Genomic DNA, 288358 nt, shown 5'->3' with positions numbered 1-288358 from the left:
TTATTCACTCTAATTTAAGGTTTTGCGTGCCAGTAATACATTTTAACATTTTTAGAAGGTCTCTTTCTATAAGTCTATAATATATAACTAAACTATTGTTGTATTTAAAGTAAATAAAGTTTTTAAAATGTTTAAGAAGCTTCATTTAAAACTAAATTAAAATGCAGAGCCCCCCGGACCAGTGGCCAGGACCTGGACAGTGTGAGTGCCACTAAAAATCAGCTTGCGGGCTGCCTTCGGCACACGTGCTATAGGTTGCCTACCCCTGGACTAGATACTCCAAGTTGAAACTCAGTTTCCTTCTAATTCTTCTCTCAGGTAGGAGGAGATGGCGGGGGTGCTTCTTCCTGGAAGTTGCTTTGTGGAATGGTATTGAAAATGGTTTTGTCCTGTCTAAAGTATTTCTCAAATAGTTGCTTAAAACCATTGCCTGCAATGATTCTGTCCCTGCAGTAGACAGTGCTGTAATTTAGAGGGAACCTTAGAACTGTAGAAAATATATTTGTCATACTGCACAATTCAAAAACTTTGTACCAGAGATAAATTGCTTAATGATCTAAACATAGCTTTGCAGTACTTTGACTCTTTGAAACCGTAGGGTCAAATACTAGTAAGGATGATTCAGTCTTTTAGCCTTCCAAGGTAGTTAAAGGCTGAAGGGCTGAGTCAACCTGGATAAATAACCGAGTGCCATGAAGATAAGTGTGGGTGTGGGGACGGGTTTTCCAGATGAGACTCATAAACCTGAGTTTCTTGGTGAACATTAAAGATCGCTGAAGAACATAAGAACGGCCATACTGGATCTGACCAAAGGTCCATCTAGTCCAGTATCCTATCTTCTGACAGTGGCCAATGCCAGGTGCCCCAGAGGGAATGAACAGAACAGGTAATCATCAAGTGATGCATCCCCTGTCGCCCATTCCCAGCTTCTGGCAAACAGAGGCTAGGGACACCATCCCTGCCCATCTTGGCTAATAGTCATTGATGGACCTATCCTCCATGAACTTATCTAGTTCTTTTTTTGAATCCTGTTATAATCTTGGCCTTCACAACATCCTCTGGCAAGGAGTTCCACAGGTTGACTGTGCATTGTGGGAAAAATACTTCCTTTTGTTTGTTTTAAACCTGTTGCCTATTAATTTCATTTGCTGACCTCTAGTTCTTGTGTTATGAGAAGGTGTAAATAACACTTCTTTATTTACTTTCTCCATGGCAGTCATGATTTTATAGACCTCTATCATATCCTCCCTTTAGTCGTCTGTTTTCCAAGCTGAAGAGTCCCAGTCTTATTAATCTCTCCTAACTGGGGAAGCCATCCCATGCCCCAATCATTTTTGTTGCCCTTTTCTGAACCTTTTCCAATTCCAATATATCTTTTTTGAGATGGGGCGACCACATCTGCGCACAGTATTCAAGATGTGAGCATATCATGGAGTTATTGAGAGGCAATATGATATTTTCTGTCTTACTGTCTATCCTTTTCTTAATGATTCCCAACATTCTGTTTGCTCTTTTGACTCAATATTTTTCACAAGAGTAAAGATTTGCCCTGGTGTGTTGGACAAAACTTTCCCTCCTTTACCACTTCTATGCACCAGTTTGCTTGTTGCTCTCCACGCAGCAGATAGTTGCATTTCATTGATGTATGAATTATGGCTTCAGGCCATTTGGGTTAAAAGGTGAACATGTAAAATATATTTAGAAAGAACAAAAATAAATGCCATGTTGTACATATGAATCCATGATCTAGTTCCAGTATTCATTTATTTGAGGGATTTAGAATGTCAGTTGGTTTCTCTTCCATAGTTAGATTTTTCCAGTTGGTTTCTTGGGTTTTTTGTTTTTGTTTTTCTATTATAGTCTGAACTGCTTCCAGTGTGTCTAGCCTGTGACATTTCCCCACCAATAAAAATAGCAAAAGTATAAAGAAAATAATTTTGACGGCGAGATTGTCTAATGTATTGCATTGTCAATTGTAACCTTTTACAGAATGACCCCATTTTAACCCCCAGTTCTGTATCAAGAAAATGACAACGCTGAACTAAATATTTTGCTTGTTTATAAGTGTGAGTGATTTCTCTTCATTTTTGCTCTCTTTGCAAAATGGATTTGTTTAAAAATTTTTTTTGTCCATTTTCTGCCTTGAAAGACCACATGGCAGAATAATCCTAATTCTTTCTCGGTTAACCCCATAGGTTGTTGTTATTATTTATATGACAGTAGCACTTAGAGACTGTAATTTAGATCAGGGCCTCGTGGTGTTAGGTGCTATATAAGAGACAGTTCCTGCCCCCAAATTCTTTACTAACTAGACAAGGCAGAATTATTATCTACACACAGAGAGATTAAGTGACTTGCCCCAGATCATAAAGGAATCTGTGTCAGAATTGGGGTATAAATCCAGATCTCCTGAGTTCCTGTGCCTTAACTCTAAGGCCATTCTTCCACCTCCACCCCTTTTTCACTGCCCAGCTTGTAGGAGAAGGACTATGATTAACATGTTTTGGCTATGTGAGTGTGTGTATATGAGTTAAGCAATTACTGTGTTAATGCTAAATAGGAGAAATGAGTTGTTCATTTAGTTCTGAAAGTGGTTAGTCATGTTTCTCTCTCATCGAAGTAAGTTCCATAATCTAGGTCCAACACTTGTGAAAGTTCTGTCTCTTTTACTCATGAGCTTTCACATATTGGTCCACAATTTCATGGCTCCAGTAGTTGTTGCTGGAGGTACTGGTTAAATGGAGGTCTTGGCTGTGGATCTCTTAGGTAACCAACCCCAGTCCCATGAAAGGCTTTGAATATCAGGACAAAGACTATGAACTGGACTCTTTATTCAATGACATACAGATATTATTGTGATGGAGACCATATGAGCACCTTGCCAGATAAGGATCCAGGGCAAAGGACAGAGTCCCAAGATGATGTGTTCTTGTCAATCTGCACTGCTAAGCAAATGGGCCACTGTGTTTTGTAGTAGCTGAGACATTTTCAGGGCGTACTCTGTATTTTAATGCAATTCCCAGTCAGGTTAGGCAGGGGAGCCAGTTCCAGAGGTGATGTGAGTGACAGAGTGTCCTCTTCATCTCTCATGTGAGTAGCTGTCTTTTGAAGCAAAAGCCACTAGGAGAAGGAGATGCCCCCACGTGCAGATTCGTCTTAGGGGCTGTCGGATTCAAATGGGAGCTGATTCCCCTGAGCAGCTGTCACTGACATTCTGGCAAGTTCTAAGGCAGGTGCAGTAGAGTCCATGACACTAATGCTTATAAGAAATATCAGAATCCCTACGGAAATAATAACTACAGCCCTATGACTCACATAGACACTCAGGGGACTGTTTTTAAGTTACACAAAAATATAGTGATTAAGAGAAAAGTGCAAATACAGTTGTAAAATGCCACACCAGTACAGGCTTGATGCAGGTAATTCTTCCAGTTAAAAAACAAAAATGATCAGACCATTTTCCAGAACCAAAGAAAGAGAATTGTCAGCAAATTATTATTCCCTAAGAGCTGATGGGAATAGGGAGATTCATGTACAGATTCTTGTAGGGGGAAACAGTTTTTCAGGCACAGGTATCTGAAATATGTGTATCTCTTTTTACAACTTTTAAGCCAACATTATGGGAACAATTAACCATTAAATACAGGTTTTAAAAAATGATTTGAAATATATTTTAGTGCATATTTCACCCCCCACCCCCATCCCGCCATCCCACGAACAAGGAAACATGCACACACATACATCATGCCAGACTGAGGCATGAGTGGTAAACATCACTGTCATTTCACTCTATCCTTGGTGCACTAAGGATTTCATGCCCTGTCCTCCCCTCCCCTCCCCCCATCCCCCTCCATATCTGCATGTTTGGCATTTTCATCCCTGGTGACTATCCCCTCCTGATTTGATCCCTCCTGATGTAACCAGCAATGAAACTTGGACTGCTCCAAAAGCCACCGGGAACAGCTTTCACATTCCACAAGCAAGCTCCACTGCCGGTTAGAGGGCATGGAAATGAATTAGAAGCAGTGGGCATTAGTGAGACACTGTGACAAACAACAGAAGCTCATCATTAGGAAGAGAATGGGAGCCTGGTGCACCAGACACCAAAACGTGTACTGGGGCCATGTACCACTGGATTGGGGACGACTGAACTGACTACATCTGCCTTGAAGGATGCATTTGGCAGAGGCAGTGCATTCTTCTAGACAGACAGCACTAGCTTATTCCCCAGCACAGGGGCGGGGGGAGGAGGGGGCATCTTCTGCAGGGCTATTTAAGGAGTATATGCTGTGTGAGAAAGGACTTGCTGGAAGGGAATAGTATTAAAGTGTTAAGTGCTTAATGCTTCATGCAGCAGCAAATCCCAGCCAACTACAGCCTGCCAGGCCTGCCTCCACTCCCATCTCCCAGCCCCTCTGAAGGACCTGCCTTTCCTGTGCAGCTGGGAAGGGGGATTGGGTGACAGAGTAGGCAGCCTCCACCCATCCCAGCTTTTGCATTGGCTGGAAGCGTGTGATGGGCAGCTGTGATGCTCCTTGTCAGTCAGCGAGGAAGGGGAATGCATTCAGCAGAGGGTCCAGCTGAGCCGTGGCGTGGGGAAGGCAGGGTAGTGGCCAGCTGAACGCAGAGGGTGACCCAGGCAGCAGCAAGAATTGCTCTGTGTTGCCGCAGACCAGCAGTGCAATAATGGGAGTGGAAATTGAGACAATCTCCCCCGGAGACGGTAGGGTCTCTCGCTCTCCTGATTTGCTTTTAAGTGGTACTGGGGTGGCTGTGATCACAAGAGAGGGAGCCCCCAGCATCGGGCGTGGGGGCGGGATCCGGGATCAAGGGACAGTGCAGAGGAAGGGTTTCTGGAGGGGGAGTGGGAATCTCGGCTCAGAGGAAGAGGGAGCCCGGGGGTCTCTTGCATCAAGAGAGTGAGAGAAATCGGAGATCAGAGGCAGCTCCTTGCCGGGATACTCTGGAATCAGAAGAGGAAGGAGTCCAGGGGTCTCTGACTTCAGGAATGGGGGTGGGAGGTGGATAACAGGAAGGATGGATATGTGGTCAAAGGAGGCAGAAGTACAAGGGTGCCTTGCATTTGGGGGGGGGATATAGAATCAGAGGAAGCTCAGGAGTCTCTGGGATTAGGAGCAGGATCTAGCATTAGAGAAAACAGTGAGCCTAGGGTCTCCAGAATCAGGAAGGGTTATCTGGAATTACTGCAGCTTGAGGGGCTCTGGCATCAAAAGGTGACATGAGACCAGACCTAGGGGTGTCCAGCATCTGAAGAAGAAATAAAAGACTGCAGAGTAGAAAGGGGTGTGGGTGACATCCCTAGTATCAGGGAGGGTAAAAGCCTGAGGGTTCTGCCATCAGATGCTTGGGGTGAAGGTCCCTGGGATCAGAGGAACAGAAGGAGAGCCGACTAGGTACTCTGGGATGAGTAGGCTGCAGTGTCTGCTGCTTCTTTGGTGGCAACAGCAGAGGCAGTGAATGGTTTGGGATATTTAAATGGCATTTGCTGACAGCTGCATAAATCCAAGTGCAGTGAAGTAATTTAGTAACGAGAGCAAATTATAGTCCAGTGCACACCCATTTTAAAATGTGAGCCTTAGCTGTCAGCAGTGAAAGCGGGTTCACTTCCGAATCGCACCCTGGATCAGGCATTATTGGGGTAGCAGCAGCAAGACAGTTAATTTCTGTAGAGGATGGAAATCAGCAAAATAAATGATTACTGATTAGTGTGGGTGGCTGTGGTGAAAGTTGGCATTTAAGGTGCACAGTAACAAAGCTTCCCAAATTTATTTCCAAACCTTTTCATGAACCATAGGCCATTTATGTCAGAATCACTTCGGATGGCACCAGCATTTTGACTGGACTAGCTGTTTTCTCCGCTTTTAAAATACTATTATTGCACTATAACACTTTATAATGGCTCCAGATTAAAGAGTATATTAATCTTTGATTTTTATGGGATCATTTTTTCAGAGTGGCTGCTCCAGTCTGGTGTTAGAACATCATACCATAACTCCTGAAGACAAATGTCATTACCAGGAATTCTAGTTTTCTGTGATAATAACTCCAAAATTCTCTAATAAAAAGATAAAAATCCATGTTTTTCCATCATTAAAATGAAATGCTGAACTTTAGTTTCCCTAGCCACAATATATATAGGTATCAGTTGAACACAATGTTTTATAAATATATTTACAGTTTTTAAACTGTCAGACAGAGCCCTGCCACCCAGGGCAGAGAGCCGGAGCCGCGCCCACTCTCCTGATTATCTGATCTGACCCCAGTCTCAATTAGATTGGATAATCAGGGTTCTACTATACCTGTTTTTATCTTTCCACAAAATGTAAAAACTAATGATTATCTGTAAAAATGCAAATCTCTAATTTTTCCATGGCAAATGGATTTCTAGAATCTCTTGCCATTACTAATATAGAGCCATACGTATCTATATAATAGGTCAAATTCATCCTCAGCTTAACTCTGTTGGCCCAACATAATTTCCTCCCTTGCCTAGGCCTTTTAACTGTCTTCTCCATCTACCGTTGTTTACCTCTGTGGGCCAGATTCAGCTCCAATTTACAGTGCTGTAAATTCAGAGTAACTCCATTGATGTACGTATTGTTATTCTATTGTAAGTGTAAGTAAGGGCAGAATTTAGCCTTGTCATTTTATTATTCATCTCTAGAGTGTATTGGGATATGGTTTGTATGAAAGATGCTCTTCAAAATAAAGTTATAAATGTGATTTCTTCTGGTTGCAAATCTTAATCCAATCCAGTTGATTTAAACAGTGTCATTAAAACCAAAACCAGTAAGCACTGTTGCCTTCAGATCCACTCAGAAGTCAGTTTGCTGTAGTGACTCGTTGATGGTCTTAACATCTTTGGGCCTAATTCAGCCTTGGTATAAGATGATGCGTCTCCATTGGTACAGTATTACACCAATTTATGCCAAAGTGGAATATGGGCCACTGATCACTTGTATCACACTCTTTCTGATCTGCTTCCACATTGAATGGTGCATCGTACCTGGTGCTGTTATTAGTTGTGATTTTCCAGTAGTGCCTATTGTGATCGGGGCCGCATTGTGCTAGGCTTCGTACAGACAGGTAGAGTACGTTTACACTGTAATGTAAGCCCAGGGTTAGTGGGACTTGAATTCATGGACCCTGGCTTTAAAAGCTCAGGGTTTGAGCATCCACACTCATTGGTGACTTTAGGTTAAGAATTTTTGACCCTGGGTCCCATATCAGGGTTCCAATTATATCCCAGATTATCTAGATCCCCGAGTCCAACCAATCACATCCCAGATTACTTAGCACATTCCTGAAATGTGACCACTCTCTAGCCCTTGGTGCTGCAGCATGGGACAACTTGACTGTCCACCCTGCACATCACAGGAAGTTGTTGCAGCTCACCAACACATTCTGCTGAGCTGTCCTTTTGGTCTGCACACTCCCAGCAGTCAGAACAGGAACATGGAGTCATCATTTGAAGAACTTTTCTTGCTTGAGCTTTTGCTCCTGTTTCAGGAACTGGGCAGAGCTTTCATGAGATGCTGGTGGACATTTTGGTGGCATTTTCTGACCCACTGAAGGCACCTGCCAGAGCTAATGATGGAGGAGGAGGAGGAGAATACCGACATTGAAAACTCGAACTGGCTGATGCTCCTCATGACTTTTGGTATAGCTGCTGATGCCCTCTACGTACACCAGTACTTCTGGAGCTGGGCCACAAGCACAGATTGGTAGGATCACATCGTCATGCAGACCTGGAATGATCAGCAGTGGGTCCAGAACTTTTGCATGAAGAAAGCTACATTTCTGGTGCTTTGTGAGCAGTTTACCCTGACCCGCCAACATCTCAACGTACTCATGAGGGTGGCCATATTGGACCTGAAGCCGGTTGTTATAGCTATCTGGAAGCTGGCTACCCCAGATTGCTACAGGTCTGTTACGAACTGTTTGGTGTTGGAAAGTCAACTCTGGGTAAAGTGGAGTCAGAAGTTTTTGAGGCAATCAGGCATGTGATTTACCCAAAGGTGATGGGCATAAACAATTGGCAGCAGCTGTGGCGGTGATCCCTTGATTCGAGGATGATTCCTACCACGGATGTACATATGGGTTCTGAGATGACTCAAGATTCCGATCCTGGAACCACAGATCCGCCCACAGTAGGTGCAGACATTTCCTGTCAGGCCAGCTGCCTGCTGGGAGAAAGCTCTTTCTTTCTGCTTCCTTCTCTCCCTCTTTTCAGCTTTGAGGGCAAGGTGCTTCTTCTCTAAGTAGGCCGCTGCCTGACGGAGGATGTGGCACCATTGGGGTTGATTGGTGGCTTGCTCTTCCCAGCTTGTAATGTCCACATCAGTTTTCTTGAGATACGGTTTTAATGTGTCTTTGTAATGATTTCTGACTGTAGGTCAGCTGAGAGTAGAGGGCTTGTTTTGGCAGGTGAGAAACTGGCATCCACACACAATGTCCAACCCAGTGGAGTTGGTGCATAAGGCTCATTCCTTCAATGCTGGTGACACTGGCTTAGTGAGGATTCTGGCGTTAGTGCAGTGAGCTTCCCACTTGATGTGAAGAGTTTTCCACTGGTCGATAGTCTACCTTCATGGACAGACTGGGACACTATTCCCACTAAATGGCATTGTCATAAATGGAGTTACTGTCCCCCACTGCTATTCTAGGGAAATCTTGCATACCCTCTTTTTGCCCTGGCCTGTGAAACCATATACTGATTTCAGAGGGCCTTGCAAAAAGTTTAATTACACTCTCTGAAGGTGTAGAATGGTGGTTGAATGTGCGTTTGGCAGCTTGAAATCCTGCTGGCATAGTCTACAGACCCATTTGGATTCCAGTGTCATCAGTGATGTCTGATTTATTGTGCCTTGCTGGGCTCTTCACAGTCTTTGTGCGGTCAAATGAGCCATTTGCCCCTGAATGGACCTATGACGGTAATGGACTGCTGAACCAGTACACTCAACCAGAAAGTGCACTGGTCTCACAGCTGGAACAGGCAACGGAAATCAGGGATGCTCTGTGATCCCACATTATGGACTTGCATGGACCAGTGGAAGAAGGAGAATAGTACATTTATAAAAGCAGCAAAGAGTCCTGTGGCATCTTATAGACTAACAGACGTTTTGACATGACATGCATCCAACGAAGTGGGTACTCACCCACGAAAGCTCATGCTCCAAAACGTCTGTCAGTCTATAAGGCGCCACAGGACTCTTTGCTGCTTTTACAGATCCAGACTAACATGGCTACCCCTCTGATACTTAGTATATTTATGAATGTTTTTGAATGTTTACAGTAAATGAGGCACTATCACGCCATTCAATGAAAGGGAGTGCACTGTCACTGTACACAGTGAATGGGGGAGGTATTGATTGTCATCTGTGGTTATCTTTATGATTCAAAATACACATTATAAGATGTGATGTAGTGAGCGCAATAAACTTTCCTAATAAAATACAAACCTATAATTGTATTGTAAAAATAACAATATTAGAGCATTGCCAGGCAGGCCTGCATACTAAAACAACAGTAATAAACCAACACCACCCAGCCATAGAATTGTCCAAAGTGCTCCTGGTATGCAGCTCATGGTACTGTAGAGTGGACTCACACTATGGTGTGAGCGCAGTAGGAGCCTGCAGTCTTGTGGCCATTAGCGAAAGCAGCCACTCAAACAGGTTTTTCTGCTGTGCTCTCACATCCTCTTTCAGCCGATGTTCTTGTTCCTGGGACTGAAATGCAGGTGTCTGCTCCTGTGCTGCAATTCTGTTCTTGGCATGTATGCTGCTGAAGTATGCAAACTTATAGTAACTGAACAGCACATCTGTGAGGGGAGTGGCTGGTCAGCTGCTGAGCTGACCCTGGAAAATACATCCTTCCTCAGAATGTGACTACCTATCTGGAGTTCCTGTTATGGGAAAAGTTTGCAGCTGTCGGCATCCAGATTGCCCCACGCAGGACCCTTTCACCCCACACCTGGATCCCCCCACACTAAGCCCCTCCACGCTTTGATCCTGCCAGGCTGAGCCTGCTTGCCCCACACCTGGATCAGGAGAGAGGGCTGGGTGTGCGTGTGAGACTCTGTCCTTCTAGGTCACTGTGGAGCCGTATAGATGTGCTAATATGCCAGTAAGGAATCTATTTGTCAAAAAAACATTCCCTGAATCTTTTTTGTTGTCTGTATTGTTACAGACATACTTGCTGACAGGTATTTTGAAAGAAATTATCAAAATAATTGCAAATGGTGTGATTATACTGTGTTATTTTGACAAATAAAATATTCAGAATTTTGCAGAATTTTAAAATATTGTGCACATAGTTTTTTTTTTTTGGTGTAGAATTTTTAATTTTTTTGGTGTAGGATTCCCCCAGGAGTAATCTGCCAGACAATAGGTTGTAAGGATACCACTACTACCATTTTGTATTGTGATTCTCTGGTGAACCTACCTGACTCAATGCTTTGCCTATCATAGGCTTTGTCCTCCTGCCATTTGCTGTTCATGGTGTTTGGCCTTGGCGCACTACCTTGTTATGCATTATTGAGTATCTCAGCTCATAGCCTATATAATGTACAACACATTAGAACACTACATTCAGTCAGAAGAGGCAACAGAAGGCAGGCAGGATCAGCTCATGCTCCTACCTGAATCCCCAGTTTATGGTTTCCTGACCCTGCTGTTCTGTAGTGATGGGGCCATCTGATGGATTATGGATCAAAGTTCTGTTGAATCTGAGACCTCTGTCTGCCAGTTCAGATACACAAATCAATGGTGCCATTATTAGGAGGGTTTTGGGTGCATCCTGAAAAATTGCCCTGTAGCTGTATTTTAGCAATATATAGAGTGGGAGGATGGAGGGGGTGACTCTTATCGGTGGCAGGGAAATCATTCAGACCTCTTGCCCATGGTGTCAAAATATTAACAGGGTGCTACCAAGATCTCTCTTCACCCATCACTGCTTTACTGTCTCATGTGACTGCAGATCTGAAAATGTATTTGCAGTGTATGAGATAGGATTTTTTTTTAAATCACAGCCACTTGCTAATTATATGTGTTCTTATTAAAGTAGACTTAAGTAAAAGGTATTAGAATTATGAATACAAACACATTACTTTACCACATCTTCATAGTGTAATCTTATTCATTTGTGAACAATAGCAAAATATAAGTTCAGTGAAGTTAAAAATTATTAAAATTAAGGCTAAGATTTATTCACGGGTATTTTTGGTAAAAGTCATGGACAGGTCATGGGCAACAAATAAAAATTCACAGGCTGGCCTGTCCATGACTTTTACCAAAAATAACCCAGACTAAATCTCTACTTCTGGGGCCCCATTGCTATGGGGGGTCCCTGTTGGGGAAGGACCCTACTCCAGTGCTGGGTGTTGACTGCTCAGGCGGTCCGCGGGGCCAGCTGCAACGGCTGCTGCTTGGGTGGTTCCCAGAGCCAGACTCCCTGGGTTTCCTGAGCAGTGGCCAGTGTGACTGGCCCCAGGGACCACCAGAGCAGCTGGTCCTGGGGTGCTCCAGCAGCGGCTGGTGTGGCTGGCTGTGGGGCACCTGAGAAGCTGTCCCAGGAGCCAGCTGCTTGGGCAGCCCTGAAGTCAGCTGCACCAGCCACTGCAGAAGTCACAGAGGTCGTGGAAAGTCATGGAATCCGCGACTTCCCCAACCTCTGTGAAAGAATCGCAGCCTTAATTATGATTCATTATGTCTTTCCAAAGGCCATCCCCCTGCAGTTGTAGGATGTAATCTGCTGTCAGAGGACAAATCAGATGTTAAAGCTAATAAGAAAAGATATTAGACTTGACAGAAAGGAGAAACCACATTAATATAAGAAAACATGTCTTCCTAATCTAAATCGGGGACCTTTTATCCTAAACCATTTCACTCCCATCCTGAATATTGGTGACTAAGATTAAATGACATCCAGACTCAAAGCAGCCCTAGAGTCAAACCTCAGTCTAACCTCCTGAGCCCATCTCTCCTAAAAGCTAAACTTTCCCACACGGGATGGTTAATCAAAGACTTATTAAAAATATACTTTTCTATTTTTAACAGGACGGACATTTCCAAAGAAGGGTCAGACGTGTGTGGTACACTACACAGGTGAGGCATGTTCTGAATGTTCTGTCTAGATGGCTTTGCACTTCTGGAGCCGTTTGTCATTTCCGATTTCATGTTCATATTTTTCCCCTTCCTTTGCCCCTTCTTGGCCTTTTAATATTTTTCTGTTGAGTTTCCTGAAGGCATCACTCTTGACTGGGAAGCTCCAACTACAATACCTATGTGTGCAAGCTATTCTTTGCTAAGTGGAATGTTTAATAGCGTATGGTTAATAAATGACACCGTGGACCTGATTCTCTGCTCCATTACACTGGCCATTGAAGGCAAATGGAAAATACATGCTACACAGCGGAGGATCAGGCCCTCTATCTCCATCATCTTGGACTCTGAGGTCATTAATTGAGATGCAATGATATTCCTTCTTTTTTTTGGCTGTGTATAAGATAAAAGCATGTATCCCAGACATTAGGGTAAATTCACCCCTGTGCGGGAGAGTTGGAGGGGCAGTACAAAGTCCTACTTTGAGGACTTAAATGGGTCTTAATGTTGCCTGTTGATGCTCTTCCATTGTGCATAAATACTTAAAGAGTCATTGGGCTAAAGAGAGTGAGTATGATTCTGTAGCCTAGTGGTTAGAGCACCTACCTGTGAGATGGGAGACCTGGTGTTTAGTCCCCTACTCCAATGACTGTTGTGTCTTGTGTATTTAGAGTATATGCAGTCTGGGCCAGAGACTGTCTCTTACAATGTGTATGTGAGCACCTAGCACATGGCCCTTGTCACCGTTGAGTTTGCTAGGTCATACTGTAATATTGATAATAATAACAATAAGGGAATAACAATGGCCTTAGTACTGGTGTATCTCAACATTAGGGAGGTATTTTTCTACAGTTCAGGATAGTTTCTTAAGATTAAATTCAGTGAGTTCTCAGTGTGGGGAATCTGTAGTGTCTACTCTTCAAAGCAGGCTGGCTGGAGGTAGGGTTGCCAACCCTCCTGGATTGGCCGGGAGTCTCCTGGAATCAGAATCCATCTCCCAGTGGCTATTGAAACCAATCCAGGAGATTTTAATAGGCTGCAAAAAGTCCGGTCGGCAGCACAACGGGACAAAGGTAGGCTCCCTACCTGCCCTGGCTCCACGTGGCTCCCAGAAGTGACTGGCACATCCCTCTGGCTCTTAGGCACAGGGGTGGCCAGGGGGGGTCTCTGTGTGCTTCCCCTGCTGTGTGTGACGACTCTGCAGCTCCTATTGGCCAGGAACCATGGCCAATGGGAGCTGCGAGGACGGTGCCTGCAGGCAGGAGCAGCGCACAGAGCCGCCTGGCTGCCCCTGAGCCTAGGAGCCAGACATGCCAGTTCCTTCCAGGAGCCACCTTAAGTAAGCGCTGCCTGCCAGAGCCCGCATCCCTCACCCCCTCCCACACCTCAACCCCCTACCCCAGCCCTGGGCCCCTCCCACACCTAAACTCCCTCCCCTCCTGCACCCCACATCTCCTGTACCCCAACCCCCTGAGCCAGGCTCAGCCCAGAGTCCTTTCCCATGTTCTGAAACCCTCAGGCCCACCCTCCAGCCCAGAGCCCGCACCTCCCTCCCCTCACCCCAACCACCTGCCCCAGCCCGGTGAAAGTGAGTGAGGGTGGGGGAAAGCAAGCGAGAGAAGGGGGGATGGAGTGAGTGGTGGGTGGGACCTCAGAGATGGGGCAGGGCAGGGGCAGGGCCTCAGAGAAGGGGCGGGGCAGAGGACGAGACAAGGGTCTTTGGGTTTCTGTGATTAGACAGTTGGCAACCCTAGAGGTGATGGAAGATGTGGCTTTCCATTAAAAAAGATCTCTAGAAGTTCTAGTTTTTGTCACATTTGTTATGACTTTGAACACTTTGTCTAGTGACTAAAGCACAGGATTGGGAGTCAGGAATTCTGGATCCTGTTCCTGCCACTGCTGCTGAATTGCTGTGTGACTTCTTACAACCGTTGACTACATAGGCCCAAATTCAGCCTTTAATTATAGTGGGGCAGCTCCTAGTCACAATCACTGTAACTGAGGGTAGAACTGAGCCCTTAATCTCGCCGTACCGCTGTTTACCCATCTGTAAAATTGGGATAATGCTGCAATTACCCACTTTGGAGGAATATTACAAGCCTCAATTCATTAATGTTTGTGAAGTGCTGTGAGGTTTTTGTTTGAAAGGTGCTATAGCAGTGCACATTATATTATATTTATTTATTAAACAACTTTCAGAGCAGCATTTTGCTGATGGTCACAGACCTAATTAATGTCCAATGGGAAATCAATCTGTTTCTTTTTAAAACACTTAAGATCAGATAGATCTTCAGCTCGGGTAAATCAGTGTAGCTCCATTGACTATTGACTTCAATGGAGCTACCCAGATTGGCCCTCTATTTAAATCAGAATTCATAAATGATGCTCTTGTCTTTTTTGTTGTTGTTTGCACTAGTGATCTGGGGGCACATTGCTGTCATTGCCATATGTTACCAAACATTTTATATTTATGTATACATTACCAAACGCTTTGTAATTTTTGTTTCTGATGTTGGGAGAAAGCCATGGTTGCAATTGTGAAATTGCACAAGTCTACTGCATAATGTGCAGATTATTGGTAGTTTACGGAATGTACTTGATTTATCATAATGAAAAAAGAAAAGAAATCCATTTAACACCGCACAGATTTCTATGGAATTTGATTATATGGCTCTGCCAAAAAGAGAAGAATTTTCTATATATTTCACGGGCCAAAATCAATACAGCCTTAAAAAAAAAGTATTCTCATTATAATGGTTGGAAATCTGTGGGCCAAAGGCCAGATTCCCATCTCGGCAAGACTGATGTAAATCAAGAGTAATGCCACTGAATGGAATGGAGTTACACCAGTTTTTCTAGATGAGAATCTGGCCATTATAGCTTAATGTTTGCATGGTTCGATACACATTCATCCAATCTGGAAGTGCTCTGTGTCAGCATAAATGCAAAAAACTCATATTAGCCCAATCCTGCTCTCAAACAAACTCATCAACACCCATTGACTTTAGTGGGTGTTGTGCTTGTGTATCTGGGGAAAGAATTAGGCTCTAAGCAAGGAATTTAATCAAAGTTCTTTGTCTTTAATTAGCTGTCTGGGTGATTTGGAATAGATAGTGAAAACAGAAATTAGAGCTAGCATGAATAAAAACTGTGGTGTAGCAGACAATGTAACTGAGCCTTGAATTATAGGCAACCAAAACTTGCCTAGCTATAAGGAACTTAATTGATTATAAAGCCTTTCCAACTATAGGATATGATGTCTGTTCATATGATGTGATGCATGCCAATTCTTTGTATTTTCTAGTAAAAGTCATATGCGTCTTTAAATTGCCATGGCTTGAAAAGATGGCTGCTTTTTACATTGGTGAAGATCTTAGTGGCAGCTGAGACCCAATGAAAGTGTATCTCAAGTCGTCTCTGCTTTTTTTCTGTGAATCATAATTGCAAAAGGTAGTCTGGCTATTCAGTGTGAAACATGTTCCTCTGAGACCACATAGACACAGCTTGCAAATGTTAAGATTCTCTGATAAAGTCAGTCAAATTTTCACTTTTGCTCATTTACCATAGATCAGTTAAAATATGTGGGAATATTTTAATGGAGAGGTTGTTGTATAGTGACTGGAGCCTGGGACTAGGAATTAGTGGGGAAGAGGGTTTTGTTCCTTGCTATGCCATCTATTTACTGTCTGACCTACGTTAAGTGACTTGTTTCCTCTGTGCCTCAGTTTTGAAATGTGTAAGTAGTGGAGATAGTGCCTCACAGGATTGTCATGAAACCTAAATAATGTTCACAAAATGTTTTGAGATTATTGTGTTAAAAGAGACTATAGAAGTGAAAAAAGATTGAGCTGATAGAGAGCAAACATAGCTCTTGTAAGCAAAATATAGTAGCTTCAACAATTAAAGGCATGAGTTTGAGTTGAAAATCTCAGTTCATTTCCTTATGGAAAAGGGTCCACATCATAAAATTGACCCTCAGGTTGCCCAGTTCTTCCACCCTTACTGTGCAATACTTACTATGCAATAGTCCTATTGGTTGAAGTGAAATCACTTGCAGAGTTAGGTACTACAGGAACTCCTCACTTAAAGTTGTCTCGGTTAATGTTGTTTCATTGTTACGTTGCTGATCAATTAGGGAACATACTCATTTAAAGTTGTGCAATGCTCCCTTCTAATGTCGTTTGGCAGGCGCCTGCTTTGTCCACCTCTTGCAGGAAGAGCACCCCGGTGGAGCTAGCTGGTGGGGGCTTGGAACCAGGGTGGACCGACAGCCCTCCATCAGCTCTCCCTATCAGCTCCCCACTCCCCTAAGTTCCCTGTACAGCAGCTGCCCAGCAGGCTAGCAATTGCAGCTGTCCCTCCCCCCAGTGCCATGGACTGCTCCTGCCCTCTGCCTTGGAACTGCTCCCTGAGACTCCTGCTTGCCGTGGTGGGCGGGAGGAAGAAGGGGGGCTAATGTCAGGGTGTCCCCCTCCCCTCTGCTCCTGCACCCTGCTTACCCCATCTTCCGTAGAGCAGGGGGGACACACGACAGAGGGAGCTTCCGGGCAGCCACAACTGCAGCTGCGGTGGGTCTCAGCTTGCTGATCTAATTAACAAGGCAGTGTACTTCTGACCCCACTCTTTATACCTAAAGGGGAAACGCGCATCTCTCTCTCTCATACGCATACAAGGTGTATGTCTCTGTCTGCCCTCCCTCCTTTTCTGCTGCCTTGCACAGTAGAGTGTGAGAGTTAACCCTTGAGGGCTTAGCCAATTGCTAGTTCATCATTTAGCAGTGAGGCATTCCCTGGAAATATCCCACCCTCTGACTCCTCCACGTCATCCAAGCTTCACAATCATCATCACTGTGTACCAATATTTAATTGTTTGTTTAAAAAAAATTTCCCTGGAACCTAACCCCCTCATTTACATTAATTCTTATGGGGAAATTGGATTCATTTAACATCGTTTTTCTTAAAGTCACATTTTTCAGGAACATAACTACAATGTTAAGTGAGGAGTTACTGTACTTAACATGAATAGGGTAATAGAATTAGACTCAGAATTGGCACTGGACAGCAACCTTGTTGGCATCCCCTTAAAGATGATCTCTGCAGGTCAGAGTTTTGACACCTGGTCTGCATGGTGAGAAGAAGTTAGCACTGCTGGTAGAGCTGGTTGGGACTTTTTTGACAAAACAGTATTTTGTCAGAAAATGCCAATTTGTCAAAACCAGCATTTTTCACAGGAAAAGGTCGACTTCTACAATTTTTTTACAGGAAAGGTTTCTCAGGTCCACAGTGGAAGTTAGAGAGCAAGAAAGAATCTGAGTCAGGGCGAGCAGGGACTTGAATATAGGTCTCCCGCCTTCCTGATGAGTACCCTAACCACTGAGCTATTTGCTTTTTTGGGGGTGGGTTTCTTGGTTTTCTAGGAGAATTTTGAATGGTCTCAGTATCGTCCCAACATGGAACAGCAAAACTGGTGAAATCTCAAAAAAAAAAAAGAATTGCAGGATGGGAAGACTGTTTCTCATCCAGCTCTACTGCTGCGTGTTGTATGGATAAATAGAAGACTTCAGTCTCTACAACTGCTCTGTAAGCCCAACAACCTTAAAACTCATTTGAGAAAAACAAAGGACCTAGTTTCGTTTATGCAGATTTAAGAAGACAAAAGAGATATTTCTTCAAGACAACAAAAAATGGGTCTTTCTGCTCTGTGAGTGACTTTGCTGTCATTGGAAGACAGCTTCCACAGTTTGGAGACTACCAGTCTTCTGTGCTGATGGAGCACCCATTGAACTCAATAGGAGTTCCTTTCATGGAGGATTTGCTGCATCAAGCTGCCTCCCTGTGTGCATTGAAATTAAATTGCTAGAAAATAATTAAGCCCCCTGCCGTCTAGTCTGTGAAAAGCTATAATAAGTTGATATTAAGTCAAGAAAAGTTGCAAAGGAGCTTATGTAATGTAACAAAGAAGTAATGGTCTCTGTTCGTCAGGCTTTTTGAGCTCAGTACTAATCTGGGGCAACACACACTTGCAGAATAGTTGAGTGCTCTTTCAGACTGAGGGTTGCTGGCTCCCATTTGCACATGTTTACAGTGACCATAATTATGTTCACTCTGCACATTTCTAGCTCATGTAAATTTAATGGCCAGGATCTGAAAGCTTTGTAATAATTGATGCTGATTAGAATTCTAGATTCAGAGCTTCGCCAAAATAAAATAGATTTCTAATGGGTTTATATACAAAGAGTTCCACAGTTATTCATACTTCTGAGTCTGTACTGAACTAGTGCCAGCATGACATTAAGGGGCTTTATATTGAAAGTACTGTCTTGCAAAGAAAATTTAAAATGTAGTCCTAGCTAGCTGAGGGTATTATAAATCCTGCATTACTATTTCCTAAGAATGTTGGACTGAAAGTCCGTGTTCCCTGCACATCACATGGCACAGAGAATCCTTATGACACAACATGTATAGGATTGCTAGGCAGTGCCAGGGGACCAATATAATCAGAGGGCCAGTTGATCCACAACGCAGCCATCACCCAAGCAGGGATGCAGTAACTGTTGTGATTACAGAAGCCTGGAGACCACAGCAGCTGTGAACTATCTCTGATTCCACATTGTGATCTAGGTCGGAATATTCTGTCTCCCCTAATCTGTGCCTCGCTTTTTAGTCCAGCTCTTGCTCTCCCTTTCTGACTTGGCTCGTTAGCCCTATAATATATAGGTTCTTATACTGTCCTCATCACCATGGTATCTGAGCCCCTTCCAGAAGTGCATATAATGATCTGTCCCATGTAGGTTGTTCTTTCTCTCATCCTCTCTCCAAGGAGAGAGTTGTGTGTGCAGTGTAATGTATTAGTTTGGTAGGTTTGTTTTGTTTTATTTTTAATATACAATGGAGAATGCATGTTAGTTTATCTAGTCCATCTGCTAGTCCAGCATTGTTCTCTGCAGTACATTTGCTAGTGCTTTGTACAGTCCAGTTTTAAATCTCACAAGTGATAGCTACTTATGCTACTTCCAAACCTTTTAAAGTTGGTGTTGATGTAGCATTCTTTGGAAATGAGACAAGGGCACACTGGATTTTCTGATAAAATCATGGGGAAAATCAACTTGCACCCACAGGACTTGTGACTGAAAGCAGTGGACACTGACCATGGACTGGGAAAAATTCAGTCTGACTCCTCCACTGGCTAGAAAACTTGACAATGTATCTTTCAGTGAGGGGACAGCCAGACTCAAAGTCCTGGATATGAACTCCCCTGAACTTGAGGAAGAAGGGCTGGTTGAAAATTTTCTGTCAAAACTGTTTTTCAGTGGAACATTTGTTTTTTGACTAAACAAAACTTTTCATGAAAAATACCTGCTTTCTCTGGAAAACTTTTTCTTTTGGTTGAACAGCCGAAAATGTTTTAGTTTTTGGCAGGAGTTTTATGTTGAGTGCCTCATGCCTCCATTCTCAGGTTTGGGCTGGATTTCCTAGCCAGACTATATCTCCCATGATGCACCGTGGCCTAGGACTCACTTTAATATGCCACAGCAACTCAGGAAGATGAGAGATTGGAACATCATGGTAGATGTAGTCTGTCCAAGCAACTTGGGCCAATGAGGAGAATGGAGTGTGAGATACTCAAAAGTCAGTTCCCATGAGACACCACAGTAGCATTTTCAATTGAAATGTTAGGTTTTCAGATGAAAGTTTTTGACCACTTTTTTGTTTTGTTTGTTGGTTTTTTCATTGAAAATTCAACATTTTCTGCAGAAAAATTTCCACTTCCTGACAAACTCTAGGAGGAGGTCCAGTATCCAGGTCTAAAATTTATTAGTTGGTTGCTCTCTCTGTAATGGTCTGAGTTAAAACCCTGTATCTGAACCCCCCACTCGAACTATCAATTTTTATTTAGAGATTTGGATCTGCATTTTGCAATTTAGTGTCATCTCAAATTGCAACCCAGATTAATCTTGCATTTGTTCCTGCTCCAGTGTCCGTTCGTCATAGGAAGAAATGAATTTTTCTTGTTCAGTAATGATCCCATCTGTCCCACCGGTTTAATCCTTTCATGTTTGTTTTGTTAAAAGTTATATGAAATTGTGGCAGCACACTAGACATTCATTATTTTACCTCCCCATTCACTCTTCCTCTCTCTCATCCCCACAATCACTACATAAATGTATTTTATATATTATTCATTGTGTCCGTTTTATAGGTGAATATAGTCATATGTCCTCTTCAAATTCTAAAAGAAAGTGTATTCTTCAGTTTCCTGGTCTTGTAGCTGCAATAGGGAAATCAAGCTATAATGTGTGCAGTTCTTCAATACCCTGAGCATTAGTCACTCGTGTTATATATATAATTCTACTTTTATGCTCTGATTAATCTTTTCTCATTCTAAAAGTGTTCTCCTTTTTCTTTGGCAGGGATGTAGTGAGTAGCTGGCAACAGCTTTGGAAAGGCTACAGCTGCTTCCTCCCTTATTCTGCCAGGGGAATTTTTGGAGCGGGTAGACAGTGGCATTGATAGCTTGCACCTTCAGGTTTATGCCCTTCCCTGATTTTTCAGTGGTATCACTTGCACCTTGTCTCCAATCAAGTGAGCAGCGAGGCAGGTGCACAATTTCTGCCCTACTCCCTGAGCCAGTCAGCAATGCTTCTGCAACGCACAGCTGAGTGCTATCGTCTGCATTATCTAAGTGATTCCCTTTTTCAGAGTGTCCTATTCACTTCCTGGCCTGAACCCACAGACATGATCTTGTTTCTGAACCTTGATTTCCTGAGTCAGTGCTTCTAGTACCTAGCAGGAGAGGCGGTTAAAGGGCCACCATGTCAAATGAAGAGCACATGTTAAAAAAGATCCTTAGCTGGGTTACTAATAATACCTGAGATTGTTTGACGTGAAAGCCTTTAAATATCTAATTTCCTTTTCCACATTTGTGCTTATGATTCAAATTCCTGGATTCAAAAAGAAGTTTTAAACATCAGCAGGTCAAAGCCAAGCACTGGACCAAATTCTGCACTGATGTAAGTGGGCATATTTCCATCGTGGGCAATATAGTTGCGCTTTCTTATGCCAGCAGTGAATTTGACCATTGCAATAGTAACCTAAAATTTAGACTTGGATTTCAACCCTCCCAAATTCAAGCTTGTGCAGATCTGGCATTTTGGTTAGTCCCATTACAATACAGATACCATTTCACCTATGTAGCTAGGTTCCTTTACCATGCCCAGCACTGTAGTATCTGAGAACCTGAGGTACAAAGCTCTCATCCATATCTAGAGTCTGGGTCACTGATTATGTTTTTGTTTACATTTCACATTTCTTTCAGTTTAGACAGTGAAATTAAACTGTTCAGATTCATTTCCTGGGTCTTCTCTAATCATAATAACACTTAGCGCTTACACAGTGCTTTTTACTGGTAGATCTCAAAGCACTTTACAAAGGAGTTCAGTATTATGGCCCTCACTTTACAAATGGAGAAACTGAGGCACAGAGAGAGGTAAAGCAACTTCCCCAAGCTACCCTATAGATTAGTGTCAAAGCTAGGAATAGAACCCATGTGTCCCAATGCCATGTTCTACTCACTAGGCTACATTGCCTCTTTCAAGCAATTCCTTTTCAGTCCTGCAGTGAATATATAACATTTTGGAACAAATTATTTAAATTGAAATGGGTTAGCAGGAAAATTACATTATTAGATTTTGTGGGGTTTTTTAAGCCAAACCTAATTTTGGGGCCAAATTGAAATGGAAATTATTGTTTTTATGAATTGTAAACAGATGAAGGGCCTGATTCTTTCTTGTTAAAAAGAATAATGAGGTCTACAATAATGATTCAGAACACTACAAACCATAGCTAAAGCCATTATTTTACCTCACATTACATTACTGGGACATTACTGAAGAATACTGTACTGTTTTCAGTAAGGTCACCATCAATGCACACTCAAAGCTCCTGTTGATTTTGTGGAAGTTTAGAATGGGTAAAAATAAATAACAGAATTGGAACCTTAGTGAGCTAGAAAATATAAATGCAGAGCCAAGGATGATGGAGAGATGGAAAATAGTTGGAGACGTTGGCTCTTACAGAGAGCAGAGAAATTATAGTTTCTGAGGGACTTCAAACAATAAGGATGTGAGGAGAAATTTTAGATAACTGTAAAACTCCACAGTTCAGTGAGGGAGATCTTATTGGACTCCTCTTGACTGGGAAACCTCCCTCTGATTCATTCTGCCACTGTTGGGCCGGCCCATTTGTAGACTACAAAACATTTAAACGTTGCCTGTTGTGTTAGTGAGTAATGGACATTGCCAACCCATTTTGTTTACAGCGGACAGTCAGATAAGAATAGCAACAGCTCTTCAACACTTGCCAAATTTATTTTAAATTTCAGGCACCTCTGTACATTTTACGGACAAGTAGCTGTGTTGAAAGAACAAGGGTACTGGGGCAACAGCTATCTGAGCCTTTCCTTTTCCCCTGAGAAACCAGCGTACAATGCAACCTGCCAGGGTGTCAGCTGATAAAAGCCAAACAGATGTTTCTCGTGAAGTGATCTCTGAATTTGGTGTCTTGGAGCTCGCTGTGCAAGTGAAGCCAGACATTATCCTGAAGCACACTGAATGAATGAATAACTCTGACATGGATGCTTCCATTGCACCATGCAGTCTGTCTCTCTAGGTTCTCATACTGTGCCCAAGAGCACCCTCCCTTGTCCATCCCCATTCCAGGGCATTTAGGTTACTATAAGCTATTTTGGAGAAGTCAGTTGATTATTGAAGTAGATCTGAACACCTCCAAATTTTGAGGTAGTGTGGTTCTGAATTTGACCTCTGGGCATTATAGGCACCAATTCCTATAATGGACTGAAACTCACCCTCAAACCTGAACCCCTCCCCTACATTTTGAAAAAGTTCTCATCTAGTTATTAATTTTGTGGGTTGGGCCCATCTATATCTGACTAGAATAGAACAAACGGAGAGGAAAAATGGAGTGGAAAATGGGAGGCAACGTGGTCTAGTCAGGGTAGAGTAGTGTTCTGTGAATAAGGACATTTGAGTTCTGTACTGCTCTGCTACTGATTCAGCATGTGCCCCAACCCAGTCACTATCTATTTAAGTCTTCCCATTTGTAAAATGGGTATAATAATGTTCTGAAGCTTCACAGAAAGTGTTTGTAAAGCTTCATTAATATTTGTAATGCCTTTTGAGTGCCTCTGATGGAAGGCATTAAGTACAAAGAATTGCTAAATTGTGATATGGGAAAGTATGTGTACTCCTTTAGGATGGGGAAAGAAAAAGCAAAGAGAAATAACATTCTTTGTAAACTTATTTATTTCAGTGAAAAAACATGGGCATAAGAGATGTGACTGTAAATGCAAATATTTATAGACATTTTGAGGTGACTGGAATCACTCAAAATTTAGCTAAGCCAGAAAAGAATGACCTATTAAATTATCAGATTGTAAATTGTATAGAAAGGGTAGATTCAACCAGACAGGAGGGAACATTACATTAGAAACCAAAGAGAATATATTTATATCTGAAGAAAGAAATGATGTGCAGGCTGACAACTGTAGGAAGGTCTGAGATTTTCTTCTTTAAATTGAGTCTGAAGAAAAAATGACTTATAACCCTTCACTAATATCTTCCAGCAGACCGGGGAATTGCTGCTGGATGAGAATGCAGTTTGAGGAATGTTTATTAGAATTGTCCAAAACTCATCCATTTTAGTTCCCAGTTTGCCAGACTTTTGACTCATGCTTTGGTACGGAAAGAGAGTGAAGTTTCATCTGTCCTCCCCCTCTGAGTTTCATTTTGTTTGGATTCAAAACCTCTGTAAGCAACACGTGAGCAAAAATGATGTGATTTGCCTGGTTTCAAGTAGATTGATCACTAGCAACTGCATGGAAGGAGAGTGATGGCTTCAAACTTGCCACAGATTTGTTCTCAACGATGGGCAAACATTTTAACAAACAGGGGCTGAATTTTGGCTTCTTAACTCAGGGTTATAATCAGGGGCGGCTCTAGCTTTTTTGCCACCCCAAGCATGGCAGGCAGGCTGGCTGACTTCAGCGGTTTGCCCGCAGAAGGTAGGGTGACCAGATGTCCCGATTTTATAGGGACAGTCCTCTTTTTGGGTCTTTTTCTTATATGGGCTCCTATTACCCTGCACCCCCGTCCTGATTTTTCACACTTGCTGTCTGGTCACGCTAGCGGGAAGTCCATGGTCCCGCGGATTTGGCAGCATGCCTGCAGGAGGTCTGCTGGTCCTGTGGCTTTGGCGTACCCGCCGCCAAATTGCCGCCCGAATCCGCGAGACCGGCAGACCTCCCACAGGTGCGCCACCAAAGGCTGCCTGACTGCCGCCCTCGCAGGGACTGGCAGGGCGCCTCTCGCGGCTTGTCACCCCAGGCATGCACTTGGAGTGCTGGTTCCTGGAGCCGCCGCTGGTTATAATGAAGAACTTATATACAGGGCCCGCTCCAGGGGTTTTGCCACCCCAAGCAGACAAAAAAAAAAAAAAGAAGCCGCCATCTGCGGCAATTCAGCAGGAGGTCCTTCGCTCCAAGTGGGAGTGAGGGACCCTCCGCTGAATTGCCGCCGAATAGCTGAATGTGCCACCCCGCTCCGGAGTGACTGCCCCAAGCACCTGCTTGCTAAGCTCTAATGTTTATGTTAATGTTTTGGTAAGAGAAAGCCTCAAGGAAAAAGTACCAAGACACTAACTAGACCAGGACACAATCTGTGTAGCTCCTACTGCCATTAGTAGTTCTTGCAAGAGTTACATGCCTTGAGAATCTTTTGACTTCAGTGCCAATTGGCCTACTTGACTTCATAGAAACATAAAAGGAAGAGCAACTCTGTCTGCAGGTGGTATCATGGCTCTGGATTCTTATTTTACTCAGTGATGTTTAGTTAATCCAACAAGGTCCAAGTTCTATTTTAGACTTGCCGTATTCCTAGAAAATGTATTGGACATAGTACATAGGAGATAAGTTGTTGAGTAATTGGTCCTAATGTTGCCATCAGGTTTGGAATATTTGTGAGGGTGTTCTGTGAAGCTGATACATATTTCCACCAACTGCTCCCCCTCCCCATGCCGTTTCCACAGGGACAGCCCATACATGAAAATACTTCACAGTGTGAAATGTATCTGTGCCATGCTGAAATTAGGATCCAAAGGTGCTGACATGTAAATAATTACTCATGAGATTAAGTGCAGCAACTTGTCTTTTTCCCTGCATTATTAGAGTCATACAGTATTTAACAGGTGCAGCTGTCACATATGCAATCATTGGGGCAGTAGAACAATGGAAAGAGACAAACTTGCCAAGAGGAATGAGGTGGAATACTTCTGATTTTGAGATAAATCGCTCCTTCTCGCCTTCCTGGCCTCTGAAATCTCGTGGGAATGAGCCACCCTGGGGCTCCTGCCATTACAGGCTCTAATCCGTTTGTTGGGGTAAATACTGTGAGAAAAGTGTTTCCTTTGTTAGCTCCTTTTCAATATTTTACATTTCTGTGGCAGGTGTCACCAGCTGGCTCTATTACATATAGGCTCTCACAAGTTCTTTTTCTACGTGTTACTCCTGAGGGAATTCTGCAGCAAAAAAATAAAAATTCTGTGCACAATATTTTAAAATTCTGCAAATTTTAATTGTCAATAAATAAATGAGGAGGCTCTAGCATGGCAGTGGGTCCAGGCCACTGGCTGCACGGAGGTGGGAGATCATCCTGCAGCCCTGTGCTCCCCCAGACCCGGACAAGGACTTGGCAGTGAGACTGCACCTGCCCCAACACAAGGGCTGGGCCTGCCTCAGAAACACCCTGGAGCCATGTCCCTCCATGCCAGGCACATGAGGTGTGGGCAGGCAGGCTCAGCCCAGCAGGATCCAACTGTGGAGGGACTTAGTGTGGGGGAATCCTTGTGTGGGGTGAGAGGGTTCTCTGTGAGACAGTCTGGGTGCAGGTGGCTCAGTGGTGGATCTGGATGCATAGGAGCAATGGGACTCTGCAGGGGGGTCCAAGTGAAGGTAATTGGGGTTCAGCAAAGGTGGTCTGGGTGTGGGGTGATGTGGCTTGCTGGGGGAGACTGGGTGCTGGGGGAATGGGGTTTGGTGGGGGTCTGGGTGCAGCTATCTGGGGATCAGTGGGGTGGGGGTCCAAGTTGCTCGTTGGGGTGGTCCAGGTGCTGGGTGGTAGAGCTCGTTGGGTTGAGGGTTCAATGGGCCTACTTAAGGGGGGAGCCCCAGCTACTGCAGCTGCCACTGAGGGGACGCTGCGTACGAGGCTCTTGTTTCCTCCCAATTTCCCTATCCCCTTCTCTTCTGCATCCCTTCCCCAATGCCCTCTACCCAATCTCTTCCCCTCACTCCCACATCCCCCTGCCCTACCTGATGCCCCTTCCTTCTCCACTGCCTCTTCCCCGCTTCCACCCTTCCCCCACACACTTCTCTTGCCCCACTGCAGGCACTCACTGTTGTACAGAAAACCATACAGCACACATAGAAGGGGAAGTCAGCTAGCACTAGGTCCCAGGAGGCAGCATCCAGCTGCAGAGTCAGGAACCAGAACAGCCACCTTCCCTCACTTGCGCAGCTCAATGCCTGCAGAATTGGGGGTGGGAGGCAGTGGTGCATGCCCTCCCATGCCTCGCCTCTGTTTGGAGGGCCATTACCCCCCTGCAGTGCTCCAGGCACTGGAAAACAGGCACCCGAACTGCTGGGGAGGGGTGCCTGACTAGTTTTGCAGGTTCTCTTTGCTTTCCTGTCATTTTCTGCAGGGAAGGAAAAAATCCACGGAGTGAAATGATTTCTGCACCCGTGCAGTGGCGCATAATTCCCCCAAGAGTATCAGTGTGCAAGTAGCATTTGAAGAAATGCTGTGCAATTAGGCAACATCTTCACTATGAACTAGGGATGTGATTTCCAGCTTCTCTAGATGTGCTGGTGCTAGAGCTCATCTCACCTATCATGCTAATAGTAGTGTAGCCGTAGTAGCATAGGCAATGGTAGCACAGGCTAGCCACTCTGAGTACAAACCTGTCTGATCCCCGTGGGTACGAACTCAGGCCTGCTAGCATGTGCTGCTGTTTGTGCCTATTTTTAGCTTGCTAGCTCAGATGAGAGCTAGCACCAATACATCTACACAAGCTGGCAAGCTCACCCCTACTTCATAGTGTAGACATAGCCTTAGTTTTGTGATGCACTGTTCTTTTTGTGATGCAGTTTCTTTGGAAGGCAGTGTTGCAAACAGAAAGACAGTTTGCGCTTTTTCTCAATCTCTCCAACTAGAGTCAACTTTTAGTGCAGAGTTGTTTCCTGGGAACTGGGTATTGGTTCTTCGGCTGTGACTTCTGAAAAAAGGAAGTGCCCGCATGCCATTTGTGACCCTCTACGTTCAAGGATTGGCTTGTAAACAAACAAATTACACTGACAAAATACCTTGACTTTGTGCTACTGATTTCTTCTCCAGTAAGAAACTAAGCCCTGAAATCTGCTACCACTCAGCAGGATGGACACAATATTTTCCCAAAACAAAACTGTACATTTTCAGTCGTATTAAAGTAGCATATTAATATCTTTTGCAATCTATGAACAATTGCTATGACTATTCAAGATGTTTACAGGTAAGATTCTCTAATTATGAAGAATAAACTGTACATTAAAAATGGGCTTTAGTGAATGAGTTTACTAATTTCCCAACTTCTCATTTCACTTAACAGCTCTTTGACTGACCTTTGTCATAATAGAAAAGAGGAAGGATTTTTTCTTTTAATTTTTTTTTTGCAATTAACATACTGTACGCCTATGTATTATTGACTTTTAGTGAGATTTTCAAAAGCATGTACACCCAGATCTTCAGGTCTAAAATAGAACTTCAATGAATTAATTGCCAGTGAGTAAAATAAGTGTCTGAATACTGGTGTTTACTATTTTATCATAACTAGCTCGATTTATCTTAGTCTATGCCTCAGTCCACTATAAAAGTTTTGCCACTGTCTTCTGTGGAAGTAGGATTTGGATTTATGGAAAATAGGTCTTGTCAAATTCACTTGATATCACATCCTCTTTGAATGGCCTTTTCTTCAAGAAAAGCAATCCTAGGTTTTCCAGTTCTTTCATAGGGCTGGTCTACACTACGGGGGAAAAATCGATCTTAGATACGCAACTTCAGCTACATGAATAACGTAGCTGAAGTCGAAGTATCTAAGATCGAATTACTCACCGTCCTCACGGTGCGGGATCGATGTCCGCGGTGCCCCCGTCGATTCCGCAACTCCGTTTGGGTTGGTGGTGTTACAGAATCGATATAAGTGCGTTCCGGGATCGATATATCGCGTCTAGATGAGACGCGATATATTGATCCCCGAGCAATCGATTGCTACCTGCCGATACGGCGGATAGTGAAGACGTACCCATAGATTAAGAGATCTTAAAGCCAGAAGGACCATTAGGTCATCTAGTCTGACTTTCTATAAATCATAGGCCATAGAATGTGGCCCAGTTAACCCTGGTGCTTCCTTCATATAAATTCTTTCCTGTGGGTTACCTTTCCTGTTGTGTTTCTGTAGATCTTTTCTACGTCCTTCCTACATCAGGATGGATGAAAACCAAAAACTTAATTCCAAAACCCAGGAGAACTCTCTTCTCTTTAGAGCTACTTTCTGTCCCTATAATGGGTCAGATCAAAACTCTGGATCTGCACACCCATGCAAAGCTCTGGTGCAAATTTTGCAGGTTAGCTCCATCTCTGTACCTGCACTATGGTACCAGAAATTGGGAACAGAAACCTATATGGGGCCAGCAATCACCCAGTCCTGTGTTGTGCTAAGTGTCCTCGACCGCAGAGGGAGCTGACTTCAATGGAAACTAAGGGCCCTCAGCATTTTGCAGGAAGTGTGCCATACGAGGAAGGATCGGGCATACTGAGCACTAGACCCATTTATGTTCACTTGCAATCTGTTGCCCAGCTTGTATCTGAATTGGTAGCCTCTTCTGGTAAGAAGTAACTAGAGCATAATGCAACCAAAAAAGTACTTCTCAGAACTGCCAACTCCGCAAAGCAATATCACATTTTTCATTGAAGTCATTTTCCATGCTAAGCCAAGGGGTCATAAATGTGTTTCTTACATTGCTTTGGCTGATGTAATTTTAATGAATTATGCTTATTTTGCATTTTTAAATAAAAATAGTTGCTGTTTTTCTTATTACTTTTACATTTGCTTTGGTTTCCTGAGATTTTCTTCCCTTCTCCCCTGCCTCACCATTGCTTTAGAGATGTATATACAGGGGTGTTGGAATTATTATTATTTGTGCAGGGTATTACCACAATACTAATGTGACCATAAACTCCTTTATTAAATCCAAAGGCCAAATGGTATTTATGCAATTGATCTAAAGGTGCCTAAAACATCTAAATAATGAGCGATTTACTACATCCAAACAGTAACAAAACTTTGATAGGCATTTGATCAAGATATTTACAAATGTCCTAACCCTACAGGTGCTCAGCCCCATATTGGTTGGCTACAGTGTGGTCACTGGCAATGAATCCTTTAAGAGTTTACCTTTTAATATCCTTTAACAAACAAGCGATTTCATTGCCAATTATCAACTTCAGCTAAACACCAACTTGAAACAATTCACCCCTTTCTTCTAGTCTTAATCCAATTAAGATTTATAACCTCCTTTCCCCCCAAGGCCTTTCCTCCCTATCTCTTCCCCTCCTTTCTGACCATCAGTTTTTCTCTTGCACCTGCATTCACAAAGGCCCTGATTTTTGAGATAACACTGGTATAGGGGGTGGAAAGGTCCATGCTAGTTCCTTCTAAGACAAATTGTCTTTGTCTTATTTTAAACCATCTGCAGTCATCCCATCAGAGGCGTTCTTTTTAAAAAACTTCCCCTTATTTCGCAGAAGCCCCCCCAATGAGCCCCACTACCACTGCACCTGGACCATCCCAATGAGCCAACCCACACCCTGATCCCAACCCTACCGAGTCCCAACCCACTAAGCCCCACTCCCTCAGCATCTGGACACACCCCTTATGAGCTCCCGCACCCAGACCCACACCCAGACCCCCCTGCCAAGCTGTATCTCTTCCACACCCAGACCCCCTGCTGAGTCCCAAACACCTTCACCTGGGCTCTCCTGCAGAGTCCCATTACTGTTACACCCAGAACCCCCCAACAAGCCCCTGTGCATCAAGATTCCCCCTGCACCTGGATCCGATTGCCCCACACAGAATCCTCTCAGTCCACACCTGGATCCCCCCACACTAGACCCCTCCACACTTGGATCCTGCCTTGCTGAGCCTGCCTGTCCACACCTGGTGCACTTGGCATGGAGGGGAAGGGACCGGGGTGTTTCTGGGACAGGCCCGGTCCTTGCACTGTGTCAGGGTTGGGTGGAACCTCACCACTGAGTCTATGTCCCAGGGGTAGGGGGGTGGGAGAGCAGCACAGTGATCTCCCACCTCTGTGCAGCCAGTGGCCTGTGCTCCCCAGTGCCATGCTAGAGCCTCCACATTCATTTGACAAATAAAATTTGCAAAATTTTAAAATAGTCTGTGCAGAATTTTGAAACTTTTGGCTCAGAATTTTTAATTTTTTGGTGCAGAGTGCCCTCAGGAGTAAATCATTGTGGAACAGTCACTAAGGGCCTGATTCTGCCATCTTTACTCACATTCATGAATACTTTATTACCTGAGCAGTCGTGTTGGAATGAATGGGATTACTACTAGAATAGGGCACTACTAAACGTGAACCAGTGTGTTGGAACCAGGCCCTTAGACCCACTCAGTCTGTTTCCCTCTCTCTGTAATGGTATTATATTACTTCCTTGCTTCCCAGAAGTGTTGTGAAGATAAATCAATGGATGTTTGTCAAGTTCACTGAGAAGTGCAAATTATTGTAAGTATAATAACTAATAATAAAGTAAGTATAATAATAGTAAACAATATGCTCTAGTTCAACTACAAGATATAGACTTCATGCAGGAATTACTGGGTGCATTATTTGGCCTGTGCTATTCAAGAGGTCAGACTACATGGTTAAACTGAATATTTCTACCCTTAAAATCGATGAGTATATGAAACTATTAGAGATCCTGAGTATGAGATGGCAGTGCTGATTGGAGAGATTATCTCCAATCTTTAGTTTATAGCTAACAAAGAATGAGGGTTCAGATGCACTTGCCATTCACAGTGAGGAAAGCAATTTGTATAATCCCCCTCACAACCTGCTGGACAAAAGTCCCCTCTCACATGCATGATAGCTGACTTGACATTTCACTGGCCTGTTTTTCTGGAAGACTTTTAAAAAAGAAGTTTAAGGAATTTTCTGAACTGTTCTGCATCATCAGTTTAGTGCAGGCACAGTGAGTTCTAATGTTTGTGTAGCAGTTGCTATTTTCAGTAGCTAATTTTAGCCAATTGAAGCAGTGTTGTATCTTCAGCTCCGCTTTGCAGCAGTATTGGTTAACATGCAGTATGGCGGGGTGCTTCCAGACGGAGCGTGTTTAGATGGGTTGCATATTGCACCTTATGGGAAAAATCATTCATTGTATTAGTTTATTCTGGTTCAAGGATGGTTGTGTGCAATAAACATGCCCACTATGGATAGAACACTCAGAAATTCACCAGAGAGTTATGAAATTAAATGGTCACAATTGAAAAATGTTATAGCTGCTAAAATCGATGATCATTCAGGATTTAAATAACTGGTAATGTGGGAAACTAGTTGGGAACCAAATCCTCAGGGCAGCTGAGCAGCTATGTATTGACTTCAGTGGGAGATATAGGTACTGAACACCTTAGCATCTCTGTAGTTTTAATCCCATATATGTAAGAACATGTGGAGGTGCAGCCTTATAGCCAGCGTCTGGATATTTATGTCAGAAGTTTCCCACACTCTCATTAATATGTAAATTGTAAACCACAGCATTGAAGCTCATCTGATTTGTACAGTATAGGCTTATCAGCAGAACCTATGCATAAAAACACAGCTTTATTGTATTGAGTGTATAGAAGATTTTTGTTTTTGTTTTTTGTATGTTTTTATATGTGTATATATTATATAGTAGGAGCAGCCTCTGTGTAAGTCAAGTTGTATGTTACACATAGGCTATATGAGACACAGGCACATTCTAGTGCCTGGAGCAGCACTGTAGTTTCAAAAACAGAGTCAGCCATCTAAACTGTAAGATTAATTGTCAAGATACAGCCATGTCATGTGACCAGGGAGACAGAAGGGAAATTCAGTGAGTAAATAATGAACAAGTCAAGGGAGTGAGAAAAGCCCCATGACCTCTGCTTGCACCAGCTATAATTTTGAAGTTCTTTGTTGGTGATAATCCCCACTGGCTCATGTGCTGTCTGGGCTCAGGCTGGTCAACCAAAGACTGAAAATATTTCACTGGGGAACAAAAACATTGAATAGAATGAAAGGAATGAAACACTTACCTTAGAATTAAAATCTGAGAAGGATTCAGTTTGCTCATCGAATGAAATGCCCCACAGTTTGGAGTGCAGTTCACAGACTTATCATTTAATGGGAAACAGATCGACATATTAGAACATACATTAGACCAGTGAAAATCAACACACACATCTAGAGTCCACCACACAGCTTTCATGGAGTCCACTGGTCAGATCATAGTTTCTCATGTTTAGCCTGAATTTGGGCAGAACAGCGTCCTGATCACAAGAGTGAATTAGTGTTTAGCAACTAGACAGCCAGGATCCTTCTTCTCCCTTTCAGGCAGCCAGAACTAGGTGTTGGGGGAGACAAGGGAGAGAAGACATGGAGTTATACAGCACCATAAAATAGTCACAGTAAGACCTTGAGGGCCCTTTGCAATGCGATGTGTTAGTCACACAAGGCCAACATTGCAGTGGGTGGTCAGCACATTGGCCTGTGCTTGTTTTGTGACCCTCAGCAGGGTCATGCAGTGATAGGGTGACCAGATGTCCCGATATTTGGGGCTTTGTCTTATATAGGTACATATTACCCCCCTCCCGCTGTCCTGGTTTTTCACACTTGCTGTCTGGTCACCCTATTCAGTGACAAAGTGTCTCTTCAGCTCTCCAAGGCTGAATGATACTTCTATACACAGTAACTTTTTGCTAAAGCATTTTACTGATTTTTTAAAAGAGAAGATGAATATAAAATTACTCACTTGTACATAATGAGCTGGATCAGAGTTCAGGGTAACTTAATTAGAGCTCAGGACAAATTTATAAACTTTATATGAGACATTAAAGACTTTAATTATTTAGCCTCACAATAACAGACTTTTAATTTTGTCATGATCACTTATATAAGTGTTTTGCTGAGTATTCCTGTAATGTTCTGCTTATCTCACCCTGTGCCAAACTGTTTTTGGAGGTGCGTTGTTTTGTTTTAAGTGATTCTAAAGCTTCCAAGGGCAACTATTCATTTCAGGGTCCTTATTACTAAAGACATGCTGCTTCAGTGACCAGCCAATGGCAGTCCATGGACTTCAGTTATAAAGTATCTTAAAAAGCTACTGGCTGTGAAGATCCTCCCCCAACACCTCCCCTTCAATTGTCTTCGTTAGAACTGGCCCTATCTGGTTTTGTGTATGTGGTAACAGAGTAATCACTGGTAAGAGTTTAAGACTTAACACCTTTTAATCACAATAAAACAAAAATTATAAATGGTCATTTGCTTCTTTCCATTTTGTATAGATTTAAGGCAAAATTCTGCTCTCAGACTCATACGACAGATAATCCCTGAGCACTACTTCCACGTATTATTCTCCTTTCATCTATTCATAGTACCCTCATTGTCCCCTCTGTAGGGAGAGGCGAATATTATTATTATTATATTTGTATCACAAGAGTATCCCAGGGCCTCATTGTGTGAAATTCTGAACAAATAGGTAATAGGAGAAAGTCCTGGTCCCAGAGAATTGAGAAGAATGGAGGAGAGAAGGTTGCAGTTGAATACATGCAAATATTAATATACATTTGTTTTTTATTTTTCAAATTATATTATTATAACTAAATAACATGAGAGCCAACTAGCCCCATCTGCTTCTTAGCCTAGTTATCTATTTCTTGTAGGTGTCATGGCTGATTTTTTGTAGGTGTTATGGCTTAGGTGAGCCTTGGAGAGGGAATTGGCCTCCCAGACCAGTTCTGAGAGAGAGAGAGTAGTCAGTGCACAGCACTTTGGAGTGAAGGACTGCTGTGTGCCTCAGAGAAAATAGTTTTGTCTTGTGTTTGCTTTGAAAACCTTGCTTTCTGCTGGCAGCCCTGCACATTCCCTTGATGTGGAAATGCTGGTATTACAGTATGTACAGTATGAGCACGCAGCTATTAATACCCCCCTTGGGAACGGGAGGACTGGACAGTACAGTATGTGTGAAAAGACATCTTGTACTGGTGGTATTGTGACTTTGTGACTGAGTCATTCCATCCTGTCTGATGCCACTACAGATCCCAGTCACTTCAGTGATGTAAGCCAACACGAGCCTGCATTATATTAAGCACCTAGGGCAGTCGCCCAGCTTTCCCACTTTTGTCTCTCCCCACTTTAGGTCTGTAAATATTTGTACCGTCCGCATCTATTGTTGGCACAGAGACACCAGAAGAAAGTTCTCTTAAGCCTGTCTTTAAATACTTGGCTGTGTGCCAGTGAAAGTTAAACCCAAACATGTCGGCCTCTCACTGCCCCTGGCTGGTTCTTTTTTCAGTAATAAATGATGTCTGTCTTCAAGACAGGAATTTCCTGAGGGCACATTGGCGCTTCCCGAGGGCAACTTTCTGTCATACTGGCTTAATAACATGTGCCAGCACAGTAAGCACCAGAACAGATTTTTTTTTTCTCCCATTTGAACACACCATCCTGTTTGCATCTTGGTACTTTTCCTCTGGCAAGTAAGGGCTGAGGGGCATATGTTTCTACAGTAAATCCATTTGCTCTGTGAGTCAGAGGCTCCTCATGTGCTGTTTGCTGTTGGTAGCGGACCCGCCAAATTTCCCAGTATGAAGGAGCTAATGCGAATGTCACCTACTGGCCAATTAGCACGCAGTGTCATGAAGCTTCCCTGTTGCTGGCCCCCTCAAAATTCACATCTGTGCAAGTATTTACAAGCAACAAAAATGAAGCTGAACGACACAGATGTGTCAAGGAGGCGGCTCTGCCTGAGACGGTTTATTGCGGAAGTATCTCAGGAACATGTATGAGCATTTCTATCAATACGGACTCAAACTCTATTGGTTACTTAGACTTGAGTCAAATGGTTTTGGTGAACTAACACAAATACAACAAACCCACCTGAACTAAATCTCCCTGGGGGTTACTTTGAATTTGAGGTCTGTGTGAACCCATAAAATAAATCATTATCGTAATAAAACTAGCGAGGTTCATTGCCCTAACTGCCCTCAAAAGACCTCAGCCTCTCTTCTCACCAAAGTAATCTTTATGTGCCTACAGTGGCATGTCTAGTATACTACAAGCCCCCTTCCTCCTGAAGTCTATCAGAAGGGGCCATCTTGCATCTGGGGTATGACTTTGTCAATGCCAGCTGATGAAACATCACTATTTTAATGCTTCATGTAGAGATCTTGTCTCCTTAACAAAAATGTATCTACATAGATGTAGTATACTGAATATTCTGTCTTTCAAGTGTTATATGGAAGAGTCTGGAGTTGTGTCTTGTCATCTCCCTCCCTTTTCAGAAGGGTATTGATGCCAGGACCAGTGAAGGAAGAATTTGGATCCAGCTGAACCACAGTGCACTCATGTTGTTTGCTTCTGTTATTAATCCAGAGTTACAGTTTAAAACGTACTCTGCTGTGTCTTTTGTTAGTGATCCTTCCAGGGTTCCTGAGCTCTGGGTTCTGCAGAACACTCTCAGACTACAGCCCATAGTTATTCAGCCACATGAGAGAACATGACCTGGTGTGAGAGGTTGGCTATGTTAATTTGTACGATGTGAGAAGTGCAGGTCTTCTTTTCATTTGGCAAGTGCAGAAACAAATGGAAATAGCAAGGAACCAGACAGCAGGTGCAGGGAGCCAGGGTCTCATGCTTTGGGTTCTAGGCAATCAGGCCTGGTGGTTGGAGTAGTGGGCAAGAACAGGTACCAAGGATGGAAGCCATACATAGAGTCAGGACCAGGTCAAGGGCATTGCTGAAACTCGGATCTGGGACAGGCCATAGGTCAAAGTCCGTACAAGCCAAATCAGGATTGTAGTCAGAGTCCAAATGCAAGCCAAAGGTCAAAGCCAGGTTGGAGTCAGTCCAAGGGTCTGGAGGTCAAGAGGTGGGTGCGGGGCTGGAGTGGGTAAGGAACAGACCTGTGCCTGGGGATCATCTGACCTGGACTCTGCCCAGGGATAGGTTGCTGTGGAATGCCTGAGAGATGAGTTGCTGCAGGCTTGGCTGGAGATGTGAGTCATCGTAGCTGAGTGACCAGCCTTGGTCTGGCTATGAGTTTGTTCACCTCATACAGGGCGTCTGTGAGAATGTAGGAGAAGTGAAAGTAGAATGTCAGAGTTAAAGGGGGAAATTAAGACTACATCCTAAGATTCAAAGCTGAGGTAGTCACAATTATATGGATCAGTGCATGTTTCCCCCAGTATTGGGCCAGATTCTTCACTAGCTCTATTGACTGGAGTAAAGCTACGCTAGTTTACCTCAGCTGAGAATCTGCCCTGTTCCTTTCAGATAGTAATGTGGAAGACAACTGGAAGAGATTGGAGCAAAGCTTCCTAATCTTTATGAAGGCTTCTTGCGTAGATAAAAAAGGAGAGGATTTAAAAGAAGCAGTCCTGCTTCAAAGTGTTTAACACATTAGCAAAGCAAGCAGGGGATAATGAACCTACTCTGAATGAGATCTGAACAATGTAACCCTAAAAATGCAAAGAGCATAGATTCTGACATCATTACTACCTGGAAGCACGCACGTGGAATTGATAAGAAAGCAACAGAACTGAGAGGGAGAGCTCAAGACTAGGAATTTGGTAGCATTGTAACCGAAAGACACAAATGAAGATAATGGCAAAACATTGAAATGCTTGTATAGGGCTATTAAACAAATTAGGGCTCAGGACAACATACCCTGATGAGAATCTGGACAAGCAAACTGAATATGCCTCAGACTCAAAGCCTATGCCGTGGTTAAAAATGGGTTGTGAAATTGTCGCACTTGGAAACGCACCTGACTCTCCTCAGATGTCACAGCAACAGATCTACCTCAGAGAAAGGATGCAAATCTGTGACTGGATTAGATTGCCAGCCTGCACTCTTTCTACGGACAGTGTTGAGATAACCAAAGTCCCAGAGCTGATCCAGCAGAAGCTTGGTATTTGACTCCGTATACAAGGAGGTTTCCTATAAAATTCAGACTTGATACTGGGGCTGAGGCTAATATTATCCCAGCACATATTATAACACAGATTCTGGGTTCAGTCTGCATATGACAGCCTAATTTTATGCTAGTAACATGTTGTGTCTCTAGGACAGAATCTGAAGGAGAAATCATCTTCACAGCAGCAACAGCCAAGGACAGTTTTTTACTATTAAAATGTCTAACAACTATTGGGTAAAGAAGCTGGCACTGATCTCAACCTAAATTCAAAGAACTGGAACTGTACGCATCTATGCACACACCATCAAAGAAGAACTAGTGTTGACAAAGTATAAGAAAAGGCAAGACCCTTTATATATGTCAGAGGAAGGTATAATCCATCCAACATGGGGCTGGCTACCCTCACTGTGCTTGGAGTTTGAGCCCCCATGATCGTCATTACTGTCTGTTTCTAGCAGGAAGCTCCATAATGCGATGCTTTCGCTCTCCTGTCTCCCAGGGTTTGGCATGATTTTCCCAATTGCTTTTTGGTTATGTAAACCCCCACAAAATAAAATGGCACTTCAGGGGATTTTAGGGATTGCTGGATTTCTAGTATAGTACATCGCAAGTGAAGCAGCTTTGATGGATCCCCTGAGAAAGTTGCTACAGGATGACATAATCTGGTAGTGGGCACCATAACATGACAAGACACTGCAGCAATTGAAAATGACAGCCTGCAATGCACCAGTAGTTGGATTCTGTGATCCTAACAAGCAGCTCACTATTCAAACAGATGCATCTAAAGACTGTTTAGGAACCTGCTCATTGCAAGATGCAGGTTTTGTGCCTATATTACGTAACAGAGGCAGAAAACATTACACCTACATTGAAAAAGAACTATTGCATTTCCCACCAAAAGATGCCATCCTGTACCTAACAAGGTGCTTGTAACAAGGTCCTCTCCCCAGCCTCCAAAGGAGCCACTGCCCTACCTACAGTCTCTTTTATGCAGTTTTGTTGTCCAAACTTAGGTCAAATCAATAAAAACTCGGTTCCCTGGGCTACAGCTCTCAGGTTTTTCCCCTCTACAGTTCGCAAGTCCCTTCTACTGCTCCTCCCAGGGGACTCAAGCAGACCTTACTCAACTGGGCTCCCTATTCCCAAGGAGCAGGAAGTGAGAGCCCCATGTCTACTCTTACTGCCTCTTCCTGACTCACCCAGGCTCCCCCCTCACCTGGTCTCTCTGGCTCTAAGCCCAGGTGCCCTATTTTAAAGCTCAACTGGTATCAGCTGATCACTCACAGAGGCACTGGCCTTATTCCTTCTTAAAGGGCCAGTGTCACCCTGTGATAGTGCTGAAATCCAAGTGCAATCTGATCATAGAATCGTAGGACTGGAAGTGACATTGAGAGATCATCTAGTCCAATCAACGTCACTTGTGGCAGGACTAAGTATTATCTAGACCATCTTTGACAGGTATTTGTCTAACCTGCTCTTAAAAATCTCCAGTGATGGAGCTTCCAAAACCTCTCTAGGCCATTTATTCCAGTGCTTAACCACCCTGACAGTTAAGAACCTAACCTGAACCTCCCTTGCTGCAATTTTATCCATTGCTTCTTGTCCTACCCACAGAGGTTAAAAAGAACAATTTTTCTCTCTCCTCCTTGTAACAACTTTTTATGTATTTGAAAACTGTTATTATGTCCCCTCTCAGTCTTCTCTTTTCCAGACTAAAAAAACCCCATTTTTTTTCAATCTACCCTCATAGGTCATATTTTCTAGACCAGGGTAGGCAACCTATGGCACAGGTGCCGAAGGCGGCACGTGCGCTGATTTTCAGTGGCACTCACATTGCCTGGGTCCTGGCCACCGGTCTGCAGGACTCTGCATTTTAATTTAATTTTAAATGAAGCTTCTTAAATATTTTAAAAACCTTATTTACTCTACATACAACAATAGTTTAGTTTAGTATTATAGACTTATAGAAAGAGACCTTCTAAAAATGTTAAAATGTATTACTGGCACGCAAAACCTTAAATTAGAATGAAGAAATGAAGACTCAGCACACCACTTCTGAAAGGTTGCCGACCACTGTTCTAGACCTTTAATCATTTTTGTTGTTGTTCTCTGGACTTTTTCCAGTTTGTCCATTTCCTGAAATGTGGCACCCAGAACTGGACACAATACTCCAGTTGAGGCCTAATCGGCGTGGAATAGAGCAGAAGAATTTCTTGTGTTTGCTTAGAACACTCCTGCTACTACATCCCAGAATGATGTTTGCTTTTTTGCAACAGTGTTACACTGTTGACTCATGTTTAGCTTGTGGTCCAAATGACCCCCAGATCCCTTTCTGCAGTACTCCTTCCTAGGCAGTCATTTGCCATTTTGTATGTGTACAACTGATTGTTCCTTCCTAAGTGGAGTATTTTGCATTTGCCCTTATTGAATTTTATTTACTTCAGACCATCATAAATCACTTGAGACCATATTCTTTAAACCCCTTGGGAAACACCTTGAAACTCCTGCAAGGTAATAGCACAAGCTACTTGAACTACAGAGAGATGATCTGAACATTATACACACGACTGGTAAAGAAATGTTGATTTCAAAACACACAATCTAATGCTGTAGCACAGCAATCTACAGAATCAGATTCTGAACTCCTTGAAGAGAAAGCTGTTTATGATATTGATGTCACCTTGATATTAAGTATGGAGATGCTACACAGATCATGAGAGGACACATTAAAAGACACCCATCCGCAAGCTTTGGAAAAACCCGTATGCAATGGTTGGCTATGGAAGGAGGAGACAAGTCAGTCCTAAACTGATGCCATATTGGGCTTTGAAACACATGATTGCCAAACAGATAATATATTGCCCGAGAGTGGCCCAACACATAATGGTACTTATCGAAGTATGCAACCTATGTTAAGAACACAGGGCAGCCAATCTGAATCATTATGGCCTCACTAGTTTCCTAATACATCAGCACACAAAATAGTTGCAGGTATCTTTGTCTTCAGCAAACATTTGTAATGACATTAATGATGTAGCACATGCAGCGGTTGTCATATTTATAACTCCAGGTATTCCAAGGAGTTAGTGCATGATCACATTCCATTTGTGAGCAAAGAAATGGGTAATGTTGCACTCACATGCCAATCCAAGATATTTGCATGGCATGGCAGAGAGAACCATGCGAATAAAGAAATCGGTGTTTAACAGAATGACTGTATCAGGTAACGTTCCACACTCAGCTCTTTTCAAGCACAGCTCTGAGCACAGCTCTGATGCTGAGAACAAATCTTCTCTCATCATGTATTACTAGACCCGAACACCTCCAAGAAAGCTCTTGCCTCACTGAAGCCATTGCAAAGCAGGTGGAAAAAACACAAAGAGCAGATAACCATACTCCTGCCTGTCTTCCAGCTCAGAGATACAGTCTGCATGGAAACCTCACTAGGCTGGCTACCAGGAAAAGTAGTAGACAAATAGATTAAGAGCCCTATTCATGCCATGTCAAGATGCTTTCAGAAAACAGAAGGCATCTCTGACCCTGATCAAGCTACATCAGTAAAGGATCCAATGCAGACATCTGCAATGGAGGGATGAACTCAGTTCACCTCCCTCGTATCAGAGACAGCCTCTAAACTCTCAGATCCCATCACCTCAAGGCACAGCACTCCAATCACAAGGTGCGATAGGCAAATTTACTAGGAATGGATGGATTACTAGGAGCCTTAGAGACATGGACTTGTTGGAGAACTCTTCACAGGAATTGTGTTAGAATACAGTCAGAGCCCATGATAAGGAGTGAAGCTCCACAGGGTCACGTGTTGACAATCTCTGTCCAAGGCAGATGAAGATAAAGTTGTAAGGAGTTATCAATGATGCAACAGATGGTATGTGTCAAGTCTGGTGATAATGGTATTGTTTGTTATATAGTGGTGTTTATTGCATTGGGAGGGAGGGGCTTTAAAGTGAGAGAAACAGACACAATGCTCTTGGACCACATTCTTTGAAGGAACATGTACACTGAAATAGTCTCATTTACAGTACATAGTGATTTCATGGGAACCAGGCAGACAAGTGTCTTGATGTTTTTTGAGATTTTTCTGTTCTTTACTTTGGAGAGTAACTTCCACAGAAAATATTATAATTCAGTCTAATCAACGAACAACAATAATAATGAATCTCTCAATGTATTGCTCATGAACGATATTGGCTTGGAGCCCTAGAGACTGAAGCCCTCTATCTGAATATAGACTAGAATAGGTACAGCACATGCAGTGGATATACAAGCTTCCCTGCACAGCCTACCTCCCCCCATCCTAGAAAACCTCCAGGGATGAAAGGGTAGGTCAGTCTCAATCCTTAGCTTCTCTAATGAGATGACCGACAAGAGTGCTGACTGTGTGGTGACCTTTATCATGCGGATGCTTGTCTGATAGGAACTGAGATCATCAACTTGCTTCATATAGGACAATCTTCAAATGGCAATCACTTTCAGTCTCTACTGACCTGGGGTGATAAAAAACAGTGCCTTATCAGTCCGTAACCAGTCTTGTGAGCGGATGCAGAATTTTCTCATCCCTCCGTATTTTCATTTAATGTCATCATCCATAAATTGTTTGTTTTGGAGCCTGAAGTCTTGCTATCTCCCATTGCATCAACTGGTGTGTTGGTCCTGCTGCTTGTGCAATGCTTTCCCATTGTTCCTGTTGAGCTCACTCGCAACAGGTGTTTGTTTCTGTTTTCCCCTGTTATGCCACCAAGATATTTGCTGTGATTTTGTCTTTGCTGTTTGTACCTGCTATTACTTCCATTGAATTGAATTCCCATACAAATGCCCCTTGTTTCAAATGATGCTAAGGATGATTTCTCTTAGTTTTGCTTTGAAAGATGGTGCAGATTGTTCACATTTTATTCCTATTGACATCAACAGAAGTTTTATCTGGCTAAACAGTGCAGGGTTACCCCTATGTTATGTCAATCACAGCTCAACTTTGGATTTACAGAGCTACTGAAAATAGGTGCTGGGGTCTCTTGTACACATAACACCTATTACTTCCCATTCAGTGTGGGTCACAATGTTTTTCCTTAAATGTGATCAGAGGGTTTTTGTAGACTGGATCTTTACCAATTCACAATTTACCAATTCACACCTCTGATAATTAAACATAGCTTGCCTTTGATTTTCAGTAACCTGTAGGAAACACTGAAATACAGTAAAGTTATTTATATTATATATATTTGATTATTTATTTTTTTAAAAGATGGTTTTACAGTAAATTTTGTAATTCTCCTTTTTCTTTTGGATACAAACACTTCCACATTAAAGGGACATGGTCAAGATAAAAAAAATCAGTTTAAAATAAAATGTTCTCATGCAAACATTTCTCTTCATAGTGAGCCAAAATTTCAAAAATTGCCTCGGTTTGTACCTGTGCAGTTTTGTCCACACAGTCTCTCGCATGCACTATTTTTGAGCACTCTGACATATCTGCACAAATGATAGCATTACAAATATGAGCCCCATTTGTGTGCACAACCGGAGGGCAAATTTCCTAACTGAGATGTAGTCGTATGTGAAAAAGTCCTCCTAGGAAGTGGTGAAAGCTCTATTGCTTGGGATCCTTAGGCTAGTCAAAACACTAGCGAATGGACTGTAGGGAACAGCCCTGTAGTATCTGGGGCTGGGTGATCCAGCGGGTCTTTTCTATCTCTAGATTTTATGAATCTCCAAAGGGAATTACAAACAGATAGAGGCTGGATTGAAGCCCCTTTACAAATTTGCCCTTCACTAAATTTGGGACCCAAACTACTCAACAATTTGCCCCTAAAATGTTTATTTTTCATTCTCTTTGCTTGTGATCTCCTAGTTAGTCTAGAAGAATCTGTGTGGCTTGTTAAGAACATGAAAATAGAAACAAGCTTAGAAATTCCTATTGTTCTTCAGAGAGCCTACTGTCTAATGTCCTGCAGAGCTGTGCCTGGGTCCCATCTGTCAAGATAACACCTGCCACTTTTCCCCGCGTTAGTTTGATAAGATCATAGAATCAAAAGTTACAGCTGGAGAAGATCTAATTATAACAACAATCAGTGCTGCTATAGCCCCTTTCAGCTGAAGCTCTGAAGGCACTTGAGAAGTATTCCTCAGTTAAGGCTCCCTAGACCCCTGAGTTAGGTTAAACCTCATAATTAAAACTGTTATTCCTGGTTGTGCAACCTATTTGCTGTCTGACTTGGTCAAATCAGTAATCCCTATTTTATAGAAGGACAAACTGAGGTTTGGTTACTTGGTCAAGGTCCCACAGGTAGTTGATGGCAGAACCAAGTCATTAAGACTCTCGGTCCCCTGCTTTGATCACAGTCCCACACAATTCCATCTCCTTTCAGGATTGCTCCCTACAGAATACTCTCTAGGGCTTGGTTTACTTTACTATTAAATGACTGTAAGCCAGATCCTCAGCTGGTGTGAATCTGCTGAAGTCAGTTGGGCTGTGCCAGTTTACACCAGCTGAAGATCTGGCCCTTTACCAGCAGCAATAGGGATTGAGTTAAACCTGGTCAAAATGGCATAAAGAGATTGTCTCAGCTGTCAGTATTTCAGCATGTAGTCAGAGAGTTTACTGGCAGAGGGATATATATAACACTGCTGGGGTCTGCACTGAAGCACCGTTTACATTGAAAACAAGATTGGGAAACACTAGTCTGTGTGAAAGCAGGCTTGTTCCTAGCAGCTGGGAAGAATAAATTATACACAGTTTAACAGATTTGCACCTTTGATCAGTATAACCTATATTTTTAAAAAAGATGATAGATTTTGTAACAATCTGAAATAATAACGCTCTGTGAATGAGGCGCTCTTTGGAACGTTGACGCCAATGACAAAGATAAAGAGTGTAGATGTACTGATGTGCAGTCATAAAGCAGGATGACACCTCTGACCATAAAATGCTGATGATGTTGTATATAGTTTGTTAATAAACCCTTGGCAGGGTTCACACAAAGGCTGGAGTTAACAATTATCACATATTATTTATAGAGTGCTGTCAGTATGCACATTACTGTGCAGTAAGTGACTTCTTAACAGGTCCCCAAACTGACAGTCTGAAGGACCTGAGGCAGAATGATCTAGAGGAATAAGTTTGGGATGCAAATCAGGAAGTCCTGAGTTTTAAATCACATTCTGTCTGTGACCCACTGGGTAGCCTTTGGGACGTCACTTAGGTATGTCTGCACTGCAATAAAAGACTTGCAACATGGCTTCGGCTGGCCCGGGTCAGCTGATTTGGACTCGCAGGGCTTGGGCTCCGGGGCTATAAAATTTCAGTGTAGATTTCGGGCTCAGGCTGGAGCCCAAGCTCTGAAACCCTGCAAAGGGGCTGGCGTGGGAGAAGAGGACGGTCTTGGAGCCTGGGCTACGGCTTGAGCCAGAATGTCTGCACTGCAGTTTTATGGTCCCACAGTCCGAGCCCTGCAAGCCCAAGTCAACTGACCTGGTCTCTGAGACTCGGTCCTCTGGTTTTTTATTGGAATATAGACAAACCCTCAGGGATGTCTACATTGTACACTAAACCCTCTGACTCAGGTCTGATCCCAAGCCTTTCTTCTGTCCATGCACAAATCAGTCTGACTCAGGTCAGCAAGCGCTCATGGCCTGGGTCCTAGGAACCTGCTAGGGGAGGGGATCAGAGCCTGAGTCCTGCCGTGACTTGGGTCGAAACCCATCATTTTACAGTATGGTTTCAGTTACAGTTGGGTCAAGCCACAGACCCAAGTCAGAAGGTCTGCAGAGTGCAGTATGGACGTGTTAGCATGGCTGCGAGAGCTGGGTCCAGCAATTGTAAGCCTGGGTTTACAATGCAATGCAGATGCTCAAGTGTGGGTTTGGAAACACTGAGTCCACAAGCCCAAGTCCCACAGACCTGAGTTTACAATGCGGTGTAGACATACCCTTAATGTCTCTGTCTGTCCTTGACCAGGCTATTAGGACTTTACGTAAAAGCAGTTATCTTTTTCACCCTTCTGCACTGGAAACTGTAGATATTTGTGCTGAACTGAGGCTAGGGTTGCCAGTTTTGATTGGCAGTATTCCTAGAGATTTCATCATAGGACATAATCTTTAATTAAAGATTAATCTTTAATTCCCAGAGACTCCAGGCCAATCCTGGATGGTTGGAAACCCTAAGTGAGGCACCATGGAGTCCTGTGTGCTCTTATCCCACTGGTGCCAGTGATATCATGTCTTATTTTCCAATATGGAATCTGTGACTGGAGGAGATAGTGTGTTAGTAACTTTCAGGACATTTGCAGGGGAGAGGATATTGCATAACACCTGCTAATACTATTTTCCAGTGACCTCAAAATAAAATACATTTCTGAGATAATTTCCCAATACAGATCAGAGTGCTGGATGCCCAAGATAAATATACTAGTGTTTGACTTCTGCAACGTGCATATTTTATATATGTATGAGATCATGTTTGAACTGCATTGTCTGTGTCTGACTTATTTAGATTATTAGTGACCTTGGTGTATTGACTGTGTCTTCTTTCATGGCTCAGGCAGTCGGCACCCTTTTTTGTAAATCATAATTGTTTCTTTCTAACATTTGTCTCTCTTTTCTTCCCATGTATTTGTCTTGCTCTTTCCAAAGAGTTTCTCTCTGTTGCACCCAAATACTTAATAGCTCAGTGGTTGCTAAATCCTTTGCAAAGTGTTAGATGGTTGCTCTGTTTGACAGCAATAAGGTTTCAGTAAGATGATCTTCCACATTAGAAGCATAACCGTGTTGTGCATAAAGTAAATTGAATGTGACAAAGAACTGATCAGCAAGAGGGCTATAGGAAAGAGGATATTCTTAAGACCTTCACTTGGGGTATGAGAGGTGGTATTTTAAAAATAATGAATGCTCCCCAGGGTCAAAATACCATGTTAACAGATTGGCACTAAGGGGTAATTCATTAATAATATTTCTTTTCATGATCAAGTTTATTGTCTTTGAATACAGACAACCTCTAAATCCAGTACCCTCCCTCCTAGACATACACAACCTTTGGGAAGCTTTTCACTAGCTTTGGCCAAGGGAATCCAGTGTGCGAAGTTGCCGTGTGAAGCTTTCAGCACAGCCTGTATTCAGAAGGGAGTGCAGCCAGTGTGAGAAGGAGATTTGGTAAACCAAAGTGTTGCCAATCCTGCCCAGAACAATAAGGTCATTGTAGGTTATATGACATTCTAGCGCACTATCATGAAAAGAATATGTAATAGAATCATTGTCAATTTGTACTAGGAAGTATATCCACCAGGATTAGTAACTGGAGATGCTCACCCATGTGTTTACACATACACACACACACGTACCATAGTGGTGAACATATGACACGGTGTCAAGTCCATTGGCAGGATACCTCAGTTGCGAGCATGTGCATCTACGGACAGGAGGAAGATCAGGGTGATTAATGTGTACATGATAGTGAGACAGCGAGACTGAGAAGGAGGAGGATGCCTGATTATATTGTTATCTTATCTCGTTTGATTAGATGTTACAGGTGTTTCCTTTCTTTGGGCCAGGTTCTGCTACTCACATTCACATGCTGCAGTATCTCACTCCTTGGGTAGTCCCACCTTGAATCCCTGCCACACTCCTCCATTGTACTTTGTATTCCTTGGCCACAGCCAAGGATCTGGAACACAGAGCCCTACCCCAATATAATATAGTATATTACTGTGTAATCTGCTACAAGTGTATATTTTATATTTATTGGGTAGATGCAAACTATTTCCACGGCTGTACATGCTGTTTAAAATATTGATATAAAAATTTATTGCATGGTTTCGTAGCATGCCCAGTATGGCCCAATTAAAACACCCTTACTCCCATAAAATAGTACCTTACTCTGCAAGTCATCCCATTGGTTGCAATGGGACTACTCATGGAGTAATGCACTACTCAGCATGAGTAAGGGTAGCAGAATTAGGCCCTAAAACAATGTCTTAATTTTAGGCCGGGGGGGCAGTAGAGAATCTGTAGCTATCCTTATGGTTGGTATGGAAATCCTGTGAAACTCATTTTAGCCTTGAAAACAAATCTATGCTTTCTTCTCTTTTGAAAATATACAAATCTATAAAGCAGTTAAGACAGAATAATATCTTCCTATGGAATGAACTAGACATTTGCATGTCATTCCCTTGACTATGAAACCAACCAACACGCAAGGCTCAGTCATTTTGCCTTGTGGTTGTACATAACACTGATATATGGCGTACTGTAATGCATTATTGAATAGTTGTCTATTGTGTCCCTGTTGGCCAATGTCAGCTGCATATTAAATAATTAATTGTGTTGCTCTCGCTCTATGTTCCGTATATATAATACGGAAAGGAAAAGAAAGGACAGGAAAGGAAAACAGCTAAGCTGCCTGCATTTGCCTTTTAAATATCGACCCTGATTTAAATATATAGTGGCTACAGAAGCTCAGAAGTAACCATCAGTCTTTACCTTTCCTGTAATTCGAGTTAGTAATTGTCTGTCATCGCACCAAATGCCAATACACAGCTCCCCAATCACGATCTCTCTTGTGCTAAAATTCTCTCAGAAATACTTAGGAACTTTTCTTAGGTGACTATAAACTGGTGGAACAACTCAGTGGTGAAAAATACAGTCACAGTCAGCAAATCTTTTTCAACAAAAGATCATGTTTCTTCTTAGAGGGTAAACATGTTAACCTAGGCAGGGAAAGAAATAGAAAGCTGCTCAGGTTGGGGTTCATGTCCGGACTACACCTCTGGGTATGGAGCCTGTCCTTCCCACAAGCATTCTCCCTTCACTGTCTCCCAAGCAGCCATGCTCTCCAGCTGCCAAAGCCCAAATATGGACAGGATCAATGTGTGCCAGAGGCCCACAGTGAGGGGCACAAGAAATGATTCATGCAGAAAATTTGAAATTCTGTAGGATTCCTCCCATTAGTGTTTGTAAGACTTTTGCTGTAACCTCTGTGTGATGGGATGGATCACAGAAACCCCCTGAGGGCTGCCAACTGATGTGCCAAGACTACTTCTGCCCCTGCTTTCCCTGCCAGCTTTGGACTCCAGCACCCTGTCTTGTTGAGCCAGACACTCCCATCTGCTCCAGCACAGACCCTGGGTCTGAACCACTTACCCCAAAGCTGCAGACTTAACTGAAAGCAACTTGAGAAGTGTTCCTGTCTTTAACACTCAGATGCCCAACTCCTAATGGGGTCCAAACCCCAAATAAATCCGCTTTACACCGTATAAAGCTTATGCAGGGTAAACTCATAAACTGTTCACCCTCTATATCACTGATAGAGAGATATGCACAGCTGTTTGCCCCCCGCCCCCGGTATTAATACATACTCTGGGTTAATTAATAAGTAAAAAGTTATTTTATTAAATACAGAAAGTAGGATTTAAGTGGTTCCAAGTAGTAACAGACAGAACAAAGTGAAATACCAAGCAAAATAAAATAGAACACGCAAGTCTAAGTATGTCTCATGCAGTAAGAAAACTGAATACAGATAAAAACCTCACCCTCAGAGGAATTCCAGTAAGCTTCATTTTACAGACTAGTTTCCTTCTAGTCTGGGTCCAGCAATCACTCACACCCCCTGTAGTTACTGTCCTTTGTTCCAGTTTCTTTCAGGTGTGCTTGGGAGTGGAGAAGCTATCTCTTTAGCCAGCTAAAGACCAAATGGAGGGGGTCTCCTAGGGGTTTAAATAGACTTTCTCTTGTGGGTGGAGACCCCCTCCTTTCTCCTATGCAAAGTCCAGCTCCAAGATGGAGTTTTGAAATCACATGGGCAAGTCACATGTCCACGCATGACTCAGTTTTTACAGGCAGCAGCTGTTGTTTACATGCTACCCTGAACGTCCTCAGGTAGACTTCTTATGTGGATTGGAGCCTTCCAAGATTCATTGTCCTTTATGTGTTTCTTGATTGGGCACATAATTTGCACATTCCTTTCTCAAGAAGCTGACCAAATGCTTTACTAAGGCTACTTAGAAATCAAGCAAGTACACAGCCAATATTCATAACTTCAAATACAACAATGACACATGCATACAAATAGGATGAATAGATTCAGTAGATCAGAAACCTTTACAGAGATATGTTACATGGCATATGTAGCATAAAACATATTCCAGTTATGTCATATATACATTCATAATCATATTTCCATAAAGCCTTAGGGGTGCACCGTCACACTCTATACCAAGAGTGTTTATTTCTGATGCAGATAATTTTCAGCAGTTAAAAAGTGAGAGGTCATGAAGTTTGGGTGGCACTGAGGTAACTTTGGGGTTGAGATTAGGGACACTGAGAGGTATGCATGCATCTAAAGTATAGTCCTTCTCCCTGAGCAAGAGAAGAAGGAAGATGCTGAGCTTAATCTGTCGTTTACTGGGGAGCAGGTAGTGCTCTTGCCTGACACAGTGAAAAATTCCTGGCTGTGAATCTATGTGAACTGTACCTTTGCAGTGATGATGAACTGGCGAACGAAGGTGTAAGATGAGTGGGGGCAGATGAGTGACTTCTCTACCCGCATGCATGCTAGCACTTTGTGCCCTTTGGTTATTTCTCTGGGAACAAGTACAAGATACTGACTGAGCTTGCCAAAAAGAAAAGAAGAAGAAGAAAAAGCAGAAAAGTTAACTGGTGCTTCAACCCTCCTGTCCAACACTGATGCACACTTGAACTGCTTAGTTCTCTGTGGAATGGAATATAGTTCTCTTTACATTTCTGCAACCGGCTCTAATAATTTGAAGTACTCCTATGTACAACGAGGCAAATTTTTTGTTAGTTACTCTGGTGCAGAATTCATAGAATCATAGACTATCTGGGTTGGAAGGGACCTCAGGAGGTCATCTAGTCCAACCCTCTGCTCAAAGCAGGACCAATCTCCAACTAAATCATCCTAGCCAGGGCTTTGTCAAGCCAGATCTTAAAAACCTCTAAGGAAGGAGATTCCACCACCTCCCCAGGTAACCCCTCTAGTGCTTCACCACCCTCCTAGTGAAAAAGTTTTTCCTAATATCCAACCTAAACCTCCCCTACTGCAACTTAAGACCATTACTCCTTGTTCTGTCATCTGCTACCACTGAGAACAGTCTAGATCCATCCTCTTTGGAACCCACTTTCAGGTAGTTGAAAGCAGCTATCAAATCCCCCCTCATCCTTCTCTTCTGCAGATTAAATAATCCCAGTTGCAGTAACAAGTCAAGAGAATTGCTCCCTATTTATACAGATTTAACTGTCGGCAAATTTGGCTCAAGGTTCCTATGGCAGAAGGTTTGCGGCACTACAATAAAATGTAATATATGCCCTAATTCATTGGTTTTCAACCTTTTTTCATTTATGGACTGCTAAAAAATTTCAACTAGAGATACGGACCCCTTTGGAAATCTTAGACATAGTCTGTGGATTCCCAGGGGTCCACAAACCACTGGTTGAAAACTGTTGTGTGGTAACCACAACCTTTTGTGAACCCCTTGGACATAGTCTGTGGATCTCCAAGGGCCTGCTGACCACGGGTTGAAAATCACTGTCCTAATTCAAAGGCCACTGAAGTCAATGAAAGGACACCCATTGACTTAACTGGGCTTTAGATCAGGACCACACATAGCAACATTCACCTGGCTATCTATACTGCATATGATACACATAGTATTTTGTATTAGTAGTTATGCTTTTAATATTGTACCTTAACAGAAACACTATGTACTTGACCTACCATTGCTATAATATTGCCCTTTTCCCCCCTTGCGATTTTTCGGAAGAGGGTGATTTGAGACTGAAGAAGCAACGGTTTTGAGAGGGTTAGTGAATTATCTATAGGTGCATGTGATAATAATCTTGGTGGTGTTTATGAATATTTCAATTGCTTTATTTATTTGTTGTTTTATTGCAGGGATTGTGTAGATTTTAAATGTTGTAAGTTTGGTAGATGTGGCAATTTCCTGCAATATCTTTGGGGAGATCTTATTGTATTAAGTTTAATGCAATGGGAGGGGAAGGATAGCTCAGTGGTTTAAGTGTTGGCCTGCTAAACCTAGGTTTGTGAGTTCAATCCCTGAAGGGGCCACGTAGGGATATGGGGCAAAAATCTGTCTGGGGACTGGCCCTGCTTTGAGCAGGGAGTTGGACTAGATGACCTCCTGAGGTCCCTTCCAACTCTGATATTCTATTCTATGACTCTATGTATCATTGTGGGCCAGGGATTGTATGTAATCCCATGGGAGAGGATGACCTCAGCTCCTCCAGGAACTAAGAACAGTGGGGCAGGGTTGGACAGTGATAAGGCAAATTCACTCAGGTTGTAGCACCTCCAGAGAAGTACCATCCAGTGGAGAGATACACATATAGTAGTTCAAACTGGATTTTCTAGAGGCCAACAGACAAAGAAAGGGCTTTTGGATAAATAGCCTGAGTTTAAACTGACTCGGGGCCTTCTTTCTCATTCAGCAAACAGACAGGACTTTCTGTCGAAGCCTCCTCCCTCCCCCCCCCCGGTTCCTTCCTGGGAAAGATTAGTTGCCGCTTGGAATGTTCTAGCCCCCACCACCTCCTGCCATACTGAGCTGCCACTTGTCCCTGGGGAGCAGGGCTGAACCAGAAAGAACCTTTCCATCACTGCTGTTCATTTCCAGTTTGGTGCCTCCATCAGGTGGTGGCCCCTGTGCAAAGTAGGCTCTGAGCTTCCTTCCTGTTCCCTGTTGCCGGAGCTTGGCCGCGCACACCAGAGAGCTGTTGTGGCACAGGTATGCCCTGGCAGGTATATTACAGCTGAGTCCAACCATCTTCTCGCTATTTCATTGAAGGGGTCTCTTTGTGTGTGGTCGATACCCAAAGCTAAGAACTAGCAGGGTGGAAACCATTTAACATGAGAATGTTGGTTTCCAAAAGTGATGGCGGTGAAACTTGTTACCTGTGGCAGGGTGGGTCTCAGAACTGGGACTCAATCAACACTGACAACAGTCGACATCCACACTAGGGAGGCAATACTCTGCCAGTGGAGTGTCTCCTTAAAAGTGATCCCAGCTTTCTGGACTGCAAGGACTGGCCATTGGGTAAGAAATATCTTACTTGACATGAAAGGAACTTGTTAGTAAGTATAGGCTCTAGAATGCATTTGATATTTTTCTTTTACCTGTAACTCTTATGTTTCTAATCCTGTTATTTGAATCTTTAACTCAAGCTTTGTTAGCTAAACTTTTATTTGGTTGTACTGTAGACATGTCTAGTGCCTTGCGCTAAGTCAAGTGTTGGACCAAGGTGAAGCCAGTAAACTGGGGTGCATGGCTTCCACAGAGACAGCGGATCGGTGTACATTGTGGCTGTCCAGGAAACAAGGAACTGGGCGCTCTAGTGTACAAGGTGCGGTGTGTAAATTACTAGCCTGCAGAGGGAAAGAGCAGGGTTTATGGAGCACAGAGTGGAGTGCGTGTATTGCCTGCAGCTGGAAACTTTGGGAGAATGCCCATGGTGAGCAGACAAGACTCCCTCATGCTGTAAGCAGGTGGTAGTGATTCACCCAAGACACCTTGGTTAACACCAAAAATGTCACAGCTGCCATTGGTGTGGAGTCTCTGTGGATGGTCAGGTCACGTCCCAGAGGAAGCTGGGGTCTGTGCATTTCCTGCCAGAGGTGACACACACCAGAGTAACCAGCTGGTCCCAGCTACTGATGGTCCCACCTTGGCCCCAGCTTCCCCAGCCCTGGGGACCATGACAGCAGAGGCCAATCCTGGCTACCAGCGTCACACCCACATCCTGCTGCACCGGACCTACATGGAGCTCACAGTGCTGGTGGACCAGTGATTGCTATGCTCTGACTCCCCTGCTTTGCCCCCCTGCCCTGGAACCCCACTGACCCCACCTGCGGGGCACCTGCACTAATGGAGGGCCCCACTCCCTGCCTGTGAGACCAACCCCTACGAGCCCATCTCCTCATCCCAGGGCCTGTGAGATCTGGAGATGGGGACAAGGTGTTGAATGCCACTACACCTCTACCCCGATATAACGCTGTCCTTGGGAGCCAAAAAAAATCTTACCGCGTTATAGGTGAAACTGTGTTATACTGAACTTGCTTTGATCCACCGGAGAGCACAGCCACTCCCCCCGGAGCACTGCTTTACCGCATTATAGCCAAATTTGTGTTATATCGGGTGGTGTTATATCGAGGTAGCGGTGTACTTTGTGGAAACAAGTTCACTCCCCCCACTGATAAGATAGGAGTGGTGGCTACTGACACAACTGATAATTGTTTGGTGGTCTGAGTTCCTTAATGAGTTTACCTAATGTCCAGGTAGTGTTATTTAGCTGCTGCTATGTGTGTGCTTTGAACAAAACTGTGAACTAACACAGGAGGTGCTTTATGACCTTATTATAGCTCTATTGCTCAAAGCCCTTTTACTTTATTACTTGTATTCTGTGGAGTGTAGGACGCTCAGTTCCTTGTGTTGCCTTTGGAAGCTATGAGGAGGCACAATTGCTTTTGTTTCGTAGCTTATGGAGGCTCGCTATGACAAAATTTGAGAACCCCTGCTCTAGGGATGAGGTCATTGGACTGGGCAAGAGATCTGGGCTCTTATCTTAGATCTGCCACAGACCCACATTCTGACCTTGGGCAAATGGCTTCCCCACTCTGTGCCTGTGTTTTCTGCCCACTCTTTGTCCCCTGGGCATTTAGCTTGTAAAGGTTATTTAGCTTTAGGTGTGTTTGTACAGTCCCTAGCACAACAGGGGCCCCAGTCTTGGTTGGGGTTTCTAGCTGCTACTCAATACAAATCATTACAATAGTTTTACAATCAGTTACTTCCTGTTAGAACCTATGATGCCACTGCGTGAGATTCTCTTGCCTTATAAATCTTGGATTAGCCTTTTTTAAAAAAGGAAATATTTGACTGATCTGACCAATACATCAGTCTTCACTCCATCCCCTCAGCACTTAACTTCAAGCTTCGTTGGGACTGAAATAGTTTGTGTTGTTTTGGCAGGGATGCTACAGAATGGAAAGAAGTTTGATTCCTCCAGAGACCGAAACAAGCCTTTCAGGTTCAAGATCGGCAGACAAGAAGTCATTAAAGGATTTGAGGAAGGAGCTGCACAGGTACAGAAGGATGATGCTGGCTGAATTTCAAATTAGATGGAGTGTATGCCAGCATGTTCAGTACAATAATGATGGTTTAACATCAGGGTAAGCAAGTGAAAATCACAATCTATAATCCTGGATGGTTTTTCTGATGGTGAGGTGCATACTAATGTAATATTTCTTAGTCCTCCATTGATTATCCTAATTGCGATGGCCAGAACTCAGGGGTTGATCGTGATGGCTAGGCTTTGCACATGCTCCTCCAAGTGGGCTGTGGAGGATGGAATCCTCTCCTATCTGTAAATCACTCAGCATCCACAACCTCCTAAGCTTCCCCTCTACAAGGTAAGTGGAGGGTTGGCTTATAGATCCACCTCATCAGTGCAGCCTACCCAGCCCCTACAATGATCCAGCATGGTAGTGTGTCATGGAGCAGCACCTGTGTAGTTACACAGTAGAAGGCCAGTCCTGCTGCATTTGATGCCTTCCACTGAATTTGACCCTCTCTGAATAGGATACTGAACTGTGCTGTTAAGTCTCTATGACATTCCACTCATCACTGCACCATGTAATGTTCAATGATCAATTGTTAAACCAAGGGCAAGGAAAAGGAAGCTGCCTTCAAGTCATTAAGGCTTCGGTGTCTGTAGGCTGCGTGGCTGTCCCTCTCTGTCAGTCTCTGAGGGAGGTCACATGTCCTCGCTGTCACATACCTGTAAAGGTGCTCAAAGGGGGGAGTTAGCTTCAGCTACTGCTCTGTCTATGAGCCCCGGGCCCAGTCAGGGTGGGGCAGTAAAGCAATGAGAGGGCTCTCACTTGCAATCAGGACAGCATGGCTATGCAGTCTATGAGCCCCAGTAGGGGTGAGCACCATAAAGTCAAGAGGATCAGGTAAGGGTGAGCACCCAGAGAGTCTAGGGCAGTGGTGGGCAACCTGTGGCCCATCAGGGTAATCCGCTGGCAGGCCGCCAGACAGTTTGTTTATATTTGAACGGCTGCCCACAGCTCCTAGTGGCCCACACTGCTTCCCACGACTCTCATTGGCCGAGCCCTTGGGCGAACCCTTGGGTTTTGGCTTTGCCCCTCCTCCTCACCTGGAGCTCGGGCAGGCTCAGGCTTCGGTCCCCCCTCCTGGGGACATGTAGTAATTTTTATTGTTGAAAGAGTGTCGCAATGCAATGACGTTTGAGAACCCCTGAACTGGACAAATCAGGAAGGGAAATAACACACAAACAGAGTGAATAATGTGGTGGTTTGCAAATGTCCTGTAAGTGCCAGGCTTTTCGTTTCATGATGTAGATGTTGGCACAGAGAGACGAGATGTGTATATGCTTAGTCCTGGGACTAGTATGAAAACTCATGATGGGGTCCCAAAAATAGCATGAATCTGAAAGACCATTTAAGGTCAAAAAGGGGAACAGATTTATCCCTGTTAGAAGCCGACTCAGCTAAAGCTTTGGCAGTGATTCCACATAAGTCAATTTATAGCCTCCCAGAACACTCCGACTACTGTCCCTACATTAATTATGTAGCCTAAATCCTTTTCAATAATCTGCCGAGAAACAAATTACCCTCCAGCTCCACCTAGTGGATTGTTACACTGGAATTAATAATAGACACTACACTTTGATCTAAAGTGTAGTGTCTGTTCTTATCAGTTTAATCTCTGCTAGGTCCTTGATGTGAGGACTGTATATTAACTTGGAATTAATAATAATCACTGAACACTTTGACAACACCTTCCAGCTCAGGATCTCAAAGTGCCTTGGGCACATGAATGCATTAGCCCTTGGAACACACTTGTGAGGGCGGTTGGTAGCATTATCCCCATTGGACAGAGGAGGAAACAGGAAGAGAGAGGTTAATGGACTGAACATTGAAGACAGTGATGTCAACAAAAATGGGAGACGCAAAGCATTCTGGAAACCACACGGTGGCTTCAGCAAAGCACTTCTCCACATGCTTACTTGTCTTACTGAGTTGGGGCCTTTCTGAATCCAGAGCCTTGATCCTGTTAGGTGCTGAGAGCCTCTTGTGACTTCTCAGGTATCTGTAACTCCCATTGCAGTCAGCAGGTTTTGCAAGAGCTCTGCAGCTCAGAGGAGGCCTTAGTAAAGAAATAATGTGGGCCTACGCTGGCGCAAAAGGGTACTCTGTCAGGTTACAAAACTGGCACTAGAGGATTATTAGATATTGCCAATGAGAGGCTGTTATCCAGTGGTAAAAGAACAGGACTGGGAGCCAGGAGATCTGAGGCTAAATTGTTGGGACCAGATTTACACAGGTATTTGAGGCCTAAAGATGCAAATAGGACTTAGTGAGATTTACAAAAGCATCAAGCAAGTTAGGGGCCAAACTCTCACTGACTTTGCAAATCTGCCTCTTAGTGACTTGACTATTGTATTTCTCCTAACACTTTCTTTCCCCTTCTCCCTCCCCCAAACACTAGATGAGCTTAGGACAAAGAGCAAAGCTGACCTGTACACCTGACATGGCGTATGGAGCCACAGGCCATCCTGGAGTCATCCCTCCCAATGCTACCCTCATCTTCGACGTGGAGCTGCTCAGGTTAGAGTAAAGCCTTTCATGGGAGCCGGGTGAAGAAATCTGCTGATAATCATCCATTCTTTTCCCCTTCCCTATGGTAAGAGGAGGCTGCACTGGAATCACAATCTTCCCTGCTTGAGCTGTCATGCCAATAGCGCCTGCCCTTAGGTTGTTTATTCCTTTCCTTCTTTTTTAAAGTTTGTGTCCGTATTTGTTTTCTATTAGAAGCTGCTTTGCTCTGAGAAAAATTTCCACCGTTGTAACATTTTTGAGTTGTACATTTCATTTAATTTGCATGTGATTAAAATTCACAATGATAAATATATATATATATATATTCCTTATGGAAAAACCACTGCCTTACTGTACACAAACCAAGACAAACAAAAGGTGCTCAGAAATCAAATGTACATCTCGTACATGAAGGGGCATTAGCCAAACGGAGTTACCTGCGCTGCCACTTTTTTCTCAACTTGTACGTGCTTGCTCGCTGCTGTTTTAAACAAATGTCTCATTTGAAAATTTAAAAAAATATGGAAACAATAAAATCTTGATACTTTACCATTTCTGCACTGTTTCTTGTCCTTCACTTTTAACGTAGATGGGCATTTTTTCTAATATAAAAGTTCTTCCAGAAACTACTGATCTTCCGGTTTGTTAATGATTTCTTTTTTCTATAAAATATGCTTATGGCATGTTACAATACTGTTAAAAATTAAAAACTGGACTGGTGTCACTGTGGAGACCTGTGGGCTCAAGAAGAAACAGGTCCAGGCGATAGTGAATATAAAGGGGGTTCTTTGAGGCTGCTGGACAGTCTTCCTGCTTGTTCCGGCTCTCCAGCTCCCAGACCAATCAAACAAAATCTGTGCGGCTCAATGTCCCTCAGTCCTGGCCAGAAAAGAGACCATGGACCATGGATTAGATTTTTCAAAAGCACACAGCCCCCAATTTCAGTGGGAGCCAGGCAACTAAATACCTTTGAGAAGCTAACGTATCAGCCTAATTCTACTCCTATTGAAGTCCGTGGGAGTTTTACCGCTGATTTCAGTGGGAGCTGAGTTAGGCCAATGCTGAGTATTTTTGAAAATCTGCATGGAGATGACTGACCACCAATCCCCAGGGCCTCAGGATTACTGGAAGAACTCGCTGGGAACCTGCATATCTCTTTATGAAGCACTCTGTGGTTTAGCCTCCTTTTCCACCAGACTTCTCCTCTTGGACTACTACAGGAAGTTCTAGAATACCACAAAGTAATCAGACCAGCTGCCCCTTCCAACACATAAGTAGTTAACCTAATCCATGTCCAATCCAGTCTTCCTTGAGTCCTCCCCCTTCGCCAGTGACATGTTGTCACGGAGTGTGGGGGAGTCCAGTCCTACACCCCTCTTCCTGGGACCCACAGTGACTTCTAGCCAGCCAGTAAAACAGAAGGTTTATTGGATAACAGGAACACAGGTTACAGCAGAGCTTGCAGGCACAGTCAGGACCCCTCCATCGAGTCCTTCTGGGCTTTCAGGGTGCTTGGATCCTAGCTAGGATACCCTGAATTCCGCCCACACAGCCCCAAGCCCAAACTCCAAATTGCTTCCCTCCAGCCACTCCCTTCCTTTGTCCCCCTTCCCGGGCAAAGGTGTTGACCTTTCCCCTCCCTTACCTAGCTCAGGTTACAGGCTCCGGTATCGTCCATCCCCTAAAGTCCTTCCCTGCTCTCCCATTCCCCACACAGACAGTCCCTACTCCATCACATCTCTCCCCCCTTCGAGACTGAACTGAGTGGGGTCACTCTGCCCAGTGACCTGGGGAAGTTCAGGGCCCCCTCTCCGGGACAACACGTCCGCTGTCAGGTTGGCACTTCCCTTCACATGGACCATGTCCATGTCATAGTCCTGCAGGAGCAGGCTCCATCTCAGGAGCTTGGTGTTGGCTCCTTTCATCTGGTGCAGCCAGGTCAGGGGAGAGTGGTCGGTGTACATGGTGAAGTGTCGCCCAAAGAGATATGGCTCTAGCTTCTTAAGGGCCCACACCATGGCCAGGCATTCCTTCTCGATGGCCACGTAGTTTTGCTCCCGGGGTAGCAGCTTCTTACTCAGGTACACGATGGGGTGTCTTCTCCCCCTTTCCATCCTCCTGCATTAACACCGCCCTCAGTCCCGTGTCTGAGGTGTCGGTGAACACCATAAAGGGTTTGTCAAAATCTGGGTTTGCCAGAACTGGGCCATTAACCAGAGCCTCCTTCAGCGCCCGGAAAGCCTCCTGGCACTGCTCAGTCCAGATCACCTTGTCTGGCTTCCCCTTTTTGCACAGTTCAGTGATGGGGCCAGCTATGGCACTAAAGTGGGGCACAAACCTTCGATAGTACCCCGCCATCCCAATAAAGGCCTGGACCTGCTTTTTGGTTTGGGGAGCAGGCCAGTCTCTGATCACCTCCACCTTGGCTGGTTCCGGCTTCAGGCAGCCGCTCCCCACCCGATGGCCCAGGTAAGATATTTCAGCCATCCTCACCTTGCACTTCTCAGCCTTTACTGTTAACCCAGCCTTTCGGTGTCGGTCCAGGACTTGTTTAACCTGGGACATGTGGTCCTCCCAGGTCTGGCTGAAGACGCAGATGTCGTCAATATACGCCACGGCAAAACTCTCCATCCCCCTCAGTAGCTGATCCACCAGGCGCTGGAAGGTGGCCGGCGCTCCCTTGAGGCTGAAGGGCAGGGTCAGAAACTCGTAGAGCCCCAGAGGGGTGATAAAGGCCGATTTCAGCCTGGCATCTGCGTCCAGCGGCACTTGCCAGTAGCCTTTGGTAAGATCCATAGTGGTGAGGTACCGAGCACCTCCCAGCTTGTCTAGGAGCTCGTCAGGCCTGGGCATGGGGTAGGCATCAGATACGGTAATGGCATTGAGCTTTCGATAATCCACACAGAACCGGATTGACCCATCCTTTTTGGGGACCAGCACCACTGGCGAGGCCCAAGGGCTGGAAGACGGCTGGATCACCCCCAAAGCCAGCATGTTCCTGACCTCTCTTTCAAGATCCTGGGCAGTTTTACCAGTGACCCGAAAAGGGGAGCATCTTATAGGAGGATGTGACCCGGTCTCCACCCTGTGGACAGTCAAATTAGTGCGTCCAGGCTGGTTGGAAAACAGCTGTCGGTATAGATGCAGCACCCCTCTGATCTCAGCGTGCTGGGCCAGGGTCAGCTGATCAGAGAGGGGAATCGCCTCCAGGGGGGAACCACCTTTTGTCCCAGGGAATAGATCCACTAAGGGGTCATCTCCCTGCCCCTCCCAATGTCCACACACGGCCAACACCACATTCCCCCTGTCATAGTATGGTTTCATCATGTTCACATGGTACACCCGAAGGTGATGTGCCCGGTTTGACAGCTCCACCACATAGTTTACCTCATTCATTTGCTTGATAACCTTGAAGGGCCCTTCCCAGGCGACCTGGAGTTTGTTTCTCCTCACGGGGATGAGAACCATCACCTGATCCCTGTTGGCGAAGGCTCCCTTACCTGCCTTCCATACAACAGTTCAAAAGGTGAAAACCCGGTAGATTCCTGGGGTACCTCCCTGTACGCGAACAGCAAGTGAGGTAAGTACTTGTCCCAATCCTGCAGGTGCTGGTTCATAAATGTTTTTAGCATTATCTTCAGCGTCCCGTTGGACTGGGGGTGATACGCTGAGGCCCAGTTGTGCTGGACCCCACATTTCTGCCATAAGGACCGGAGCAGGGCTGACATGAAGTTGGACCCCTGGTCCATTAAGACCTCCTTGGGGAACCCCACCTGGCTGAAAATTGTCAGCAGCGCATCTGCCACTGTGTCTGCTTCGATAGAAGACAAGGCCACCGCCTCGGGGTAGCAAGTGGCAAAATCCACCACCACCAGGATGTATTTCTTCCCTGACCGGGTCTTCTTGCTGAGGGGTCCCACTATGTCCATGGCCACCTTCTGGAAAGGTTCTTCTATGATGGGTAAAGGCCTCAAAGCCACTTTCCCCTTGTCCCGGGCCTTCCCTACCCTCTGGCAGGGGTCACAGGATTGGCAGTACTGTCGGACCTGGGTAAAGACCCCAGGCCAGTAAAAGTTCTGTAGCAGCCTCTGCCTGGTGCGCCGGATTCCCTGGTGCCCTGCAAGAGGGATGTCATGGGCCAGGTACAGCAGCTTGTGGCGAAACTTCTGGGGAACCACCAGCTGCCTCCTGATCCCCCATGACTCTACTTCCCCTGGGGGAGCCCATTCTCGGTACAGGAACCCCTTCTCCCACAGGAACCTCTCCTTGCAACCTCTCCTCATGGTCTGTACCGCACTGAGGTTAGCCCGGTCCCTGGGCTTCCGCAAGGATGGATCTTTCTGCAACGGCCTGGAACTCAGCAGCTGGGACAGGGATGGGGACCTGCTCTCTCTTGCTGGCTGGGTCTGAGGCCGCAGTCTCTCTGAACCGTGCCCCTGGGCGGTCCCTGCCCCCTAGGTTAGGGTCCTGCACCTCGGGTCGAGTACCTTCCCCGTTGTCGGGGTGCAGTGCCCTTTGCCGACTCTGACTACGAGTCACGACCAGGGCACTCTGGGTGTTACTAGGCCAGTCCTCGAGGTCCCCTCCCATTAACACATCCGTGGGCAAATGTGGGTGTACCCCCACGTCCTTGGGGCCCTCCTTGGCCTCCCACTTCAGATGTACTCTCGCCACGGGCACCTTGAATGGGGTCCCGCCCACGCCCATCAGGGTCAGGTAGGTGTCGGGCACCATCCGATCTGAGGCCACCACCTCGGACCGAGCCAGCGTCACCTCTGCGCCCATGTCCCAGTACACAGTGACCTCCCTCCCATCTACCTCCAGGGAAACAGTGCACTCTTTATGGAGGGGCAGCCCTGCACCCACCCGGTAAACCAAAAACCCAGAGCCTGGAGCATCCAGTCCCCTAGAGGAGCTGACCTGGGGACCTCCTCCCTCCTTCACAGGTGGTATGTTGCCAGCCCCCCTTTCCTGGGAATGTAGCCCCTCCTCCGATTGGGTTTTTACCTAGTCCACCCTCTGCGGGTTGGGTCTGCTTGGTCTATCCCTGAGCTTGGGGCACTGGGCCCATATGTGGCCTCGTTGGCCACAGCGATAGCAGCCCATGTCTCGTGGGTCCCCTTGAGTGGGTTGGAGGGACCTGATGCTGGATGGTCCCCTTTTGGGGGGGTTCTCCATAGGCCCCCTTTGGGAGGTCCCATGATGACTCTCTCTCTGCGTTGAGGCAGGCCTGCTCCTTCGAGACTCCTCCCTGCCATCCCCTGCCCGACTGTCCACAAATTGGTTGGCCAGCTGGCCTGCGTGCTGCGGGTTCTCCAGCTTCTGGTCCATCAACCACAGCCTCAAGTCGGACGGGCACTGCTCGTACAGGTGCTCTAGTATGAATAGGTCAAGCAGGTCCTCTTTAGTTTGGGCCCCAGCTGTCCACTTGCGGGCATACCCCTGCGCCCGGTTGACCAGTTGTAGGTATGTGACCTCACGGGTTTTACGCTGGCTCCGGAACTTTTTCCGGTACATTTCAGGAGTCAGCCCAAACTCGCGGAGCAGGGCCTGTTTGAACAGCTCGTAGTCCCCTGCCTCCGCCCCTTTCAGTCGGCTGTACACCTCCACGGCAGTGGAGTCCAGTAAGGGGGTGAGAACTGCGATCCTGTCTGCAGGGTCAACCCTGTGCAGCTCGCAGGCATTCTCAAAGGCCGTCAGGAAGGTATCTATGTCCTCTCCCTCCTTACGCTGGGGCAGCAAGTGCTTATCACAGTTCTTTGTAGGCTTGGGTCCCCCCTCACTCACCGCAGCCGGGGTCTCACTGCTCCTCAGCTGGGCCAGGTCCAGCTCATGTTTACGCTGTTTCTCCTTCTCCTCCAGCTCATGCTGGCGCTGGTTCTCCTCACGATGGCGCTGGTTCTCCTTCTCCTCCCACTCACGCTGGCGCTGGTTCTACTCATGTTTACACTGTTTCGCCTTCTCCTCCAGCTCTTGCCTCTTTAACTCGAGCTCCTCCCGTTTCAGCTCCCTTTCATATTCCAGCCGCATCCGCTCCACGGATGCTGAGCGTTGCCGGGAGGATCCCCTGCTGGGGGGTGGGCTTCGCTGGGAGGATCCCCTGCTGGCTGGAGGGGGTCACGGTGCCCTCGGTATTCACTGGGCTCCTCCTCGCCCTTCCCCTAGGCCTATGAAGGGGGGGGGTCTCGGGAAGCTCTCGTCTGCCGGCTGACCACTCCCAGCTGGGACAGACACTGGTGCCTGCGCTGCATCTGCCAGGCTGCTTCCCTCAGAGACGGATCAGTTCATTCAAGCGATCTCCCTCCTCCAGCTGGGCAATCAGCTGGTCCTTGGGGAGCCTCCCCGGGCGCAGCCCCCTCTGCTTGCACAGCTCCACCAGGTCGCACTTGCGCCACTTAGCATACATCTTCCTGCTGGCCACTCACAGGTCGGGGTGCTCGCCACTCCCCACGGTTTCCAGGGGGACTCCTAGTGCACCAGCCCATCATGAGGTCACCACCTCTCTGCCAGGGTCAAGCTGCAGACTCCTCCGCCCCTGGGACTGCTCACTGCAATCCCCCGGGGGACCCTGTTACTGCAAAGTCCTTCTCACTGGACACACAGTCCCAGGGGTTAACCACCCCTTCGTTTTACTGCTCCCCAGTCACTTACTACAGGAAGCGCTGTCCACGGGGTGCAGTATCTCCCACTGCTGCCACCAGTTGTCACGGAGTGTGGGGGAGTCCAGTCCTGCACCCCTCTTCCTGGGACCCACAGTGACTTTTAGCCAGCCAGTAAAACAGGTTTATTGGATATAAGGAACACAGGTTACAGCAGAGCTTGCAGGCACAGTCAGGACCCCTCCATCGAGTCCTTCTGGGCTTTCAGGGTGCTTGGATCCTAGCTAGGATACCCTGAATTCCGCCCACACAGCCCCAAGCCCAAACTTCAAACTGCTTCCCTCCTGCCACTCCTTTCCTTTGTCCCCCTTCCCGGGCAAAGGTGTTGACCTTTCCCCTCCCTTACCTACCTCAGGTTACAGGCTTCGGTATCATCCATCCCCTAAAGTCCTCCCCTGCTTTCCCATTCCCCACACAGACAGCCCCTACTCCATCACACATGTTCACCTCCAGACCATCTAACAGTGACACATACCCCAACCCCATCCCATGGCACATGTCCCTGTCCAACAGCTCCATCTACATGCTACTGTTTGTGCCTTTCCTGCCCATCCCTGAGGTGGCACTCGTCAGAAAGATGTCTCACTGTTTGGTTTCATCTTGATAATAATGTAGAACACTACTAAGGCTGAGAAAAGAAATAATACTTTCATCAGAACTAATCCAATGTAACATGACACATTGATTTCAGGCAAAGGTGACCAGCTGACAGGACAGTCTAAGCCTTTCATACACTGACATCACAGCAATTTACTAACAATAATTATATATCATAACATCCCTGTGCATTTGGCAAGAGGGTTTGGGTAAACTGAGGCATGGAACACTTGTCACTTGCCCAAATCAGCAATAGCCTCCCTCATGCCCCAGAGTTTTAATGCTGGCTATCTGCCTTCCTCATATAATTATTCTGCCTCATCCAGAACTAATTCCTGGTATATTGGGCTTGATGGGTAATGTCACTAGCTTCTTATTGTTATTGGAACAAACAGCCATATTTTTTCCTATGGCACAGCCAAGGGAATGGGCATTGTTAAGGTGTTGCTGTTTAATCTTATTTTCAAAACATGCTCAAAAAAACCAGTACATATTTTCAACTATACTGCTGGATTTTTAACTGAAGAACTTACTACAATTGCTAGTGGTCGGTTTTGGTTTTGTGTGCATGCGTGTGGTTCTTTATAAGAAAATTAAAATTAGAATAGAATTTTGAATGTAAAATAACCCAGACTACAATACTAGAAAGAAAACAACCATGGGCTGATAACTCCAGGTGAATGAATATAAAACCAGCATGAAAAATCGAACCTTCCAATCTGTGCACCAGCCCCTACAAATCTCTCTCTTTTTCTCAGAAGAACCGCCATATTGGGTTAGACCAAAGGTCCATCTATCCCAGTATCTTGTCTTCCGACAGTGACTAAAGCCATATGCCCCAAAGGGAATGAACAGAACAGGTAATCATCAAGTGATCTATCCCATCACTGATTCTCAGCTTCTGGCAATCAGAGGCTAGGGACTCCATCCCTGCCCATCCTGGCTAATAACCATTGATGGACCTATCCCATGAATTTATCTAGTTCTTTTTTGAACGCTGTTAGAGTCTTGGCCTTCACACCATCTTTTGGCAAGGAATTCCATAGGTTGACTGTGCATTGTGTGAAAAAATACTTCCTTTTGTTTGTTTTAAACCTGCTGCCTGTTAATTTCATTTGGTGACCCCTTAGTTCTTCCTTATTTACTTTCTTCACATGTCATGATTTTATAGACCTCTATCATATCCCCCCTTAGTCATCCATTTGCCAAGCTGAAAAGTCACAGTCATTAAACTCCCCTCATATGGAAGCTGTTCCATGCCCCTAATCATTTTTGTTGCCCTTTTCCAAACCTTTTCCAATTTCAATATTATATCATCCTTGCGATGGGGCAACCACATCTGCATGCCATATTCAAGATATGGGCATGCCATGGATTTATATAGAGACAAGATGATCTTTTCTGTCTTATTATATAGCCCTTTCTTAATGAGTCCCAACATTCTGTTCGCTTTTTTGACTGCTGCTGCATATTGAGTGGATGTTTTCAGAGAACTATCCACAATGACTCCAAGATCTCTTTCTTGAGTGGTAACAGCTAATTTAGACCCCATCATTTTGTATGTATAGTTGGGATTATGTTTTTCAATGTGCATTACTTTGCATTTATCAACATTGAATTTCATCTACCATTTTGTTTCCCCGTGTCATAAACAGATAGCTAAGGGTTAATGTCTCTTTCATCTGAAACACCTGACCAGAAAACCAATCAGGAAACCGGATTTTTTCAACTTTGGGTGGAGGGAAGTGGGTGTCTGAGTCTTTTGTCTGTCTGCCTGTTTCCTCTGAGCTTTGGAGAAGTAGTTCTATTTTCTAGTCTTTTGTTTCTAAGTGTAAGGACAAAAAGATCAGATAGTAAGTTCTATGGTTTCTTTTCTTTGGTATTTGCATGAATATAAGTGCTGGAGTGCTTTGATTTGTATTCTTTTTGAATAAGGCTGTTTATTCAATATTCTTTTAAGCAATTGACCCTGTGTTGTATCATCTTAATACAGAGAGAACATTTGTATTTTTTCTTTCTTTTTTATATAAAGTTTTCTTTTAAGACCTGTTGGAGTTTTTCTTTACTTCAGGGAAATTAAGTCTGTACTCACCAGGGAATTGGTGGGAGGAAGAAATCAAGGGGAGAGCTGTGTGTTGGATTGCTAGCCTGATTTGGCATTTCCTCTGGGTGAAGAGGAAAGTGCTTTTGTTCCAGGATTGGGAACGGAGAGGGGGAATCACTCTGCGTAGTTTCACAGAGCTTGTGTCTGGGTATCTCTCCAGGAGCATCTGGAGGGGGGAAGGGAAAAAGGATTATTTCCCTTTGTTGTGAGACTCAAGGGATTTGGGTCTTGGGGTCCCCGGGGAAGGTTTTTCAGTGGGACCAGAGTGCCCCAAAACACTCTAATTTTTTGGGTGGTGGCAGCAGTACCAGGTCCAAGCTGGTAACTAAGCTTGGAGGTTTTCATGCTAACCCCCAAATTTTGGACGCTAAGGTCCAGAATCTGGGAATAAGGTTAAAACATGAGTGGCAGCGGCGGGATATAGACAGAATCCAGAAGCCAGTAGGAATATTATATTTTTCTTTTCTCTGCTAAGGGCTTTTTAGCAGAGAGAAACAGTTTGGTTTTAAAAGGGAACCAGAGAGAATTTTTTTTTTCTGTTCTCTCTAGCAGTTTGTGGTTTGCATGTTAAGCGAGAAGACTGTTAAGGGTCTTTTGTCATGCAATAGCCCTCCCATTAGGAGGCAAGTACCAGCACTTATATGCATGCAGATAAAGTGGTTTTTCTGGTTTCCCTTAATTGAACATTAGCTAGAGAGAGAAAAGGAAAAAAGCACTGTTGCTAGGCAGACTTCAGGAGGCAACAGAGAGCCTGCAGTTCAGAAGATAAACACCGGAGGGCACCCCAACACAAGAAAACAGGAACCATGACTTCTAAGGCAAAGATTGACGCCGAAGAACAAATCAAAGAAGCTGAACACAGGCGACAGATGGAGATGAAAGAAAAGGAAGAAAGCATCAAACAGGCAGCCCAAGAGGCAGCACACAAAAGAAAACTAGAAGAAGAAGAGGTAGCCTACCGAAGGAAACAAGCAGAAGATGAGTTGGCCCACAGAAGGAAGCAAGAAGAAGAAGAGTTGGCCCACCGCCGAGAAATGGAAAAACAACAAAAAGAGAATGAAGAAAAGGAAAAACAGAGAAAACATGAACTGGACTTGGCAAAAGCTGGGCTGCATGTGCCAGCCAACCCTAACAACCCGGCGCCAATTATTGCTCCACAGCACAGGAAATTTCCCACCTACAAGGCAGGTGATGACACCGAGGCCTTCTTGGAAAATTTTGAAAGAGCCTGTCTTGGGTACAGCATCCCCGAAGACCAGTACATGGTAGAATTAAGGCCACACCTCAGTGGACCTTTAGCAGAGGTGGCAGCTGAAATGCCCAAGCCGCAAATGAATGACTATAAACTTTTTCAAACCAAGGCCAGATACAGGATGGGGATAACCCCAGATCATGCCCGTCGGCGCTTCAGAACCCAAAAATGGAAACCAGAAGTGTCATTTCCCAAACACGCCTACTACATTGCAAAAAACTATGAGGCCTGGTTAACAGGAAACAACATTCAAACCTTGGAAGAAGTGAACCTCCTCATACAAATGGAGCAGTTCTTGGATGGTGTTCCTGAAGACATCACACGGTACATACAAGATAGAAATCCCAAAACTATCGCTGAGGCGGGGGAGATTGGAGCCAAATGGATGGAACTGGCAGAAAGCAAAAAAGCTACTGTCAAGGGGAACGATTACCCCAGGGGGCACACAGACCATAAACCCTACAACCGAGGACAGCCAAAGACCCTCCATACCACCCAAGTAAAGCCACAGATACCCTACTCTTCAACCTCACCAGTCTCCAGTAACTCACCTCGGCCCAGTGACCCATCAGATGGAAGATGCTTTAAGTGTAATGAACCGGGACATATCAAGGCCAACTGTCCCAAGAACACCATGCGAGTGCAATTCATTACACCACCATCACACCAAAGATCCCCAGGCCCGGATGCCTCTCAAATACCCTTGGAGCGAAGGGAAAATCTGAGAGTGGGCGGAAAGAAGGTTACTGCGTGGAGAGACACGGGGGCACAAGTGTCAACTATCCACCAATCCTTCGTTGACCCCAAATTCATCAACCCAAAGGCCAAAGTTACAATTTACCCCTTCATGTCACAAGCTGTAGACTTGCCTACAGCTCAACTGCCTGTCCAGTACAAAGGCTGGTCAGGAATGTGGACTTTTGCAGTCTATGACAATTATCCTATCCCCATGCTACTGGGGGAAGACTTGGCCAACCAAGTGAAGCGGGCCAAGAGAGTGGGAATGGTTACCCGTAGCCAAACCAGGCAAGCTTCCAGACCCATTCCTGTTCCTGAGCCGTCCACAGAAGCCCCGTCTGTGTTACCAGAGACCCAGACAGAGGCAGTGGACCCGGATTCCATGCCTACCACTGAAACAGCCACAGCATCTCCAGTCCCAGGCCCGGAACTGGAACAGCAACCAGCACCAGCAAGTGCAACCACATCTTCAAACTCAATGCCAGAGGGCGCCAGCAAGCCAGAACTGGCAGAAGCAAAAGACAGCCATACCCAAAAGGCTCAGCCAGAGCCTGAAATACCCTCAGGTGCACCAGCGGAGAGCGGTTCACCAGCAACGGAAACAACCCCATCACCTACATCGCTTCCAGAGGGACCAAGCCCAAGTCCACAGTCTGAGGAAGAACTGGTGACCCCAGCCTCAAGGGAACAGTTCCAGGCTGAGCAGGAAGCAGATGACAGCCTTCAGAAAGCGTGGGCGGCGGCACGGAGCACCCCACCGCCTCTCAGCTCTTCTAATCGATCCCGGTTTGTTATAGACCAAGGACTTTTATACAAGGAAATTCTTTCTGGTGGACACCGGGAAGAATGGCAGCCGCAAAAACAGTTGGTGGTTCCAACTAAGTACCGGGAGAAGCTCTTAAGCTTAGCCCATGATCATCCCAGTGGCCATGCTGGGGTGAACAGAACCAAGGACCGGTTGGGGAAGTCCTTCCACTGGGAGGGGATGGGCAAGGACGTTGCCAAGTATGTCCGGTCTTGTGAGGTATGCCAAAGAGTGGGAAAGCCTCAAGACCAGGTCAAGGCCCCTCTCCAGCCACTCCCCATAATTGAGGTCCCATTTCAGCGAGTAGCTGTGGATATTCTGGGCCCTTTCCCAAAAAAGACGCCCAGAGGAAAGCAGTACGTACTGACTTTAGTGGACTTTGCTACCCGATGGCCAGAAGCAGTAGCTCTAGGCAACACCAGGGCTAACACTGTGTGCCTGGCCCTAACAGACATCTTTGCCAGGGTAGGTTGGCCCTCTGACATCCTTACAGATTCAGGGTCTAATTTCCTGGCAGGGACCATGGAAAAACTGTGGGAAACTCATGGGGTGAATCACTTGGTTGCCACCCCGTACCACCATCAAACCAATGGCCTGGTGGAAAGGTTCAATGGAACTTTGGGGGCCATGATAAGAAAATTCATCAACGAATTCTCCAATAATTGGGACCTAGTGTTGCAGCAGTTGCTGTTTGCCTACAGGGCTGTACCACATCCCAGTTTAGGGTTTTCACCATTTGAACTTGTGTATGGTCACGAGGTTAAGGGGCCATTACAGTTGGTGAAGCAGCAATGGGAGGGGTTTACGCCTTCTCCAGGAACTAACATTCTGGACTTTGTAAGCAACCTACAAAGCACCCTCCGACACTCTTTAGCCCTTGCTAGAGAGAACCTAAAGGATGCTCAAGAAGAGCAAAAGGCCTGGTATGACAGACATGCCAGAGAACGTTCCTTCAAGGTAGGAGACCAGGTTATGGTCTTGAAGGCGCAACAGGCCCATAAGATGGAAGCATCATGGGAAGGGCCATTCACGGTCCAAGAGCGCCTGGGAGCTGTAAACTACCTCATAGCATTTCCCAATTCCTCACTAAAGCCTAAAGTGTACCATGTTAATTCTCTCAAGCCTTTCTATTCCAGAGACTTACAGGTTTGTCAGTTTACAGTCCAGGGAGATGATGCTGAGTGGCCTGACGGTGTCTACTACGACGGAAAAAAAAACGGTGGCGTGGAAGAGGTGAACCTCTCAACCACCCTGGAACGTCTGCAGCGGCAACAAATCAAGGAGCTGTGCACTAGCTTCGCCCCATTGTTCTCAGCCACCCCAGGACGGACTGAACGGGCATACCACTCCATTGATACAGGTAATGCTCACCCAATCAGAACCCCACCCTACCGGGTGTCTCCTCATGCCCAAGCTGCTATAGAACGGGAGATCCAGAACATGCTACAGATGGGTATAATCCGCCCATCTACCAGTGCATGGGCATCTCCAGTGGTTCTGGTACCCAAACCAGATGGGGAAATACGCTTCTGCGTGGACTACCGTAAGCTAAATGCTGTAACTCGTCCGGACAACTATCCAATGCCACGTACTGATGAGCTATTGCAAAAGTTGGGACGTGCCCAGTTCATCTCTACCATAGACTTAACCAAGGGGTACTGGCAAGTACCGCTAGATGAACCTGCCAAGGAGAGGTCAGCATTCGTCACCCATACGGGGGTGTATGAATTCAATGTCCTTCCTTTCGGCCTTCGAAATGCACCCGCCACCTTCCAGAGGCTGGTAGACGGTCTACTAGCTGGACTGGGAGAATTTGCAGTTGCCTACCTCGATGATGTGGCCATTTTTTCAGACTCCTGGCCCGAACACCTACTCCACCTGGAAAAGGTCTTTGAGCGCATCAGGCAGGCAGGACTAACTGTTAAGGCCAAAAAGTGTCAAATAGGCCAAAACAGAGTGACTTACCTGGGGCACCAGGTGGGTCGAGGAACCATAAACCCCCTACAGGCCAAGGTGCATGCTATCCAAAAGTGGCCTGTCCCAAGGTCAAAGAAACAGGTCCAATCCTTCTTAGGCTTGGCCGGATACTACAGGCGATTTGTACCACACTACAGCCAAATCGCTGCCCCACTGACCGACCTAACCAAAAAGACCCAGCCAAATGCCGTTAAGTGGACTAATGAGTGTCAAAAAGCCTTTACCCAGCTTAAGGCAACGCTCATGTCTGACCCTGTACTCAGGGCCCCGGATTTTGACAAACCATTCCTAGTAACCACAGATGCATCTGAGCGTGGTATAGGAGCAGTGCTCATGCAGGAAGCAACAGATCACAACTTCCATCCTGTCGTGTTTCTCAGCAAGAAACTGTCTGAGAGGGAAAGTCACTGGTCAGTCAGTGAAAAGGAATGCTATGCCATTGTGTACGCCCTGGAGAAGCTACGCCCATATGTTTGGGGACGGCGGTTCCAACTACAAACTGACCATGCTGCACTAAAGTGGCTTCATACTGCCAAGGGGAACAACAAGAAACTTCTTCGTTCGAGTTTAGCTCTCCAAGATTTTGATTTTGAAATTCAACACATCACAGGAGCTTCTAACAAAGTTGCTGATGCACTCTCCCGTGAGAGTTTCCCAAAATCCAGTAGTTAAAAAGTGTTCTTAAAATGTAAAAGTCTGTTAGTTATATACTTAGTAGTATATGTAAAGGTGCATGTGTTGTATTAATCTGTTTATTTTCAAGTTCTAGAAGGAAATTGCCGCCAGTGAGCTTCCCCACTGTCTGCAATTTGGGGGGCGTGTCATAAACAGATAGCTAAGGGTTAATGTCTCTTTCACCTGAAACACCTGACCAGAAAACCAATCAGGAAACCGGATTTTTTCAACTTTGGGTGGAGGGAAGTGGGTGTCTGAGTCTTTTGTCTGTCTGCCTGTTTCCTCTGAGCTTTGGAGAAGTAGTTCTATTTTCTAGTCTTTTGTTTCTAAGTGTAAGGACAAAAAGATCAGATAGTAAGTTCTATGGTTTCTTTTCTTTGGTATTTGCATGAATATAAGTGCTGGAGTGCTTTGATTTGTATTCTTTTTGAATAAGGCTGTTTATTCAATATTCTTTTAAGCAATTGACCCTGTGTTGTATCATCTTAATACAGAGAGAACATTTGTATTTTTTCTTTCTTTTTTATATAAAGTTTTCTTTTAAGACCTGTTGGAGTTTTTCTTTACTTCAGGGAAATTAAGTCTGTACTCACCAGGGAATTGGTGGGAGGAAGAAATCAAGGGGAGAGCTGTGTGTTGGATTGCTAGCCTGATTTGGCATTTCCTCTGGGTGAAGAGGAAAGTGCTTTTGTTCCAGGATTGGGAACGGAGAGGGGGAATCACTCTGCGTAGTTTCACAGAGCTTGTGTCTGGGTATCTCTCCAGGAGCATCTGGAGGGGGGAAGGGAAAAAGGATTATTTCCCTTTGTTGTGAGACTCAAGGGATTTGGGTCTTGGGGTCCCCGGGGAAGGTTTTTCAGTGGGACCAGAGTGCCCCAAAACACTCTAATTTTTTGGGTGGTGGCAGCAGTACCAGGTCCAAGCTGGTAACTAAGCTTGGAGGTTTTCATGCTAACCCCCAAATTTTGGACGCTAAGGTCCAGAATCTGGGAATAAGGTTAAAACACCCCGTCACCCAGTTTTGTGAGATCTCTTTGTAACTCTTTACAGTCTGCTTTGGACTTTATCTTGAGTAGTTTTGTATCATCTGCAAATTTTGCCACTTCACTGTTTACCCCTTTTTCCAGATCATTTATTAATATGTTGAACAGGACTGGTCCCAATATAGACCCCGGCCTGGGGGAACACCACTATTTACCTCTCGCCATTCTGAAAACTGACCATTTATTCCTATTCTTTGTTTCCTGTCTTTTAACCAGTTACCAATCCGTGAGAGGACCTTCCATCTTATCCCATGACAGCTTACTTTGTTTAAGAGCCTTTGGTGAGGGATCTTGTCAAAGGCTTTCTGAAAAATCTTAGTACAACATATCCACTGGATCCCCCTTTCCACATGCTTGTTGACCCCGTGAAAGAATTCTAGTTGATTGGTGAGGCATGATTTCCCTTTACAAAAACCATGTTGACTCTTCCTCAACAAATCATGTTCATCTATGTGTCTGACAAATGATGTTCATCTATGTGTCTGACAAGTCTGTTCTTCACTATCTTTTCAACCAATTCTTTACTATAGTTCAACCACTTCTGGTCTTTACTAATGTTTCAACCAGTTTGCCTGGTACTGAAGTCAGGCTTACTGGCCTGTAATTGCCAGGATCACCTCTGGAGCCCTTTTAAAAAAATTGTGTCTCATTAGCTATCTTCCAGTCATTTGGTACAGAAGCTGATTTAAATGATAGGTTACATACCACAGTTAGGAGTTCGGCATCAGTATTTGTTTTAGCCACAATGCTATGTTTTTGCTTGTTAAGTTTATTTTAAAAAATAAACAAACCCACCTCTCTTCCATCACTTAGTATCTACTGTTTTTCCTTAATGTTTGGTATGAATAAAATATTTCACAGCTTACCACCCTGCCCACAGCCCCAAGCTGTGACAATGCTTAAAGACAGCTGTAGCTAGAGAAATTCTATTATGATTTGTAATCATGTAATTACAGTAGTGCCTTAGGGCCGCCCATAGAAAGTTCTCTGAATGTCCAGAAGTTCCCTGCTTTTGCCACTTCCGCTTCTACAGGCTGGAGTCTCTGGCAGGTCCCTCTCTGCAGTTTTCCACCAAGGCCACATGGGGGGAGACAGCACTGGACCCTAGTGCTCCCAGAGATGGGTGGGTGTAGGTGTGGGTGTGGGGGGGAGAGCGTGGGGGGGGCGTAAGTTCTAGTATCTTTTAATATAGTTTTCTCTGCTTCTGCAGACAAGCATCTTTTTGTTTGAGAGCCTGTAACAAAATATTTTGCACTAACAGCACCATTGCAGTTAGATCATACATTTATGGCACTGAGAAATATGCAAATTTTTCAGAAGCATTAATTAACTCGGAGTGCATCCATTTTTGCGTGTCCGTCTGAGGCTTTGTCTACACCACAGAGTTTTGTTGATGCAAGTTACGCCGACATTCAGCCACCACTTTAATTAAACCGCCTTTGAATGTCCACACTAGCTCCTTGTGGCGGCAGAGTGCATCCACAGGAGCAGCCCTTGCAGCGACACAGAGAGAGCAGTGCACTGTGGGTAGCTATCCTGCTGTACAACTAGCCGCAGGGTGCTTTGGGAAGGGTTTGCAATGCATCATGGGGCAGGTACAGTGTCACATGATGCAGGTTTCTCAATCCCATTATTCCATAGGCATCCTACTAGATTGCCAGCCGCTTTTCAACTGAAGTGTGTAGGGGAGGAGTGGGAGTGTGTCTGACATGGAGTGTGGGATGGGAGCAAGGAGAGACACAGATAGAGACAGAGTGTGTGTTGTCATAGTGTGTGTGTTGGGGGGGGGGAGAGACCATGAGAGAGAGTGTGTGTGTGTGTTGGCTAGGGTTATGAACTTTCTAATCGTACAAAACCAAACACCCCAGCTTCACCCCCCTACCCCAAGGCCCTGCCCCTGTCCCACCCCCTTCTCTGAGGCCCCACCCCTGCTTGCTCCATCCCTGTTCCCTCTGTCACATGCTGTCCCCACACCCTCACTCACTTTCACTGGGCTGGGGCAGAGGATTGAGGTATGGGGGGTGGGATGAGGCTTCTGGCTGGGGGTGCAGGCTTTGGGATAGGGCCAGGGATGAGGGGTTTGGGTGCCAGATAGGGCTCCAGGCTGGGGCAGAGCAGGGGGGATATGGGCTTTGGGTGTGGGCTCCAGGTGAGGCCAGAAATGAGGGGTTCAGGGTGTGGGAGAGGGCTCTGGACTAGGGCTGAGGGGTTCAGAGTGTGGGAGGGGATGTGGGCTCTGGCTGGGGTGTGGCATCTGGGATGGGGCAAGGGATGAGGGTTTTGGGGTGAAGGAGGGGGCTCTGGGCTGGGGCAGGGAGTTGGTGTGCAAGGGGGGAGGGTTGTGAGCTCTGGTCTGGGGCTGGGGATCAGGGGTTTGGGGTGCAGCAAGGCGCTCAGGGCTCTGGCAAGGTGTTGAGGGTGTGCAGGTTCCAGGAGGGAGTTTGCGTGCAGGAGGGGACTCCTAGGGTGCTGGGATGTGGAAGGGGATTCAGGGTCCTGGCAGCACTTACCACAGCTCCCAGGCAGAGGCTGCTAGGGCCCTGCAACCCCTAGGCACATGGGTAGCCAGGGAAGCTCCATGAGGTCCTCGTGCCTGCAGGCGCTGCCCCCACAGCTCCCATTGGTTGCGGTTCCCAGCCAATGGGAACTGTGGAGCCAGCACTGGGAATGGGGGGCAGTACACAGAGCCTCCCTGGCTGCCCATATGCCATGGGGCCACAAGGACCCAGCAGCCACTTCTGGGAGCCGCACGGAGCTAAGGTAGGCAGGTAGCCTGCCTTAGCCCTGCTGCGCTACTGACTGGACTTTTAACAGTCTGGTCAGGGGTGCCAACCAGAGCTGCCAGGGTCCCTTTTCGACAGGGTGCTCCTGTCGAAAACCAGATGCCTGAGACCTTTGTGTCGGCATGCTGTCTCTAAGTTCAGACAGCAGCAGAAAGCAACCAGTCCTGAGGCAGGGAGAGAGGGAGACACACCCCCTGACACATCAGCCCCGGCTTCCCTTCCTGGCTCTGCATAGCACAGCAGTCCTGCACCTTCCACAGCCGCCTGCCTGCTGCTGTGTCCCTAGTGCCAGAGAGAGCAGGATTCCACATTAATGATTTGCTCTTTGCTGTCAGAGCAGAGTGGCATGCTCAGTTGTCAATTTCCATAGCTTTGAAAGGGGAAGGGCACATGCCTGTATAGGGGAGGGGCACATGCCTTGCAGCCGAGGTCAAAACAGTGGTTTTATTTTATCGGCAAAATAGGAGAGTTTTGCCAACAAAAGTAGCATTGTAATGTGTACACCTCCACTATTTTGTCGGCAGAAGCTGCTTTTGCCAGCAAAGCTGGGTAGGGTAGACAAGGGCTAAGACACCTTGTTTCTGATTTTCAGAGGTGAAGAAGACCCGTGGCCATAATTAATAGCCCGCAGGTAGCAATGGGTTACTGGATGCCCTACTTCTGAGGATAATGGTATAATAGTTTAACACCTCTAGACTTGGCACTTCATAGCCCTGGCACCTCTGCGCTGCTGGCTAGCAGCTGCCACTCTCCAGCCATCCAACCAGTGCTTCATTTGTGCCAGGGCTTCTGACACCTCTTCCATTTCAAATTAAGCACAGTCTAATGAAAGGCAGTTAAGCAGAAAAATCTTCCTGAGACAATGAGAATGAGAAAAATCCTGCGGAGTAAGATCTATCTGTTCCTGAGGCACCAAACAGACACAGCCTACTTCAGGCTTGTCTGGCGGGGTACTACTTGTTGCTGGACACTGAACAGATTAAACCAGCTGGAAAGAAGCAAAACCAACCTAACTTGACCTCAGCAGTCAAGACCAGATAGGAGAAGGAGGGGACAGAGGATCCTATTATTATTGTATATATGGAGATATACCTATCTCCTAGAACTGGAAGGGACCTTGAAAGGTCATCGAGTCCAGTCCCCCGCCTTCACTAGCAGGACCAAGTACTGTCCCTGACAGGTTTTTTTTTTTTTTTTGACCCAGATCCCTAAATGGCCCCCACAAGGATTGAACTCACAACCCTGGGTTTAGCAGGCCAATGCTCAAACCAAATACAGGCCCTTGCAGAAGATGAGACAGCACCCTATGTGTTTGGGACATCACTGAGCACATTGACAGTGCTCCAAAATCTTGATCACAGCCACCAGTGACTTCTAAGCTGGGAGAGAATTAAACTGTGTATAAACTTCCTTTGCTGTAGGCTGTGTCGGCATAGCTGTGTCATCCCAGCATATTAGAGAGACAGGGTGGGTGAGGTAATATCTTTTACTGGACCAACTTCCACTGATGAGAGAGACAAGCATTTGAGCTTACACAGAGCTCTAATTCAAGTCTGGGAAACTTACTCTGCCCTGGTCTACACTACAGAATCCACACCCCTGTGCAATGTTATACTGAGTAGAATACATAGCCAGCACTGTCAATGGGGAGCTTCTCCCACCAACATAGCTACTGCCTCTCATGGAGGTGAATTAACTAAGCTGATGGGAGAGCTCTTCTTTGAAGTGCTACAGCGGCTGATGCAGTGTTTTTAAGTGTAGACCTGCCCTCACAGTGTCACTGCTAAATACAAGATGAAACAGTAAATGCGTATTTCCAGGGACCCTGCAAAGTGAAGTGGCCCATTAACGCCCATCCAGTCAGAGGGAGGAGAGGATAGGAGTGGGAGGAGGTGGACAAGGCAGCTGTATGGGGGGTGGTATTAGTGTGTCTAAAAATCCTGGACTAAATAGCAACACTGGATTTATAGCTTATTACAACCATCTATAACCCACTAACAATCCCATCTCTGACTGGAAGTGTGTTAATGAGCCACTTCACCTTGAATGGGCCCTTGAAATGTGGTGGCACCTTTTAGCCCTATTATTAGAACCCTCACTTGGGGTGTTGGAGACCCAGGTTCAACCGCATCCCCTGCCTGCTGAGGAGAAAGGATTTGAACTGGGAGTCTGCTTAGACAGTGCTCTAACCACTGAGCTATGGGGTATTCTGATGTGGGGATTCCCTCAGTCTCTCCTGCAGAAGCTGGTCCGCTGTGGATAAAGTCATAAATATCTAGTCATGGGGCCAGAGAGCGGGTGCGAGAATGACTCTATGGCCTGGTGGTTAGAACACTCCTGTGGGAGTGCCAGAGTCTAGTCTAGCTCCAAGCCTGTGTTTATTAGGATTGTTTCACCTGATGCCATACTTCTAAGGAAGTCTGAATACTGGTGTAATAGCTTAGTCAGTACTTAATTTGGGGTCTTCTAAGAGGTAGAAGACCCCATCCAAATCCCTTTTCCCCATCAGGTGGAGAAGAGAAATAGAATCTGGATCTCTCAGCTGCTGGACTAAACAGTATAAAAGAGGCTCCTCCTCCTCCATTTTTTGCAAGAGCAGCATAGGCCCACCAGAGTGGAAAACATTTCTAGTGCCCTTTTCCCCACAGCCACCCTATATACATATAGCCGAGCCAAAACACCCTCAACTTAGTGGCACAGCGGCACAGTGCCCCCCTGGAAGTTGAAGTCCAGGCAACTACCCTGCTTGTACACCCCTCAGCCACCTTACTCCAGGAGAAGGTTCCCAGCTATCGACCACCAGCAGAGGTAGATGCCTCCCTCCAGCCCAGATTTAGGCACCAATCTCCATAAGGGAGCAGGGCTTAATTACCCCCCCCCCTCTGGTCAGCATCTCCCATTGGCTAGTTTAGGCAGCTTCCTTTCTGGTAATCTACCTTTTGTGGATCCCATTCTTAGGTGCTTAGCAGTCTCCAGTCATTGAATAGGGAACTAGGTACCTAACTCAGGCTTTATGGATCCCAGGTGTTGTTCCACTGATTTTCCAGGTGTCACAATGCCTAAGCGCTTCTGTGGATCCATGACCTAGCATCTTCCAGCCTTTGCTAGGATTTTTATCAGTTAAAACTGTGCCTGTCAGGCTTTATGGCCTGAATATATTCTCTCAACCTCACTGGGCAGCTCCTCAAACCTGCACTTTTTACTGACATCAATAAGAGCAGAGGCTGTTCAGGACCTTCCACTATCAGTCTTCAAAGAACTTCCTTAGATCTCTCGTTACAGCTGGTTGAGGAAGCTCTCTCATGAGCCACCCTTTCTCCCTTTAGTGGAAACACATTTTTCATAACAATTTGATTAAAAAAATATCTGAAGGTAAGACTAGCTGTGCTTTAGATACTCAGGGAAATTAAGTCTTTAACAAAATGTAATCCAGCATTCTAATCTTTGCCTGGTGGCTCTTTATTCAACTGCAAAATGTGTTAATTTATTTAATTGTGTCATTTATCAACACAGCACATAATTACTACCACTATATAATGGATTGGAAAGACATACCATGGTTGCCTGTGTAATCAGATATGCTCTTATATTACTTATTTCTAAGCACTTTACAGATAAAATTATGCCTGCAAGGTTGTTTTTCCATGTCCTACTTCCTGAAAATTAAGCAGAAAGGAAATGCAGATAACACAACTGTAGACTGCAAGGCTGGTAACATCTGCCTTATGAGTTACCCCCTCTGCTATTCCTATAACTGAACTCATTTCCCTGTCCTCTGATATTACATTTCAAACAAAATCTTGCGCAGACCTCATCAAAATAATCCTCTGGGCATTTGATTTCCATTCCCATTCCCATTCCCTCTGTCTTGCAGGTACAAATGATTTCATTTTTACATGTACAGGGACACTGAAAACCCTGAACAGGCACTAGAAGAAAAAGTCATATGAAATAGAATATTTAATGAAAGGAAGCAGCAAAACTATCATAGAAATAAAAAAAGCTGCTGGTCTTAAAGAGTTCACTGAAAGAATTTTTATTAATCTTATTACCCTATAGAACTGCTTTAAAACATTTTCTTAAACACCACCAAGCTTTCATCAGACTCTGCAATGCAAGCAAAAGAATTCTTATTGACAGAGGAAATGTGATATTTGCATACTATTCAAAATAAGCAAAACTGAAAGATGAAGTGGCTCCAAATGCCAATACGTCACTAAATTAGTAAGGGCACAAGCCAGCACAGTGCTGCATTCCTTCAGCACCTTACAGCCAAAAGGTCTGGGGACACTCAGCACCTTGTCTAGGCCCTCATCTTGCAATTTTCTCAATGTTCAAGGATAGCTGAAGGTAATAAATTTGGCTCTACTATCAACCCAATTTCACCCTAAATTATTCCATCTGAAATTTCACCCAGCAACAGCATAGGATTTCCATGGAAAGTTTAAGGTAAATGAACCAAGATATTGGGGTTGGGGGAGAAGAGGAACTCACTTCCGAAACATCATCTAATAAATAAATAAATAAATAAATAAATCACAAAAGGAGTTGGCCTAAGAATCCAATTTATTTTAATCTGTTGGGCTTGGTGAAGCCTTCTGGCCTTTGAGTGGATTTAGGACAGAATTAGGTAACACTGAACACATTAAATGTGCACAGCTTTGGTGCATATGGCTGTGATGTGGGAAGAATAGGCAAACAGTGGGCAAGACAATAGCTGGCCAACACAACAATAAAAATGTATTTGCATAAGTTGTCACAGCTGATTAGGCTCGTGGCCACCTGTGATCACTGACATCATGCAAACATACCCATCTTTGCTTTTATTTTGTCTCCAATCACCCCTCCTTTATTTATTCATTCAGCTAAGGTATCTAGTCATAATCTTGGACTGAATTATCTGGGGCAGGGACTGCATCCATTAATTAATTTGTGTTGTATCTAGCACAGGGGACACTTTACTGGAGACTACAGGTACCACAGTCATAAATAAATGGCCTGATTTTTGAATGGGGAGACGGCCAGATAGGTGGAGTGGGAGGTTAAGACTATAAGGAAGAGAGATCTTTCCACCAACACATCTACTTAACATGTTCCTCACCCTGCTCTAGCTAGAGACAGAGCCACAAAGGATGTCTAGTCTGAGGCCCCAGAGGGAGGGGCAGAGGAGCTATGTCAGACTCTCCTATAGATCAAGGAATTAGAAATAGGAGACAGTCTTTCAATTCTACGTTGGTGGCTCAAATTCTGGCAAGGTATGACAGAAAATTACTCTCTGATCATTGCTCAAATGGTCTATGTACAATTCATCTGGTAGTTAAGCAATCACATCTAAGTATCATAACTGGCACCCTTTGCAGTAATCAAAGCAGAAGCGTCGAAGACTGAACGGGCGTTGCAAAAATCCTACTCTATAGAAGGCTGTCCTGTGACTCAGCAGGTCAACAATGGAGACCAATTCTGTCAATCTAGCCGCTTACCTGAGCACTGAAGTAGATGTATTTTTGTGTGTGTATATACATAACATGCACAATTACACACAGATGTCAACATTTAATGTAGTATGGGAGGTTGGCATACAGATACCATCATGATGGGCACTATGTAAGATCTTACCCAAATTTTAATCAATGGTTTGATGATGTTTATATTCATCTTTTAATCCCTGCAACATGTTAAAGGGAAAAGAGGTTATCAGTAAATTAACATGGCATATAGGAACATCTGCAAAACTTGTACACAAGCAACTTTTGGGTAAACAAATGTTAGTTTTATTCCCTGATCAAACTAAGAGCAAGTAAGCAAATTTTGAGCACTGGCTAGTAAATGTTAAGTTTAAATACTCATTTATGGCGATTCACCACCCTAAAGGATCTTTGTCTATATTACAGCAAAGAGTTCTGTGACATCTTATAGACTAATAGACTTGAGCTTTTGTGGGTGAATACCCACTTTGTCAGATGCATGTCTACATTACATTAACATTTATGTTTGGCAAAACATGTCTTTAAATGTATCAGCATCTATAAGCCAAAACAGTCTCAAGTTATTTATTAACACTCCCCCACCAAGACCTGCTTCAAAAAAGTACATCAGCTTCCCACCCTGCACCCTCCTTTTAGCCAGTCACTGGCAACAAGATGACTTCTTAGAAAACCATCTACTAGACAGCTGGATATATTTAGGGGCAAATCATGTTTATAACTCGTAAACCAGACCTCTATTTACTGCCACCAGTCTATGTGAAGTACTACACAAAACAGAGAAATTATTATTTAATATAAGAAGCAGCCTTATAACAAACACAAGCTCCCTATAACAAAAAGGATAGGTTGATTCAAACATTCCCATAGGGAGAAAAATAGTAACTTAGATATAATAGCACAAATGTTTGATAAGTGTCAAAATATACTGAACCCTTTTCTATACAAAAACTGTGGGTTTTTCCCCCCATTTATTTATAGTGCCTGATTTTTATACATATATGGGATGAAATTCACTCTTATGTAGAGAGTCCACACAAGGCCACTTACCCTAAAAATGGAAGCTAAGTGGTGCACAGAGTCTAGTACAAGCTATCTAGAGTGAGGAATGTCACCAGGACTGAATCAAAAACTTGGTCATATTACTGGAAACAGACACTATAATTATGCAGCAATGACGAGGTCTCCTTACTATCTAGGAAAAGTGTATCCGCTTAATGGAATTACTATAATTTAAGTAAATTAGACCAAATCCAAAAATGAACTACATTTATGTAGTAAATTCCAAACTTAAAATATCAAAGCTTCAAAATGAATAGTCTATGTAGGAGGCATAGAAGTAAAAGGGTCAAAAGAAAATAATCAGACTTGATTAACAGTCCTTATGAGGTTCAGTCTGAAAACACTGTGGCAAGGGTTAAAATAATCTTTCAGAAAGAGCTCATCTTTATTTTGGTGGGTCTGTGTTTATTCCGTATTTCTCCTTGAGAAGTTTCAGCTGCTCTTCTTTCTTCTTTGTGTCCATCTTTTGGAATGCCTGTAATAAAATCAACAAACTACATTAGAGAAGAATATTCTTAACAATTTACCTCTTACTGAGTTTTTAATAGGTATAGTAGTTATACTTATTAGGAGACAAGACTACAGTTAACACAAGTTACCATGTAGTTACCATAGTCTTCAAATAAGACCCTAAAATCATGGTATTTTTCAGTAGAAGTGAAAGTAATTCTTGTCACTACACTGTACAGCACAATTCTTCAATACTGGGTACTGCCCCAAGAAAGTGTGGCCTAGAGATCTATATGCTTGTCATTGGGCAGGGAAACAGTGTCAAGAGCTCAGAGATCATTTCTTCTAACCAAGATCTTGTCTTCTTTGGCAGGGACCCCAAAACTAAGCCTGTTGGAAGCAATGCTGCAGTCTGCTCTTTACAGCCCACCTTGTTTCCCCCAGTACAGTCCAATAAGTGTGATTCTTTTTTGTGCAAAGAACAAAGAAGCTAAAATGAAACCCTGTCAGCTCATATAGACCATCCCCCTGCAAGTTCAGCATTGTTCTCTAGAATATTTAAATCAATAGCTGCAATAAATCCAAATGTTCATTTTAGACTAGAATGAAAAATTGATAGCATACCACATATTTAATAGTTATTTTAGAAAAAACAAGTGTACTTGCCCTGTTTGCATTGTAGTACAAAACAACAAGGTATCTGTTGCACACATTGAATCCTGACAGATGATCACAAGCATTCTTGGCATCAAAGATGTCTTCATAAACTACATATGCTGTTCCCCTAGTCTCTGGAGTGTTTCCACTGCAATGTAAGGCCAGTTTTAATATTAAAACAATATGAATATAAAATAATTCCAACAACAATTAGCAGTGACAGTGCAGATTATGTTAACTAATACAACTTTAATAAAAACCAAGATTTCTAATGACTTTTTCTAGACTTTGAGATACATCCTTGCTTTCCATACCAATCTTCGTTTATTATTATTTCTGGCTCTAATTTTGGAAAGTGTGACAGCAGCAACTAGTATGCATAGTACAGGGGTCGGCAACCTTTCAGCAGTGGTGTGCCTAGTCTTCATTTATACACTCTAATTTAAGGTTTCGCATGCTGGTCATACATTTTAATGTTTTTTAGAAGGTCTCACTCTATAAGTCTATATATTATATAATAAAACGAGTGTTGTATTGTAAAATAAACAAGGTTTTCAAAATGTTTAAGAAGCTTCAATTAAATTAAAATGTTGATCTTACACCGCTGGCCCGCTCAGCCCGCTGCTGGTATGGGCTTCTGTTCACCTAGGCCAGGGTGTGCTGAGCAGGGCTGTGGCCAGGACCCCAGCTGACAAGGTTCCAGCAGCCAGAACCCCAGAGCGGTAGCAGGGTGTGCAGGGCTGGTGGTCAGGACCCCAGACCACTGCAGCTCAGGGGTTCCATCCTCCAGCTCCTGCCAGCTGGGATCCTGGCTGCCAGAACCACTCAGCTCGCTGCCGGTCTGGGGTCCCAGCCCTGCCCACATACAGTGGGTACCTACCTTCTCCCTGGTTCTGGCCCATTCTCTTCCTCTCTCTGCACCGAGCTGAGGGTGGGAGTGGACAGAGCACAGGGCTGAGGGTGAAGGGTCTGGCCAGGAGCTAGAATGAAGGAGGGGGCTCAGGGTTGGGGCAGGAGGTTTGGGTGTGGGGCACTTACCTGGGCAGCTCCCATTTGGTGCGAGGGGTGCAGGAGGGAATATGTGTTGGGGTGGAGGGGGAAGGCTGGGATGCAGGAGCTCCCATTTGGTGCTCAGGGTGCAGATGTGGGGGGTGCAAGTCAGGATGTGGGGGGGGTGCATGGGGGGCTGGGCATGTGAGGTGGTGCAAGAGTCAGGGCAGAGGGCTGGGGGCATGTGAGGGGGTTCAGGTGTTAGGGTGGGGTGGCTGGATATGTGTGGGGGTGCCAGAGTCAGGGCTGGGATCATGGGGGGAGTAAAGGAGTCAGCAGAAGGCTGGATGTGTATGAGGGGGGTAGGGCTCAGGGCAGGGGCCTGGGGTGCGTGCAGGGCTGAGGGCTGGGTGTATGGAGGTGTGTCACGGATCAGGGGAGAGGGCTGGGTGTGTGTGTGGGGGGGTCAGGGCAGGGGTGTGTGTTCCCCTATTCCACCCCCCCTTCCCCAAGGCCCTGCCCCCGCTTCTTCTCTGCAGACCCCAGGACTCCCATGCCTCATCCAACCCCCCCCCCCGCTCCCTGACTGCCCCCTCCAGAGACCCCCCCACCCCAACCACCCGTCCAGGATCCAGCGGAGGGGAGAAGGCGGGGGAGGGGCCAGCAGCTTGCTGTGCTCAGCCAGGTACTCTGGCCCGGGAGCACAGACCCTGCAGCTTGCTGCGCTGGAAGAGTTGGGCCACTTGTCAGGGCGTGCTTACGCCTATGCTTCTGCCCCTCTGCCCCCACGGGGGGGGTGGAGAGGAGTGGGTCGGGCAGGATTTTTAATGACACGCTGCCTGCTGGAGCAGCGTGCCATTAAAAAAATCGGCTCACGTGCCAAAGGTTGCCGACCCCTGGCATAGTATTATGTTCCAAGGTCAATTCATCTCCTCTCTAAGAATGATTACGAAAGCCTTTGCTATGCATTATGACTGTGTCATTCTTGGAAAGCCTGAAAACTGTTACATCAGTAAACTGCTTAAGAGCTCAATCTTGTAATGTCAAATAAAATGTTTAAAGCTGAAGTATCGTGTGTTATACCACTCCAAGATACCAGGAACCTAGATGGATAGCTATTTCAGCATATCACACACATAGACACAGAGTATGTCTACACTGCAATTAAAAACCCACAGCTGGCCTGTGTTAGCAGACTCGGGCTAGGGGACTGTTTAATTGTGATGTAGACAGACATTTAGGATCGGGCTAGAGTGTCTACATCACAATTAAACAGCCCCTTACCCCGACCCTGAATTATCTCACATGCAGCTGTGGGTTTTTAATTGCAGCATAAACCCAAAGAAAGCTACATTGGAACAATAGTGCCTCAACCTCAAAAACTGTCCTGACAGTAGATACCAGAGCTTAATGATGCCTGTTATCTTATTTGTATTGAATTTAAACAAAACCAGGTCTCAGTACACAATGAGGCAATTAGTGTTTTGCACACATTTCTTCCAAGATGAAATCCTTCACTTAAAACCAAGCATAAAGGAAAAGCCTTCATGTTTATTCAGTATCCTAATAACTAGCAGCTAGACCAGTTTATGCTGTGATGTGTTGGACCTGATAAATTAAGCAAGGTCTGGGTCACTTAGTATTTACATGTTCATTGAAAATCTTCCATCCATCAGCACAGGAATTATGCTGGTGACCAGACAGATGATACACTTCCCTGACTGAATGATTACGAAGTTTACTCATAACTATATTCACTCTAGCTTTCCTTTGTTCGATGCAATCTCACTATTCCTGCTTATACCCTTTTTGGTCATCCTAAATAATAATTCTCCTTCTTTGTCTACAAGTGCTAGAAGGACAGGAAATTTTACTTGTCTAGCCATGCTACACATTTAATTATTTTACTCCTTCCTCAACTCAGTCCATACAGTGCTGCCCTAATCATTTTTAGTAATCTTTCCTGAACTTCTTTCAATATGTCAACAGTTTTCTGATATTGAGATAGCTAGAACTGTATGCTGTTGTCTAGTTATATCAACTCTATTTTCGGGATGTAGTAAGAGGCCTGCCATTTATGCAGTCTCACAGTTGAGAACGTTACGCCTCGCTAATTTGCTGTTCAGTATCCAATGTATTTAAGTCTTGTTAACATAAGAACGGCCATTCTGGGTCAGAACAATCATCCATCTAGGCAGTATCCTGTCTTCCAATACTGGCCAGTGCCAGATGCTTCAGAGGGAGAGAACAGAACAGGACAATGTATCAAGTGATCCATCCCTTGTCATCCAGTCCCAGCTTCTAACAGTCAGAGGTTTAGGCACACCCAGAGTATGGGGTTGTATCCCTGACCACGTTGGCTAACAGCCATTAATGGACCTAATCTCCATGAATTTATCTCATTCCTTTTTGCATGCAATTATATTTTGGCCCTCACAGCATCCCATGGCAACCAGTTCCACAGGTTGACTGTGTGTTGTGTGAAGAAGTACTTCCTTATATTTGTTTTAAACCTGCTGCCTATTAATTTCATCGGGTGGCTGCAATTCATGTGTTATGTGAACAGGTAAACAACACTTCCTTATTCACTTTCTCCACACAATTCATGATTTTATGGACCTCTACCATATCCCCCCTTAGTCATTTCTTTTCTAACCTGAACATTCCCAATCTTTTTAATCTCCCCTCACACTGAAGCTATTCCATACCCCTAATCATTTTGATTGGCATTCTCTGCATCTTTTCCAATTCTATAATATCTTTTTTGAAATGGCCAACCAGAACTGCATGCAGTAGTCAAGGCCTAGGCGTACAATGGATTTATATAGTGGCATTATGATATTTACTGTTTTACTATCTATCTCATTTCTAATGGTTCTTAACATTGGAAGCTTTTTTAACTGCTGCTGCACATTGAGCAGATGTTTTCAGAGAACTATCCATGACGACTCCAAGATCTCTTTCTTTAGTGGTAACTGCTAAATTTAGACCTCTTCATTTTGTACTTATAGCTGGTATTGTTTTTCAATATGCATTACTTTGCATTTATCAACACTGAATTTCATCTGCCATTTTGTTGCCCGGTCACTCAGTTTTATGAGATCCCTTCGTAACTTTGCAGTCAGTCTATATTATTTAGTCTCCACTGGAATTATCATTCCAAATTCAGTACAGTTTACACTGCACTGATGCATTTCACATCTATTCTCTTTGTTTAAGTGATTAGATTGTGCTATCTTATGGAGAAAACAGACTACAATATTTATAGCTCAGCCCGTTTGACTTCAAAGGCAGCTCTGTGATTCACTTAAGGAGAACCTTAAAGTTCCACAAAGCCAAGACTGTTAGATCAACAGCATTTACTGTAATATTGTAAATTCCCATTAGGTAGAAGGGTCTGTTTTCTCCAGAATAAATCTTTAAAATATTTAAAGTAAAAACTAGCCATGAACTTTGTTCACATTGACCTCTGTCTTTGATACACTTAAACTGCGAACCAAATTTGTTCAAAAGTCACTAGGAAAAATAGCAAATCATATTCAGTGAATGTTTTTATTACATGTCTTTACTGAGTACTAACAAAAATGAAATGCACTATGTACGAGTTCTTCACTAGATTGTTGGTTTGTCTAGGAGAATGAAACGGAGTCATATGGTTTATTTCACCTCCCATTGCACAATCCCCTATTATTTTCCCTACTTGTCAACTGTTATCTGCTATGAATATACTTCAAAAGAGAGTCTAGTCTGCTTACAGCTAAAATCAAAACAGAGGAGTTCGGCATCATATTTCTGCAGAAAATGAATTCCTGCTGCTCACACTGATGGATATTTGGAACACTTCCTACAATTGTACCCAATCTTACTGCTACATTTTTGTAATCAAAAGACTTACACTCTGATTTGCCGAATAGGTCCATATTTTCCAAAAATATCATACATTTCCTCAGCTGTGATTTTGTATGGTAAGTTTCTGATATATAAAATCCGATTGACTTCAGGAGGCAGCCGAATCTAAAATAGAGATCACAGTTACATTTAAAATGCTCACTTCCAGAACTAATGCATTGAATGTAAATATCTCCCAGTTATCATACACCTTCTGTGTCACAGACCCTTTTGCAACCACACGACATCCATTAACAACAGCAGCACTTGCTGGCATGGAAAAACATTAGGAAAGAATGTGAGGTATCTGTAGCTCTATGGTCTATAAATATAAGTAGATGAACAGACTCTAAGTTCAGAAGGGACCACCAGGAACATCTAGTCCAGGGGTCAGCAACCTTTCAGAAGTGCTGTGCCGAGTCTTCATTTATTCACTCTAATTTAAGGTTGTGTGTGCCAGTAATATATTTTAATGTTTTTAGAAAGTCTCTTTCTATAAGTCTGTAATATATAACTAAACTATTGTTGTATGTAAAGTAAATAAGGTTTTTAAAATGTTTAAGAAGCTTCATTTAAAATTAAATTAAAATGCAGAGCCCCCTGGACCGGTGGCCAGGATCTAGGCAGTGTGAGTGCTGCTGAAAATCAGCTTGCATGCCGCCTTCGGCACGCGTGCCATAGGTTGCCTACCCCTGTTCTAGTCTGATCTCCCACAAAACACAGGTCACAGAACTTCCCCAAGCAATTCCTGTTTGAACTACAGCATCTCTTTTAGGAAAACATCCAGTCTTGAGTTGAAAATTGCTAGTGATAGAGAAGCCACCACAACCTCTGGTAAACTGTTCCAGCCTTGGAACCCTCTCTGTTAAAAATGTACGCCTTTTTTCAAGCCTGAGGGCAGCTCTACACTACCACCTACGTTTATATAATTGATGTTGCTCAGGAGTGTGAAAAATCCACCCCACTGCCCAAACCTGAGTTGACGCAAGGTACACCAACCTAAACGCCAGTGTGGACAGCACTATGTTGGCATGAAACACTCTCTTGCCAACATAGCTACTGTCTCTTCCAGAGGTGGAGTAATTATGCAGATGGAAGAGCTCTCACCTGTCGACACAGAGCATCTTCACCAGACGCACTGCATCAGTGCAGCTGTGCCAATGTATCACTTCTAATGTAGACTAGCCCTGAATCTGGCTAGCTTAAGAACCAATGGTTGGAAAGTTTATTTCCCTTTGCTTGTTACATGAAAGGGCCTATTATCAAATATTTGTTCCCCTTATGGGTGCTTGCACTCTATAGCTCAAGTCACTCTTTAACCTTGTCTTCGTTATGGTTAATAGATTGTGCTCCTTGAGTTCATCACTATACAGAACATTTTTCAATCCTTTAATCATTTGTATTGATCTTCTCAAATGTAAAAAATTTCCAGTTTTGATGAGCTGCCCTGGGGCTTTTGAGGAGTCATTTAAAGTCTCTGCGGACCTATCAGAGCAATAATACCTCTCAGCTAGGTAGTTATTTGGCTGTCTCAGTGGAGTGTCACATGACACAATAGAGGGGTAACCGGTAACAGTCTGTGACAAGCAGGTCGGACTAGATCATCTAACGGTCCCCCTGCCCCGGACAGGGGTGCGAAGTGCTTTGGCGGCACAGGGTTATACGGTGCGAAGCGTTACACGGTAGCCACACACCTGGTGCAGTCAGATGCCCCAAAACGCGCCTCCGGGATCGGGGCCGGGGCCGGATCCTGGGGGCCTGCTCGGAGGGCGGAACAAGCCGACCCCAGCCCGGCTCAGCCGAGGCGCCCCGAACCCGACCCCCGCCCCCCGCCGCGTGAGCCCGTTGTCCCTGGGGCTGGGGCGGCCGCAGGCCCGTTAGCGGCCCCATCTCCTGCCCGGGGCCGCGCTGCGGTGGGAGGCGGCGCCTCAGCCAGGGCGCGGGGATGGAGGGGAGCGGAGGCGGGCGCGGCCGGAACAGCCCGGGGGGAGCCGCGTTTCCCCCGCGGCGGCGGCGCTACTCACGTTGGCTCGCTTGGCCGCTTGCATCGCCATGGTGCCGGGCGGGTTCGGGGCCTTCTCCTAGCACGGAAACACCTCGCTCCTGCGGCAGACCCGGATGCTATCCCCGGGCGCGCAGGAAGTGACGCATGACAAGCGGATGCGGACGAAAGAAGTCGGTCTGCTTAGCGGAGGGGCGGGGCTTGGGGAAGTGACGGTGAGGGTCATGTGACTGTGGCCTCTCGCGTGCCCTGCGCGGTAGTTATTCCGCTTCTCTGTAGTGCGTCGCTGCGGGTGGCGCAGTTACAGCCTCTGGCCCCTCCCCCACTCCGCCTCATCCCACTACGGCCCCCGCCTCACTCCTCTGTCCCCCACTATTGTCCCTCCCACTCCGCCCTCACCCTTTCCCCTTCCGGCCCCACCAGTGCCCCTCCCCTCTCTCCCCCACGCCACTTCCGGGCCTAGTCCCCCCGAGCCACAGCACCTCACCCGCCTGCCACCAGGCTCCCTCCTTCCCTGTTGCAGGCATGGACGGTGCCCAAGGGAAGCAACAGTGTTTGTGCCCGGAGTGCTTAGCGCCAATAAACACACCAGGGTGGAGAAGCAAAACACAATTTATTTGAGATTTCAAAGCGGAGCAGGGAGACTTGGCACGCCTCAGATCCAGCCCACTTAATACGAGCAGTTTACCTTTTTTATACTTTACTCTTAGCTAAGCCCGTCCCTTCTTTCCTCCCTCCCCTTTTCCCCCTTGTAGCAGTTACATTAAGCAGTTACACTAAACAGTTAATTAAGGCTGGAGACTACAAGTCTATCTTGTCAGGTCCACTCCTTTGAATTACGACCTTGTCCTTTTTTTTGTGTGAACCGTTATCACCTCTCCCTCGACCAAAAGTATGCAGGCCTTATTAGTTCTGCCTTATACTGGTTTAAGCTGTGTGGCGACTGATAATGAATGTTGCACCTGGCCTTTTCTATTTATTGGCCTGTTAGGTCAATTAGAGTTTAAACATGGAGGGACTTTTGCTCATCTAAGGCCTAAACAGGAAGATTTCATATCCTTATTGCCTTTTACCTTTTAAGTTACTTAGGGGTATGCTTTGTAACACCAACACTCCTGCCTCTTGTGTTTGAATTTAATAAGACAAGGTGTAAATAACTAGCCCAGCTGAAGCTTTCTGTACCTAGGACAATCCATCAGTTCTTACAGGGCACTGCACAGAACAGTGCAGGGAAGCGTGCACACCAGCCTGAGGCTGGGGAAGTGGGGCAGCTTACTTCAGTTCCCTTCTAGCTAACTTCCCAAACGGGGTTAGAAGCTTTGCCCTAGCTGGTGGTGTTGACGTCAGGGATGTCAAGCTCTTGTTTTGTACAGCACTTCCCTCCCTTCAAGGGCTTTCCTCCCCTTGGTGCTGCTGCTGCCATTACTCCCCACAACTTCAGAGCTGGGCAAAATGTTCCCAATTGCATTTTCCCTGCAATGAAAGAAAAACAACCTTCCCCTACCGACACATCGTTTACCATGGTCTCTCTCTCTCTCTTTCTCTCTCTCTCCCAGCTAGAGCTTCACAAGTATGTAGTCTGGCTACAGTATATCATAGCTGCCTGTATAAATTTAGTGGTGGGAGTATAATCTGCTACATTTCATAACTTGGTACAGTAACTCCTTGTTTAATGGTGTAGTTATGTTCCTGAAAAATGTGACTTTAAGCGAAACGATGTTAAGCAAATCCAATTTCCTGGTAAGAATTAATGTAAATGGGAGGGTTAGGTTCCAGGGAATTTTTTTTCACTAGACAAAAGACTATATTATACATATATACACACAGTATAAGTTTTAAACAATTTAATACAGGTACACAGCAATGACGATTGTGAAGCTTGGTTGAGGTGGTGAAGTCAGAGGGTGGGATATTTCCAGGGAATGCCTTAGTGCTAAATGATAAACTAGCACTCAGCTCAGCCCTCAAAGGTTAACAGGTTGTTAATGTAGCCTCATTCTACAAGGCAGCATGAATAGAGGGAGGGGAGACGGCACAGCAGACAGAGACACAAACCGTGTGTGAAAGAGCGAGATGGGCATTGTCTCTTTAAGTACGCTGACCCTACTCTCAGTACACTGCCTTTTTAAATAGATCAGCAAGTTGAGACAGCCACTCCTACCAGCAAGCGTCCTCCATCCTGAGCCCTGTTGTGTGTCCCCCCTGCTCTTTGGAAATGGAGTAAGCAGGGTGCAGGAGCAGGGAGGAGGGGGGCATGCTGACATTAGCCCTCCTCATCCCCCCTTTGCACAGCAAGCAGGAGGCTCCCAGGAGCAGCTCCAAGGCAGAGGGCAGGAGTAGCACATGGCAGTGGAGGGGAGGGACAGCTGAACTGCTCAGCAGTTGATAGCCTGCTGGATGGCTGCTGCACAGGGAACAGGGAGCTGATAGCATAGATGCTGACTCCATGGGTGCTCTGGGGCTGGAACATCCATGGAGAAAAATTTGTGGGTGCACCCACCAACAGCCAAGCTCCCCACCCTGCCCCCCTGCTCCAGCTCACCTCTCCTCTGAGTGCACTGCATCCCCATTTCTCCTCCCAGCTCCTGCCACCGCAAAACAGCTGTTTCACAGCATAACAAGCTGTGGGAGGGAGGGAGGGGGGGGGAGGAGCAGGAATGCAGCACGCTCAGGGGAGGAGGCAGGGAAAAGGCGTTGGGGCAGGGACTTTGGGGAAGGGGTTGGAATGGGGACAGTGGGTGGGTCAAGCACCCACCAGCACCAGGAGAAGTTGGTGCCTATGGCTGATGGAGCTTCCAGTCCACCGCACTTCTAAGCCCCCACCAGCTCCAACGGGCTGCTCTTCCTGCAAGCAATGGACAAAACAGGCAGCTGCCAAACGTCCTTATAAGGGAGCATTGCGCAACTTTAAATGAGCATGTTCTCTAAGTGATCAGCAACATAACAATGTTAACGTTAACTGGGACGACTTTAAGTGAGGAGTTACAGTATGACTATTTCCACACTCATAAAGGGAGACTTGACATATATCAAAGGGAAGGGTTTCTTTCATCACCCTTTCATTTCCCTAATATTAATGTCAAGCTGTAAGTATTGTTGCATAATGTTGAAGATTTTCTGTTTCATATCAAATTTATTCCGAGGCTTAGTGAACTTTAGCGTTTGTAGACAAGAGGTTATTTTTTGTTCTTAGAGTACTTCCCACTGGTAACCTTCACTGGGTGGCTTCTGCTGAGGAAGCTAGTAATCTGGCCAAAAGAGAAGTGTTGAAGCAGGGGAGGCCACCTGGATTTATTAGACTGAGCAAGAACTCCTAAATTCCAAATCCATTTCTGCAATGTCTCACTGTCTGTCCTCAAGTAAATCACTTAATCTCTCTTAGTTTCCCCCCTTCTTTTAAAGGGGATTGTGATGAGTTCGGTCACAGAGATCCCCTTGGGACTGTCATCTGATGTGCTGAAATTACCTCTGAGCCCATTTTCCCTGCCAGTTTGGGACTTCCAGAACCCTGTCTTGTTGAGCTAGACACGCTAGCCTGCTGTAACACAGACTTAGGGTCCATGCCCTCAAAGCTGCAGACTTTACTGAAAACAGCTTACCTGTTTCCAGCACCCAGTTCTCAATGAGATCCAAACCCCAAATAAATTTGTTTTACTCTATATAAAGCTTATACAGGGTAAATTCATAAACTGTCCACCTCTATAACACTGATAGAGGGAGATGCACAGCTGTTTGCTCCCCCAGGTATTAATAACTCTGGGTTTATTAATAATCAAAAGTGATTTTATTAAGTGTAAAAAGTAGGATTTAAGTGGGTTCAAGTAATAACAGACCAAACAAAGTCAGTCAGCAAGCAAAATCATGCAAGTCTAAGCCTATAGAATGAGGGTTGGAAGGGACCTCAGGAAGTAGTCCAACCCCCTGCTCAAAGCAGGCCCCATCACCAGACAGATTTTTATCCCAGTTCCCTAAATAGTCCCCTCCAAGACTGAACTCATAACCTTGGATTTAGCAGGCCAGTGCTCAAACAACTGAGCTATCCCTCCCCATTGAGAAACAGATTACAGGTAATATCTCATCCTCAGAGACGTTCCAATAAGCTTCTTTCACAGACTAGACCAGGGGTCTCAAGCACATGGCCCATGGGGTTATTTTCTATGGCCTGCAAGCTCCTCGTGGCCCCCCCGCCCTCTCCCAGCATTTACCTAGAATGGCTCCAGCCCGATGCACACCAGCGGAAGGGCAGGCTCCCTGCCTGCCTGCCTTGCCCCTGCGCTGCTCCAGGAAGTGGACGGAACCTGGGGAAGGGGGGCATAGAGGTCTGTGCATTGCTCTTGCTTCAGGCAGCACCCCCCTCAGCTCCCATTGGCCATGGTTCCCCATTCCTGGCCAATGGGAGCTGCTGGGGGCAGTGTCTGAAGCAACAGCAACACGCAGACCCCTGTGCCCCTCCTCCCCCAGGTTCTGGCCGCTTTCTGGAGCGGTCCCGGGGCAGGGAGCCTGCCCTTCCCTTGGTGTGTGCTGGGCCAGAGCCCAACCCCCGAACCCCTCCTGCAGCCGAACCCCTGCCCTGAGCCCCCTGCCATACCCTGCACCCCTACTGCACCCCGACCCCCTGCCGCACCTCGCACCCCTACTGCACCCTGACCCCCTGCCGCACCTCGACCCCCTGCCACACCCTGCATGCAGACCCCTTGCCCTGAACCCCCTGCCGCACCCCACACCCCTCCTGGACCCCAACCCACTGCCCTGAGCCCCCTGCCACACCCCTCCTGCACCCCATACTCTGCCCTGAGCTCCCTGCCTCACCTCGCACCCTGACCCCCTGCCGAGCCCCCTGTTGCACCCTGCACCCTGACCCCCTGCCCTGAGCCACCTGCTGCACCCTGCACCCCTCTTGCAGCCCAACCCCCTGCCCTAAGCTCCTCCTGCACCCTGCACTCCTCCTGCACACCAACCCCCTGCCCTGACCCCCTGCCACACCCCATACCCCTCCTACACCCCCTGGGGGCAGGGAGGGGGCAGAGTTGGGGTGGGGATTTCGGGGAAGGGGTTGGAATGGGGGCAGGGAAGGGATGTGAAGAGGTGGGGCAGGGGCGGGGCCTCATGGAAGGGGTGGAGTGGGGGCGGGGCCGAGGGTGGCAGTGAGGGAGGTGTCAGTAATGCAGCTCTCTGGCCAATGTACTAGTCCTCATGTGGCCCTCGTGGTCATTTGAGTTTGAGACCCTGGACTAGATGCCTTCCTCATCTGAGCTCAATCCTTTCCCCAGTACAGTCCTTGTTAGTTCCAGCAGACCTCTCCAGTGGTAAGCAGGGTTCTCTCATGACTGGCAGCCCCCTTTGTTCTGCTCCACCCCCTTTAATAGCTTTGGCACAAGGTGGGAATCTGTTGTCTGTGCTTGTTCCCACCCTTGCTTCATCAATGGAAAAAGTACAAGGATTAAGATGGATTCTAGTATCATGTAAAACCCTTAGGCCTTGGCTACACTGGCGCTTTACAGCGCTGCAACTTTCTCACTCAGGGGTGTGAAAAAACACCCCCCCGAGCGCTGCAAGATACAGCGCTGTAAAGCGCCAGTGTAAGCAGTGCCGCAGCACTGGGAGCGCAGCTCCCAGCACTGCAAGCTAAACCCCATCAGGATGTGGAGTATGTGCAGCGCTGGGAGAGCTTTCTCCCAGCGCTGGCGCTGCGACCACACTCACATTTCAAAGCCCTGCCACGGCAGCGCTTTGAAGTTTCAAGTGTAGCCATACCCTTAGTCTCAATTCTTCCTGGGTTGGCCCACACTTACACAGGAAGGTTTGCAGGTAAATAAACCATTTATAACCAATTGTCCTAGACAGTGGGAGCCATTGAGATTCTAAACCACCATTAATGACCCACACTTTGCACAATTACAATAGGACCTCAGAGTTATACTAAAGTGATGTGGGGATTTGTTTCAGATAGATTACTAGCCCCTATGCTGAACAGTTGTTTTTAAAGAATGGGAAACAACAAGCAGTGAAATAGAAAGGAAAATGACCAATGATAGATTTGGATTTGTTATTATTCCCTTATAAGGGAATTACTTTCTCAAAAAACAGTCTTGTACAAAGACTTAGTTTTACTCCTCGCTCTCACAATCCTTCCTCACTGTCATTCGTTTCAAATTTGTGGCCTGAAATTGCAGGTGCTCCAGATGCCAAACTCCCATACACATTAATAGTAATTTAGTCTCTGTGGAACACCTGCAGCATCCCACCCTTCTTTAAGATGAAGGAGGCATTTCAATTATAATTTTGCCAAGGTTCTTGTTTTCTTCCATGGTCCTGTGAGCCTCCACAATCCTGTGCAAAGGATAAACACTGTCAATGATTGGTTGGACATGAGGAGATCTGTCTTGGGAGAAATATGGCAACACTTTCTCTGTGAAGGCTTTCACCAGCTTTTCTTTATACAGAAGAGAAAAAATGAAAGGAGATTATATTTTAAGAATTATTCTTACTTTCCTAATTCATGCACATATCTCTAAGTATTACCTATAAAAATGAGCACGTTTCTAAAATATACACTACATTTCATAACATTATTGTACTGGGAGTCTACATTAGTTAAAGGATGTAAACCCTAAAGGAGAGGAATTGTTTAAGCTCCCCCAAGGAATTTAAATTTAGTAATGAGGTGACATATTTTCCCAAGGTAAGTGACAGAAGCTCCATCACAGAGGCATTTAAAATAAGATTGGACAAAGGACTTGAGAATATAGTATAGGAACAATACTGTATTGGTCCTGGGTAGAATATATCTTAGGGTTTCATATTGCTGCCATCACAGTAGTATCTTCTTTGTATTATTGGTTATTGGATTACCATAGTGCATAGGAGCCTTAGTCATGGCTTTTTTGTATACATCATAGCAAAGGAGAGAGTTTTGAGGAGGGACATGAAGGAAGATGATGAGTTGGTTTTGCAGATGTTTACAGGGAGCTTCTCCCAAGTATGAGGGGCAGCATAGAGAAAGTACTGATGGTGGGATCTATGAAGGGACTTAGGCATTGAAAGCTGAGTATCACAGTGTGTAACTTTTAGGTGTTTAGATAAACAAACAGCACTGCAACCCACAAAGCCTGAGTTAGGTGCCTACACTCCCTATACAATGAGTGGGAAGAGAGAGGTGTCTTTTTTAGACTGTGATCCACAAAAGATAGCATGCAAGGTGGGAAGTAATCTAAGGTAGCACGCAAGGTGGGAAGCAACCTAAGCTAGCCTGAGGGACATGACCTAAGATCTGCACCTCTGTCAGAGCTATAGCACGTAAGTCTGGGCTGCACAGTGATGCCTAACTGCTAGTGATACATTAATTGGGGGAAGATAGACTTTGGCTGGCTAAGTTGCATGCAGGGCCTGAAACAAAATGGGGGAAGGGGGGTAACCATTTTTATAACTAGGGGTCTACTTAACTCATGGAGAAATCACACATTTTTTACAGGTTGGTCATAGCATAAATAGCAAATTTTGCAAAAAATATGTGATTTCTCCACAGTGTTTCTCAAACTGAGGGCCCCAATCCAAATGAAGCGGTTTCAAGCCTATTAGGGGGTCATGGTATTGCCCCCCTTACTTTTCCACTGCTGCTGACAGAAGCTGGGAGATGACAACGGTGGCTGCTGGCCGGGTGCCCAGCTCTGAAGGCAGCGCCACTACCAGCAGCAGCTGAGAAGTAAAGGTGGCATGGCATTGCCACCCTTATTTCTGTGCTTATTGCTGGCCATAGCACTGCCTTCAGAACTGGGTGCCCGACCAGCAACCGCTTCTTCAGAACTGGGTGGCCGGAGACCAGATATCATAGGGGAGGCTAGATTTCATGGTCTGTGATGTGATTTTCATGGCCACAAATTTAGCAGCAACCCACTGTTTCTAGGTCTCCCCTCCAGGCAAACCCCCAACCCCCTCTATCCCCACCTTGCCTCAGTGGCTACTGCCAGTCATCATCTAGCCCTTTCTCCCTGGGACAGACTGCAGTTTGTAAACCACTCATCACTGGCAAACAGGGTTGGACCAGCTGCCTCTGCCTATATCTGGGCTACCCCTCTGCAGCCTTAGTACCCTTTTGCGGGCTCTTAGCTTGGCCTGCAGTCTGGGGCTTTGCTAAGCTGGAGCTCCCCAGCTCCCTCTGCCCTTCCCCTCATTGTTCTCCCCTAGATACCCTTCTCAGCTTCCCAGGCAGCCAGGTCCTTCTCCCTCAGAGACTAGAGAGAGAATCTGTGTGAGTCTCTGGCTTTCAGCCCTCTTATAGGGCCAGCTCCGGGCTGATTATGGCATGGCCCCACCTGTGGTGGATCAGATGTCCCGATATTATCGGACAGTCCCGATTTTCGAAGACTTGTCCTGCGTCCTGAACTTACATCGGTCAGGACGCCCTTTGTCCTGATATCAGGGACCGTCTGGACTGCAGCCACCGCAGGAGTGCCACATGCTGCTTGCAGGCGCTGGGAGCAGGCAGAGAGCCCTCTGCCCCCCCCCACCCGACCCGACCCACAACCCTGAGAGCCAGAGGGACCAGCCTGCCGGATGCTTCCCGGGGTGGAAGCTGCCCCATTTGAGCACTGCCGGGACTCCCGACCTGGCCCCCTGGCAGGTCCTTCTGGCTCTTAGGGTTGGGGTGCTCTGCGTGCTGCTGGCGCCTGCAAGCCCCGCTCCGCAGCTACAGCAGCGTCCATTGGCACTTTTCCCGGCCAATGGGAGCCACGGAGGTCGCACTTGTGGTGGGCGCAGCACGTGGAGAGTCTGGAGACTCCCCTCCCTGCTCTCAATCTAGAAGCCAGAGACCTCCCAGAAGGGCTGGTGAGTGCAACCAGGGAACGGGGCAGGGTGTGGTGGAGTGAGTATCTGGGAGGTGTGTGGAGGGCGCTGGGCAGTGGGGGAGGTTTGTGTGTTTTGGGGTGCTAGACAGTGGGGGCCTATTGGGGGTGCTGGGCAGTGGGGGAGATCTGTGTGCGTCAGGGCACTGGGCAGTGCGGGTCTGTGTGGGGCATTGTGTAGTTGTGGTGGGGCTGTGGGGAAGGGCACTAGGAAAGAGGAAGGAAGGGAGGGAGGGGAAGTGTGTGTATTGGGAAACTAGTGAGTGGGGCATTCTGTGTGGGGTGCTGAGCAGCTGTGGTGGGGCTGTGGGCCGGGGGTGCAGGGTGGGGTGTGTGTGCACAGAACTGTGCATTTGTGGTGGAAGGGTTGTAGGGGGGCTGTGGGTATAGTGGATCCAGGGGACGCTGGGCAGGAGAGCTGTGTGGCACAGCATGGGCCCACCCCCACCAGGAAGGAGCACGCTGGTAGCACAGGGCCAGGTGGACCAGTGTGCTTCTGGCTCTGGTCAGGGCTGTGCACCTGTGTCTGTCTCTCCCCTCCCCCACTCGACCAATGTGTCCTGATGTTTCACTCTTGTGATCTGGTCACCCTAGGCTGCTTCCCCCAATCAGCCTAGCTTATCCCCCACCACAGCACTTTCCCAGGGCTGTTTAAAGCCCTTCAGGGCAGGAGCGGGGTGACCACTCCGCTACATACATACAAGAGGCTAATCAAAAACCCAGTTAATACAAATCATCCCTGGTGTTATTCCACTGGTTTCAGCTGTGTTACAATAGAGATGGATGTGGCACAAGTAGTACAAGGACAATATAGTTTGATTCTGGATTGCCTTCCGGGATATAATAAAAATGTGAGTGTTATTCGTATGGTACTATATTAATACTATACTGCATTAATACAATAATGCAATAGTAATAATACCAAGCTGGAAGGAGTTGCAAGTGCTTTGGAGGATGGGACTACAATTCAAAAAGATCTGGACAAACTGGAGAAATGGTCTGATGTAAATAGAATGAAATTCAATAGGGATAAATACAAAATACTCTACTTAGGAAGGAACAATCAGTTGCACACATACAAAACGGGAAACGACTGCCTAGGAAGGAGTACTGCAGAAAAGGATCTGGGGGTCGTAGTGGACCACAAGGTAAATATGAGTCAACAATGTAACACTGTGGCAAAAAAAAGCGAACATCATTCTGGGATGTATTAGCAGGAGTGTTGTAAGAAAGACACAAGTAGTAATTCTTCCGCTCTACTCTGTGCCGATTAGGCCTCAACTGGAGTATTGTGTCCAGTTCTGGGCGCCACATTTCAGGAAAGATATGGAGAAATTGGAGAAAGTCCAGAAAAGAGCAACAAAAATGATTAAACATGACCTATGAGGGAAGATTGAAAAAATTGAGTTTGTTTAATCTGGAAAAGAGAAGACTGAGAGGGGACATGATAACAGTTTTCAAGTACATAAGAGGTTGTTATAATGAGGAGGGAGAAAATTTGTTCTTAACTGCTGAGGAAAGGACAAGAAACAATGGGCTTAAATTGCAGCAAGGAAGATTTAGGTTGGACATTAGGAAAACTTCCTAAATGTCAGGGTGGTTAAGCACTGGAATAAATTGCCTACAGAGGGTGTGGAATCTCCATCATTGGAGATTTTTAAGAGCAGGTTAGACAAACACCTGTCACGGATGGTCTAGATAATACTTAGTCCTGTCATGAATGCAGGGAACTGGACTAGATGACCTCTTGACGTCCCTTCCCGTTCTATGAATACAATATTTTATCACTGGTATTAAAAGGAAACAAAGTAATTAGAATTACAGATTCCTGTGTTAAACTAAATAAAGAGGTTGCTAGTCATCACTTGCCTCCTTTTCTCGTGATCTTAACAGACTAGTAAGCAGGCTCCCTCTTTTGGAACGCAACCTTGCAAGCAGATCTCCATGTACTTCACCTCCACCCAACAGTCCATACACAATCCACTGGCCATCAGTACTCAGACAATTGAGGTTCTTCTCCCAGTAGGAACCACCAATGCAGTCTAAAATAACATCCACTCCAGAGCCTCAAGTGGAACAGAAAGGATTTCAACAATGTACTTTGGAGAAATCAAAATGTGGGATAATTTGAAACAAAACAAACAAAAAAAACAGACTGAGACAAGTAGGTCTGTATACAGAGGGGCACAGTCCTGCAACTCTTACTTATGGGATTAGTCCCCCTGAAGTCAATGTGACTACTTGTGAGTAATAACTGCAGGGCCAGGCTAAATATAAATATAAATATATACATACTGTGGCAAATTGCCAGCACTATCATGATGGGTCTCACCATTTCTTACCCCTGAATTGGAATATTAATTGACCCATTAGTGTCATTGAGGAGGGGAGTGGAGAGGGAGGGACCTGGGAAGCAGGGGGGGTTTATCATGTGACTGACTGCAGGTGCTCTAATTGGCTTCAGGTGCTCTAGTTAATCTGTAGCAAACTTTCTTCCCCTTACAGGGAATAAGGCTCCCTTCTAACTCTCTCCTGCTGTCCTCTGGCCATGCTGTATCACAATACACATATGCAAATCCATAAACTATGCCCTAAATATCCATAGAAAGCACAATAACCTTTTTCTAGGCAGAGTGAGCAAGTAAAAAAAATTGTGTACATTTTTTGTGCCCACAGTCAAACATTTAGCAATCCAAATGCTGGGACTTGTGCTCACAATTACTTATGGATGCATAAGCAATGCAGGCACAATATTTGTGCCCACAACAATAACAACAACAAAAGGGGAACTGCTGAAAATAGGGCCCAGCTAGAGAAGTTCTATGCTGACATTGGGTATGTCCTGTAGGTGCTGAGCATATTGAAATCTTACTGAAACCAGCCACTTCCAAGGTGAAATGCAATAACTATATAAAGTGCATAACACTAAATAGCAGCTTAAGTCAGGGAATGAAGGTTGCCACATCTGAATAAAACTAGAGTGGGAGTGATTGCTAGGTGGAACATAATTATCCAACTTGGAATTTGGCCAGGACATCATTATTCAAAGTAGTCATGGGATTTTTAGCACTGCTAGTGCTCAACACCTGAGTTTTAGGCCTCATCTAGGACTACAGATTCCCCTCCCAGCCAACAACAGGCCATAACAGATTTGAGATGGGGAGGCCTTCTGTGTGAAAATCAACCTCCCTGATGGGATGATCTAAGGGTACTTCTATGCTGCAACATTAATAACCCACAGCACTGAGTTTCAGAGTCCGGGACAATTGACTTGGGCTCATGGAGCTTAGGCTGCAGGGCTAAAAATTGCGGCACAGACATTTGGGCTCAGGCCTGGGATTTAAGACCTACTCCCTTGTGAGGTTTCCGACCCATGACTCCAGCCCAAACCCGAATGTCTACACTGCAATGTTTAGCCCTGCAGGCTGAGCCCCGCGAGCCCAAAACAGCTGACCTGGGCCAGCCATGGCCGTATCATGGGTCTTTTACTGCAGTGTAGATGTAGCTAGTTGAAATGCAACAGCAACTTCATAGGAGAAGAATGCAGACTTTTCCTAAATCATGATTATGAATACCAGTGCAGTTGTTGGGTTACCCAAAGATTCTCACCATTTGTGAACTCCAGGACCCTTTCCCTAAAATCCTCCTCCTTGTAGTTGAACCCAGCAGCTGCTCCAAGTTTTGCTGCCAGCTGGAGTTTCTCTTGTGTTCCAGCTGTTACAATGGAAATAGCTTTTGCCAGTCTAGTCAGTTGAATGGTTGCTGTGCCAACTCCACTAGCTCCTGCGTGGATCAGCACTGTCTGTCCACTCTGTACTTTACCTAAAGCAAAACATAGGGAAATGAACAACCCATTTGGGACTGCCTTTAGATTAGACATGGTTGTGGTAAAAAGTGCTCAGTAACTAGCTGAACAAGTTATCCCTAATTTGTGGATTCTGCAGCTAAAATAAGCAGCTGTTGAACAGCTTTAATGAGAGAAAAAATCCAGACCTGGTGTACGTGCATGCAGTAAAATATTGAATAGCTGCTCTGTAAGTGAGCACCATATATCTTGTTCACTGAATGAGGCAGGGGGGTCCTGTGAAAAAAATAGTATGTGATCGTTTCATAGGGACTGTATCATAATGTATACGTGCAAGGTGAGAAAACTGAGATTGCACAGGCAACCTTAATTCTGGCAATCTTAATTTTTGAGTCCTTGATTTGCAATCTTAATAACGTTCCTTTAACTTCTTTTTTTGTTTGTAATTTCATATGTTCTAAATAAAGCAAACAGAAATTCTATTATGTGGAATCATGATGACACATATGGTTTATCAGCGGGGTTGGAACCATTAGATACACCATGCAGTCATAGGTGCTGAAACTAGGGGTGCTGGGGTGCTTCCACATCCTCTGGTTTGAAGTGGTTTCCATTATATACAGGGTTTACAGTTTGGTTCAATGGCTCTCGGCACCCCTGCTGTACAGATTGGTCTAGCGCTCCTGAATACAGATCTCTGATATTTGAGCTAATGTAATAAATAATAGCAGTAGTAGTTGTAATCCCCTGTATGGACCAGCACTAGACACTTTGCCAGAGGGTTTCACTGATATTTTCTGATAGAAGAGGAATGGTGAGACTCAAGAATCTTTAGTTTCATTCTACGCTCTGGAGGGGAGTGTTCTCTACTGGGCACAGACTCTTCTGTCTGTTTTCTTCAAGCTTGACCCCTTGACCTCCAAACTGTCTCTGTCACAATCCTGTCTCGTCCTTACTTGCTTCCTCATTCTATTCTCACCTAGCCAGTCTTAGTCTCCATTCCTCAGGTTTCTTATCCCATTCTCAGTTTCCTTGTCCAGCTAGTCCTTGTGTGCCCCTCTAGATTCTCTGTTCCAATCCCAATCTCCGCCAGCACTCACAGTCCTAGTCTTCCTCCCAGTTCTCCTGCCTAACTATTCCCACTTTCCCCTCCACGCAGCCCTGGCACCTTATCCTCTGTCTCCTTGCCATCCAGTCCCAGCTCCCCCTCCTGGCTACTCATCCAATCTGTCTCTGTTCAGTTATCCCCCACATTCCCCACCCCCGTTCCCATTCCAACTCACCTTGTGGCCTCTCATCCAATCCCAGTGCCCCCACTCAGTTCCTTATCCAAGTCTCTGTGCCCAGCCTGCCACAGTTCTCCCACTGCATCCTAGCTCCTTGTCAGCTCTGTCTCCCCTCCACCCACTTCCTTCCCCATGACACACTGAGCTCTTGCCCCTGGCTCCCATTTCCAGGCTCCTTGCTCAGCCAATCCTTGACTTTCCCCCAACTCCTAGTTTACCTGTCCTCACACTGCCAATCTCCAGTCCCAGTCTCCCCACTCCAGGCTCTTTGTCTGCACCCAGATGCTTGGCCCAGACCTAGCACAGCCCACAATAGCTCAGAGCTGCAATTGCAGGGAAAGTCCTTCGTAGCTCTGGGCTGAAGCAAGCTCACTGCAGATGGAATCTCCAGAGACTTTAGATTCTAAACTTCATCAAGTCTCTGCTGAGCTTCTGATTTTAAAAAGGCTTATAACTTGGGCAGATTTGGGCAGATTTTCACAGTGATGGCAAAAGGCACATCCCAGACACAAAGGCCAAATTCCAAGTTCCTGCTCCAGTGCACGAGGGCACTAGAATGTCTCAAAATAAGGTTGCTAGTATTTTTTAACATGACAAAACAATTTTCCTTAAACTTGTTCTTGGAAATGCCTGAGTTGTTTTGGCTAAAATTTTCTAGAATAGTTAATGTTTGGCTAAGTTATAACCAGCTGAAAAGAGGGTCTTACAATGGGAAATGTCAGGCAACCTTCATAACAGAGGGTGCTCTCGTCCCTCCTATAATTATATTATCTTGTAATTGCTTATAAGCCCCAGAACATACATAATGTTAACAGATTTGAGTACAATTTAGTGGGGGTCATTTAGTGCTATTGAAAGGTATGGGCTCAACAGCCCTGGAGACCAAAATCCTATTTGGCCACAGAAGCCTGGATAGCAGCAATACAAGCTTCCCTACACTGCCCAATTGATGTTCTTCTACCAAGTAGTAGAGAGACCACGTCTAGTTTGGTGACAAAAGGACAGTTCATTTTACATAGCTTAGTCTCTCTGCTGAGCTTTGCAGCAGGGGTGCTAAGCTGATTTGTGGTAATGGACATCTGCCAACTAACACTGACCTGCAAACAGTCAGAAACGAAGCAGTTAGAGAAATTCAGTAGAATGATACTTTAGGGCCTGTCTAATATGTTCCATGTGGGATTTTAAAAATGCTGAGCATCCCTCTAACTTCAGTGGCAGTTTGACCTACAAATACAGCTGTCTCTGGGAACCAAGGCACAGCATGGGTGTTGTCCAGCATAGATTCCATAATTCCAAACCATGCTCAGACAGTATCAGGCGACAATCATGTTGTGAGTGGACCTCCCGACATGACTGAGTTTGTAGTGAAGTCAGACTCTTAGAGGTAGGCCTTGCTTTGGGGGAAAATACAGCATTTGGAGTTTAATGGAAAGCTGTAGTTCCCAGCTGGGAAATACAGATGCAAAGTGCAGTAGAACCTCAGAGTTACAAACACCTCGGGAATGGAGATTGTTCATAACTCTGAAAGGTTTGTAACTCTGAACAAAATGTTTTGGTTGTTCTTTCAAAAGATTACAACTGAACATTGACTTAATACTGCTTTGAAACTTTACTATGCAGAAGAAAAATGCTGCTTTTAACCATCTTAATTTAAATGAAACAAGCATAGAAACAATTTCCTTACCTTGTCAAAAAATTTAAACTTTCCCTAAATTTTTTAGTAGTTTACATTTAACACAGCACTGCATTGTATTTGCTTTTTTTTTTTTTTTTCCTGCTGCTGCTTAATTGCGTACTTCTGGTGCCAACATGTGGTTGACTGGTCAATTCGTAACTCTCAGGTTCTACTGTAAAGCCAAGCCCCTTTTTGAATTCTTCCCTTTTAAATATGCAATCAGCAAAGCAAGTTATTATTGAATAGATGTGGCCAACCTTTAGGAATTTAGGTCTTGTACATCTAAATCATGTGGAAAAGAAAGGTCAAAGGGCTAGATGCATGGAGTGACATAGAAAACTCTCTTCAAAGGCAAGTGACATTCAGATCTGGGCAATGAACAGAAGAAAATGGCAAACAGGATTTGCAGATACATCATTGACCTACAAAATGCAGCAACTGAAAGGCTGTTAGCCAGGCTTCAGGAATGGCCACAGCCTGAACAAAAGTCATACCATTAGGGATCGGCATCAGATGACCTTCTGGCACAGTGACGTATTCTGCCTGGCCACCGCAGACAGCAGAGCCATCACTGTATCTCCAGTTTTCCACTGACCCTTGCAACCAGATCCGAACCCAGCCACAAGTCCAGCTGCTTCTAAGCCTAGAATGTCATTTGCTCCTTTTGGGAAAGGATACTTTCCGCTCCTCTGCAAAATCAGAAAGAATAACCAGTGCAATGAACTGCAATTTGATCCGCCACTTAACCTAATCTCTCTTTATTCAGTTTTACTTCAGAACCCCCCTCGGTTTTAGTTCTGGTCACATCATGCAAATACATTTCAATCCAAGTCTTTTTAGAATCTCCTATCCTTGGTGGTATTTTTAGCAATAATTACACTTCCTTTTTTAGGCTGAGCATGTTTTGTTCTTGAAACTTTATATGTCTGTAACCAACTGGTGAGTGTGTTACAGGTCCCCCTCGGTGCTGATCTGCTGAAGATATGAGTTATCCCCAGTTGCTGAGCTTTAGCACAAGCTACAGACTCTCATGCTTTTAGCTCTGGAGGTCCCTGGTTCAGTCCCCATTGTGTCAGCCAAGACGTTGGCTGCTAATGTACGTTTTAAGAGGTAGGTAGAATGTGACTACTTAAATTGGAATTTAGCCAAGGTACTAGAGTTAACACCCTTATGTTCATGAGAATGTTATGGGAATTTTTAAGTGGGCACGAGTGACTAGAGCTGTTTTCATCTCACCTGAAAGGAGACACCTCCAGGAGCACAATGCCCGATATCATAATGGGTCATAGGTTCAGTGAGGACTCAGGTGATGAAGAAGTGCCACCTACTGAATCACCAACCACCTCTTTTTAAAGCACTCTGAACTTTTCCTTGCTAACCAGGTCCAACCCCTCTTAACTTTTCAGATCTGTCAAAATTCAAGCCAGACTCTTCTGTTACTCAAAAACTGAGTCTAAGCAATGCAGTGTGTCCCACAGGTCTATAAGTCAGCTTACCAGAGACATACCTGGAATAAGTCAATCCTGTTCAGAGCACTGGTAGACACTTTTATAAGGACTTCTCCTCTTCCTGGATGTGGTTTCGGTACCTCTTTCACATACAGATTCTCTGGGCCTCCTGGCTGGTCAAAATAAACTGCCAACATTTTCTCTGAACCAATACAAAAAGGAAAGCACTAAAGCAGGTATATTTGCTTGTCACTAGGCAACCCATGTTCAGCCTTAAGACGTGAATTGTTGATATCCATTCATAAACCTAGACGGCCCCAAAGACGCCACTGTGCACAACTTGGACAATCTAGACCAGTCTCCAGCATAAACAACGTGAGATGGGGGATCGTGGCAGGTAATGGTTTAAAGTTAATGCATTACATTCAAACCAGGACAAAACATTAGTTTCAAAACAGTCATCTAATGACCCACAAAGTTAGGGTCACTTTGCATGAAATCAGAGGTCCCAATCCTGTAGCGTGTTCTGTGTGGATGTGCCCCTCATGCCCTGCATGGAGCCCAATTGACTTCAAAGGACTCCATGTGAGTGAAGAAATCCACCAGCATGGAGCTGATGGCAGAATCAGGGGATCAATGTTCAAGCTGCAAAGGTACATTGGCCTGTAAAATAATTGACACAGACAAAGAGCTAAACATAATTTTAAACACCTCAGTAGAGGGAGCAAGAATAATTTATTTCATATGTATAAAGTTTTATCTAACCTCAGATTTGTGATTCAGCTCTTCAGCTGCCAATGTAAAGACACAGTAAAACAGCAGCAAGTTGATTTGAGACAGAAAATGATTACTGGTTTTAAAACCTCCTGATTCATTCTCCTTAGCAGGAGATTCCTCTGTGCCTGACTTGCTCTAGGAATCTCATGTTTTCTTCCACTAACTGTTGCAGTCTTATGGGTGCTAGGTGTCTTTCTCTCCTCCTATGTGCTGTTTCTTGATTCCTTTGCTTTGGGGGTATCTGTCAAGATGCGAAGCGTGCACAAGCTGGTATAGAGTCAGCCTGCCTGGCAGCTTTAGGTCAGAAAAGATTCTCCATTGGTGCAATGGGAAGGGCAACAGGAGATGGGAAATCACAGAGGGGCTCATCTTCTGTATTATCTACTAAGTGCCAACCGTGTACCCAGCACTGTACAGAATATGGAGGAGAATGGATCACTGCTCCAAGGAGCCTGCAGTTTTAGGTCCTAATCCTGCAAACTCTTAAGCATATGTAGGACTTTACTCACATGGAGTTGTCCCATTGATTTAAAATACAAATGTTACCAATTAATGTTATTTTAATAGAACTACCCACAGGACTAACATTATGCAGATACTTAAGTGCTTGCAGCATTAGGTCCTAGGATGACAAAACGATACACAATTGAGACACACAGAACACCGGGAGATTGATTCACTACGTGTCACCGCAGGGGTTAATTTATGATGATTAAACATTTATCTAAATGATTAACTCTCAGCTGTACTAATCAGGCACAGAAATTGCAAAGAAAGCCAACCCTGAAATAATGGGAGTCTTACAGAGCTCCACCAGACACCTTCCCACAAGACAGTTTGCTCCTGCTTTCCGCATTTTCATCTTTATTGTGCATGTTAAAGTGAATGATGAAAATTAGCAGATCCATGAACATCATCAATGTGAAATTTAGTCAATAAATAAAAAATAAAGATGTTATACTCATTCCTTAATCCCTCTATCTTTATTCATAATTTTTCAAAACACATTTTTTACATATGCTTTTTCTTCTTCGTTGCTAGGTGAAAGACTCATACAGACATCACAGTAAAATGACTATAGTGAAACTGACTATTTACAAAGTTCTTTCAAGTGCACAGAACTGGAATACATAGAGAATATAACATTTGCTTCTGCTCTAATCCTTTCAGTCACAGTAATCTTGGGTTAGTTTACAATAGAGATAGGTAAAAAATTTGTAGAACAAAGTAGCATTTTTAAAAAACTGATGATGACCTCTCTTCAGCCCACTTCAAACTATTAAACATCCAAGCAAGCATATCTTTTACATGTTTGCCTGATTGTCAGTAACTAATTAGGACAATACAATTGACCAAAATAATTTAAGCAATGTAGATATTTGGTTCTTGGATACAATTTAATACTCACCTTTATCCTGCATACCAAGAAAGGTTTTCCACACACAAGGAGCAAAAGTTAATCCCTTTCTTCTAAAGCAGTTTGAGTCCACTTCCTCCTTTCCCAGCCCTGTCCCTAGAAGTTATCATGTAATCCAACAGGGTGGAGAGGAGAAAGAATGGGATTGTATTTAACGCAAAAACACATACAGAATTCAAAGTCAGAGATTTTGATAAACTTCTACAAACAAACATGTTTTTGCTTGATCAATCTGGTTCCTGTCATTGTGGTAATCAGACAGAAATCTATATCCTTCTTCCCTATGTAAGCAAAGGGATTTGGGCCAGTTCCTCTTTTTTTTCACAGTGCTGCCTGTTTGAATATGAAAGCACTTTTCCCTAGGCAAAATGTTTGATTGTTGACCTGGCTTCTCGACTCTGAATTCTGCAAGCTGGGTTTATTTAACAAATTAGTTTTAACTGTTGAAATTGTTGGGAGTATAAGGTAGGAAACTGAAACACAAGTCCACCCACGTTAGGCTTAATCAATTTGCACCTTTATTTATAAACGTTCAGACAGAATTATTGTCATGTATAGTGTCAGAACATATATTTATGCCTGACGGTAAAGAGATAAAATCAGGGCCATAACTAGGATAGGGCAAATGGGGCAGTCACCCGGGCAAAAAGCCATTGGGGCGGAAAAATGGGGTGGTGTTGGGGGGCATGCAGGGTCACATGTCTCCCCCCATTTCTGCCTTTTATTTAGCACAGGGGTTTACAAACTGTGGGGCATGCCCTCCACAATTTGAAAACTGTTGCCTCCTGCCAGGTTGGGGGGCCCTGGAAAAATGGGCACCCTCATGCGCCGACCTGCTCCACCTGCCCGGTACTCCTGGCTGGGAGCAGGGTCGGGGCGTGTGGACTTGCCCCACTCTGCCCACCCCCATGCCCCAACCCTGCTCCTCCTGACTGGAGCACCAAGCAGGTGGGTGGAGCAGGGCAAGCCCCCATGTGCTGACTCCACTCCCCCCCCAGGCAGGAGTGCTGGGGTGGGGGCAGCAGGTACTGCAGGCAGAAGGGAGGGGAGGGGCCCTCACTTGATCTGGCCCAGGGCCTCACAAAACTGTAAGCTGCCATGAGAAGCTCCCTGAGATGATGCTCCTGGGCAGGGGATCAGGGAAGGAAGGGCTGCCCGGCAGCTAGCTAGCACTCTAGCTCCCATAGCGCAGAGAACCAGGAGCCCAAGCATGCCGGGTGGCTTCCAATCCCACCACCTTCCAATCCACCAACTCTTGGCAGGAGGCAACGGTTTTCAAATTGTGGGGGACCCGTCTCACAGTTTGAAAACCTCTGTGCTAAATGGAGGGAGAAATCTGAAGGTTCTCATGACCCCCGTGACATCCCCACACCAGCTCTAGGGAGCAAAAATATGCTTGCTCGTCCCTGGCACTAAAATGCCCAGTTACAGCTCTGGATAAGATGGAATAGTTGGCTGTTCGAACCTGAAATGTGGATGGCCAGGCTTACCGGGAGAGCAGTGGCAATCAGGCTTTGTGCCTGGTGCGGTGGCACTCAGGCCAGAGATCACAGCCAGAATCAGGAGTCAAGAGCAGGCTTGGAACAAGGCAAGCACAGAGCTGGGAACAAGGCTAGGGCAGGCTAAGTCCTGTGGAGTCAGTGACCACTATCAGGCAGAGGAGAATTCTAAGCCATAAAGTGACTTTGGCAGACTAAACTGCTGTATCACTTATGAGTGTTATATACCTGCCCTGGGAGTCACCAGACCAGCTCCTGGCTTGAGGATTGGCTGGAGCCTAACACAGGAATGACTCATTACAGCATGTGGTTTAATCAGGTTCTAATTCAGTGATAACTTGTCACCACTCACAGTAGGGGCCCAAGTTACCAAATTCCTGAGAATCAGGAAGTTCTCCTATACTTCATGATGATCATTGCAGCCTCTGATGTCTGGTCCTTCTGTTGCATTCCTTCAGTTTCTGGTCCACTGTTTCTCCAGTTTGGGCCCCTTCTTCATGTACTTACATATAACATATTCATTCTCTTTTCTCCAGTCAGCATTAAGCACTGTCATAAAATATGCATGCACGCTCTTCAATTTACATAACTTTTACTGTATATACAATTTCCATGTCATTTTGTTTTCATGCCATCTTGCCCTAATTTTTTCCAGTATGAAGGGATTTTAGTATTACAAGGTTGTGTATTTATCATACTAATTAACTTTTCCTTTTACCTAAAATCTTCCAATGCAACATATCACTTTTGTCCTATCAGCAGAAGTGGTATTTAAACAAACCAGCAAATCTATGTAAGAGGGAAAAAATGGCAAAACAACTCTCATGCCAGGAAAAATTAGGCTGAAGACTTAGTCTAAGTATTATCTCATCCAGACTCATTTACTATCCATAAAAAATGGTTGCTCACCTTCTCGTAACTGTTGTTCTTTGAGATGTGTTGGTCATGTCCATTCCAATCAGGTGTGCGCACGTGCACGTTAGCCAGAAGATTTTTCCCCTAGCAGCATCTATCAGGTCAGCCTGGGTGCCCCCTGGTGATGTGCTTTCCTGGTGCTCAATAAAGAGTCCTGCCGACCTGCCACTCCCTCAGTTCCTTCTTGCCGACTACTCCGACAGAGGAGTAGGAGAGTGGGTATTGGAATGGACATGAACAACACATCTCGAAGAACAACAGTTATGAGAAGGTGAGTAACCTTTTTTCCTTCTTCAACTGCTTGTTCATGTCCATTCCAATCAGTTGACTCACAAGCCCAAGTTCAGGAGGTGGTGTCGGAGTTGTCCACTGATTGGAGCACTGCTCTTCCAAAGGCCACATTGTCTTTGGCCCACTGAGTGATCGCATAGTGCGGTGAAAGTGTGTATGGAGGACCACATCGCTGCTCTGCAGATTTCCTGGGTGAGAACCTGCACCGGGAACACCGTTGAAGAGGCCTGAGCCGTGGTGGAATGTGCAGTGATTGGAGCAGCAGGCACCTCCGCCAGGTTGTAACACAGATTCAGGATGTGATCCATGATGAAATCTGTTGAGAAGAGACAGGAAGACCTTTCATTCTGTCTGCCACTGCTACTAATAACTGGACGTATTTTTGGAACGGCTTCATTCTCTTGATGTAGAAGGCTAGTGCTCTGCGGACATCCAACGAGTAAAGCCTTAGCTCCCTGACACTTGAGTGTCGCCTAGAATAGACTACTGGGAGGAACATATCCTGGTTGATGTGAAACTGGGAGACAACGTTTGAGAGGAAAGCCCGGTGAGGCCTGAGCTGAACCTTGTCCTTATGGAACACCATGTAAGGGGGCTTTGATCTCAGGGCCTTGAGCTCAGACACCACTTCTGGCTGAGGTTATCGCTACCAGAAAGGCTACCCTGTATAAGAGAGAGAGAGAGAGCATCTACACCACAGATATCTTCCACATACATTAAACAAGTAACTAGTAGCAGAAGTAGGCTGTTATCCTCTAGGTGAACCAGCAACTAGAGGGGGACACAACAAGCTCTATTAGAGGATTATACAGCTATTTATGAGACAGTAGTGGAATGCTGGATTTCTGAGTTCTGTTCCTCATTCTAGGAGCAAAGTGGTGTGATAGTTATAGACACCTCTGCTGTTGATTTAATTCAATCTGAAAGGCACTGTCGGTGAGACTTGGAATTGCTATATTTGTCACCAGGAGTCTAGCTCCAGATCTGCCTGAAGGGACCTTCTACAACCTCTCAAGTAACATATTTGTAGAAGAGAGGGAAGATAGTTGCTTTTCTTGCGGTAGGCCTTGGGATAGGCCTTGGTCAGGAATGAGAGTTGTGAATTGCACAGCAATATTAACAGTACTCAGCAGAGGTGAGACCAGACTGTGACTCCTTGCTTGAGGTACCCAGAACTATGAGACACTGTGTTACCTCTCTGAGCCTCAGCAAGTGAGATCTTTGCTGTCACTAAGCTATGCATCAGCTTCCTCTAGTGCGTGTGCCTTGCCAACAAACTCTTCAGAACTCTGCCAGTCTAAACCTTGCTTTGCAAGTAACAATCAGTGACCCCCAATTTCCAAATTACCCAGAGACATCTCTCTACAGTGTATAGTCCCTCTCACTGGATATTCACAGAAGTTGTTAAATTCGCTGCCTCCAAAGAGACAGAACACACTAGCCTGTTAGTTTAGCTGAAGACTTATACATCCCAAAATACACAGCACTGATATGGTTTTGTAATAAAACAAGAATATGTTTATTAACAAAGATGAGAGGTTTCATGATAATAAGTAAGAATAAAAGAAAGAAACAGAGAGGGTTACAAGTCAAGCAAAATAAAATATGCTTTCTAGTGACTAAAATTTAATTTCAGTAAGTTATCTTTATCTAAACAGGTTTCTCACTTGTAGTCAGGGTTCAGTTGTTCTTGCCTTCCAGCCAAGACGAGCCATCTTTCATAGGCTAAGAGGGTGCTGAACCATAACTCCCATCGGTGATGGATCATCAAAGTGGCTTCCTACTTTTCTTTATATACCCCAAAGTTCACTGTGTCTCAAGAGCCAGGAAGATTTCCGGGGGTGCAGATTCCGTCCCCTATCATTATCATTTAGTGGTCTTCTCCCCTGCTTATTAGCTCAATGGCTTTGTTTACCTCATATGTAAATGTACTTGCATTGTCTTCTGCCTGTGATCAAGTTGGTCAGACAAGTAAATACACAGTCATTTGTCTAGTGGAGGCTAGGCCGATGCACTGCCTGCCAAACACATTTTAAGAACATATTTCCAGCACACATCTATAACTCTTTGTATACACCCTACACGTATACCACATGATTTTTGGGACCAGCATGTCATCAGTTTGCATATGAGACCTCACATGACATCTGTTAGATACAGATTATGACAATAATGTGTTGGCACAAGATATGTCTCAGGCCTGATGTGAATTACAGAATGGTATGCCCTCTCTCAGTTGGTACTGAGGGGCTTCCAGGGTCACACACAACCATGGTCTGCTGCTCACTGCACCTTTCCTAGATGTAATGTGTAGAGTAATGTCTCTTTAAACAGTTTGTGAATCCTCTAGTTGCAGTCACTGTTTTCTGTGTTTGAGAAGCCAGCCAGAACCAAACTAGAGCAGCAATGTGCATTATTTAGCTAGGCCTTGCATGTTGTGTATATTCAGTTAACAGTCATTTGGATCCCTCTGTGCTCATCTGGTTCCTTCATATTATGTTTGTCATGACCTGAGCAGCAGTCCCAGGGATGGCTGAAGTAGTGGTGGATCAATGGCCCCTCGTAGTGGTCCTGGCAATGGTCCTGGGAGCAGCCAGAGCAGCGGCAGGTGGGTGGCTGGAGCAGCCACCACTCAGTGGGCCCCGGAGACTGCCTGAGCAGCAGCCAGTGTGGCTGACCCAAGGGACCACCTTAGCAGCAGTCCCAGGGACGACCAGAGCAACGGCAGGTCGGAGGCTCCCAGCAGTGGTCCCAGGGGTGACTGGAGCAGCTGCTGCTTGGCAACCCCCGGCATCTGGTGCCACTGGCCCTGGGTCCCCCTTCCCCCATTTAAGATTTAATTGGGTATTTATAGTACAAGTCATGGACAGGTCACAGGATGTGAATTTTTGTTTATTGCCAGTGACCTATGACTTTTACTAAAAATACCCATGACTAAATTGTAGCCTTAACTATCAATAAAGCTCACATTAAATGGATTAGTAACTGGCTAACTGACAGATCTCCAAAAGTAGAGAGACTCATCACTGAATGGGATGCTGGAAAACTCTGAGGGGGTGCAGAAAAGAGCCACAAAAATGATTCAGAGGCTGGAGAAAATGCTGTACAGTGAGAGACTTAAATAGATAAATCTGTTTATCTCATCAGAAAGAAGATTGAGAGGTGACTTGATTACAAGTGAATGCTACTTTGTTACATGAGTAACTTGACAGAGAGAAAATAGGGGTATTAAAAAAGGTCTTTAATCTAGGGGAGAAAAGCATAACAAGAACCCACGGCTGGCTGGAAGAGGAAATCAGACAAAATCAAAGTAGAAATTAGGCACAATTTTTTAAACAATGAGGGTGATTAATCATTGGAACAAGCTACCAAGAGCAGTGAGGAGGGGGTTCTCCTTCTCTGGATGACTTCCAATACAGACAGGAGGCCTTTCTGGAAATTATGCTTTAGGTAAACACAAGTTATTAGGCTTAGTGCAGGGATACCTGTGTGGAATGTAATGGCCTGTGCTATGCAAGAGGTCAGACTCGATGATCTAATGGTCCTTTCTGGCGATGCAAATAGATGGATATAAAAATGGCATTTTATTCAAGACATTCCAAGGTATGCAATGCAATTTGTGATCTTACATTGAACTTCATGTTAATGCAACACATTTCATTAATCTACTCAGTTTTGATGCTGTGTATATGGTACATCTCCTGTGAGAGATGCCTCACAGCTCAGAGAAATTAACTGCTTTCTTACTAGGAGATTGGGTAAAAACAAACAAAAAAGATAGCGTTAAAATGAAGAAAAACTCTCTTGAGAACATCACCCAACTGTACTTTTGATGAAATGAAGTTATAGTTTTCAGACCTGATCCTATGATGTGCTGAGCACCATCGACTCCTATAGGAGATGTGGAGAAAGGGCTCAACTTCCAGGGAAGTCACTGTGTGTAGAGGGTACTCAGCACTCTGTAGGAGACGCTCAGCATCTTGCAATTTTAGATTCTTGGAACCCATCCAAACTAGAGCCCAAATGCTACCACACATGCATGGATTTATGAGCTGTAATTTTTGGGCTTGAAGATGGTGGAGCTGATAATTTAGGGGGCTGTTAGGCTGCACTAGTGCGATTCAAATGCTGTGGATTATCCTTCTCTTTCAGAGCCTTCACTATGCACTAAGAATATTGCGGAATAATGGATATTGTCTTGCTTGCTTGGATGTGCTTCATTACAAACTTCCATCCATAGTTTTCTAACAAAACAGTCTCATACGCCTGATCAATTTTAAGTTGTTTGCAGATTCAGTTTTCCTTATCTCTGAAATAGTTCGCTAAGGGGAAAAAAAACAAATAGAAGACATTTTCTTTTTCAATATTTGCCGTAATAGAGATGCTCCACTTCAAATCAACACTGGAATGTACTGTAATTAAATGAAAGGGATCATAGTCTAACTTGCATCAGCATTTGCATCTGAATACTTAAAATATATGAATAGCAACTCCAAATATATCTCCATTGTGTCAATTGAAATAAACAGAATATTTCTTATTGTAAGATTGTAGCATTAAGATATTCTTCTCTAAACACCCCTCCTTCAGATCAGCAAGCCCTTTACAAACCAATCATATGCAGAAATCTCTCCTTGAACTACATAAAGTAGAATACATAAACCTGCTTTGTTTTCTCTGCAGGAAAAGATTAAACTGAACAACAAAAGTGCTCAAAAAATAAACCTCTCCAAACCTCTGTCTGACCTAGCAAACACAAGCTAAGTTTACACTGTAATCACAAGGTGTGACTGAGGGGATACATCTGAGTGCACTAGCTTTAATCTAGCTAGCTCAGGTACTGTAGCAGCAAAGCTGTGGCAGTGCAGGTTTCAGCACAGACTAGCCCTGGGAGTAATTATCATGGTTCTGGGTGAGCTTGTACAGCCCAGGCTGAAGCACGCACTGCCGCAGCTTTATATGTCTACTCCAGCTGCGATCACACCCCACGATTGAAGAATAACCATACCCTGAGGATTTGTCTACACTTAAAACACTACAGCAGCACAGCTGGGCCACTGTAGCGCTTCAGTGTAGACATTACCTACACCGATGGGAAGGATTCTCCCACTGACATCGATAATCCATACCCTTGAGATGGTAGCTAGATTGAAAGAAGAATTCTTCTGTCAACATAGCGCTGTGTACACAGGGACTTAGGATGGCTTAACTATGCCACTCAGGAGTGTGGATTTTTCACAGTCCTTAGTGACGCAGTTATGTAGACCTAATTTTAAAGCTCCTTTTGCTCTCCACTCCAAGTACAGGAACAAAGTAACTAAGAATCAGGCCAATAATATTAACTATAATGTTTTCAAGCGGGTTTTCTTAAATAAACTCATAGTATCCCTATTAAAAAATTATAATTATAGGATTGTAAACAGTAAAAGCTTTTCTTTTTAAGATTTGATACAGATATCTTTATGTGTTTATTCAGTGGAAACTGAAGGAGATTGATGGCATGTTTCCGACTAAACACAAAGTCCATTTTAATTTTACTTTTCATGGGCTTTCAAGATTTTCTGGAGTCCCAAATGTTGCAGGCGGTTTGTGGGAATGAAATGCTGCCCCCCACTTGTAACATATCTCTACAAGTTGCATTCAGACATACAGGCACATGAAGGAATTACCCAGTTTCTCCACAGCTTCCACACACACGCTGGGATACATGCCCTCAGAATAAGTAGCAACCAGGATGTATGAATCTGTTTTCACAGCTATCAGACCTCTGTCCTCCTAGATAAAGAAGAAAACTTGTTAAAGTTGCAGAGTTCTTTTAAATATATACACTATTTATCAATGTATGTTAGACAAGAATGTTTTCTATCCTTAAGTTGTGTGTCACTTTGAGGAAGCCTAAATCAAGAATGATATTGATAACAGACATAAATTAATGCAAGATTATATGTTTTATATATATTTATATATTTTAATCAAGCCACACAATAGCTGTGCTGGTTTTCTATTATACTGATGTTCCCACCTTTATTCATAAATAATGTTTACAAAGCACTTGGAAGAGATAAAGTGCAATCTGGGTGCTAAGTGTAACCCACATAAATGTTATTAAAATATTAATAAAATAGATGTGTGTGCTGTGTATTATTTGAAAGATTCCAAAAAGGCTTTACAAACTAAATGTATCTGAATCTCATTAATTTGCAATAATGAATGGAAGTCCCATTGGGAATTACTGAATTTTCTGAATTAGGATGCAAATGTGTGGGTTGCCCAGCATCTTCTGGGAGTTGCTGAGAACACTCAACTCCCGAATTTGAATTACATGATGTCAATTTCCGAACATCTGAGGATGTGAGGATTACCAAGTGTGTATGCATGTGCACAGGGATCACTACCTACCACTACTTAGCTACCTTTGGGGTAGAACATGTGTGCAGTTTCACAGCTCAAAAGAACCGTGTAAACAGGGGTGGCTCCAGGCCCCAGCGTGCTTTGGGCGGCAAGCTGTGGGGGGCGCTCTGCCGGCGCCACAAGGGCAGCAGGCAGGCTGCCCTCGGCGGCTTGCCTGCGGAGGGTCCGCTGGTCCCGCAGCTTTGGAGGACCTCCAGCAGACGTGCTGGCACCACGGGACCAGCGGACCCTCCTCAGGCAAATCGCCGGAGGCAGCCTGCCTGCTGTGCTTGGGGCAGCAAAATCCCTAGAGCCGCCCCTGCGTGTAAATCTCCTTGCAGTGACTCAGGAGCTTAAGCACCAACCTCAGGGCAGACTGATGGGAAGCAGGGCACTAACCTCAAATTGGCTGTGAGTTCTACACTTAGATTGCATCAACCAAGTATCAAAGATAAACTCCTCAGGCACTATACCAGCTTTCACATGGAGTCCCCTTGGGTACTCTGAGCTTTCTTGCCACCCAGGTGAGCTTACCTTTGTGACAGATGGCCCCTTACACCAAAAATCACATCAACACTCTGGTTACTCAGATTACTCCCAGTCTCAAAGGACCTTTCACTTACCAAGGCCAATTGCATCTTAGAGCTCACATCAAAGACAATGCTTGTAGCAAATCCTATCATAAGCTCTATAAACATTTATTTAGTACGAAAAGGAAAAGAGAATTATTTACAAGGTTAAAGAAGCTAAACATATATACACAAATGATTTACCATCTTAAGTTTCATACAGTTATAGAAGCTTCTATAATAAGCAAGCTCTATGTATCCTTTAAGGCTAACCCAGGCTAAACCCTAGGGTTCTCTTGCTTATGCCTAATAAACCTTGCCCTCTAGAGTCCAAAAAGCATAGAGATAATTAGTCTCTTCTGCCTGGGGTTTTTTATTTCCCTCTGCCATGTGCTCTGAGCTGCAAACTCAGCTGATGGGAGGAATCCACTTGCATGACTTGTTTTCATGGGTGGGAAGGGGAGGGAGGGAAGTAGAGCAACAGAGTCTTTTGTCCCCTTTAACATTCCATCTGCTATCAATGGACCATTCCTGTTGGGCAAGACATAACACTTTCTGTTGCTGATTGGCACTTCACACTGGTTAATGTCTCTCTCCTGTCTAGTGATTTACAGAGTTACAGAAACTTATAACAGACTTAAAAATTTTATTAAGATGTTAAAGAAAAATGAATGGTACAGAGTTTAAAAATAGAAGTTTCTGGTTATCAGGGAATAACGTGCAGATTATCGAGGGTGCAAAGTTTGGTTTAAGATTGGGTGGCATAAGGAGTATATAATCTGTAATATCCCCGACTGGGGGTAAAAGGTTGATGGGTCAAAGTACTGACATTGAGATATGAGGGTATGAAGTTCATAATTCTACCACTCAAATATTACCTTGTAATATAGAATACAGAAGTTATACGTGAGATTAATGCAGGCAGCAACTCAAAAGTATTCAGTAAAGTCTAAATACTGAACACAATTTTATAATTCTAATACCTATTTTAACAATACTAACACACAGGTGAGCCAGACTCATTCCAGCTGTGTATTTGTCAGTGTTCCACTGTGGCCTGGGGACCTTGGCATGAGCTGGCACCTGATCTACCAGCATCACAAATGCTCCATAACATTTAAAACGGCAGAGAAGCATACCACATCTAACTGCAACTGCAAAGTGGCTGGGAATTTCTGTTGTCACAATGTAGTTAATCAACGTGGAACTGGGCCAGAAAAAGAGAGAGAAAGTGTTGAGCTCTTCAATGACAAGTTTAGATGCTGATATTGATTATCAGTTGGTGTCATTGGCCAGTGAAGCTACTCAGAAAACCTGGCCACCTCATTTTACACCTACACTACTACACAGCTGGAAATAAGACGGACCATAATGAGAAATCTCAGCACCCAGCTTATCCTAAAAGCCAGAAATAGTGATTGTGGCACAAATAGTTTGAGAAAAATATTTGGGATAACAGAATTCAATTTCCCTTCTCAGTGTTAGTAAAGAAATAAAATGGTTGGATAGTTTGAGATGGATGGTGGAATATATTTCTGTTTTAATTTATGTTATATGCTTGTCATTTTCCTTGTAGAGATTCTGTGCTGTGCATTTATTTGTCTGCCCCATATCTTGTAAAGTTGCAGTAGATAGAAAGGAGGCAACATTTTGTTTAACCTCTAATTGACTCTGGGTGTTAACATAAACAGGAGATGTGGGAAGGAAGGAGGAAAACTATCAAATACTTTTTTCAGTGCTTGGACCTACTTGCCATAAATGTTAGCAACTTACATTTTTAAGATAGATGGAGCACTCATCTGCTCGGACACATTTATAATGCTTCTCCTTGAAGTAAAGTCCTTCCCTTCTGACGTGTAATAAGTTCTTGAAGAAAGCAGAGCTGAGGAGTAAAGCATGCTGTGGCTGCAGCTAAATTGATAAAATGGGATATTTTGTTATGGACCAAAAGGACACACTTTTGCAATCATTAAAAAAAAAACACTTCTTCTGTTATGAAATCGTCTTTGGTTAATTATCAGACATAAATAGATAATGATGACACAAAAAAGGAAAATGTCTGAACAACTTTGAAATTGGGCTTTTAGTCCATGTAAGAATGAATTGTATTTTCAGTGTCTGATTTAGGATCTGATTCACAAATGCTTGCATTTACCCCTGTGAGTAGTCCCATTGATTACAGTGGGATTAATGGTAAGCACTATGCCCAGTAGTGTTTAGAGGATTGGGCCTTTAGGTTAAAACCTCTCTGGAGCAGAGGACTCTGCCTTGCTGTGTGTTTGCACAGTACTGAGCACACAGATGCCGCATTCAAATACTAATAATCTCCATCTTTAATATATAGACGTAACTTTAAGAGACTCCAGCAAGTGAGCTTTTCAGATCAAGGTGGAGCATTACATGCTAGAATCTAGGAGCAAATCTTCAGCTGGTGTGAAATGCCATAGATCCACTGAAGTCAGTGGAGCTATGAGAATCTACACCAGCTGAGAATCTGTCCCCAGTCGCCATCAGCCACACTTCTAGAGTGAAGCTGAAGTTTTAGCATTTTAGATCCTCGTTAACTGCTACTCTCCTATGGATAACACTTTGGTGCTCAGATACTATGGTGACGAGATCACATAAGTAAATACAGGGACAGATTTGACATCCTCTGTTCCAATGTAACATAAATAAGATAAAATAAAATTAGACAGGAGAAGCATAAGTTTTGCCATACAATACAGACGTGCTGCTATTCTGCTGTCTTGTTTGGTACCTTGTTGATCATAGAACAAAATCAACACAATCAAAGGTGATTGATGCAGTCCAAAGAACGAAAGAAATGGAGTTCTGCTGATCTAATACCTTTCCTGCAAAGATCTCATATGAGTGCTGTGATAAATGAAGAGAGTGAGGGGTAGCTCCCTTTTATGGACAGCAAGTTAGCTATAAAGTCCCTCTTGGTGGCTGTTCTCTGCTTGCTTTACCTGTAAAGGGTTAAAAAGTCTCCCTGGCTAGGTAAAAGAAAGGGAGTGGGCACATGACCAAGAGCACCAATGGGGCAGCTAGAACTTTTTAAAATTGGAAAAAACTTGCTCTTTGTTGTTGTTGGTCTCCAGAGAGCGGAGACGCAGATCAGCAATGCTATAAGCAGCTTTAAAACCATGTATGAAAAAGCATCAATTCATACCTCAAACCTACTTATCTGAAATCCCAGATATGTAAGTAAATTAGGGAATGTCTAGGAAGATGCGATTAGGGTTTTTTTTAAACTTCTTATTGGCTTGTGGACTTGTCTGTGCTAATCCCAGATGCTTTTGTTTTACTTGTAATCTTTAAGCTGAACCTCAAGAGAGCTATCTTGGTGCTTAATTTTTGTAATTGTTTCTTTTAAGATCTAGCAAAAAGCCTAAGTTTCAAACATATTTCCTTTCTTTTTGGGTTTAATAAAATTTACCTTTTTTAAGAACAGGATTGAATTTGTCCCCCTAAGAGGTTGTGGACATGTTGTTTAATTAGCTAGGGGCAACAGCTGATTTCCTTTGTTTTTTTTCCTCAGCTTTTCCCCAGAGAGGGGGTGAAAAGGCTTGAGGGTACCTCACAGGAAGGAATTCCCAGGTGTTCCTTCCTGGGTTCTCAAAAGGAGGGGGAGGTTTGCACTTGGGTGGTGGCAGCATCTCCCCATCCAAGGTCAGAGAGAAACTATGACCTTGGGAGTTTAATACCAGCCTGGAGTGGCCAGTATTAATTTTTAAAATCCTTGCAGGCTGCCACCTTTTGCACTCAAAGTGCCAGAATGAGGAATCAGCCTTGACAAGTGTTTTACAACAATTCAACACCACAACACACTTTTTGGTAAGTAGTACCATACCTAGGGTCCTACCAAATTTACAGCCATGAAAAACACACCACGGACTGTGAAATCTGGTCTGCCCCTGTGAAATCTGGTCTTTTGTGTGCTTTTACCCTATATTATATAGATTTCACAGGGAAGACCAGCATTTCTCAAACTGGGGATCCTGACCCAAAAGGGACTTGCTCTGAGGGCACTCAGCTCTGAAGGCAGTGCCCCGCCAGCAGCAGCACAGAAGTAAGAGTGGCAATACCATACTATGCCATCCTTACTTCTGCGCTGCTGCTGGCAGCGGCTCTGTCTTAAGAGCTGGGATCTCGGCCAGCAGCCACTGCTCTCCAGCTGCCCAGCTCTGAAAGCAGTACCACCACCAGCAACAGCACAGAAGTAAGGGTAGAAGTACTGCAACCCCCTCACAATTCCTTTATGGGTCAGGACTCCTAAAATAACAATACTGTGAAATTTCAGATTTAAATAACGGAAATCATGACATTTATGATTTTTAAAATCCTCCGGTCATGAAATTGACCAAAATGGACAATGATTTGGTAGGGCCCTAATCAGAACCAGCTCCAGGCACGAGCGGAGCAAGCAGGTGCTTGGGGCGGCCAATGGAAAGGGGCGGCACGTCCGGGTCTTCAGCGGCAATTCGGCAGTGGGTCCCTCAGTCCCTCTCGGAGGAAAGGACCTGCCGCCGAATTGCCGCCAAAGAATGAAGCAGCGGCGGTAGTGCCCCTCCCCCCCCCGGTTGGGGAGGCAAAAATGCTGGAGTCGTCCCTGGCCCTAATTATACCCCATTTGGCTCAGAGGTTATGAGAATTGCTCAATGTCACACACAGGGCCAGCTCTGCTGTTTTTGCCGCCCCAAGCAGCGCGCCGAATTGCCGCCGCAGACAGCGGGGGCAGTCCATGCAATGTTAGGGTGGCACGTGCGTTTCTGCGACGGTGGAAATTCGAAGGCAGCTTCTGTCTTCAGCCGGAAGACAGAAGCTGCACTGCCGGGGGCAGCTGAACATAGAAGCTGCCGCTGAATTGCTGCCGCAGTGGAAATGCGCATGCCACCCTAACGGCACACGGACTGCCCCCGCCATCTGCAGCAGCAATTCGGCACGCTGCTTGGGGGCAAAAACACACGGACTGACGCCCCTTGCAGATTGTCACCCTAAGCACCTGCTTGGAATGCTGGTGCCTGGAGCCGGCCCTGGTCACACAGCCAGTGGAAGAGCCAGGAATATTTATCAGAACCCAGCAGTCCTGACTGACAGTCCCCTCTCTAATCACTAACTCATGCTCCTTCCCTTTAAAGAGTGTGGTACATTTCTAAATCTTCTACCTTCAGTGTCACTTGCTAGGATACTTTCTGTTTCCTTACATTAAAGCCAAGGGTTGATGCCCACACAGTTTCGTCCTTTAATTTGATGATGGCCGCATGTTCCACATGTTTTGTTTTGATGAGGCAATCATTGAGCAAAGATTGAATTTGGTTCATTTTCCTTCAGTTCTGTGAAAAAAAAAAATCAGATATAGGTAGGCGTTCATTTCCTTCCAGACCTGATCCTCCTCCCATCCGGAATTTAATTTAGCTTACTTTAGGAGGCTGAGTCAGAGTAAAAAAGCTGAGAAATACACCATAACTTGCGATAAACAGCAGGTTAGAGCGGGAGTCAGCTGCAGTGGGGAGGGTTAGGGCTCTTTTCAAGCTCCTTGCACAACATGCATAATACTTAGTCCTGCCTTGAGTGCAGGGAACTGGACTAGATGACCTCTCAAGGTCCCTTTCAGTTCGATGATTCTATGCCTAGACGTTTCTGTTAAAGGATCGACAGCGAAATAATTGACAATATTGACATTTAAACTGACATTATTAGACTTCAGAGTTAACATTTGGTGATCACAACACTGGTGGTATTTCACATGTTTTAGAGTTATTGTTTCAGGCTGTTTATCTGCCTACTCAGCCAGAGAGATGACACTGCATCAATCGTATTTGGAAGATTTACTTAGCAACGACAAGGACAAGAAACTAGAAACTGATTGGCCCATCAGAAAATTGCAAGTATTATGTCTCTTGAACACTGGTTCATTCCAAGTCAAGTGTTAGATGAGGTAAGGATTTCAGAATGATTGTACTTTACACGACATCTCATCTGGATGATGATGATGATGAAGTAAAATAAAAATGATAAAGATGTTCTTATCACTATACAGCACGATTACATAAATCAGACAACTTCGCCTTGAATGGTCCCTTGAAATATATGTTATCTATTTATGCAAAACAATCTGTTTCATATTGTATTTAGCTGTGACACTGAGTAAGTTTCCCAGAGCGCTGTGTAAGATCAAAAGCTTGTCTCTCTCACTGACAGAAGTTATAAAAGTCACCAATAAAAGATATTACCTAGGATGACCAGATGTTCCAATTTTATAGGGACAGTCTCTATATTCATGGCTTTATCTAATATAGGCACCTATTATCCCCCAACCCCTATCCTGATTTTTCACACTTGCTCTCTGGTTACCCTAATACAGGGGTAGGCAACCTATGGCACACATGCCGAAGGCAGCACACGAGCTGATTTTCAGTGGCACTCATACTGCCCAGCTCCCTTCTTCCAGTCCGGGGGGCTCTGCATTTTAATATAATTTTAAATGAAGCTTCTTAAACATTTAAAAAACCTTATTTACTTTACATACAACAAAAGTTTAGTTATATATTATAGATTTATAGAAAGAGACCTTCTAAAAACGTTAAAATGGATTCCTGGCACGCAAAATCTTAAATTAGAGTGAATAAGTGAAGACTCAGCATACCACTTCTGAAAGGTTGCTGACCTCTGCCCTAATATTACCTCACCCACTTTGTCTCTCTGATAAAATCAGATTATACAGTTTTATGAAGTAAATCACTATTAAATAACCATATAACAAATTGTAATGCAACATTTAATGAACAAAACTGTTGTTGGATAATCCTGACAGTTATGCAGCCAATTAATCGAAAGATTTTATACACATGTGGCAAAGTACCTTCTTCTCCTCAGCAGGCTCAGTCCTTTTTAGCCTTGGAGACACAGGCTTGGGCAAAGCAAATCCTTCTAGGTAGCACCAGGGGGAATTCCAGGCACCAGCATGCCATGCACATGCCTGGGGCGGCAAGCCACGGGGGGCGCTCTGCCGGTCGCCGTGAGGGCGGCAGGCAGGTTGCCTTCGGCGGCATGCCTGCGGAGGGTCCGCTGGTCCCTTGGCTTCAGTGGACCTCCCGCAGGCGTGCTGCTGAATCCTTGGGACTGGGGACCTCCCTCAGACAAGCTGCTGAAGGCAGCCTGTCTGCCGTGCTTGGGGCGGCAAAATACCTAGAGCCGCCTCTGGGTAGCACAGGGTCTGACTAATCCTTCCCTCAGTCAGTGTTATACCAATATAATAAAAACCAGCAGGATCTTATTAAGAGGGATAAGGCAAAGATGCCACATTTATTGCAAATATAATAATAAGACAAAAGATAAAAATAACAAACATTGTTTTACTACTTATTCCTATTACTACTTATTTTTTATACGAACACACCACACACACATATATATTCATTCACACAATCATTCATTCAAGTTCTGTATAGGTGTTATAGTTACCAGCCTGGAAGTTGCTCATGCCAAGTTACTGGCCAGGTATCTTGGTCATGAGGATGGAGCCAAGTCTGTGTCAGATGCACCTGATGCTCCTGGAGGCTGGCAGTAGAACCAGGGACTCAAAGTCCTCAGTTTTTAGAGTCCATTTTTGTAGGAATTAATTCCTATATTAGTCTATGGGAACCATTTGATCCTGCTGTGTTGGCTCAATTAGCAGATGGCACATTCCTGGTGGCACATTCCTTCCAGGTATTTGGGGTGGATCCCAGTTTACCCTCTGGGGGTTGTCTGGTGGTCCACTTGTCACATTCTTCGGCCGATGGATCCTTTCAAACATTCATCAACATACATTCCATATCTTAACCATATTTTAATTTACTGTCTCCACCGCTTTTGGGGTATGTGTTAATTCTTATGAGATTCCCGACCCTGTAATCACAGAGGGTGGGAGTCTGTTTGTTTACATTGTTTCAATTACAGCTTAAGGCTAGCATACTGTTTACTTCAAGAACAAAGTCAATTAACTTGTTTGTAAGTTTTACATAGTAATAGAGTATCTTTCACAGCACAGATACAATCAGCGTTTTCTGCACACAGGAGCTTACAAGTTTTAACATAAGAACTTAAAAGATTTTTGTACTTGGTGAGACTGGGGGGGTCACTGTCACTTGGGGGAATCACTGTTAGTACCCTCTTTAAAATCAGTCCCTTGTGCTTGTTTTCTCCCCTTCTGAGGACAGAGTTCAGCCTTCCTTGCTTGAAGGGTTCAGAGCCCTGCTACACCTAACTTGCTGGAAACTTCTCTCTCTCTCCCCCGCTTCCACTCCGGGGAGGTTTAAAAATGTCTCCAGCAGTTGGAGCCAGCTGAACCTGATTAGTTCCCTGGTAACTCCTTTTCCAGCTGAACCTTATTTCCCCATGGCTCTCTCTCCTCAGTGGATTGGGAGAGGCCTTTTAACTCCCTGGGACGAATTACTACCCCTCCCTTTGTAGCCATTTGTCCCGGGTTTGCCACACACAATTTTATAAAAGTTATGCCTTAGTCAAACTCAAGTTGAATACTGTGTGCAGATGTGGTCGCCCCATGTCAAAAAAGATATATTGGAATTGGAAAAGGTTCAGAAAAGGGCAACAAAAATTATTACGGATATGGAAAAACTTCTGTATGAGGAGGGATTAATAAGACTAGGACTTTTCAGCTTGGTAAAGAGACGACGAAAGGGGAATATGATAGAGGTCTTTAAAATCATGACTGATGTAGAGAAAATAAAAAAAGAAGTGTTATTTACTCCTTCTCATAACACAAGAACTAGGGGTCACTCAATTAAATTAATAGGCAGCGGGTTTAAAACAAACAAAAGGAAGTATTTCTTTACACAAAGCACAGTCAACCTGTGGAACTCTTTGCTGGAGGATGTTGTGAAGGCTAGGACCACAACAGGATTCAAAAAGAACTAGATAAATTAATGGAGGATAGGTCCATCAATGGCTGTTAGCCAGGATGGTCAAGGCAGCCTCCGTTTGCCAGAAGCTGAGAATGGGCAACAGGGGATAGATCACTTGATGATTGCCTGTTCTGTTCATTCCCTCTGGGGTATCTGGCACTGGCCACTGTTGGAAGACAGGATACTGGGCTAGACGGACCTTTGGTCTAACCCAATATGGCCGTTCTTATGTTCTTATACTCAATATAAGGGTAATTGTGTGAAATTTAATGGACTATCATACATGGGACCTCGACTAGATGATCTAACTCTATATACTATTCTATTCTGTATAGGTTTTTATACCACTCTTATCACTGTAGTATCTAAGCACTTTCCAGTAGTGCATTAAGCAATGTGACTCCCTACACAACTGTCATGTGTTGTTTGTTCTCTCATCCTCTCCCCAGGGATTAATGGTCCTTTCTGGCTTTATGAAGTGTAGATTTATTTTCATTTTAAAAGAAACTTTTACTGAAAAATGTTCTGCCTAGTCAGCTGTCTAGTGAGTATGTGAAGTCTAAAGGGCTTTAACCTGCTGAATGCTGACCCCCCTCATCATAACCACTGTGCCTCTAAGAGGTGCACCACACAACTTGCAGCCCAGGGAAGAGGGATTAAATCACCTTTGTGCTCTTCCAACTGGAGCAGCCCAAGGGCCAGAGAGGTCCAATGTGTAATTTAGTCAGCCCTGGGAGCCTGTCTTGACAGCACAGTGAGCTCAAGTTATAACTCAAGTGCCACCACTGCTCAACTTCCAGCTACACACAAAAATCTCTGGCTCAAGTTAAGTGGTGCTTTAAGCTTGAGCTAACTGGCCTGCATGGGCAACGGGTGGAGCTCCCCCTTAGGGGAGGCTCACTCTCAGCTATGCCTTTTCCACGCACCCTCTTCCTCCCCACAGCCAAAGCCCTGAGAACCCCTGCCCCTCCCCTGCGGATGGGGCTACGAGTTCCCCCTGTCCAGAGGAGTCCCAAGCACCCCCACCCCTCAGTTGCAGGAGCTCCGCACTGGCTGGAAGCCCAAATGCGCTCCCCCTCTCAGCGGTAGGAGTCCCTCAGCTGAAGCCCCGAACCTCCTCCCACCGACTCAGAGGTGCCCCGGGCCAGCTGCAGCCATACCGTGCCTTCTCTCCACAGACCCCAAGCCGCTGCAGGGAAAAGCCTCTCAGCAGGCTGCCTTTGAAAGCTACATAGTTCCTCTCATCACACCTGTCTGGGACTTTTCACTCACTGGGCTGCTCAGCAACTGGTGAAAAGAACAGGTTAAGGACTATTTAGAAAAGCTGGATGTGCACAAGTCCATGGGGCCAGAGGCAATGTATCCGAGGGTGCTGAGGGAGTTGGCTGATGTGATTGCAGAGCCGTTGGCCATTATCTTTGAAAACTCGTGGCGATCGTGGGAGGTCCCGGATGATTGGAAAAAGGCAAATGTAGTGTCCAACCTTTAAAAAGGGAAGAAGGAGAATCCAGAGATCTACAGACCTGTCAGCCTCACCTCAGTCCCTGGAAAAATCATGGAGCACGTCCTAAAGAAATCCTTTTTGAAGCACTTGGAGGAGAGGAAGGAACAGTCAACATGGATTCATCCATGGCAAGTCATGCCTGACCAACCTGATTGCCTTCTATGATGAGCTAACTGGCTCTGTGGATATTGGGAAAGTGGTGGACATGATATACCTTGACTTTAGCAAAGCTTTTGATACCGTCTCCCACAGAATTCTTGCCAGCAAGTTAAAGAAGTATGGGTTGGATGAATGGACTATAAGGTGGATAGAAAGCTGGCTAGATTGTCAGGCTCAATGGATAGTGATCAATGGCTCGATGTCTAGCTGGCAGCTGGTATCAAGCGGAGTGCCCCAAAGGTCGGTCCTAAGGATGGTTTTGTTCAACATCTTCATTAATGATCTGGATGATGGGATGGATTGCACCCTCAGCAAGTTCGCAAATGACACTAAGCTGTGGGGGGAGGTAGATATGCTGGAGGGTAGGGATAGGGTCCAGAGGGACCTAAATAAATTGGAGGATTGGGCGAAAAGAAATCTGATGAGGTTCAACAAGGACAAGTGCAGAGTCCTGCACTTAGGAAGGAAGAATCCCATGCACCGTTACAGGCTGGGGACCAACTGGCTAAGTGGCAATTCTGCAGAAAAGGATCTGGGGATTGCAGTGGACGAGAAGCTGGATATGAGTCAGTAGTGTGCCCTTGTTGCCAAGAAGCCTAACGGCATATTGGGCTGCATTAGTAGGAGCACTGCCAGCAGATTGTGGAAAGTGAATATTCCCCTCTATTCGGCTCTGGTGAGGCCACATCTGGAGTATTGTGTCTAGTTTTGGGCCCCCCACTGCAGAAAGGATGTGGACAAGATAGGCTTATGTGTAGTGCTGGGGAGGAGTCGGTGGTCATGGTACATGTAGATACCAACAAAATGGGGAAGGATAGAGAGAGGTTCTGGAGGCCAAATTTAGGCTGCTAGGTAAGAGATTGAAGTCCAGGACCTCCATGGTAGGATTCTCTGAAATGCTACCAGTTCCATGCGCAGGGCCAATTAGACAGGCAGAACTGCAGGGTCTCAATGCGTGGATGAGACGATGGTGTAGGGACGAGGGGTTTAGATTTATTAGGAAGTGGGGAAGCTTTTGGGAAAGGGAGAACCTATACAGGAAGGATGGGCTTCATCTAAACCAAAATGGAACCAGATTGCTGGCGCTTAAATTAAAAAGGTTGTAGAACAGTTTTTAAACTAAAGGTTGGGGGAAAGCCAACAGGTGCGGAGATGCGGACATCCCTTAGGGGAGGATCTATAAATGGAGATTCCCTATTTCCTAATAAGAAGGAAAGGATGGAAAATGATAAAATACAGGGAGGATCTGATGAGAAACAGTGAAATGAAAAAAAGTCTCTTCAGTTACGTCATGCAATAGGGGACAGCCAAAAAAATGACAAGTTTTTAAAATGCTTGTATGCCAATGCTAGGAGTCTAAATAATAAGATGGGTGAACTAGAGTGCCTAGTATTAAATGAGGATATTGATATAATAGGCATCACAGAAACCTGGTGGAATGAGGATAATCAGTGGGGCACAGTAATACTAGGGTACAAAACATATCAGAAGAACAGAACAGGTCGTGCTGGTGGGGGAGTGGCACTGTATTGAAAGAATCAAATGAAGTAAAAATCTTAAATGAACTAAATTGTACTATAGAATCTCTATGGATAGTAATTTCATGCTTGAAAAATAAGAATATAGTGGTAGGGCTATATTACAGACAACCTGACCAGGATGGTGTTAGTGACTCTGACATGCTCAGGGAGATGAGAGAGGCTATTAAAATAAAAAAACTCAATAATAATAATGAGGGATTTCAACTATCCCCATATTGACTGGGTACGTATGACATCAGGAAGAGATGCTGAGAAAAAGTTTCTTGACACCTTAAATGACTGCTTCTTGGAGCAGCTAGTCCTGGAAACCACAAGAGGAGAGGCAATTCTTGATTTAGTCCTAAATGGAGCACAGGATCAGGTCCAAGAGGTGAATATAGCTGGACCACTTGGTAATAGTGACCATAATATAATTAAATTTAACATCCCTATGGTGGGGAAAACTCCACAGCGGCCCAACACTATAGCGTTTAATTTCAGAAAGGGTAACTACACAAAAATGAGGAGGTTAGTGAAACAGAAATTAAAAGGAGGTGTCAATTCCAGGAGAGGCAAAGCTGCTTTTGTAATGAGCCAGCCACTCCCAGTCCCTATTCAAGCCCAAATTAATGGTGTTAAATTTGCAAATGAATTTTAGTTCTGCTGTTTCTCTCTGAAGTCTGTTTCTGAAGTTTTTTTGTTGAAGGATGGCTACTTTTAAATCTGTTATAGAATGTCCAGGGAGACTGAAGTGTTCTCCTACTGGCTTTTGTATGTTACCATTCCTGATGTCTGATTTGTGGCCATTTATTCTTTTACATAGGGACTGTCCAGTTTGGCCAATGTACATGACAGAGAGGCACTGCTGGCACATCATGGCATATATAACATTAGTAGATGTGCAGGTGAATGAGCCCTTGATGGTGTGGCTGATATGGTTGGGTCCTCTGATGGTGTCACTAGAGTAGATATGAGACTGAATTGGCCCTATCAACACTGGTTCTCCACTTGTGAGGTAACTCCCTTCTCTTCATGTGTCGTTATGTAATGCCTGCATCTGTAATTTTCACTCCATGCATCTGAAGAAGTGAGGTTTTTTACCCACGAATGGTTATGCCCAAATAAATCTGTTAGTCTTTAAGGTGCCACCAGAGTCCTTGTTGTTTTTGAGAAATTAAATGGTACAGTACCAAAGTAAAATCCCTGCAAGCTGCATGGAAACTTTTTAAATACAACATAATAGAGGCTCAACTTAAATGTATGCCCTAATTTTAAAAACATAGTAAGAGAACCAAAAAAGAGCCACTGTGGTTAAACAACAAAGTAAAAGAAGCATTGAGAGGCAAAAAGGCATCCTTTAAAAAGTGGAAGATAAATCCTAATAAGGAAAATAGAAAAGAGTATAAACTTTGGCAAATGAAGTGTAAAAATATAATTAGAAAGACCAAAGAAGAATTTGAAGAACAGCTAGCCAAAGACTCCAAAAGTAAAAGCAATTTTTTTTAAAATACATCAGAAGCAGAAAGCCTGCTAAACAACCATTGGGGCCACTGGACAATCGAGATGCTAAAGGAGCACTCAAAAACGATAAGGCAATTGTGGAGAAACTAAATTAATTCTTTGCATCAGTCTTCACTGTTGAGGATGTGAGGTAAATTCCCAAACCTGAGCCATTCTTTTTGGGTGACAGATCTGAGGAACTGTCCCAAATAGGGGTGGCATTAGAGGAGGTTTTGGAACAAACTGATAAACTAAACAAGTCTCCAGGACCTGATGGTATTCACCCAAGAGTTCTGAAGGAACTCAAATGTGAAATTGCAGGACTACTAACTGTCATCTGTAACCTATGATTTAAATCAGCTTCTGTACCAAATGACTGGAAGATAGCTAATGTGATGCCAATTTTTAAAAAGGGCTCCAGAGGTGACCCTGGCAACTACAGGCCAGTGAGCCTCACTTCAGTACCGGGAAAATTGGTTGAAACGATCATAAAGAACAAAATTGTCAGACACATAGCTGAACATAATTTGTTGGGAAACAAATAGTCAACATGGTCAAGGAATGAGGAGCAGAGGGGATTGGGAGTTGTGATGGGGGCAGTCAGGGGGCGGGAAGTGGGAAGGAGTGGATGGGGCCAGGCTCCCCCCATCCTCTTTTTTGATTGTTGAAATATGGTAACCCCTAGCATAACAAGCAGGGATACTCACCACTATACTAACAAGGAAAGGGACCAGGTCTTGTACTGCACAGAACTCCTAGACACCAGTTATTGCCAGCATATACCACACCATGGGCCACACTGGACAATAATATCTCTTGCTCTCTTCTCTTTCCTAAAGACTTTGGCTGCAGCAACAGCCCTGGGAAAAGCCCTGTCCCTCTTCACATGCAGTTGCGTCTCACTCTCCTCCAAAGAAGCTTTTGATATGCCCCATGCAGGTTCCGAGCCAGCTGAGGTGGCGATATTTGCTACTCAGCTTCCTGAGTCCATCAGTAATCTCCCTGGAGTCTGGAGAAGCTACTGATGAACCCAGGAAGCTGAACAGCACATACCATCTCATCCACCCTGGAATTTGAATGGGGCATAATAAAGCAACCCCCGCCCTCAAACCTTGCAACCAGGGGCAGGGGCAGGGCTGGCTCCAGCTTTTTTGCCACCCCAAGTGGTGAAGCGAAAACAAAAACAAACAAAAACAAACAAAAAAAGCTGCGATCAGCAGCAGCTCAACCACGCTGCTTCATTCTTCAGCAGCAATTCGGCAGTGGGTCCGTCGCTCCAAGAGGGACTGAGGGACCCACCGCCGAATTGCCGCCGAAAACCTGGATGTGCCGCCCTTTTCCATTGGATGCCCCAAGCACCTGCTTCCTTAGTTGGTGCCTGGAGCCAGCCCTGCTTCCCAGGCATATTATACCCACTGCCCATACTGGCCTGTTCGGTGCATGGGTAATGCATTGGGGAGTAATAGCTTGAGTTATAACTCATCAGTGGCTAATCCTATTACTTTGTTAATCCAATTACACTGTGCTGCTTACTGTTTGTGAGTGTTTCACCCTGAGATCACTCTCACTTGAGCTAAGTGCGGCAGGGAAGCAGTGCGGCTGGTTGGGCTGGTTCTTAAAGATCTCTAGGTGACAGGCGACTTGTTGGGCTGGAAATTACTGCCTGTGCTGAAACAGGTGATTTAACTAGCGCCAGCCTTGGCCCGGTGACAAAGCACTTGCACGTCACAGGGGTGTACATGTAACAGCCATGCTGGGGCCGACCCCTGGCCATTCAGTCTGTCAGGTCCTGTCCTCTCCCAGGCTCCTGGAGCACTGGGACCAGCCCCCTGCCTCACACTCCCAGGCTTGGCGGGCTAGGCCGCGCTGAGCTTCCCTTGTGGACAGCCCAGGCCTTAGCCAGCCTGAGTACGGGTGCGAAGGACAACGGATAAGAACCCATGGTGGACTGAGAAACTACAACTCCCCGCATGCAATTGGCAGGCTCGGTGGCCAGCCTGGAGCAGAGACTACAGTTCCCAGGATGCAACGCGCTTTACTTGTATCGCTAGATGGTATCGGGAATGCGTGGCATGCTGGGAGACGTAGTCCTACAGGGCCTCACCTTACTACAAGAGATGAGGCGGGGCCCCCCCTTTAGCCTTTCCCCCCGCACCTCAGCAATCATCGGACCCGCTGCCGGTGGCGACCCAGCTCCTTACCTAACCAAGCACCACTGCAGAGCCTTTCTCAACTGGAGGGCGGGCCTTTTGTCTTAGTACCCTGATTCGCTGAGGCGACTCGCCTTCTTTTCTGATTGGTGAAGTGCCCTGTCCATTATAAAGAAGAGGCTCTGGTTGGAGTTGCCGTGGGAGCGAGGGACGCGTAACCATCACAAAGGCGGCGGGATACGAGCTATACATCACTGACTCTCCCAGCTCTCCGCTCGGGCTGGGTGAGGCTGTTTCTCCTTATTCGGGGGCGGTGAGGCCAGGGAAGTCGTCCCCGCCCTCCGCTCTGCAGGTGATTAAAGGGAGGAGATGGGACTATTTTCCCCGGCGGAGGGATTCAGTGAAGGTTGTCGGTGAGGCTACCTAGCTGTCTCCTGGGGCTGGCGGCGCGCACACAGAGGGGGTAACACCTTCCCCTCAGGCGGGGCGGGAGGAGCCTTGCCCTGGCGACATGGAGGCCAGAGGCAGCTCGGCTGCAAAGGAGGGGCGAGCCCCATCTGTGCCCAGACCATCACTGGTCCCGCAGGACCCTGCATGTGTGAGTAGGACGCGTGGCCTTGGGACGCAGAGATCAAGTGCCCCATTACACAGATGGGAAAACTGAGGCACAGAGAGTGGAAGTGATTTGCTCACAGCCAGACACCCAGCCAGTATCAGAGCTGGAAATAGATCCCAGGCATCCTTTGCCCTGCTCTAACCACTGCTGGCACTGCCTCTCTTGAGCAGGAGGGAGTGGTATCGGTGCTGGAGACTAAGCAGCTATTGCTTCCTTCCTTCCCCAGTTCCTGGGTCGGTGATGTCCTGCTCCACCACATAAAGACAGTTCTATAGGCTTTAGTAAGAGCAGTTGTTACTTGCAGGTATGTGGGTAAGGATACTAGTTTTCTGACACTTAGTCACTGCAATTGTTAAACCATTTCCCCTCAAACATTCCAAGAAAATTCACCTTTGGCCGGAGATCATGAATGGATTTGTAGCTGACAAGGACTTTACAGAAACAAGTTGTGATTTACTGAAGAGAGAAACTTAGCAAATGTAAAAACAAGGAGGAGTGTTTGCTGATACAGACTAACACGGCTATTCCTCTGTAACCTGTCACCTTAGCAAGTGTAGGAACCCATCCTTAAATATATTGCTCTTGACAGAACAGTTTAGGAAAGCACAAGAACACTATCCAATAGGGTAGGACAAGGAATAAAATAGGGAGACCACTTCAATTGTAATTATAGCAGGGAATTGTAGTTAGGTAAAATTATCTCCAATGCTGATACAGTGACTTGAGAAACATCATGATTGATTGCAACTCATATGATTTTGAGGTTACAGGGACAGCAACTGACCATGAAACTGACATTTGTTTAAATATTGACAGTAATTATTCTTCTTTAAGAATTTAGAAACTCTTTGGTCATTTCCATCACAGCAAGTTTGATTTGTCCAGTGTTTGAAAACTAAATGCTTCGTACTCCCTGCACTCAAGTTTCATTTGCTCATGCTTATTTTAATGTTGTCTCCAGCTAGACTCAATAACGTCCCTAGAGGCCAGAAGGGGAAGTTTGTATGAAGACTGGCTCATAAGGGTTTACTGTCCAGGATCCCAACGCATGTATGATGTGCAAGCTCCAGAACAGGTGAGTAGCTCGAGAAATTTGTTTCAGCATCCCTTGGGCTTGACAGGGTCAGAGCTAAGCGTGGAACAATAAGAGACTGTACATAATATCTGAAATAACTGGCTCAGGACTCCCTCTAGTTTCTGAGTAGTATTTGCTAGGCCTCCCTGTGAAAGGAATCAGAAATCCACTGAAGAACTCCCAAACGTATTTCTTGTGTTTTGGTGTCCCAAACCCTCTAAAAAGGGCAACAATAAATCAATAAAACAGAATAAAAATAAAAAGAGAGTGCTTAGCTTTAGTGTAAGGGTATTAACAACTTCTAGCAATATGTCTGTACAAGATCTATGACTTTGAAAATGTCCCCTCTCTGGAACTCTGTTGAACAGTAGCAGCAAAATTACCTGCATAACTAGGGAAGTGAGATGAGCAATTGCATTTTCTGTGGAGATAGCACAATAGTGCACCCTTAGGAATGTGTGCTGGAGGCTCTAACCTTGAAAACCATGATAAATGTCAGTTTACAGCACTTATTAATAGATATCACTTTTGGGGCTGTGACCTGCAAACTAGGCAAGGATGTAGCTTTATCCCAGTAGCTGTTTGTCAGTCATTTACAGCAAATCCTCCAAAGCTACTCCTGGAAAAACCAAGAAGGTAGATAGTTGGTTAGGTCTGGGTTGATTTAAATTGTTGTAAACTGATCCATACAAACAGATGGATTCTGCGAAGAAAGAAGAGTCTCTTTTGGTGGGAGAAGAGATGTGGGAGCCCTGACTTCTTAGGGGATGTTTATTTTGCTCCTTCTGTCTCCTGCTTGAGCAGGGTAAGGTTGAAAATCCGACTCCTTTCCCCTCTGGTTAGGGTAACACATAGTTAAAATCACTTACCGTTTTCTGGAAACATAGTCAGCCCACTCCACTGTTGTCTGTACTCATCAGGAAGAACAGCCAGCTAGTGTCTCTATCCTGCCTGATCAGTGGTCTATATGTGTACCTTACATTTCTTGTGCTAACTGGAGTAGTCTAGACTATACACTTAGCATTACATTCAGCCTTTATACTGGTAAGTGAGCCTCATAGAAGCAGCATTGACTATTCTCGAGGATGAAACGATTCTCTCTGCCAGGTGAAAATAAAGTGGATGTTAAATGTTTATTTTATTCTTAAAATCAGGAAAGCTATATCCTAGTTTCAAGTAAACACAGGACTCCAGATCTGTCTCTTTCCAGCCTGCCCTTGCAGACCCTGACCTAGCCTCTGTTTGGCATCACATTCTCCAGTCCAGAATCTGCTAAACTCAAAAACCTGTGAGTATCTGAGGCAAATAGGCGCATGACTAATGTCAAACACCAGAATTTGGCTTCTCATAGTCAGAGTCCAAACGAAACAGTATAAGAGAGGACTAAGACTTCATCTCAACCTGAGGCCTGGTCTACACTACGATTTTATACTGAATTTAGCAGCATTAAACCGAATTAACCCTGCACCCGTCCACACAACGAAGCCCTTTATATCGATATAAAGGGCTTTTAATATTGGTATCTGTAATCCTCCCCGATGAGGGGAGTAGCGCTAAAATCGGTATTGCCATGTCGGATTAGGGTTAGTGTGGCCGCAATTCGACGGTATTGGCCTCCGGGTGCTATCCCACAGTGCACCATTGTGACCGCTCTGGACAGCAATCTGAACTCGGATGCACTGGCCAGGTAGACAGGAAAAACCCCGCGAACTTTTGAATTTCATTTCCTGTTTGCCCAGCATGGAGCGCTAATCAGCACAGGTGACTGTGCAGTCCCAGAATCCAAAAAGAGCTCCAGCATGGACCGTACAGGAGACACTGGATCTGATCTCTGTATGGGGAGACAAATCTGTTCTATCAGAACTCCATTCCAAAAGACAAAATGCCAAAGCATTTGAAAAAATCTTGAAGGCTATGATAGACAGAGACCACAGCAGGAACTCAACACAGTGCTGCGTGACAAGTGTAACAGAAAGCCAAAGAATTAAATGGATGCTCATGGAAGGAGGGAGGGGGGGACAGAGGACTCGAGCTATCCTACAGTTCCTGCAGTCTCCAAAAACCATTTGCATTCTTGGCTGAGCTCCCAATGCCTGAAGGGTCAAAAACATTGTTGCGGGTGGTTCAGGGTATATGTCGTCAATTTCCCCCCTTCCCCCCCCCGTGAAAGAAAAGGGAAAAAAATCGTTTCTCACTTTTTTTCAATGTCACCGTAGGTCTACTGGATGGTGCTGGTAGACGGGGTGCCGCAGCACTAAACAGCAGCATCCCCTCCTCTCCTCTCCTCGATGGCAGATGGTACAATAGGACTGATAACTGTCGTCATCATCCCGTGAGTGCTCCTGGCTGACCTCGGTGATGTTGGCCGGGGGTGCCTGGGCAAAAATGGGAATGACTCCCAGTCATTCCCTTCTTTAAGCTTTATCTCCTGGAGATTCAGTCCTGCCTGGAATATCATAGCAGCTGGAGGCTGCGCTCCTCTCCCTCCCTCTCTTTAATGTCTAATGGAGATTCAGTCCTGCCTGGAATATCATAGCAGCTGGAGGCTGCCTCCCCTCATTTTATTTCAATAAAAAGTCAGTTTCTTATTCATGCATTCTTTATTACTTCATCACACAAATGGGGGGATAACTGCCATGGTAGCCCAGGACAGGTTGGGGAGGAGGGAAGCAGCGAGTGGGGTTGTTGCAGGGGGACCCCCTAGAATGGCATGCAGCTCATCATTTCTGCGGGATGTCTGAGGCTCTAACCTGGAGCGGCTGTCCTCTCTGGTTCTTTAGCAGGCTTGCCCCATATTCTAGGCAGGACTGACTCTACTTTTAGACAAAACGTAAAGATGGGAATGACCTGGGGAGTCATTCCCATTTTTGTTCATGCGCCCCCGGCTGACTTCAGCGAGGCCAGCCCGGAGCACCGATGACAGCAGAAGGCGGTACAGTAGGACTGGCAACCGTCCTTACCAATTTCCGAAATAGCAGACGGTGCAATAGGGCTGGTAACCGTCTCTGTTACCTTGCAAAGGCAAGTGAATCCTGCTGTGTAGCACTGCAGTACCGCGTCTGTCAGCAGCATCCAGTACACATACGGTGAGAGTGAAAAAAAGGCTAAACGGGCTCCATGGTTGCCATGCTATGGCGTCTGCCAGGGCAATCCAGGGAAAAGGGTATGAAATGATTGTCTGCCGTTGCTTTCACGGAGGGAGGATTGACTGATGACTTTTACCCAGAATCACCTGTGACACTGTTTTTGCCCCATCATGCATTGGGATCTCAACCCAGTTTTCCAATGGGCGGGGGAGACTGCGGGAACTATGGGATAACTATGGGATAGCTATCCACAGTGCAACGCTCCGGAAATTAACGCTAGCCTCAGTACATGAATGCACGCCGCTGAATTAATGTGCTTAGTTTGGCCGCGTGCTCTTGACTTTATATAATCTGTTTCCAAATACCAGTTTCTGTAAAATCGGAATAATCCCGTAGTGTAGACTACCCTTACTCTTTTTAAGGTTTAGAAAAGCTTGTGCAGCCAGCATCTATCTCTCTCTCCTGGTCCTTGTAACACGCAGATACTACAGTAGGTTGACTTCCTGAATCTGCATCCTTATATCCTCTCTTCTCATGAAGAATCATTCCCAGCTGGACCCTTTTGGTCTCTCTTACAGAAGAACCCAGCCATGCAACAAGGACAGACCTCTCTTCTCTTCCATGCCCAAACATCCTCTCCTTGTCAAACACTGGGTGGAATCTTACATGATTGTTGTTATGTTCCTGTTGTAAGCAATTTTGCTTTTGGTGAGCTTGTAAGCTTGGACAGTATAATATTCAGGTATTTTCCTCATTTTAAGCCTGTCCAGGGAATCTCACCATCAGTGTCCGAGAAGATCAGAACAATAAGCACTCTGTGCAAAAGAAAATCTTCAAAAGATTGGCTAATGCAGGAACCCTCAACTCCTTTACAGGTACATGGGGTATATTTTCTCTTTCAGAGGGAGTAGTTAAGTGCATCATCCTGTATGATATCAGGTGTAATGATTCTTCCATCCAGCTGCATGTCCATCAATCTTTACTTTTTTGTTTTGTTTTATTTATGCACAAGGAGAGTGCTTCATAGTTGTTCTGAGGGCCCTTCATGTTATTTTCATACACAATTAGTATGTTGCACAACACCCTCAGTTTCATCAGCTTTCCCAGCCAACAATTACCAAACAGAAAAGAGACCCTGAAAAACATTGACCACAATATCTATTGCTTTCCAAAACCAGGGGGAATAAGTTTTTTTTTATAGACTCATAGCTGAAGGTCAGGAAGGGACCATCCTCCATTCCAGTGGTTCTCAACCAGGGATATGCATACCCTTAGGGATATGCATACCCTTGGGGGTATGCAGAGGTCTTCCAGGGGGTACATCAACTAATCTAGATACTTGGCTAGTTTTACAATAGGCTACATAAAAAACACTAGCAAAGTCAGTACAAAGTAAAATTTCATACAGACAATGATTTATTTAAACTGCTCTATATATTATACCCTGAAATGTAAATACAATATTTACATTCCAAATGATTTATTTTATAATGATATGGTAAAATGAGAAAGTAAGCAATTTTTCAGTAATAGTGTGCTGTGACACTTTTTTTATTTTTATGCCTGATTTCGTAAGCAAGTAGATTTTAGGTGCAGTAAAACTTGGGGGTACCCAGGACAAATCAGACTCTTGAAAGGGGTACAGTAGTCTGGAAAGGTTGAGAGCCACTGCTCCAGTCTGACCCCCTGTAGTGTGCCCTGAAACTCAGCAGGCTTAGGCTGTGTTGGACCAAATGGAAAATGTTCCATAGTTGAGGGGAGAATTCTTTGCCAGCAGTCCCCTCCTTCCGCACAGCTGACTGCACTACCCACATGCCACATCTCTGTAGAGGCTAATGGGTGACAGCAGAAAGAAATCTGCTCTGGGGCCAGCGCGGTCAGCTGGGGGGAGAGGAGGGAGCTGGCAATCTATTTTACAAGGCTTCGTAATCTACCATTTGCAGATCTCTGCTCTAGTCTATGCATCCTTGATTCTGAACTATGACTCAGGTGAGGGGATAGTAAAGTGTGGTTGTAGGAAGTGCTTATCTATCCCTTTCCTAATGGTTTATAACATTCTGTTCACTTTTTTTGCTGCTGCATATTGAGCAGATGTTTTCAGAGAACTATTCACAATGACTCAAGATCTCTTTCTTGAGTAGTAACAACTAATTTAGAACCCGTTATTTTGTATATAAATTGGGATTGTGTTTTCCAACATGCATTACTTTGCACTTATCAACAGTGAATTTAATCTGCCATTTTGTTGCTCAGTCACCCAGTTTTGTGAGATCCCTTTGTAATTCTTCAAAGTCAGCTTTGGACTTAACTATCTTGAGTAATTTAATATTGTCTGCAAATTTTGCCACCTCACTGTTTATCCCTTTTTCTAGATCATTTATGAATATGTTGAATAGCACTAGCCCCAGTATAGATCCTTGCGGGACCCAGCTCTTTACCTCTTTTCATTGTGAAAACTGACTATTTATTCCTATGCTGTTTTTTATCTTTTAACCAGTTATTTCATCCATGAGAGGACCTTTCCCCTTATCCCATGACTGCTTATGTTGCTCAAGAGCCTTTGGTATAGGATCTTGTCAAAGGCTTTCTGAAACTCCAGGTACACTATATCAGTTGGATTGCCCTTGTCCACTTGCTTGTTGACACCCTCAAAGATTGGTGAGGCAGAGTTCCCTTTTCAAAAGCCATGTTGATTCTTCCCCAGAATATTGTGTTCATCTGTGTGTCTGATAATTCTGTTCTTTACAGTAGTTTCAAACAGTTTGCCATGTACTGAAGTTAGACTTACTGGCCTGAAATTGGCAGGATCACCGCGAGAACCTTTTTTAAAAATCAGCATTACATTAGCTATCCTCCAGTCATCTGGTACAGAGGCTGATTTAAGTGATAGGTTACAGACTACAGTTAGTACTTTTGCAATTTCACATTTGAGCTCCTTCAGAACTCTTGGGTGAATATTATCTAGTTCTGGTGACTTATTACTGTTTCATTTATCAATTTGTTCCTAAACCTCCTCTACTGACACCTTAATCTGAGACTGTTCCTCAGATTTGCCACCTAAAAAGAATGGCTGCAGTGAAGACAGATGCATATAATTCATTTAGCTTCTGCACCCTTGTCCACCCTCCGCCCTTGTCATCCATTAGGAGTCCTTTAGCATCTTGGTTGTCCTGTGGCTGCTCTGATTTTTTTGCAGGATTCCTGCTTCTGTTGTGCTTAAAAAACAAAAATTGCTAGTAGGTTTGGTGTCTTTAGCTAGTTGCTGTTCAAATACTTTTTTGGCCTACCTGATTAAACTTTTACACTTAACTTACCAGAATTTATGTTCCTTTCTATTTTCCTCAGTAGGATTTGACTTCCAATTTTTAAATGATGCCCTTTTATCTCTAGTTGCCTCTTTGACTATGTTTTTAGCCATCATGGCTTTTTTTTTTTTTTGGTATACATTTAGTTTGAGACTCTGTTATGGTATTTTTAACAAATTTCTATGCAGCTTGCAGGCATTTAATTCTTGTGTCTGTTTCTTTCAATTTCAATTTAACTACCTTCCTCATTTTTGTGTAGTTCTGCTTTTTGAAGTTAAATGCTACAGTGGTGGACTTTTTTTGTATTTCCCCCCCAGAAGGATGTTACATTTAATTACATTATGGTCACTATTACTGAGTGGTTCGGCTATATTCACCTCTTGGACCAGATTCTGTGCTCCACTTAAAACTGAGGGCTTGTCTACAAACCACCACTTAAGTCAATGTAATTTACGTCACTTATGATGTGAAAAAGTCACCCCCCTGAGTGACGTAAGTTACATCGACTTAAAGCAGTGTCGACTTCTATCCTCTCCTCCTATGGGATGTCTGTCTAAACTGTGTGTTCCTCTGCACTTGTCAGCTTTCCCTCATCCCTTTTTTAAAAAATTCCTCTATGTCCTTTTTAATTTTACAGGAATCTGATTCCATTTTGGTTTAGGAGGAGCCCACTCTTTCTGTATAGGTTCCTCTTTTCACAAAAGGTTTCATAGGTTCCTAAAAAGCCTAAATCCCTCCACCAAACACTATCGTCTCATCCACTCATTGAGACACTACATTTCTGCCTATCTAACTTCTCCTGTGTATTGAACTGGAAGCATTTCAGAGAATGCTATTGTGGAGGTCCTTGACTTTGATCTCTTACCTAGCAGCCTAAATTTGGTCTCCAAGACCTCTCTCCTACCTTTCCCTATGTCACTGATGTCTGTGTGTACCGCAGTCACTGGCTTCTCCCCAGCACTGCACATAAGTGTATCTAGATGTCTGGAGAGGTCTCCAACCTTCACACATTGTGGATAATTCACAATGTGGTTCTCCTGGTCGTCACAAACCCCACTACCTATATTTCTAATAATTGAATTCCCCATTACTATTACATGTCTGTTCCTAACAACTGGGGCCCTCTCCTGGCAGAATATCCTCACTGCGAGAGGATACTATGACATCATCTAGAAGGAGGGTTCCACTTGTGGAATCATTTCCCTCTGCTCCAGCTTCGTGTTCTCCTTCCCTAAGGTTTCCATACTCCGCAACAGCACAGAGGAATGAAAGAAGGGAGTGAGGTGACCAGACAAACTGGTTTGAGGAGGATGTTCCAAGAAGAAAGGGCAAAATGGAAGAAGACATGGAAGCATTTGTGAGAGGAGACAAAAGGGTATCAAGGGTATCTCCACTGGTGGAGAGGTGATAGCAAGGCGCGTGAAATGAGACCAAGCTATAGATTTAGTCTGGGGCTTCATATTGTAGGACTTTGAAAGCAAGGACAAATATTTTAACCTGATGCATATCAGTGTGCAGCGGCAGTCAAAAAAGCTAACAGAATGTTGGGAATCATTAAGAAAGGGATACATAATAAAACAGAAAATATCATATTGCTTCTATATAAACCCATGGTATGCCCACATCCTGACTATTGTGTGCAGATGTGGTTGCCTCATCTCAAAAAAGATACATTTACTCCTCATAACACAAGAACTAAGGGTCAGCAAATGAAATTAATAGGCAGCAGGTTTAAAACAAACAAAAGGAAGTATTTCTTCACACAACACACAGTCATCCTGTGGAACTCTGCCAGAGAATGTGAAAGCCAAGACTATAACAGGGTTCAAAAATGATCTAGATTAATTAATGGAGGCTACTAATCAGGATGGTCAGGGCAGCCTCTGTTTGCCAGAAGCTGGGAATGGGCAACAGGGGGTGGATCACTTGAAGATTACCTCTGGGGCCCCTGGCATTGGCCACTGTCGGAAGACATGATACTGGGCTAGATGGACCTTTGGTCTGACCCAATATGGCCGTTCTTATGTTACGCTCTTATGTTCATAGTGAGGTCACTCAAAGAGAGGGTGATGTAGCTGAAGTGCTGGGCAGGACAATGAGTCCCTTCTGTCCCAAGCCCTACCCTGGCACACCTCTCCTACCCCCAGCACAGCCCCTACTCGGGCTTGTGACGGGATTCTTGGGAGGTAGTGTTACAGCTGTCTTCAGCAGTTCCTGTGTCAGGGGAATCTCATCCCCAGGAGAAAGAGGAATTGCTGAGATTTAGGATGGCCCAGTAGAGGGACATAACTCGGAATAATGGGATGAAACTGAGTCAAGATAAAATGTAGACTATCCGGACATGTTTCCTTAAAGTGACGTCTATTGGGCCGTCAGTAGTCTCCCAAGATAAATGATGGCAGCTCCACTGCATGAATCTATTAAATTAAACTGGACAAAAATAACGGAGACTGTTTTGTTACAGTCTGATCTTGCTACAGTCTGATCTTGAATGGTACATTGGGAATGGACATGATAAGCTAACTGGGATTATATGAATCTTGGCCAAGATCTTCGTAAGCCTGTGTTTCAAAACTGCTGAGTACTCTCAGCTCTCACTGGAGTCAACAGACTAAATAAGGCTTCATTGCACCCAGAATCTCTAAGATGAAAGTCTTTAAAGCTTCTGCAGCCAAAAGCCTTTCCACTGTTTTGGTCTTGGAGAGAGACAAGTATTTCCTGAGAGCCTGATTTACAAGAGCCTCATGTTTTTTATTTTTTCTCTTAATGAGCTATCCTCCCTATCCATTTCCCTATTGGCTGAATCCTACTGCATTACCTGCACTGAAGGCAACAAATGTGCTCTCTCCCCTGCCCAGGCAGTAGTTTAAGCAGCTCCCAGATCCTAGCCAGCATGGTAGTTCTTTCTTCATGCTCATTGCCAATCAACAGAAGGGTTTCTCTGGTTACATTTGCAGTCTTAGCACCTTGTCTTGTGGAATATCTAGGATGTACCTAGTCAATACTTGGATGGGAGAACTCCAAGGAAAACCTAGTGGGCCAAATACAGTAAAGCGAGAGCAGGAATGTCTTTGGCCCAGCATGCTGCAGAAAGTGGTATTGTTGACTGAGTCTTCCAGATCAGCCAGCACCTTGGCTTGGTGTTGGGGCAATTGCGCTGTTGGAAGAGATGTAAAACCAAAGACCAAAGACCCAGCCCTGTATGGACATTAGATATGTCGTGGCTATTTCTGCAGGAATAGGGTTGGGTCTTGCCAGATTTCAGTTTGGGTAATAAAATTCTGCCTAACTCTATTTGCGGCTGTTTCAGCTTGATAAGGTATTCTAAACTTCCTGTCCTAAACCATTGCTGTGCACTGCTTAACTGGTGCTGCAAGACTCTTTGCACAGCGGTGGTTAGTGAAGCTTGGGATCCTTTGGGGGTGAAAAGTGCTATAATTATGCCCCAGGTTGTAGAGGAATTGGAATTTGGACCTAGGTGGAAGGATGAGCAGTGTGATTTTTGCAAACCAAAACTGTTGGTTTTTTCCTTCTGTTAAAATCTCTGCAGAGGGTCACCTCTTCCTTGGCTAGGAGCAGATCCCCAAGCACTTTTGGCAGAAGTGCTTCTGAAAGGAAAAAAGCTTGTGAAGAATGGCTAACACAGAAGCGGTTTTCTCAAGTGCAGGTAGGACAGAAGCTGTATTTTTGCAAGGATGAGGAAAAAGTAATTAAATGCAATGTCCTGTAATATTTCTGCTGTATGGACAATACCTAGTGGTTTGCCACCTTTGGGAAGAGTAACAAAAAGTTACCAAGTGAGAAGTGTTTTGGGGTGGAAAGGTAACTTAGTCAAAGCATCTAGTTTGAAATGGTTCCCTGCAGCCTGAGGCTCTACACAATTCACTTGGCCCCATCATCATCTTCCTGTGATAGATCCTTTCAATTCCATGCAGTCTCCTGTGTGTGGGTGTTTTTGGATAAGATGTTTTGGATAAGACTTTAATAACTGGGATCTTGTCTGCTTTTTTTCGGCATTTTTTTTTTTATAAGAGACAGGAGTTTTCGTAAGAGAAGTTTGTCTTCCTTGGGCAACATTTTCCATCCCTTTACTGTTGTACAGTGTGAATGTTAGTTGCTGCCCTCCACACCAGAGGTAGCTGCATTTTAATGGTGCTATATGGATATATTTAGTATTTGAATTGAAAAGAGCTCTGTAAGTTATTATTAAAGGTGGCCTGCAGTTGTATAATACAGGTCTGTCAGGTTTAGTGTAATATACTGAATGCCCCAAATAACCAAGGTAAAAGGGCCATTCAGCTTATTATGAAATATAGAGTTCTTCTTCTTTGGTTGCCTCTGGTTGCTGCTCCTTGGTTCTGAGTCCTGCTCCATGCATTTTTCCACTGATATCGCTTCAGTAAGAGAACCCTGCTGAAGCATGACACCAGTCTACACGGCTGAGCCAGGGGTCTTTTAAAACTACATAGTGTGGTTTTGCAAAGTGAAAAATGAAGAAACAGATTTATACACATTGGGTATAAAATAATATAGAACTTTGCAGAATCATGGAAGGTGGGAGGCATCACGTCGGGGTCACCAGTGTTGTCAGATGCCTACCGGTGTGGTGCTCTGCTCTGTTCTATGTTGATATCACTTGGCTGCGTGCGTGTGTTCCCTCTGTGTGCTGTCCCAGCTCTTCGAAGATAGCTGACACAGCAGACCCGAAGAGAACCCCCAATGACCACAGAGTCTAGTAAGGTACGAAGGCACGTCGGCCAGGTTTATTGTCAAACGAAGCACAATAATAGTTCCCTTTAGATTGTTACTCTACAGGACATACTACGAGTATGTGCCCCCTGGCAGTGGACTCAACTCAGTCAGTGGCTGGACTTTCCACTGCCCCCTCGGCTGGACAAAGTCACCACCCCAGGGATGCATTCTTATACACAGGTACAAACAAGCTACACATCACTCCTGACGTATGAGGTGCAACCCCTCTACGTAGCAAGGTACACCCCTCTACGTAGTAAGGTACCGCCTCTCACCTTGTACACGTTGGTTTGAACAAACAACTCTATCCATCATATTACCCTTTTGGCCCTGTTATTGGGATGGGTCAGCCTGTTCCTTGTTATCTGTGTGGAATGTGCAAGTATGTGAATGTTCTGATTTCTAGTCTTACGTACCTAAAAGGTACTGATCTTTTTGCAGCATTAGCCCTTTCCTTGCCAGCTTCTGTGAGCAGGGCCTGCCTCTGGCTCAGAGCTTCACTTTGCTTTATGTTAGCAAAGTCTTGACCATTACTTTAGTTCAGGCCTTAGGCCTCATACCAGGCCTCTGATACCAACGTTTATATCTCAGGGCCTCCTCTTACTACAGGAGGCTCTTTCTTTACTTGCATAGGCAAGCTCCAAACACCAGCTGTGTTCCATCAATGATGTGGTACCATCATCACATTAGGGGTAAACAAACATAACACAGGAAATTCTAAGTTAAGACTAAAACTTCATTCTTAAATGGTGCTCTCAAGCATGGGTATTGCAATAGAGTTGGCTTGTGAAATCATCTGCAGTAGCAATGAAAGGCAGGAAGGTGAGTGAAGAATAACATTTCAGCTTCTCTCTGACTTTGGTCTACACTCAAAGTGTTGTTCTGGAGTAACTACAGTGATTTAAAATTGATCAGGTTATACTGGTGCAAACCCTTAATATAAATACACTTAAACTGGTTTAAACCTTGGGAATATCAGGTTAATTTAAGCCTTAAGTAGGTTGGTTTAAGCAAAGTCAATGTAAGTGAGGTTTCAATCAGTTTGTGTGTATCTACACAAGCAGTTTGCATCAATGAAATTAACTCAACTTAAAATCAATTCAATTACACTGGGGCAACTTGTCCAGTGTAGGCTAGCCTTTAGCTCCTTACCACAGCTATAGCCCTTACACACAGTACCCTGTGCAGTTTGGGTCTGAAACTGACCAGTTCACTGAAACGTGAAACATTTATCATATATTTTTAAAGGTGAAAATTAAAGTTTGCTGTTAGAATCTTTCCTGTAAAATATAGAATTACTTTCTCTTTTTAAATTAATTCAGTACTTGTAAAAGGTGATGGAGATTGCCAGTCCTGGAGACCAGAGTCCTCTGACTATCCCATAGCTTCCTCACCTGTGTGCCTCAACCATGCTCTGGAGGGAGCACCTCTATGAGTGAGAGATTTGTTCAGTCTCTGTTGTGCGTTCATTCCGTGGCCTCCTTGCTGAGACTGCTAATAAGGGTACTTGCAGTGGTTGTGGTACTAGATTAGGCCTTAGGAACTCTTTATTTAAAAACTAGATTGAGACCATCAGTTCAATTGAAGGTTACAAATTTAAACTTGTTTTTAAAAGTTTCCGTTTGCTGTAATTGACAATGTGGTGATAACAGCTCTTTCCTGTTCTTACTTTCAAGGCTGTGGATTGAGTTTAGAGATGGCGGGTGTTTAGTTGGGAAGTATGGAGGGAAATTTGTTTGTGTAAATAAATATTTGGGGTTTACAATACAGAGGAGTTAATTAACTGGGAAGGGAAAAAGGAAATGCAGTGTAAGATTAAATCTTCCTAGGAGGTTTTCTTCTCAGGAGGGAGTTCTGCCATATTCTTTCTCATGCTTGAACTGATGCTATCTTTGCTCTTTTATCTTATCTGCTTTTCCTTCCCATGCTTATCTGAGCATCTAAACACAATGCCTAAGAGTGCCACCAGCCCTTCCATCTTTGCTGATCAAAGAACTTAATCTACTGTACTGATACTGATTATTTTGAAATCAGAGTTAATTCTAATGACTATTTTTTATTCAGCAGTTTTACTTCCTGGTTTTGCTGATATTTTGTTAGGCAATAACTAATGAAGGCCAAGATATTATTGCTGCTACCCAGTCCATCTTGGACAGAGAAAATTATTTTGTAAAGGTAAGGAACATATATTTGTCCTTTTCACCATATCCTGATGACTACACAAGAAAACATGTGGGTGTCAAAATCTCTGTGCCCATCAACAGTTGATGGTAAAATGTCAGTAGTTGATAGTATCATAAGACCAGTTATCTCAAGATATGTGACCTTTGAGCCAAATTCTGCTCTCAAATATTCCACTGTGAATCAGAGAAAATAGATTTTCATCACTATATCTTAGACCCCATATCTTTAGTTGAGTCCTTGTGCCTTTCTTTCCTCACTGGAAGTCATAGTGTCATTTTACCTACAGCTACCTGAGATCTGATGTTATGACCCATGTCTTCCTCTGAGCTTCTTTCTCCATAGACTGCCAGGTTTTCATTTTTGCTGCTATAGATTTACCTGTCCTCTTGGACACTCATAGCTCCTGCTGCTATGGTGCCAATCCCTAGCATTCCATGATCCTGTTAGACTCCCGGATCATAAGATTGGCTTAAAAACCATGAGATGTTTTTCACCTTCCCTCTGATTTTTCCACCTTTTGGGGTATGGGATCATTTCAGATTCAACGTTTAAACTGAAATATGCATACAGAAATACGAGCCTGCCTTTTCACTGCTCAGAGAGCACTTAGCTCACCCTCTTCTATCCCTTTGGATGTGGGGTGCTGACACTTTATCCCCCAGCCCTAACTAGTCAGGGTGGGCATTCTTCCATGTCCCTGTCCACAGTTCTCCTGTACCCCACTGAGTCTCTCTGTATTCACTTGCCCCCATATTTCTGGCTTTTCTCTTCTATGCTACAACACAGTCCCTTGCACGTCATGTTGCCCTGCAGCCCCATACTCCCTGTGGCCTGATGCTCTAGGAAAGAGATTAAAACTTTATGGTAAATTACTGCTGTGCTTAATGCTGAATTTGCTATTGATTCCCAGCCTATTTGGCACCACCCTTTCCCCCTTCTGCTAGGCCACCACACAGGCCTCTGAAAGGAGGGTGCACTGAAGATGGGACCCTAAATATGGGCTTACAACCAGTCTCTTGCTTAAAATATCAACATTTATATTGGGTCTTTCTGTTTGGTCACTTAACTGCCCATTTCCACCTACTCTTCCGTTCACCCCACCACATCTGGACTCTGTTTTCTGTATAGAACTTTGATATCTCTGAAAGATGAGTGCTTAATAGGTTACATAAATACATTAATATCCTCTGCCTCTCTGTAATGTAGGAGGTGGACAAGTATTTGAGACACAGAGATTTCTTAGAGCTGAGAAAGAAGGAGATCCAGTACAAGAAATGGCTGGAGTGTGTTTCAGAGCCGCTGCTGCAGAAAATTGAGGACAAAGTTGACAGCCAGTCAAGTGAAGAAATAGAGGAAAGGAAACGAAAGCAGCTCGCTCTATATTTAAACTACTGTAATAAGAAGGTATCCGTAATGATTTTATCATTGTATGGGTTGCACATTGAGGGTTGCTGGCAAAACCACCCATTGTTGACCTTTTAATTGATACAATATGGCATACCCATGGGATCTGCATTAGTCTTGTTTGTACTTGATCTTTTTTTCTTGCTAACAACATAATTGTGGTTTAAACTAACAGCTATTGTGTTCAGGTAATGATTGGATTGTCCAGTGTACCAGAAACATATGAAATGGTTCCAAACTGGATTTGCTGTAATGAGAAAACGGTGGGGTTTACTCAGTGGGCTGTGAAACGTTTAGCGTGAAAACCATGTGCTAAACAGTCTCCGCAGAAGAAGTCAAGGACTGAATGGGTCAACAGAGACTGAACTATACTCTGACCTCTCAAGAGTTTTTCCAGTATGGTTTTGCAGCACATTGTCAGAGCAACATGGGGAAGCACTCACTTCTGTGTTCTACCTGTCCTGTGAAGCAGTAGGACCACAGGCTGAGGTGGTGCCAATGTAGTATCTTAACAGAATTTTCAAAGTGGAGTGACATTACCAATTTATTGAAAAAAACACTTAGTAACTTGAGTGCCTTGTTTCCTGTGATGTAATACTCAAAACTAATCATGCTCAGGGTAGAAAATGTCATTCTTTTGTAAAGTTCACACTGCTAGTGAGCACTTTGAACATGCAGGACAGCTGCTGCTAGAGTTATACTTGAGTGTCTCTTAATAGAAAACTGCTAAAGTCATTCTCTGGTTCATGAACTAGATGTAATAGATGACAGATTTCTTCACCAAATAGTGACGGAACCAACAAGAAATGATGCTATTTTAGACTTAATTTTGATAAGTACTGAGGACATCATAAAAGAGTTGGCTGTAGAAAATAACCTTGGATCAAGTGATCACAAATTAAGTCAGTTTAAATTAAAAGGAAGGATAATTAAAAACAGATCAGTAACGAAGGTTTCTCAAGAGACTTTAAGAAACATAATTAGTAAAGTCAATTGCTCTGAAGAGCTCAGGGATTTAAATGTGGAGAAGGTTTGGACTTTCTTAAAGTCAAGGGTGCAAAAACTATTTGGAATTTGAGTCCCAAGCAAGGGGGAAAAACTCGTCTGGAGTGCTGCCCTACCTAATTGGATGAATAATCACCTCAAAAAGGATATTAGGAGTAAGCAAAGACCCTAAAAAGAATAGAAGAAAGGATTGATCAGAAGAGAAACTTACTGTATATACTTGTTCCTTAGCCCGTTTGTTTATAAGCCAACTCCCCCAAGATGGTTAGGTAAAAATAGGAAAAACTGTATGACCCTTTCATAAGTCGACCCTATATTTCAGAGGTGGGCAAACTTTTGCACCTGGCCTGCTGGGGTAAGCCTCTAGTGGTCCTTGACGTTTTGTTTACCTGGAGTATTCACAGATACGGAGCCCCTCCGCTCCCTGTGGCTGCAGTTTGCCGCTCCCATTGTCTGGGAATGGCGAATCTTGGCCTCAGCGAGCTGATGGGCTCCATGCCTGCAGACGCTGTAGGTAAACAAAAATGACAATGTACTAGATATTCAATTCAATGATTCCATAGAGTTTAAAATCATCAAATTTTGGTGTAGACCCGTTTATAAGCTGACCCCTGCTCTTTGATGGGTCACTTTTTTACCAAAAATATTTGGCTTATGAACGAGTATATATGGTATGTCTTGGTGGTCAAAAAATGAAGGGATAAAGTGAGAATAGCCAAAAAGCAAGGTGAGTTAGAGCTTGCAAAAGGATTTAATACAAATAATGAAAGATTCTTTGGACATAAAAATGAAAAGAGAACAAGAAAGGAAGAAATGGGCCTCTGTGCAGCGAGGATAGGGTGGAGATTAAGGATGATATACATGTGGCACAAAATGATGATATAGAGCATTAGGGCGAAGGTAGAATGGCTGATGGGAATAAGTACATAGAATGGGAGTTACCACGTGAGAGATGAAAGCAAAACTCATAAGAGTTTACTGCGCTCATATCAGAGGAATTGGATAATTTCCATCCCAGAATACTGAAAAAACTGGCACATGAGAGTGCTAGTCAGATAGCAAAGATTTTTAATAAACCTATCAAATCTGGGATGGTACCATATGACTGGAGAATAGCATATGTAATACTTATATTAACGAAAGGGCAAAAAGGGACATTGTCAACTATAGACCAATTAATCTGACCTCAATAAGTATGCAAGGTATTAGAACAAATTCTGAAGGAAGGCGTAATTAAAAATATGGAGGTAAATGGAAAATGGAATAAAATTCAGCATGGTTTTCCCAAAGGTAGGATGTGCCACACTAACTAGATATCTATCTTGTGTAAGATAAATTATTTTAAAAGAGGAAGGACATGCAGTAGATCTAATGTCTGGTCTTCAATAAAGCATTTGATGCCTACTACAATGGCTGGTGAGTCTTGCCAACGTGCTCAGGGTTTAGCTGATTGCCATATTTGGGGTCGGGAAGGAATTTTCCTCCGGGGCAGATTGGCAGAGGCCCTGGAGGTTTTTTGCCTTCCTCTGCAGCGTGGGGCACGGGTCGCTTGCTAGTGGATTCTCTGCAGCTTGAAGTCTTCAAACCACAATTTGAAGACTTCAATAACTCGGACATAGGTTAGGGGTTTGTTATAGAAGTGGATGGGTAGGGTTCTGTGGCCTGCTTTGTGCAGGATGTCATACTAGATGATCACATTGGTCCCTTCTGACCTTAAAGTCTATGAGTCTGAGTCTATGAAATTATTAATTAAGATGGAAGAGACAGGTAAGGAACTGGCTAAAACAAGATAACAATGGGTTGGGCTGAAAGGAGAACATAAGAACAGCCATACTGGGTCAGACCAAAGGTCCATCTAGCCCAATATCCTGTCTTCTGACAGTGGCCAATGCCCCAGAGTGAATTAACAGACAGGTAATCACCAAGCAATCCATCCCCCGTCACCCATTCCCAGCTTCTGGCAAACAGAGGCTAGAGACACCATCCCTGTCCATCCTGGCTAATAGCCATTGATGGACCTATCCAGTTCTTTTTTGAACCCTGTTATAGTCTTGGCCTTCACAACATCCTCTGGCAACATCCACAGACTGTGTGTTGTATGGAAAAATACTTCATTTTGTTTGTTTTAAACCTGCTGCCTATAAATGTCATTTGGTGACCCCCAGGTCTTGTGTTATGAGGAGGATTAAATAACACTTCCTTATTTACTTTCTCCACACCAGTTATGGTTTTATAGATCTCTATCATATCCCTGCTTAGTCATCTCTTTTCCAAGATAAAAGGCCCAGTCTTATTAATCTCTCCTCATACAGAAGGAGTTCCATACCCCTAATCATTTTTGTTACCCTTTTCTGAACCTTTTCCAATTCCAATATATCTTTTTTGAGATGAGGGCAATCACATTTGCACACAGTATTCATGCCATGGAGAACTATTGGGCTGGAGGGAGGTTACTAGTGTAGTTCCTCAAGTGTCAATGGGTCTTGAGACTGATCTTATTTAATATTTGCTTTGATGACTTTGGCACAAGAAGTAGGAGTGTGCTAATGAAATTTGCTGATGACACAAAGTTGGGAAGCATTGTCAATACAGAGGAGTATTGCAAAATGATACAGGAAGAATTGGATGACCTAGATCACCAGAACAATAGAAATGGGATGAAATTAAAAAGTACAAAGTTCAAGGTAATGCATGTAGAGACTATAAGAATTTCTGCTGTAAATTGGGGCCTCATCAGTTAGAAACAACAGAGGCAGAGGAAGACCTGAGTGTATTACTCAGTCACAGGATGACTATGAGCCACCAATGTAATGTGACCATAAGAAAGAAAAATGCCCAGTAGAGAGAGAGCCGTATTAATGGCATTGAACAAGGCATTGGTGAGCTCTCATCTGGAATAATGTGTATAGATCTGGCCACTCATGCTCAGGAAAGATAAATTTAAATAGATGCAGAGAAGGAGTACTAGGATCATAAGGAGAATGGGGAGCATATTTTATGAGAGCAGACTAAAAGAGATTGGCTTATGTACACTAGCAAAATGAGGGCTCAGGGGGGATATGATTGCTCTCTATAAATACATTAGGGAGGTAAATGCCAAGGAGGGTAAAACTATCTAAACTAAAGGACAATGTTGACACAAGAACAAATGGATATAAACTGGCTATGAGTAAATTTAGGCTGGAAATTAGAAGAAGGTGTCTAACCATCAGAGGAGGAAGGTTCTGGTGCAGCCTCCCAGTAGGGGTGGTGGGGGCAAACAGTGAGTATTAAGACACAGCTTGAGAAGTTTATGAGCAGGATTAAATGACTGGATTGCTTGCACAGCAGGATATTGGAATTTATGATCTATGGGGTTCCTTCCAGTCATCCTTCATACGTAACTTCAATGCACAAAACAGAACAGTCACATCATCTACCACTGGTGAAATAATCATTTATGTATATAAAATGTCTTCTCGGTCAAAGGAAACAAGTCTTTTAGAAGTTCTACCCATACAGCATCATGGGAATGTGGCCAGTTGGGTGTGAGAGCAATAGGCACACTGTGCTATAGTGGTGAAACTTTGGTCATGGAGTTTGAGATGCATGTGAAAAGTGACATGGAAGCTTTAAAAGTCAACACAGAGCAAACAGAACTTCAGTTTCCAAGGTTTAATCAGAACATCCCACACAGCAAACAGCATGGAACGCCGTTTATCTATTTTGGAAGGATGAAGGGCCTGGTCAGACTTTTTACTGAAGGCATGGGATTCAGAACTGTAGATACCATATACTAGGGTATACTGTAGATACCATATCAGATTTGCAGCCAGCCAACCTCAGACTGTGATCCAGTAGGATCTCACAAGCTGGGCTGGGTCAGTACAGGGATGGGACGCCTCCAAGTGCTGCAGAAAGTGGTGTTATTACTTGGTTGCTGGCAGTTTTCTCGCTAAGTCATGGTGGCTTCAGTTCCCCATGCTGCTGAATGAGACCCTGGCTACTTGAGATTGTTAAAGATACCATGACCTTTTTCTTAAAAATTAGAGTATCTTAGTCAAATTCCAAGTGAGGCAATTCCACCTTGCCTATCTCTCTTCCACCCTACAGTTTCAGCTATGTATAGTATTCTCCATGCCTGTAAACTCTGCTATAGAGGGGGCTGCCTGGCAGTGGTGTGTGGAGTGAGGCTTCTATAATCTGCTTTATCGTGGGGGGGAGGGGGTGTTTCTTGTAAAACACTGAGACCCTTGGAAGGAAAATATGAAGTGTGGTGGAAAAGCTGAGGCCCCTGAGCCATTGCTCTGAGTAAGATGATGTAAGTAACCTGCCAACATATCATGATCCCGCAGGCAGGTATCACCATTTCACCACTTCCTGGAGTTCTCAGGGTATCCAGGGCACATTTTCCTCAGTGAAAAGCCCAGATCCCCTCTTGTATCATGAATTTGGGGGCTTCAGCCTTACCCTACAACCTGTGGCTGTGAACCCTCTAAAATCCTCCAATTCTTGGTTACCTGAGTGCATGGGCCTGTGTAGCAGTGGGGTATTAATACGCATTCATTGTGTCCATTTGTGAATCATTTTGAGAGACTGATTCTTTTCTGTGGCGTAGATAAAATCCCTGATGCTGGCTCACCTTAAAGCTTTCTTTTTCTGATGTTTTTTCTCCCTTTTTGGCCATTTCTTTCTTCCTGCCTTTCTCTCCCTGCCATTAGCCTTCCCCTTCTCCTGGCCCCCCTGCCTCCCTACCTCACTGCCCCTCTGTCATCAACCTGATGCCCCTCTCCATCTCCATCCTTCTCCCTCCATTTTCCTGCATCTTCCTTCAGGCTCCCCCACCCCTTCCCACCCCCCTCATGCTTCCTCCCTTCCCTTTCACTCTTCTATCACTCTCCTATTGCCGCACACCACTTGTCCCCCCCTCTTGCCCATTCCATCCCTCTGTTCTCCCTCACTTCTATCAGTCACTCCCTCCCTTCCCCCCTTTCATCCAGCCTCGTCCTCCGGTCTCTCCCCTCCCTGACCTTCCAAGTGCCCCCATCTCGGTCTCTCTCTCTCTCCCCAGATCCCTGCCGGCTCTCTCCCCACAGCTTCACTCCTCCCTCCCCGCTCTGGCTCTGCCAAAGTTTCCCCCTCTCCCTGTCCGCCCATTGGCCCTCCAGTCTCTTCCCCTTCTCCCCCCATCCCATCCCACCAGACAGCCTTCCCCTGATTTCCATTCTCCCCACTCTCTCACCTCCCTCCTCCCTGCCAGTCCCACAGTTAAGAGCAGGGGTGGCGGATGAATGGCGACATGGCCAATCATGGCCCAAAGACAGAAGCAGCTCTGCTTCCATCAGGCCACATTTGGCTAAAGACAAGGGTTTGCTCAGCTGCACCAGGCCGGTATCAGGTGCTCTGTCTTTTCAAACCTCTCAGCTCTTCAGCAGCAGTGGATGTCACTTCTGTCTCCTGCCGCACTGCTGAGCTACGGCCGGGGAGGGGGGGGGTCTCCGCTGCACCTGAACAGTGTGGCAGGGACATGGAGGGGACTGTGCACTGATGCTTCAGAGAATAGCATAGACATCAAACTATGCCTGTGCTTCCATTTACACTTGTACAAGGGACTAGCCATGAAAGACTGTAAGCTCTCCAGGGCAGGGACATAACGGTACATATTTATACAGCGCCTAGCACAATGCTGAGCCAGATCTGAGGCCTCCGTGCACCACTATGATATAAATATTAAATACAAACATACAAAGCAAAGGGGTGGTACTAAACATTGCATGAAACTGCTGCGGAGGAGTTAGAGCTGCATAAATAACAGACTCCTCCATCCACAGGACACTCAGTAAATGTACATGTAACCTTGCTAGCTAGGCCTCAGCACTGCTACCTCCAGTCACTACATCAGCAGCATCATCCATGACCTGAGCTATCGCTTGCTTCCCACACAGGGTAAGGTGGCATTGGAAGATTATGATTCTTCAGAGTACGACCCTCTCTTCCTGAATACACATCCCACCTATCTGAAGGTACGGCCGACTGCCGCTTTTTGGCTTTTAGGTGCACCCTCTAATCAAGAAAAGTCTAGTGGCTAATGAGACAGCCAGTGTATGTTACTGATTTGTTGCTCTTAGGGTTGGTGATACTCAAGATGGTCGTTTGGCTCAGGTGGTTCCACTTGCATTAGTTTAGAAAACTGAGTCCCAATCTTGCTGCCATTGCAGTCAAGGAGAATTTGACAGTTGATTGCAGTGGAAGCAGGAGAGCAGGCCCCCATTCCTTCCATATTAAACTCAGTAGTTAGCTGGGTAAGTTTAAATATTTCAGAAGAGTTTTAGTTTTACAGTTTTACTCAAATTTACAAAGGTCACCTGGGCTAAAGTCCTTTGACCAGGGCTTGGTGTGTCTCACAGTAGGCCGGGTGTGTTTTGTTTGTGATACTGAATCACGCTTGTTTGGCTGACTTGCTGGGTGAATAATCCTATATTTCTTGTGGCTTGTTTTTGGTGGGAATTTTGTTTCCTACAAAAAGCCTGATTGCTCCAGATGTAGTTGACTGTAGCCCACAGATATGGATACTGTTAGTGGGTACAATAGCAGCACCCCCATTTCTAATGCTTTGGGCAGCCTGTAAAGACTCTGCCCAACTTGTGCAGAACATGGGAGAGGTAATGAGAGGGTGCTTAGCGCAGGAAGCCTGGACTTTGGCTATATTCTCAATTTGCCATAGCATTGCTGGGTTCCTTACCATCTCTGAAAAGTAGGTTATTAACCGGTTTGTGCCTCAGTTTCCCATCTATAAAGTAGAGCTAATGACACCTCCCTACTCACAGGGTGTTTTGAGATGTAACTTTTGTCTGTGCCATTCTGAACCCCTCAAATTAAAATGTTATTCTTAGTCCAAGCATATGAAATACTGCATTTGTTATAGGTGTCAACTCCACCTTTACACGATCCACTGTTAAAAGAGGTACAAGGAAGATTTCTTGAGGGTGGGCTTATCCAGCAATGTGAGACAGGTACGTAATATCATCCATATTCTTCAATTCGTGAAAGTGTTTCACACAACAACGAGAGCCATTCTGGCTAGCAATAGTGCTGCTGTTCACATTAGTTACTGTTCAACTCCCCACAGGAAGGATATACTCGGCCAAAGAAATGAACGACCTATATAAGGCAAAGTTGCCATTGCTTCCTTTAGGCCGGCAAAATATGGATGCAGCTGAATGGCTGAAAATACCCCCAGGATACATAGAAAGTGAGATTCGGCAAAGGAAGAGGTAAATCTGCTGAGTGGCAATAGACGTACTCCCCATCCTGTCCGGTCATAGATCAAAGTGCTTGGAAGGGCAAGTTCAGGTGGTTTTACTGGTGGAGTCTGCTTACTTTTGTACATTTTGTAAGAAGTTAGTGCTGGTGAAAGGGGCTGGATTGCCTCCTGGAGAAGTAAGGGGTGTGTGAATCTATGTAGAAAGTGGGGGGTGGGAACAGCATGGTTCTCCGTATGGCCCCACCTGGAATTCCTGTTCGTGTCTTAAGAGCAAGGGAGCTCTGAACTAGAGATGGGTTGTGCTGAGTCATTTCTTGCATTGCTCAGGGCCAGGCCTGGAGGCCAAACCTACAATTTAGCCTCTTCAGGATAGGGAAGGATTTCATCTGGATGTGTCTGAAGGTTCTTAAAAGAGCCAGAGTTTTGCTGCTGTCACTAGTGTCAGGCTCTTTGTGAGCAAAGCAAGGCGGCTGATTTACAGCTGTTCACTCAGCTTGTTTTACATTTGATCATTATGTTGTGACAATTTTGAGGTTTTTGCTTCTGGCAGCCCCTATCCCCAACCATGCATTGTCCCTCGTGCTCCCAGTGAGGGTATCCTGCACCAACAAACTACATCACAGAGCCAGGAGGCTTTAAGCATATATCACAGGCACTCTAAGAAAAGCTTCAGTTATGCTTAAAATGCCATAAGCAGGGAGATGGTTTAAAGTTCAGCTGATAAGTATCTTTGTAGTGAAAGATGCAAAACAAAGAAAATTATTACAGTTCAACTATAACCTGTTGAAAACTTTGTAATTGGCGCATGTGCTGGCCAAAGCAAATACTGCTAACCCTGAGCAGGAGGTGTGGAACCTGGGTCTCCTCTAGGATTCTAACTCAGGCTGCAGATGGGTGTCAAGATACTAAGAGGTGGATGCCAACTTCACCATGCCCCAGTTTAGTGCTCCCAGTCTGTGGGCTGGGAATCAGTACAGAGTGTTCCGTGGGCTGGCAGAGCATGTGGGGAGTCTTGTGCTGAAGAAGGGAGTGGATCAGCACAGCTGCTGAGATATGGGGAAAGGGAAGTTTTTAGTAAGGGTTTTGACTCAGTTCTTCAAACTCCCCGTTGGTGCTGGTTCACCAAAGGCCTCTTAAGGAAAAACATGCCCCTTATGTGCAATGATAGCAAAGCTGAACCAAGTGAGAGGTTTTATTCCTTGTCTCTGTGTGGGTTTGCATGGGCAACCCTTACGACAATGGCTCCCCTACCCTCTTTGCACTGGAGCCCATCCCTGTGAGAGAGACTCCTGTAGGATCAGCCCTTGCTACATCTCACTTGATTGGTTTCTGTGCTGTTTGCGTTCCATTCCTCACTTTTTCTGCCTTCTCCCTTCTCTCAGGTTCTCTGTCACCCATACCATTTTCCCTCCTCACTTCCTTGGATTTAGGGACAGTGTCACCGTCCTCTGGCCATAGAGACTTTGGTACTGGGCAGCACACCACGTCTCCCATTGGTTCACACTCTCAGTCCTATGGGTTGTTACTGTACCTAAGCTTTATTCCAGCATCCTGTTTAGAGAGAATTTGTGGGTAGTGGCAGGTTCATTCACTTAATCCAATTTTCCTGTTAAGAGAACATTTGTCAGAATGACTCAGTGCAGTAAATAGCTGGAGCTGAAGCATTGTTGATTTGGAGCAATCATTCGTATGTGACAATATGTTAATGGCTGTTACCAATCTGATTTCTGTTAAAAGGCGAAGGGTGAAGAGAAGCCGTAACGCTGGCACCCTGGACTTCAAGGCCTGGGCTGACAGCACATGTCCTCCCATCCTTTGAAAAGAGGAGATGTATATCTACTAGAAAGTTAGATTTGGGATGTGCACCCAGGACCTTCTGCCAAAGCAACTGACCACTTGCCAGTCATCTTGACAAAATGCAATAAAACCGGCTTGCTAACCATTCCTTTCTGAAGTGCCAATTGCATAACAGTACAATACCTAAAGAAATGCAAAGTACTCTGTGCTACATGGATTTCCAGCCCCAGTAACAATACTGTACAGACTAAAAATCTGAGAAAGTTAAAATGGCAGGAGCTTCATTTAAAAATGTCACTGCACAGAGACAGATGACAGTGCTAAAACACTGAAGTTTATTGCAATGCTGTGAAATGTTTGTATTGAAAAGAGAAATAAATCACCGACATTTTCCCTACCTTCCCAGCCACTATATAGCCTTCTTAACAATCCCAGAGACTGCCTAACTAAACAGACAACAAGCAAGACCAGAAAAGGACATTTCTAGAATCTGCACATTCCTACATAAGGTGCTCTATTACGACTCCAGGTCTGATTTACTTCAGATATCAAAAAGTGCAGTGAAAACATGTTAGGGAAAGCAGGTCCCTGGGTTGTCCTTTCCATGACCTTGAAGGATTCACTGGCTAGTTCCAGATCTTGTTTATTTTCCAGTAGGCTAGAACTCTGAGGATGGGGCACCTTGAGAATCTCAAAAACAAATCCTTTGTCTGAACAACGAGCAAATCAAAGTGCCCCTGGCCAGCCAACCTCAGTTTGATGGAGGAAAGTAAGTGTAGCTTCTATAGAAGTTAAACAACATTCTCAAGCAACTGTTTGAGCTGGTATTTACTTCACTGTCAAAACTTTGTACGTGAAAATAAACATATGCCTGTGAAGTATAAAATAAAAGTTTGCTTACTAATATCATGCCACATTTGAATGACTTTCTGCTGGAGACTTATAAGGTGCACAAACTGAGATGACTTAACACCAATGGTCATAGAAAGATTGAGTTACCCCAACCAGGCATGGAAGTAGAAGGCACATCTTCCTCGAAGACCAGTACTAACCATTCCAGCTATATTAACTTCTGCCAATATTCTACAGATTGAATAGTTTCAATACCTTTAAAATATTGGGCCATTACCCCTGTCTCACTAGGGGTAGGCTGCGATTAAATACAAAATGCAAAGGTTTGGCAATCACACCTTATTGTCTCACAACAAAATGCCGTCCCCTTCAGATGTATAAAACAAACATGATTCCCATCAATTAGATAGACACAATCTCTCAAAAGCTGCCAAGATTTTTTTTTTTTATTTAGGACTAGAAAAATTGGACCACAGAAAACTGTTAAAAGTAACAGAGGGTCTGACTTAAGTCCAGCAAAGAAAGGGCCTTCAGGCTGGTAATCAGGTTTGAAACTCTGTTAGGCATTATTAGGTATTGTAGCACCTGTGGGATACAAATTCACTCATTGTCTGGAACTGAATGCAATGCTTAAATGTCCACAAGGCAAATTCAGGATGCAATAACATGGTTACTATTTGTCAAACACTTTGAAAAACAAATCCCCTTTTACCATTCCTGATTTTCATGTGGGGAGGAAGATTTTGCTTGCAACAAATTTCAGTTCTACAAACCCCTACTGCACTAGCAGTTCCTATACCAAACAAAATTTATATTTTAATAGTCTTTCCTTGAATTTAGTCCTTGTAAGTTATTTCCCATTATTTCTCATTCACCTGTACAATAAAATATATTTTTAAAAAATCAATATGCATCAGTAAATATATGTAGACAAATTACATTAATAAACTTATATTTTTCACTCTTTCTGTACATGTTGGCAATGACAAAGCATAAAAATGCACATCCCACGGAGATCTGCAAAACCAAGTAATTTTACACAAATAATTTAGGAAAATTAAAAGTTGAAAAATATTCTTCCACCTTATTGTAGGTCGCACACAGTATTTAAAATAAATCATTTTTTCTACATACTCTTTTTAACCACATTGTCTCTGCCAGAAATGATTAATACAACCGAACCAGAAAGACAAATCAAGTTGCAATTTCTTATTCAGTGCAGAACTGTGTCAAGTAAAGAACTGCATTTGATGATTTTTTAAAAAAGAACATACAGCATTTTAGAGCCTCTTCAAGTGCAAAGGGTTCAGCATTTAATCCCTATAATTAACACCCTGAGAAGGGAATATTCCAGTGGATATCACTTTTCAGCTTTCATATGGAATGATTCTAGCCTTCAACCAAACCATTCCTAGGTCTACATGTTAGACTAAGTGGTAACATTACATATACATACATTTGATGCCTAGATACTATTTAATACTTTTTATGGCCCTGAAAACGGAAACATTGGCATCTGAACACAACAAAAATGTCAATATTAATCAGCAAAAAGGCACTGAGCTACAGTATCTTATATACAGTAAATTTTGCATTTGCATAGATCACCAGCAACTTAGGACGCAGCAAAGAAATCATATACAACGGATAATTAGGAATATGATGCAGCAACAGGAATTCTTGCTCAGTAACTGGCTTTGGGGGGGGGGGGGGTGACTGATTTGTAAAATGCTTTCAGCTCTGGTGGAGGTGGCCAAGCTGTCAGCTTTGTCCTTTGTAAAATAAAAATGTTTTCTTAAAGGAGTGTTTTCTGCTCAAAGAGCTGCAAATCAAAGCGGACCCAAACCTCCCCGGTTGGAACCTCATGCAGCAGTAAACGTTTAGTTGTAGGCCCCTTGTTCTCCTGTTCTGTTCTGATTTTTGCTACTGGAACTTCAGTGCGACCCAAGAAATCTGTTGAACAAATGTAAGTGAACAGCATTAGCTATAAATCTTAGATTAGAAAACCTGAGCAAACAAGGCAAAGCACTAACATGAGATATGCATTTAGAATGGCTCAATAGGTCTATGTAATATAAAGAGAAATGGACACCTATCACAGATGTCAGAGCTGAGAAGGACCTCTTGGATCATCACCTAGTGCTCAAGAGTTTCTCAAAGTGCCTAGTGCACTTTCCTTGGAATCCCCTAGCCATGACTATGTCCCATACTAGACTAGATTAATTTAGATTACCCCATATTCTGGGAGTCCCTAAAACAGGGTATGGATTATGTGATAATTGTCCTGTTCAGTTCATTCCCTCTGATGTATCTGGCACTGGCCACTGTTGGAGACAGAATATTGGGCTAGATGGACCATTGGTCTGACCCAGTATGGCCATTCTTACGTTCTTATGTTAGGCAATTCAGTTGTTCCCATTACTGTTAATGTATTTATCATTAAAGGCTTGAATTTTTATGCATGTAGTAACTCTCAGTCACAGGAAGTAAGAGAACGATACTAAAGAGTAATACCTCAGCAAGCACAAGTGCTCCTTCTCCAATCTTTACTCCCTGACTGAGACCTGTCCCTGCCTTACTCCTGAACAGGTCAGCCTGCTGTTAGCCAGTATAATCATCCTGCACAATTGAGAGGACGAAAAGGACTTTTTGCTAGATAGAGCTCTAGAAGCACAGAGCTAAAAAATATTAGAAATGATACTTTGCACTAATGTCTTTGATCTAAAGATCTCAAAATGCTTCACAAACATCAGTTCATTTCTGATACCATCCCTTTCAAATACAAATATTCTCATCTTACAGATGGAGACAGAGAGACGCTAAGTGACTTGCCCAAGTTTTCACAATAAATCAAGTGCCATGCCAGGAAGAAAACCAAGGGGGTTAACTGCCTTAATTCAGGCACTTTTAATTAGATTTATATATTTTATTCTCTCCATGAGGAATGATGATTCTGAACAACAGTCCAGAGTGTTTACAAGGATACAGCTTTCATCCTGGCAACCTTATGCATTCTGCTATAGTACACAGTAGTACTGTGTGTCTAAAAGTAAGGTTCTACCTTGAAATGTCACTAAAAATGGCATTCCCTGTTTATTGAGAGTTAATGATTTCAATATCAAATGTGCTCAGATTACAGATAAAAAAAAATATTTTTTTTCTAACTGCCAGCTGTGCCAGTGTAACCTGGGATCTGAGACTCAAGCTGAGTTCTTTCTCATGTATCACAACCAGCAATGAAGGGAACACATTCTGCCTTCAGTGACACCTCTGCAGCCCCATTTTCCTCCAGGGGCTGAGACTGAACTGAAACTCTACCTAACTGGAAAAAAAACAATTCTGTTGTTGATGGACAAGACCGAATAAAATCCAGCTTGATCACCCAGAGCTAGGCTGGCTTTGCAGGGCTAACATACCAATTGAATAAGAAAGTGTCTTTTTCTCAGAGTGGGACCAGATGTTAAGCTCTTGTGGCTATTTGGGAGGAAAACATGCAGCACAATCAAAATGATCAGAGAATTCTCAATGTCCTGAAAAAATGTTTACACCTACCATCAGGTGAGAACTGATCCCGGTCAAACATGGTGATACACAGCACATCCTGATAAAGGTCCTTAATGAAGAACTGACAATTGAAGTTCCACTTAGGGTTCAAAGTGTCCTGCAGTGTCCTAGTGGAATAGCTCTGTGACCCCATGCTGATTTCACAATATGGATTGCTTTTCCCTAAGCATAGAACAAACAGTGAAATGCTTTTCCCTAAGCAGATCTAGCACTGAAGAGTCTTTATTGATAGGAAGACACAAAAAAGCCAGACCACAACCAAGGCGCTCTCACGTTTCTCTTGTTCTTCATCTTATTCTACAAAGTAAAAGTCTTCTTCAGAGGCTGGATTTACACAAACGTACAGCCCAATACAAAAACCTCTCTCCTATTGTGACTGCTGTTTGAAGGTGCATTCTGCACTGCCATGCCAAAAGCTTGGGTTAGGCAACAACTATTCACAAGTACAGCAGAGAGACATTACCCCACTTCATCCCTGAGAGCCACCTGCAGAGGCTGTCACTGAAATCTGCACTTTTGCCTGACTCAGTGAATTCTTAACCCTCCTTTTTGAATGTACTAGCCTTCCACCCCTAAATTATTACCATTAGGTTTACAGGCTTTCAACTCTGTGGCTTCAATCACATGTACCATCAAGCGTCCTATTCCTGAGCTCTTCTGTGAGCGTGCTGGAAAAGAAAATCAGAATTAATAAACAGCTTAACAATACAAATAAAGCTGGCAACAATATTATCTTAATTTGTCCCATTTGGAACAGGTGACGTAGTCAGTTGATATGTAGAGACCAGTAGCGTAGCTGGGGGGGAGCGGGGCAGCGGCCATTCCCTCACTGAGCACAAGTGGCACCTTGTCAATTTCTTGGCACCTTTTTACTCACCCGGGGGAGCCGCGGAAAAAAAAAGGCGCCACCCGCTGCGGCACTTTTATTTTACTCATCTGGCAGCACACTGGGTCTTCAGCGGCACTTCAGCAGTGGGACCTTCACTCGTTTGCGGGTCTTCGGTGGCATCTCGGCAGTGGTCCCTCAGTGCCACCGAAGACACCTGGAGCGAGTGACGGGCCTGCCACCGAAGACCCACAGCGCTGCTGGGTGAGTAAAAGTGCCGCAGCGCGTGGCGCTTTTTTTTTTTTTGATCGCTCTCCCTGTTCCCTCCACCTGGCTACATCACTGGCTAGAGACGCTTTCTAGTAAAACACGAGTTACACACTCAGCCATGCAATAGCACCTACACTCCCAGTCAAGAGTTAATCGTTCAGAAGAGGGACATTAGCTCAACCATCTTGGAAGCTGCTTCCTCAAGAGAAGACCCTGAAATCCCTCCAGGCACATGAGAGCCCTGCACCCTTTTCAGCCAGTGCCCACATTTTGTACCTTGATAAGCTTTTTCCCGTTTCTTCTTCTCAGTTTCGATATACTGCTCCGATGCTCCTTTGATCTTCTGGACCCAGGCCGTCCTGTGAAAATTAATCCCTTCAGAGTCACTTTGGAGCCAAGAATCTTGCGGTTATTCCAGCAACACCTAATAAATCTCATTGTCTCAAATTCAAGTCACATTTTTTGTTCCCTTCTTTTGAGCTAACCTGATCTTAGGTCTCTTTGACCATGAGGGTCCCATCATCATACATTCATTTGATGTAAAATTATGGCTAACTGTAAATGGATACACCCAGGAACAAAGACTGCAGCTGGTCCTTTCAGGAGGGGGGACTGTGAAATAGATTTGGGGGTTGTAGTGGATAATCAGCTGAACATGAGCTCCTAGTGTGACACTATGGCCAAAAAAGCTCACGTGATTATGAGATGCATAAATGGGAATCTCATGCACAAGTAGAGAGGTTATTTTACCTCTGTATTTGGCACTGGTGTGACAGCCATCTTTGGAGTAAGGGGACCTAGCAGAAGCCTGGTCCATTGCCCCCAAGTACCATGGGAAATCATCAGAAAAATGGTCTCTTGCCTACCTGACCCAATCCAGAGCAGTGGCACCAGCCCCCTCCTTAGCTGGTACGTGTGCTCTGGTACTGGTATGTGGGGTGAGTAGAGATGAGTGGGGTGAATCTCATGGAGGCTGAGAATTTTGCAATCAATTTTATGGAGAACATGGTTTTTAGCGTAATTTAAACCTTCTCCAAAGAGTAACTCCGTTTTACACAATATGTTGGTCTAGACAAAGAGAAGCCTGTGCTAATTATGTATCAGGAAGAGGACATGAACTAAACATTAGGCTGACACATGTGGGTAGCTTTACATGTGATATTACACACAAAAGCAATAGGTTAAAAGAACGTTATTAAGATTGCCAAGTCAAGCACTCAAGAATTAGGAAATGCCACAATTAGGGTTGCTTGTGCACCCTTAGTTCAGTCCCCTTGTATGTCTACATTATGATCTGGCCTTCAACTACGTGATCACGTACTACTTTTTCCTCAGGACCTCTAACTTTTGAGTGGTTGACAATGCATCCTTAATGTTCTCTTAATGCAATTTTTTGTGTGTAATATCCTAGGTTTCCAAAAAAGCAAACTGAAAAAAATGAATTCTGCTAGTTGGCATCATATTGATACACAGGTCATCAGCAGGGTTGAAACCTTTAGACCCTCCACACAGACCTCTGTCACTTCAGCTAATGGCATTACGGATAGCAATAATAAGCTGTCACCCTCTCTGTGGAACAGCACTAGAGGGAACTGGAGACACACTGCTAGTGGGTTACACAGATATTTGCTGACAGCAGAGGTATGGTAAGACTTGGGGATTCTGGTTCCATTCCAGGCTCTAGAAGGGAGAGTGCTCTTGTGGGCACAGATTCTTCTACCTACTCTTTAAAGCTTGACCCCTTCTGCCCTACCCCCCCCCTCAAACCTGTCTGTTAGAGGGCAACCCCAGCCTGGGGCATGCTCCTGCAGCAGACCGCCTCAGTTTCCCTTCTGTAGAGTCCCCAGTAACTCCACACCAGACTCTCTTGCCTCAAGAATACCCCTCCTAGGGGCTGGTTTATTACAAAACATTTATTGTGTAAACAATCCGAAACAGTAGATCCCAAAACATAGTTCATGTAGCACCACAGTGCAAGTGGTCTATCAAATCCCAATACATCTCATCCCTTGACCTAACAAATACCATATTCCAGTGTCTTCTGCCACTCTCAGACTCTGTCCATTCTCTTCTGTCCCTCTGCCAGGACAGCCATCCCACCCCTTCCAGCCGGAGTGCAACCCCCTCTTCCCAGAGCAAACCCCACAGCCTTTCTGGTGGGAGATCATCCTCACCAGGGAAGCATCCCTTACTCCCCACAGCTCTCTCACTGTTTCCCCAGCTCCAGCTCTCCAGGTATGGAGATGCCAGTGAATAAGCACTTTCGCTGCTCCTCTGTTTTCTGCCTTCTCTTCGGCTCTCCAGCTTAGATGTCAGGAGGCACCTCCCTCTGCTGCTGTGACTTTCAGCCCCCTCCAACCCTCTGGATCTGGCTCTCTGGCTTGGGGAAGTCAGCCAGCGAACCCCTCTTGCTGCTCTCCTGCCTTCAGCCTTCTCCCAGAAACTACCTACAGCGTCCTTCAGGGTCCTCTCAGTACCCTGGTATCTGACAACTGTCACCTGCCTCTTCTCCTGGCTGATTCCTGCTGTCTCTGCCTCCGCCTCCAACTTACTAAATCTTCTCCCCATAGAGCAACGGTGATCTTATTTAAACCCAACCAGGAAGTAGCTAATACATCACACTTCCTCTTAAATGGTCAGTGTCACTTTGTGACTCTGTCCTTGTCCCAGTCTCATTGTCCTTCCTCACTGAGTCCCAGTCTCACTCCTGAGGCTTCTGATCCCAGTCTCCTTGCCCAGCCAGCCCTCCTCATCCAACCTCAGTCCTCCTCCTCCCTCAGCTTCTTGTTCCAGTCTCTCTGCCAAGCGAAAATGCTTCCCCATTATGAACTGCTGGCTCAGTGGGATCATGGAACAAGCCGATTATCCGTTGAGACATTAGCCTTTCAGCACAGACAAAAACGGAGGAAAGAAGAGCTGATGGCTTATTACAAAGACCCTCCTCCCACACCAGCTTGTAACTCCACTGACTTCAAAGCAGTTCATCCTGATTTAGACCAGCATGATGAGAGCAAAATGGGCTCTCTCTGTACCTGCACGTGAGAAAAGTATTTACAAGTCCACTGTCTGTTCCAAGTTCAGAAGGAAGCCCCCTGAATTGACAGATAAATCTTTACAGACTTGATAGGGAGCCAGCTCTTGGCTGAATGCTCACCATGGGTCCGATCTAACACCCAGTGAGTCAATGGAAAGCTTCCCCATGCCTTCAGCTTGTCCATGTGTGTCTGAAGTGAGTTCTGCACGGTGAAAGCACTCCCACATTAGTGTACAGAGGAGTAATCTGATAGAAGTTCTGCTGCTCTTAAACTGCAAAGAGCCACCGGAGTGTCTGGCTTAAAGATTTTTTTCTTCCACAGGGCTCACCCAGGCCCCATAAGGCTCAGCATTTCCAGTACTCACCTCTCATTAATATTGTCTGTTTTTAGCGTGTAGACTCTGTCAATGTGGGAGATATGGAAAACTGGCTCATCACTTGAAGGGTCGGTTGGCAATTTCACTAGGACTTCATTAAGGAAAATAGGCTGAAAAACATGCAGGAAAGGCAAACCTCGCTGTGGCAAATTCACCGAGATAAGCAGAAACAAAACTATGATATTTAAATATGTCTTCTTTTGCTAAAGAAAGTGAACACCCTTCTCAGGACACCAGAAAAACAGACAGACCAATATTTAAAGATCTTAGAAACTCTTTCTAGGACTAAGAGATAAACCAGTGAATACAGGGCTAAAACACAGCCTGGCTACCTAGGAAAAGTGCTTTATGAAAGGGAAAGAGCTGTATGAGCAGAGACAGAGCATGGACTAAGGCAAGACTGGGAAACAGGAGCTTCTGCTTTTTACTCCCAACTTTATCACAGATTCAGTGTGTGGCTTTAGGCAAACCACTTAACCTCTCAGCATCTTCGGTTTCCCCATCAGAAAATGGGGATACTTACCTACCTTCCTCAGGAGCACTGTGAGCACTCACTGGGAAGCATACAGGGCTTGGACACAGAGGCCCACATTTGCAAGAACAGGGGACTAAAGTTAGGGTCCCATGTCAACATTTAGGCTCTTAAGTAAGTGGCCTAATTTTCAAAAACACTGAGCACCATGCAGCCCTCCTTGTCTTCAGAATCAATCAATGAATGACTATTAATGTGGATTTAAGAGCCTCGCGTTGGGTTCCTGTTTCTGACCAGACCGGGCGCAGAGTACTGTGGAGGTACTTGACTACGAAGCAGAAGGAGGGGTTTATAAAATCGATGCAAGGAGGGTTCTCTCTTCAGCATACTTACATTCCCTGCATAGGGGTTGTGTATCCACTGACAGAATATCCCCACACAGTCAACTTTCAATCCCAATGACTGATAATGACACCCAACACAGCTGAGACTGTGCAATATTCAGTACAACCGTGAATAATCAAGCAACACTAGATAATGTATCACCGCAGAGGGAGAGAACAGGATTCCTATTAAGAGATCAAGAACTATGAATTTGCTTTATATTTCACTCACCATTTTATACATTTTGAACTGAGAGTGGGACTTGGGGCTGAACAGTTTATCTGACCCTGAAGAAACAAACTGCTTGACCATGTAGGTCAGGAGCAGGAAGTCATTGAAGAGGAAGCCGTATAGTTCCTTATTGCTCTTTGTTTTGTAGAGCTTGCCGCTGTGCAGGAGCTTTCGGGGACCCAGGCAGTTTGTAATGGAGTTGAAAATCGGTTGCTAAGAGAGATATAATCAAGATGTGAGTAGCAGCAGCAGCTGGGTAGTATGTGCATCGTTTCCAGATTGTCTTCAGAGTGATTATTGGTTATGACCCTCAAAATCCTACTCACTTTAATGCATGTAGAATGCTTGTGTATTTCCCCCAGTAGTTTACAGTACGTGGGAAAGAATCCTAGCAAGTCTTAAGAGAAGTCAATTTCCTTATAATCTGTAGTCGTTTCAGCCCTATTCTCAATGAAAAACATTAGTTTACGGCTTTAAGGCCACAAATGCAGGTGTCTGACTGGGCCAGTGAGCTGAAACTTTTCCCTAGTTGCTGCCATCTTGTGCTTAAAAATAGTTTCTAGACTCTTATTGTTGTGAAGAAAAACTTCAGAAATGTGGACAAAGAGTAATACCACATAGGAACATCTGCCTCAGTCTGCTGGCAGCTTAAGCAAAATCCGAGGAGTGAGAAATTGCTTCAATTAATATTAACTGAAGCTTAATGGTACCAGTTTAAAATGTGAGCAATTTCACTGCTGCTCAAAGCAGGCAAGAAAGGGGAGGGATAATCATATTATGGCTATCCCTCAGAAGTGAAAGTAAGCCAGTCTGGTGCGGTACAGTGTACCGGCAAAAGCCAGTACGCTGTGCCGGACCGCACTGGCTTCCATGGCAGGGATTGAAAGAGCCCTTTCAATCCCGGCTGCGGCTCTGGCGGCTGGGCTGGGGCCAGGATTTAAAGGGCTCAGAGCTCCTCACGGCTGTGGGCACCCCAGAGCCCTTTAAATCCTGGCCGTGGCTGAGATTTATAGGGCTCAGAGCTCCCCGCCGCTGCGGGAAGCCCAGAGCCCTTTCAATCCCAGTCGCGGCTCAGGTGGTCAGGCTGGGGCTGGGATTTAAAGGGCTCAGAGCTCCCCAGGGCTGCAGGCAGCCCAGAGCCCTTTGAATCCTGGCCACGGCTCTGGCGGCCAGGCTGGGGCCAGGATTTAAAGGGCTCGAGACTCCCCTCAGCGGCAGGAGCTCTGGGCCCTTTAAATCCCTACCCCAGCCCCGCAAAGCTCAGGGTTCCCCCGGCAGCCAGACCCCCAGGGGGCTCCGTGCCACATCTTCAGCTGGGAACCCCTGGTTGATTTAAAGGCCCTGGGTCTCCCAGCCATAGCTTGTGCCCCAGGGCCTTTAAATCTTGAGAGGCCACGCCCCTTTCTGGATGAGGCCACACCCCCTCAGGACTCCGGCAGTACCTGTAAGTCCTGTAAGTTACTTTCACCCCTGACATCCCCACAATCTACTGAGTGGCATCTCCCTTTGAGATCACAAGTGGGTAGAGCTCAGGTAATGCTAGCGGGCAGAACATGTCACTCCCACTTATTTTTTCCTATCTGGTTTCTGTGTAAATTAACTTTAAAGGGCTCTACAATACAGCCCTATATATGCCAGCCACCCAAGCACTAGCTGAGCCATTTACCTCAGCAAGTCCTTCGCACTGTACATGGGACTGTATCCACTCCAGCCTGTCTGAGTTTTCTTTCTCACGCACACCTTCATTAACTTGAGAACACAGCTCCTCTGCACGTTCCAAGGCAAGCTTGAGATTATTGTGATCTGGGTGGTTTTCTGGGGTATTCTCCAGAATCTGGTTGGGATCAGAAGGGAGGAAACAGAAACAGACAGAGATAAAAACCCAGGTAAGCATAAATGCCAGATGTGATACACTTATGAAGAAATCCTTATTACATGACAATGCTTTCTCTGTTTTTGCAACCGCAGTTATACTGCTAGAGAAATCAAATTTAAAATGCTACAACAGGGGTAGGCAACCTATGGCACACATGCTGAAGGCGGCACGCGAGCTGATTTTCAGTTGCACTCACACTGCCCAGGTCCTGGCCACCCATCCAGGGGGTGCTGCATTTTAATTTAATTTTAAAGGAGGCTTCTTAAACATTTAAAAAACCTTATTTACTTTTCATACAACAATAGTTTAATTATATATTATAGACTTATAGAAAGAGACCTTCTAAAAAGGTTAAAATGTATTACCGGCACGTGAAATCTTAAATTAGAGTGAATAAACGAAGACAGCACACCACTTCTGAAAGGTTGCCGACCCCTGTGCTACAAGATTCAGAATTTTACAAACCCAGGATACTCACACTCTTTATGAGCAGAGGGTAGCGTGTAATCCTCTGCATAGGTTTCAGCAGGAAGCTGGAAAGTGGCATTCCTTTACAGCGAGGGTCAGAGGCTAGTTTCTATGGTGTAATCCAGAGACATTGCATTACTGATCAAGAAATAGAAGTAACTATTGGCACTGCTGCACTGAACAGTACCTGATGGAATGAACCTTCCCAGTTACTGCAAGAAATCCTAGAGCTCATATAGGTTTAAAAATCACAGTGCATTTACATTTAGAACCAATGGCAAAGAATTAGAGAACTGTCATTCTACCAAGGGTATGTCTACTCTACACTTCAATTAAAAACCCACGGCTGGCCCATACCAGCTGACTTGGGGTCCCAGGGCTTGGGCTAAGGGGCTCTTTAACTGTGGTGTAGATATTTGGGCTCAGACTGGAGCCCAGGCTCTAGGACCATGCGAGGTGGGAGGGTCCCAGAGCTTGGGCTGCAGCCTGAGCCTGAACGTTTACACTGCAGTTAAACAGCCACATAGCCCCAGTCAGCTGCCACAGGCCAGCCAGTGGTGGCTAATTTCAGTGTAGACAAACCATGAGACATTGTGCCAACATAAGCCAGGAAAGTGAAGCTCCTGTAGTCACCAAAACCCTATCATTTAAAGCTGACTTAGTTTTTATTTTACATAAGGATCCAGAAAAGTTTGTTTAAAAAAACAACAAACTGTACCTCAAATGTTTTGGCATTTTCCCCTTCACAGCTGATTGCCCTTCATCAAAGACATCTCATCAGTTGAGCTGCAGCAGCAGTTCCTTACTCCTAGTTATTTTATATAATGTTCTTATGCTCACTGTTAGCCTCCTGGCACATGTCTCACATTTGTGAAGTCCTCGCACTTACAGCAATCACACAGTCCAAAACAGCACAATCCAGCAACAGCTCATAGCTTTTGCAAGTTATGCAGGGTGTTTAAAACAACAAGCCTTGCAGTCAAAATCAATCAACTCCAACCTCTTTTGTAGCATGAATCTTGAAAGTAAGGCAAACACAAGCACTGTAACTTTGAAGGTGCAGCACCTAGGCTGGACTAATGTAAAGCAGTGGAATGGAAAATGGAATAACACACTCGCAAGACAACAAGACTGAAGGAGGCTCTACAGCAACTGTCACTGAATGTTAACACTATCAGCATATCAGATTCATAGGAAAGCAGAGGATTGTATCTATGCAGGAAGGATTCTGAAATCCTGGATTTTTCTGGACAAGTCAACCTTAGGTTGGACAGGTTTTTGAACATGCCCTGCCATCAGGGGAAAGGAAACTGGGATCCAGTATGGAAGCTAGTCAATAGAATACCTTTAAGAAGTCTTTGAACTCTATTTCTTCATCTGTTTTCTGTTGCAGCAATGCAGCTCCATTGAGCTGGCAACTGCAGAATCTGATATAGGCCTGCATGTGAGAGAGCTCTGCAGCCAGGATGTCCCCAATCATCTGCACAGGCATTTTTTCTCCTCCTGTCTTCTTACGCACACGCAGGGCTCTGCAGAGGAGAGAATTTCACAGTTTTCTCTGTAATTCAGAAGTGACCTAACCCTGGTGCCTCAGATTTTCTATCTGTCAGACAGGTGGATTCCTGATTCCATTCAATATTGAGTTCCTACAAGAAAAAAAACCTCCCTTCCAGCACTGTTAGGCCCCGGATGTATCACAAATCTGGCTGAATGCTGGCACCGTGTGCTGTACTGACAGACTTGCTTAACACATGTAGATTTCTGAGGAAGTGATATCTGAAACAGTGGGAACGCTTCTCCCTCCCCTTCAATGTGTTTTGGGACAAACAGTGCAACCACTGGCCTCCACAGACTTTAAGGTCAGCAGGGACCATCATAATCATCTAGTTCAGGGGTTCTCAAAATTTTTTTTGCCAGGACCCCCTTTGAAAATATTTCAGGCTGTGATGACTCCCCACAAAAAGTGGTGACTTCCCCCGCCTCCTGACACAGCACGTCACCTTTGCTTCTGTGCTGCGCCTGGTGGTGATGCTGCCTTCAGAGCTGGGTGCCCGGCCAGCTGCTGCCGCTCTGAAGACCCTTCTACAATAGCCTTGCAATCCCCTTTTAGATCAGACCTTGTTTGAGAAATGCTAATCTAGTCTGATTTAACACTGTACATGCATATAGCATTATCTCACCTTATAGTAAACAATTAACAGGTTTGTCATTGCAAAAATTCACTCTCAGAAAACTCTGGAAAACGTGAGGAAAATATAGAAAACATATTCTTTATTTCTAAGGCCCTCTGTTCAAAGTTCATCTGCTCCTGTTGTTTGTTCCTTTCCCTCTCATAACCCTCTCTTTGTGACATTATAATTTCAGGGTTTCTCAAACAGGAGTCGTCGCTTGTGCAGGGAAAGCCCCTGGCAGGCTAGTGTGAGCCCTGTTCGCAGGTCCGGCTGATCGCGGCTCCCACTGGCTGCGGATCACTGCTCCAAGGCAATGGGAGCTGCTGGAAGCGGCAGCCAGTACGTCCCTTGACCTGTGCCACTTCCAGAGGCTTCCATTGGCCCGGAGCAGTGATCTGCGGCCAGTGGGAGCCGCGATCGGCCGGACCTGCGGACGGGGCTCACACTAGTCCTTAAGGGGCTTTCCCTGCACAAATGGTGACCCCCGTTTGAGAAATTCTGTTATACTTAAATGAATTGACATTGCAGGATTATCAAGTGGGAAAAAATCAGCAGGAGCAGAAACACTGAGGGCTTGTCTACACTTAAAATGCTACAGTGGCACAGCTGTGCTGCTGTAGCGCTTCAATGTAGACACTACCTACGCTGCTAGGAGGAATTCTCCCGTCAGTGTAGGTAATTTACCTCCCCGAGAGGAGTAGTTAGGTCGATGGAACAATTCTTCCATTGACCCAGCACTGTCTACACAGGAACTTAAGTTGGCATAACTATGCCGCTCAGGGTTGTGGATTTTTCACACTCCTGAGTGATGTAGTTATGCCAATCTAATTTTCTAGTGTCGAGCAGGCCTTACAATAAAACCAGTTCCTGTGGAGTGGAGTGGGAGAATAAATTATTATTTTGGGGGAAGCTTAGACATTAGTGGGTTCTCATTTAGGAGGCACACATGCCAGCTGTACTCACTTAAGTAACTTTGTATTAGACATTATGAGCTCCTTCCAGTTAACAAAGATCAATCCCATTTCTTCTTCTGTGAGACAGCCTGATTCAGCCATTCGTTTCTGGAAAACCTACAGTCAGAAAACAGACACGTGAGCAACTTCAAACACAGAGAAAGCAGAACATGGCCAGCTGTCTTTTCTTAAATTATTAATGGTTTGAAACTTAATACACTGATACATTCAGAACTTTGTGGTATCCATCCATTCATTTCTCCTGAGAATCACTGCAGACAAGCAAGCTCTTTAATGGAATTTTTTTCCAGATCACTTCCTACAGATGCTTCCTGCGGGTTCCTGTGTTTGCCCCTTCTTCCAACAGCAGTGTCCCATACTAACACCAGCATCACCTCTTTAAGTGGTAGCAGGTGTCAAGGCCCTGCAGGTGGGCTTCACCATGGCAAATAAATCAGTGAGGCAGAGTCTGGATATATTCAAACATAACTTCTTTTATTTACACATATACAGCCAGTCCTGGAACAGAGACAATTAACTAGTATGCAGGTGAAGCCTTTCTTTCAGGAGTCTCAGTCCAACACCAATGCCTGCTTTCCAGAGGGAAACTCTACCTACCTAGATCTCTCTCTTAGGTGCTTATATGGCTCCATACGGTCACACCAGAAGGTTATGGCAGAGCTGGGAACTGAACCCAGCTCTTCCAAGTCCCAGGCTATCGCCCTAACCACAGACCATCCTTGCTTCAAGAATTTAGTCTAATCAATCTGGAAAACTACATGCACCAGCACCTCCTGGTGACACTTGCCATAATGTTATAATAGAGAGACTGCTGGTGAGCGAACATTGCTTTCTCACGGATTGTTTCCCCAGCAGCCATGGGCATGTTGCTCAACCTCTGCCTCAGTTTCCCCATTTATAAAATGTAGGCAATACTTACTTATCCTATGCCAATAGTATGTGAGAACTAGCTAGCATTTATAAAGCACTTTGACCTCTAAAGACTATTCTGCTCTATACAAGTACTTATACCATGCTCATCACCATAATATTTGAGTGCCTCAGACCAATATGATACATAAATACTAAATACTAAGTCAGAAGGTCCTTTAGGAGAAAAGAGTTACTCAAGTGAGAGAAAATGCAGTACTTGCAAAAATATTTAAATTGTTTTTTTTGCTTTAGGAACCACAAGCGAGGGTAATGCCAGAAGGGGTGTTTCTCTAGTGGAGGAAGATAAATACTGAAGCAGCAATGTAGTCCCAGAGCAAGCAATTCAGTAACTGGCTTGAATGAAATTTGTAAGGCACTGGGGATAGGCTGGCTTCCTTAAAATAGTCTGAAGATAGTAGCAAAGGAGAACTTGCATAGTTATTTAAAAGATGACTACAGACAATAGCTGTCTAAGGGCTTGTCTGTGTGGCATGGCATGCCAGGGAGGTGTGTTATGTAAAGTGCTCTAACTGCCCCACAGGACTACAGTAATGTGAACGAGGTGCCTTTTACACCACGCTACAGGGTCTACATGGGACAGCGGGAATGCAACACATTAGAAAGCTCTAAAAATCACACGCCACTAGAGCACTTTGCCAGCACAATGTAGACATGTACTGAGTGACAGAACAGCAATTAATTGCACTGTTCTTACAATGCAAACTTGACAGTTTTCCTTTAGAAAACACAGCAATTCTCAGTACATGAAGAGTTGATATAATGAGAAAACATACTCTGCCATCCATGTTGTATGTTGTTAAAACATCGAAGCCTTCACATGTATGGGCTGGTCTTCACTATGGGGAGATCAATGCTGCTCTAACCGATGCAGCAGGGATCAATTTAGCGGGTCTACTGAAGACCCGTTAAATTGATGGCAGAGCACTCTTCGGTTGACCCCAGTACTCCAGCTCTCCAAGTGTAAGGGAAGTTGGCCGGAGAGCATCTCCTGTCAACGCAGCACAGTGAAGACACCGGGGTAAGTTGACCTAAGCCACGTTGACTCCAGCTATGTTATTCACATAGCTGGACTAGCGTAACTTAGGTCGACTTACCCCCATAGTGAAGACAAGCCCTCAGACTTCATAGATTTACACAACGCAGCTATGAATTAATGTCATAATGATCATCTGATAAAGAAGAGACACTGAAGATAAGAGACTTTGCTTTGATTGTTGTTTAAAACACCTTTTGTTTCCAAGTAACTCTCACCTCTAAGACAAGCTGAAGATCATCCATGTACCTCTCTTCAGTCTGGATCAACTCATGAATGTAGCCCTGTCTTTTCCTTTCCATTGGTTGCATAGTATCAAGAGTTTGGAGATCAGCACACCCTAGAAAAATAAATATTTCAAGTCATTCAGGCCCTATTAAACCTATAAGGGCTGATGCTCAGCTTATATAAATGGCTACAGTATCATGTACTTCAATGACACTGCAATCATTTACCCCAGCTGAGGCTCTAAGCCCATAATACGTGTAAAATGAATGCTGTCAGTAATGCTTACTTTGCTAAACCAAAAACACTGATAATTGTCACAAAAAAGAGTGGTCTCATGTCTTAGCAAAAATGAATGGAAATATGTAGTACATTCCCGTATTACTCAGTCGTTATTTTTATAACATACACAATGGTCATTTACTGCTTCCTTTTCAAAAGCATTGAGCTCTTGACACTCCAGCTGAGCTCAATGGGAGTTGCAAGTGATCAGAACCCCTGAAAATCAGGCCTTAAAATGGCAGCATATTTGCCAAAATAGTTACTGCTCTTTGATAATTGAAATCTCAGGTTTTCCGCTCTGTTTAGAAAATACTGACATTTTAATAGCAATGACTGTATTACAGACTATTTACTAGTATACATGAAGCATTCAATAACTAGAACTCAACAGCACCTATTTATTAACATCAAATACATTTTATGATGCAGTATCCTTGAGTTAAAAACAAACTATCACGTTCATTCAATTAGGCCCTGCTTCAGCAAAGCAGGTAAGCAAATGATTAAGCACTTCACTCAATAGGGATAGATTTAGGCACACACCCACACAGGAATAGCTACACTGAATCAGACAGGTGGAGCTATCTTGTCTCTGGCCAGCATCAGCTGCTTCAGAGAAGCAGCAAGAACTCCACAGCAGGCATATGTGGAATAATTTGTGCCCCCAAGAAAGTCTCATCCTAATTGCAGACTGGTTTAAACTCTGAAGCATGAAATTTTTATCCCCACCAAAACTCTTTTTTAGCATTAACTATGATAATTCTCCAGATAATCTTGTTATCCATAAAAGCATCCAATCCCTCTCTGATCCTTACTAAATTCTTCCCCTCAACAACTTCCTGGGGCAATAAGTTTCACAATCTAATAAAGGCTTGAGTGAAAAAGCTTTGCTTATCAGTTTTGAATCAGCCACAGTGAACTTCCCCTTGTTCTTATATTTTGAGACAGCTCCCGATCTCCTGTCTCTCTACCACTCATTATCTTATACACTTTTATCATAGCGCTGCTTAGTTGTCTCCTTTCTAAACAATCCCAATCTTTATGAAGATAGATTTCCATGTGCCTAATCATTCTTCTTGTCCTTCTTTGAAGCTAGCTAGCTCTGCAATGTTCTTTCTGAGGGCTTGTCCACGTGGGAACATGTCAGAGTGCACTATGGAATTTTTATTGCACACTAGAAGAGTTCAGATGGCCGGTGAGTGCACCACAAGCTAGTGGTCTGCAGATACCCTGGCTTGCCATGCACTAACTTGCCATGTGGACAAACTGAGATAGTGTGACCAGTACTGCATACAGTATTCTTGATGAAGGTGAACATCTTTCAGCTCCATTCTGTGCCATAAGTGCTTTGCTATACTGGACCCTTAATGGTTAGTTTACAGAAATAATCAATCTACAGTGGGGCCTCTGAGTTACCAGTACAAATCTGCAAAGTTCTTCTGCGTAGTGCTGCAGCCACATGCTTTGGATGTTTATAACTAAATTTCTAAACTGAAAGCAAAGGGTAGGGGTATTTGTTTTTACATTATGAAAGGCTGAATGTGGGAGATGTGTTTCTGTTTATACATGAACATTTAACTCTATGCAAATAATTGTTAGCCAAAACGTTCTGTACAAACAAGAGTCCATCAAACTAACCCCGACCTTTAATTTTCCTTTTCTTTACAAATTTAATACATGCCATATTGACTGTGGCTTTTGAAAACAATCAAATCAAATAGATGGAGTCTAATATTTGCATAAAAAACTACAAGAAAAAAATAAAGCAAACAAGCTTTCCAATTAGATTGGAAAATCCACAGTTGTTTAGATGGACAAAGATGGTTTGAAAAGACAGATAGTCTAGACAACTTATGACAAACATCCAGATATCCACAAAAATAAAAGAAAATAAAAGACTTAGGGCAAAATTGACAAATCTGATATATTTTCTATGAAAAGAGACAAGATCATGTTAAAACCCATCATTTTAAAAGGCCTATTTCTATATTTATATTGCAAATATTTTAACTTGAGTTTTCAATCTTTTTCATGCTGTGGACTCCATCTTTATAGAGAGAGATTGTCTCACAGACCCACCACCGTCATGCAACATCCTCATGACAATTAGAGCAATTACTTAGATGAAAAATTAGTACTAGGAAAACAACACATTTTTAGGTTTCTTCAACACAGTCTAATACATGGGAACAACGAGGAGGGGAATGGGGACAGGAGAGGACTGTATCACCAGCCAGCTCTCTGCTGACCACCAGAAAGTTCTCCATGGACCTCAGTTTGGTAACTTATGAAGGTAGAAATAAGTTAAAAAAAAATCTACTTTCCTTTTTACCACTGGTGCTCTTTCCTTTATACATTTTCTCAGCTTGGACAATTGAATTAGAAAAGCTATATAAGCAGTATTATTATTATTAGCTGTGTTGCCAACTCTTGCCATAGTATTTTTTTTAAATAGTCTCAGCTTCTGGACTCATAAGAATCTCAATTTTCATAAAAATCTTCTAGCCCTTGGGGTTGCAGAAAAAAAGTTACAAAACAAGAATCCTAAAGACTTGACTTAACCTGAAGGCAAGTAATAAGAATCCAAAAATATTTTTTTCTAAGTAACTCATGCTTTTTAAGACAACTTAATGATTTTTTGGGGGCCTGAATTAACGATTTTTGGATGCTTCTGGTTGGCAATACTCTGTTAGGTTCTGACATTGCAAACAAGCACATGCTTAATTTTACTTTTCCAATTTACTATGAAATCAGTGGAACCTACTCATGGTAGTAAAGTTAAGCACATGCATAAGAGTGTACCAGATTTGGTTTGGCTTTAGCTCTTTGTCAAGGTTACAATCAAGCCAGAATTAAAGAGGAGGCGGAATCAAGATATACATCAGATCAAAGTGAGTTTTAAAAGATCTGATGTTTCATAACCTACCAGGGCTCTAACTGATTGAAGTCTACCAATCTGAGATTTCAGCTCTTTCTTGTGATTTGTGACATTCAGTTCCAGCTCTGGTGGGATGCGAGATAAAGACCTTAGAGTAGTCAAAGGGTGTTCATACTGGTAGTGCTTTTTTGTCATTTGTCAGGACTTACTAAGGCCTGGTCTACACTACAAAGTTATGTCAACATAAGCTGTCTTTTGTCAACCTTGCTGTGCATGTGTCTACACTTAAATCTGTCTCCTGCCGATGCGAGCTTTCCATTCCTCCAACACAGTAACACCATCTCCCCGAGCAGCATTGAGCCATGGTCGATGTACTGTAGTCAACACAGTGTGAATGTAGTCACTGTGTTTTACCTATGTTGACCCCAACAGTCCTCCAGCAGCTGTCCCACAATGCCCAACACTGAGATCTCTAGTCACAATTGTGAACTCTACTGCCCAGGGCTCGTGGAAACTCGAAGTCCCTCTCCCTTAAAAAACCCTGCAAATTTTTGAAATGCCTTTTCCTGACTGTCCATCTTGGTGAGCACACCTAGCAGTTCTCCACTGTTACGTGGGACTGCCCAGCTGACACTGTCGATAACATGCTCCAGATGTGCTCCCCTCTGGAGCAGACAGAAGATATTGGCTCTCCTGGGCTTGTGGGGAGAAGAGGCTCTGCAAGCACAGCTACAGACCAGCCAAAGAAATGTGGCCATCTCTAGCAGATTGCACAGGGGGATGCAGAAGAAGGGATACAACAGGGATCAGCAGCAGTGCTGAGTGAAAGCAAAGGAATTGCGACAGGCATATTAGAAGGCCAGGGAAGCCAACAGCTGATCCGGTGCCAAGCCACAGACCTGCCCCTTTACAAAAAGCTGCATGCTGTATTTGGTGGAGATCCCACCACACCATACACCATCATGGATACCTCCAAAGAGCCTGAGTCACAGCCCCCCTGGGATGAAGAGGAGGATGGGGGACATGTGACAGAGAGGTCTAGCTATGCCACGAGCCAGGACCTGTTGGAGACTACACTGGAATCCAGTCAGTCAAACATGGACAAGCCCAGTGCAGGGGAAGGAACCTCAGGTGGGTGTGTAATTGTATTTCCCATTTCGGTGATAGCTGTGTCCTGCTAAGTTGGGGATGCCATCAACTTTTCATTAATTTATTCATACAAGAGGTAGCAGTACAACAAAGAGAGGTAGAGTTATTATCTGCTTTTCATTGCCCTGTAGAGTTGGGTGGGGAGGCCATAACAAGCAGTTTGTTTATGTTCACAGGGATCCTTGAATCCTCCTGCAAGATTCTCAATGAAACTTTGACGGAGGCATACTTCAATTCTCTCCCAAAGATTTCTGGGGGTGGCAGCCTTATTTCTTCCTCCATGGTAGAACCGTTTCCACCAGTCAGTAATAACTTTGGCAGGCACCATTGCAATAAACAGACTAGCAGCATACGGGTCCAGGCAGCTTCGGGATGCCAGCAGCAGGTGTGCTCTCTGTACCTTTGTTACCCACAGGAGCGAGATATCAGCTACATTCACCACAGCTTCTGGAAAATGATGCCAGCATTCGGTGGCATTGCCCAATACTAAGAATTTCATTTAACTGAGCAATTCCCTCCTTATTTTCCTTGCCCCTGGAGAACCATTCTTTCCATGGCTGGTGCTGAGAGTGGTACCGTGCACAAGTATGCCAAAGCAGAAGTATTAATAAGCATGTCTTGTTTAAAACTTTAGGGGAGGAAGGGAGTTCTGAATCTTAACTTTGTGACTATACTGACAATGGTACCTCTGTGTGTTTTATCGGTAGCTGCTGCTGTTGCAGCCTTGAGGGGTTCCCCCTCCACACTCATGGAAGGCCTGAAACAGATAAGGAGGAGAGAGTGCTGCATCGGATGGTGAACTGAAGGCCTGGAGGATGAATGCTGCAGATTGTATGGAGAAGGTAAGAGTGGGCAGGAGAAAAGTCCAGTAAAAGAGAGGGAGATTCACCAGGACATAATAGGGCATCTCCAGCAGCAAACAGGCTGCAAGCTGTTGTGGGCCTACAGGATCAACAATCATAGACTTGCCTCCCTTTGCAGTCAATGGAGAACTCCTTATGTCTGTGTCCCCCTCCCCCCCGGCCATGTTCCAGGTGGCATCAGAGGCCACATCCCTTTCCCTACCACTCCACACCAGGGGACGTTAAGGACAACCACAACTTCACATACACTTACCTGTAAGAACCACAGTTGATGTTTGTGTAGCTAAAATGGATATGAATGTTCCTGCTCCTTCATTAAGCTCTGTTCCATAAATTCATTAAGGTTTTAATGTATTTGCTTTTAACTTGGACAGAATTTTTTTGGAAGTGTTTTTGTTAGTGATTAAAGCTCCACTGTTTGGGAAATAATTCATCTTTATTAATATATGCTGCAGAATGCCTGACAGTAGTGAAAGCACCCACTTAGTTGTTACTGTACACTGTGACACAACTCATACAATCAGTGACAACTAGCATGTAATTGCCATAGATGTACAGCAAGCACCACAAAATTAATAGGTGCACTGCCAGTGTTATATTCATAGATGTACACCAAGCACCACACAATTCCTAGTGGGACCAAAAACTGCAGAGACAGGTAGACAACAGTACACTATAATATATTACTGTGGCTTGCTATTAAAGTACTCTTTCAAAACCTCCCTGAGTCATATAGCTCTGCATTGAGCTCTTCTGATAACTGTTCATACTGATCAGACAGCCGCTCCACCTCAGCCCTTCACCGCGGCAGCAACTTTTCCCCCTTCGCTTCACAGGTATTATGCAGAACACAGCAGGCAGCTATAACCATTGGAATATTTTTCTCACTGAGATCCAATCTTGTGAATAAACAACGCCAGCGTCCCTTCAATCTACCAAAAGCACATTCAACTTCATTCTGAGCTGCTGAGCCTGTAGAGGAATCTTTCCTTGATACTGTTGAGGTGGCCAGTGCATGGCTTCATGAACCAGGGGAGCAAGGGGCAGGCTGGATCCCCCAAGATCACTATTGGCATTTCAGTATCACCAATGGTAATCCACTGATTGAGAACAAAGACTTCTGCTTGTACCTTTCTGAAAAAGTCCTGTGTTCTTAAAGATGTCAGCTTCATGCACCTTCCCTGACCAGCCAACATTGATGTTGGTGAAGCATCCCCGGTGATCCACCAGCACTTGCATAACCATAAAAATATAGCTCTTTCAATTGATGTACTCTGTGGCAAGGTGGTCTGCTGAAAAAAAAGGGATATGCTTGCCGTCTGTCACTCCACTGGAGTTCAGGAACCTCATTGCTGAAAATCCATCATGTCCTGAACATGGTTGAGAGTCACAGTCTTGTGTAGCAGGAGATGATTACTGGCCTTGCACACTTGCATGACAGCATCCAAAGTGGATTTTCCAATTCCAAAATAAGTTCCCACTCAGTGGTAGCAATCCAGGGCTGCAAGTTTTCACAGTGCAATCTTCACTCACTTCTCCACTGTCAGTGCAGTTCTCTTTTTGGCATTCCTGCACTAGAGGGTTGGGGTGAGCTCAGCACAGAGATTCAGGAATGTGTTCTTGCCCATCTGAAAGTTATGCAGCCACTGCTTGTCATCCTAAGCCTGTATCACAATGTGATCCCACCAAACAGTGCTCATTTCTGGAGTCCAAAAGCAGTGCTCCATCATTTGACACTGCTCCATGAATGCCACCAGCAATCTTGAATTGGTTCTTGTTATGTCCCACAGCAATCCACTCTCCAGTAAATTGTCATATTCTCCATGGCTCTTCTTGCGGCTCTGCAAATACCAGAAGATTGTGTGTCGTGTGCTTGCAGTGCTTATGACAATACTGCAGAGATGTGCAGGCTCCATGCGTCTGTCAGAGATGGTGGACAGTGACAAGTTCCATGTGGGATCATAGGATTTTCAAAATAGGAATGAAAATTATGGGATACAGATGGAATTATGAGGTGGAGAAAGTTGCATGATGGGACCTGATCCCACAGTTCCAGTCACACCTACACAACTTGTTTCTGCCCCACCATGCATTGCCCAAACTTCCCCTAAAACAGCGTACAGGACAGTAGTGAGTGGCACTCTTGGATACCTACCCAGGATGCACTGCATATCAAAACAAGAGCTCCTGTTGAGTTGTGCAGCACTGACAAAAGGAGCCAAATATGCGCGCACAAGCAATATACTAACCAGAGGTGACGTGTCAGTGGGTGGGCAGGCAGCAGAAGAGGTGGGGCCAGGGTCAGGGCCAGGGCCAGAGCAGAAGGGGCAGGGCCAAAGCCTCTTCTGGCTGTGCTGGGACACTGCCCAGTGCAGCTGCCTGGGAAAGCACCTGGTTGCAGCGCTGGCGGGCTGCCCCCAAGCCAGGCTTGGCTTCCGGGGACAGTGGCTTAGCCAAAGCCAGAGCTCCCCCACCCTCCCGGCATGTTCAGTCTTTGTCCCCAGAAGCCATGCCTGGGCAGGGAGCAGGCTGTTTCTCCTCCTCAGCCAGGCTCTCTCCTAGGCAGCTGGCTATGCTGCACAGAGCAGTGACCAGGAGTGGCTCCATCCCACTCCCCGCTCAGGCCTGGCTGCCAGGGGCTGGTGCAGTGGGAGGGCAGAGTCCCTCCCCGTTGCAGGTAACATGGGATGGGGGAAGAGGATGGGGAGAGTGCGAGGGCCCCAGGCTGGGGATGGGGCAGAGACACATGAGGAGGTCACATGTCCTCCCCTTTGGCTGGTGCCCTTCCCCCATCCAGTATGGAGAGGCACCAGTTGTCTATGATACTAACTGCGGTGGCTTTATGGCAACGAAACTTGCATTGGCAAAAGCTTGTGCTGTAGACATGCCCTAAGTCCTTGATCTTTGAGCAATGTAATTTTCTGTCCCTGTTGCATGTTATATCCCCTCAACAAGAGAAGCCAATGATTGTATGATCTTAGCTCATGCTGCTGTTTGCTTGTAACTAAAATTGCTAGTAAGGTCCACATACTTGCTATGAAACTCAATGGCCAATGGAAGTGTTACTTACTTACGGTGAGATTGACTTTGGAAGGATAACATTTTTTTTACATTGAATACAATGTAGTTGTAATTGGAAAGGTAAATTGAATATTTTCAGATGTAAAACACATTTAGAGAGTTAACGTAATTGGACATTGGATATAACCTGCATTTAGACTGCACACTCTTCTAGTTGGGGGTGTCTACTATTGTGTTTATAGAGTGTCTAGTACAATGGGGCCCTGTTCTTGATTGGTCCTTACGCCCTACTCTAATAAACTTCATTAATAATAGACATGGCAGAAAAATCTTTATAAGCTTTGCTTGAGAGTGCTACACAGAGCAGGAAGTCACAAATTGTTGCACACAAGATAAAAGTTCCAACTCATGAATGAAAAATCACGGAATCAGATTTCCAATATTTACCTCAAATTCTGAGGTCTGAGTCAGTTGGCTGCATTAAGGCTCAGTGACAATAATTCACCTCTGATGAACTAATCAGATAGCAGACACTAATTGCCAGAGCGACAGATACAAAAGATGACAATCCTGATTGGTTGAGAGGTGAGCAATAGCTTTATTCTGGACTGTAACTTCATCTCCCCTTTGGAAAGTTAATTTATCCTTTTAAAATTCATAGCCACAATAGATCATCTTATGAAGGAAACTAAGTAGATACTGATTTCTGTTAAAATGAACATTAAGATTTGTCACTGTTCATACTTTGCCTCAGTAAATATCCACCTCACAAATCAGTGAATCTTGAAGTCAAGAGAGATCAAAATCTTATTATACTGGAACTTTCTAATGAAGTTTGTTTTACAATGATCAGACTGTTGGACAGATATTGCGTAGCTGGTCCATTCCATAATAGATTAAACACAGACAAGGATGCCAGAGTAAAACAAATTTTAAAGTTTATAAATAGGTTTTAAAATGATTCTTTGTCCTCCAACAGCTCCCTTCCTCAAATGCACATCTACAAGAAATACTGTCCTCTGCTAACACCACAACTAATCCTGTCTTTAAGACTACAGGGTAAGTTTCCCTGTCAAAAAGTCATCTATTCTGCCATAGATTTGAGAATTGAAGGAGTAAAAATATATTTCAAATAACTTATTTTTTGAAGCTGACAGCAACAATTTCAAAGGGAAGAACAGCACTTTGTAGAGAACCATCCTGCACTTGACTGGATGATACAAGTCTTGTCCATCTCTAACTTTTGATCTACCTCCATATATTTCACCTCTTTGGGTTTAAATATGATTGTATATTAATGTTATTTACATAATGCCAGATGGCCAAAAATTTGTTGTGCTTCTGATGCATATCTGTTTTAGTTAAACAATAATTTTCAGAATTCTGGGCAAATAATTAGATTCACAAGCCCTTTTCGAAGCAGTTTCGGAGATGTTTTGGTAGGATTAAATGATTTGTTCATCTCTCAAAATTGGCAGAAGAGTGACTGGAGCTCTGAATACAGTCTGGTAAAGAAAATATTAAAGACAAGATTATGGGCCACTTCCATCTTGGAAAAGGGCAACAAGACTCAAGCATGTGCTCAAGTGCTTTCCTGAAGGCCTGTTTGCATACAGCAAACCAATCTGGATAACTGGTTCACCCCCACAATGAGGGCTACTCACAGATTAAGATGCTAAATGTGAGTAAAAGGAGCAGAATCCAGCCTTTTATAAACATGCATTTACCACATTGATTCCTTTTTTCCAGGTCCACCCTGGCAAAGGAGGACTACAGGGTAGTATGAACAGTTACTTGACTTTCCCTCATCTTAAGCTTTTTGATTTGCTGAGACAGTATACCAGTACAATTGTAGTTTTAAAAGTTAATGTAGCACGTGAGCCAGAGCCACTGCATCAGACATTTTATTTTTTCATTTTTCAATCCTTACCAGCTTGTGCTATGTACATTTCAAATAAGCTCAATCATCCATCACCACATGATCTAATCATTTAAGTAATGTGAGTAGCCCTTCTGAAGTCAGTCGATTACTTGCAACGAGTAAAGTTTACTCACATGAATAAACGTGGGAGGAGTGGGGAGAGGGATTCAGGCCCTTTAGCAGAACCCTCTATGGCAAGTTTAAATCCAACCCTCTCTGATTAAAACTTTCAATATACTCCCCTGCACTTTAAATAGAAATAGGATAGGATTTAGTTTTCCAGTTAAGAAAAAAGATTGCTAAGCCATGCCAGCTAATTAACATAATTTTTTTTACTAGGCTATTTAAACAAAAAACAACACACACAATCTACGTCTTTTATGTGTCCCTTTAATAAAATACATTTGCATAGTTATCTTACAGGTTTTTTAAGAACAAAGAAGAACAATTTTCTCATGCCAAGCATATCTTGCATTTGCATGATCTTAATGTGTATCCCCAACTATTAATACTACAGATTGAAAAGAACAACAAAAATATTTCAAGGCAACACACACCATTATGTAACAGTTTAATAGTTCCATTACATTAAAGTGTCATTATGCTATAGCAGCAGTCAGCACCGCTTTGGGCAAGGGTCTGTCAGCATTCCTGTAACAGACTCCTATTTACAAGAGTTTACAACCTCACTGAAAAAGTCACTCTGGGATCCACTTTGGTGAACAAAGCCTTGGGCTCAGGGTAATTATTCACTCATTGGTAGGGACAACTTCAATTATTATTAGAAGGCAGAATTTTTTACAAATTGAACTTCTACCTTTGTATGCTCCTAGAGGTAATAAAAAACTATTAATACTTAGCATTTATATAGTGCTACATATGCCTTCAAAGTGCTTCACAAGCATTAACTATTTATACATCTATCCCTGCAACTGGATCCATCCTGGGCTGTGTGAGAGTGCAGGGGATTGACCTGTCTGGATCTGACTGCAAGATAAGGAACTTACTTTCAAAGCTAACATTTGCAAACTAGACTCTTTGGAATTTGGAAACATTTCGATATCAGCTACTGTGCAGGTACAGTAACGTTTCTATTCCTGGCCCTTCTATCACTAGAGGAGTCTCCCCAATTCCAATGCCACCCTTGTGGAGCTCCACATCATGCCATTCTCCTTTGTGTCAAGAGGGACTAGATCCTTTACAACTAATTTTCTTAAATGGCTAGAATGATGTTTGAACCTATATCTCTCTCCAAGCTTGTGCCTGAGAGAGACTGGATCAATGTAGCCATTGAGATGCTAACATAGTTGTAAGCATTGAAATTAAACCCACATAAGCAAGGAAATTCACTTTTAAAGCTAAAATCTCTGTAGACTAAGCTGCTCCCATCTATATACCTGTATTGATACAGCAGGGTTCTTTAAAATCTTGCCTTAAAATAAATATTCTGCACAGCCTCTTCTTATCCACAATCTAAAATGTGTATTAAAAAAATCCTTCTGTACCATTATGTGACCAGACCACATAGTTATCTGGTGCATCATGTCTAACCTGAAAAATCTGTCTGATATAGAAAATAAACACTGTGAGGGAGGGACTGTGGCCTTTTCCATTTTTTACAGTGCAGAGCTCACTGATGGTGCTCAAATAACACAGCCCTATGCAGTGCAGTTGTAGCCGTATTGGTCCCAGGATATTAGAGAGACAAGGTGAAAGAGGTGATATCTGTTTGTGAGAGAGAGAGAGAGAGAGAGAGAAGATTTTAAGCTCTTTGTAGCTCAAACTATTGTTTCTCTCACCAACGGAAGTTGGTTCAATAAAAGATATTACCTCACCCACCATGACTCTCAAATAACACTACAACATTTAATAACAGGGAAAGCCCATAGCAGCATGTCTCTGCACTCAGTTCTAGCATCTGTAAGTTCAAACTGAATGCAGCTGTTTGTGTTTTAATTGTGAATGCTTACTTCCAGCTATGGGTTTACATGGGTCAAACAATACAGATATAGAACACTATCCCTAATATTCAACTGCAGCTGTGTATAAGTGGGTAAAGCATTATTTATTGATGAAAAATACCATAATAATATTTCCCAGCACATACTAGACAGGACATGACTTTATTTATTTATTTTTCTTTTTACTGAGGTCTTTTAGTAACTTTGCAATCAAGGCAACAATTTTATTGGCTATTAGGGAGTTATATCTGGCCCAAACTCTCTGGGTAGATAGCGCCTTCAATTTTGAATTTTTGAAAGCTGATGGGTCCCAAAGACACCCAGATATTAGCCTACAATAAGTGACAATTTGATATGACTGTTGTACCACAGCAGCACGCTTCTGCCTATATTAAAACAGATCTGCAAAATCAGAAAATTACAAGAAGGCAATACAAGGCAATTAGCACATTTTAATGGAAACAGCCTTAGCTAAAAATCTAATTTCAACATGAAAAAGACATTAAGTCAGCTAGAACATTGCTATCTGAGCAATTAATTAGCAGATTCTTTGCCTCAAATTAAAGTTAATTCATTCAATAACAGAATATTAACTGAGATAAAATACAACTGGAATAAAAATCCATTTATAGTTTCATGTAGGCACCTTACTGTAATTTGTATTGCACAAAATATCTCTCTCTGACCTCAGGGACACACATACATTACTTGATAAAGTATATTAAATACATAATATTTCACTCTTTTTATAGAACTTTTGGAAGAAGGCTTTTAAATCTCTGCAATTGTATTAACACTTTTTCCTGATAGTACCTCACAACATTCATATATATTGTAAACTTACAGCAGTTTGTAAACAATTTCAGATTGCATGATCCACGTTTGTTATTTCAATCCCAAATTCAGGATGCAAACTGAATTTAATACTGCATCACAAATAAATTATCTTTGTGTTGTACGGATCATAGAACTGTTTTATTAGATGAATGGTCTGCCATTAAATAGACCCTTTCATTTTAAAAGCAACTAAAAGAAATCTATTTACGGCTTTTCTTCCCTTTTAAAGTAATTCAGGGTTGCTAAACGATGCAAGATTTATAGCTCTGGAGACAGAAGTCCTCATTTTATCCACATAACAGAGGCAGCATGGGCAGTACAAGTTTATCTACAACACTCTGCCACTGTGTCCTTCAAACTCTGACCTGGAAAAGCTACCTCTGAACCAGAAGAGCAGATGGTTCCGTTTCCAAGACTATTTAAATCCTTGGCCTTCCTCTTTCAGCTGACAAGGGTATCTACTAGTGTCTTTTCTGGTGGTGGCATATATTATTGTGGACACTTGTATAGGAGGAATTTGACTGAGACCACCAATTCATTTTGTAATAGGAACAAAAACAGCTTTCAGATGCCAAAGACTTTCATTCACTATTGACCTGGGCCAGATACAAACTGGTGTCCTAGAGATAAAAGGCTCTGTATCCAATTATCAGAGCCATTCAGTCCTGTACCAGAACTCTTAATTTAAAAAAAAAAAAAAAGAGGGCAGATTGGTGAGTCTGACAGCACAGAGGCAGCATGTAGTAAGACTAGAGGATGCTGTTCACCAAAACTGACGACAAGTGTGTTACAATAGTAAAATGTTTGAGGGAAGGTGGTGGCCAAGGGATAGGGCACATCCACTCAAAGCAACTTGCAGGCCAGCCCACAAATTATATTAGCCTAGTTTCCCTTTGCCTTGAGAGAAAATGCCCCATAGTGCTACTGTGATGAGATGAGAGAAGAAAACGAAATGAAAACATCCTCCATTCCACCTCTAAATTCCTCTACTCACAAAAAGGTCATTTGGAAGGCTGGACTGAATCAGACAAAACAGTTCTATGATGTAAAACCTAAATCACATGGCATACTTGTAGTCACAATGGCACTCTGTAATGTAGAAAGGTAGGCCAGGTTTTATTTTTTGGATGAATCACATACGTTGGTAATTTAAAAAGCTCACTGTGTACAGGATTAAACTAGTCTATCAGAGCAGTAATCAGCAAACATTTTAATTCTGCAAAGTATGTACAGGTTACAACATTACAAGAAGACATCTGCCCATATAAAACAGCTCAGCTAACTTGTGCAAATAGTGGGTCTTTGTGTGTCTGAAATCCCATCACGCAAGGGATAACTTGATGTGCATGCTAATGATCTATGATTATCAATAAGAAAAAGAAAAAAAACACTAGAGGAAACCAGGGTGGACAACAGTGAAAGCCACACAAAGACCCACTATCCTTTCTGGTTTTACAAATTAATTGTAACAGTAGATTATAAAATACAAAAAACTAATTCTCGTGTGGATCTAACATTCAAACGAAGCAAATGGATTGTGTCAAATATTTGAGCAGGGCTGTCCACCCTGCCTCCACGCTATAGTCAAACTTGGATAGTGGGTCTCTGAGGTGCTTTCACACTGGAAGACAACATTGGGTCCTAAAAAAAAAAAAAATGAAGGATAAAATGAGCACAAACACAAATCTGAAGAGTGAAACATGAGTACTAAGGACAAAAGACGACAGAATAACACTGAAAGGTTAGAAAGGAATGACTAACATTCAGCTTTCCTAAAATAAAACATCATACCTTCTATTCTTTCAATTCTCTATTTTGTAAGCATACATCAGCAATTATTTGTGCCTAAAAACAATTTTAACATGAACCAGCCATCACAGATGCTCACCAATACACTGCAGCTAATTCAATCACAAAAAACCCCCAAAACCCTTTCTCATGACAGATTTAAAGGTGCATTACTAATTAAGATATGTGGACCTATGACACAATGGGTGAAATCTGGGCTTCAATGATGTCAATGGCAAAACTCCCGCTGACTTCAAGGGAGCCAGGATTTTACCTACAAGATTAATAGCAAGAAATTACTGTTCCACTTTCTAAAGGCTTTGGAAAATATTTGCTCAGATTTAGGCATGGTTACAAATAAAATTAACTTGCTGATGCTGGTCAGTGGCCCATGTGAAATGAAACTTGGCTGCCTACTGACTATATGTCCATGTCACACAAAGTACCATTCAGTCTGCATAATTGTTGGAAGTCTCATGTTAGAAGCTGAGGACTTCATGGGCATAAAGGATGTACTATTCTCTCCCAGCAGATATGTTAAGCTTCCATGGGGAAATAATGAATTATTTATTGTAAGAATAATACACAGAAGCATGCCATTAAATATTACCATAAATAAAGGGTTGTGAATATTCCTTTAACTGTATCTATAGATACACTTATTTTAACTACATACTGAAAAATTCTCTTTACTGAAAGAAGATTCACTCTTCACCCAATTTAGATCGATTTTGTGCAAATATTAGGATGAGGGCTATTGAAATGTCATCACAATACAAGGAACTCCTCTACCACCACCACCACCACCCTCAACTTGGCTCTCAAATATTTAATTCTGCAGGTCACTAAGAATGGATCTGGTCAGTAATGGTGGCCCATGGACCACAGTTTGAAAATCAGGGAGATAATACACTAGGGCCATGTCTACATCTAAAATTTTGCAGCGCTGGTTGTTACAGCTGTATTAGTACAGCTGTATAGGGCCAGCGCTGCAGAGTGGCCACACTTACAGCAACCAGCGCTGCAAGTGGTGTTAGATGTGGCCACACTGCAGCGCTGTTGGGCGGCTTCAAGGGGGGTTCGGAGAACGCGAGAGCAAACCGGGAAAGGAGACCAGCTTCGCCGCGGTTTGCTCTCGCGTTCCCCGAACCCCCCTGCAAACCGCAGGGAAGGAGACCTGCTTGCTCGGGGGTTCGGGGAACGAGAGAGCAAACCGGGAAAGGAGACCAGCTTCGCCACGGTTTGCTCTCGCGTTCCCCGAACCACCCTGCAAACCGCAGGGAAGGAGACCTGCTTGTTCGGGGAACGCGAGAGCAAACCAGGGAAGGAGACCAGCATCGCCGCGGTTTGCTCTCGCGTTCCCCGAACCACCCTGCAAACCGCAGGGAAGGAGACCTGCTTGCTCAGGGGTTCGGGGAACGAGAGAGCAAACCGGGAAAGGAGACCAGCTTCGCCACGGTTTGCTCTCGCGTTCCCCGAACCACTCTGCAAACCGCAGGGAAGGAGACCTGCTTGCTCGGGGAACGCGAGAGCAAACCGGGAAAGGAGACCAGCTTCGCCGCGGTTTGCTCTCGCGTTCCCGGAACCACCCAGCAAACCTCAGGGAAGGAGACCTGCTTGCTCGGGGTTCGGGGAACGCGAGAGCAAGCTGGGGAAGGAGACCAGCTTGATTACCAGAGGCTTCCTAAGGTATGCTGGGATACCTGCTTATTCCACGGAGGTCAAGAAAAGCGCTGGTAAGTGTCTATACTTGATTACCAGCGCTGGATCACCAGCGCTGGATCCTCTACATCCGAGACAAAACGGGAGTACGGCCAGCGCTGCAAACAGGGAGTTGCAGCGCTGGTGGTGCCCTGCAGATGTGTACACCTCCTAAGTTGCAGCGCTGTAACTCCCTCACCAGCGCTGCAACTTTCTGATGTAGACAAGCCCTAGGATCTTCACTAGCTGCTGTAAAATGTCCTTTGTGTGTGTCAGATATGCTTACCCAGTTTCAAATACCATCACTTTCCACTGACTATAACAAACACCAGGAAAAAAATGAAAGGAAACATTCAGGTTACAATACTTAAGCTGTAAAAAGCAACAAAGAGTTCTGTGGCACCTTCTAGACTAACAGACATATTTGAGCATAAGCTTTCGTGGGTGAATACCCACTTCATCAGACGCATGTGGTGGAAAGAAGGTGCCACAGGACTCTCTGTTGCTTTTTACAGATCCAGACTAACATGGCTACCCCTCTGATACACTACTTAAGCTGGCAATTCAATTCCTAAATTTGTGTTTAAAATATATACTAGATTTCTCAAGCTGTGTTCACTTCTTTGAGGTTTTAATTTCCAAACGGGTCCTGGGCACACTGCATCAAACAAATTCTGTGAGAAGACTCCCCCATTGATTTCTACAGCACACTTATGCTAGTTTCTGCAGCCGATTTAAATAAGTACAAGAAGCTTATTTTAAAGAAAAGCAATTATGCAGTTGATAAATTATATACATTTTAAAATGCTGTTGTGATTTTCTTCATTTTTAATTCTCCCTCAGTGTTCTTCTTCCAGTTACACCACTACAGACATCAAGGGGTTGATGCAGAATTCCCCTTCTTTGTACAGCCCTATGAAATTTTCATATAACTGAAATATAACACTAACGTGAAAAAAAATTGCTGAATTTTCAAAATGAGGTTTGCACATATGCCTGCAAGTGTGTGTGCATTTAAGTTACCCATGCAATACCTGATGTGTGCAGGCACATTTAGTAGGTGCAACACGTAGCAAGTTAGATGCTTAGCTGACCACGTGTTTAAACACATGATTTGCATGGTCATGTCAGGAATGCTTAAGTTTAGACACATGATTCTTGACACCAGGGACTGCAATTTGGGTCTCTGCAGACAACTAGCCAAGATAGAAAAAAAATGAAGAGCGCATCCTAAGCAGGAATTTAGAAAAAGTTTTACCTCTCCTCAAGCCCTACTTCCTGTTTCACTTTCCCTTCCTACTTCACTTGGTTCTTTTTCAGACATTAGCACACTGTCAGGTCCATTTTCTTATCCGAGCAGGGAGTGTTGTGACTATTGCCCCATCCAGACATTTTGCACCATCCAATAGTGGAAAAATTCAGAGATTGAAAGTAAATCCCTAGTCATGGAGCATATGGATACGGCTACATTTTAGTCACACGTATTTTTAGTGAAAGTTACAGGCAGTAAACAAAAATTCACAGCCCGTGACCTGTCCATGACTTCTACTATACACCCCCGACTAAATCTTCAGGGGGGCGCCAGCCTGGGGGTGCTGTGGGTGCTTTGGTGAGGAGAGCAGTGACACGCAGCCTGGGACTCTCGCTGGTGCTAGGGGGGAGAGCTGGCAAGTCCAGCAGGCTCTCTACCTGGCTCTGCGACTCCCCGGCAGTGGCAAGATCTCCCTCACTCAGCTCCTAGGTACAGGCATGGCCAGGTAGCTCTGCGCACTGCCTCCACCCAGAGTGCTGGCTTCGCAGCTCCCATTGGTAGGGAACCGCAGCCAATGGGAGCTGTGGGGGCAGTGCCTGCAGGTGGAGGCAGTGCACAGAGCTGCCTGGCCTCGCCTCCGTCTAGGAGCTGACATTGCTTCCGGGGAACCCTCCAGGTGGAGCACCGCTCAGAGCCCACCTCACCCCATCCTGTGCCCCAACCACTTGCCCTTTCCACACCCAAATTCCTGCTGCCAGGGAATGGGGGCATGGTGGCCTGAGACTGCCCCAGCAGCAGCTGGTGAGACTGGTGCAGGGCCTGCCTGAGCTGCCACCAGGGCAGGCGCAACGGCCGCTAAAAGAAGTCACGGAGGTCATGGAAAGTTACGGAATCCGTGACCTCCGTGACAAACTCACAGCCTTAATTATGGAAGATGTAGTACAACAACACTTATGTCCACAAAAATGAGAGTTTATAGTAAATATGATGCTATAACATTAATATTTATTAAATATGCCCTTTCATGCTTCCTACTAAAAATCCCATTGAAGTTCTATTTCATGCATTTTCCCCTCCTACAGAGTTGGCTATGTTGTGTGGTATATAATGCCCAGCAAGTGGTTGTTGCCCAACTCAGCTGAAACACATGACACCACTTTAGCACCAAAGACTCTGCCTTTAATTTCTGAACATGTACTTCGTTCACTTACAGGATTAAGTTCCTGAACCTCAAAACATCAACAGGATTGCTTCTTGAATCAGAAACTTCTTGACAACTGGAACAACCAAGCACTAGTGAAAGTGTACACAGCTGATGGTTGCTCACTGCTCTTGGTAGACCCTCTCTCATTTACCCACTTCCAAAAGAAAATTTTGTCCATGGCTGGCAATTGTTTCTGTGGGGGATGCTGGTACTTGAGATCCACATTTGGGAGGAAGCCAACTTAGCGACATGGCAGTGAGAAAATAAGAACTGCTTATGTGTCTAATTCTGACCGAATTGCAGGACTACTATTGTTAAAATTAACATGCATAAAGATCTTGCACTTACTTCTTATCCTTCATCTGCATGAATCCCAGTACTTTAAATACACCCCTCCCTCCCAACCCATACACTCCACTATGCCACCACTGCAGGACAGCCTCCATTGGAATGAAATATAGGAACTGTTGAATAATACATATCAAAACAAAAACACACTGCAGAGAATGGGAAGTAAAGATCAGTTCATAGCTGAAAGGACATGGAATTCAGGTAGATCAAAGGCATTTATCTAAACTGAAACATAATCAGGACACGTGGGCTAACATTTCTATCCTTTTGAGAAATTCCTCAGAATTTTTAATGGTCACAAGTGGTCAGGACTTTGGTTTTACACCTGCCCCAAAGTAATTTAGCAAGTAGTTGGGATTCTGTCTATCCAAATAAACTCTCAAAGCACCGACTTAATGCCGAACCTGCATCTATTTAAATCAATTTATACTACATGCTATTAAGATATAGATCCACTCTGAATTTTGTATACTTCTTCTATACTCAGACAACTACAAATGGTAACATTTGCAACACCAGAAGGGAAAGCTTACTTTACTTTTCCCATTTTACAGCGACAGCTGCTACCTGATCAAGAGAAGAATGGAATTAACTGAAGAGCTAGGGCCTGGTACGTATAAGAGAAATTAAAACCTGTGATGCAGGACCTTCTGGTGCCAACTAGCAAGTGGGCCGGGGGTTGGAGGGGGTGCATAGAGTTTTACAGAGATCCTCTTGGTCAGATATCTGCATAACAGTTCTCCAAAGTGTGGCATGCAAAGTCACTACCAAGAGCCAGTAGCCCACTGGTCATCATAATCATTCCAAAATGTATGTACAGATAATATTTAAGGAGTTATGTATCTATAAGGGAAATTATGTTCTTAAGGTACTGGAATTAAGGCAGGTCACACCAAGAGGTGGCATACTTCAGAAATGTTCCTTTCAGGCAGGAAGCAGCAGATACCTGTCTCGCTCTCATTTGTGTATTGTATGCCTCACGCTGAAGGCCTATTTGCATACTGTGCCAAAGGAAAAAGAAGAGACTGCAAAATCTACAAGTAAGAAAATTCACAGCATGAAACAAACAGCCTGGGGTATCCTGTTTATGACTAACGACAAGATTGTAAGGCTATCTCTGGGGGCACAAGGAACAGCCAAGGTCCTTTGCCCAGGAGGCAAGCTGACAGAGTGTATCTCATGAAAGGAGGGCCACAGCCCACCCTGGCTATAAACGCGGCAAGGATTTTGGGTGAGCAATACTCTACAAGACATGAGAGTATCTTGTTAATCAAGTCTAGGCTCTAGCATGCTCATTATGATTTTGTTTTACACATAACATTTGTTTTCAATACTTCTAGTTGCTATTACTTGAATCTTTATGCTTTGTTAAACACACTTAGATATGTTTATAGTGAAATCACATATAAGTGCTATGTGTTCAGTGGAGCAGTGATCTGAGGTGGAACTGGTGAGCTGGGGTTTGCTGTTTCCTCGGAAGCAGTGAATTTGTGAACACAGAGTGTGTCCAGTGGAGCAGGACCTGCACATTCCTGGGAGATACTTGGTGGGCTTAATGGTTGGGAGTATAACAGCTAACCAGCAGAGAAACAGCAGAGCCTGCAAGACGTAGAGGGAGTGCTTGTGTTGCTCATGGCTAGTCGAGTTGGTGAGCTGACCCCGCCAACAGACACAGACAAGACTTCCTCACGCTAAGGAGAGTGTTAGTAAGGTACCCCTAGGAAGTGTCACAAAGCCGTCAAGGTTTGTTCAAAGCCATTATTGCCTTGGTTCCAGATGACAAAACTGATTTCATCGTGCTGTCCCCAGGATGAAAGACTGAGGGAGTGAAAATTGTAGTGATGTAGCACTGGAATGAGAGGCCAAAGACAGAACTTTTACCAGTGCTTGTATGTTAGAAAGAGAATATAACATGTATCCTTTACATTAACGACACAAATTTGTGCTAGAATTCAGTCTCCAGGCTGCCCCCAAATAATCCACATTTGTTGATCTTGAGGACAAGATGCAAAGCCCATCTCTTCCTGAGGATTTTGAAGAAGCAGAGATGATTTTAGGATTGAGATGGATATATTGTAGGCTGGGAGTCACTGGTTAGGGTGGGGATCTTTTTCTTTCCTTTTTATAGTTTGGAGAAGCTGCTCGCTTATGTTTATTTTTTTAAGTTGGTATGTACTTTTAATGTATTCCAGAGCTGCCTACAGTCTTACGATAGGTGTTTTTCATATTTTGTAGAAATTCAAAGAAAGAAAAATAATAAAATACAGTAGAACAAGTACATTTGCACTGACAGAGACTCACTGCAAATTATCAAATATTGTGAACAATTTAAAAGCAAGGTTAATGCATCACAGGTGTAATGTTTATTTAGGGGCCTCACAGCAGCACTGCTGCTCCTAAACCTTGGCTGAAAAATGGAGTGACAATATTTGTGTGTAGATCTGTCAAGTGGAAGAGTGAAGTTATGATGTACTTGCACACCCATTAGAAGTCCTAGGGCTCCTAGTTCTATCCACAAAATAGTTCTAAACACAACAATTTAATGTTAGAAATGCAATGCAAAATGCTTTCAAAAATTATTTCTTACACTGTTGGCTTGGATCAGAGTCTGTGGTCATCTTCACATAGTTTGAAGGAAAGAGACCTGTCACACCACTGATTTCTCCTTGCCACCAATCTGCATCATCTTTGCTCAGTACATTAATGATCTGCCCCTTGGAGAAACTGAGCTCATCTTCATTGTTTGCTGCATAATCATACATTGCTATCACTTGACATACTAGGAAGAAAAAGAATATTCACAACAGGTGTTAGCAAAACTTCTAGTATAAGGTAAGTCAGTGTTAAGACTGCATAAAGCCCACAGAAAATATTTATAGATTAAAACCATTTTCAAGGACAATCAAAAAACCAGAAGATTTTATCTTGATGCGGGAGTACAGTTTGACTGCCCTGTCTTCCCCTTTTATTAAGACTCTGGTCAGTGATAGATTAAATTAACTTCGGTCAATTTCTCTCTCTAGTTCCCAACTTTACAATTCCATCTACTTGGTTAGTTAGATGGTTCTCATCACCACAGCATCTGTTCACCTTCCAAATATTCAAACATAAAAAGAAGTGAAACATCTTTCTCCCCCTTTCTGCCCAGTCTGTCAGAGAAATGGATTAATTAGTTTATATTCTGTGTGCACAAAGAATGTATTGAAAACTAAGTCTCAGAGAGAGGTTTTGATCCTGGATGCCTGTGGAGCTCTTGTACCGACACAGCAGAAGGTAAGGAATTTGCACACTTTGAGGAAGTTGAACCAGGGAAAGCTGTTCTCATCAAGACGTATATAGCCAATCAAAAATCCATGTGGAGTCAAGGCTGCATCTGCCTACCCTTAGAAGAAGCATAGCACACAGTTGTAGGGGTATTGTCAATAACAGCAAAGTTTCCAGAAGTCTTGCTGCCATGTGGAAGCAGGCGCCTCAGAGAGTGGGATATGAACTGTAGGCATAAACCAGGGTGTGCAAGATTGCAGTCTACTTTCACTAGTCAGCAAGGCTGAAAACTTCATGGCATTAGGTAAACCTTACAGACTTTTGGACACAGTCTTTCCTCTCTAGGATAGAAACAAAGAGTGTATTGTCAGTGCAATAAGCCATAATATAAGATGGCACATTCCAGGACAGGAGCCACAGACAGCATTGTTTTGATGAAGTCGTTTTTTTGTTAAGACTGTATGTTCCTTGGAACAGAGACTGTCCTCTCCTGTGTTTGTTCAGAGCCTGGTACAATGGTCCCCAATAATGACTGCATCACAAGGGTAATAGGTGGCAATTAATCAGACTATTACACTATACACAGACTGTTACTTAGTGTAAAGGAAAGAGTGACATAAAATTATTCCAAGTTAAATATAAATGAGATTATTTTCCTACCTGACAGAGCAGCAGGAGTAGTTCTCTCACTGCTTGGACCCAACAATTTAACATGGTTGGCAGGAAACCATCCTTTCTGCCTCTTTTTCCCTCTTGCCTGTACAAAAATATGTTTGAGAATTAAATAGACAACTGACCAGTGCATTGTAATGAGCACCTCACCCGCACAGCTTCTCAACTAAGAGTTACAAAAAACTTGCCTACAAAGTTCATAATCACTGAATGGATCTACAAGACAAAATTTGGTTTACATTTATTACTAAAAGCATATCTAAGTACGGCTGCACTGTAATTTGCTCAGCTGAGTGAGTGGAAAGTTCACAGTCAAAATTTTCAAAAGTGATTAATGATTTTGGGTGCTCCACGTGAGACACCTTACAGGGGCCTAATTTTCAAAAAGTGCTGAGCACTTACCTCTGAAAGTAGAGCCTCTATTACTGCACTAATTTCCCTCCTGCTTTTAAGAGGTCCTACTATTTCATCAGAGGATTGTTACCATTTAATATTTTAACTCAGTTAGCACTGTTTTATTAGTTAAGTGGTTCTTCTGATGCTAATTGTTACTTTTTATTAACTGCCAATACTGGACCCCTACATTCTGCCAAGGTTACAAAAACTGATTTTCAGTGACAGAAACAGGCCCAGCAATATAGGTTTTAACTCACAGTGTGATGTTCAAGTACAGTTTATACATGGCAAAAAGAACTTAAGAGCTTCTCACTTTTTAAATTAAATCACAAAAATTGCTCCCCTCATGATTCATTCTGTGAAGATTATTTTTTCCTTTAATTACCTGTAACTCTCCTTGCCACCATCCACTAAGGTTTTTCTTCAGAATAAGTATCAGCTGTCCTGGAGCCAGACTAAGCTGTTCTGTCCCTGATGCAGCATACGCTGTAGTCACCTGGGCAATCTCTGAAATAAGGAAAAGAACAGGTGAATAATGAACAAATACAATAAGCAAAAGGTTTGTAAGTTACATCAGACTCACCAGGTTTCTTATTTAGTGTCACTGTTCTGCCAGCAGTACCAGAACCCTAAAATCAAAAGGTACAATATTTTAATTAGCAGTGCTAACAGCAGAAATTACTGCAACTTTGTTTTTTTAATATTCTTCTTTTGCCACAAATAACTTTTTTTCTGATTTTTTTCCCTTTACCAAGCACAATGGTTTGAAAAAAGGCAAATTGCTTTCTTAACCTAAGCATTTATGCCAGATACACCACCAGAGAGCTACAATTTAATGCCTAAATTTTAGTATGTGAACATACTACCTAGATACAAGACATACAGTGTAACTTGTTGGTTTTTTTTAAGTCCAAATTCTAGCAAAATACAGTAAACTTATACAGACAAAAATAAAACCTTCTTGCTTTAAGTAACAAAACCCAAAACAAAAACTCACATCTTGATCCTTAGGTTTGACATAGTTTGATGGAAAGATTCCAGTTCTGTCAGCAATGCTTCCTGTCCACCATTCTCCATCTTTCTGAATGACTAGTATTTCTTCTCCTTCAGCAAAAGTCAAATCACCAGGTTCGGCGCTTGTATAGGAATAGAGTGCAACATATTCTGTCCAAACACAACACACACACACAGAGAAACTGCATTACAGTGTTTCAGCTGTAATCAAGAGAGGCCAAACTAAGTTGAATTTTATCAAAACCCTAATACAGTAAATATAACAAGTGGCACGCTAGTCACTTTTTAAAAATCTCTCATATAAGGGTTGCTCAAACAACTTCATAGTATGGACCAGCCTTCCCTCACACTTAAATTGCATCAATCATCTCACCACCCATTTGCAATTGTGCAGATTATCTCTTGGACGTGCATGCACATAACATTTCTGCGACAAATGCAGCAACCACGGGTAACTGCTTACATGGAAAAATAATATATTTGTAGTATCTGAATGTGATTTAGCAGATGGAAATGAGGAGAGTTAGTACCATGTGAACAGTGAGCGCCCAATGGATTATCAGTGGTCCACAGACCACAGTTTAAGAATTGTTATATGTGAGAGATTTCAGCTTGGACCCACACTTCAGCACAATCATTTATATTCAGAAAGGCCATAAGAGGAATACTCCATACACATGGTGAACTCTATAATATCTGATTATCATGGTAGAGATCAAAAGCCCAAGTGACTTTTCTAAGCAGAATCTACATACATTCTGTAGAGTCTGGAAGAGTGGGAAAATGGGTAAGTACAGATCAAATTAAAAAGTTTAGAGATTGTTTCTCACAAGTTATTTTTCCCATTTGAACTTACACTCTCCCCACTTAAATACATAAGGAAAAACCTGATACACTTAAGAATCTAAAAAGCACACGTGACTGTATCACAGCTCTATAACAAACAGTCACAGACCTGATCTAGGTATAATTCTATGCATATCCATTATTAATTTACATGCCATTAAAAAGAAATTAGTTTTATAATTCCGTAACTGACATTATAATGCATGCTTACTGTCATAACCTTAGTCCCAGATTTGGACCTTAGCGTCCAAAATATGGGGGTTAGCATGAAAACCTCCAAGCTTAGCTACCAGCTTGGACCTGGTACTTGCTGCCACCACCCAAAAAATTAGAGTGTTTTGGGGCACTCTGGTCCCCCTGAAAAGCCTTCCCTGGGGACCCCAAGACCCAAATCCCTTGAGTCTCACAACAAAGGGAAATAATCCTTTTTCCCTTCCCCCCTCCAGGTGCTCCTGGAGAGATACACAGACACAAGCTCTGTGAATCCAAACAGAGTGACTCCCCCTCTCCGTTCCCAGTCCTGGAAACAAAAAGCACTTTCCTCTTCACCCAGAGGAAATGCAAAATCAGGCTAGCAAATTCAACACACACATAGATCTCCCCCTGATTTCTTCCTCCCACCAATTCCCTGGTGAGTATAGACTCAATTTCCCTGAAGTACAGAAAAACTCCAACAGGTCTTAAAAGAAAGCTTTATATAAAAAAGAAAGAAAAAATACATACAAATGGTCTCTCTGTATTAAGGTGACAAAATACAGGGTCAATTGCTTAGAAGAAATATTGAATAAACAGCCTTATTCAAAAAGAATACAAATCAAAGCACTCCAGCACTTATATTCATGCAAATACCAAAGAAAAGAAACCATATAACTTACTATCTGATCTCTTTGTCCTTACACTTAGAAACAGAAGATTAGAAAGCAGAAACTACTTCTCCAAAGCTCAGAGAAAGCAGGCAGACAGCAAACAAAGACTCAGACACAAACTTCCCTCCATCCAAAGTTGAAAAAATCCGGTTTCCTGATTGGTCCTCTGGTCAGGTGCTTCAGGTGAAAGAGACATTAACCCTTAGCTATCTGTTTATGACACTTACCCTCTCCAATTGTATAAGATGGTGTACTAGGCTTCTTGTTTACAGCTGCATAAAAAGTTTCGGGTCTGTAGACACAAAGATCGAAGTGATTTAGTCTGGCGGTTTAACAAAGCGTTCTTCAATTAGTTATAAAGATTTAGTACAGTGTAATTTTTGTATTCTCTGAGAGACAAAACATGGCAGCCAAGCACTATTTCATTCTCAATAGGCAGATATTGCTAATGCTGTTGTCCCCATCACATTTTTTAAGTAAGCTGTTGCACGTGGTCACTAACGTTACTGCAATATCTCCTAAATATCATACAGGTCATGCTTAAGGAATATCAGAAATACTGCAACAACATTAATTATTAGCAAAAGCTAAACAGTTCAAAATGTATTGGGGATCAAGAGAGGTTTACCCTAAGAGCAAAAAATATGACTTCAATTAACTATATGGAAGACTCTTAATTTAAGCTACAGGGTTTGGAAAAAACAGTCACAAATTGTGGTGATCAAGACATATATAAAATCTTTATTTCAGGTGTAACAAGTTGACATTTATTTAAAATTTGCCTTATTCTAGAAGATCATTAAAAAACTTTAAGGACGTGTATGTGCAAAGATCGCTTCAATCACCAACCTGCATCATCTCTATGTTGGAATGAAGCAGCAATTCCATGACAGCAGCACTACTCAGATTTTCAGCAATTAACTGAACTGTTAAGCTTTAATAGTAGGATAGTCTGGCACTACTTTTGCCAGCCAGGAAAAACATCACTATTTCCACAAGATGTGCCATGGGAGTTTATAATGATTAATGGCAAAGACATTTCAATTTTGTATGTCATCTAAAAGTTAACACATACAGCAGCGGAGTGCCAGCGCCACGCTGAGATACTGAATCATGAGGAACAAGCATGTCACCTGTTGAATAACCACACACCACTTTTTTGTAGCACCCAGTTTGAAAGATCTCCCATTTACTGAGCAGGCCCAACATTACTTAGCTTGTGAAAGCTGATTAAATCACAGCCCATGATGGCATGGTGCAGGTCATACATGCTATTTAGTTCCCATAATTTAAAGTATACTCATGTTTTTAACTCTATTTTCAGCTGCTGAATACAAAAATACCAACAGTCTCACTTACTCCTCTCGTTTGTTTTCATTTCCAGGCAAGATCTTGACATAGGATTTAGGAAACCATCCCCTTCCTCCATGCACCTCTCCAAACCACCAGTTTTCCTGCTTCTCCAGCACAGTAATTACATCATTTTTTGAAAAGTTCAAGTGGTTATCTTTTTTTGCAGTCCAGGAGCAAAGTGCCTGTGCTTTTAAATTCTCCACAGCTTGTCCCTGTTTAAGTAAAAATACAGATGTTAATCAGCTTTAGTACCTATTACTTATGCAAGTTTCAAAAATCGCCTCTTGTACTCTAGGTGTGTTCATTCCTAAATGCCAGTTGAATTACTTGCTGTCTTGATTGTAGCATTTTGCACTGCCATATGTGGTATGTGGACTCCGCAGTGGTCTCTGGACTCTGCTCCCTACTGGCAAATTAAGTTCGAAATGTTGTGGAAGAAGGGAAAGAATTGACAAGGATTTGTAGGGGATCTTAATGCATGTCAGTTTGTTAACAAGAGTTAGGCCAGCTGTAACCCTAATGACGTGAGACTTTTAGAAGCGAGGATTGTGTGCGGCGAGCAGAAAAGAACTGTGTGAGAAGTTATTACGACCTTGCACTGATAACTAAATACGTAGGCTGGCGCCCAGAAGTTGAGAAAAATAAGATAGTAGGATGGCCTATGCATAAACAAAATGCATCTGTTGCTCATCATTGTCTGTAATATTGCTTGCTATTGTCTGTAACAAAGGTATAAATGCTTGCTGTAATTGTTTACCTGTGGAGAGACCTGTCTGGGACTGGGGCAACCCAGTGTCCTAGGGCACTCCCTCCCTCAATTAATATTGCTTGAGAAATAATAAAGTATTTGATTTTGCTGCACCCAAACTAAAAGCGAGAACTGAGTTTTTCTCCGACAATGTCTTAGACATGTATCTGGTTCTACAAAACAATATTGGCTATAGTGTCAGCAAATATATACAATGCTTTTAAGAGTAGCTCTGGAAGGGCCCACACATTGGTAGGCTTCTGCCTGGAGAAAGACTTCTGCCTGGAGGGGCCAAGGTGGTGTGGCCCGACTAGGGTCTCCCAGTGGCCGGCTCCTTGGACTCGGCTGGGGAAGGGCATCCCCTCTCTGGCCTCCTTTTCTTTTGTGGCACCGGCGATTGCAACCGGTACCTGCCCACAGCCTGTCCACGGGAGGAGCTGTGACTGTGCCAAGTCTCAAGATGAGTTCTTTCTCAGCATTGGTTCCCCTGTAGATGGTGCTGGGATGCTCTGCACCGAGGAGGTGTTGCTAGATGCGGGATCCCCCGATCCAGGGTCTGACTGGGGCCAGAGTACAGCCTTCATAAAAAGGACTAAGACCTTGGTCTCTGTCTTTCAAAGTCCGAGGGCAAAACCCATGATAGATCTTGCACCGGTCTTCCTGGTGGCTCTCCTCTAGGCACCTTAGGCACAAAGTGTGTGGGTCATGCATGCGCGCCCACACACACCTGACTGGAATTGACATGAACAAAAACTCAAAGAAGAAGAAAGAGTTTAAGGACGAGATCTGCAGGTAGTGTAAATTAAATAGCTTCACAGACTGCAGTAGAGGTAAGCCAAATCACACCAACTGGGAATTTGGCTTAGTGTCTAGATCAGGGGCGGGTAAACTTTTTGGCCTGAGGGTCACATAGGGCAATAGAAATTGCATGGTGGGCCATGAATGCTCACAAAATTAGGGTTGGAGTGCAGGAGGGGCTGGGGATGAGAGGTTTGGAGAGCAGGAGGGGGATCAGGGCTGGGGCAGGGGTTGGGGCATGGGGAGAAGCTCAGGGGTGCAGGCTCTGAGCGGCACTTACCTCAAGTGGCTCCCAGAAGCAGTGGCATGTCCCTTCTCTGGCTCCTAAGCCCTCAGAGCAGGGACATGGCATGGCTTCCGGGAGCCATGTGGTGCGGCCCCCAACCTGGCACCCCAGTTGGAGCACCGGAGTGAGGCTGAACCACATGGTGTGGCCCCAACCCAGCTCCCCAGCGGGAGCTCACGGGCCGGCTTAAAACAGCTTACAGGCGGGGCTGCAGTTTGCCCACCCCTGGTCTAAATCACTGCAAGGAATTGTTAGAAAAAGTGTAACAAAAGTATATCAGTATTGTTAACATGAACTTAAAATAGATAAAATTCTCACCAACATACCTGTCCATGAACAGGAGAAACAGATCCTGGGGACACAGTACGAGTAAAAGCGGATTTTTTCTGCCATGTTGTGTTAACAGTTAGGCTTGAGAAAGGTACGTTTTGGTAATCAGTGTCTTCTGCTGATCTACTTGGTGAAAGTGGTCTGCAAATTTAGCACAAGCATCATTTTTCTTAGAAAGTACATTAGCAAGACCAACTACTTCTTACAATACAAAACGCACGTGCTGCCCAGTGAACTCAGAAGATCTAAGTTTAACTTGCTGTATTATAGGTCTTCCTCATATAGTTGCTATAATAAATTTTCTGCATTAATTTACAGTAATCCATAATGCTATTACATAACATATTGTATTTTATCCAAAATTAGAATTGTCAATAAATAAAATAAAACTTACTCTGGAGAAGCTGAGGTAGTAGACAAAAATACTGTAGGAGGAAGTAAGGCCCTTTTAGGAGATAAAGCTTTTTCATTTTCTGATATTTTTTCCACATAGTTACATGGAAACCAGCCAAAATGACCTTGAAAGCTCCCATATAGCCAACCAGGCTCTCCCACTGTTTTCTCATCAACCTGGGGGAAAAAGGCAAACCAAAAACATGAGATAAAATATTTGCTGTGTCAACACATGCTACAATTCTATGGATTTAACTGAAAAAGTTGTGACCATAAAGATCAGACCACATCAACTGCATTGTCATCCCATTTAAAATTTAGCCTTTAAAACAAAACAAAAAACGAAGAATCCCATTGCCTAACAACATACTGTCCCAAGCTGTGTAACAAGGCTATTTGTTCTTATAAAGCACATAATTATCCTTTCCCTCCATTTAAAAAGTAAACTGCTGGTTTTGTATTATAATGCACCCGTAGGGACATATTTACAGTTGTTTTATTTAAAGGCTAAAGAGGACATAACATGCCTCTGAAGTTAATGGAGTTTTTTGGAAAGTTACTAAGATTACTATCATGATTATTTGTGTTATAGTGAGACTTCAGACTCAAACAAAATCAGGATTCCATTGTGCCAAGCATGGTAGAAACACAGAGTAAAAGAAAGGGGCTTCAAACAATTTTTATATACATTAAGTTTATTCTGGCTAAGATACATAAACAAATGTGTCCATCCAGTGATCACATCTTAAATTAGACACTATGAAGTTTTTTAATAAAAATATTTTATGAGTATCTGAAATTATCCTATAAATAGAGTTGCATATTTCTAAAAGGGAGTATCAAAAGTAAAAGAATGCTCAGCTATTGTATCTTGAAACTAACAGATACCTTTCTTACTTCACCCTCTCATGCAAATATATAACTTAACACCATAAAACCAAAAAGTCTAATATTTAGGGATTTCAGAATACTGGATTAAATTGCTTTCTTAAGTAGAACTTGTTGGACAGCTCCAAGCACTGCTGGGAGCTGGTGACAAGATGGAGGGTTTGGCTATGGTTCTGATTGAGCAGGCTGGGATGGAGAGGAAATGATATGGGAGGTTGAATTGACAGAGCAAGGATATCTGAGAACCAACACTGCCTCATCCATGCTGGAGCAACAAGAATGAGCTTGGTCTGATCCGCTCCGAGCTTGAGGATGACCTGAGGAATGACCGAAATACATGGAAAGGAGTACAGAAGAGTTGACCGCCAGCTGCAGTGGAAGGTGTCAGAGAGGACTGAGGATCTCGAGAGCAGAACAGCTGACACTTTGTGTTTTCCCTAGTCACAAACAGGTTCATTGCAGAGACATCTCATGTTGCAAAGATGACTTGGCAAATACTCTCCTTCAGGGACCATTCATGACGCAGGGAGAAAACACTACTGAGAGTCCACAAGATCATTCTGAACCCCCTGGAAAATGGACTGTTACCAGGGTGATGTCTCCCTCAATGCGAAACTGCCACAGATTGATCGCCTCCAGGCAAAGTAACCTGGAATGTGCCACCCCTACCCCACTTTGCTTCTTCACATAGTATATCACAGTAGCATTGTTGGTGAGTATGTGATGTGGTCTCAGAAGGCACAACATGCATTATGGATGGCCTGAAGTTCCAACACACTGATATGGAGTAAGGTGTCCTGTTCCAACCACAGGCCCTGCAACCTCAGTGAGTCCAGATGCACTCCCCTTCCACCCACCCAGAAGGGAAGTGCCACTGACTTTGTTGGAGAGGGCCAAACAAAGGGTACCCTTTGGCACACATTGCGTGGGAACTCCCACCAGCACAAGGAATCCAGGACTGCTGGAAGAATGCAAACTGACCTGTTCAGAGAATGCAAGGCAGGGCAGTAAACTGTCCTGAGCTGCCTCTGAAGAGGATGAGGGTACCACCTGCATGCAAACAGACATTAGATACAACAGGCTCAGATACACATGCACTGTCATGGAAGGCTGAGATTGCAGACTGAGGCAAAACTGTTGAATTGCCTGGAAGCGGTCTGTCGGTAGTAACACCTTTGACCTCATGGAATCTAACAGGGACCCAAGGAACTCGATTTTTTTGAGTAGGAGCCAAGGTTGACTTTGCAGTGTTTAAAATGAGTGCCAACAGTCGAGCAAACTCAACATGGTGTTGATGTGGGTGAGAACCACCCCTCTAGAGCTGACCTTCAGCAACCAGTCATTTAGGTAGAGGAAGATGTGGAGTCCCTTCTTCCTGAGATATGCCATAACCACTGCCATGCATTTGGTGAAGACGTGGGGGGGGCAGAAGAGGGGAGAACTGAATACTGAAAGTGGCATTTTCCTACCACGAACCACAGAAACTTCTTGTGGCTCAGCAGAATCACCACATGAAAGTAAGCATCCCGCAGGTCCAGAGCAGTGAACCAGTCATTCTGACACAGGACAGGAAGGATAGCCAATGGAGTGATCATGCGTGATCTCATGTACTTGATGAATCTGTAGAGGCTGCAAAGGTTGAGAATGGTTCTCATCCTCCCCTTATATTTCAGTATCAAGAAGCACCAGGAGAAAACCTGTGACTCCAGTGTTCCAGTGCTCCCAACTACAAATACAACTCAATGAGTGGTGTCTCATGAGGGGGCTTCTATAGAGGGATGAAGAACTGGGATGGGAAGGGGGTGTGGAGAGGAACTGGATTGCACAGTCAGATCTGACAGTGCCTAGAACCTAGCTGTCAGAGGTAATCAAGATCCAAGCATTGTAAAAGCGGGCCAATCTGTCCCCAAAGGAATAGGGGGGATAGAAGGGATGGAGTAATAACTGGACCACTGCTTGGGACAAAGGACACAAAATGGGTGCTTAGCCCGTGCTGATGGAGATCATGTGGACTGTCTGAAGCCCAAGCCCGACTGCTTCCTATTGTAGGAGCTATCCCTCTTTCTAGGATAGTCCTGCTGTCTCAGGGGGAAAGGCTGCACAAAGGAATGCTGCCGGTAATATTGTTGCTCCTGCTGTGCAACATCATGGCGCCTTTGGAAGTGTATGCGCCATCCACGCAAGGACCTGAAGATTGCACTCCTTCAAGGATTCCAGGGCTAAGTGCCTTTAGTCTTGTCTGAGAACAAGACTTAGCCATCAAAGGGCAAGTCCTCAATGGCTTGCTGGATGTCCAGAGTGACCCCAGAGTTTTGCAACCAGGAAGCTTTCTTCATAATTACTGCCGAGGCCATGTCTCTGGACACAGTGTCTGCAATGTCAAAGACGGACTGCAGGAACATTTTGGCATCAAGCAGCCTTCCACAATGAATGCTCAGAACTCCTCACACAAGACCTCGGGCAGCTGGTCCTCAAATTTAGACATAGATGACCAACTGAGAAAATCATACTTGGCCACCAAACCTTGTTGATTTGTGATCTTAAACTGTAAGGACGATGAGATATATATGACTTCCTGCTCAGAAGATTTAACTGCTTGGAGTCTCTGTCCTTGGGGGTAGACTTGAACCAACCCTGCTGGGGAGCTGTTTACTGCTGTTATGTCTAGGGAATTTGGGGTCAGGTGGGAAAAGAACCCCTCAAATTCCTCTATGGGAACAAAGAAGAACTTTTTCACGCACTGATGTACTCCACAGGGCTCTTGCTGACTCAAGAATCTCATCACTGACCAGGATGGCCACTCTCTCAGGGATGTCGGGCTGTAAAATATCCACCAGTTTGTGTGTGTTCTCTTGGAGAAATTCTGCCTGTATGCCCAGTGATGTGGGTATGTGGGATAAGAGGTCCTGGTATACCTTAAAGTTGTCCAGAATAGAAGGTGAGGATGAACCATTCAGCATGGTACTGTCTGGCGACAAGATCTCAACTGAGCCAAAACTGGCTTTCACTCCTGGGAAGATGTACCCAGGAGAGAGCAGACTGCTGATGCTTGAGCTTGCAGTTGGATCTGAAGCCACCATCAACCATGCGGGTGACTTTGGCTTTGAATGTGATGAAAAGCGGGATCTCTGCTAATAGGGAACATCCCATTGAGTCCAAGGCCACTGATACAGGTAGAGCATTGGTGACCAGTAGAGTCCAGGCCAGGGACTTCGTTCCCACACGCCAACCCTGGGAGCCATACTGTTCCACTGGTGGCCCATGAGGTTCATCAGGTGATGTGGAGTGGGGGATGATGACTCTGACTCGGAATGAGAGCCCCGAAATCTCGGGCAGTATGGGTGGAATGATGCCCAAGGGATTCAACAGGCGGTCCAATTCACGTGTCGCCCAGAACGAAGTTGGAACTAGTATCTCTGATTAATCTGGTTCTGTCTGTACTGAGCATGCTGGTGCCACAGGGAGCACTGGTCCTGGTGCAAACAGTGATCCGAGAGTGCCCAAATGTGTCAATGTCAATAGCTGCAACTTCAATGCAGTGGGACCAGAAAGGGTCTTGGTGCCAAGGTCCCCTGCACCATTTCCAGTACTGCCTCCATCCCCACCACAGTGAGGAGAGTGTCTGGACATGGTGCCAACAGACATGAAGGTTCAGCATCTCACTCCATCAGAGGGGCCAGAATTGGCACAGTCCTGGGAAAGTCCTGGACCAACAGCAAGGTTGGGAGCAAAAGGCAGAGGAGGTCTGTGGTTTCCTGGTAGACGACATGGTCAGTACCGGCATCTCCCTTGTCAGTACCAGACTCAATGGACACCCAAAGGCTGGAACCAGAATCAATGGTAAAGTATTTCTGTCCTTCCCACTCAGTAGCAGGGAAGGGTCAGACGTACCCACACCATCCCACGTGCCAGAACTGGTCCTCTGCCAGTCTGTGCTGTTCCTGGGGGAAACAGAGGAGTCATTCTGTAACCTGGAGAAGTCCCAATTGGTCTTATGAGACCTATTCCTTGGTGCTGACAATGGAGAATGGCTCCTCTGCCTCTTCAGCAAGGCACCTGCCCCAGAACAAGCGGTGGCAGCATTCTCCAAGCCTGAGGGCAATCTTTTACCTGAGGAGGGCCTTGGTACCAGATCAGGCCACACGGCCTGTTCAAACCTGTGCTACTTGAGACAAAGATCCTGCACCGAGTTCTCTTTTTAAATGATACACACTCTTTAAGGTGGGCCTTGCCGAGGCAAAGCAAGCACTGCAGGTGGGGGGGTCGCTGTTGCGGATCGCCTCTCAACAGGAAGGACAGTGTTTAAACTAGGCTAAGACGAAATGTGAGGTTGTAAGACTACAACCACACAAATCTATGACTCCAGGCACGGGCAGTGAGAAGGAATTGAGGGGGTTGGAGCAGTGCTGCCTCCTATAGCCAAGGAAGGGGCCAGAGCCATGAAGTGCGAGAGCCGCCCCTCTATGGGGACTGCTAGGCAAAAGTCTCTGGCTCTGGTGAGCTGGGTGTGCACAGACCACATCTGCATATACTCAATAACCATGCAGATAATGTAACAGAGAATACTATTCAGATATTTAATTATTTGGGGGAAACCGTCAAACCTATTCAAAGCAGGCAGATCAGGTATTTAATAATTCCAGCACCACGAATAATCTTGTTTTATACACTTTTATCTTTGACAATGTTTACTATGTTTGTATTGCTACAGGCAATTTTCTTTGCTGCCTTATATGCATACCTGCAAAATGTTGCACTAGAGATAGGAGAGCAGTGATTACTTAGCTTATTCTTGTTATTCATTTTACAAAGTTTATAACAGCAATAATGATTTCCAAGTTGAGCATTTCATAGTAGTCAGCACCAGTCCTTGACCCTCGACTCCTCTATAACATGTCAATCCTAGAGGTGCATATTGCTTAAATCAATCTCATTACCCCCTCCTAAAATGAAGCAATTAGTGTAAATGTGAAAAGATCTAAAATGTATGCAAAAAAACCCAAAACCAAGCAATAATTTTGATGAAGACATATGTCAATGATTCTTGTGGTTAGTTTAGCATGAACTACTGGTCTTACCTGAATTACATCCCCAGAATTAAAACTCATCTCATCATTATTCCTTGCTTCAAATGAGTATAAAGCTCGGTAATTCACCAAGACAGCTGAATTCCTAGATTCTGTGGCACTAACTACATTACCTGAAAGAAGAAAAAGCATTAGTGGTATTTATTATTTTGGTATTTAAGTAGTGCCAAGAGGCCCCAAGCTTGTTCAGGGCCCCACTATGCTAGGCACTATACACTGATAACAAAAGGATGGTCCCTAACCTAAAGACCTTACAGTCTAAGTGTATGGTGAGAGAGAACTGGGTACAACAAACAGATGGAAGGAGCAGAACATCACACAGACTATTACTATTAACGTAATAAACAGGAGAAGTAGTGGACACAGATCTGCTTAGTCATAATATGAAGTCAGTCTTCCTTCCCATCTCTTCTTGTTAAATATCTTCTCCAGAGTCAGTTTTAACATTTTCTTTCATTTGTGTATAGAAGTTTTACATTTCCTTCAAATTGACTAGAAAAGGCTACCTCAATACTGAGTGACCTGCAACTCAGATGACATTCTTGTCAAGGAGAAACTTAAAGTCCAGAACAGCAAAATATTACATATTTCTATTTGATATCGTCTCAGTTTCTAAATTTCTCTAAGTCTATAAGTAATACTACTAAACCAGTCCTCTCTAAAGCCATAACAATGGTTAACAATTTGCAAAAAGAAAAAGAAAGAAAAAAAAGCATTATGTAATTCTGGTTCCACTAAGTCAATAGTAAAACTACCATCAAGTTCAATGGGAGCAGAATTAGGCTAACACTAAGCATTTTTCAATATCCTACCCATAATGCCATGCCGACCTCAGGTTTGATCACAATCTAGTAACTGAGGTTATGATACCTATAATTTCTCTATCAGTGTTAATCAATGAATCAATGTTACTTTAAGGCTGTACTCATTCTCAGTACTGGATTCTTACCTGTTCATTGACTATCAATAATTGTTTTAAAAAAATAATGAACAAACATCTCATGCCACAACACATGGTGAGTATTCTGTTGCATAGACAAAGTGCAGTGAAGCCAAAATGTTACTGCTCCAAGTGTCCAGGATTTGTTAACTGAAAGCATTGAAAGATGTGGTCAGATCCTCTGCTGGTGTAAACTGTTATAGCTCAATTGACAACAACAGATTTACACCAACTGTGGATATAGTCCATGGTCTCCAACATCAAATTTTTAAACATATGACCTACAATACTGTCATTATTCTACAATAAAATGTCTAAATATGAAGTAACAATATTCATTCAAGACAACAAGGAACATTTTTAACAAAAAATAAATCAATAGATGAAGTTTACCTTCACTTCTCCACGTAGGCTTAAGATTTCTACCCTCAGCCTGTTTCAACAAGTCTGCAAATTTCTCATTTAGGTTTAATTTTGAAGTGTGTTTCTCTGACTCTTGCAGGTTGGCTGCATCTTTTCTTCTCTTCTCTTCTTCATGCTGTTTACGCCTCTCCTCAGCTTCTTTTGCAATCTGTTCTTGCTTCCTTTTGTCTTCTTCCAGTTGTCTCTTCCTTTGTTGTTCTGTTTCTTGCTGAATCTCAGCTAGCTTGTTCCTCTCCTCCTCATGTTTCTCCTCAGCCAATTTTTGCAACTGGAACTCCCTCTCTCTCACTTGGGCAGCTGCTTCCTCAGCTTTTTGTTTTTCTTCCTGAATTTTTTCCTGCATTCGCTCTTCCTGTAATCGCTTTTTTTTCTCCTCCTCTTCCTTTCGGACATTTTCCTGCCATAGGTTCTCTTTCTCCTGTTTTGCTTTCCTTAATGAAAAGGGAAAAATAAATACACAAATAAATAAGTGAGAAAGTGTTTATGGGATTAACCATAGTTAGTGCCCTGGGAGTCACTGAAGCCACACGCACGGCTCGGGTGGCAAGGCCATGGCTAGAATTTACACAAAGTGGCCCTAAATGTAAAGTACCACCCACTCCCACACTCTAGAGTACAGTGAAGAAATGCTGATTGACTAACCACAACGATAACATTTTGATGAACTGAAGGTCCCCACGTTGAGAAGAGAGAGATCAGATCCCTGCTCAGTCCCCAAACCCAGAGTGCAGAGAAGAACTGACACCTGACATAGCAATCTCCTTCTGTTCAACAGCCACATCTCACCTGTGTCTAAAAACAAATGCCAAAAATCCTTCAAAGTGCCTGCATCTTTAGCACTTTAGAGACAATGGTTTGGGATGGTGCTGGGGTATTCATCTGCTGTTATTAGCATGCGACAAAAGTAGTATTTATTTAATCAGCCTCAGCACTATCCTCTTATTTTTCTCTTCCTCTAGCATTCTCTTTTGCTCTCTATTCCCCAGTCTCCCTATGCCACCCTTTGTCATCCACAGCAGGATCTCTCCCTCCTCTGTTTGGTTTCCCCTTCAATTTCTGTTACCCCTTTACTGCAGACCAAAAACTCTTGGGATAGGTACCATGTCTTCTCACATGTGCACACAATCTGGCACATTTTAGGCACTAATAAAATACAAATAAGAAAGACTTATGGTCTGAAAACACTGTTCCTTGACCTTTCACAACTGAGAGCTACTTCTTCAGTGCCTCCACAACCAAAGCTGAGCAACTTGATGTGCAAATACAAAGCAGAAAATGGAGAATTAATCTATCTATGGTATTTCTCGGGTGCCCATCATGTCAATACCCAAATCCCACATATGAAAATTGAAAAGCTGTTTAGAGATGGCCATAAAAGACTTTAGTCTTTACCAATACCTGGTTTGGCAAATTTTGCTTACTACTTTTTGTTGTTGTAATTCCTGGTCTTCAGTTATTGTGGGAATTTATTGCAGTATTTATATCAGGGGTAGGCAACCTATGGCACGGGTGCCGAAGGCGGCACATGAGCTGATTTTCAGTGGCACTCACACTGCCCGGGTCCTGACCGGTCCAGGGGGTTTATTTATCTTATTTTCTTTACATACAACAAAGAGTTTAGTTATATATTATACACTTATAGAAAGAGATCTTCTAAAAACGTTTAAAATGTATTACTGGCACACTAAACCTTAAATTAGAGTGAATAAATGAAGACTTGGCACACCACTCCTGAAAGGTTGCCGACTCCTGATTTATATTCTCTTCACTCCACAGTCTTCAGTGTAGTATCTGAGAATCAGCAGTATTCTCTTAAAATGGCCAGGTTTGGCTCAGTCTTAGCTCCATTTAAATCAGGGACTATTATCTTGACACCATCAAATTAGGCCTGAATAAAGGCTGGTAGTGGAGGGTCACTACAGAAACTAAGGCCATGGCTACACTCACACTTTACAGCGCTGCAACTTTCTGCTCAGGGGTGTGAAAAAACACCCCCCTGAGCGCTGCAAGATACAGCGCTGTAAAGCGTCAGTGTAATCAGGGCGGCAGCGCTGGGAGTGTGGCTCCGAGCGCTGCACGCTACACCCGTAAAGGATGTGGTTTACATGCAGCGCTGGGAGAGCTCTCTCCCAGCGCTGCCGCTCCGACTACACTCACACTTCAAAGCGCTGCCGAGGCAGTGCTCCCGCACCGCTGCCGGGGCAGCGCTTTGAAATTCCAAATGTAGCCATACCCTAATTTTCCTATACTAATTTCCCCCTACTGTTACTCACACCTTCCTGTCAATTGTTTGAAATGGGACACCCTGATTACATTGCTCTCATTACCACTACAGAAGTGCTTTTTCCTCCCTTAGTATTCTACTGTTGAGAATATCCCACTTCCACTTTAATTGAATTGTCTCGTTAGCACTGACCCCTCACTTGGTAAGGCAACTCCCATCTTTTCATGTACTGTGTGTATATCTATCTATCTACTGTCTTTTCCATTCCATGGATCTGATGAAGTGGGTTTTAGCCCACAAAAGCTTATGCCCAAATAAATTTGTTCATCTCTAAGGTGCCAGAAGTAATCTTTGTTGTTTTTGCTATTATCTTGAAGTGTCTCAGCCAATAACTTAGCTCCAATGATACTCTCCCTCACACATTTTTTTTTTAGGAGGGGAAATGGAGATCCTCAGCAATCTGTCAGCCAATCAGTAACTAAACCATACAGGGCTGTATTCATATAGGGTTAGATCATCAAAAGTGCTCAGCACCCACAATGAGGCCAGATTTTCAGAAGATCTCAGGTCCCATTTAGGCAGCTAAATGAGATAGTCAAATTTTCACATGCACTTGGTGCCTCAGCATTTTTTTGAAAATCTGATGCCAAAGAAAGTCCAAACCTTAAATTGAAGTAAACAGGAAGTCAGTGCAGTTCCTGGAAAACAGTCATTCACTGGTCTCATTCTAGTCTTTCTACACGAGTATAAATTCCCAATAACTTCACTGACAACAGTTATACCAGCATAACCCCAGTGTAAATGAGAAGAGTATTTGGTACGAATATGCTCCCCCTACATCTAAGCCTCTGAACAGGTGGGCAGACAGATTTTGCACCAGCTGTAGCCTCACACAGAGCTCATTATTGTAATTCATTGTAAACATTGCAACGGCATAACATGATCGTGGCAAGATTCAGATCAGAGTGACGTGAGTGCAGCCAGCTAACCAGACAAAAACAACCTTTTTGGCCAACAATGCCACTTAAGACTCCTGGACCGATCAGGCAGAGCGTAGGAGAAGGCTGACAACAGAAACTGGAGAGAGCTGATACAAAATACTGTAGGAGCTAAAACAAGATCATTTACAGACAAGAGGAAGGATCCTTTTCCATAGAGGTAAATGTGAACATTTTTTTCGCTCATCAAGCAAGAAACCAATATAAAATCAGGGATTGAAATGCAAAGAGGAAACTCAGTATTAATTTAATCTTTTACCCTTAAAACTAGGAACTTGCTGACATTCAACTAGTTTTCAAGCAGAGGGAGAAGATGTACAATGACAGCAAAACAAGGTAGAAAATGTGATTAAATAATCTTGAGTGTATGGAAGGTGTGTATTGGAGAAGAGATTAAGAAGTCCAATTACAAAAATGGATCATCCCCGTTATTTGACACATCAATCTTTGAGAACAACACTTCTCATCAAATAGATTATTTGTCATATTAAAAAGGGTTAACAGACTGGTTCCTACATACTAAGGCAGGGATCTCAAACTCCAATCACCACGAGGGCCACACGAGGACTAGCACATTGGTCTGAGGGCCACTGAAAACTTTTCATACAACAATACAAAAATATAGTAAAAATGAAGAGTAAGAGAGTATGCTATTAAAAGTCAATGTATTCACTTTTTAAAAACTGTAACGCAAAAAGTCAGTGCTCATTTTGACCATCATTTCATTTTTGGCCACTTAGCTGGCAGCATTAATTTGTTAATTGTATGAGTTAAAAAAAATTTCTGTCAGCCTATGATGGAGTGTCCATCCCACACAAGCTGAGTGGGTAAATGTGGGCCAGAAATGGCCAATTAACCTTATATGTTGCAGCTGGAAGAAAGCCAGGGATTGATCAGAACTAATGGAAGATGAAGCCCAGCATAGGGAAGACCTGGGCTAGTATGATAAAGCCAGGAAGTGACAGCAGGAAGGAAGCTGCAGGTCAGAGGTCTGCAACTACTCCCTAGAGGGAAAGGGAGTTGGCTAGAGACAAGGAGAAGGTCACGAGGAGAGTAAACCCTGTGATTCTGTCCTGGATTAGGGATCCTTACAAAAAGCCTAAAAGGGTAGAGTACCCACAAGGAGGTGCTCCTGCAGCGAGTGGACCCCTTTACACAGGTCTGCAAATGTACCTTGTAATTTCAGTCCAGCAGTGTTCTCTCTCACCTATCCTTTGTCACCAGTACTATATTCTGCAACTGGAATTTAGAGTCTTGTCTAACTCCCATTGAAATCAATGGAAAGAATGTCATTGACTTCAATGGGGGTTGGATTAGACTCATAGCCAAAAGTTCTGTTGATGATGCATAACCAGAATAGCATACAGCTCATGTTCCCCCTCCCTGACCCTACTCCCAAATCCCTACCCCAGCCCCGGCTCTTCTCCACCTCCTCCCCTGAGCGTGCCACGTCCCCGCTCCTCCCCTCTCCCTCCTGGAAAGTCCTAAGTGCCGCCAAACAGCTGTCTGGTGGCGGGAAGCACTGGGAGGTAGGTGAAGGAGTGGGGACCAGGCGTGCTGGGGGGTAGAGGAGGAGTGGTGAGGGAGGAGTAGAGGGGGGGAGTTGACGCCTATGGGAGGCCACAGAAAATAGCTCCGCGGGCCAGCTGTATGTTTGAGATCCCTGTACAAAGGGGAAGGAAATTCAGAATTTCAGAAATGATTGTATTCCATGTAAAAATTCAGAAAGCTTAGTTCATGTAGTGCTTCTTTCTGAGTTAGCATGTATATTTTAATCAGTTAGATTTTATGCCTACTAGTATCAACATCTTAAGCTCACCAATGCAGTATCTTGTTTTTAAAAACTACAATATCGGTGTTTTATGATTTTCAACCATATTACCTTGCAGCCTCATCCTCTAGTCGCTTTTTCTGTGCAAGCTCAGCTCTTTTTCTTTCTACAGCTCTTATTTTCTCTTGTTTGATCCTCTGAAGTTGCTCAAGGGCTAAGTGCTGTGTGTTGTAGCTTTCTCTCAGTTCCTAATGAGGAAACACAATGAAATATATCAAAGGACTGACAAGCAAATCCATTTTTCTAGGAAAGTAACTAGGTGTTTTAATGCTTTGTGATCCAAGTTTTAATACAAATGGACAGGACAATCTTTAGTTAATAAGGGATGTTGAATCTCAATGGAAAGAAAGGGTTAAACAAACAGGAGCATACAAAAATAGCTGGCAGATCTGCAAACTCTTCCACCACTTATACTTCCAAAGTGCATCGTCTAGTCATTCAAGTGCTAGAGACTGCAAATATGATGGAGAGAAAAAAGCATCTAAGGACTAGAAGTACCGTGAAGTGTGTCTTGAAATGATCTCTAAACAGCTGCCTGGTGCAGATAGCCCACAGAATCCTTCCTCCAAACACTACAAAAGAGAGATTTCTGCGTGGACTCCTCCTGAAGGTCGAAACAACAGACTGGACTTCTACATAGATTGCTTCCGTCGACTTGCACGGGCTGAAATCGTGGAAAAGCAGCACCACATGCCCCATAACCTTAGCTGTGCTGAACATAGCGCCATCAACAGCCTCAGGAACAACTCTGACATCATAATCAAAAAGGCTGACAAAGGAGGTGCTGTCATCATCATGAATAAGTTGGAATATGAACAGGAGGCTGCTAGGCAGCTATGTATCTCGATATTCTACAGGCCATTATCCTCTGATCCCACTGAGGATTATCAAAAGAAACTACACCATCTGCTCAAAAAACTCCTTGAACAAGCACAGCAACAGATCTGTACAGACACATGCCTAGAATCCCGATCGCAGGTATTCTATTTGCTACCCAAGATCCATAAACCTGGAAATCCTGGACACCCCATCATCCCAGGCACTGGCACCCTAACAGCAGGATTGTCTGGCTATGTGGGCTCTCTCCTCAGGCCTTATACTACCAGCGCTCCCAGCTATCTTTGAGACACCACTGACTTCCTGAAGAAACTACAATCCATCGATGATCTTCCAGAAAACACCATCCTGACCACTATGGATGTAGAAGCCCTCTACACTAACATTCCACATAAAGATGGACTACAAGCTATCAGGAACAGTATCCCCAATAATTTCATGGCAAACCTGCTGGCTGAACTTTGTGACTTTGTCCTCACCCACAACTATTTCACATTTGGGGACAATATATATCTTCATGTCAGAGGCACTGCTGTGGGTACTCGCATGGCCACACAGCATGCCAACATTTTTATGGCTGACTTAGAACAACGATTCCTTAGCTCTCGTCCCCTAATGCCCTTACTCTACTTGCGGTACACTGATGACATCATTATCATCTGGACCCATGGAAAAGAAGCCCTCGAGGAATTTCACCATGATTTTAACAGTTTCCATCCCACCATCGTCAGCCTAGACCAATCCACACAAGTGGTCTATTTCCTGGACGCTATTGTGCTAATAAGCGATGGTCACATAAACACCACCCTATACCAGAAACCTACTAACCGCCATACTTACCTACATGCTTCCAGGACACACCACATGATCCACTGTCTGCAGCCAAGCTCTAAGATACAACCGCATTTGCTCCAACCCCTCAGACAGAGACAAATACCTACAAGATCTCTATCAAGCGTTCTTACAACTACAATACCCACCTGCTGAAGTGAAAAAACAGATTGACAGAGCCAGAAGAGTACCCAGAAGTCACCTACTACAGGACAGGCCCAACAAAGAAAATAGCAGAACGCCACTAGCCGTCACCTTCAGCCCCCAACTAAAACCTCTCCAGAGCATCATCAAAGATCTACAACCTATCCTGAAAGATGATCCCTCACTCTCACAGATCTTGGGAGACAGACCAGTCCTCGCTTACAGACAGCCCCCCAACCTGAAGCAAATATTCACCAGCAACCACACACCACACAACAAAAAACATTAACCCAGGAACCTATCCTGGCAACAAAGCCTGATGCCAACTCTGTCCACATATTTATTCAAATGACACCATCATAGGACCTAATCACATTAGCCACGCCATCAGTGGCTCGTTCACCTGCACATCTACCAATGTGATACATGCATCATGTGCTATATACATTGGCCAAAACAGGACAGTCTCTATGCAAAAGAATAAATGGACACAAATCTGACATCAGGAATCATAACATTCAAAAACCAGTAGAACACTTCAACTTGTCCGGTCACTCAGCAACAGACTTAAAGGTGGCAATTTTGCAACAGAAAAACTTCAAAAACAGACTCCAACGAGAAACTGCTGAGCTTGAATTAATATGCAAACTGGATACCATTAACTTGGGTTTGAATAGAAACTGGGAGTTGCTGGGTCATTACACATATTAAATCTATTTCCCCATGTTAAGTATCCTCACACCTTCTTGTTAACTGTCTAAAATGGGCCATCTTGATTATCACTATAAAAGTTCTTTTTTCTCCTGCTGATAATAGCTCATCTTAATTAATTAGCCTCTTACAGTTGATATGGCTACTTCCACTTTTTCATGTTCTCTGTATGTATATATCTCTTCTTACTATATGTTCCATTCTATGCAGCTGATGAAGTGGGCTGTAGCCCATGAATGTTTATGCTCAAATAAATTTGTTAGTCTCTAAGGTGCCACAAGTACTCCTGTTCTTTTTTCAAACTACAAGTAACACAAAACAGTATTGGAAATTTTGGGCATACATCCCTTAAGATGGAGGCTTCCCTTCACTCCTTTATTACCCACTACTTAATTCAACAGAAAGTCACTACAAAAAGAAAAATACATATACAAATCTGCTAATTATGGGTGAAATATATAATCTTTTCTATAATTATGACTGAAAGATTTTTTTAAACAACAAATAAACCCAATAACTAAGACATAACAGAGTATGTGCAAAGTCAAGTTCAGACCACAGCATTTCCTCTAGCTAGGTTCAGACCACAGGCTGAAATAATTGGCATGGAGCTTTGGATAACAGGCGCAAATTGGAATCTGATGCACTAGTGAAAATAATGCAATAGTTTTATCACTGTTGGACACCATAAACACCCAGATACTAGCTTCTGGCTACATAAGGCACTATGTCTTTTAAAGCTTTTAACAGTATTTTGTTTAAAATGTAACACTCCCATTCCCTCATGTCTTTTTATAATGAACATTTCCGCACCAGATCATTTAAAATTGCTTAGTTAATTAAATTTACAAAAAGAAACACATCAGCAATAATTATGTAGTATACACTTTAACAGTTCATTAATATATTTGTAGGGCACTACAATTTATCTTTTTTAAGAATCACATTGGATTAGATACACATATTGATGAATAGGTGGAACATGGCCTTTCCTATCAGATTATTTATCAAAAGAGAGTAATTAGGAATGGTGCATTCCCACTGCAAAATCTGACACGTTTCCTAAGAAGTCTTATTGTCAATGTAATGTAATTAATAAGAAAAAGATAATACAATAAAATCTCCATTGCACAGTGAGTTTCTGCAGCAACAAACTAATCCTCATTACCTATAACAGGCAAATTATTCCACAGAATTGCATTGACATAGGTGGGAAACAATTTTTCTTCTCATTTTAAACAGAGTTTGAGGATTACTGTGAAAAATAGTATTATTTGATTCCAAAATCGAGAGAGAGAGACAGAGAGACAGATAAACACCACACACACACACAGAGGAAGAAACTGTAAATGTTTCTATAAAAAGGAAAGAACTTTTTTGGTGGATATTACCTTACCTGAAAAGAAAAAACAGTTCCTAGGTAATAAAGCTAATTGAATCTATTAATAAATCAGTCCATTAACAAACAAGATACACATCAGTATTTTCTGGCATTGCTTTATAAGCAAGTAAGTTTAAGACGTTAAATAGCAGAAAGGATTTAAAAGCAAGCAGAAAAGAAAAGAATATCCATTCTGTTTTTGAAAAGTTTTATTTATTTATTTTTTTGAGTGCTAAAGAGATAATATACCCAAAAAGAAAAGGAAAACAGAAAAACTGTGAAATAATTAAAAGCAAGAGAGCCAAAGATTAGAAAATAACCTTAAGTAAGAGGAAGAGGTTGTTGAGACAGCTTAGCAGAGACAAAAGGCACTGAAGAACAGAATCATCCATATTCTCACACTGTAAGATAAGGCAGATAAAAAGCCAATTAAACTTTGTAATGATTGTTGATGCAGTCATTGAACATAAATGAATGGCTCCATTAACCAGCAAGCCATGCAGCACACGTGATTAAATGGAAGCACCAATATTGTGGGTGATGTTTTCTTTATTTTTAAAAAAAAAAGTTCTGAGAGTTTTTTCCCTTAATCGCTCTTCAACAGGTGCAGTTTGGTCCTTCCTCAAGCCAGAAGGGAAATCACAAAATTTATTCTAAAATTCACATCAATGCCACTATGAATAAGTCAGCAAACAGAGCAGAGTGACAACACCCTTGTCAGAAAGTTGCATTCATCTGTCAGATAAACTGACAATATATAAATCACACAGCTTCCTTCAATTACCCTCTGCACATTCTCTCTCCTAGTTAAAGGAATACAAGCATCCATGTGTATTGCCAAAAGTGAGTCTCCCATGTTCTGTGCTGGCACATTTAGTATTTTCTCCAATAAAAATTAAGCAATTAGCATACTCCATTTGCAATCTGCAAAATGGTAGCCATACAACCATACTGCCATAGGGACAGAACCTGCAAGGTGCTCAGCACCTTCAACCCAAGTTCCCTCTAAGCTCCCGTAAGTTCCGCTCAGGGCTCTGGCAGGGAGAGGCGCACCTCCCCGGACCCCAACCCATCCCAGACCGACAGTGCTGGGTTTATAATGGTGGCAGGCCCACTCTCAGCAGGGGCCCTGCCGGCCCGACACTCCACTTCACTTGCACTGTGGCCAGGCAGTTGCAGCACAGGCTCCTCTCCTCTCCAACCTCTTCCCCGCGCTCCTCTAGGCCCTCTGGCCCAGGGCTTCTCCTCCTCCCCAGCCTACTCACTCCTCTCAACTGGCCGGCTGAGAGCTCTTCTCTCTGCTCCTGCCCTCCACCCCTGGCAGGCAGCAGGGGCAGAGGAGAGGAGCGGAAAGGAGCCCACAGTTGCTGCTGCTCCTCTGGGCTGCCGGTGACAGATGGTCTGCTGTTTTGGGCTCCCTTGGGGAGCCCGAAGCTGTGGACCATTACCAGCAGCCCGGACTGCAGACCACCAAGCCTGTCCCGGACCTGCCGCAGCTGGGAGAGAGGTGCCACTCTCCCGGCCCCAAACCAGTCCAGCCCTGGACCTGCCACAGCAGGAAGGGACGCCTCTACCCCACTAGCCCAGGTGCCGCTGCAGGTAGAGTGAACTGGGTGGAGTTCTCTCTCCCTGCCGTAGCCCCGGGGCAGCCTGCACCCCAAACCCTTCATCCCCAACCCAGAGCCTGCACCTCCAGCCAGAGCCCTCACCCTCCTCACACACACATCCCAACCCTCTGCCCCAGCCCTGAGTCCCTCATCCTCAGCCCCACTCTAAAGCACGCACCCCCAGCTGGAGCTCTGATCCCACCTACACCCCAACCCTCTGCCTCAGCCCTGAGCCCCTCTCCCACACTCCGAATCCCTCGGCTCCACGCCCACCACATGAATTTTGTTACGTGCACCAATATGAATTTCATTACACACATCACCTCCATATTGGTGCACATAACAAAATTCATGCCGCACATGCATGGGAAAAATTAGAGGGAACACTGCCCTCAACTCTCTTACTTTATGTATTTTAGGACTTGCATTGAGTAAGGCCTGGTCTAGACTGGGGGGTGGGGGCAGGTGAGGCTGAGCTAAGTCGGTCTAAGTTACGCAACTTCAGCTACGAAAATAGCGTAGCTGAAGTCAACGTACTTAGAGCTACTTACTGTGGTAGGTCGACTGTTGACCCTCCCTTATCGACTCCACCTATGCTTCTCACTCCGGTGGAGTACCAGAGTTCACGGAGAGTGCTCAGTGGTCGATTTATCACATCTTCACAAGACACGATAAATCGACCCCCCACTGGATCGATCGCTCTGGAGGTAAGTGTAGACATGCCCTAAAAGTGAGCAATGAGTATGCCTTTGAAAGGAATTTAACATGATGAATGCAGAGGCGGGGTAAGCAAGAGGGAGGGAGTGTTAATATCTAATTACACAAATGATAGTTTTGAATTAGTTTCTAATTGCACATTTGCTAGAAGACATTTGGCCATGCTGATTTTGATATTATAAAATTGGCAGAGACTTTCAGAAAAGGCATGGCATAGGGGGACAGCAAATAAAAGTTTGGTGACTGAATGAGGAAGAAAACACCTCTTATTACTAAAGACAATATATTTGCAGACTGCGTGTACCTTGAGCTGACTGTTAAAGGTATCCATTTCAGAGAGTTTGGAAGCAGTTTCCTTTTCTAGGGCATTTAATTGCTCCCGAAGTCTTTGGCATAATTCTTCCTTTTCTAGGAACTTCTTGTTCACTGAACTGATTCCTGTATCTGCATAGGAAAGATCAAGTACTTTTACAATGATTTCTATTTGTGTTAACATACTTTTCAATAACCATGTTTTTAAAATTTACATTCTCTCCTACTTGCTTATACCACTTCTTGTGGTACATTCTCATACAGCTTCTAGCACAATTGGGCCTTGATTCCTGATTGAGGCGTTCAGACACTACCACAACTCATATAATAAAGTTGTATGATATCTACTTTTTATATTGTATTAGTGTGATTAGATGCAACTCCTGTGGGCAGACACTTTGGCGCACATTTGCCTCTCACTTAACAGTAGTGTAAAACTTCCATAAGTTCCTCTAAAATCGAGAGTAACTCCATTGAAATCACACGACTGTAAGCAAAAGGAAAATCTGAGCAGAAAGGACCATAATTCCTCCCTGTACTATAGTCTGTATTGTCTACATTTAAAGCTGTAGCCCTCTTTTCTTATCAAAACATATTTCTCCTCACAGTTGTTAGATGTAGGAAATGATAGAAAGTAGGTCCAACAAACAGTTCTGAGTATTCATTGGGACTTGCTGAATCTATGGTGACTATGAAGGTATGGTTAATAACACAGACAGTAGCCTTCCCAGTGAGTAAAGAAAAGCTAGTATATAAAGCAAAGAGTTTATCTGAAGACACTTACTAGGAGTGTTGTCCAGCTGCATGTGTTTTATTCTCTCATTTAATAACTGCTTTTCAGGAACTAAATGGACTAGTTTATTCTGATATTCCTATAGATATATAAGAGAGGTACAATGCATTTTTAAGAAAGGTTAATATCTTTTTACATGGCACCAACCACAAAAACAATTTTTCAACATCACATGAAGTAAGTAAACTGCATAATGGTGCACTGGAATAATTTTTTCCCTCTCTATATAAATTCAAACTGTTTTAAACTTGTGTGTTGAAGAATATATAGTTATTAAAAACTAAGTATTCTTCAACACACACGTTTAAAACAGTTTGAATGAAAAAATGTAAAGCATATTAGCCTAACATTTGTGTATTATGGTAGAATGTGAATTTCCAAAGAAATCCCAGCGTTCTTTGAAACTGGCCATCAACTACTGGGTTTCAGTTTCTGATAAATAAAACAAAAACAAGTTATTATACGGTGTGCTTTAGTTTAGCGTATGGAATTTTTAATACTTGAAATCAATCAATTTTAACACCTTGGGAGGGATTTGTTCCAACAGTCAATTGCTAGAAATAAGTATAGCTGCACCAGTGCTAACCTCTTGAGTAGACAAGAGAAGGATCAATACACAAGGAAGAAATATCAGTTATTACTAACTGCAACTGTGTGTTTTGGGAACAGGTGAGCTTAAATCTTTTTTTTAAAAAGTGAGATGAAATAATGCAAAAGCAGTTTTAAGATTTTTCACATTAAAAGTCAAACCCTAAGAATTAAAAATTAACATTCCCCCGTAACAGGGTGCTGGCCAAAAGGCATGGACTCAGCCCCTGTTCACGCAGATCCTGCTAGCTCAGCTCCCAGTATGGGGAAAGAGATTGGAGCTGACAGGCTGCGGCTGATTAAAGCCCTGAAACAGAATCACCTGTGAGCTTGATGGGGGAAGGCCTATAAAGCTAGCAGGAAGGAAGTAGAAGGGGGGGGGGGGAACAGGAGGAGTGAGGAACTGCTGCTCCTAGCTAGCAACAGGAACCAGCTGTCCCCCGGGTGGCTACCTAACTCCTGTTGAATTGTACAGAGTTGTATATATATGGTGGTGGGAATGAACACAGGGAAATAAAAGGACACTGGGTTTTGCAAAGTAAGAGGTCTCCAGCTTATTTGTACCATGAGCGATGAGGGGCCCATCTACACCCCCCCAAAAATTTATATCAATCAATGAAAAACAGAATTGATTTTTGAATTACATCAACTAATTGTTGGAATGACTTGATGAACATCAGCTGTTGCCTCTTTCATACATGTTCCATCATGTTGCTTAATTCAGTGATCTGAAAACATCTCAGATATTGTAGACAGAGCGCTGCAAAGGTCTATTACCTTCACTGGAAAGGTGAGAGCAAGAAAACATCTTTGGGAGTTTTACTTCTTTTTAAAACTATCAAATGTAGATGAAGAGGCAGAAACCAGATAGGAATCTTATTGAACCCCGCATAATGTCTTCCTATATAATCACTGGTAAACTAGCACATAGTACTGAAATTACGGTCAAAACCTCACTTCTTGCCTTGTAAAATTAATATCAACGATCATGAATGTACATATTGGTTTCCCTACTGCAATAAATAATGTTAATAGGCATTGTTCAACCACATTCACTGGCCATTTCTACTTAGTTTTCTTTTCCGCACCCTAACCATTCAATTCCTTGATGCTATTGCACAAATATTTCCTATAAAGACACACTACTGACGGCACTGCAACTGTTAAAGAGAAACAAAAGGAGAAATGAGAGATCTTTAGGTTTAACAGGAAATCACACACCTGAAGTTGTTGTTGTAGCTGTTTGATTTCTACAATTCCCAAATCACATTTTTTATCTAGAGCTTCCAGCTCATTTTTCTGCATTTGTTTTCTACTTCGAACATCTTGCAGTCTGCCTGTGATCTGCTGATGTTTGCCACTCTACAGAAAAACAAAAAAGATTTAACCACATGTTGTAAAAAAACAAAAGAAGTTTCTCGATCAAACTTCTCTGAAAAGATCATTTCTGCTTAAAGGTACCCTAAGAACAGTTCTTAGAAAAAACCCTGCTTTGATTGCTGAGCCAATACTAAGTTACCATACCTACTCGTTCTTAAGCTGAATTTTTTTAGTTAAAAAAAGGAAGCACCTGAGAAGGGGGTCAGCTTATGAACGGGTATAGAGAGGAAGAGGTGGGACACAGCCCCTCCCCCTAACAGAGGGAGCAAGAAAAGGCAGCACAGCCAGCAGAGCAGGAAGAGAAGAGGCGGGGCCAGAGTCTCTCCACTCCTGGCCCCCGCTGCTCTCCCCCTAGCCTCTGAAAGCAGCTGCAGCTCCAGGGCTGGCAGACTGCAGCTGTGCTGCTTGGCCCCGCACCCCAGAGCAGGCTGTGGCCACGCCATCTGACCTGCCGGAGCATGCTGCGGCTGTGCCGCCTGATCTGGCCCGCCGGAACAGGCTGCAGCCGCACTGCCCAGCCCGCTGGAGCAGCTCCAGCCAGGCCAGAGACATCCTCCCTTGGTCCGCCCCAGATGGGATGGGATGGAGAGAGTGCGGGGGTGCCTGGCTAGGGGTGGGGTCATGTGGGGGTGGTCACAGGGGTTACTCCCCTGACCTACTAGCTTCTCCACCACAAAAAAAATTTCCCCACCAGTTGCTGTCCCTGCCCGTCAGGGTAAGCAGCTGGCGCATCAGGACACTTTGTTTACTTAGATTTACCTTCATGCCTGCGGACGCTCAAGGTAAACAGACCATCTCGGCCCACCAGCAGCTTATCCTGATGGCCTGGGAGCCAAAGTTTGTTGACCCTTAAATTATAGGGTCGTCTTGTGAACGGGTCATAAAAACTTTCCATTTTTACTTATCCATCTTGGGGCAGTCGCCTTATAAATGAACCAACTTATGCTGAAGTATATATGGTAATTTCCTGATCAATAAAACATTGTACTTAGCACGTTAATGTGCATTTTAAGATTCTTGTAGTGTTTTAAAATACTGTATATATCACTCAAATACATTTAATATCATGTGTGCCTCACCAGGGCTTCTAATTCAAGATTAAGGCTCTTCTTTTTAGATGTCAACTTGACAATTTCTTCTTGTTCTCTGTTTCTCTGATTCAGAAGATCTTGGCGTCGAATTCTCTCCCATTCCAGCCGTCGCTGGCGCTCGAGTTCCTGCTTTGCTGCCTAGAGATAACGAGTTATATCACTGTAAGCTTACAATAGCCTTTAGAAACTCTAAAGCCAACTAGAAGTTTGCAGTGTTGATATCTACACATACATTCTGTAGCTAAATTAAGCTAAGATTAAATATGTCCAGTTTAACAAAAAGTGTTTGAGGTACAGACAAATGAAAGCTATATAAGTATTTTCATACTTAGCAACATCTACATAGTTTGCCATTTAATGAACAAAATCCACACCTTGAATCCTAAATATCATCAAAGGGGACACTACAAAGGCTGGCAGGTGTTAAATTAGACCTAGACCTTGCACATTCAGGTTTGCTTACACTCTTCTGCAAAGTAATCTGCCATTCTGTTCTACTTGTGAGTAGCACAGCAGTAAAACATACAAGAATTCTGCTCTTAAAGCACAATCTTATATATTTCAAATATCATATATGATCACAAGAATGGAAGATGTTATCCTACAAGATTCTGAATGTCTCAACTGCCACTGGAGGGGAAACTGCCAGAATAATCAACTGTGGAGGAAGATAATTGGGTATAATGTAATGTATAATTCAGATACAAATTTGGTTTCACTCTAATAGTCTTGCCTCTAACTGAGAACAGTGCCTGGAACGGATAATGACTCAAGAGGCCCTTAGCATGACTGGTCACAGAGTGGATGCAATTTTAAATGAGATTGTGGACAAACCAAGTAGACCCAGATTTGTTATAGGATCGAATGTAAAATAATGCCAATTTCAAGCTTCAGGCGAGCCTAGTTTTGAGTTACAGTTGTTGGGGGTTTTTTTGGTTTAAAAAGAGAACTGTAAAAGAAAACGTGGTTCAGAATACAAGAGAGTCTTGAGAACCTGAGTTTTAGCAACTTCAGGTGTTATATGTAACAATAGTAGGCACAACATTTTTGACAAAAATGATGGTGCCCCTCCAAAATGACTTGCAATAGTCACACAAGGAGTGCATGCCCAAGCCACGATTCAATGGGTGCCTGGCTCCCAGTCCTATATTCAAACTACTAGACCAAGACTGCTTGTCTAGAGGTAATGCACGTTGAAAGGCACACAAAAATTACAAGTTCCCAAATGGACAAGGGAATAGATTAACCAACTGTGTTCACTGAGTGTAGGTGCGTACTACTTTAAGCCTTAAAAGTAATAAAATTAAGAAAACAACCTCCCGCCTTTCTATTTCTTTTCTCCTCTCTTCCTCCCTTTGTCTTTCCAGCTCTCGTTGTTTCTCAAAATGCCTTTCCAGTTCAAGCTGCTTTTTCCGTTCTTGCTCCTGCAGTTCCCTCTCTCTTCGCTCCTGTTCTTCTCTTTCTTTCTGAGCCTTACGTTCCGCCTCTCTCTGCTGCTGCTCCAGTAGGACTTGACGCCGTTTCTCCAGTTCCATGTTTCCTTTCTCATAGTTTGCTTTCCTCTTGTCCTCAAATGTAACTAAAATAAGGCACAGAAGTTAGCACTGTTTTACACAGAAAAATAGTTCAAAGCCAGTTCCTCTCTTACAGTGCTAATGACTACCATGTTTTCTTATTGGCTAGCTCAGAACATCACACCATGGATAATTCAAGCTCCTTAAATCAAGAAGTATCAATCTTCTTCTCACAAACACCAACATTCTTATTGTTTTCAAAACTTGGCACAATGACAACATTTCATAACTTCTGACAGCAAAAAGAAATTTTCTGTGGTAAAACTTATTGACTTCGCACAAAAAACTGTGGCTAGGTAGGATTGGTGGTTTCAAGCAGAATACAATTAAACATTCATAGACATAAAATTATTCTATCCGTCCAGGACATAAACAAAATTTTACAAGCTAGTGGAGGGTTGCTTTCTTAGATCCTGACATTGGATAGGAAAACGGCAGAGTTATGACAGCTCATCTTTTTAAACCACTCTTCACTGTACTGCACATATGTCAGCACAAATAAGGGGTTCTTCAAAAGGCAGGTTACATTTATTTTTTTCTTAGACTCAAACTGTTAAAACAGCAGCAAACAAACCATCATCAGGGTCAGTAACTGAAACATGGAATTAAAAAAAACAAAAAAGTGTGGGGGGAATAGTTTAGGGGCCACTGAGATTACCTTGCCCACACTCTGCCACCAAGAGGGAGCCTCTATTACTCCCTCCTGACAGCAGCTGCCTCGGATTCAAAATTCTGCACTAATATGGAGACAAAGCAAATGCCAGTAACTTTCAATCACATGGAATTTTGCAGTGGTGTTGCAATGTTTTGACCATGAAGCTTTCCAAGACTTTCATTAATAATAATGTCAAAGATACTTCCTACCCCTGAAAAACAGCCCCTCACCCTTACATTCATGATGTTTTCTTAACTGCCCTTAGATGACAGCATCAGGACAACCTTCCCTCTGTCCAGGGTAACAGGAGTGCAGCTCCTGAAAGAGTAATGCTGTACTTCCTTATCCCCTTTTTAGTTTCTAAAAGATGTAATATTCTTCAAAGAAGAGTATTACACACTAACACAAACACAAAATCTCATTCTTACCTGGCTGTTTTTTCTGGGGCTCCTCTTCTTGCATTTGCTGGCAAGATGGCAGAGTTCCATTAACATTTTCTGCATATTTTCCACCTCTAGGAGAGAAGTTATTTTTGGAGGAGTTAAATTCAGGCTATTCAATATTCTTTATATTACCTCTGGATTTAGGTCAGGTCCCCCTGTCTTGGGCACGTTACCTGAAAGGAGGAGGTACCAATTCAAGAGGCAGGGTCAATGGCAGAGGCTGCCCAGCTTTGGCCATATCAGTTAGATGCATGGCTAACACAAACTCATCTGCTTTCAGCTGTCCATCTCCATCAATGTCAGATAGTGACCTAAATAAAATGGGAGAATGTTGTCCTCAGTGCATTTGAAAATCACTTGGAAGGGATAACTGAAATTAATTATTATAGAACAATTTCTTAAGGCATAGACCTCGTAGGTGAACTGGTAAACAATCCCTCATCTTCGTAAAAACAATAGTGAATGAGAAAAAACATTTTATTTTACAGTTTAAATAAGAATTGGCTTCTATACAGCATATGTTGTCGAATGATTTCAAAGGCACTTCGCAAACATGAATAGGTCAGCATCACTATGCAGTACGTAAGTAAGTGGGGAAAATGAGGCTGAGAAAGCCTAAGTGACTTGCCCAAGGTAACATGACAAGTGAACAGCAGAACTGGAAACAAAACCCTGTTCCGCGCTCAAGCCACTTAAGATCACAGCACCCATTTTACTCTGCCTCAGTTCTTTTCTCAGGAGATAAAGCATTATCTAAATTTATACCGTGATACTACAAAAGGGATCTTCATATAGGGCTCCTTCCTCCCTTGTGACCCCTAGCCTAAGATTCTTTCCCACCACCCCAGACAGTTCAGTTGTGGGGCAAGGGTGAGCTGTTCCAGAGCTCCCTGCAACTGGCAGGTGCAGGATTAAATACTCCCAATCCCCAAATCCTGCTTTAATGGGGAGGCAGCATATGCACTAATATCACGGCCGTACTCTTACATGAAACGTTGCTGAAGAGTGAAGGAAAGCAACATGTGGCTGTCCACAGAGATACAGGCAAGGAGCCTCTCTTAAAGAAAAGTGTGATGGGGCAGGTAGAAACAGTCCTTCAGAGCTGGCCAAAAAGCATTAACGGGGGAGGGGTCATGGGGGGTGGAATCCAACAAAAATCAGGAACAAAGTTGATAAAACGATGATTTTTCTTCTATTTACTGACCAGATCCACCTATGGGCAATATTAAAAATGACTCTCTCCTTAATACCAAAATAAAAGATTGATAATTACTGACTTTGGAATAATTTGTGACTTGGACTGCATATATGAAGAGGACCCTACTTGGATGCTACACGGCTACAGCTGCTCTGAATTCTCCACACCAAAGTGGAGGTTAATAGCACTTTCACTGCACCCCCACAATGCACCACACAACAGTGAGGCATATTACAGTTTGCTGCTGATGTGGGCCAGAAGCAAATGACTACTTCCTGGACAAAGGGGAAGCAGGAAGGGAACAGTGCTTCAGCAGGTTGTCTAATGCTAATCTAATCCACAAAGCTTCTGTTGATTCCTGTGAGAGGGTGAAGTTTATATATCACTCCTTACTCACAGCTGTATTGAAAGGCAAGATCCAGCCCATAACATACAGGAATTCAAAAGCTTATTACCCAAGTCTTCAGAAGATTGTAATTGTTTCCAACACTATAACAACAAACCTTAATCAACTGCAATGTACATCTATCTGTGTACAACTGTCTCAAATCACTAATGGACTGAAGGAACCCCCTTTTTTTTTTTTAATGTAAATTTTGGTTCAAATTTAAATTGACAAATTTTGAAAAAAAATCTCTCGGGTTTGTTTGTTTTGACATTCTAATGAGAACTTATTTTTACCGAAAACTGTTGTTTCTCAACAAATAAACCCTCTTCTTCCATGTCTGCAATCCAAACAATGAAGCATTGAACCCACAAGCAAAACTGACTTTGCTGATTTACAATAGTCCAGTATAAATAATAAATTACAAACTGGACTTTTAAAAGGGTGCAGTTTTAATCAATTATTAGCAAAATGGGAAAATAAAGTTTACTGGGTTTTATAGTGTATGATTTTTAAATGGACCTTGTCCTTTAACACTTGATGGCAGAGAGCAGATAACATTCTCCACCACAATTGTGTAAGCCTCTCATCAATCAGTGAGTAAACTTACCAAATGGTAGCCAGCTGAGTCTGAGAAAGGTTTGACTGCAGAAGGGCATTCCTTGCTTGAAATCCTTAGTGAAATACAGATTAAACTATTAAGAATTTTCATATATAAATCTATTTAGAACAAAAGACAGATATTATGTGATGTGCTGTACACTGGGGCAACCCATGTTTATTCTTAATTTGACTTCATCCGTTTGTGATGACCGTTTATTAATGCTGGTAGTCTGTATACTGTATTATTTCTTTCTACTTTTAAAAACACAAACCACAGACACAATGATCACAAGTAAAGAAATATCATTAGTGTCCTTGACCAACTTTTCTCATTCAGAAAATCCCACCACAGATGAATGTAACAGTTTATGGTGATCTTCACAGCTATACGTAGAATGTAGCTGACTATTTGCAAAGAGTTAACACTGTTAATGTGGAGGCTACTTTCCTTTCCCTGCTAACAAACTATATAGATTGCTGGGAAGAAACCCTCAGCACTTTTCACACTTGGATCCGAGTCCCTTAAAAAAGTGGAGAGGAGTTGTTCCCATTTTATAGACAGAGAAACTGAGACACAGTCAGATGAAGTGACTTGCTCAAGCTGATACACCAAGTCAGTAGCAATGCCACAAACTGAACCCCAGGTTTACTGACTTCTTGTCCACTTCTGTATCCACTGAATAGATACTGAATAGATATTTTATGGAACTCCATTCTTTTAGTAACTTTGAGTGGAACTTTTCAATAGCATCGAACTGATTCACGAGCACAAATCCCATTGAAAGTAAATGGGACTTGTGCTCCTAAGTAATGTAGGCACGTATGAAAAACTCATCCCTTAACATCTGTGGGAGTCAGGCACATTGCTTGTATTGTTTACAAACAAAACCAAAAAAGCATGAATTTGAGCAATTTCTCCTGTATACACAGTACAGTACATAGCACAAAAAGCATTTTACAGGTGTCCTTTATTTCAGAAAGTCATTTTAAAAATATATTCAGACCTGGATGGGGTGCCTGCAGAGCCTTTGCTGCTGTCGTGAATGTTAAAATGAATGAATCAAGAACCATACAATAATTCACTAAATGTTTTCACTACCTGCTCCTCTTCTTCTTCTAGCCCTCCTTTCCCATAAGCGTATCTGGACGCAACATTTAAGTCAAATTTTCAAGCCCACAGGTTTATGTGATTATAAATTTAAACAAGTTACTGCTGCTATTGCTAGGCTAGATTTTTAGGAAAGTAAGGTGGGAAGAGGTTTATTTACTCCCCAACACATATCATATGCGACTCGTTAGCTAGTTTTCTTTTTTTTGTTTTTTAATGTAATCGCCCTTAGGGCACATTCTTCTAAATTACAGTGGGAGAAAAAGTGAAAAGACATCTACTCCGTAGAACCCAAGCAGTCTGAGAGATCTGTAAAACCTTAAAAGTCCGTAAGATCTGTGCCCCTTTATTATTTTTCCAGTAAGGACAGCAGGCTAAATGATATATAAATACTGGGATTATCCCTTAACAATTTTTTAACTCCTTCAACACTGACTACCCTCCAGGTATTGGAAGTGTGGGTGTATTTAATAATAAATAGAATATTTTTGTTATTCAGTTACTTCTGCCTTTTGGGCCTTCAAAATACTAAAGTGAATGCTATCCATGGCTGCAAATTTGGGTCATAAACAATGTTCCCTCTAATTTTTTATATCCATCTGTGGAATGAATTTTATGATGTGCACCAATATGGAGATGATGCGTCGCGGGAGGGGCCCAGGGGTTTCAAGTGTGGGAGGAGAATCAGGGTTGGAGTGTGGGGGGAGGGGGGAGGGCTCCAGCTGGGGGTGCAGATTCTGGAGTGGGGCTGGGGATGAGGAGTTTGGGGTGCAGGTTGCCCCAGGGCTGGAGCCAGAGGACTCCCCTCAGCCCTCTCCCCGCCAGCCGCAGCGAGCTCCTGGGGAGCGGCCCCCCGTCCCCGCCAGCAGCAGCGAGCTCTGGGGGAGGGGCTCCCCGTCCCCGCTGGCAGCAACAAGATCTGGGGGAGAGGCCCCCTGTCCCCGCCGCCACCAGGAGCTCCAGGACTGGGGGAGAGGCCTGCAGCAGCCCTGCACACCCCAACTTGCTCCCCCCTCCCCAGTCCCCATCAACCCCCTACCTCGCTCCTCTCAGGCCCATGTGGGCGCCCAGCCTTTTATAGCCAGCTGCACGGCCGTGCAGCTTAGAAGGAACTTAGGTTATAAACCTGCGTTCCATGCAGGCTGACCGTTACGCCCAAACAGAGTCTTGCTGAAGCCGATGTAAGTTTTTTGAGCTGTTTGATTCCCTTTTAGGGCCCTTCTCCCTCTCTGATATTGCTCAGTAACCTCAGGTAATGAAAGCTAGGCACTTAGGTTTGCCAATTTTGGTTGGATGTATTCCTGGAGATTTCATCACATGACATAATCTTTAACTAAAGATTAATCTTTAATTCCTGGAGACTCCAGGCCAATCCTGGAGGGATGGCAACCCTAAAGGCACTATAGAAATAAAAGCTGCTTGTTTCTCCATAATCCAGTGTGAAGACTAAGGCCTTGTCTACAGTACACAGTTTTATCTTTTGCTGACAAAACAGTGGAGGTGTACAAACTACAAAGCTACTTTTGGTGACAAAATAAAGCCACCTTGATGAGAGGCACAAAACTTTTTGAGGCAAAGTTAAAGTGACAAAGCATCAATGTAGATCAGGGGTGGCTAACCTGAGCCTGTGAAGGAGCCAAAATTTACCAATGTGCATTGCCAAAGAGCCACAGTACTATGTCAGCAGCACCCCCATCTGCTCCCCACCCCCACACCTCTCACCCAACAGCCAATCAGCGCCTCCCCCTCCCTCCTTGCACCTCCTGATCACCTGTTTCCTGGCATGCAGGGGTGGAGGAGCGTGGGATGGAGGGGGGAGAAGTGAGGGCACTGCAGGCTCAGGGGAGGACGCAGAAAGGGGTGGCATGGGGGCAGGGCCTGTGGTGGAACCAGAGGTTGAGCAGTGAGTACCCCCGGCACATTGGAAAGTTGGCACTTATAGCTCCAGCCCTGGAGTCAGTGCCTATATGAGGAGCCACATATTCACTTCTGAACAGCTTCATGGAGCTCTGGAGCCACAGGTTGGCCACCTCTGATGTAGATGCTGCTGTTTGTTATGTTGACATAACTGGCTCCCCAAGTATCCCACAATGCCCACCGTGACTGCTCTGCTCATTGTTTTGAACTCAGCTGCCCTGTAGGCATGCACCCATCCTTTTAAAGCTCTGGAAAGCTTTGACATCCCTCAGCGTGGACAGCTCATAGAGCTGCTGAGAATACTGCTCCCAGTAGCTGAGGAAGCTGTGGGCAAACTCGGAGGGAATCACAGAACTATTAATGTGGAATTGGCAGGCAGGCAGTGGGCTGCTGCTGCCAGGGAGAGACTGCTGTGCTATCCAGAGCCAGGGGCTGATGGGCGGGGGGAGGGGCGTGTTGCCCTCCCCCAGGATTGGTTGCTCAGGCTGCTGTCTGAACTTAAAGACTGCATGTCTAAATTTAAAGAGACACTTCCCCAACACACAGTGATTCTGTCTCTCCCCCGCCCCCTCCCCACACACTCCCTGTCATACTCTCTCCACCCCACATACACTTCAGTTGAAAAGCAACTGGCAATCTAGTAGGATGCCCATTGAACGATCAAACCTGTATCATGTGACGCTGCACCTGCTCCATAAGGCATTGCAAACCCTTCCCAAAGCACCCTGTGGCCAGATGCACAGTGGGATAGCTACCCACAGTGCACTGCTCTTTTTGTCAATGAAAGAGCTGCTAGTGTGGATGCTCTCTGCTGACATAAGAAGCTACTCTGGACAAGCAACAGTGGTTTAATTAAAGCAACATAATTTTGTTGACAAAACTCTGTAGTTTAGACAAGGCCTAATGCAAAGATGCAGTTTAGTTTCTCTGCAATCTCATTCTCTGTTCTTGCCCTTGACATCCTAGGGGTCTTAAACACACCCTCAGGTTTCTTGCTTCATGTCTTCTCTTATTCTAAAATCAGTATTTTTTTTTAAATTAATGTCCTCATTTGGGAATTTTTTGCCTTCAAATTTCTTCTTAGCCTCTATTCTCTAAGTTATATTTGCCTTTGAAAGTTTATATTCCATACTTTATTAGCATCAATTGGGTTTCAGATGGGTTATCGGGATTTTTAAAGATTTTTTTTTTGCTCCCAATACATTCCTATACCTAGCTATTTAGTCATATTCTGCCCTCAACCTGACCCTTCTCAGCTTTTTGGTTTCCTTATGAATACCTCTGTGACTCCAATATACATTTTTTTATTGAATTTGTTGTAGCTAAATTCGCCCCCATCATATTTTATGTATAGTTCTCCACCAAGATTCTATGAATTCTAAAATATCTTTTGCTTTCATATCCAATATAAATGTATAGTAGAATTGAACTATACTTTCCTTTTAATATGACAGAATGAATCGTAAAAGATAGCATTGTAGATGTGTTGATCCAGGATATGAGAGAAAAGGCGTGTAAGGTAATATCCTTTATTGGACCAACCTCTGTTGGCGATCTGTGGAGCTCAAAAGCTTCTCTTTCACCAAAAGAAGTTGATCAAATAGAAGAGATTCTCTCACCCACCTTGTCTCTCAGCAAAAGGTATACAGGCTGAGCTCTACTCAACACAATGGAGCAAAATAATCAGTACATTGTTGCCAACAGTTGCAGCCCATTTTCTTCTTTGTTAGGAGTATTCTTCCTTATAACAAAGATGGCAGCATAGCTTTCACTCTTGATTAACAGAAGCACAGATGCAAGGTGAAGCAAAAACTGAATCAGACTGCAAACTGCTACACAGAAGAGCTTTTAGTTAAAATGACAGGTCTCATCTTTTCTGTACCATCAGAGGAGTTTAAAGGGGTTAGAAGCCATCTAAACCACAAAAGTGCTTAATATATAGGCTGTACCATGTCTGATAGACCTTTAGGGATGACTGCTAAAAGTCAAAAAGAAAAGTATTATTCATTCATCCCCCAGCAGATATACTTACCCACCTACCCACCAACCCCCTAAACCAACAAAAAACAGCCTTTCACATCAAAGAGATGTTAACACAATTCTGCCTTTTAAATGTTTGCTCTAGGCTCATTGTATGAAATTGTATTCAAGAACAAAATTAGGTGTGCAATACTACATTTGTTGTTAAAAAAAAAGTTTCAGTTGACTGGGGGAGTTTTGAAAAATATCCCCCAAAACAACAGAGCAGAGTAAAGATGAGGCCAGCTGGTTAGGAGAATCTGAAGCACAAACTTTGAAACCAGCAAAGTTCAAATTTAGGGTAGACCTGCAGAACTTACCCAAACTTTCGTTTACAGATTAGTAAACTGAGATTGTCTTGTGTAGCATAATATAGGAATTTTTTAAACTTAACACACACACAAAAGCTAAACAACAAGTTATCCCATACAGTGACACTTATGAGCCAGTTTGTGTCTCGGTAAGATTCAGACCAAAAGTTTAGAAAAACATATGGTTATTTAGGATTAAATCCAGGCTCCATTGCAGTTGGTTGCAAAATTCAGATTAACTTCAAAGGATTTCATCATTAATCTTTTAGGTTCTAACAATTAGAAAAAACTGTTTTTTTCAGTCCAAATGCTATACTAACCTGATAGGTAGCCACTCATGCCTTTATCAAGACTATTAAATTTCTGCCTGTATTTTAATCTGGAGGCCTGAGGAACTGCCCAGTCTGAGGATCCAGTCTTAGGTGAACTCCCAGTTAGTGAAGTGGTGGAGGAAGAATTTGAACTGCAATATAAATGTTAAAAAGATAAAAATACATTATGCTAAATTCCCCTGTTTAATAAACAAGCTTTAGATGATATATGCTCCCTGGAACAGGAGCTGTCTCCCCTTATTGGTTTGTGCAGCACTCAGCAGGAGGCCCCAATCCTGTCTCTGCTCTCTATCATAACAAAAACATTATAGAATTTTAAAACCCTGTTTTTCAACTTATTATGCAACCAAAAATAGAGGAATTACATGCTTATTACATGTAGCACACAGTGTTTATTTAGAGCACTGAAATGAAAAATTGAACATACTGGAAAACAGTCTTTGCATTCAAGTAATATGTCTACAAACAACATGTTGAAAAATTTGTACCAAGAAGTATTTAAGAAAAGCATGGGGGGAAAAAAGTCAAGACATATTAATAAAAATCCAGTAGTTCTGAAAGGCAGGGGGAACACATCAAGACCTGAAAAAGCCTACAGCTGGACTCTGAGAACTAAGGACAATGACTGAGTAGCAAATTTCAGTGAGGACATGAATTAAATCAAAAAATGAAATCATAAATGTATGAAAAATTCAACCAATGAACTGACTCACCTCCAAAACAAAACATCTGCAACTTCTAAAGTCACTCCTTGCTGCCAATACCCTAAACCAAAAAGCCTCACCTAAACTATACTTTTTCCCCCTAAAATTTTGCACTGCTGCTACCACTGGTTCAGAGTCATTGAATGTAGCAAGAGTGAGAGTGCTGATTTTTACTAAACCTTTCCAAATACTACATTTCATAAACGTGCTCTGAATGTTAGACAACATCATGATTAAAATATCATTAGATGCCTTGAGCCCTGCTACAGCAGTACTGCAGTGGAGCTATTTGGCTGTAGCAACAGTGAGGAATTCTAGGGCTGGGGAAAAGATAATATAGATACAGCCAAAGAGACCAAACTTTTATTTTAAACACTTTTGGCACAAACAAATAAGGAAGGTGATCACAAAGATTTATGATCTCAATTACTTGCAAAATGACCTCAGAGATAAATGTTTGCAATAGATAATCTTTTAGACAACTTTTGTATACACAACTTCCTCAGAAAAGAACACGTTGCAATATTGACATAGCTTCCATAACACCTAATTCTTGAATTGTATGTTTTGTCTCTGTTTATTTAACACTGCTTCATTCCATTCTTTCTGACAGCGCTTTTTCACATTTGAACCCCCCTACTCACTTTGAGCATGTTTGTTACATTTACTGACAATGTTATTGAACCACTCATATCCAAACACAAATTAATTGCTTATTGCAGTTATATCCTAGATATGTATCAATGTTCAGCAATACCATGTCTATATATGCTGTTCACACATCTCCTTATTTTTCTGCCTGTAAATATGAACTGTTATATGGTAATTTTTTTAAAAGGCATTTGTTATTAAAGTCTAAGACATGACATTTTAAGTCGTAAGTTTCATACCTACTAGATCCTAAATCGATCAGAGACTGTGCCTTCTGTATATTAGTACCACCAAATCCTCCTGCCATGAGACTGAAAGAACCAGGATGAGGCAATGCTGAAACAAAAAAGAAAAATAAATGGATACAAGTTAATAATCTACACTAAGAATTAGATTAGGGTATTCAAAATTGAGTATCTTACTGTGTTGTACTTACTTGAAGAGAAAGACATAGGTAAAGGCTGAAGGAGATTGGATGTTCCATTTGGCAATGATGATGTGCTGATAGAAGGCATCAGTGGAGTAGAGATAAGCAAGGGAGGAATCGAAGTCACTGAGGTCAATGATGACATGGGAGCTAAAGGTGCAATTGTAGGCACAGATGTTGGGATGGACAGATTTGGCATACTACCCATTCCTAAAGGAGAAATTAAATAACTAACTATTATTAAACATTTAATGCTGCAGCAGCATCCAGAGGCCTCAACTAAGAATGGATCCATTTTGCCTGGTAAATGCTATACAAACTCAATGTAGGAGACAGTCAATGTGCAGAGATGCCTATACTCTAGGATGTACATTTACATTAAATATGGAGATATACCTATCTCATAGAACTGAAGGGACCTTGAAAGGCTGAGTCCAGCCCCCTGCCTTCACTAGCAGGACCAAGTACTGTCCCAGATCCTTAAGTGGCCCCTTCAAGGATTGAAACTCACAACCCTGGGTTTAGCAGGTCAATGCTCAAACTACTGAGCTATCACTTCCCCCGATCTATTTTTCTCCACACTTTGTACAGCTCTAATTCAAACTTTCCAGCCACAGAGTATGCTGCATGCAGAAGAAAGCACAAATGAAGAAACAAACAACGTGCTAAAAATATATTTAGCTAATGTTTCCAATACCCACTCTATAATGACTTCTCTATAAACCTCTTACTGCTAGCCCCTCGGGGACATAAAATAATAGACTTTAAAGCTGTGACAATTTATGTATAGAAAAAGTTGTCACTGTTGCAGGACTGAACCCTGCTTGTCCTGAGCCTCTGTCCACAGTATTCTTGGAGGAAAAATTCCACATTTGGTGACAAGAAGGAAACGTCTCTAGCTAATGGATTTTTTTTTCCAAATGAAGCTGTTGGAAGTTACTCAGGGCACTGGCATCATTTATTTAATGAGTACTGGGGAAAATGGATCGACGGGCAGAATGCTGGGTGAGGTGGTGAACAATGTGTGATAAATTAATTTTTTGCATGGCTCTGCAATTCATCACATGGCTATCAACGCTACATATTTACAAGCATCTATACTTGTGTAAATATACATAGATACACTTTAGAGCTAGTCAGATAATTAAAAACAGTTGTGCAATAGATATATGTATACACATACTTTTATAAACTATATACACACCTGGATGCATAGGATATATTTTGTGGTCTAGCAGACATTATTTGGTTTATAAATGCTTCACAATACACAGTGTCACGCATACACAGAATCCCAGAATACACTAAGAGAGAGTAAATCATAAGCTAAAGAGAAAATAAATGTTGAAGTAGAGCTGATGAGTACTATTAATTGAATCATTTGATGGACTCAAAAATGTTTTAAATAAAACTATTCCTTGAGAGATTTTATATATTTACCTTGCTCCAGTTTTAAAGCATAATTTTAAAAGAGCAGAAGTTAGCATCTTGGAGAGAAAAGGGAAAAGAGTTCTAGGTCAAGGAGACAGCCTGTAAGTCACACATAAGAACAGTTTTCATGCATCTTACAAGCCAAAAGTGTAATGATTTAGTCGGGATCTCCTGTGTGAATTACATTGTAGGCAGCTAATAAGAAACAAACATCCAAAATTAAAGGATAATTCTTCAATGGCATCAGAGAAATTTTTTTGCAAAGCTCTTTAGATCAGGGTATCCCTTTTCCAATCAAATCCAGTCAAATAATCTGTAATGATCTCATCTGTTATATATAAATATGAATGTACCTCAATACTTTATTTTTTTGTTTTTTGGTGTCTCTCTCAACACTAGTAAATATATTAAATATTCGTAAGTACCAAAGCGAGTAGAAATTAACGGAGAGAATACTGGAGGTTGCTTCATGATAGGTGGGAGGACCACAGGCAAGTGTTGACCTTGTAATTTTAGTTTGATGAGTTTCATAGCTATGGAGAATTCCTGCTGATCCATCTTCCCATCTTTGTTCAGGTCTGCAAGAGCCCTTAAAAAACAGGGGGGAAGGAAACATTAACTTTCTCACTCAAAACTGAGTGCTTATATAATTTCATTTATTGCCGTCTTATTCTATTTCCTTGCTATCTTTTGTAGTTTAACCTGATACTGATTTTATAGAAAGTTATGAATGACTTTCTACAATGTGCAAACCCTTCGAAAAGGTAGATCTTGACTTTTTTGGGCAAAGCACTATTGTTTTTGTTTACATATGCTAATACAGACCATCTGGCATCTTCTTATTTGATTCAATTTCTAAAATTATCATACATTAAACACTCAGTGCCCAGGAAACTAGCAGACTCTTTGGCAACATAGTATCTTCATGTCCTGTGTGCAACATTTAATGCATCAATTATGGCTCAGCACTAGACAAATAGATCACATTAAATGAAGATCTGCCATTACAAAAGAGATCAATTCAAAAGACTGCAACATGGCACTTACTAAAAATCCTTAATATAGTTACATAGTATACCTACATACTTACAGATCACTATGTAGAATTCAATTAGTATGTGAATTTTATTTTTAAATTTTAACACATCGCTCGTGGCATCTTCCCAAACTGATTATTATAAACAGTGAATAAAGACAATGGACAGCTCATGCACTGAGAGACTATTCCCAGAAAATTCCACTTTCCTTGGAAGATTACTTCATAGAATCTAATACATTTTATTGTCAGATAATTTTCCAGATACTTAACAAATTTCCCTTTTCTTAATTTCATTCCATTGCTCCTAGTTCCCGTATATCCCAACATACCATGAAAAAGATTTCCTACCCATTTTTTATATTTACACCCTTTACATATTTGTAAATGTATCTTATTCACTTACATATCTCATTCATCATCTAACCAAGATAGAAAGGGGAGAGAGTGTGTGTGTCTGTGTGTGTATACATCTCTACTCCGATATAACGCTGCCTTCAGGCGCCACAAAAATGTTACCACGTTATAGGTGAAACTGCGTTATATCGAACTTGCTTTGATCCATCGCAGTGCGCAGCCTAGTTCCTCTTGAAGCACTGCTTTACCGCGTTATATCTGAATTCGTGTTATATCGGGTCGCGTTATATCGGGGTAGAGGTGTGCGTATATATAGCTAATGTTTTCTCACAAGTCAGTTCCACTACACCCTTAATTACTTGACAGGTTTCTTCTCTAAACTTCCTTTAGTGTGTCTGCATATTTCCTGCAATGAAATGCCCAGGACAAAACACAATATTCTGGGGTGCACTCAGAAATCACAATGAGGGATTAATACCTCCCTATTTCATGAGCTGATGTCTCTTCCTATGTCAACTAAAACTGCAGTGGCTTTTTTCAGCTGCTTTCTTATGATATAGTAACTTTGCCATAGCCAATCCCAGGCCTGACTGAAAAAGGAGAAGGGCTGGCATCAGGTTTGAAGCCAGTCGTAAAAATTTGCATAAACTAACATTATAAGTCCCCAAATGAATGAAAACGAGTGACTGCAGGTTCAGATGATTTGGCCATGTCAAGCACAGTCCTGACAACCATGTACATAAGAGAGTCCAACAGATCAAGACTAAAGGAAACAGAGAAGACAACTCAAGAAGAACTGGTGGGATGTTATAAAGGAAGACAGGTTAGCACGTGGTATAATATATGGCACTGAACAGAGCACTTTGGAGGGAGAGAACTTGGAGAGCAGACCCTATTTAATGGAATTAACGCAAGGAAGAAGATGATGTTACATAATATTAAATGCAATTTGATATCTATAACCCAACTATACAATTGTAGGATTTATGTCTTCTGAGGTTTCTTCTTGTGTTTGGGCTATTTTGCATTCCTAATTTATTAGCATGCATTTTCCCCCCCAGCTGTGTCTCATTCTATTATTTCTTGTCCATATTTCAAACCTCTCTAGTGACTTCTGATATATCTGTCTCTACTGGTTTTTCAAATACCATTCAGCTTAGTATCAACCAGGAAATTCATTAACCTATCATTTCTCTCTTTTTCCATATTATTTAAAATGTTATGTAAGGCCCAACAATGAACTTTGCGGCATTCCACCAGATGTCTCCCCTAATTTGATATCCTGCTGTTTATCATTACCCTTTGTTTGTGATACTAAAGCCAATTTTCAATCCATGTGACGGTGCTCATGGTCGACCAATCTGAATTTTGTGAGTAGGATTCTGTGAGTAGGATCAAATGCTTGATTAAAAAGTGTGGCCATTATCCTGTAATCTGATCTGCTCAGATAGACCTATTCACCCAAGTATAGCCACATTGAATCTTAATTGCAGGATCAGGGCCTAAAAGTGTACATGTACTATATTCCCTTAAACCACTAATTATGTAGAAAATGCAATAAAAGCTGTCTGTCACTATTTGTTTTTTATATCAACACAATCCTTTTTATTCAAGTTCCATTACAGTTCAATTTATTCCACTATTATAACAGATATTGACACTTAAATATAATGATAAGTATATATTGAAATGAGTGAGCCCAGGCACCATTCTTGTTTTACTCTTTATATAATGTAGTTGAAAAGTGGTCTTTCAACTGGTAACATAAACCAAACCAAAATCTATGCAAGTGAGCCAAGCATCACACTAGAAGATCATAATGGTCCCTTCTGACCTTAGACTCATAGACTTTACCTCCAATCCTTTATTATATTATATATGTATTTATTTATTTTTAAAAGCCTTACCATATTTCAGCTAGGACTGATGATGGTAGACCTGACTGCAAGAAAAAGGTACGTGCTTGATCACCTGTGATAAAAAAGGAAAAAAACAAGTCTTGTATTAATACCTTACAATAAAGTCGCAGATATTTATTAAAGCCAGAACTTTCACAAGAGCTCAGCATGTTGGGTGCTGAGTTCTTTTGAAAATTTAGAACTATGTAACAAGCTCTTGGTGATGGCAGTTTGCATGTACTAAAGGCTTCTGTAATCTTGGCTCCCAGAAGTGGGTTAAATGAGCTGTAAATAGCGGTTTTATATGTCACAAATCAATAGCAGCCAAGATCTTACAAAGATACAATGTAAATGATGGAGTATTCAGTCTCAGCCTCGTTGACTGGTTTTTTTTGTTGGTGGTGGCAGAGGGAGTGAGGGGGAGAACAGTATATATATTTTTATTTCAGTCTACTGCTACTTCCTCAATCACCAATGTCATTTGCTGCAGCAACTTCAAAAAAATTTCCTTGGCAGCCTCCCATCCAAGCACTGACCTGGCCTGACTCTACTTAACTTATGGAACTGGAAGGGATGACATCAAAAGGTGGTTGGGTGCATTAGTGCAGAGGTTAAAAAGAAGGATATCCCCTTTTGCAGAGATATTCTATGCCAGATTTCATATGAAACCAAGTTTATAAACCTGTGACTGAAAGCGTTTATAATAAAAACATGTGCTTTATGGTCAAACAGCATAGTTATCAGTCATACAGCAAACAAACAGCTGAACAAAGATGAAGGTTTTCAAACTGTTTTACACAGGTACTTTAATGCACACAGAAGTTAATGTATACCACAAACTAACCTGTAATATATCCTCCTATGGGTTTAAGGCTCTCAAACTGCTTGTCATGCTTTGCTCGCTCTTCAGAGGTGATAGCCCACATGTTTGGACCTCCTAAAAAAATAATACATTGAAATTATTATTTAAAAATAAAAGTCTGTCAATTGGGAAATTAAACCTTTGTTTTTAAGAGACAAAATTAGATCAAGAGCTTCAATGACACACCCTGCTCTCTTTGGCAAGAATACTTCTGAAACACAAACTTTCTTCCCAGATTTATAAGCCTCAGCTGAATCAGTTCACCATCTGGCTTGTCTTATACCCTGCTTTGAAACAAACTATGCTGTTTTTTGAAAGCTGGTGCACAGCAGCTTCCTTCCACTGCTGATTGTTCACAGCTTATGCAGGAAGTATATTGCTCATGCTGCTTTGTGTGAACCAAATATTTCCTTGGTTCACTGGTAAATAAATAATGTTGTTTAAAGGCTCTCAGAAGGCTAATGCATTGCGGCTGCCAACTGCAGGACTTTTGCTACTTCTCCCCAACACTGTAAAATCAAAATTGTTGCTTTAAAACAAAAACCACTTTTGTTCTACAAAGTGGTGAAACTGTGTATTACCTTTTAAACTTGATAGCATATAATTTCACTTAACCTCAAAAAAAAATTACATATAAAACAACCCATCCAAAACTGACAATTACCCCTTCAGTTAGTCTATACATTTGTCACAATTCTAACACCTGTTCTTTGTGTTGTGTTATATAGATTAAAACAAGAGGGTGGATTTTCACAGCACCTAATTCCATACTAAAAGGAATGGGATATGCATATGGGAGGGATAAGCAATTATTAGAAGTTACTGAGCAGGATGCAGATATTAAAATTAAGATGTATTTTTAAAAACATGGCCAAGTGTGGGGTAATCTTTTATTTGGGGGAAACAAGTTGCTTTGAAAAAGTCTATACAATACTTCCAGTGCTTTGAAATTTTGTAACTACTGCTCCAATTTCAAAATTGGGAATGTATTTAATTCTTTGGACTCTTTAAACCTCTGTGACAGGTCCTCCCCCGCCCCCGGGTGCCACCTGATACACTGGGGTCCCACTGAGCCCGCCTGTTCCACCAGCCTAGGCTCCCACACCCTGTCCTGCTGTGCCAGGCCCTCAAGCCTTGTCCAGCACACGCACGTACATACATAGAGGCAGGGACACACCCAGCTGCAGAAAGATACACAGACACTGAGATCAGCTGTGCGTGGGAAGACTAAGGCCTTGGCTACACTGGCGCTTTACAGCACTGCAACTTTCTCGCTCAGGGGTGTGAAAAAAACACACCCCAAGCGCTGCAAGATACAGCGCTGTAAAGCGCCAGTGTAAACAGTGCCGCAGCGCTGAGAGCCATGCTAATCCCCATGAGGAGGTGGAGTACGTGCAACGCTGGAAGAGCTCTCTCTCAGCGCTGGCGCCGCGACCACACTCGCACTTTAAAGCGCTGCTGTGGCAGTGCTCCTGCGGCAGCACTTTGAAGTTTCGAGTGTAGCCAAGCCCTCAGCTTGGAGATTGCCCAGCACTCAAGTGCATACGTCCTTTGGGATGCAAATCCAAAATTATATTGTCTTGCACTGCATAAAAATCTATACAGCATAAGCTCATGAAATCCACCCCCTCCCTCAATGTGGAGGAAGATATACTCAGCTTTTTGCCTTCCCCCACCCCCCCAGTTATGAATGACACAAATATTTGTTTATTCTAAAACCAAAGTTTATTAACTACAAAAGGCAGATTTTAAGTGATTATTATGGACAGCACATAGATCAAAGCAGATTACTGAGCAAATGAAACAAAACACGCAACCTAAACTTAATACACTAAATTAACTGGTTAACAGTAGCAAATTATCACCCTAAAAGTTGTTTTATGCAGGTCACAGAGTTTCTTGAAGGTAAACTGCATTGCCTGCAGCTTAAACCTCCAGGAATTCCTTTCACAGGCTAGACCTTTGTTGCCTGGGCTCAGCCCCTGGCCGCCCCAGTTTAGTGCCTTTGTTTCTTCAGGTGTTTTCAGCAGTCTTCCTTCTTAGGCAGGGAGCCAGTAGAGAAGAACCAAGATTAGCTCACTTCCCAGCCTTAAATAGGATTTGCATATGACAAGAATCCTTTGTTTCCCAGTTTGACCCCCACCCCCTCAATGAAAAACTCTGGAAGTCCAAGATGGTGTCCTGAACTGGGTGACATGATCCCCTGACCCCGCAGTGCCAAAGCAGCATCCCAGAAAACTTCTCAGGAAGGAGGGAGAGTAGCATCTTCAAAGACCTATTGTTCCCCCTAATGACCCATTCAGGCTGTTTGGAAACTGTCTGGTGGGCGTTCCCCAGGTGAACACACAGTTGTAATTGTTACACTCAATATTCCTAACTTCAGATACAGAAATGATACATGCCTAAAAATAGGATAATCATATTCAGTAAATCATAACTTTTCCAATGATACCGCACGTGACCCATCTTGCATAGAACATATCTTAATTATGCCATATTCATATCATAAGCAGATCTCTGTGAAGAATACGGGGCATAGGGTCAGAACTTCTATCACTTTTGTTTTCCAAAATGCCCTCCCAGTTTCCAGGGCTCATACCAAAATCATTAAGCACGAGGTTAACCTACACTTCAATATCCACTACCTCCTAAAAGTGCAATTCACCTGTTGTCCCAGGAAACTGTACTCTGCTTGTACATATAAACAAGGAGAGCTGGTCCTTTTTGACATCATCATCTTGTTGGGAACACAACTGTCCTGGTCTATTACACTGAATTCTTTACTTCTGCTGCTTAATATATAGAGAGTAATGCTAACCAAATAGAAAGATAGTGAGATACTAGACAGAGAGAGAAAGTGTACAAACCACTGTCAGCAAAAATTACAGAAGCAATCATTACAGGTTCTAAATATATAGGAGTGTGAAACATACACAAGTAGTATGTAGTGTGTATTGTGCTTGCAGCGGTTTATTCACCTGGCCAATACAGATCTGTGTTCCTAAAGGCTCTGACAATAAAGCACCATAAAAACTGCATGGTAGAGTGGTTAGAGGTACAGAAAATGACTGTAAAGGCAACATCCCAAACCTTTTCCCCTTATACCAATATGTTTTAATCATCTTCTGAAGCATGCTGCCCAGCAACAGAAAAAGGGCTCTCTTTTTTATGGGCTTGACTGAGAATCAACAACAAAATGGTTCAGACCAACCCAAACACATTCACAAGTAAAGGTCTGCAAATCTGCAGATATTCACCTTATATCCACGAATGCAGATATCCGCAGACCATGTCTGCGGATCGTGGACTGAATGCGGATAAAAAAATTTATTGTCTGCGCAGGGCTCTATTCACAAGTTCAGTGGCGAGAGGAGACAATGAAGTTGGTCTGTTTAGCCTAACCCAGTGGTTCTGAACTAGGGGCATGCGTACCACTGGGGGTATACAGAGGTCTTCCAGGCAGTACATCAACTCATCTAGATATTTGCCTAGCTTTACAACAGGCTACATAAAAACCACTACTAAAGTCTGTACAAACTAAAATTTCGTACAGACAATGACTTGTCTATACACTGAAACGTACACTGAAATGTAAGTACAATATTTATATACCAAATTCTTTATTTGATAACTATATGGTAAAATGAGAAAGTAAGCAATTTGTCAGTAATAGTGTGCTGTGACACTTTTCTATTTTTATGTTTGATTTTGTAAGCAAGTCGTTTTTAAGTGAGGTGAAATTTGGAGGTATGCAAGACAAATGAGATTCCTGGAAGGGGTAGAGTACTCTGGAAAGGTTGAGAGCCACTGGCCTAACCCAAAGAAGGCTGAGGAGAGATATGACTGCTTTCTATAAATACATCAGAGGCATAAACACCAGGGAGGACCTACACGGTGGATAAAAATTAATGTTTGTTTGTTTTTTTTTAATAAAAACAAATTGGATTTTTTAAAATTTAAATTGGATTTGATAAAACGCTTTTTGAGGGAAAAACCTACCTAAGATAGTTTTAATTAAGATACATTATAGCTCAAAGATATCTCATCATGGAATATGGATTATAAATTCTAATTCTATAGTATGAGACAATATATTCATGTAATGTTTAAGAAAAAAGTTTTGTAAATGAGTTCCAATAGTTTATGGATTAGGGACCCAATTTTATGAGTTCCAAGGGCTTCTGTATAGATTACTTAGGTTAATCTTTCTATCTACCCAATGGGACTCATTGCTCAGTCTAGAAGATATCATCAGAGATGCTTAATTTTGCAGTTCTCAAACAGGATTTGTGTCTTTTGCAGTTCTCGAACTGTCGATTTGTGACTTCATAAATAAATAATACATAGAGGTGAGAAACAACAGACCTCAACTCTATTCTCTCTGCAAATTTGTGTACACAGAGTCAATCCCTCACCTCTCTCTAAAAGTGCAAATTTTCAAAAAGTTCAATGAACAGAAGATTGTTGGGGATGGAATAGATCTGGACAAGGAGAAGTCTGGAGATAAATGTGAGAAGTGAGGGGACATATGCTTGTTTTGTTTTGTTAAAATATTACGTTTGTGGTTGAAGAAAAAAGTCCAGAATACTTAACATTGTGGTTTTAGTTAAATAAAACAATTTAAATGTCTGCCTGGTGATGTTCTCCTCCCAGTACAATATGGTAAGAAAATCCTCCAAATATTAATGATTAACCTGTTGAATTGGAGATAGTTCACCTCCCAATGACTTCATAAATATCTGCTTCAATTACCTTTGGTAAATGAAATAACCAAACAATCATTTTCTGATAAAGGTGTAAAACTAATCGGAAAAAGTTTTCAAAATAAATCACTGTTTTAAAATGTACAGTGTGTAGCTTCTAAAAATGAAACCTACATCTCTGAGTTGTGAAGAATATGTACTAAGTTGATAACAACCAACAAGAATGCACTTTTATGTATAAAACCATGATTAAATCAAGTCTTCCTGATGAGTGATTTAAAACAATTTTATTTAAATTAAATCCACCCTAAAGAATAATCATGACTGCAGAGGAAATTGGGAGCCTAGCAGCAAAGAGTCTTGAAAATGTAAAATGCCTCTTATTGGTAGCCAGTTACTTCTTCCTTGGAGGAGGAGTAGCTACACAGCAGCCTGTACTGGTGGCAACAGGGTCACAGCATTTGCCTTTCTATTTGAGAAAAGTCTTCATATTTCTCAGACTTTCAGAGAGTGATTTCTTTGTTTGATGGTAAGATGTTGTTTTTTGCCACTCAGCTCTATTTATAATTAAAACTATACTCAAGCAAGCTATGAATTTAATTAATTCCCCAGACATCATAATTCTAAATTGGAGGTGAGTTCCTGGTCCATGTGAGTCGTAATAATCAGTAATTATATAATGCTTTTTAACTTCAAAAAGCATAACATTAAGCCTCACAATACCCCAATGAAGTTAGTTAATTAAATATTATCCCCATTTTACAGATGGCGAAACTTCAGTACAGAGAAACTCAGTGTCTCGTCTGAAGCCACACAACGGGTATGTCTACATTACACAGTTAGCTTGGACAATTGGCATCCGGGATTGAACTTGTGTTAGTATAGCCTTAGTATGAGCACTCCCACAGCAAAGCCCTACCTGTGTCCTCACTATTTCTGCACTCGCCCACATGTATCAGGGGGCATAACCCATGGTTCTTTGTGCTGAGACATTCTAGGATTCTTTCCCAAGCAATTGTGTCAATTGCAGAAGAACTTGTCTGTCTCTCAAAGAGAATTGTGGGAAGGATATTGGAGAACTATCAGCACTCAAATGATCTTGCCTGCATCCGCACTGCAAAGTGGATGGGTTCTAGTCTGAGCAAAAGCACAGTCCAAGCTTTAACCGGATCCCCCTCCCTCCAGCCAAGTAAACAAGTACAGGTTCAAGGCACAAATATGCACGTGCCTTGAGGGTTGTGTGTGTGGATACTAGGGGGCTTTCGTTAGGCAAAAACACATGTAAGAGAATGAGCTGAGGCATGCTTGACACTTAAAACTTAAGTTGACGTAGCTATGGTGGTCAGAGGTGTGAAAAAAATCCATTCCCCTGAATACAATAGTTATGTTGACCTAACCCCAGGCATAGATAAAGCTAAGGCAACAGAAGAATGCCCGGGAAGGTGGAATTCCTATAGTGGCAGAAAACCCCCTTCCGTCGCTGTAGTCTGTGTCTACATTACAGGGTTACAGCAGCATAAGTACGGCACCATAACTATGCCACTGTACTGTAGACATAGTCTCTGACTATAGTATAGACATGCCACATGAATGAGAGCCTAACTTCCAGGCCCCTGCTTCAACTACCTGACTGCACGGCCTTGTCCGGTCTACTGACTCCAGAGAGTATTATTTATATTACCACAGCTCTTTAAGGAGCCCTTTGCGGTAGGTGCTGTACAAACAGAGAACAAAAAGATGGCCCCTCAAAAAGCTTACAATCTGAGTAATGTATTATATCACAGAGAATGACTAGCTAGGTCTTTCCCATCTATGGCTCCATGAGCTAAAGGGACAAACCTATTAATTCCAAACTTTCTCTCATCTGTGTTTGTAACCTCTCTTACCACAGAATTCTCTAACACAAATGTAGTGCTGTCTCATTAAGGCATGCCTATAATTGGAACGTAGAAGTTGTAGAGGTAGATCTTTTTCCTGTCTTGGGCAAAAGAACTAAATGTTTTGATAGCAACAGTTCTGTTCCACCTTTTATTTAGCTGTGACACTCTGATTTAGTTTCCCAGATTTGAAGGAGAGCTCTGTGTAAACTTGAAAGCTTGTCTTTCACCAACAGAAGCTGATCTGCTTTGGAACTCATCTTGTCTCTTTGACAGCAACAGAACATTTACTGTTATTCTTAGAAATATGCACTTTTCATTAGCTTTTTGCCATTTTCAACATGCAACTCTCCCCCCTTTCTTTTCCCCCATTGTTAAAACTGATTACATAATGGTGTACTCAGGCAACGGCAAGCACTTATTTAATTAAAGAACCATAGAATTAGAGAAATGAAGGACTGGAAGGCACCTGGAAAGGCCATCTAGTCCAGCCCCCTGTGCTGAGGCAGGCCCAAGTAAGCCTAGACCAGGGGTAGGCAACCTATGGCATGCGTGCCCAGGGCTGGAGATTCCATTTAGGCGACCTAGGAGGTCGCCTATGGGGCCAGGATTTGGAGGGGCGGTATGTTGCTGCTCTCGGCAGCAATTCTGCAGTGGAGGGTCCTTCCGAGCTCCGGGTCTTCGGTGGCAATTCTGCAGCGGGTCCTTCACTCGCTCCGGGACCCGTCGCTGAAGTCCCGAAGGCTGGGAGCACGGAAGGACCCCCCACCCACCCACTGCAGAATTGCTGCCGTCCACCGGGAGCGCGGAAGGACCCCAGCCTAGGGCACCAAAAACCCTGGCGCTGCTCTTGTGCGTGCCAAAGACAGCATGCGAGCTGATTTTCAGTGGCACTCACACTGCCCGGGTCCCGGCCACCAGTCAGGGAGGCCTCTGCATTTTAATTTAATTTTAAAAGAAGCTTCTTAAACATTTTAAAAAACGTACTTACTTTATATACAAAAATAATTTAGTTATATATTATAGACTTAGAGAAAGAGACCTTCTAAAAACGTTAAAATGTATTAGTGGCACACAAAACCTTAAATTAGAGTGAATAAATGAAGACTTGGCACATTACTTCTGAAAGGTTGCTGACCCCTGGCCTAGACCATCCTTGACAGATGTTCGTGTAATCCCTGTTCTTAAAAACCTCCAATAACTGGGATTCCACAATCTTCCTTGATAACCTATTCAAGTATTTAATTATCCTTATAGTAGTAAAAGTTTTTCCTAGTATCTCTTATTTAACCTAAACCTCCCTTGCTGCAGAGTAAGCTGATTACTTCATATCCTCTCTTCAGTGGACACAGAGAACAATTGATCATTGTCCTATTTATAACAACCCTTAACATATTTGAAGACTGGTATGAAGTCCCCCTTCCCTCATCTTTTCTCAAGATTAAATATGCCCATTTTTTTAACCTTTTCTCATAGGTGAGGTTTTTCTAAACCTGTTATCATTTTTGTTGCTCTCCTCTGGACCCTCTCCAATTTATCCACATCTTTCCTACGGTGTGGCCCTGAAAACTGGACACAATACTCCAGCTGAGACCTCATCAGTGCCAAGCAGAGTGGAACAATTACTTCTGATGTCTTACATACAACACCCCTGTTACTACACACCAGATTAGCCTTTTACACAACTGTATCACATAGTTGACTAGTATTGAATTTGTGATCCACTCTAATTCTCTGATCCTTTTCTCCAGTACTACTGGCTAGCTAGTTATTCCCCATTTTGCAGTCGTGCATGTGATTTTTTTCCTTTTTAAGTCTAGTACTTTGCAATTGTCTTTACTGAATTTCATCTTGTTGATTTCAGACCAATGTTCCAATTTGTGAAGGTTGTTTTGAATCCTAATCCTGTCCTCCAAAGTGCTTGCAACCCCTTCCAGCTTGGTGTCATCTGCAAATTTTATAAGCAAATTCTCTACTCCATTATCTAAGTCATTAATGAAAATATTGAATAGTACCAGACAAAGGACAGCCTTCTGAGGGATGCCAACATGTATGTTCCCCTCAGTTTAACAGCAAAATATTGATAATTAGTCTGAGTATAATTTAACCAGTTGTGCACTCAGATTACAGTAATTTCATCTATTCTAGACAACATTTCCCTAGTTCGTTTATGGGAATGTCATGTGGGATTGCATTAAAAGCCTCACTAAAATCAAGATATATCACATCTACTGCATCCCCCCTATTCACGTTAGGCTGCGCAGCCACCTATTAAGCTCTGCGCAGGGGCTCAGGACTGCGGTGAGGAGTGATGCCTCTTTCCCTTCCTGGATCTGCCGCGGTGCCTCTCCCCACCAGCCCCAGCATGGACCTGCCCCGGATTTGCCATGGCCAGGGGACAGGAGCCCCTCCTCCAGCCCCAACACAGACTTGCTGCAGCAGGGGAAGAGGTGCCTCTTCCACCCCCCCTCCCCCCACCAGGTGCTGTTGCGAGGAGAGAGCAGTGAGGGGAGTCCTCTCTCCCCGCCACAGCTCCCATGCAGCCTGCACCCTAAATCCTCATCCATGCCCCCCACCCCCAGCCCACACCTCCAACCAGAGCCCTCACCCCTCCTGCATCCCAACTTCCTGCCCCAGCCCAGGGTCCTCCTGCACCCAAAACCCCTCATCCCGGGCCCACTCCAGAGCCTGCACCCCCAGTCATAGTCTTCACCCCCCTACACACACCAACCTTCTGCCTCAACCCTGAGGCCCCCACCACACACACACACTCTGAATCCCTCGGTCCTGCCCCGCGCCACATGAATTTTGTTATGCGCACTGATATGGAGGTGATGTGTCACACATCACCTCTATATTGGTGTACATAACAAAATGCATTCTGCACATGCATGGGAAAAATTAGAGGGAACACTGGCCAGTACCCTGTCAAAGAAGGAAACTGGTATGGCGTGACACAATTTGTTCTCGACAAATCCAAGTTGGTTCTTATTTATCACTAATTTATTACTTATTTTTCTCTATAGGGCAGAACACAATTTTTATTGTGGTGGCGCCCTGCAGGTAGGGCCCCACTGTGGCACTGTATAAACAGAGCAAAGAGCTGATCCCTTCCCAAAGAGCTTACAATCCAACTAATTTTTTTTTTTTGCCTTTTATGTAACTGCATTCACATTTTTATTTAATTAGTGTTTTGTTTTTCCATTCTCTTGTAGCAACAAGAACACCTATAAAACTGTCACCAACAGAACCTTGTTCATTTTCTTCTGTTTCTCACATACATTGGTAATAAACAACTTGAAAACTCATTTCACACTGTTTTATGAAAGCCCATTCTGAACCAAGAAACAGTATTCCTCCTTGGAAAGCTGTAGTTATTATTCTAGTCTACAATGCTTACAAACCAAGACTATTCTGAAATCAAATTTAACTTTTTCTGTTCCTTGTCTCTTGCCTCAATATATTGGTACACATACCAGGTTGAACCTAATGTCTTTCTGTCTCTGGACTTTGAGAACAATCACACATAAGAAAATCAGGTGGATCTACAGACAAACTTAAATACCTTTTTCTCAGCTTGGGAAAGCAACGGCTATTATCCACTATTGAGAGAGAATAATTCTCATTTAGGGCAAATGCAGCAGATGATTCTAAACAGACTGACATGCCTTGGCTAGTCTCCAGGACACCCAAGTAAGTCTAACATTATTAGACTGAACTCTATTTTCAATTAGTAAAATCCAATTCAAATCATGGGGTTGGACAAGTGTGGAAAATGAATGAGTTATGTGTATTTTATGAATATCAGAGGCATCTCAGTTTATCTGTGTGATGATATCCTCCCTGACTGCAAGAAGTTAAATCAAAGGAGCCTGTTGGAGAAAAACAAACAGGAAAGGAAACAACAGTAAGATAAGGCAGTGGTTCTCAATCCCTGGTCCAGGGATCCTTAGGGGTCCGCTAGCATAACCAAGGGGGTCTGTGAACTGATTGGTCCCTCCCAAAGGTGATGCAGAAGGGAAGAGGGAGGGAGAACCATGCAAGGTCACATGTCTCCTCCCCCTCCCACTCCCCAGTTTTCTACTTTCCGAGACTAGGTTGCCAACTTTCCAATCTCACAAAACCGAACACCCTTGCCCTGCCCCTCTCCCCCGAGGCCCTGCCCAGGCTGTGTTTACCAGGTAGCTCCCGGAAGCAGCTGGCATGTCCCTCCGGGTCTTAGGCACAGAGGCGGCCGGGGGTTCTGTGTGCTTGCCGGTGCCACCTCCTCAGCTCTGACTGGCTGCAGTTCTCGGCCAGTGGGAGCTGAGGAGCTGGTGCATGGAGTAGGGGCAGTGCGCAGAGCCCCCCGGCTACCCCTGCACCTAAGGACCATAGGGACATGCCAGCCGCTTCTGGGAACCATGCAGAGCCAGGGCAGAGAGGGAGCCTGCCGCTGACTGGACTTTCAGTGGCCCAGTCAGCGGCGCTGACCACAGACAACAGGGTCCCTTTTCGACCATGTATGCCGATCAAAAACCAGACGCCTGGCAACTCTAGAGGAGACCCTTACAGTGGGGTTTCCACAAACTCTGCCCCACAGAGCAGTGGGGATGCGCAAGCCTCAGGATGCCTCTTGCCAGGAAGCTAAGCACTGAGGAAGCAGTGGCTTCCCCAGCGGCTGCACAGACTACCTGTCCACAGATCATCTAGCAATGCTGTAATTTATCATCAGTGTCAGATAAATTGTCAATATTTTAATTTGCTGTGTTTTTTGTTGATCTGTTCAAATAATAATAATTTCTCTATAATAATATTTGTGATAACTACTAAAATAACGTGAAAGAAACAAATAATGAGAAACAAAATAATGAAGGGGAATCTGCAGGTTTGTCTAGTTAAGTTTAGGGATCCCTGGTTAAAAAAAGGCTGAGAACCATTGAGGTAAGGTACAGTCCAAGAGAATACCAAGTGTCCCTGAGGAAACAATGGGGAAGCTATTAATTGGGGAATACCCCATGCCTGGCTCCAGCTAGGCTGGGAAGGTTTACTATTCCTAGATCAAAAACCAGGATGGCTGCGTTTACACTGACACTTTCAGTGCTAAAACTTTAATCATTCAGGGGTGTGAACCCACCCCCCCCTCCCCCGAGCGACAAAAGTTTTAGTGCTGAAAAGTGCCAGTATAGACTCGTTCAGGGTGTTGTTTTTTTTAATTGCCAGGATAACTCTTCCCTGGCAATAAAACGTGTCTGTGCTGTAACATGGGCAGTGTAGACATAGCCAATCAAAAGAGATACTGCCCTAGAGAAGAAAAGGTTTGAATGGGCAGCAGTTGGTGAAGATGGCTCTCTGACAGAGAGAATCACAGAAGATGTGCTACAACATAGCAGTTTGCTTCTCCCAGGCCAGAAATTGAGACAACTGGGCTGAATGAGACTTACCAAACCTTGCAAAGAAAAATTAAGGGTTAGGTAAGGAGAAATAGGAGTACAGGAGAAATAGGAGTTAAATATGTTTTAACCGTTGACTCTAACTGCTATGTATCTTTGGGTGAATGAATACATAATTCTTCATTTTGAAGCTACTGCTTTTGAATCACATTAATCAGCCACTGTCACAGGCTCCCAGAGGAAAAGGGTTTATGGGTGCCAAACAGTTGAGCCAACTGGGTTAACACAGATGGTAAATGGGGGTTTGTAGTTCAGAGATTCAGTCTAAGAGAGTGGTAGGACTGTGCAGTTCTACCCAGAGAGGAGTGAAGTTACAGAAATATGTCTCCAAAGCTATAGACTTGAGAGGGGCTAAACAGGGACTAAAGTTCAGCTCACCCTGTAACTGCGACAATAAGTATAAACAACAGAATTTGGTTTTCAGCTTTCCATCATTAAGCTCTCTCTCTTCATTGGGGGAACACTGAGAAGAACAAGCATCATATTCTGTATTTCTCAAGACTACGTATGGGCTTCATCAATGCCTTCCTCTTTTAATAGTCATTTTAAAACTAGATTTGCCTCCATCCTATGCAAAGTAGCAGCAAAATAAAAGCCAATTAAAGTCATAAAGTGCTGTAAAATTTTGCTTGAAGAGCCACCAGTGGCACACAGGAAAATTAGAGAGACATTCTGTTATGGTAATACACACAATATTTAGAGAAAATTATTTGGATTTCTTTTGTTGCTACTAGTAAAGAATATTTGCATAAAAATGGAACATTTGTTGCTTGCTGGCTCACGTGCTTCTGGATTCTTATTGGCTCAGTTGTGTGACGCAGACCGGAGCTTACGTCAAACTCTCAGCTATTTGGATATTGGGACATAGTCTAAGTATGGCTCTGTTTAAGTGTTTCTACTTACTGAAAAGTTACATACATACACACACATACAGTATTGCTTCTCATCTATATATCTCAAAGCATTTTGCAGAAGTGTGTATCATTATCCCCATTTTACAGATTGCAAACTGTAGACAAAAAGGATGACTGGAGTCTGTGGGTGCTACCTGTCATAAACAGATAACTAAGGGTTAATGTCTCTTTCACCTATAAAGGGTTAACAAACAGTGACCTGCAAACACCTGACCAGAGGACCACTCAGAAGACAAGATACTTTCAAATCTCATGGAGGGAAGCCTTTGTTTGTGGGTTTGGGGTTTGGCTTTGTTCTCTCTGGGTCCTGGACGGGACTAGAGGTGCAACCAGGTTTCTGCCAATCTCCCTGCTACAGTCTCTTATCTATTCAGAATTGTGAGTAAGAAAAAAGGCAGTTATAGTCTTCTGATCTGTTTTCTTATTTGCATATGTGTACTTGCTGGAAGTAGCTTAAATTGTGTTTCTGCTGGAGAAAGTTTCTTTCTATTGTTTATAAGTTGAAAGACCCTGTAACTTTTTACCATCTAAAGTGCAGAGATAAACCTTTTACTTTTTCTTTCTTTTTTATTAAAAGTTTTGCTTTTTAAGATCTGTTTAATTTTTTTCTCCTAGTTAAGGTTCAAGAGAATTGTGTCTGTATTCACCAGGAAATTGGTGGGGAGAAGGGAAGGATAAGTTTTCTCTTTGTGTTAGATTCACGCAGCTTGAATCTGTACGGCCTCTGGGTGAGGGGGAAGGTAACACTCCTCTCGGTGTGGTGATTCAAGAAGTTGAATCAGGCGATCTCCTAGTGTTCCCAGGCCGGGAAGGAGCTGGGAGGGAGAAGGGAGTGGGAAAGGGAATGGTTTATTTCCCTTTGTTGTGAGACTCAAGGAATTTGGGTCTTGGGACCCCCAGGGAAGGTTTTTGGGGGAGACCAGAGTCTATCAGGCGCTCTACTCTAAGTCCTGATTGGTGGCAGCCTATTAGATCTAAGCTGGTAATTAAGCTTAGGGGAATTCATGCTAGTACCCATATTTTGGACGCTAAGGTCCAGAATTGGGAATTATACTTGACACTACCCCAATACAAATAATAAGTAACTTGCCTATGGTTTCACAGAGAGCGAATGACAGAGCTGAGAATACCACTCTGGTCTCCAACTCACAGTCCAAGAGCTTATCCAATGGATCCCACTATTTGTCCAGAACAGACATTCACCACTATGTGGTGATCTGTGTGATATAAATTTCAAAACATATAATATCTTACATATGTAATGCATCTTTAACCAGTTCACCTGCACCTCTCCCTCTAATCTATTTCTACCAAGACTACTTGTAACAATCTAAACTTCTGAATCATTTTCATATAGCAGCCATTTTTGTGTGGAACTGAGATTTTACTGGCACTCATCTGGGATGAACTGCATAATACAAATTACTTCAACTGAAGAATAAATGGTAGAAGCAGATAATTCTGTTTTAATGGAAATAGCATTAGTAATTTTAAAACAGGGAAGAAGAATACAGACTACATAAACAGAATAGTTTCTACAGAAAAGGTTGTTCAATGTTTACCATGAAATCTCAGTAGGACTTTAAACCACTCTCCACCTAACTTGTTTCAACCGCACTTAATTCTGATTAAACAATATGAATGAATAACTACATGCACTCAGATGTGTTTCACAAGGAAGTGGTTTAACTAAAAGCACAGACTTCACATAGTAAACTGCAAACTCTCTGCAGTGAATTTCCTTAAGTTTATTTGGCATTGTTCCTCCTTTGAGAGCAGATGAGAAGGAGGAAAGTTTTCTCTGGTACAGACTGAGAAGCTGTTCAGCTCCCCAAACCCATAAATTTTTGAGATCCAGAGGCTCTGTGCCTCAGTGCTGCTTCTCTGCCCCCTATAGCCTTCTCTCAGTGCCCAAGTGGACTGAAGGGGTCGAGGTGGTGTGTGAAGACAAAGCGCAAGACTGCATTAACTTTAGGCAGAGATTCACCATAGGGGACAGCAAAGGAACAATGACTGGAGATAAACTAGCCCTGAATCACAAGAACGGTTTCCATGGGATCTGGGGTGGGGAATACTGCCAAAGAATCAGCACTTTAAAAATAAAAAAAACAAAACAAAAAAAGCCCAACAATACGAAAAATAAAACAGGACTCCACTAAGTTTCTGTCCCATCTGTCCAATGAAGTGGAAAAGACAACGTGGTACTCATCTTGTTTTGCCTAAGAATTCATGTATGCAATACATGGATTTATTTTGTTCCAACTTCTACTGTTATACTAATTTTTAAAGCAATACTGAAACGTTATTTCTGGATGCTGCTACAGTTGCCATTTACAGTATAACGGTGTGTTGGTGAATAGCACCATAATGGTTGCTATTCACTAGTATAATGGTTTTACACATTTTATTCAAAACATCCATAACATGGCTGCATAACTAAATTTTTGTCCTATAGTTAAGATTCAAAATTTTTTATTTTACATGTAAAACACCTTATCCTAATTAACCTTAATAGTTGTGAATTTCTAAATTAGCTACCAGAAACTCTTAGTCTTTCTTGTACTTTATCTCCTCAAACAACAAACCAGAAAAATTGCAGATTTTTTTACCCAACTGTCAGATTTTCCTCCACTTGGCAGACAGAGCGTGTTTTGCCTCTAACCATTCTTTTTTGTTTTTGGGTAGCTTCAATTATAGAAATGAAGTCACCAGGTAAAATAGCATAAAAACTTCCAATTTCTCAGCAGATTTAGCAATATGCTTCTTTAAGGCAGACTATTTCCTTTAGAAACAGAGTGATCCAACTGACTAACACATAGTCAGAAGTTGCATAGCATCTTTTAAAGTTTTATCTGGAGTATGTCTTTGAAAGGAAACTGAAAAAAAACATGAGCTTCTGCATTATTTTGCAGGACAGTAGAACATAAAATCAAGAGGCAAAACAGTTAAGATTTATCTGCATATTTGGAGCACATTCTGTATTGATTATGAATAATCAATTAATTGAAATATTTTAGTTTAAACTAAATAATATTTACCATATCTAAATTAAAACATATCAAAATCCTATGCCATATTATACAAACTCAAATACCTATTCTGTTAATTAATGGTTACTTAGGTTATTCCTCATCTGAAGTCATTCAGTATTCAAATTACAATCACGTATAGGCATGTAATAACTCCTTAAATTATCTAAAATTACTAGATGCTCCAGGCATATGTGCACTCTTAATTATACTACAGTACAAACTTGAGCTGAATTCCTCCAATTCCTAGAGCATAGACTATACATCAGAAGTCATAAGCAACAGTATATATGCTACAGCAAGTTGACCAAAACATTGAGGCATATGTTGCAATCAGTTCATTACTAATAATATTGATATTAAATATGAAGACAAAAAAGCACTCTCCGACCTCACATAAATGAACCCAGACTAAGCTACCTACCATTTATGGCTGTGGGAAACTGAGCCATCATGGTCCTGAATGTGCCTTGCTAGCTCTTAGCCATCTGCAACATAAAAACATTGTCCCATTAATAATGCAACAAGGGCAGAACACAGCTTAGTGCTCCTGCTGAGCAGAGGGAATGTCTGTCCTCTTCAGCTCACACTTCCGGAAGCAAACAATGCAGGGCTTCAAGCTGCTACTGAACATACTGAATTTGCATTTGGAAGCAGGTGGGAGATTTCTGTAGGTGGGAGATTATTTGGTATGCAGTACAGTCTTGAACCTAGAATCACATTCTTAAAGGAAAACAGCATTCATTGTACTGCGTAACATATACAGACACACCCCACCACACTGGAACATATACTGTACAGAACAAGGAGGAGGATGGTCTAGATAGACAACCTAACAGATTTTTTTCAGTCCGAACTTCCATGATTTACTTGAATATTTATCAAAATTAAAATTATAGTTGACATACTTGAATACAATACTTCTGTTAATAAAAGAAAGAACAATATTGAAATTAAATAGTTCAAATATTGGATAAATAACTTTCCACAGAACTTACAAAAGCATGATTAGTGGAAATGACCCTGCATACTTCATTCTGTAAAATAACTAGCTCCCATCAAATCATGCAACAGTCTATTTTCCAGCATATAAACCTGAATATTGTTATAAAGTCAATTATTTTTGTTATATTATCAAAAAGTATCATCATCAGAGCGGTTCTTAATATAACATACTTTCAGAATAATAAATGTTAAAATGCTGCCTGCCACATTTTGTTTTGCTAGTTTGGTCACATTTCAAGAGTATTTAACATTTTATTTATTAGCTCTTGATATTTGCAAAACATTAGCTAATTCTCAAAACATTCCTCAAACTTAGGCACTTTCCCCATTTTACAGACGGGGAACACCCATAAAAAAATTAAGGCCTTGGCTACACTGGCGCTTTACAGCACTGCAACTTTCTCGCTCTAGGGAGCGAAAAAAAACATACCCCTGAGCGCTGAGTGTAAACAGCGCTGCAAGGTAATCCCCATGGGAAGGTGGAGTACGTGCAGCGCTGGGAGAGCTCTCTCCCAGCGCTGGCGCTGCGACCACACTCACATTTCAAAGCGCTGCCACGGCAGCGCTCCCGCAGCAGCGCTGTGAAGTTTCGAGTGTGGCCAAGCCCTAAGACAACATGTACATGACACAGCTTCAGATAAAATCATTTTATTTTGACTACTGTTCACTGAGTCACAAAAGCTTTAAATCTGGAAACATTTTTGTAGTAATGGTATGTGATTTGAAATTCTGCATAGCAAAGTGGTAATTTTATTAGGTTAAAATATGAAAAAATACAATAAAAATGTAAGAATGAGCGGGGGGTCAGGGAAGAATCTACTCAGGAAACAGCACTTAGCCAACAATAGCAGAATCCTGCAGAGCAATTACTCATCCCGGTGTTCAGATGCTTCTAATATTCTAATTTCTGTATCACATTTCAGATAACTATTATGCTCACCCTCCTCCTTCAGTGATTACATACCTGTTCAAATACATTTTCAAAAATATTAAAGGCACAGAAACATTTTTTTCTGTATGGTGTTGCTTATTCTGGCATACCTGATTGTTTTATTGGTTGCAAAAAACATGCAGCTGCTTCTAGAAGCATTCAAAAAATGTCCTTGCAGAGTAAAGTGTGTAGTAAATACTCTCATGTACTAAACGGAAAATGTTAGGAATCACTCTGTACCAGGACTCTATATGTATATTCTATACACAATATTTATAATGTAGGCTATACAATGGGTTAATTTTAGATCAAGAATTTCCCTTCATTGATTGGTTTGTGCACTGCATAGCCACATGTTGACTGTGATATATCATCCATCCCTAAATGAGTGAAAACCAAATGTCATAAACAGATAGTTAAGGGTTAATGTCTCTTTTACCTGTAAAGGGTTAAGAAGCTCAGTAAACCTGGCTGACACCTGACCAGAGGACCAGTAGGGGGCAAGATACTTTCAAATCTTGGTGGAGGGAAGTCTTTGTTTGTGCTCTTTGTTTTGGGGGTTGTTCGCTCTTGGGACTAAGAGGGACCAGACGTCCATCCAGGCTCTCCAAATCTTTCTGAATCAGTCTCTCAGGCCTGGTCTACACTACACGTTTATACCGATTTTAGCAGAGTTAAAATGATTTAATGCTGCACCCGTCCACACAACGAGGCCCTTTATATCGATATAAAGGGCTCTTTAAACCGGTTTCTGTACTCCTCCCCGATAAGAGGAATAGTGCTGAAATCAGTATTACCATATCGGATTAGGGTTAGTGTGGCCGCAAATCGACGGTATTGGCCTCCGGGCGGTATCCCACAGTGCACCACTGTGACCGCTCTGGACAGCAATCTGAACTTGGATGCACTGGCCAGGTAGACAGGAAAAGCCCCGCAAACTTTTGAATTTCATTTCTTGTTTGGCCAGTGTGGAGTGCTCACCAGCACAGGTGACCGCGCAGAGCTCATCAGCACAGGTAACAATGCAGTCTCCTGAGAATCGAAAAAGAGCTCCAGCATGGACCGCACGAGAGGTACTGGATCTGATCGCTATATGGGGAGAGAATTCTGTGCTAACAGAACTCCGTTCCAAAAGATGAAATGAAAAAACATTTGAAAAAATTTCCAAGGCTATGATGGAGAAAGGCCACACCAGGGACTCGGTGCAGTGCAGAGTGAAAGTTAAGGAGCTCAGACAAGCCTACCAGAAAACCAAAGAAGCAAATGAAAGGTCCGGGGCAGGGCCAAAAACATGCCGCATCTACGCTGAGCTGCATGCAATTCTAAGGGGGTCCGCCACCACTACCCCAGCCCTGTCCGTGGATTCCGAGGTGGGGGTGGTAATCTCAGCCATGGCTGAGGATTCTGCAGACGGGGAAGATGAGGAGGAGGAAGAGGAGGACGAGCTTGCAGAGAGCACACAGCACTCCGTTCTCCCCAACAGCCAGGAGCTTTTTCTCACCCAGACGGAATTTCCCTCCAAGCCCTCCCAAGCCAGTAGCCCAGACAATGAAGCCATGGAAGGGACCTCTGGTGAGTGTACCTTTGTAAATATAAAACATGGTTTAAAGCAAGCGTTTTTTAATGATTGATTTGCCATGAGGACTTGGGATGCATTCGCGGCCAGTACAGTTATTGGTAAAGTTTGTTAACTTGTCTGGGGGTGGAGCGGAAATCCTCCAGGGACATCTCCATGAAGCTCTCCTGGAGGTACTCCAAAAGCCTTTGCAGAAGGTTTCTGGGCAAGGCAGCCTTATTCCATCCACCATGGTAGGACACTTGACCACACCATGCATGTACCAAGTAATCTGGTATCATTGCATGACAAAGCCTAGCTGCGTATGGTCCCGGTGATTGCTGGCATTCAAGCAACGTTCGTTCTTTATCACGCTGTGTTATCCTCAGGAGAGTGATATTGTTCATGGCAACCTGGCTGAAATTCAGGAATTTAATTAAGGGGACAGAGATGGCCATTCCTACTGACCTGTTTGCCTGTTGCTTAAAAGAAATCCTTCCTTGCAGGTAGCCAAGCGGGGGGAGGGGAAGGGGGTAATGGCGCTGAGCTTTTTCGCGTTTAGCTAGCAGGGATTTTCCCTGCTACCAGCCTCGTGGTGGTGGGGGAGGGGAGTGATTAGCAGTGATCTTCCATGATACCAGCCACGTGGTGGGGGGAGGGGTAAAGCGATCATCCCAGAGAATTGGATGTGGGGGTGGTTTCTGCTGCCGCATGTTAACAGGAAAGAAGCAGCACTGAATGGGCTTTGCTTGATATTTGGGAAAGGAGGGCACTATGCATATGAAGGCTGCAGAAGCCGAAAGACAATGGCTTATCATGGCTGCATGCAAGCTGAATTCTGCTGCCCGGACTTGCGTCTGTGAGATCTCTAACACCAGAGCCGCAGGCACTCAATATTAAGATGCAAAATGCGACCTTGTAGTGAAATCACATGTGCTATGTAAGGTGAACAGTGTTGTTCACTGTGAAAGAGTATAACCATTGTTCTGTAAAATGTAACTTTTTAAATACTTCTCTCCCTTTTTTACCTCCCTCATGCAGCTGCACATTTTTCAAGCCTCCCTACTCCATCCCGAAGGCTATCTCAGACAAGGCGGAGGAAAAAAAAGACTCGACACGAAACGTTCTCGGAAATCATGGAAGTAACCCGCAATGAAAGAGCTCCTCTGAATGAGTGGAAGGACGTGGACTCAAATTACAGGAAAGATGCCAGTGAACGTGAGGACAGGAGGGACCAACGTGAGGATAGGAGGGACCAACGTGAGGATAGGAGGGACGAACTTGAGGAGAGGAGGGATGCTAGAGATGAGAGGTGGCGGCAGGAAGATCAGAGGTGTAGGCAGGAAGATCAATGGTGGCAGGATGCAACGCTGGGGCTGCTGCGTGATAAAACTGACATCCTCTGATGTCTGGAGGAGCTTCAGGATCAGCAGCAGGGTCACAGAGTGCCGCTGCAGCCCCTGTGTAACCACCCTCACCACTCACCATGTTCCATATCTTCCTCACCCAGACGTGTAAGAATGCGCGGGGGAAGGCTTCATGCACCCACCCACTCCACCCCCGTGGACAGCCCAACCAAAAGGCTGTCATTACTTTGAAATATTTTTAGTGGCCTTTTCCTTCCCTCCTATCCTCCTCCCAAACCACACCTGGGATACCTTGTCAGTTCTCTCCCTCTTTTTATAATGACTTTTTAATAAAGAATACATGATTTTTAAACGATAGTGACTTTATTTCCTTAAGCAAGCTGTAATCGAAGGGGGAGGGTGAGTTGCTTACAGGGAATGAGTCTATCAAGGGGGAGGTTCATGAAGGGGAAACAAACACAACAGTCACACCGTACCCTGGCCCGTGATGAAACTCATTTTCAAAGCTTCTCTGACGTGCATGGCCTCGTGGTGTGCTCTTCTAATCGCTCTGGTGTCTGGCTGCGCGTAATCAGCGGCCAGGTGATTTGCCTCAGCCAACCACCCCGCCATAAAGGTCTCCCCCTTACTCTCACAGAGATTGTGGAGCTGTCATAAACAGATGGTTAAGGGTTAATGTCTCTTTTACCTGTAAAGGGTTAAGAAGCTCAGTGAACCTGGCTGACACCTGACCAGAGGACCAATAGGGGGAGAAGATTCTTTCAAATCTTGGTCGAGGGAAGTCTTTGTTTGTGCTTTTTCTTTTGTTCGTTGTTCGCTCTCGAGACTGAGAGGAAGGGGACATGATTCCAGATTCTCCAAATCTTTCTGAATCAGTCTTTCATGTTTCAAAATAGTAAGTAACAGCCAGGCAAGGCGGATTAGTTTTATGTTTGTTTTCTTAACTTGTAAATGTGTCTTTTTGCTGGAAGGATTTTTATCTCTGTTTGCTGTAACTTTGAACCTCAGGCTGGGGAGGAGACGGGGGGAGAAGAGTCCGTCTAGTCTATATGAATCTGAGTACCCTATAAAGCATTTTCCATCCTGATTTTACAGAGATAATTTTTACCTTTTCTTTCTTTAATTAAAAGCTTTCTTTTTAAGAACGTGATTGATTTTTCCTTGTTTTAGAATCCAAGGGATTGAGTCTAAACTCACCAGGGATTGGTGGGGGGAAAAGGAGGGGGATGGTTAAATTTTCCTTGTTTTAAGACCCAAGGGGTTTGGGTCTTGGGTTCCCCAGGGAAGGTTTTGGGGGAACAGAAGTGTGCCAGACACAGACTTCTGGCTGGTGGTAGCGTACCAGATTTAAGCTAGTAATTAAGCTTAAACGTGATCATGCAGGTCCCCACTTCTTGAACGCTAAAGTTCAAAGTGGGGAACAAACCTTGATAAGAGCACACAGCAAGCAGCAATAACAAAGGGGACACTGGTTTGGCTGAGGTCTGAGCGAGTCAGTAATGTGCGCCAGTGTGCCTTTAAACAGCCAAATGCACATTCTACCACCATTCTGCACTTGCTGAGCCTGTAGTTAAACAGTTCCTGACTACTGTCCAGGTTGCCTGTGTATGGCTTCATGAGCCATGGCATCAAGGGGTAGGCTGGGTCCCCCAGGATAACGACAGGTATTTCAACATCCCCAACTGTTATTTTCTGGTCTGGGAAGTAATTCCCTTGCTGCAGCCGTTTAAACAGAGTAGTGTTCCTGAAGACGTGAGTGTCATGAACCCTTCCTGGCCATCCCACGTGGATGTTGGTGAAACGTCCTTTGTGATCCACCAGTGCTTGCAGCACCATGGAAAAGTATCCCTTGCGGTTTACGTACTGGGTGCCCTGGTGCTCAGGTGCCAAGACAGGGATATGGGTTCCAGCTATAGCCCCCCCACAGTTAGGGAATCCCATTGCAACAAAGCCATCCACTATGACCTGCACGTTTCCCAGAGTCACAACCTTTCGTAGCAGCAGCTTAATGATTGCTTTGGCTACTTGCATCACAGCAGCCCCCACAGTAGATTTTCCCACTCCAAACTGATTCCCGACTAACCGGTATCTGTCTGGCGTTGCAAGCTTCCAGAGGGCTATTGCCACTCGCTTCTCAACTGTGAGGGCTGCTCTCATCTTGGTATTATGACTTTCCCCTGCCCTGAAACGCAAGTCACAAAGTTCCATGAAAGTGCCCTTACACATGCGAAAGTTTCGCAGCCACTGCGAATTGTCCCACACCTGCAAAACTATGCGATCCCACCAGTCTGTGCTTGTTTCCCAGGCCCAAAATCGGCATTCAATGGCTAGAACCGCCCTATTACCAGCAGGATCTCCAAAGCGCAGGGGCCCGAGGTTTGAGATAATTCTATGTCCATGTCCTCATCACTCTCGTCGTCGCTCTGCCGTAGCCGCCTCCTCCTTGCCTGGCTTTGCAGGTCCCGGTTCAGAATAGACTGCACGAGAATGTGCGAGGTGTTCACAACATCCACGATTGCAGTCTTGATCTGAGCAGGGTCCATGCTTGCTTTGCTATGGCGTTTGCACAGTTCACCCAGGAAAAAAGGCGTGAAACGGTTGTCTGCTACTTTCACGGAGGGAGGGGTGAGGCTGTACCCAGAACCACTCACGACAATGTTTTTTGCCCCATCAGGCACTGGGATCTCAACCCAGAATTCCAAGGGGCAGGGGAGACTGTGGGAACTATGGGATAGCTACGGGATAGCTACCCACAGTGCAACGCTCTGGAAATCGACGTTAGCCTCGGTACACGGACTCACACCACCGAATTAATGTGCTTAGTGTGGCTCCATTTACTCGACTTTATACAATCTATTTTACAAAAATGGTTTATTTAAAATCAGAATAATCCCGTAGTGTAGACGTACCCTCATGTTTCAAACTTGTAAGTAGCTAGGCAAGGCGGATTAGTTTAATTTTGTTTTTCTCAACTTGTAAATGTCCCTTTTTGCTGAGAGGATTTTCCCTCTGCTTGCTGTAACTTTGAACCTAAGGCTAGAGAGGGTTTCCTCTGGGCTATATGAATCTGAGTACCCTGTAAAGTATTTTCAATCCTGATTTTACAGAGATGATTTTTATCTTTCTTTCTTTAATTAAAAGGTTTTTTTCTTTGTAAGAACCTGATTGATTTTTCCTTGTTTTAAGATCCAAGGGGATTGGGTCTCGACTCACCAGGGATTGGTGGGGGGAAAGGAGGGGGATGGTTAATTTCTCCTTGTCTTAAGACCTAAGTGGTTTGGATCTGTGTTCACCAGGGAATTGGTGAAGCCTCTCAAGGCTGCCAAGGGAGGGGAAGGTTTTGTCTGGAACACTTTCTGTCCCCCCACTGACTTCTGGATGGTGGCAGAGTTATCAGATCTAAGATAGCAATTAAGCTTAGAAGTGTCCATGCAGGTCCCCACATTTGTACCCTAAAGTTCAGAGTGGGGAAAGAAACCTTGACACCAAAGTTAACCAATTATATACTACTTATATAACTGCCTAGTGAGGAAAGAATTACACAGTACAACTGTTTTTATATAACTCTCTTCACAGTAGTATCACAAGACACTTTACATTCTTTTTTTTAACATAAAAATGGAAATGGATGGTGACTCCATTGATCGATCAAGTGTGATACCAGGGATCAATTGAAGAAAGAACAGAGGGAGGCAAAAGAGGCTGAAAACTTTCCCAAGAGGATGAGAAAATTAAAATGAATTTGTATATTTTTAGGTTGCCTCCAACATCTCTTCCTATGTCCTTAAAATGAAATAACAAAGGACAATTGCTCCCTATTTATAACTTTCCTGCAGAACATAAAGTTCTATAAAACAAGCTGCACTTTTAAGAACTGCTAGAAAAGAACTCTAGGCTGAAATACTGCAACAGGATGAGTATGAAGAACCCACCTGAAATCAATGGGGTAAAATAAATCCCTCAAACAACCCTTGAGAAAAAAGCCTAAACAAACAGCTAGGCCTTGGAAATGCTGCATAAGTCTAACAGCCTCCGGCTTTTTGGAGAGGACGTGTGCCTGGGGAAAGCAAAAGAAATTTCCAAACTAGAGGGCCCTCTTGGGGAATGCTCTAACTCCAGCCTCCATATACAAAAGTCAAGCTATTGTCAACTCAAGCACCACACCTGTTCTCAACTGCCAGGTTAAAAACCATGAGAGAGGCAGTCTCTAAGATCCCATCTAACTGCAAAAAGCTAGCATGTTTTGCATCCCCATTACAACATGGTACTGCCAAACAACATTATAGCTGTGTGCATTACAAGACCATACCATATTTCAGCCATGCCTCAAATGTAAGACCTAAGATGCACCAAATCTAAACCCTTAACTTAAGTGGTAAGCCAGGTAGGGAAGTGCCCCATGCCTGAAAGTCCTGAGTGTGTGGGAGAAATTGCAACCAGACTTCAGAATGCAGACATGTACAGGGATCCAGACAGAGTTCTTATGTCTCTGCATCAGCTCTTGGGCCCTATGACACCTCTTGTGTAGTGCAGTTCCATTAGAGCCAGGCTGCCAGAGTCTTACCAGCCATAAAGATTTCCGAACCCAAAAGCATGGGAGGGGGAGAAAGGTCTCCCACAATATCAAAGGACAAGACAGCAAACATAAATTCAGCATTGGTCTGTATTAACTCCTGTTCTTCACTTACAGTAACTCCTCACTTAACGTTGTAGTTATGTTCCTGAAAAATACAACTTTAAGTGAAACAATGTTAAACAAATCCAATTTTCCCATAAGATTTCACGTAAATGTGGGGGTTAGGTTCCAAGGACATTTGGGGGGGGCAGATAAAAGGCATTATATAGTGTACTGTACTGTGGTTGGGAAGTGCCCCTGGCTTACCCCACACAGGTACAGCCCGCTGCAGGCAAGGACGTTAAGAAGCACCTTTGTAGCAGCAGATTCCCTGGAAAAGAACAGGTGCCGACTTTGCCGGGAATGTTCCAGGCCCGCATCTTTCTGTCCTGCTCCACACCACCTCTTCCCACCCCCACTCCACCTCCTCTCTGGAGCATGCCACATTCCCACTCCTCCCCCCTAAGTCCTAAGTGCTGTGAAACAGCTGTTTGGCAGCGCTTAGAACTTTCTGCGAGGGAGGAGGAGGAGTGGAGATGTGGTGCTTCCCTGTTCCTTCCCAGCGCTTTGTGCTTTGGACTTTCTCAGAGGGAAGTGGAGGAGCGGAGACGCGGCGCTTCTCCGCTCATCCCCCTCCCTCCCAGAATGTCCTAAGCGCTGGTAGGGAAAACGCTGGGATGGAGGGGGAGGAGGCGAAGAAGAGGAACTTGAGCAATGCTCCCTTGTAAAGTCGCTGCTCTTCCACAGAATCTTACAAGCAGTAGACAGAGCAGGCAGCCAAACAGACATTATAAGGGAACATTGCACAACTTTAAATGAGCATGTTCCCTAATTGAGCAGCGATGTAACTTTGAAACAACATTAAGCAGGAGGACGCTAAGTGAGGAATTACTGTATTTATTTGCTTGTATTATTCCGGTGCCTAGAGGTGCCCAGTCCCACTCATGAATCTGGGTGGGGAAAGGGTAATTCAGTGCAGTAGTTCTACTATCCCCACATTTCCAACCAGGCCACTCACCAACCCAAATTCCTCAGATACAAACCCCCACAAAACTGTTTCCATGGGACTGAGGGTAAGGAACATGCTTGCAAAACTAAGAAAGAACTCCGACTCTATTCAGTCAGTGTCCCTAAGGTTTGGATATTACTCAGAAATCAAAGTGGATACTAGTTTATTTTCACAAATTCCAAGTCTGGAAATCCATTAGTCACCATATAACTACATCCGAGCATCCTTCATAATACAGCAGTTCCTCTTATGCTCAGCTGATGGTGCAATTTCAGTGAAAGATACTAAATCTACACTGGACTTTCTAGATTAGAAATGATTTCAGATAACTTTTAAATTACAACAAAACTTGGAAATTTCTAAAGAACATTTTACTTACCACCACAAACAGACACACTGCTGTGTAATAAAGTATGCCAAACAAAGAAAAGAATCCCTAATCAGAAGAGATTATAATCAAGTAACAAGCAGGTCACAACAAACATAGAAAATTACCTTTACAACTGTAATATTCCACACAAAGTTGGATTTACTTGAAGTGTTTTGGAAGAAGGAATTTTGTTTGGTGAACATTAACTGTTAAGGTGTTCCAAGCATAGGGCATAAAATATGAAGCTGGTAAAGGAGAAGTCTTAACAAAAACTCCCTCACACCGTAAAGGGAACATGCCAGCATAAAACCAAAGCCTGATGTTTACAACAACTATAATCCAACTTAGGAACCTTTTGATTAGAATTCTAATGTCTGGAGCATAAGGCCTCACACATGATGAAAACAGGAAAAGTTGGACCTCAGTAGGTTTAAATAACAGAACTGACACATTCTTGTAAACAGATCACCTGACCAACCATAATGTTTACAGCAGCAATTCTGTTTTCCCAGCCTAGCCTAATCAACTTCAGTTTCTCCATCCTTTCCCAACACTTACTGTAGCTTTGAAGTGAGGAAATGAAGAGGAGACTGAAGAGGTAAGAAAAAAGCCAGAATTAGAATATAAGAAAAAAGTAATTTCTTCCCTCAAAATATTTTTACTTGTTCTTATTCTATGTGAAACTTATATAGCATATGCTTTTCTAATATTTAATTTCTATTTGAATCAATCACATACAAATATTTCCAGAACAAAAAACTAGCAAGAAACTGCTATTTGGCAGGAATGGTTAATTAGTTAAATAGTTAGGTCACACTAGTTCATTTACAAACAGGCTGATAAATATTCTGGAAGCCATGGTTCAGACACCCCACTCCTAAAAGAGCAACATAACTGAAAGGGGAAGTGGTGGAGAAAAAGTGAATGGACAGTGCAAAATTAACCAGCAAGAACACAAACTCTGGAGGTTCCTATCTAACTGATGTACAAAGGAAATGTAATACGTACTGGCAACATATTAACCCGGAATAATGAACATTCGGGACTTAGAGAAATAATATCCTAAACGGGATGTCTACACTATTGCTGGGGAGGCCAATTTTATTTTTAATTTTTATTGGTAGTCCATTAAGTGTGCTACAGGCTGTAAATGTTGATATGAACTACTGTATTAAGTAGCTGAATCTAGGATGGATCTAAGTAATAATAAAAAAAATGATGGGGTACCTCAACAACCAGAACTTTGTGGCAGAGGGACTTTCCTGAAGCAGGTAATAGTTTTAAGTGGAAAATACTAGCTTCATGATATATTGGTCAGTCTGCTGTCTAGGTTGCACAATTATCAGAACTATTAAGAAAGCACAAATATCCTCTTAAGCACATAGTTATTGGGGGTGGAGGGAAGAATTCATTTAACAGCATCACTTTTAAACCAGCTACTCAGCTTCCTGCTATTATGCTGATTTACAGAGTTGTAATGATTTTAACTGGCACATAATGGCAACAGGAAACCTACCTAAATTAAAAGTTGATTTATTGAACGAAGGCCTTGAGATCTCTCTTCATTTTCTTAGATATTTGGAGTGATCCAATTGGGGCAGAGTGGTTCGACAAAAAAGGTGGGGAAGAATAAGCTACTCAATTACTGGCTAGCTCAAGAACAGAATGAAAAGCGGTTCTCCTTATTTTAAGGAAATATCCATTTCATACTTGTCACAGGTGAGACCTGGACAAACTAGGAAAACAAGTTAATGGTGTGGATCAGATGAGAGCCTAAACACAAGCCACAGGAACCAATTACATACACACAAGGAAATATATGAAGTCATACGGTTAGTTTGCCTGCTGTAGGTACAGTATGGCGTTTTTCACTAGCTAACTATCCCTGGCTTATCCTTACAAGCAGACAGAGCTAGATCAAAGAAAAACATTTAGGCTTAGTCTACACTACAAAGTTGGTATAGCTATGTCAGTTAGCAGTGTGGAAAAAAAGATAAATCACACCTCTACTCAACACTGCTATGTCAGCAATACCCCCAGTGAAGATGCAATTATGCCACCAGAAAAGTGCTTCTGTTGGCATAGCTAATGCCATTCAGAGAGCTGGTTTAGCTATGCTGGCAGAAAAACCACCTTCTGTTGATATATGCCATGTCTATGCTAGAGGGCTGTGTTGGCATAGCCACACTAGTATGGCTATACTGACAAAGTATTTGTAGAATAGACAAGCCCTTATTTGAAATCTTGGATTTTGTTGATTTTTCCTATTCTACTGCCAGTTTCTTTATTCTGATTCTGAATCTTCTGTTCTGGACATATCTCTTGGAAGCCTAACCATTTAGAAAAATCTCCTTCTATTCTTTCTCACAAGCAGAAATTAACACTGGAAAGCCCACCATAAAGCAAGATATCTCTGTCTTCCTGATAATGCAGCAAATACCATGGAGTACATGACAACACTATTTTCTCTTCAGGATGCAATAGATCTGCTCTTTGACCTGTTGTTCCAACATCTGTCCCAGAAAAAGAGTTCAAAACATACAGTCTGTGGATCAAAAGAGCTTAGTGCAGTTAAGCAGAAAAAGATATAAGACACATGAGAAATATATGAAGGGTAGTCTTCTATGCCCAACATCTCAAAAGAATAATCTTAATATGCTGTTTATAAAATTACTGAAGCATTTTAAGGGGTGGGGATTATTTAAATCTGGATTCACATCTAAAGTTAGAAGAACTGACGCTATTTTTTTTAACAATATAAAATACACCATGTCCACCTCAGTTGCTAGCTATAACTGTTATTGGCAAGTTTAGTATGGTTTAACTGACCAGCACAGGCAGGTATTTTTGTCTAAAAAGGAAGCTCTACATCACCCAGGAAGCAAGACTGTAGTGAATTGCTTTTTAAAAGAACCTATTTCTAACAGTCTTCAATTAAGAATCTCAATCCACAGTGTGATAGAGGTCTACTACCCAGAGCCATCCTTACCCACATGTAAAGTACACAGCTGCTTAGCGCACCAGAAAATTTGGGGAACCAAATTTCCTGGTTCCCTGCACAACCGTGTACTGCTCCAGCCCCTGCTCTGCTCCACCTCTTCCCTGCACAGCACCGCCCCACTCCCACTCCCCTGAGCTCTGCAGCAGGGCTAGGGCTGCACTCACCACTGGCGAGTGCTAGGGAATGGTTCCCCCATACCCCCCAAGCCACCCCCCGAAGGCCTGGGGCCCACTCCCCCACTCTTCCCCGCAGAGGCCTGGGGCCCCCCACCCCACCCCTGCCACAAGGGGGACTAGGTAGGAACCCAGAATAGCTAGAGACAGCTCTGCTATTATCAAAACTGTTTTTAAATACAATTGTAAATTAGCATGACTAGGGTCTTAATGTGACTAGGGAGCAGATTTGCAGCTGCACATGCCTGAAGATATTAGGGTGCCTTAAGAAAAATAATTAAAAATAATCTTACATGGGAAAAGTAAAATACCTAACCTGCAGTATTATGATTTTATCTGCTTCTTAACAATTTTATTTTAATTTTCAGAGTCCTCTGGGTTATTCAGATGCAGAAGGGTGATGGAAACCATAGACAATACATTACTAGGGCACAATGGAGAAAACAGATGGGGCATTCAACTGGAATTTCTCCTTTAAACTTTAAACACCAAGTACCAGGTTATACAATATACTAACACTTAAACCATTAGAAACAACAGCAAATGTATACAAGGCTTTGTAAAGGATTAGGTGCCACTTTATCTTGTACTGCAGTCTTAAGTACACTAAACCATACCTAACTTGTCCTTGGACCAAGAGCACGCATCTAGTAGCATGGTAATCGTATGACCGTAATTCATAATTGACTACACTAAATTATTTTTGTGTGTATGTGTTTTAAGTGAGGGGTAGTTTGTAATATCTTTATATAAATTATTTAAAACGATCAAGATTCTTGGCTTTCAAAATATTGTGCTAAAGGTAGTGTATCAAAAAAATCAGAGGCAGTTTGTAATGTTAGAATATGCTGATAGCCATAATAGGAAATGTTTTGCCCTGCAATAGTCATATTTTTAGAATTGATGGGGATGTTTCAGAAGAGAATGACACTCATCTCCTGTTGTCCACCGCTATTACTTCACTTTGTAAGATTATAATGTTGTTGAATCACTTAACTACATATAGATAACAAGAGTCACGGTTAATGACAAACACCTCATAAGCGTCATTTGCAGGTAAGTGGGTTGCAACATCAATAGAATTACAACTAACACCAAACACCTCATAGCTTCATCGGCAGATAAGTGGGTGGCAAGTGCAACATCAATAGAATTACCAACTAACATATTTTAGCTACTACTTCTAATAGCTGAAATATTACTAAGATCCATACCAAAACCCTACAAGCCAAGTTCACTGCTATTGTATGTAGGCCATTGTTTCATTTCCACCCACATACAGCAGCAATGCTTTTGACCCTAACTATTTAAAGCTGCGCAAAATGAAAAGCTAATTTTCCAATAAACGTTCTTTTTTATTTTGCCATTACATGATTCCAATGTGTTGTGCTGCTACTGTCACCACCCTGCTTCATTTGAATTCCATGTGGTATTCTGAAAAGCATGTACGAAGCTGTTCTCAGCTATTTACTAATAAACAAGTCTCATCTATTATTTCTTCATTCATCTACAGGAGACAAACAATTAACTTATAGATGCTAAATTGTATTATTGCTGGGGATGGTTTTAGATATTTCTAAGTGATAAAAATATGAACTGTGTATACTTACCGTGTTTGCTTTCTAAACAACTATGAAATGTGAACTACAGCAAAACATGTATTTTTATAGAAAGAATCAAATATTCATAACGAAATAAAATCAACAGATTTGTTTGTGTTTGAACACAAATAGTACACAGAGAGAAAGTAATACAATAGAGCAGTGGTCCCCAACACGGTGCCTGCGGATGCCATGCCGTCCGCCGGGGCATTTATGTGCGTCCGCCTAATGCCCAGCAGGGGAGAGAAGCCACGGCCCCACGCCTGCCGGGGACAGAGAACTCCAGGGCCCGCAGGCTGTGGGTGCCAGCGCTATCTGTCTCTGGCAGGTGCGGGGCTGTGGCTTCTCTCCAGCTTCTCCGGGGCTGCAGGCGCAGGTCTTCTCTGCCCCTGATAGGTGCGGGGCTGCGGCTTAAGCCAGAGAGACTGAGGCCCCATGCCTGCCGAGGACAGAGAACTCTGGGGCTGCAGGTTTCATTCTACGTTGAAGTAAGAATAATTAATATATTTGGACCAGCAGTTCAACAATGTTTTACTTTTTTAAAATAAATAAGATCAACACTGTTTATGATATTTATTTTGTAAAAACTCCTTAATTTTTCTTACAGGAAAATAAAAAGGCGCAAATTCATATGGTAAGGTGAAAGAGAAATTGCCGAATAATTTAATTAATACCTTTTACATGTAAAATTACCCTTTTTATCTTATGGATTCATATATTATGTAATATTAAATATGATGTTTTTTGTTTAATGTACAAATACAAAATAAGCCTTGAAAAATTGTTGGCGCCTGGCCACACCCTTCTGAAAACATGAATGTGCTACTGGCCACAAAAAGGTTGGGGACCACTGCAATAGAGGACATTGCATAAAAATGCACTAACTAACTTTTAACACTTAGACCTGAAGCATTAATAAAAATTAACATCCATACAGCACTTTCATCTCCAAAGCGCTTTAACAAACATTGACAAACTAAGCTTCAAGACACTTCTCTATCCACATTTTCCAGCTAAAGAAAATGAAAGAGGTTAAGTAACTTGCTCACTGTTACAGCTGGAATTGGAACTCAGGAATTCCCAGACTCTTATTCTTGGGCTCAGACAACATATCTAAACCTTTAAAGAAAAATACACCATCTTGCACTATTTTACTCACTGAAAATGTTTCTGAATCCACTTTTTAACAGTGCACTTTATTGTTTAGCAGTGAAACATTTGTTTTCAGAAAGATTAAAAGTTGCTTCTGTCTCTTTCCAGTGCTAACCAAACAAGCACTAAGAGCCTGATCCAATGCCCATTAAACCAATGGAAGCCTTTCCACTGACTTCCATGAGCATTATTTTCAGTCTCATACCTCCGTGACACTGTTTACTTTTTAACATACACCACCTGAAGAATGAGCAGCTACAGAAACAGCAGCAGCAAATAACAGAGTATTATAATTATTAATTATCTGTAATATGGTAGCACCTAGGGCCCTAGATACAGACGTGTGGGATGTTGTAGGAACACAAAACAAAAAGATGGTCCCTGCTCCAGGAGGGTTATAATCTAGATCAGATCCAGGCCATTGCTTAATTTCATCCACCCCCAGCAAGTCTCCGTGTCCCCCCACGGGGCTGGAGCCACAAGTGCTGGCTCACCCTACCACAGGCGGGAAGCACCAAACCTCAGCGCCCCATGTTCCCCCAGCGGCTGAGTTGAACATTTTATATTTCTCTCTCTAAAAAAACCCCTAAATTAAGTTACTTTTTACTTGTGCGTGGCCCATGACTGATTATTTCTGTGGGTCAATGGCCTGTGATAGAAAAAAGGTTCCCCACCCTGATCTAGATGAATAAATGAAAGACATACATAGATAACAAGATGTTAGTAAATAAGATACTGAACATTTTTTAAAAAGTAAACTTGGACTGGACTGGCATTCAAGCAGTATCATATGGGAGACTGGGATTTATGACTTGAAATAGGTCCTTAAGTTCCATGCTTAGGAGGACTCAGGGTGAGATTTTCAAAGGTACTGAGGCACTCAAAGATACCTAGTAAGATTTTCAAAGCACCTGGGCAGGCTAGGTGCCTAATTCCCATTGGGAAATCAATCTGGCTTTCAAAGCACAGCAGAAGCGGCATGCTCAACCAAGGTGGAATAGGTCTGTTGTGTCACCTGTCACAAGACTGGGGCACAGGGAAAACCTGGTCTCCAAGAGCTTTCAAAAATACACTGGATGAGGATAATGTTGAACGACGTTAATAGTATGTGTTTACAGTTTAAAAAATAGGCAACCACTATTTCATTTTATAGCCAGAGGTTATCACAATACATAATCCAAACAATATTGCTTTATTGACAAATACACATACAACCTGAGTGGATCTTTGCATACTATATAAAGTAAACTACACTCATAAATCAAAAGCGACAACTAATCAGTCATCTTCTTAGTAAGGTATTGGGTGCATTAAACTCCCAGCACCTCAGCCATATAAAACAAGACAGTGTAAAACATTAAAAAGGAGGAATAGCTCCTTTACATACACTCAGCTGCTCAACGTCATCAGAATTTTTCCAAAATAGTCTATGCTTATACCACTTATTCCTTCTGAAACAGAATGGAGAGAAATGGCAAGGGCTATCATCTAGATTCTAGAAGCTATGAAGAGATGTTATATGCTGAAGCTGAAAAGTGGTTTTCCAGAGTTAAAAGAAATAATCTGTACAGAAAATAATTAAAAATAAAAAATACTGAGGCTAAGTAAAAACAAAAATAGAAAAAGCAAGATTTAAACAAATAATATCAGAAAAAAGTATTAAATGTTTCATAAAAGTAAAATAAATAAATGGCAACAGTTAAAATCAAAATTTAAAAAATTGAAATAGGAAGGAGTAAAAATACCTTACAAGGGAAATAAGATAGGAATAACACTTCTTAAAAAATGAAGACACTTAAATATGGAGTGAAATGAAAAGTGGGGACCCGTCAGGAGTCAAATTATGTTTTTAAAAGTCTAATATTGTGCCCTTTCCCCATCCCATTTGCCCCTATCCTGCAAATTGATCTAAATGAGAACATCCTTCAGCAAGATCAAGGCTCTTGTAAATTGTCAATTAAAGCGTGATCTCTCCAAGGCAGAGCCCATGCCCACTATTTGCAAGAGCAAATAATAATTCTAAATAAGTCAGTTTTGGGGTGTTCAACTTCAGTCCCCATACTTAAAGGGGCCTAATTTTAGGAGGCTGGGTGCTCATTTCTAGTGTCACAAGTTGAACATCAAAATCACTAGAAACTTTTGACATCTTGGCTGTTATTTTTTTCCATTTGCCTGAATGGCACCTAGTATACTTTTGAGTGCTCAGTGAATGAATACATAATAATGCAAGATAAACAGCTGAGTAAAAAATTATTATAGCAAACAGGACTAGAATGTCATATTCAGTAGTTTATATCTTATTATGAAAATGAACTTAATTCACATAATAGTAATATGACAGCAATATAAATATTTGAAAACTAATCTAGGTATTTGGATGGGCCCTGTTCAGGTAATATGCAAAACTCACAAAAGCCTTCTTCCTAACAATGTTCAAAATCAAGAACAGCCCTCTTCTACTTTGGTTTATTTGACCTTGCCCACATTAAGGAGGGGAAAAAAACAGTTCCCATAATTCATCACTGGTGCACTCCTCTCTGGGTAGATTAGATTACATGGCTATAAACATTCATAAACCGTGTCTACAGTAAAGCTTCCACTTTTGCTATCACTAAAACCTATTATTTATTTGTATTACAGTAGCACCTAGGAACCCTAATAAAGCATCAAGACCCCTTTGTCCTGGATGCAGTAAAGCCAGAAAACAAAGAACACAGTCACTGTTGCAGAGAGGTTACAACCTAAGTGTCAGTCAGGATACAACAGGTGGACTAACCAGACAAACAGGGTGCTGGACTGTAGAAACAAAGTGATCAGAGTTTACAAGAAAAATGGAAGTCTCAGCTTGCCACTTGCCTAACCAATGCCAACCGGCAGTGTATAAGCATTACAGCAGCACCAGTGAAGAATTAAGGGTCCAAATATTGCATGTGTAGATGCAGTCTTGGAGTCTGACTTGCATTTTAGGGCAGCAGTCACTCAAAAGTCTCTAGCGAGACAAGCATGATCTAGTGTTTGGAACACAGAAAAAGAGCCAAGAACTCCTGAGTTTCAATCTCAGCTCTATCACTTACTCCCTGCATAGATTTAGCTAAATTATTCTTTGTGCTTCAATTTCCTCCTCCATAAAATGAGAGTGACACCTATACCTTAACATAGGTTTTATGAAGCCTGATTATTTGATGTTTGTAAAGGACTTTTTACATGAAGTGCTAAGTATTATTAAAATTAAAATCTACTTTCAAATTTTGCAACATGTGACTGGTGTCACACTCTATTTGCAAATTATATATTTTTAAATTATCCTACAAATTATATTAGTGCCTAAAGGACACAATCAGGTCTCCTAGATGGTGGCCACATTTTATTTTCTGACAGAAAATTAGTGTCAAAAAAAATGGACAGGTAAAAAAAAAGATACCATTTACTAAGGCATTAACCGTAGAAGTTAGTTTTCATCAGCTCTTAATTTCTTCAAACTACTGGTTTTCACAATAGCCTAAGCAGCAAACCAGTAATTTTAATAATCTTCATTATTCCATTCTCTGAGATTCCCAGTATAGTCCATCTACCTAACCTGCCCAGTGTGTATTATCTTCTAATAGATGGTAAGCTCTCCAAGCACACATGTTCTGTATTTTGTCTGTTGTGGAGGTCTGAACCTGTTGTTGGTAATTAATACCATTAATGTTAATCATTGCTACCATTTTCATTTCTTTACAGACTACCACACATACACACAGATTACAGGGTTTCCCAGCCACACTTTACTACTGACATTATGAAACCAGTACCTAGGAACAGAAAATTAGTTCCCATAGAAACACATAGAAGTGTTCTAGCATCAATAATTTTACTCCTACATCTTCCAAATCAGAGAGAACATGTATGGGGGACATTTGTAAACAATCCTCACTCATTTCTGACAGCTTTCAAAATGTAAGGGTAAAACTAACAGAAGTTGAATCCGGCACTCATCAGTTGTGCTCAAGAGGACATAGGGGTAAAATGCTGCATTGCCCCAAGAGCTCTGATGGTTACAAAAAAATCACTTTTCAAAAAAAGTACATATAAAACTTTACTATTTTTAAAAAGGAAAAACTTGTAATGCAAAAGAAATGTCTGCTCGGCCTAATAAAAGCCACAAACCTGAAGCATTTCCCCGTTCGCTGCCCATTCTGTTGCCAAAGTTCTATTTCAGTTATTGTGGTTTTAAACTTTTGTGCTACACGCGGCTGCACACTGTGATGTGAGCTAAATACAATGAACAAAAACAGAGATTTTCTTCTTTGCTATACTGTGCAAGAGGCACTTACCCTGGAGAAGATCCAAACTTAGTCCCATTCCCCAGAGAAAACTTAAAGGGGGAGAGGGGACTCGCTCTCTCCCCCCTAGTCCTGTTAGGGTTCCAAGCTCACAAATGAACTCGAGAGACCCGATCAGAGGTAGGATTGACAGGCTGGAGTATATTGGGACTCTCCATCCTCAAGTAGCCTCCTGCCCCTTAAATCCTTCACAAGCCCCCTCCAGCCCTTCCTCACCAAACACCTCAAATCCCAGTCATGCGTTCCCCAGGCCATTCCTCACTTCCCAAAGGTCACTGCTCACAGCAGCCCCCAAATCACTCCCTCAAGTCCCTTTCCACCCCCCTCAACAAGGGCTCCCCACCTGCTCCTTCCCCAGTCCCCTCAATTAGGAACCCCCCTACCGCTCCCTAACTTGGCCCCCCCCTGAATCAAGGTCACTCCGTACCTCCTCCCTTCCCAGATCCCCCCAACCACGGGCACCTCCAACCTGTGCCCTCCCGGGCCCCCAACACAGTCAGGGCCCTGCTCCCCGGATCCCCACAGGAACACTCCTCTAGCCCAGGGACCGCCACCCCCTCAGCCTGCCCCGGCCTCGTCCCCCGCCGCGCCAGGCCTCCGCTCACCCAGCCGCCTCTGTTCGCTCGGGCCCCCACGGCTCCAACCCACAGGCCGAGGCCGGCAGCGCGGAAGCCGACAGGCCGCCCCTGGGCCTGCGGACGGTACCTGTTGCTCTGCTCGGGGCTGGCCCCTTCCCTCCGCCTCCTCCTCCCCCTGCTGCGGCGCAGCGGCGGCGTCAGCCCGACAACATGGCGGCGGCCTCGCTCGCAGGAACAGGACGAGCTACTGCAGGAGGGGGAGGGAACAGGAGCTGCCCGCAGACACGGGCCAGTGTGGGTGCGGGGCCAGGTCCGAGACACGAGCCCGCAGGGTCCCTGGGTGCAGCACCGAGGCCCTGGATATAAGCCCAGGGGACCAAAGTGTTTAGCATCCCGGGTACCAGCCAAGCGCTGAAACACAGGCCAACAGCACCTCTGAGTGTGGGACCAGAGCATCTGGCCTAACAGCACCCTAGGGTGCAGGTCCCAGGCTCAAGACTTGGGCTAACAGCATCTATGGGTGTAGGACCCAGGCTAACAGGGCCCCTGGGTGCCAAGCCAAGATACATGCAACGTGACCCAGGAACTTCTCAGTGCCAATTGGCAGAGGACACCGGGGATGCCCAGAGTTTTACAGGGATCCCCTAAGTAGGAAATATTCATCATAATTCACCAAGGGGTGGCATGGGAGGTCCCTACTGAGAATCAGTAGCTCACTGGTCATCATAATCACTGTGAAATATATGTACGGACAATATT

At 43.5% G+C, this 288358-nt stretch overlaps 6 protein-coding genes across 17 annotated transcripts; 2 read left to right on the top strand and 4 right to left on the bottom strand.

The window, feature by feature from the left end:
- Positions 1-4549: 4549 nt before the first annotated feature.
- FKBP1B (FKBP prolyl isomerase 1B) lies at positions 4550-57420 on the top strand. The gene is made up of 4 exons (XM_030555328.1): positions 4550-4723; positions 12081-12128; positions 54462-54574; positions 57006-57420. Exons 1-4 carry the CDS (start codon positions 4687-4689, stop codon positions 57132-57134), a joined length of 327 nt encoding a protein of 108 aa, XP_030411188.1. The 5' UTR covers positions 4550-4686; the 3' UTR covers positions 57135-57420.
- A 22348-nt stretch (positions 57421-79768) lies between these two features.
- SF3B6 (splicing factor 3b subunit 6) lies at positions 79769-90437 on the bottom strand. The gene is made up of 4 exons (XM_030555327.1): positions 90303-90437; positions 88286-88404; positions 83410-83548; positions 79769-82768 (listed from the first exon to the last, which is right to left on the bottom strand). The coding sequence occupies exons 1-4, from the start codon at positions 90330-90332 to the stop codon at positions 82679-82681; spliced, it is 378 nt and encodes a 125-aa protein (XP_030411187.1). The 5' UTR covers positions 90333-90437; the 3' UTR covers positions 79769-82678.
- A 6094-nt stretch (positions 90438-96531) lies between these two features.
- Positions 96532-107539, bottom strand: TP53I3 (tumor protein p53 inducible protein 3). The gene is given in 6 exon segments (XM_030558429.1): positions 96532-96721; positions 100994-101189; positions 102733-102945; positions 106312-106443; positions 106446-106578; positions 107397-107539. Coding segments are annotated over 6 exon segments (1002 nt in total). The 5' UTR covers positions 107535-107539.
- A 6237-nt stretch (positions 107540-113776) lies between these two features.
- On the bottom strand, positions 113777-135045 carry PFN4 (profilin family member 4). Of its 4 annotated transcripts, none has more exons than XM_030555325.1 (5): positions 134989-135045; positions 124403-124531; positions 120969-121106; positions 117906-118011; positions 113777-114184 (listed from the first exon to the last, which is right to left on the bottom strand). In XM_030555325.1, exons 2-5 carry the CDS (start codon positions 124517-124519, stop codon positions 114153-114155), a joined length of 393 nt encoding a protein of 130 aa, XP_030411185.1. In that variant the 5' UTR covers positions 124520-124531; positions 134989-135045; the 3' UTR covers positions 113777-114152. The 4 variants fall into 4 exon arrangements, with proteins under 4 accessions (XP_030411185.1, XP_030411183.1, XP_030411186.1 ...); XM_030555323.1 differs by lacking the exon at positions 113777-114184 and adding an exon at positions 115177-116648; XM_030555326.1 differs by lacking the exon at positions 113777-114184 and adding an exon at positions 115177-116558.
- A 162-nt stretch (positions 135046-135207) lies between these two features.
- Positions 135208-163163, top strand: FAM228B (family with sequence similarity 228 member B). Of its 5 annotated transcripts, none has more exons than XM_030555320.1 (10): positions 135208-135289; positions 136515-136628; positions 140476-140589; positions 146570-146686; positions 149872-149946; positions 151162-151359; positions 158289-158366; positions 159269-159356; positions 159473-159617; positions 161345-163163. In XM_030555320.1, the coding sequence occupies exons 2-10, from the start codon at positions 136602-136604 to the stop codon at positions 161424-161426; spliced, it is 924 nt and encodes a 307-aa protein (XP_030411180.1). In that variant the 5' UTR covers positions 135208-135289; positions 136515-136601; the 3' UTR covers positions 161427-163163. The 5 variants fall into 5 exon arrangements, with proteins under 5 accessions (XP_030411180.1, XP_030411181.1, XP_030411178.1 ...); XM_030555321.1 differs by having other exon boundaries at positions 135280-135350; XM_030555318.1 differs by lacking the exon at positions 135208-135289 and adding an exon at positions 135363-135535.
- On the bottom strand, positions 162557-287838 carry ITSN2 (intersectin 2). 5 transcript variants are annotated; one of them, XM_030555314.1, is made up of 40 exons: positions 287727-287838; positions 266342-266405; positions 249945-250037; positions 249110-249173; positions 246235-246398; positions 244388-244588; positions 244191-244287; positions 242585-242727; positions 236917-236980; positions 234897-235034; positions 234709-234794; positions 233368-233630; positions 232040-232189; positions 230802-230942; positions 228984-229071; positions 228192-228331; positions 225884-225964; positions 221711-221847; positions 216577-217037; positions 215235-215356; positions 209270-209445; positions 208872-209016; positions 206720-206925; positions 205588-205652; positions 203632-203798; positions 203218-203263; positions 203020-203141; positions 202227-202323; positions 200890-201081; positions 179088-179209; positions 176893-176999; positions 175104-175287; positions 173769-173867; positions 173081-173248; positions 171415-171627; positions 170316-170437; positions 167193-167275; positions 166405-166488; positions 165809-165982; positions 162557-164209 (listed from the first exon to the last, which is right to left on the bottom strand). In XM_030555314.1, the coding sequence occupies exons 2-40, from the start codon at positions 266370-266372 to the stop codon at positions 164052-164054; spliced, it is 5394 nt and encodes a 1797-aa protein (XP_030411174.1). In that variant the 5' UTR covers positions 266373-266405; positions 287727-287838; the 3' UTR covers positions 162557-164051. The 5 variants fall into 5 exon arrangements, with proteins under 5 accessions (XP_030411174.1, XP_030411173.1, XP_030411176.1 ...); XM_030555313.1 differs by lacking the exon at positions 287727-287838 and adding an exon at positions 287627-287719; XM_030555316.1 differs by lacking the exons at positions 171415-171627; positions 287727-287838 and adding an exon at positions 287627-287719 and having other exon boundaries at positions 162558-164209.
- Between the last annotated feature and the right edge of the window lie 520 nt (positions 287839-288358).

The sequence above is a fragment of the Gopherus evgoodei genome, chromosome 3 (genome assembly GCF_007399415.2).
Source record: "Gopherus evgoodei ecotype Sinaloan lineage chromosome 3, rGopEvg1_v1.p, whole genome shotgun sequence".
Taxonomy (NCBI): Eukaryota; Metazoa; Chordata; order Testudines; family Testudinidae; genus Gopherus; species Gopherus evgoodei.
Note: the sequence above shows the minus strand (reverse complement) of the source record. Positions and strands in the feature narration are given on the sequence as shown.

What these genes read in the sequence shown, in the direction of transcription:
- SF3B6 (XM_030555327.1), bottom strand. Translation starts at nt 90,332, where the DNA reads ATGGCGATGCAAGCGGCCAAGCGAGCCAAC. An exon ending in CCTATTCGGCAAATCAGAGT is followed by an intron (nt 83,549 to 88,285) that starts GTAAGTCTTTTG and finishes CTTACATTGCAG; the next exon opens with TGGAAACACTCCAGAGACTA. An exon ending in TGTACTACAATGCAAACAGG is followed by an intron (nt 82,769 to 83,409) that starts GCAAGTACACTT and finishes ATTTTATTACAG; the next exon opens with GCATTCCAAAAGATGGACAC.
- ITSN2 (XM_030555314.1), bottom strand. Translation starts at nt 266,372, where the DNA reads ATGATGGCTCAGTTTCCCACAGCCATAAATG. An exon ending in CTAGAGGATGAGGCTGCAAG is followed by an intron (nt 217,038 to 221,710) that starts GTAATATGGTTG and finishes CTTTTCATTAAG; the next exon opens with GAAAGCAAAACAGGAGAAAG. An exon ending in AGTTCAAAGACTTCTTAAAG is followed by an intron (nt 173,868 to 175,103) that starts GTATTCTATTGA and finishes ATTACACCATAG; the next exon opens with AAACTAGCCTCTGACCCTCG.
- FAM228B (XM_030555318.1), top strand. Translation starts at nt 135,449, where the DNA reads ATGGAGGCCAGAGGCAGCTCGGCTGCAAAGGAGGGGCGAGCCCCATCT. An exon ending in AACCCTCAACTCCTTTACAG is followed by an intron (nt 140,590 to 146,569) that starts GTACATGGGGTA and finishes AAATCTCTGCAG; the next exon opens with AGGGTCACCTCTTCCTTGGC. An exon ending in TATCCAGCAATGTGAGACAG is followed by an intron (nt 159,357 to 159,472) that starts GTACGTAATATC and finishes AACTCCCCACAG; the next exon opens with GAAGGATATACTCGGCCAAA.
- FKBP1B (XM_030555328.1), top strand. Translation starts at nt 4,687, where the DNA reads ATGGGAGTGGAAATTGAGACAATCTCCCCCGGAGACG. An exon ending in GTGTGTGGTACACTACACAG is followed by an intron (nt 12,129 to 54,461) that starts GTGAGGCATGTT and finishes TTGTTTTGGCAG; the next exon opens with GGATGCTACAGAATGGAAAG. An exon ending in TTGAGGAAGGAGCTGCACAG is followed by an intron (nt 54,575 to 57,005) that starts GTACAGAAGGAT and finishes CCCAAACACTAG; the next exon opens with ATGAGCTTAGGACAAAGAGC.
- PFN4 (XM_030555323.1), bottom strand. Translation starts at nt 124,519, where the DNA reads ATGAACCAAATTCAATCTTTGCTCAATGATTGCCTCATCAAAACAAAA. An exon ending in GCTCCATCTATCTTAAAAAT is followed by an intron (nt 118,012 to 120,968) that starts GTAAGTTGCTAA and finishes TTCTTTATCTAG; the next exon opens with GAGGACAGAGGTCTGATAGC. An exon ending in GGAAGCTGTGGAGAAACTGG is followed by an intron (nt 116,649 to 117,905) that starts GTAATTCCTTCA and finishes ATTTAATTACAG; the next exon opens with TACATTCCAGTGTTGATTTG.